At 40.2% G+C, this 258,712-nt stretch overlaps 3 protein-coding genes and 2 long non-coding RNA genes across 7 annotated transcripts; 4 read left to right on the forward strand and 1 right to left on the reverse strand.

Moving 5' to 3' along the window:
• Nucleotides 1-14,684: 14,684 nt before the first annotated feature.
• Nucleotides 14,685-48,558, reverse strand: SELENOF (selenoprotein F). The gene is made up of 5 exons (XM_075156210.1): nt 48,155-48,558; nt 45,087-45,254; nt 32,136-32,199; nt 18,150-18,199; nt 14,685-15,689 (listed from the first exon to the last, which is right to left on the reverse strand). The coding sequence occupies exons 1-5, from the start codon at nt 48,221-48,223 to the stop codon at nt 15,558-15,560; spliced, it is 483 nt and encodes a 160-aa protein (XP_075012311.1). The 5' UTR covers nt 48,224-48,558; the 3' UTR covers nt 14,685-15,557.
• Nucleotides 48,559-49,002: 444 nt separating this feature from the next.
• HS2ST1 (heparan sulfate 2-O-sulfotransferase 1) lies at nt 49,003-134,594 on the forward strand. 3 transcript variants are annotated; one of them, XM_075156211.1, is made up of 8 exons: nt 49,003-49,315; nt 111,044-111,282; nt 113,580-113,666; nt 119,235-119,320; nt 123,472-123,610; nt 127,179-127,276; nt 128,489-128,646; nt 129,726-134,594. In XM_075156211.1, exons 1-8 carry the CDS (start codon nt 49,192-49,194, stop codon nt 129,950-129,952), a joined length of 1,158 nt encoding a protein of 385 aa, XP_075012312.1. In that variant the 5' UTR covers nt 49,003-49,191; the 3' UTR covers nt 129,953-134,594. The 3 variants fall into 3 exon arrangements, with proteins under 3 accessions (XP_075012312.1, XP_075012313.1, XP_075012314.1); XM_075156213.1 differs by lacking the exon at nt 113,580-113,666 and adding an exon at nt 107,465-107,615 and having other exon boundaries at nt 49,245-49,315; XM_075156212.1 differs by lacking the exon at nt 113,580-113,666.
• A 9,088-nt stretch (nt 134,595-143,682) lies between these two features.
• On the forward strand, nt 143,683-165,037 carry LOC142084933 (uncharacterized). The gene is made up of 6 exons (XR_012674491.1): nt 143,683-143,737; nt 150,375-150,470; nt 150,552-150,814; nt 150,957-151,142; nt 159,507-159,548; nt 164,073-165,037. It is a non-coding gene; the product is annotated as an uncharacterized LOC142084933 (long non-coding RNA).
• A 36,245-nt stretch (nt 165,038-201,282) lies between these two features.
• On the forward strand, nt 201,283-203,703 carry LOC142085265 (uncharacterized). The gene is made up of 3 exons (XR_012674595.1): nt 201,283-201,362; nt 202,155-202,215; nt 202,920-203,703. It is a non-coding gene; the product is annotated as an uncharacterized LOC142085265 (long non-coding RNA).
• A 30,384-nt stretch (nt 203,704-234,087) lies between these two features.
• On the forward strand, nt 234,088-249,749 carry LMO4 (LIM domain only 4). Its single transcript, XM_075156215.1, has 5 exons — nt 234,088-234,762; nt 237,058-237,296; nt 244,218-244,314; nt 244,669-244,824; nt 248,981-249,749. The coding sequence occupies exons 2-5, from the start codon at nt 237,061-237,063 to the stop codon at nt 248,987-248,989; spliced, it is 498 nt and encodes a 165-aa protein (XP_075012316.1). The 5' UTR covers nt 234,088-234,762; nt 237,058-237,060; the 3' UTR covers nt 248,990-249,749.
• The last annotated feature ends 8,963 nt before the right edge of the window (nt 249,750-258,712 follow it).

Raw genomic sequence — 258,712 nt, forward strand, 5'->3', positions numbered from 1 at the left:
ACATGCACCAATTGGCAAGATACGCAAATGATAAATTCTTCACAGTGTATAGTACAAAAAGTTCCTCTGGTGCAGGATAGTCTATATCCATACAGATCTGTAGGTCAAACCTAGAGGAAAACTATATTTAGGACTTACTTTCCTGTACATTAAAGGATTCCTGTCGGCTTTGGTGAGGGCTGAACCGGTCTGGTAGCTTACTGATAGTCTGACTGTGGTAGGCCTGGTCTTTACTCATGCATGTAGTATCATAGCCAGGGATTTATATATGATGACTTAGGAAAGCAAATTGGGCAGGACTGGCGTCATCTGTATTTTGTACAGTGAAGATGTAGGTACTCCAGATTTTACAAGGAGCTGGCATGGGCTTCCTGAATGTTAGAACATACCAAGAATGTATTGCAATTTGGAAAACAAGAAAAAATATAAAATTTGTTAGGACTTATGCTGGCTATGTCTGTATTGTCCAAACACCTTGTCTGGGATTTCAGAATCAAAACTATTATTCACTGTAAAGAATTTTGGTACTGGTGTCCACATAATATCATCAGAATCAATTGGAATAGCTGAACTGTGCTGCATCCTACCTTGAAAGCTGGGAGGGCTTAAAAACTGACATTGTGAAATAGATCATTGGTCTGGGGTTTAAGCCAGGTACTGCCGTACTGTGGAATTGTGTGGGAACAGCAACAGACTGCTTCTTCCTTTGTTTTATTTTAAAAGCCCCAAGAATTTGCCGTTTCAGTGTTGTACACAGAAAGGCACTCATGACAGCCCACAAATACGAAAGGCTTATGAAACAAAGGTTCTCCATTCAAAAGACATCTGACGTCTGACTCAAATTTCTAGCAGGAGTCCCATTAGTAATTTTTGTGCTTCCACCTGGAAGGAACAGGCAAAAATATTCCCATCTGTATTCAGCACAAAACATTTGAGCATAAAGGGAAACAGAGTTTCAGTTACCCAAAAATGGAGATTGAAATTGTCGGTGGAAGGTAGTTAAGCCCTGTGAAATTCTGCAGTGCAACCTGGTACCTTTTAACCTATCTTTCAGAATTTGTGGAAGGTCTCCACCCGGCCATGCAACTCCACATAAAACTTAGAGTAAAAGGATTTAACGTTTAAATGTCTAATCAGTAGTTGATGATAATATGTTTGTGGCTTCCCTTATCCCAATTCAAAGCTAGTCTTTTAGAGGGTCAGGTAGTCATCTGGTCTGAAATAAATACTTCTGGGAAGGGGAATAGGGTTATCAAAGCCCCATCAGTCATAAATAAAGTAAGGTCCAGTCCTGGAATCTTGTTTAAGAAAAACTCTTGTGAGAGTTAGTAGATGATGTTTGTCCCTATATAAGGTGATGGGAAGTTGGTCATTGCCTTTCTGGCACTATGGTTACAAGCACGTCTAAACAAGGACTGCAGAATTAGGCCGTCTTATTTTCCACGGACTGCCAAATGTTTATATTTATTTAGGCTCAAGGTCTACTGAGTCCTGTGAGACCAGACTTGAATCCCCATATCTCAGACCTACTTGAAACCGTTTTAGTTTTTTGCTCCATTTCATTCACCTTAAGAACTTATGAATTGCTGAAAATTCTTGCTAAACTTGGCCTGCAACCCAATCCTGATCCATTTTCTTTTTCTTTAAGTAGAATTCCTAATCGGGTATGTTCTCATATAATGGGCTGTAACCAATTAATCACACAGCTATTAATGGAAGTACAAGGCAGTACATTGCAAGCTTGTTAGTTTCACTTAGCCGTGTGGATTTGTGTTTGGTGAAAATGCAAAGACATCAGTCAGGCTGACAGGCACAACCTCAGTTGTCTTCTATGCTACTGCCCTTACCACTGTTCGGTGACATGGAGCATTCAGCATGGCATCTGGCAGTGAGAAACCCCTTTGAACAAATTGGGTAGCTTGGTGAATTCTGTACCTTAGCTGAGGGAATGGCAAGAAAATGTACCATGAATGCAAACACTAAATTACTGTATGAATGTTATGCCTTTTATAAATAGTTTCCTGCCAGAAGTGAACGATAGGAAACACATTAGCATGGGGAGCTTGCATGCAGTTAATAATCTGAATGCTAAGAAATTTTTTCCTCCTGACAGCACAGAATTGTTTTATAAATTTTTTAAAAATGTGAAATAGGTGTTTGACATGAGCGATTAAGGGAAGCTATTTAGAATTGCAAAATGAATTAAAGCTTTAAAATGTCTTTACACAGTTATAGGCAGAAGCAAAAGTACTGGAATTGGAATAATGAGCTAGGAAATTGCTTCTTCGAAGGGAGAAACATTTGAAACCAGAAATAATCTTCCAATTTTACTTCTCTGAGTTAAATTGCTTTTAATTCTAGATACTCAACAGTGATGTTGATATACCTCAGGAGTCTCACAAATAGGGGGGTTTTGTATGTTAGAAGTTTTTGAAATGTTGAAATCCCCTTTTTGGAGATTTTAGGGAGTTATGTTTTATGCATCTTTGGAAAAGGGAACGGCTAATGCCACTGAGGCTTCATTTCACATTTCCCACATCAACCTTACCTGCCATCTAGTGGAAATAGCATTGGTGTTTCTCCATTGAGAATGTTAAGCATCTAGGAGAGTTTCTAGGTTTATAATTCCGCTCCCCCTGCAGAGAAACTCTTCATTATTTTCAGTGTAATGCCTCCATATTGCTGATCATAAACTTCCTTTACAAAGGTGAGTGTCATTGTCTCTATTTACCTGGGAGAAGCTGCAGCACAGAGGTGGGGGGTGATTCATCCATGTTGTCTTAGTGATGTGGTGATTGAGCCTACTGTTTCCTGATGGCTTGTGCTTTAGTCATATCCTCCCGTAAAGGCTGGCTCAGAGGTGACCTCTTAAGGGCTGTGCTCACATTTTGTATTAATAGCAAGAGCAAAAAAATACTTCAGGTTGAATTCATTCTCACTGGTTGCCCTGAAAGGAGACCCTGACTCTATTTTATCATTTTCCCAAACTTTCATTTTGCTCTGTTGCTTTGGTTCTTGGACAGCCTGTAAAAAAAAAAAAAAAAAAAAAAAATTGTTCAGCACCAGTTGTGAGAAGGTCTGGCAGCCACTCGCAGAACACAGAAGCAGACAGGGTTCAACCTGGATCAGAACAAACATATTTGCCCTGTGCTAATGGAATAACTGCTAGTGTCAACTTAATAGGGATTTTTTTTCCCTGTCAATTCAAAGCTTTCTAGCTTTTTTAGATCTGTAGATTTTAATATTAAGATACTTCTAGAGACAAGAGTATTTCTCTCAAAAGCAGCATACAGTGACTCTAGTGCATCAGGTGAAGTTCTGCAAGTTACCATGGCTACCCTAAGGCTTTTCCAAGTCGCACTTGACTGAGCTCACACAGCTGGTAGCACTTGAGTTTGTGGCTGTGAATGACAGGAACCAAAAGGCGGGCTGGGTTCTGCCTCCACCAGACCTGCTCTGTTGCTGTACCACCGGAGTCTGAAGTTTCTCTGCACCGTTTGTGCCGCAGGAGATGGCTTCTTGGAAGTGCAGGTTCTTCCTCCCTCCAGCTTCCCAGACAGGCTCAAACCCTGCCATTATTGGTGAGCAAGAAGGTAAGAGGTTATAGGGCTATGGATGGTGAGAAATGAATGATTAGAAAACCAAAATCCAAACTCCACCTGTCAGTGTCCAGTGGAAACCCTGTGGTCCCAGTTGCAATCCCAGTTGGGGTCATTAGGTAGCACGTGTTTGCTAATATGCTGAGAGGCTTGGAGAAATCTGTGGTAATGAGGAAGATAGAGCTTTTCGATAATTGTGTTAATCCTGTAAAAAAGTCTGTAGATCACACACTTTTTTTTTTTTTTTTTTTAGTTTGAGACATGCTTAAGGATAAATAGCATTCAGCTGAATTTGGCATGGAATGGCTGACGGAATAAATAAGGAAACTGGTTAAGATTAGAAATGAGGGAAGTCTGGTTGAATGTGAGTTCATGGATAGGGTGCGATGGGCTAGACTGGTAGCTTTATGTCTTTAAAGCATTGTAGGATTTGACTGGAGAGGTATTTAAGTTTTGGTGCCAGATTAATATTGAGGAGGTATGCAGGTAGTTTCATTTAATTCTCCTGGAGACTTCAATCGCTATGTATGTGAGGCTTGTATAGATGGTAGCTCTTCCTAGACTGGACATTTCCAGACACTTTCTGTCCCAACAACCCCTGTAGGCTACTGCTTCTCTGACCATAGAGGACCAGAGCCAGTGGCATTAGTTTCTGTGCTCCACTGAACTGCTCTCAGCTTATGCAAAATCCTGCATATTTTGAATCTAACCTTTACTTGCTCTAATTCAAAAAAATGCCGATGTCTGTTCTTTGCACTTGCGAGGTATAGCATGCTTATGAGTCTGAATCCAGCAAACCTTTTAAACGTGCCTATATGAGTAGGATAGTTTGTACATTCAGATTATGTATATTTGTAAGGTCTTTGCTGGATGGAATCAAATGCTAGCTGCTTTGCAGCGGTAACCATTTGGAAAAAAAAGTGGAGAACAGTGTGTTATTTTAGCCCACTCTATGGCACTGCTGCCAAATGCCGAATCTGTCTCAGTGGTGATTACTGTAGTTGTTTGTAATCCTATCAATTCTGCAGCAAAAATCAATGTAACAAATATGCTAAATACAATTTTTAAAACCACACAGTAGGATCATGAACAATGGTGACAAGGGTGTCCATCCTTAAATGTATATCTGCAGGGATCAGGCGCTGTTCTTTGTCAAATGGCTGTGCTCATAGGAAGGGAGACTTGGACTGTGGAGTTGGGGAGGGACACAGTTTGATTGTCTGCATTAGTGGTTTTTTTTCACAATGGGAGTCTGCTTTTGATGTGGACCTCCCAGTTGTCCTTGCTTAGTGTGCTTTGGTTCACGTCATCGTGATCTTAGAGTATGTGGTCTGGATTCCTTTAATGTGAAATGAAAGCAGGAGACGTTTCCTAGGAGCACACCTGGAACGTGCTGTCATGTAGACGTTGGATTGCCAGCACCAGCTCTTTTGCTCTGTAATCCTCTCCCTGTGTGCCATGCTAATGTACCCAGGGGTGGTGAGTGGCACCAATGAGAAAACTCTCTTCAGAAAGCCTCACAGCTCTCTGAGCTTGGATGAAGGTTTTTATCTGAGTTTTTAAATCATTCTTGAAATGATACCGCTTTAAGCAAGATCACAACTTTTGCTTGTTTCACAAGCACTGGCATTCAACACAGGAAAACAGCCTCCCTTCTCCTCAGAGACAGACAATTGCTGTAACTAACACACAAAACACTTAAAATGTTGCATCTTCATACTGTGCTCCTATGCCAACAGAAGACCTGTTAGAGGTATACTCACAGGCTCTGCCCCTTGGAAGACTCTTCCTCCTTAGGCGTGAGGCTTATGGGTGTTGCTCGGTGCCTGAACAAGAGGAGGTTGGTAATAGGCAACTTGGCGCTCGGACACTTCACTGCAGGGCCATTCACATATGCACCTTTCTACGTATAGAATTTATCTGCTAATGACAGCAATTCTAACCTGGGTGGTGAACTTTAGATCACATGAAAACCATTGACTCTGCCACAGAAATTAATCCAGAGTTTTTCAGTGGCTGTTTCAGTAGCCTGTTTCAATACAGAGTTTATACACTAATACTGTCGTTATGACAAGTAACCCATGAAAGATGGCTGTAATCGTGCAGCTTCAATGCAGACACATCTGTCATGCACGTGTGATCTTCATGGTCCAAATGTCCCTTTTCTCCGTCCCTAGTTGATGCTGTTAATGCTCACAACTTGGGGTGAATCGATGATGAAGTGATGCTGTCCCTCTGATTTTGCAACCAAAGATGCAAAATTAAACTGGGGTAAAATTTCTCACTGAATACCGATTCATAGTGTGTAAAGCAATGTTCCTTGTGAGTACATTTTAAAGGAATAATTATCTGCTAAAAAGGAAGAGGGATATGATTATGTGTATCTTAACTGAAACCCAAAGAAACTCAGGCTCACGAAACCTGTAAGGGGGAGAGCACTAGCAGAGCCACGGCACTGCCTGTGGGTACTAAGCAGCAGGTGGCAGCCCGCGTCTTGCAGAGAGCAGGGTCGGTCCTTGTCCCCACGCTCCCATCCCGAGCAGGACCCGGCTGGGGCCCAGTCCCAGAAAAGGTGAGAAATGGGAGTATTATTAAATTTTGTGGCTTTCCAGTGCTTGTACGTGCACGAATGGTGAACAGCAGCAATGCTCATTGGCTAAGGGGCGAGTTTCACTTTCACGAAAGTAATTTATGGCAATCCCCAGCTGTTACAGTGATAAATGACAATAAATGAAGTAGTTTCATGGTGAAGAGTCTGTCAGTAAACTAGGAAAAGGGTGAGTGGGGCAGCTAGCTAGAGCTGAAGCTGTGCACAGCTCTGAAGCTTAGGACAAGCAAACAATGTCCCTTTAGACTTACTTTATTTCTTTTAAATAAAAAAAGGTAAGAAAAGCCTATTCTTACACCTGCTTCCTCACATGATTCTGGCTCCCAGATCACCTTAGGCAAATGTGTCAATGTCAGCCTGACGGGAACCACTATCCTCGGTTGCCGTGGAGACCAGTCCCCTTTGTGGTGGTCAGCGCTGCTGGCAGGAGTGAGGGGCAGCCAAGATGGCGCCAGGCAGCCTGCAGCCAGGCCGCAAAAGAGTGCAGATCAAAGTCGCTCTCTCCCTTTATATGTACACACACCTCTTCGAGTGGGTGTCAAATGTCCTCTAATATTTGTTTCATGGCAATACGTGCTTTACCTGATGGCAGGATCCGCCTTTCGTTCCGGTGATGCAGAAATGATCCCTAAGGCTTATTTCTTGGCCTGGCAAATCTGTTTGAGGGCCAGTGACAGCTGCCATGCTTTTCTTCAGGAAATCCCAAATCTTTGCAGCCAGGATTAAGTAAAAGCTCTGCTTTGATTTAGTTTCTCCAGATTTGCTGTTCTCATGGGCTGTGGCCCCTCGTGTGACAGGAACAGGGTGCCAGCACAGGGTCCGGAGGGAGCTGCTGCGGATGGCAAAGGTCCAGGCCGAGTCGGGAGGTCACGGGGAGGCTGTCCCACGGCCAGTGACACACCTCTGCCTATTCCACACAACGGGGAAGATCAGATTATGGACCTTCTTTGTCACAGTCCCTTCAGCAACCTTTTGGTAAGCCGAAGGTGGCACTTGGCTGTTCCCCCCAGGGACTCGCTGCGTGCGGTGACCCTCCGCAGCGAGGCTGCGCGCCCCGCGTGGGGAAAGCCTGGCCGGGCTCCAAGGGACGCGTGTGGCGTGGGCCGCGGCTGAGTTCAGGAGTGAAAAGTCATAAAACTAGATACTCTGTGACTGATGCAGATAATCTAATAAAAGCATTAGCAAGACTCCCCTCTGGAGACATGGCTGCTTAGTTTGGGGCATGCATGGCTGACTAACGCTGAATGGTTGAATGCGGGTGTTTCCTCACTGCTGGGAGTGGAGGGAAGCTGCGGTTTGTCACCTTATTACAGCTCTACTCTGTCAGACCCAGGAGGGGAAAAAACGAGCTAGCTGCATTACAAGTCATGCAGTCTGACTGGAAACTCGGCAGGTTGGAGCCTGGCTGCACTGAGTAAGTACAGAGGCTCTGAGGTGTTTCGCCATGAGCCACCTAAACCTGATAGTTAAAGATGCGTCTGTCCTCAAGACCTCTCCTTATCAAAGATCAGTACTTTCCAGAAACTGGTTCAGGTAGGCTAAAATGTAGGGCAACATTGGAGAAACCAAGTCATTGATTGCAGGGGGAAAAGGTGGGGTAAAAAATTATATTAACTATCCTGTTCTCTACTTATCCTCCTGTACCAAAAACCTGTGTTTGCCAATGGAATTTACAGCCTAGTCAGGAACCGTAGACTAGAGAGAGGTTTGACAGACAGCCTGCCTTAAAATTACATACATCTTACAACAGAGAAAAGTGGAAATTTTTCTCTGCCATATTTAAGACTAAGGAATGCCTTAGTCTGTGGTTTGAGCCATTGTTCCACTGAAATAAATACATGAAGCTAATACTGGGTTAAAAAGAATTAACCTATACCAAAAAATGAATTGCCCTCCTAACCATAGCTTGGCCCCAAGCCTGCAGAAGCAAATACTAAATGATGTGCTTTCCTACCAGTCTCGCTTTAAACTTAGCGGGGGAGTCAGAAAGGCTCCTAGCTAACCAAATTAAATCCAACCTCAAAAGATCATCATCAAGAGAACATCTTCCAGTGTCTTTTCAGGATAGAAAACTTAGAAATAATGATATTAAAATTACTGAGAGATGCACCTAGAAGTACTTTTAAGGAAAAATTTGGAGCTGACCTTCAAGCTTATATCCCAGAAAACAAAAGCCAGAGGTCCCCTTACAGGTCTTCCACTTTTAGGTACCACTGCAATTCTCTTCTGATAAGGTTTCACCCATCCATAGTCCTGATTTTGTGTTTCCTGAACACACCTGAAATTACCTGGGAGAGACTGTTATGCTCCTCTAAGCCACAAAGCTGTGCAGTCCCAATGTCATCCTGCTTCCTTCTTGTTTAGTGGGATTCCCAAATAGTGGTTGCACCCTGCTATGCAGGTTCTGCTGCTGTCACCCGTCCTATGGAACCCTATTTCTACAGTTACTGAGACATACCATGTAGATTACCTTCCCGCGTATCGCTTTCTAAAAGAAATGATGAACTATTCTTTTACGCCCTTCCTAACCAGGCATCTGCTTGGGCCCCACCTACCTGATAGGTAGAAGAGCGCTGTGGAATGTCTCCCTGTTCTCACCCATGAACGCAGCCTTTGCTGGCGACTTCAGAAATGGTTTCTTTTGTACTTGATGCACCCAGCCCCAAGGGGATGTATTCCCAGCTCCATGGAATGTATTGTACTGCGGTGCCGGATGCTGGCTGAGAAGGTCAAAGTATGGAACTGCTCCAGTGAATCATTTTGGAAATGTTACGACTTCTGTACTGTAAATCCGTTATCCAGTTATTGCTATATATCAAATGCCAACACAGCCATCTCTGAGGATTTCCATTATTCAGAAACTAGGAAATATATTCTTAGATGAATTTGTGGTTTTACAGTAAGACTGATTTACTCCTTCCCATTCCATCCAGCATGACTTATAGTGGGACTTCACCACAGTAAAATCTTGGGAAGAATACCGAGAACTAAAAAACTCCCATACTGTGCTGTTACGATGTTGAATCACTAGAGTGATTGCTTTCCTGCTGATGATGAGTAAATCAGGCACTTACTTAAAATTAAGACAAAGCAGAAGTATCCCAGTCTCTGGAGTTCGATTCTGCTAGTTTGATTGTTAACCTTTATTTTTTGTGACATTTTATATGGCACATGAACATACCACTGCTTTTCTTTAAACAGTAACTTGTTGAAAGCCTGTGTAATTAATATAGCAGTAAATTAAGCATGGCTTTTAAACCAAGAAATTAAGGTGCTCTATTTTGTGTACAGATCTTTGCTGTTTCATTGAGATCGAAACCCTGAGTATTTAGGAGAAGCTACTACGTTGTTTCATAGCTTTATAGTATCCATTGATTTTTACTAAACAACTTAATTCTTACTCAAATTACTGCTCAGTTGTTACTGCCCTGCTGCCTTCGGTTCATGCCCTTGTTCCTACTAAATATACAACACTGGTAAGCGTTCCTATGACAATATGAAATTATTTTCCCCTCCACTCCATTTCTAATATGTTCTTTTATTTGTTGTCACTTTTTGAAGATGTTCAGAGCAAAGAGTATCTTTGTATTCCAGAAATGGATAAAGACATAACTTTATGTCTAGTCAAGTGACCTGATCTTAGTCTCAGTCTGAAAGCAGAGAACAGGTAACCCTCAGGGAGACAAAGCAGCAGCACTGAAGGCACAACTGCAGCACACTAGCAGAGATGTGGTTTAAACTTGCATTATGTGTGCTTGGCAACTCTGGTATATACTCTAAGATCCCCTCACAGTATTTAAAGCTTGTAATGACACTCATACGGCTGTGTCTTTTTTTTTTTTTGAAGGTAGTCAGACTATAACTTCCCAAGGCACAACAACATGTGCTCTTACCTATCTTTGATGTGGTACAGATCCACCCAAACTTACCACAACCACCAAAGTGCTCATCCTGGCAGGTATCTGCAACTCTAACTGAACTCCTATGCGCTAGGATCAATTCCTTTTCCACAAAATGTTTAAACTATATTAGGCATCATATATGGCCTCTGAAGGCTGTTGGGATAAAATACTAATATGGCTAGAAACTTCCAGAAGATGCACAATTAATACGTCATTAGCTTTGTTCTGGGCCCCTGTAGAATATATATGTGTGGTGTGTATTTTCAAGGAAAACAATTCCTGGTAGGAATACCCATATGAGGGTACGTATGTCACCACTGTCTACTTGAAGCTTATGCATTAGGCTGTCTAGGTCATCTGGGACCACTGCATTGCTGCAAGAGCTTTGAAACAAATATGCTTGAAAACACAGCCTGAGAGCAGACAAAATGAAATATGATTCAAAAGAAGTGCTTGCTTGATGCAAGGGTAAATCATGGTCAACTCTTTTGATCTTGGTTGCCTTAGTAGTGGGAAGTGTTGAGAGGCGTATTCCATTTCTCAGTGTTTGTTTAGGAGCTTTGTTTAACTTGTACGTCAGTGGACACAAGCGCTGCTGTGTGTAAGGCTTTCAGTGTACAAAGGTGCAACTGAAGCACGTAGTTGGATACCTTGCTTATCAGACAGCAACGAAGCTGATAGGCCTCGTGCAGCATCAGGAATCCATTTCAAAATGTGACAGATAATCAGGTACTCTTTGAGACAGTCTGCATTCACCTGGTGCCGTGGTTCCTATTTAAATCAATAAATGCAAGAATACTCTGACTGCTTCTGTAGTTTGTCTCCTGTCTGAGCTCACTTGGTTAGTAATTTCATAATGTGTTCCTTCTGTCCATGCTTTATGGCAAGTGATAAGGAAAAAAATATTACTGAAAATATTCTCCAGCTACCCTCTACTTAGACTTTTTACGAGTGCATTTGGGAGGGAAGCTGGTGTTCTGAACCACAGGTGTTCAATAACAGAACGTATCAGCAGGTTGTCTGTTCTTTGTCTCCTTGGCTATCTTGTCCCTTGGGCTCTTCCTCTTAGACATGACAGCAAATTTGTTTCAAAGTAATTGGGTTAACAGCAACAACTCAAGGAAAACCACACAAATTCAGAAGATGGTGCTTTCTTTAGCTGCTTTTGATATAAATATTCTGCATTTTAGCATTTGATGAACCCTTCTCAGGCACACTTGACAAATTTCAAAGTCCATTTACTTTAAGTGGTCAAAGCATCCCTAGCAAAGAAAACTTTGTGCTTTGTCTAATCTTCCTTACACACTGCAAGAATCAGCAAATGATGTTGTTCCTTGCAATGCACTCTTGAAACTATCTCAAGTTAGATTTGAGCCTGTTTGCCTTATGGGTAGAATGTAGAGTTGTCCTAATGCCGCCCTAAAAATCCAGCTTCCATGCTAATGACATAGAATGACAATAAAGCATTTTTTGGCTTTTTATTTGGTTTTGGGTTTTTTTTTTGGGGGAAGGGGGTCTAATCTCCCTGGCTGAAGAGGAACATCAGAAGATTTACTTTGCTTCTGAAAGCTCAGGTTCAAAAAAAAGTTACATTCTCAATAGGAGCCCAATAGGAGTTTCTGAACACACATACTTTTTTGTGTGTGCACTCTTCATTAAGTTGGCAATCTGTTCTTGTTCTATGTGATGAAACAATAAAACAAGGACTGAGTTGAATACTTACTTTCTTTCCTTGATTTTAATGTCTGCTGGAAGGTTTCCTTTAGCTCTGAAACAGATTTTTGCCTGCTACAATCATTTTGTTCTAGTTCACATTGCAGGAATCTATGCCTAAGCAGGTACCCAGGAAACCCTTCCAAGTAGCTTGTACACTATGCTTCAAATTCATCTACACATTCCATTCTAGAAAATGGAATGCACAATACTTTTTTTCTTTTTTTTTAAAAGCACTTATACTCTCTCCTGCAAGAGTTGCCTTTTTTTCCCCCTTCTAAAAAGATAGGAGGGGTAGATGGACACTTCATGTTTCAACTCAGTCATGCATGCTTGCTGCTTTTATTCTTCCTTTCATTAACTCTCTCAAGATTTGGCACAACAAGAGCATTATATAAGACTAAATAATTCTTACATAAATCTGAGTGAATGCCTTTCATGAAGTTCTGGTGTTTATCACAGCTATAAGTAAAAATGAATCACTTCCTTTTTAAACGGGAGCTTTAAACCTTGTGTTTTGTGTAGTTAATTGCCACAAGCCAAAATAACCTTTTGAGCTCTATGAATTTTCACAGCTGCAGACTAGAGGAAAAAACCCCACACTGTTAAATAGAAACTTAAGAATTTCCAAAATAAATGATTGCCCACTCCAACTGCCTCTTTTAGCACAAAGCCCAGCTCATTTTTGCCAGAATGTTAAGTGTTCCTAGCACATGTCTGTACAGTCAAGAACCTGAGTATCATCTAAAGGATAGAATGAGAAAGAATAAAGCAAGGACAGTATGAATTTGCCACTTTAAGAAAAGCATGGAGAACAATCAACAAGTCAAGAAGCATAAGTAATTAAGCTTTTGCTAGAGGCTAACAGATGGAGTAGGTTCAGGGCTCAGCAGCTCAGTAACAGAATCATGGAAGACTCTCGACATGTTCCTATATATAGGGCAACACAGGCATGTACCATACTGTCCTGGTTTTGGCTGGGATGGAGTTGATTTTCTTCCTATTAACTGGTATAGTGCTGTGTTTTGGATGTAGTGTGAGAATAATGTTGATGACACGCTGATGTTTTGGTTGTTGCTAGGTATTGTTTACGCTAGTCAAGGACTTTTCATCTTCCCATGCCCTGCCAGATGTGCAGGGGGCTGGGAGGGAGTGTGGCCAGGGCGGCTGGCCCAGCTGGCCAATAGGCTATTCCATACCATATGACGTCATGCTCAGCATATAAGGCTGGGTGAAGAAGAAGGAGGGGGGGGCGTTTGGAGTGATGGCGTGTGTCTTCCCAAGTAACCGTTACGCGTGATGGAGCCCTGCTTTCCTGGCGATGGCTGAACACCTGCCTGCCGATGGGAAGTGGTGAATGAATTCCTTGTTTTGCTTTGCTTGCGTGCGCGGCTTTTGCTTTCCCTATTAAACTGTCTTTATCTCAACCCACGAGTTTTTCTCACTCTTACCCTTCCGATTCTCTCCCCGTCCCGCTGGGGGTGGGGGGAGTGAGTGAGCGGCTGCGTGGTATTTGGCTGCTGCCAGGTTAAACCACGACACTTGTGCATGCTTTTAAGCTAAGAGAATAAATCATCTTGCCTTGTAATATAGATAGTATGTGGAATAGGAATCAGCAAATCAGGAACCTAGGAGGAAAACTAGGAGAAAAGATAATTTCCAGTTTCCTTGATGAAAATAAGTGAGAACCAGTACTGGGAAAGGTCAGAGGCTGCAGAAACAGTATTGTGACTGCAGTCATAAAACCCAGTTATGCTGGAGGAGAAATTCTTTGGCCTGTCATCCTCCTCCACTATGGGATGGTTATCTCCTGGTACAAGAGTGAGTTCCTTGCTTCAGTGAAAGACAAGCAAGAGCAGGAGTGAAGGGCCTGGCCTTCGAAGAGGAAGTTTGTGCAGGGAAGTAGTGGGCTGGCAGTAGGAAGACATGGAAAGAAAAGGGAGGCTGAAGGTCAGAAACCCACTGGCTATCATGTTAAGGAGGAAGAGGAAGGAAATACTGAGAGAGAAGCAGAGAGAAATATTTGGTAAATACCAAATGAAGCAAACAATCTCTCCATTGAGTGGTAAAAAGAACCTAAGGCTGGGGAGAAGGATGAGGTTAAAATATTCTGCTAAAACAGCACAATAAATCATCAACAAAGAAACTGAAATCCTTTGTTGGCAAACATAGGAATGGGAACTATGTGATATAGTCAGTATATTAGAAGACCAGTGGATGGCAGCATATTTTTACTACCAAAATACTGGGTTCTCATGCCACATGTTTTGGTTGTAGCTCATCTGCTGGCTAATACATCACATGTCCCAAGAACAAATCCATGTTTGATAAATTAGCACAAGCTGCTAAGATTTGTGCTTTTTGTGTAGAGTTCATATTTCTCTAAGACAGTGGTGACCACTATTGTAGCTGTCCCACACTGAGTCACCCGGGAGATGAGCAGCATGTTTTACAAGGATAGGCGTGAAAGACATAGAGTAAGAGTGAGAGAGAGAACAACGAGGATCACATCATGTGACCTACCTGTATGCACCTTCTAAGAGTTTATAAGAATATTTCAGGAGTAAAAACTCAGAAGGCTACATCTGAAGAATCACCTTAATGAATTACTTCTGATAATTTAGTGTGGTCTCAGTCCCAAGTTTATTGTTCTGCTAGGAAGCTGATGATTTTCTCCTCAAGTTGGGAATAAAATCTGTAAGTTGTAGAGAAATTTCTTGAGATATAAAATCATGTATTAAGGGAAAAACTGAGTACCGTTTTAGGCCATAGCATAACACCCATCCAATCAAAAACTGGTGTACATGAAGTACTTAAGGGAAGACTTATTTGCTAATTAGACTTCAGAAAAAAAACCACACATTGTTCTTGCTTACCATATTTATTCACTCTAAGTGGAAAAAACCTGACAAGTCATAATGGATTTGACTCATTACCATACATACTGTCTATATTCCCTGTTTACATAAATTTCAACTGAGAAAGAAAAATATACATTTTAAAAGAACAGTTTATAAATTCATTTGATAAACAGACTTCCAATAAATTTGTGAAAGTTAGAAGGAAAGGTTTTTCCAGACTTATATTCTCATGTTTTCTGAAGTAAAACACTTAACGTAAAGCACACGTGACATCTGACTTCCATACACCTCAGAGGTTTTCTATGTAGTCTTCACTAAAGTGTACTCACTAAATGTTTCACAGTACCAGAGCATGAGTTCCTCCATCAGCTTCAAAACCTGTGAACTAGATACTTACTGTAAACAATGCTTCTATAAAAAGGACAGTTCAAATACAAAAAAGAAGAGGGCATTAGCAGTCAAGTTTCTTTGGGAGATAGTACATTGCATTTGGTTTTGACTTTCTTACAAACAGCAGCAGATAAAAAGCATGGTAATCATTTCAATTATTTGAAGCTCTTCAGTTTTAAGAGCATTTGTAAAAATAGGTCCAATTATAACAAACTAATATTTGCATAATTAACTTTGAAACAAAGCATTTTGTTAGTGGTAAATGCATTAGGAGCTGAAATATATTAAGACAAGCTAGTCGGTTTGTCAACTTGTCAGATATGTGTGCTCAAGCTTCTCCTTTAATTACAAGATGTTTAGTACAGCACAACAGATATTTTAAAATTAATATAGAAGCTGGAATATTTTTTCAATTGTAGCACACTACATCTGAGAAGATTACCATGACAAAACATGAAAAGGAAAGAGGACTGAAAGCAATGATTTATAGACGTTCTAATTTTTCACTTAGAAATTCTTCCACACTATCTGTATTCCACTTGAGGATGCTCAGTTCTTCTGCAATGTTCCCACTGTCGTCCAGCAGCTTTAGTACAGGGTCAGAACCACGCACATACTGCAGAAATAAAAAAAGTCAGTTACCTTGGGCTGGGAAATGCATTCTCTGTAGTAACACTCCTCCCACCCCCTAACTGATACAAATCAGTTAAAAAGATGTCAAAGCAAGAATAGTAAAAAGTCCAAAGAGTTACACCATGAAGTATGAATACTTAAGAACAGAGCACTAAATTAAATCAGACTATTCTGGGCAAACTTTGGCAATACAATTTGTGCTAAGAAATCAACCTAAGCTTTGGCTTTTTAAAGCTTAGAATTCTTAAAAAACAAACAGACAAGCTTGGTTGTTTCTGACAACGCTCAATGCTATAAATATTCCAGTGCCACATTTTTTGTTCTGATTTTATCAATTGCATTACTAGAGTGTTTAACAACAATGTATTCTACTTTTCTTGAAAAAAACAGAACTATAAAAATCAAATTAAGCTTATGAGATCGGTCTTTCAGCTTGTTCTCTCCTACACTGCTACCTTCTCCAGTATTTTTTCACCTACTGTCCAGATTCAAAGGAGAAGTAGATGTTCAAAGCTAGAGTTTGTGTGCATGTGTGTATGCAAAGGAAGAACTGGTAAGAGGGGAGACACCACACTGAAGCTTTAAAGACAGAGAGATGCTGTAGGTTGCACACTTCACCAGCAGCAGTTGGCCAGTGTTTGCAGCTCTGGATTAGATGCTTTCTTGCCTAGTCCTAAGGAATGAGAGTGGGAGAAAAGAAGGAAGCATAATGGACAAAGAGGCCTCATTTCACAGGAAATTACAACATACTAATTTAAGAGCAGTAAATGTTTATCTTAAGATCCAGAACGGAGTTACTTGCCTTAAGTAAAACAGGTAGGAAACAGCTTCAGTTCAGGCTTTGACTTGCATTTAATATCAAAGAGAGGAAAGTGGAGGAACAAGTCAACTGGTGAGATATGTATGTGTGTGTGAGAAACATCTACTACTTCTTCTCCTTGGCCCACTACACAAGCTAATGCATATGCAGGGGAGCAGTGCCATAAGCCTAGCTTTGAAAGATGGTATTCTACTTCAATTGTTTTAAATTACCGAAGTTTTTTGAATCAACCAGCTGAATGATATTTCACATATAATCAATAGCCTTTTTTACCATTTTAGAAATTTCCAGTCGCTTTAACAGCTCGAAGTTCTACTATCAATTGCTAATGTAATCACATTCATTCCTGCTGTGTTGTATCTGTGCCTGCTAGGCTTTGCTGGCAACATAATACTTTAACGCTTCTCAAGACTCACTAAGTCACAAAATATGTAATGCAAATAAAAGCTTTTAACAGTATTAAAAGACTCTAACCATTTAAGTTTATGGCAAAATTTCCCCAGGAGTATTTTACTTTACCCTACTGAGCTAACCTAGTTGGTTTTACTTAATGAAGCTAGTGGCATCTCTAATCCATTTTCCAAAAGTCTTGTAAAATAAATACTAGATCCATTTGTACTAAATTTTTTCTGGTAGTGCTCTGTACCAATTGTAGTCTAGACTGCTTTGATGTTCAATACAGCCACAAAGTTTAAAATAAAAATGAAACAGTCAGACATGCAGAAGGAGAGAAAGGTTGTGAAAGAAATTGGAGGACACAAGTCACATGAATGCATGAGACAGAAAGAGGAAATCTGTTTTAGATGAAATCTGCTGCTGAGAAGACAAATCACTTATTGCAGCCATGCATAGCTACGAAGTGATTCCAGATGGTGCCATTTGGCGAATAGAGATGGGAGCACAAGATGTGAGAATCAAGATGTGTATCTGTGAAGTACGCTGGAAGTTCACACAGGATTTTAAGAGGAAGGTGAAGTCTTACACTAGATCTTGAAACCAAAGAATTGTTTGAGCTTAAGGCAGTGCAGCTTATGCAGCTTTGCATATATGCAAGTCATAAGAAACACCATTCAGTATATGCATTTCTATAAAGCTGGATGTTTGAAGACTATAAAGAAAAACAGAATCATAGAACACAGCAAGGAAATTCTGAGAGGGAGGAGAAAAATCTAAGAATCACTAAATGTTTGGAAATGGCAGCTCCATCAGAAAATGAGGGGAGAACAGAACAGGAGAAAAGGAAACTATGGCAGAATAAGCTTGAGTAAATCCAAGATATCCACAGAGTAAGGACAGAATGCAAGCATTCCTCATATTCTTTTGCCATCTGCTATTATGGGTTCCAGTATATTTTTTCTTGGATTAAAAACAACCAACCAACCACCCCAAAAACCCAAAACCCCAACAACAAAGAATTCATACCAAACAGTTACTGAGCAATAACCCAATTAATATTAGCAGCAGGAACTTGTAAAGATTTATACTGGCAATGCAAATATAGGTCCTCTGGTAAACGATTACTTGATCAGCAAATAACAATTTGGAACAATCCACAGAAGGACTGTCTCTACTAAGCTTAATTCTTCCTAACATCCCAGATAAAAAAGTTAGGTTACTACTCACCTTGATTTGCAGTCCCCTGAAGAGTTTTGGCTTATCGCTCCTGACAAAAGCTATGGTTTGGAGAAAAGAAAGATAATCAAACTCTTCCCCACTTGCATAAAGTAAATTTACATTCAAGCTAGTATTCCCTGAATTATTTCTTTTGGAATGATGCTTTAGAAGGTATTTTAATGTTAAAATTCTTAATATCCTCACAAAATTAATAAAACTAAACCTATTATGCCTGAATACTAATATTTGCTAGTATTCCAAACAAGCTTCATATCTGCTTGGATTTTCCTCAAACACTATGCAACTGTCTAAATCAGTTTATCTGCATGTACAACTGACAGTCTTCAGCAGACTGGCCCATATGCTGCTGCGATACGCAAACGTGAGGTAAAGCATTAGAGCGATCAAAATCTGGCTGAAGATAAGCTTTGTGAGGGAGGCTAAATACGACACACATTCCATCAACACACTCCACACAAGCTGCAGTGGTGCGGGTGAAAGGGCAGAGAGGAAACTGTGGGTAGAGATGTTATTCTTGCAAACAAGATGGACAATTTTGTCTTGCAGAGGTATCTGAGGTTACATGTCAAAAACCAGCAAGAAAACAAGAACAGAAAACAAGAGAAGCTGGTATCTCCTCTTCTCTTGACACTCCTAAAGGCAATCAGCTTTAAGATGGACTCTATAGCCTGTCATGTCACATGGAGAGAAGTTCAGGTCTGAGGTAGGCAGTACAGATCGACTCTTACAAAGGTACTAGCTGCATGTTAAAGCTGCTTTTTCAAGGTTAGATAACAATGAATCTCTCACAAATTGCAGTGCATCCTGCTGGTGCATGGAGATGACTGCAACCTCAGGACTAATGTTTCATACTGCCTCACAAAGTGTAGTGCTTTCCTCAGTAATTGTAAAGATGTCCCCTGGCATCTTTATACCTATCTTTATATTACTATAAGACAGTTACCTTAACACTTTCTCAATATGTATATACAGAGTGGCATTTATGTTCTTCCCTCTTCCACTGTGCTCCCAGTACAGATCAAAATCATACACTCTGCCTGCTGCACCTACCACTACACAGTATAAACAAGTTGAAAAAATACCAATGGCCCAATATGCTGCCAGATATACTAGACCCCTGAAGAAGAAAATAAGGCTTGTTTTCGTTCTTTCTGTAGAACTATACACTAATGTCATATTTAAGCTGTACTTGTATAACAATTTCAAATAGCACTAAATAACCAGTACTTGCTCACATACTGCCGTTCCATTCTGATTTAAACTCACAAAGACATAATTTTCAACTTCAGTGTTTCCCATGTCCTTGTGACCTGATAGTTGTCTTGGCTGTCATCAACAGTAACATGCAAAAAAGTGGCAAAGATATTTCTTATTCTTTGTTAAGTCCACAACAAGTTGAACTATTTCATGGGGAATTTTTCCACATTTTTTTCAATTTAAATCTAAAGCTGAAATCAGTCTAAGGCTTTATATGAAAAGGAAGTTGTAAGAAGCAATCAGTACAGAGGGTAACTAATTGCAAAACGTAAAGACAGACTGTAAGAGCACAGTAAAATGGATAAAGTGTCAGAAGCAAATCTGAACTGTGGAACTCCATTGTATTAAAGAATGGCCTTTGGGGGTTAACTCAGGTTACAGCACCTTAAGCTTTAACAGGTGTGAGGATTTGTTACTTGAGCAATAGATGAAAGCTCATTTAGACTTGAGTGGCTGTTCTCTGGCTGCACTATTGGACTGAACAAGCTCGCATAAAATGGGAACAGAATTAGGGGGAAGAAGAAAGTATTCTATAGGCAGTATTACATTATATCACTTTAAAAGTAGCTGTTACACACTTGTATCAATGTCAAATGTCTAAATCTTCTGAAAACTGAAGCACTATGGAACATTTTTCCTGAAATTTCAGACAGCTGGAACAAAATTGGTTTCTGTTAATGGCATATTTATTTCTAATGCTGATCATAGTGACTTTCTGCATTAGTCACTTGAATTTGCAATGCAACAAAGAAAAACACTCACTGTACAAATAATTTGTACGTTCTCAATTTTGGAAGCTGAATTGAGAAACTAATATACTGACATGCATTAAAAATACAGATTATCCCATCAAACACTTTTTTTTTTCCTTTCCACAAAATCATGCCCTAAATTGAATAAACAGCCTTTGAATGGAATTGATAGCGTTAGGATTGTTGCTTGATTGTTGCTTCCTATGATCCTATGTTTGAAGGCTACTTGCACATCTTTACACCACTATTTAATAGTTTGATGTTGAGTACTAAAATCTTAGCTATCTCCCCATTTTCCTCTCCCTGTAGCAGCTTTAGAAATTACACACTGCAGGGAAACAAGCATTTACATAATCCAACCATGGGCAAGCGAGGAAGGCATTTTCCACTTTGACTTTCACAAGATGAACTCTGAGCTTGGTGCCATGACACTATGTTCCAGTGAATTAAACACCAGACTAGAAGTCAGAGCTGTTCCACTGCCAGCTTTGCAACTGTCCTTTCACATAATGTTAGGAAAATCACTTCACCTTACGCTCTTATAAAACATTTGCAATACCAAAGCATATGCCTTCTGTTTGAAGGCAACCCTGAGGTGAGCCTACAGAGCAGACTTGATTGCCATGCAATCAACCACAAGTAAAAGGTCAGAGAAAAGGATCAGGTGTGTATGGGCATTTTAAAGCCTACCCAGCATCAAACTGTTTTGCAAAGAAAGGCAATACTAAACAGTGCTTTTAAAGACCTAATAGCAGCCTCTGCCTATGAATACAGGAGAATGGAGAAACTCACTGCTATCGTTATACTGTCACTTTGTTTTGATGTAACACACCTCTTTGTTTTGATAAAGTCTGTGAAAACTAGTCTGTTGGAATTAAAGCCTAGAGTCCTAAGTGAAGATTACTAAGGAATCTAAGAATCACTCATGCCCAAATGGCAAGTTGTCCTGGTTTCGGCTGGGATAGGGTTAAATTTCTTCCTAGTGCTGTGTTTTGGATTTAGTACGAGGAGAATGTTGATAACACACTGATGTTTTCAGTTGTTGCTAAGTGCCCTCCTAGTCCAAGGACAGCTCCCGTGCCTACTGACTGAGCTAGGTACACAAGATGGGAGGGAACATAATCAGGACAGCCAGCCCAGCTGGCTAATGGGGTATTCCATACCATGTGACGTCATGCTCAGTATATGAAGGGTAGGCGTGATCCAGGAAGTACCGATCGCTACTTGGTTATCGGTCAGCGCGGGTGGTGAGCAATTGCATTGTGCATCACTAATTTTGTATATTTTATCATTATCATTATTATTTTCCTTTTTTTCCCCTGTTCTATTAAACTGTCTTTATCTCAACCCACGAGTTTTTTCTCACTCTTACCCTTCCGATTCTCTCCCCGTCCCGCTGGGGGTGGGGGGAGTGAGTGAGCGGCTGCGTGGTATTTGGCTGCCTGCCAGGTTAAACCTCGACAGTCCTTTTTTGGCGCCCAACGTGGGGCTCGAAGGGTTGAGATAACGACACATCTGACCCGAACGGGTTAAAACAAATTTGTTGTAAGCATTCATTATATCAATTTAGTACTCGATGTTCACAATGTTGATTTATTTGCTCTCAGAGTTTTTGGATCTGTTCTTGCAGTTGTGGTATGTAGCACCTTACTGGCTGTCTATACTGCTGATTATCAGTTTGTATGTGGGGTTGGTCATCTCTGGGAAATGGATTAAGGTCATTGCTTTGCTATACTGTGTGACCTGGCTTTATGTTATGATAAAATTATTGGTCACGAGCCTGTACTCAGCACTGCCATCATTCCTGTTCTTCAGGAGCTATCTTTTGGAAACTATTAATAATTACACTTTTTACGTCTTCACCTCAGAGGATGAATTTAGGGGGGAGACAGGATGGGACACTTTCTCCCACTTGTTCACCTTCCCCTCCATATCTTCAGAAACTCCTTTTTCTTCTATCCTCTTCATGAAGACGTCTACAATATTCCCTGAGAATTTTGAATATCCTTGGGATGTTCAAACGAGCATGTTCATATTGCTATGTCTCCTGAATGTGGTTCAGGCCTTGTTTAGAGTTAAACAACTATTCAGGAAAAACCTGTCTCACGACGGTCCAGTTTCCAGTGAACAGTTCCCCAGACAGAGTAGAAGGGCTGATCTTACTTTGGACTGTAATTGCAATGAAGGAATTCTTGACTCACGTTTGCAAGAAGTGAGAGATGGATACTATGACCAGAACTAGAGGGGCCCTGCCTCCAGCCAGGTGGAGGAAAGGGACAACCGGGTTTACTGGACTGTGTGGATTCGATGGCCTGGCACATCAGACCCACAGGAGTATAAGGCTCTCGTAGACACTGGTGCACAGTGTACCCTGATGCCATCAAGCTATAAAGGGGCAGAACCCATTTGTATTTCTGGAGTGACAGGGGGATCCCAAGAGTTAACTGTATTGGAGGCCGAAGTGAGCCTGACCGGGAATGAGTGGCAGAAGCACCCCATTGTGACTGGCCCAGAGGCTCCGTGCATCCTTGGCATAGACTACCTCAGGAGAGGGTATTTTAAGGACCCAAAAAGGTACCGGTGGGCTTTTGGTATAGCTGCCCTGGAGACGGAGGAAATTAAACAGCTGTCCACCTTGCCCGGTCTCTCACAGGATCCTTCTGTTGTGGGGTTGCTGAGGGTTGAAGAACAACAGGTACCAATCGCTACCACAACAGTGCACCGGCGGCAATACCGCACCAACCGAGACTCTCTGATCCCCATCCATGAGCTGATTCGTCGACTGGAGAGCCAAGGAGTGATCAGCAAGACTCGCTCACCCTTCAACAGTCCCATATGGCCAGTGCGAAAGTCTAATGGAGAGTGGAGACTAACAGTAGACTACCGTGGCCTGAACGAAGTCACGCCGCCACTGAGTGCTGCCGTGCCGGACATGCTAGAACTTCAATACGAACTGGAGTCAAAGGCAGCCAAGTGGTACGCCACAATTGACATTGCTAATGCCTTCTTCTCCATCCCTTTGGCGGCAGAGTGCAGGCCACAGTTTGCTTTCACTTGGAGGGGCGTCCAGTACACCTGGAACCGACTGCCCCAGGGGTGGAAACACAGCCCTACCATTTGCCATGGACTGATCCACACCGCACTGGAACAGGGTGAGGCTCCAGAACACCTGCAGTACATTGACGACATCATCGTATGGGGCAACACAGCAGAAGAAGTTTTTGAGAAAGGGAAGAAAATAATTCAAATCCTTCTGAAATCTGGTTTTGCCATAAAACAAAGTAAGGTCAAGGGACCTGCACAGGAGATCCAGTTTTTAGGAATAAAATGGCAAGATGGACGTCGTCAGATCCCAACAGATGTGATCAATAAAATAACAGCCATGTCTCCACCAACTAACAAAAAGGAAACGCAAGCTTTCTTAGGCGTTGTGGGTTTTTGGAGAATGCATATTCCAAATTACAGTCAGATCGTAAGCCCTCTCTATCAAGTGACCAGGAAGAAGAACGACTTCAAATGGGGCCCTGAGCAACGACAAGCCTTTGAACAAATTAAACAGGAGATAGTTCATGCAGTAGCCCTTGGGCCAGTCCGGGCAGGACAAGATGTAAAGAATGTGCTCTACACCGCAGCCGGGGAGAATGGTCCTACCTGGAGCCTCTGGCAGAAAGCACCAGGGGAGACTCGAGGTCGACCCTTAGGGTTCTGGAGTCGGGGATACAGAGGATCCGAGGCCCGCTACACTCCAACTGAGAAGGAGATATTGGCAGCATATGAAGGGGTTCAAGCTGCTTCGGAAGTGGTTGGCACTGAAGCACAGCTCCTCCTGGCACCCCGACTGCCGGTGCTGGGCTGGATGTTCAAAGGGAGCGTCCCCTCTACACATCATGCAACCGATGCTACGTGGAGTAAGTGGGTCGCACTGATCACACAACGGGCCCGAATAGGAAACCCCAGTCGCCCAGGAATCTTGGAGGTGATCACGAACTGGCCAGAAGGCAAAGATTTTGACATATCCCCAGAGGAGGAGGTGACACGTGCTGAAGAAGCCCCACTGTATAATAAACTACCAGAAAACGAGAAGCAATATGCCCTGTTCACTGATGGGTCCTGTCGCCTTGTGGGAAAACATCGGAGATGGAAAGCTGCTGTATGGAGTCCCATACGCCAAGTTGCAGAAACTGCTGAAGGAGAAGGTGAATCGAGCCAGTTTGCAGAGGTGAAAGCCATCCAGCTGGCCTTGGACATTGCTGAACGAGAAAAATGGCCAGTACTCTATCTCTATACTGACTCATGGATGGTGGCAAATGCCCTGTGGGGGTGGTTGCAGCAATGGAAGCAGAACAACTGGCAGCGCAGAGGTAAACCCATCTGGGCTGCCGCGTTGTGGCAAGATATTGCTGCCCGGGTAGAGAACCTGACTGTAAAAGTACGTCACGTAGATGCTCACGTACCCAAGAGTCGGGCTACTGAGGAACATCAAAATAACGAGCAGGTGGACCAGGCTGCAAAGATTGAAGTGGCTCAGGTGGATTTGGACTGGCAACATAAGGGTGAACTATTTATAGCTCGGTGGGCCCATGACGCATCAGGCCATCAAGGAAGAGATGCAACATATAGATGGGCTCGTGATCGAGGGGTGGACTTGACCATGGACGCTATTGCACAGGTTATCCACGAATGTGAAACGTGCGCTGCAATCAAACAAGCCAAGCGAGTAAAGCCTCTTTGGTATGGGGGACGATGGTTGAAATATAAATATGGGGAGGCCTGGCAGATTGATTATATCACGCTCCCACAAACCCGACACGGTAAGCGCTATGTGCTCACCATGGTGGAAGCAACCACCGGATGGCTGGAAACATATCCTGTGCCCCATGCCACTGCCCGGAACACCATCCTGGGCCTTGAAAAGCAAGTCCTGTGGCGACATGGCACCCCAGAAAGAATTGAGTCAGACAACGGGACTCACTTCCGAAACGCCCTCATAGACACCTGGGCCAAAGAGCATGGCATTGAGTGGGTCTATCACATCCCCTACCATGCACCAGCCTCCGGGAAAATCGAACGATACAATGGACTGCTAAAAACTACGCTGAGAGCAATGGGTGGTGGGACATTCAAACATTGGGACACACATTTAGCAAAGGCCACCTGGTTAGTCAATACCAGGGGATCTGCCAATCGAGCTGGCCCTGCCCAATCAAGACTCTTACGTACTGTAGATGGAGATAAAGTCCCCGTCGTGCATATGAGAAATATGCTGGGGAAGACAGTCTGGGTTACTCCTGCCTCTGGCAAGGGAAAACCCATCCGTGGGATTGCTTTTGCTCAAGGACCTGGGTACACTTGGTGGGTGATGCGAAAGGATGGGGAGGTCCGGTGTGTACCTCAAGGGGATTTGATTTTGGGTGAAAATAGCCAGTGAACTGAATTTTGATGTCAACTGTTACATGATATTGTATGTCATTATTTCTATGATATAGCAGTGGTATAGCAGTGAAAATCACCCAGATTAGTGAAGAATGAACTAACTCCGATGAAACTGAGCGAAGTGCAACGATGATAGAACTGGACGAGCGCAGCAGTACCGAAATGAGAACTGGCTTCAGGATGCAACGGCCCAACACCGCACACCATCTCTTCGGCCCTGAAAGACTGTTATAACAGATGGAGCCCAAAGTCATGGACTAAATGAACTCAGTGGACATTTTAGAGGGATAGTCCATAGACCGAGGGAATGATATCTGTGCGTGCATATATATATATGTGTGTATATATAAAGAAAGATAGTGGTGGTTAATTGAAATGTATTAAAAAAGATGTGAGACCTAAGCACGACGTAAATGGTATGGAATAAGGGGTGGATACTGTCCTGGTTTCGGCTGGGATAGGGTTAAATTTCTTCCTAGTGCTGTGTTTTGGATTTAGTACGAGGAGAATGTTGATAACACACTGATGTTTTCAGTTGTTGCTAAGTGCCCTCCTAGTCCAAGGACAGCTCCCGTGCCTACTGACTGAGCTAGGTACACAAGATGGGAGGGAACATAATCAGGACAGCCAGCCCAGCTGGCTAATGGGGTATTCCATACCATGTGACGTCATGCTCAGTATATGAAGGGTAGGCGTGATCCAGGAAGTACCGATCGCTACTTGGTTATCGGTCAGCGCGGGTGGTGAGCAATTGCATTGTGCATCACTAATTTTGTATATTTTATCATTATCATTATTATTTTCCTTTTTTTCCCCTGTTCTATTAAACTGTCTTTATCTCAACCCACGAGTTTTTTCTCACTCTTACCCTTCCGATTCTCTCCCCGTCCCGCTGGGGGTGGGGGGAGTGAGTGAGCGGCTGCGTGGTATTTGGCTGCCTGCCAGGTTAAACCTCGACACAAGTCTATGTATATGCATGCACACACCTGCACTATTCTCTCTGATGTACAGTAGGATACACCATAAGAAAACTTCCTGACCCAAAATGGACATGACGTCATATCGCTCCATGCAGAGTTGCAGATCTATATGCTAGGCATAACTTCTTTGTAAACAGAGTTGACTACCTACTGTTATATATCGAGAGCATGATCGAGACTACCAAGGATATCTACATTCAGGAATATTCACATTATTTAGATTCCTGCTTTAGGAGCAAAGATCTCCTGCTTGATCTGTAACTGAAAAAATACAAAATGATGTTGAGAAAAAATTAAACTTATCTCTTAGTACTTGAATAAAAGCCAATACACAATGGCAGTAAAATCACACACTAGTTTTCAAACAACTATGCACACAGACAAGCATTTTTAACCTTGTCTGTCTCTATACGCATCAGAAGGATTATAATGGCCTCAAATCAGAAAGGCCTGGAGGAGATTAAAAAAACCTCACTGTCTCTGTTATATTAGTTTCAGATTTTAATGGCAGAAAAGCACAAGTCAGAACTAGTCAAATCTTCAGCACAAGATCAGCAATATATTTTTACTGCACAATTTTTCTTCCTGGTAAGCCACAGCAAGTCTTCTAGCAAGAATCTAATGTGATTAAGTATCTGCCAGTAACGGAAAAGTCCACTTGTTCACACTTCTAATCCTTTTGTTATTTAAAAAACTGTGCTTTTAGTTTAGGTTTCTTCCATTGCTTACTGTTGTAACACTTATGAAGACTACATATGCCCATGGGACATATCCTTTTTAAAGTGGACATATCCTTCTCAGTCTATGCTATTTTTCTAGTAAACAGAACCCTTTAGCTTCTTCTAAACTCTTGATGCTGTGTACAGATACACAGCTTTATATTACAGATCAGTCTCATCAAAAATGCTGATTGTGCACTGAAAAGCAGCAGCATACTTTTTTGGTGAAGGTGACTATCCCTCCTGTCCCTCAGTATTACAACAAAAGAGCCCATTATGTGATCAGGACAAAGAATTGTTAGTGCTGGAGAGCAACATCAGAAAGAAACACTTCCATCATGATTCATGAGTAAGGAGGAATGTTTCAAAATTAGTATAAAGGATGATCTATTTTTCGATAAATATTTAAAGTCTTTTTGTGATGCATTTAAACATTTCACACATTTAATTAGCAATAGGAAGCACATGAGATTACTATTTTTCAAAAAGCTTACATTTTATCAAACAGGCGCACGGTACTTCGTGCAACTCAATGCAGCATATACAACTGATTTTTAAAAATCTAAGAAAGACTAAATGTATACAAAATGTGTTACAGGAAATAACCGAAGTGATCTAATACTAATACACAAGAGGATGATTAAAGTACATCTAAGATTATCTATAAATAGATGTTCTGAGTTAATTTCAATATACAGAAAGCAAATGTAATATTACTTAGAATAAACCAATGAAATAAAGGGTAGTTTTGTTAACTTGGCCCTGAATTATTAGACACAAGCAGTTTAAAAGTAAAAAAAAAATTTACGAAAAAAAAAAGTTTGTGCAGAATGTCAGATTTGTACATAAAAAAGGCAAAAAGGACTTCACCCTACCATGGACTTGACCATTTTGTATCTGAAGTAAACTCGAATAAAACAATGGTTTTATTGAGGCATTGCTAATTACCAAGTGTTAAACCTATGGAAAAGAAAAGGAACCACAACAAAAGGAAGAGTAGGAGAATGATATTTTATGGAGACAGGAAAACCCAACATTTAATTACATCACAAATATCTAAGGATTGCTAAGATAACTGGCAATATTTGCTAAAAATGTGAATGTGTAAATCACTGGGAATACAGGCAAACCAAAAGCATTCATTTTTTTTCTCAGAGTCTTTAATAATTTGTTCTGGGGACAAATACATACTCTGCAGTTTTGAAGATCGCATGAGCCTGCTTCAAAAGATATCATGAGGGCCTAACAAAAAGATAGAACTACAGCAGACATCAAGCACTCATTTACATTTTAATGGCTATAGCTCTTTACTTTTTGGGGATCTCAGTTTGAGATAAGAATTTAAATTTAAGAATTCATATGGCACATCAATAACTACTATTTGTAGTCTATTAATCAAGTTACAATGCAGCTGTTCATGATTTTATACAAAGCACCACATGCTTTCAAAAGCAAATCCAAGACAGAGCTCCAATCAAGCTTGAAGAAGAAACTTCACAAAAAAACAAAGACAGGATACTTTGTAGAAGCAGTAGGGCAAGAGACATTTCTAAATCTGAAAAGAAGTATTGTTTTAATTTGTGTATCATCTGCTTACAAAATATTATGAAAAAATGATGCATGTCTCCCACTACAATACTCTACATTTCTTAGCAAGAGTTTTACTAACATTTCTACCAATGCAAGATTTAAGGTTAATGTAACTTTCTAACTTTCTTTCACCAGTATTTAAGAATTAGAGTAAAATAACCAGGAAATAAGTGATCTTACCTAAAAATACAATCCCATAACAAATTACATTTTAGTAGCTAAAAGAATCCCCCTCACACTTACAGAACTTGGGCAATGTAATAGAGTGCTTTCTGACTCGAAGTTGGAGGATCTAATGTAGTTGCATACTGCATAAGTTCAAGGATTAAGGACCTTGTTTCTGTAACAGATTTGCTGGGAGCACGTCCATTTCTTAACTAAGAGTCACACAGGGAGAGGTGAGAGTTATTCTATAGATGAACAAAAAGAATGCAGAGAAATATGAAAGAAACGTTTAATGAAAAAACCCAGCCTAATTCAGTTTTTGTTAAACAAACTGGAAAGAACGTAGGAGTCTAGACACTGATCTCCTATCGCATCATGAACAGAACACGGCTGCCACTGAAGAGTCAACTTAAAACAAATATGCTAGATTAATCATTGACCCAGCTAATTTATTATTCTATTTCAGAGCCTTAGTTTTATGGATGTCAGCCAAAACCTGTCACATTTTCTGTGTTACCTGGTATAATAAGATATTGCTTCATCTATGAATCTTGTCACTTATGTTTTCAATGTTCTACTTTGATGGAGTGCTTTTAAATGATAAATATTTAAGAACAGTTTTATACAGAACAATTTCAAAATATAGGTAATATAGGAATTAATTTTACAGTACAGCATTTATAATGGAGCAATTTATTTTTAAGGGAAACATAGCAGGAAAAATATTCCAGTACTGAACTTATTAAAGAGACTTGCAGAAATGTGGTCTGTTACCTGACTTATCACAAGAAGTTGTATTTGGAAAATATAACAGACATCCTTGGCCATATTCACAAAAGCATTTAGTAGTTTGTTATGGTATTACAAAGAATAACATCCAGTTTAAGATTGAGATAATCTTGCTAGGGACTAGATTTTTTTCATCACTCGTCACTTCTTTGCTTTCCCAGTATCTATAAATATATTCCATATGTAATGATTCTCACATTTCAGGCACACAGGTGTATTCAGCAACTATTTGTAGCTAAGAATTATAACACCAGTAATTTTGATAGAAATTTTGATACAGAAGGACAATAGAATATCGCATTTAGTAACCACGAGCAACACACAGGTTTTTCCAACTGTGTAACTTCCTTATGTGTAACTTTTACAAACCTTTAATAATTCAACAGATTTTAATCCTTAACTATTTTAAGATGTGAATCTCATTATAAAAAAATACTGTTCATCCTTTGGTCAAATGAAATATAATCCAGAAGTAGTCCATGACAAATCAAGTCTGTGGGAGCAAGCCAAGTGACAAAACAATTTACACCGGTACTTAAAGGTGAAGACTTCATGGTCAGATACAGAAGTAACATATACTAATCCAAGTAATTCTAATAAATACACAGTCCTGCAATTAGTGGCGCCATTTTGTGCATATTCTGCAAAAAAGAAAACCCCAACAAAATCCTAGCAGAAGCTATGGGAAAGGAATCAGAGTTATTTCCAATGAGACACTGTCAATGATAGGCTACACAGATCAGTGAAGCCTACAAAGACAATGCTTCAAAAGCAGCAGCATGACCTTCAGGCAACCTAACTTCAGTAGCAAACATCCAAGTGAAAAGTTGAAATAAAAACACTTCTTGAATGTTAATGTCTTAAGATGCAGACATTAAATACTGAATTGAAAATCAAGGGTAGAATCTAAGTAAAAATATTCTGAGATTCATACTAATGTGAGGACAAATACCAGCTAGAAGAATATATTCTACTGCTTTTTAAAATTTCTAAATATGCTCTTAAAATTGATCCCATCTTTCAACCTGTTCTAATACCCTAGCATTAAATTTGGTCAAGATAAATTTACATTGGGTAAATGCAGAAATTGGTGATGAAAAGGCAAAAGAGATCTTTAAGTGCACTAGTCAGTCCTTTTTTTTCCTCTTACTACACCAAAGAAGAACTGGTAGTCAAAACGGAGAACCTACTGAAAAACCACTGAAATTTATGCAGTCATTTTAAAAAGCAAACTATATGATTAATGGAATGTAAATCTTTGAGCAGGTTTAGATAATCAAGGATTGAAAGGAAAAAAAAAAATCTTGAAAATTTTTAAGTTTCCTTTCGAACTGTAAGCTTTTGGAACACGTTTTATGGTGTGCACACAGCAGAAATTGAGGACCATTCCCTTTTAGAACCTACACATGAAGATAACTGAGGACATAATGCAGGCTGGAGTCAGGCTAACAGATGGACCTTTTCCTTCAAACCTATAACTCAAAAGAACACTTAACTTACAAATTCACAACCATAAAGCAGCTAAGTGAACGGGCAACAACAGTTGGGAATGTTTTTATGTTTGCTAAATTTGAATGGTCATGGAGATAATATGGACTCCTGTGCTAACAAAGTTAATCTCCTCATGCCCCTGTAGTAGGACAAGTCATTTAAACAATTCTTGTTTTGGCATTTTAAACAGTGGGAAAATCTTTTTTCTTTTTTTTTTTTTTTTTAAAACTTGTTTGTAAGTCAGCCTTCAAACAGGGAGGTATTAATACTGGCCATGGTAGATGGAGATGTGCTGTTTGTGCAATTTGATGTCTAAAGCTAGATTAGTCTTTCTTCTTTATGTCCAACTATGTCCAAAGTACAGTATTAGGATCTTCATTACAGGGGCAGGGGGAAATCAAAGTACTGCTATCATCTAAGGTCTTCCCCCCATTTATAAGAAAATTCCAGTTTGAAATTTCTCACAGATGTTTTTCCTGCAACTTCTTCCCACCATACACTGATGGTGCTGATTTTCCTTTTACACTACTGTATTCCATTCACTTTAGTTGACTGTCATTATCCACTGACAAAACAATTACACTGCAGGATCTGTGAAAAGAAAGTAGTTCCATAAGCACACAGTATAATTTCATGTATCAATTATTGGTGACCAGTTCCATGAGTTTCAGGTCAATGCAACTTTCCTGATATAATATATGAAATTTATGACTACTTGTAGTAGTACTTAAAAGCACATTTTGTCATTCAGCTGTGACAGTATTTCATATTTGAAAGAATAGTAGTGGCTTTACTTACCCTGGACTTGAGGGAACCTTCCCAATTTTCATCCACATACCTCTAGGACAGCTCCTGCATAAAGCTGTAATAATAAACAGAAGCTGTTAATGATATAAAAAAATCTAAATTACTAGTTTACTTATGGTTTATTATCTGTTGAACTATTTTTCCTTGAGGAGACAATACACTATTGTGTTGATAGTAACTGCAGACAAATAAGATCCTAAACAGAATCACAATCCCAGACCTGACTCCGATTTATGCAACAACTAACTGTTCACTCAAGATACATGATAATTTCCATTCATTATATTAAAAATGTAAAAACAGGAAAAAGAAGATCATTTGAGATATACTGTTGCTGGAAGCAAAGCTTCATTTAAAAAAAAAATAAAAGCAATTGGACATGTTACAATGGGAATTATGGATTAATAACAGGAAAACTTTATTTCTTCCTCCCCAAAGATGCTAAGAAAGTCCCATTAAGTGAAATTTTAGTTTCCATTTTAAACCTAACTTGGACAGTGAAATACTCTTTATAATAAAGATAAGGCAGTGACTTTAGACTTCTCATTTGGGCTAACTATTGGTAGTTTCTCGCAGATAATTGTGATTGCAGAAAGAGGATAGATCACATTCATTGACCTTAGCTGAAGTAATATATACAGGCTGGGCTAACTTTGATGCTTGCACTTAGATGTCAATCACTTCTGTCAGCTATGCAAGATACTCAGATACACTGTTCTTAAAGCAACGTATAAGTTCATTTCAATTCTATGTGGTACCTAAATAAAAACCTCTATTGATCTTGTGTACTGTCACATGTTTTTAAACTTTTTTGGGTTTTTTAAGCAACATGCAATTGATTCTATAGTTTGCTGAAGCTTAAATATAAATTAACAACAGATTTTTCTGGCTACTAAAATAGAACTTCATACTGTAAAGTTAGGCATTTTAATCTTTAAGATATAGTTGTCAATACTGTATACAAAATCACATCCTTCCAACCCTGAAACCCCACTGTTTATAGAGAAGCTGACAGAATAAGTTTCAGTTAAAAATTTTTAATTCAACTCATTACCTTCTATAAACAATTAAAGAGCTCTGCTTTCATTTTCTTTTACACAGTGTTTTCATAACAAATGTGCAAGTCAGGACATGCTAAAATATAACCTTACTGAAATGAAGTAAATTCACTTTTCACTTAAAATATGAACTGGGAATACATGTAATTAAAAATAAGCTTTCACTGTAAAATTCAGTGAGTACTAACCCCTCTCAAAAAGGAGTGACAAGTCATAAAAGCAAACCACACATGGTGCAAGAGAAATCTCAAAGACAATTTTATTAACACTTTGTCACCTATCTACGTAGGCATTATGGACAGCCAGGAATACATTTTCATTTCAGAATATGCATTTTCTGAATTCAGGTCCAACTCAGTATTTGCCTAAATACTATGAATTAGAACATAAGAAAGACTCTAATCATTTGCAGGGAAATTGCAACTTCTTTCCTGACGTGAACTAATCAGTAACATTACTTCCACAGGAAACAGAACTAAAAATGTTACATTGCATTATCTGTTCAGACCAGCATTTCAGAAATTTGTTTAACTACATTTACATTTTCAACTAGACATTACATTTCAGATAAAAACTAAGATTTGACTGTTAAAACGCAGAACTGCTATGAAACAATACTCTAGAGATCAAAAATACCAGATTTTTTTAAGGCTTCTTTTCATCGCCCAAATAAAGATTTTAATTAAAAAAGGCACTGATAAACAGCTCAGATACTAGCTTGCGTAATTAAAGTTCCTCCAGACTTAAAACATGAAATAATTACAAAGATTGAGAAAACATGGAATAGTGAGATTATAAACTTCACTTACCTTGTCTCTACTCATTATTCTTCAAAAAACATTCAACAACAATTATATCAGCAATCCTAGATTTAGATATTAGTTTACACACTCACTAATACACTGAACATTTATACTGGTCCTCTGATACTGACAGTTATCTGCATTTTTCTGTCAAGAAGTTAGCATAAAGAAGTAGACAAAGGAATAAATAGCCTTTTTCTATCTAGTTAACTAATTATTTTATATATGTGTATAAAGAACTAAGTATACCCAAATTTAGGACAACAGTAAAATGAGCATTTCTCAATTCTCATTACTGCAAATAATTCTTACAGTTTATTTCTTCTTTTCAAACAAGGATTTCTATGGAACAAGATCACTGTAGGAATCTAAAATACATAAGACATCTTGTTTGCAACTCTTAGCCAATATCTGATAGAAGTAAAGTTTAACAAAGAAAACAGCTCAATCGTTGATGTCTGTATTTTGAGCTCATAACTCTGCTGTAATTGAAGCCCAACTGTGCTGGTACAAAAAAGTTCAGATTCATGCTGGGACAAACAGCTGCTCTCTAGATGGCTAAACAAGAGAAAAAAGAAAAATCAACTGGCTTCATTTATAACTCTAAACAAAGGTGTCTTTTGCAAGAAACACAGGTTTATTTGCATCGCTTAGCCCACAACAAAAGCATACTTGTTAATATCTACCGCTGATACCATCCCATCATGTCCAGAGCAGATAGTAATACTTGAACACAGTAAATGCTAAGAATGACATGTATCAGTCAGGGTGGAGGCATACAAACATGACGACTCAGTTCATTACACAATGCTTAACTCATAAATTAGTTCATTTTAAAATAATGCTTCACTTGTTCTAGTGCTCATGAAAGTGAGTTCAGTACTACAAGCAATGAAATAAAGACTCTCTAAACTATTACTAGTGTCCATTTTAACATCCAAAACAAGTGCTGTTATGGTTTCCAGGCTGACTCATGTCTGCATCTATAAAAATAACTTAACTTTCTAAAAAACATTCTAATAGTATGCTTTCTAAGGCTGTTGTGACAAAATCTGAACTTTTCCCTCATCTTTTACAAAGCATCAACTTGAGTTAAACTTCATTCAAAAGCTTTTTATAAGCACCTGAATGTCTTGTAATAGTTCACACTTATGTAATGAAGATGGTTCTTCACAGCTGAGAGGAGGAAAACTATCAGTCATGTCTGCTTTACTGGTAAGGGAAAGTGGTAATTATAACAGAATAAATCACCATTTACATAAGAATAGTGTTAGATAAAAATATGTATTGTAAAAATAATTGTTCCAACAATTAAAAACAAGGAACCTTAATGTAGGTGAAAGAAAACATTTCACCTGCTATTCAGAAGGGAATTGAAGTAATTTCTGCAAAACAAAATTCCAGCGGTGCTTCATTTATAAATATATACAGTATTGTTATCACAATTACTCATGGTAAAAACTCTAGAAGAAAAATTACAGTCCTGCCATGAAGCTGCTATGTAACTGTTAGTGTTTACAACCAAACAGGAATTCAGATCAAACCAAACTGAAAAAATGGTACTTAACAGAGATTGCTCCTTGATCATAATAAAATGGTGTTAGACCAAAGGTGACAAAAAAAGTTTTGTAAAATACAATAAATTAGCCCTAATTTTACTTCTATAGCACCTATACTTTGCACACTGGCTTCTTCTAACTATTGACTAAGCCTGACCCTGCACAGGTTACAAAGTGTCACTCAAACTGGAGTTGTACAGCTGTTTGCAATCAGCTGAAAAAAATTATAGTACCATCATGTCTTATACAATGAAACAGGCTGTTAAGATAAAGTCACACAATGGTAAATAGCTATCCTATGATATCTGGATTATCTCCAATATCTACACATTTTCCTCTCCTAATATCAAACAGTTTAAAAAATAAAGTTAAGCTCTGAGAACAAGCAGTAAAACACAACTTATGACTACTGCTAAAACTCTGGAATTTTCACTTGCCTCAGGTACAAGACAATCTTCCACTAAATATTTACCAACAACTAATCTCTTTCCAATGCAAACAATTTTTGTTTTTATGAAATTCACTGTAATTTTGATTTCATATTACTATATAAGCAGATCTGCCAAAGAAACCTCCTCATCTCCTATCAACTCATACTGTTGTTTTACTTCAAGGAAAAGTCAGGAAAAATACAGGTATTATTATTCTTATTGGCCAAAGTTGCTTGGTATGTGCAAACTCGTATTGTTTTAAAATAGGGTGCATGAGCTCTTTTTTGAAAGGCATGCAAATTCATTTTTAGTGTGTCCCACCCAGGAAGGAAACCAACAAGTTAATAATCGATATTTGTTCTTCTGAGAAATGAAGTCACAAAGAAGAGATTTTCATGCACGTTTCTTCTGCTCTTTCCTAAACTCTTATAGCTACCAATTCATTTGTTACTTTTACTAGAAAACTAGATTAGTTAAAATAAAGGAATACACACTGAGATATAAACTATAAAATATTTTCTCTTCCATGGGGGAGAGAATGCAGGGTATCTGTATGGACAGTTACAAGTTTTCAGAATCACTCTAGTCTTCCCCTTCCCTGGAGACAGAAAATGAGCAAGAATCTGTGGGTTAGCAGAGATCAGTCAGAAAGCCTCCCTGCCAGGAACATTATGAATTACTGTTCTGTAATGCAGAAGCCAATAAAGTCATTGCTACTCACACACATCATTCAGAACTGACGTCATCAGTAAATTTAGCAATAAAGAAACCGCTCCCATTCAAAACTCATTATCCTGTAAAGGGAGATAACTGACTCTAAATAAGAGTTTGGAAACAAAGAGTCAAACAGTCAAAAAACAGTTATCTGAATTAGTGCTATTCTTGTGATTAGTGCCATGTATTACAGGCAAATTCCTCTGAACAAAGCTGAAGCAGAATCTAAGCTCTCATTTATTTGCAGGGAAGGAAATTCCAACTGAATATAAGGGGAGGAAAAAAAAGTCACAATGAGGGTGTTTAAGCACTGAAATAATTTACTAAGAAAGGTTGGATCCTTGGAGATCTTCAGAACTTTAAGTACTGCTTTGAGTAGGAGATTCAACTTTTTTATTCTGTATGTACATAACATAGTTGTGCATTACTATTACAATCTTCAGCATACAGAAAATGTGTGATCCATTTAAGTGGGGGTTTTTTTTTGGTGTTAAACAATCTCCTCCTTGCAGTATTATGTAAACATTTTTGCCCTTTAAATCCACAACCACCAAAAAGCTCCCCTCCTGGGAGACAATTTTTTGTTAACTTTGCTCTCTGAAATGGTTTGGTGTAAGGTCGGGTGAGCAAGAGACCTGGCACAAGGGCAAGACAGAAAATGTGGAAGCTGAGCAACCATCAACTTTAGATCTCTGGAACTATAGTATGGATTACATGGTGTGAATGCCCAATTTACCTGAGTGGCAGTGGGGGGGCAGAGTGGAATAGAGGAGAAAAGTGACAGAAAAAGGGCTGCTATGTACAGGCTCTCACTTGGACCTAGTGAACAGAATTATGTAAGCTAAAAAGTAGAGACAGAAAATTAACAGTTTAAGTTCCAATTTTGGAATACACTGTCCGATTAACTTTGCTATCTAATTACTTACTTACCTCTAGAAATAGAATCCCTGAACACCTCTTTTATTCTCCAGAATCTGTGCTTTTATTAAAAAAAACAAGCATCTTGGAAGAGTTGCAAAGAAAACATTGAGAACGGAACTCATGAACTATTTATTTGACTTTGTGCATTTAAGTAATTTGGAGACTTTGCACTTTTTGAAGTTGTTTCAACAAATGTAGAGTCAAATGCCAGTATTTTATCCAGATGGATAACCAGGTGAAGGAGGTCAGACTTAATTAGCTAAACCTATTCCATTTGCCAGCACAGATGCACATCAACAACTTTAACTCACATTTAGCAAATTCACATTTATAATTTCCCTAACCTTTTCCTTTTCACTGATAAGACTAGAAAGAGGTCTTCCATAGGTAAGGCTTGCCCTACTACAGACAGATAATGTATTTTATCTTAGTTTATCTGACAGAGATGTACCTTTGGTGAATCTGATCCAAACAAAAGATGGGAAATTTCTGTCTTAGGCACTGACTAGCTAGCTGCACCTTCCTTATCTAGGACTACTGTTTGTCAACATTAATTTTCATTGCTGATAACATCATGTTCAGAAGGTAGGGAAAGAGTGTACATGGTAAAGTTCCTGAGAAGGACATCCACTTAGCACATTTTTAGTACAAGGAATGGCTGTGCATAATATTCTGAAGCAACAGTACTCTGATAAGAGACTTTTTCAATTAGAGAGAGAAAACAATCCTCCCAATTCCCCAACTTCCCTATCAATATTCCCCATAGAAGTGAACTGTAGGGGACACTTTTTGTTAAAAGCAAACTTTGAAATGAAATCATTTGACATATTAGCCTTAATTACAGACTTCTGATTATTTACTTGAGTGTTAAATAAAATACGCTGTCATTGAATTATGCTATTTTTAAAAGTCACACTTGGTAAAAACAATGAACGTGAACCATTTTTATGTAGCGTGTTGGAAATAAGAAGTACAGCTATATAAAAGCACAATTTGACTTTTACAAATAGACAAAGGATTTTATAGAACACATCAAAAGACAGAAAAAACTGGGGTTTTTGAGAAACAGCTACAAGTAAACTAAAATTCTAATTCATTTATGCAAGTATTGATATGACTTACACTTATGTTACACCACTGAGATGTCAATGAAGTCTAAGTAGTTCTCTAGTTTTACCCATCGAGTTAAAAACGAAGAGATGAGACTCCTTCATTGGAACTATTCACATTAAGAGCCTCTGGCAGGACAAGAAGGCAGCCAACAGTAACTTTTGAGTGTAGCACTTCAATTAGTGAAATGAAAAGAAAAGAACAACAAAACCCTGAAAAATGAAACTAAATTGGGTCACACAAGAGTAGCCTAAAGCATTAAAAGCATTTCAAGTTTACTCTAGTCTCAGTAATTATTGTGAGTTTTGTAAACTATTTTTAGTTTTAAAAAGTAAGTCTGAACAAGAATGTCACCTTATTCCTCCGTGTAATTCACAACAGCACATTTGAAAGGTCTGCACATGTAAAGAGGTGGAGTTCTAAGAGAGCTTTCAATTTGATTTTTTTATTAAAAGTAGCACACAGTCAGAATTACAGTAGACATGTTTATTACTACTATTACACTAAATATTTATTTCATTTCCAGGAGGGATCTAACACTAACCTCACCCAAAGAATTGGTTTTAAGTTATGGTCAAACTACATCATACAGAGAATAAGTATTATGCATTAGGATTAAAGAACCCATTCTGAGGAACAGTTTCTGTATACATGCTTATCTCCTACCCTATAATGTTTAAAGACCTGAGTCACAATTTTGTCGTGAGTGACAGATAAGGTAGACTACAGAAAACTGAATTTGTATAGGCATATTTTTTACCTTTCAGTGAAATTTAGAGTCATCTTTTCTTCAGAATAGACCAAGCTGAACGTTAGCAGCTATTTATTACATGGGCTAAATAGGTATAATTCACTGTTTTTTTGTGTATCATCCCTCACCTCTGTATTTTTCACCCACAAAAACCTCTCATAAATTGTGTGATACTATGCAGAAACGGGTGGCTGATGTGGAAGAAGGGGTCAGAGCCCAGGCTTCACTTTCAACAGACTAGAACTTCTGTGGTTTTGCAGTGTTCAAACAGGCTGAATCATTCATCTCTTAAAATGACTTCCCACAATTTCAAGTACCAAGGACTTGCAAGGAAAAGAATCTCAGCTCGTTGTGGTAGAAACATGGTAGGACCTTCCCGCAGAAATGTCAAAGTACCTGGTTAAGTACAGCACCCATTACAATGTAACAACTAGGGAACACGTCTGCAACATGTCTAGCTGCCACGTTTTGATTAATTTAACTGCAACGAAAACATGCTGACTTGACTGGCCAGTGTAAATCCATAATAAAACTCTAGGAAAGGTTCCTCTGCTGTGCTTTGACTTTTCTCCCCATTTTCCAGAGTGTTTTAGTATGCATTCTTAAGATTTTCCCCCCGGGGGTTCTCTTTTTTCCCAGCATTTTTCAAAATGTTGAGAAAACACAATACTGAAAGGTCACTAAATACCACTATTTTCTAAATCTCATCCATTCTGTTTGTCCACAGCTAATGGGGTTATGTCCATAGACTTGCGTTAACTTTCAAACAGCAGTCAAATACTGAAAATCATTTTAGGTTCAGATAGGACGTAGAATGGGGATCTGAATGTAAAGCAAGATGGGCTTTAAGTTTTTTTTTTTTAAAAAAAAGTTATAGCCAATGTTTAAGCTGCCCACATTTATTTCAGGTTAATATTTCACAATACTTTCATGTCAAAACAAAAGGAAACTTTTATATTTGCTGGTGTGGGAAGAAGGTCAGGTTGGAAACTTCCCCTCTTATAGCACAATAATCCATTTCAAGTTTCTGAAATATTTTAGTTATTTATATTGTTACATCTAGTACAAGTTTGGTGAAAAATAATCCTAAGTTTCTCATTATCTTAGCAATGCAGAGGCCAGATATTCCAATAACTATTAAACCATGCTTTGACAACTTATCATATTTTGACAATCCTGAATACGTGCACAATAAATTGCTAAAAATCTCAGGATTTTAGATGTTTTTGCTTAAATTTGTACAGTGGAGCAGTTATTACCCATCTCTATGTAACTTTAAAAGTATGCATATAGACTTCTGTATAATTATGTTTGACTTGTTTTACAGTAGAATCATAAACTATTTAGAAATAGTGTATGATAGCCTCATGTGATGTTACCCATGACAACTTGCCATCTAAACCATCCATTTTCATGTCTCAAATTTCCTGGCCAACTTTTGCTTACACCTGATGTCACATTACCTAATTCACATTATCCAATTCACCAAACACCATAATGTTACAACATGACAAATACTTGACAACAGAAATTTAAAATGCTGAAGTTCAACACTTCTTAGTGAGCAAAATATATTTCAAAGCTCCATTTAGAAATATTGATGACTTTTAAGGGTTGTAGCAATCCTGCACAGTGCAACTGTGAAATTTAATGTATTGCAAATTTCACCACAGAGTGGATTCTTAAAATCAATTTGGATTTTGACACGCATATATTGTTGAGATAAATCTAAGATTGTAATATACAATTAATGGAATATGCTTATAGCTATGTCTGAAATGATCACACAGCATAAGTGAAGCTGCAGATGGAGTGCGGCTATTTTCAGCTACTGCAAAATATGGACAATCTCTCCTGCTACTACAATTTCACGCACAGTTAGCTTCACCTCCATTTCATCCTTCTACGTTTTACACACCAGCAGTACTCTGCATCTGACAGACTGAGGCTTAAGACTTGCAGCTGTCTAAAGCAATACTGTTGAAGCTAGCTTCTGAATTAGTCTGAAAGTGAATACAAAAACTCTAGAAGAGGAGAAAATAACCAAAATAATTTTTTCATTTTACTCACAGTACAATTATGAAGTAATCAAAATATTTCACCAGACAGGTGTCAGCAGAAGTTAAGAGCAAGACAAATACTGGGTAACAAGAGTACCTCACAGCTATTTTCCGCAATGTCAATTCACAGAATACTGGACCAATAACAAGACCAGGATTAATAAACATCTTTCAAGGAAATGAAACAGTTGAAATCTATAAACATCTCATTTAAGGTTGCACTGATGCTATGTAGCACAAAGTATTTTTAGGATTGGGCATATTTCACAGATCATTTTGAAAAGTAGCAATGATACATAAAAATTCTCAGATACATATGCTATCCCCTTACCTTTAATTTTAAATTCTCATTTAAAACTCAGGCGCAAGTCATGCAATAAACTAACTCTTGCTTTCTCTATTTCTAATACTTGCCACATACTTACAAGGAGAATTAACTTAAAATCCTGAAGTTTGCAAGTCTGTCTGTAGCACAGACTACCAACATGCTGTATCACATGACGGGAACAAATACCTGCTGACATAATGAACAAGCTAGGTCATATGCTGGAATCATCGTTCAGAAAAAAAAGATTCATGTACTTTGAGGATGTTCAAGCATGTAGTCACAGCATTAGCAAAACCCAGAGCACCACTTGCTCTGGAACTCAGCAACATATAAGGTTGCTAATCAGCAAGTCAGACATCTTGCATCTAGATGCAGGTTTTTAGAGTAAGATTAAAAAATTCTTCAAGCAAGAGGGTAGGAAAAAAAAGAAAACAAACAACCAACTTTTAAGACTGTCAACATCCATTCACTCTTGACTATCAAATTTTCATTAGCAAGAAGATTTCTATGGTAACCTAAAAAAAACCTAGGGAAAGGGAAAAAATATAGCAAAAGGCAGCATTCAGATTTTCTATTCTGCATGCACATCATGAAAACACTACTTTAGCAACAAGCTACTATCAATTAGATTGTTAATTTTTATGTAAGAGTAAAATCTTAAGCTCAATTACAGACACCTATTACAACCAGCACTATATTAAAACACAAGTCAGTCCAAAATGTGATGATTCTGAATACAATCTGTTAAGATAATATCTGTGGTCATTTTTCCCAACACCAATTTTCCACTGGCTAGTCTTCAAGGGAAGTTACTCAGCACAAGGTTAAAAAAATAATTAAAAAAAAACAATCAGCAAATTCGAAATACACATTTCCAAGCAGTGGTAACAGTACAAGAAATTTCCACCTTCTGAAACAGCATTCAAAAGAATATTAGAAAAAATGCTGTAATTTAGCACTCAACCATATAACCATAATGTTAGAACAATACAGTATTTCCATTCATACACACAGTACGGAAAGCCTGCATTCAAACCCAGATATGAAAATGCAGGAAAACAGAGTCATAATCACTCCCATAATTCAAGCTGATACTTAACATTCTAGCTCCAAATCTCAAGTATCATTTGTATTAATTTCTTCAAAAATGTCACAGAAGTAAGAAAAGATAAAGTAATAATCAATATGTACATTGAATTGTACTATAGCAGCAAATTGTTCATATTTACTAGAAAGCGCAAGCAGAAAATGAAACTGGGTAAACCAATACAAATAGATTAAAAAAACAACAACTTATTATACAATCTCTTGGTTCCTATGAATATACAACAAATTCTGGTTCATTGTGAAGGGATTTGTCGAACAAATGAGACCCCTTGAGACCCCATCCAGCCCTATGCTATTTGTTCTACTACAATCAGCATGACTAAAACAGAAAAAGTTTTGAGACTAAAAATATTTACAATGTAAAGCCCTGACCACAAAATGGCATTTGATTAGCCTTACGCAAAAAGTGTGATTATCCACACAATGAAATCTAGGTCTGATTCAGGATAATCAGAAAAATATCTATTGATTTAAATTCTGTTGTTTGAGCCAACTTTTATTAATGCAATGTTTACAGTACAAAGTAAGTTACATCCTTGAGTAAATTACTGATAATTTTGATACAGATTTTTTTTTCCCCTCAGAAGTCACATTGACAGAAATGCAGCGTAACTCCTCTAGTTTATTTTCCCAACAAATGACAACAGAAATCATCCTGCTTCACAAGTTCTTGTGCTATATCTTATGCACACTGACGAAAAACTGAAAGAATATTACCTGAACAAATAAAAGCATCTGCTCCTTATGTGAGGATAGGAAGCCTTGCTGCTGCCACCACAACTGTTACTGGTTGTGGTACACAACCACAGCACAGCTGGAGACCCTTTCCTATTTTTCTATTCCCTTTTAGTGCATTTCATTAGATTTTATGCTGAAACTTTTCAGCTTTTGTGTGTGTGTATGTATATGTATAGATATGTAATACATATATAAGAACTGGAGCATTTTCCAGAGACAAACTTTCCTTTATAAGATTCATATATCTAGCAAAGAAAAAGTCTCAGATATCAAGTCACATAAGGATTCTACTGAAATATTACTGCAAGCATTCCCTTGTCAATATATGAAACAGCACAATTTACAGTCTTACCTTAATAGTCTCTCAATATTAAGGAACTACCAATTTTTAATTCTCTGCAAATCTCAAACACTTGTTTCTTGATGTTTAATATATTGTACCTAACACTGTAATCAATGATTTTGTTAAAAATTATAGGCAGACTTTTTTTTTAATATTATGCTGAATTTAATTGACAGGAGAAACTGCTAGATTTCCTCATTAATTTCATGTTGTCAGTTATTTAGCTATCTCCCAGACATTAAAAATAATTTCAGCATCTCTTCTTCTCCTTGAAATCTCTACTTTCCTGATAATTGATTGGTTTTCAATGTATTCTAGAGTACTCTTAAATTACAACATATTTGAAAGCATGTATTCTTTTCAAGAGCTCTGCAAAAATTCTTCCTTGCTGATGTACCTTAAGCAAGATAGATACTCATTTACTACAGATAAAGGAAAGGTCTTGCCTTAGACTAACTGATTGAAGCACAGCATGGGCTCTGAGCAAGATCATTCCCAATATTTCTAGCTGTTAGAACCTAGCTGTTCTCACTGCTGCAGAATGGAGTTGAGCAGCCCTGCTTGTCAGGTTTGTGCCACTTCAGGAGTTGACCCAATGGCTGCGCCAGCCTTTTGTTCCTAGGGACTGAACTGAACTATCCTGGACATTACACTATGGGTCAATGACCAAGCAATAGCTGCGATCAAGAACACCAGTCGTCTTATCCTCTTTTTTTGCCCTCTTCAAATGCCATACATCTTTCAATTTAAAGAAGCTGGACATAGCTCCCCTTAGTCACTTCACACTAGAGAAGGGCCATCACAGAACCAAAGGTTCCTCTGCTCCTACAGGGACGTTATTTTAGAGCAGAATGGCAAGCCTGCAAATCTAGACCCTACATATATTGGACTAGCAAGAAACATTGCACTTTCCTCTTGAGATTATAATCCAGATTCTCATATATTTTTAAAATGAAAAGTTTCATAAACATAACATAATATGTTAAGTTATTCCACAAAGGATTCGGACCAAAACCCACCTTTCTAGTTTCCAACTGAGCTTCTTCTTGGCAGCACTGCCTGCAGAACGGATCCAACTGATTCAGATTGAACTGTCCAAGAAGGTTGCAAGAACTGCATAGCAAGTTACTGGAGAAGCCCAGCTCTCTGCAAGCTTCTGATGACAACTGTGCTCCATATACACTTATCTGAAAACCAATACAATGTTATACTTTAGTATTAAGTTAGTTGTTTGAAAAAGGCTTGTGACCGTTTTACAGTAACACCTAATGGTTTGCCCATAAGTGCAAAACACCACCTTATTTTGAAGAACAGTCTTAAACCAATAGTGAATTTTAGACACCATCGTATGTATATTTCAAGGTATCAGACCTGCCAAAATTCATTTATATACACTTCTGACAGCTCTACTGTTTTCCTATTGCTAGCTCCAAATTAAGAAAAAAACAAACATAATGAACCAGCTCAAATGCATATTGCTACAGCTCTCTAAAGCCTGCTCTTTCAAAACAATTTCAGTAAATCTCATATCACCGAAAATACACTTGGAAAATAAGTATAACAGCTAAGCTTGGGAAAAGCACAACCAGCGAATGATGAAACAGACCAAACTGCTCAACAAGGCATACAAGTAGGATTGTAATTTCATGTTTTCATTAATGTTACAGGAAAATCACATACTAAAAGTGGAAGTGTAGATAAAAACCTGCAATCCTGATTTACTAGTAATATATTAAAATAGGCCACTCAATTACATGGCTTCTATGTAAAATAGCAGTTCTGTTTTTAACGAGCAGCAAAAACAATTTTACCAACTATCGCAGCACTTAAATGATATTTGGGTTTTGTTTTCACATTCCCACTTCCCTACAGAGGGATTTCTCACACCCTAGCTTAAAACCTTTCCTTCCAGCTGTATTCTGGGGGTGGGGAAAGTGAGAGAGGAAATGAAGAAAGGAGAGAAATGAGACAGTTTTCCCAGATGCTTCTCAGTCTGGGTGAAAGACCGTGGGCAAAACCCACAACATCTAAAACACCAACAAAACAATCAGCAACTATCTCTGTGTTCAGAGAAAAGTGAGATGATACCAGCAAACTGGACTGGATGATAACAGACCAAGAGTCAGAAGAATTATTCTGGGCCAAACAGAAAAATACAGAAGAAAAAAGAAGTTTGTCCTTCAGCAAATCAGACTTCTTTTCACATTTACTCATCATTTAATATATACAGCATACCCAAGTAAGGTAGAGACAAAACCCATTTCCTGCCCTGAAGTGGCCAACATACAGCCAAAGACATGTCACTGATGTGACAGATAGGAAATATGATGGATTAGGAATTGGTAGAAAATATATTAGGTGCCTTATTATTCTGTTTCTCTGTATCTGCTAGAAGAGTTAAAGCATGAACAGAAAAGTATAATATACAGACAATTATTTTGAAATTACTATTCTGTCAGGCAGAAAGCTATTTTTCTTCTTCCTACAGGACACTGCTAAAGTAATTTCTATATATGACAGCAGGCAAGCAAAAATGGGACCCTGTTCTACTGGAATAATCTATTATTTATCCTTTCTGAGGGATACGGGCGATAAGAAATATAACACCACCACATTAGTATAGAAAATCTAAGGAGGATGCCAAACACTGCCAAAGCTACATTTTAATTATTGTTCACTTATTAAATTAATGATGATGACAGTAGTTAAAACAGTTTTCTTGCACCGTGTTGCTTACCATCCACCCCTTTTATGCTTTACTGTAATCTTTTCCTCACTTTTGAATCTGTTCACCTAGGAGCAAAAATGGTATTACTGGCATTGTCATTTTGCTTCTGCCAGCAACACTCCTCACACCTTTCCCCAGCAGAGCTCTAGAGCACCTGTGTATATAAGGCCAATACTCTCCTTTTTTCAGGGGGGACCAACCAAAACACAAACAGTGTATGAAAGTAAGTAAAGTCTCCATTATAAGAGAATTCCTCAGTGAAGAAGTTCTGGTTACATACCAAGCTCAAAACAGCTTGAGAATAAAACCATAGGGAGGGGGAGGAGAAAGGGAAAGAAAAAGAAAAAAAAAAAGAAAAGGAGGAAGAAATGGGCTCTGCCTAGTATTTTTCTCAATTTTTAGTACTGTAACTATTGTACTATCCTGAAATAATAAGTATGCTAATTATAATAAATGTCTCTGTTTAGGATTAGAAAAGAACCCTCACATTTCAGAAGCTAATTTCCCATCAGAACAAGATAATTTCAGCTACTTAGCCAGTGATGCACCTCATTTCAGTAGCATGCTCTCCTTTAAAGCTTTGACTACAAATACACATTACATGACTGCTTTGCTTTCACATTAGATAATTTAATATATTAAAGCAAATGCAGCATCGATACAAATTGCTTTAGGAAGTACTTAGCAGTTATTAAAGTGAAACATTTGAACAGGTCTTTTGTATAACCTCATGTCCCTGGACTTCAGGTGGGTCAGAACTTTAAGGGCATCAGGTGCACTAAAATAGAGAAAGCTGACCTGTCTGGAAAACCTCGAGGGACAGCCTTTCACAGGACAACCTTCAGTCAGAAATCAAAAGCCACGTAGCTTTTTCCCAAACCCATTCTTAACTTTGTTACTAAGGATAACCCACGTCATGAGGCTTATAACAACACGCAAATCCCATTGAAAATGGGCGAGCAAGCCTGTAAGTTTATTTCACTGCAACACCCACACCGATCGCCACGCTTTCCGAGCTAACAGGGCAAACCGGGGCAGAGGCGAGGGCCGAGGCGAGGGGTGTTCAGGCTTAAAAACGCGGCTCTCGCAGTCTGGAGGAGTAGAGGCAGCGACAGCAGGAGGAAAGAGGGCAGAAGCGGAGAGCAGCCTCCGACAAAGAGAGCAAAGAGGCGGCCACGGAGGAGGAGACGGACGAGGCACGGGACGACGCCCCAGGGATGGGATGAGCAGGCCTGCTGCCTCCGCCTCCCGCTACGGGACACGTCTCACTCCCGCCCCACCCCCCTCCCGCCCTCTCTCTCTCAGGAAATCGCAGCCGCACTCAGCCCCGAGCGCGAATAAAACGGAACGGCCTCTCACCGCCTGCAGCCCCACTAACAACCAGAACCAGCAACGCCCCAGGGCCGTTAGCTCGGCGGCCGCCGCCATCTTGGTGCCCGAACGCTCCTGCCAGCGTCGCCGGGAGGCCGCTGAAGGACCTCACCCATCGCGGATGCCCGACACAGTGCCTGATGCGGGAGAGGGTAGACTTGCTCCCAACCCCGGCACCACAAGCAAGAAACAGCTAACTCAGAACCTCTGCGGGAAGTCTAGAGCAAAGCTATTTCAGTCTCTTCAGAGCAGTGCTTCACAGCGAGGCTAGAGGAGATGCCGTTCCCCAGCTTTAGTCAGGCATTGCTGCCACAACCCTGAGTGAGGTCCTTTCTCTTTTCGGAGAGTTGCTGCCAACCGGCAAACATGTCCCTAGAACGGGCGATTGACAGCCTGTCTGAGCAATACTGTTGTGTCTTTACCAAGTGCCGCGGTGCCCATGCCCAATGAGAGTGGGTAGATGGGCGGGACTTCAAGAAGGGCCTCCCAATCACGAAGGGTCGCATGTAGGCGGGACATCACCTCCGTCCGGCAGCTCAGAGCTGAGGGGGGAGGAGGAGGAGTCAACGCCCTGCGGGCGGGGCGTCTCCTGAGCGGGGCCAATCCAGTTGCGGGAGAGGCGGGGTGGCGGTAGCACCGCCCAATGGCGGAGGACGCGGGGGCGGGTCCCGCCGCCGGGAATCGGCGGCGGCGGCGGCGGCGGCGGCGGCGGCGGGGGGCGGGCGGGCGGGCGCGCGGTTGGGCGTTCGGTTGCTGAGCAGCGCAGACAGGCGGGGGAGGGGCGCGCGGGTGGCCGCCGCGCGGCGGTTGGTGACGGGCGCGGGGGCGGTGGGGGCCGGGCGGTCTGCGGGGCGATGTGAGAGCGGCGGCGGGCCCTGTCGCGCGCCCCCAGCCGCGCTCCCTTCGCCTCCTCTCGCTCGCGCCGTCCCTGCGGCGGCGGTGGCGGCGGCGGCTCCCGCCGGCCTCCGCGGCCGGGCCCCGCGTTATGTCGTGATCCCGGGCGGGCGGCGCTGCTGCTGCTGCTCATGGGGCTGCTCAGGATTATGCTGCCGCCCAAGTTGCAGCTGCTGGCGGTGCTGGTCTTCGGGGTGGCCGTGCTCTTCCTGGAGAACCAGATCCAGAAGCTGGAGGAGTCTCGCGGCAAGCTGGGTGAGCGGCGGCGGGGCGCGGCCGGGGGCCTGGGGCGGAACGGGCCGGGCCGGGGGCCGGTGGGCGGCGGGCCGGGGCAGGGCGCGGGGAGGCAGGGGAGATGGCAGCGCGGGCAGCCGGAGCGGCGGCGGCGGGAGCGCGAAGGGTTGGCAGCCGGGCTTACCCCGCCTCGGTGTGCCGCCCGGCCGGGGGGGGGACACGCACCGTTGGCTACTTTTCCCGTATGGCTCCGTGTGTTTACATGCCCGAAATGGTAAAGGACCCGATCAATACGGTCTGGGGACTCTGCGGAAGGGGCTGTCAACAGCAGAGGCGGCAGCCTTGGCCTTTGAGTTCATTTGTACGTGTGTTTTGCCAGATCATGAGACCTAGGAGAGATCGGTGTTGGAAAGATAAATATTTCTGTAGTGTGTCTAAATGGGTTTTCTTAAAAGAGCGGCGGTGTTCAAAGCTATTAGGAGCGGTGGCTGGCCTGCGTGCGCCTTCTGACAGGCACCTGGGCAGGGAGAAGAGAAGCAGCAGTGGTGCCGAAAGTGAGTCTAGTTCTGCTGCCTGTGCTGCAACGAATTATCATCTTCTTCACACTTAATTTCTACTTCAAACGCTTTACTAACGCTTGGCATTGTAAAGGAAAGGCAGTGTAAAAAAAAAAAAAGCTAAAGACATTGTTTTTAATGACGAATGGGTAATTAGTTTTATTCTCATTGAATGTAAGATGTTATTTTCTGCAGTTTACTGAGTGTAGTTAGTGATCTCCTAGACTGTCACTGAGCTGTAGTTAAACAGAATAATGATGAATTTGAAAACTCTTGTGTAAGATTTCTTTTGCTTTTCCTGCCTTAAAAAGACCTTTTTAGAGTAATATCTGCCTGGTCGGTAACATCTTACTACTTTGTCTGTTGTATGTAAGGCTGCAGAACTTGTATAGATTTTACATTTCTTAATTAAGGGTCTCAGGGATGTGAAAAAATACCATTCTGAACCTAGTTTGTGGTGCCTAGGAGTTTTAAAAACAGAGCACTGAGACTTCTGGTGTATACAAGTGCAGGGGCTGGTTTACAAACATGGTTTATTTGTTTTCTCATATTATTCAACTGTACTAAGATATTTAGACTATGAACACTTCAAGTTTGTAGGAAGAAAAGTGCACGTCATGTTCCTACTGGTTAAAACTAGAAGTGGACTTTGAGTGACATGGGATGTTTAACAGTGAGCTTCTAACAGAGCCAGAGTCAGTATAACTTAATGTTGAGCTGTATGAATGCCATTGGGATTTTACTTCTCAGCATTTCTTTTCCAGTTTACTCGCTCTGAACTGGATATTAGAGATTGGGACCCTGGAAATGGCAGTGGTTGACTGCTGGAGTTACCAGATGCTCTTACTCTGCATATTTTTCAACTGAAAGTTTGTACCAGTTATAATCGAGGCATAATTTTTGCAGAGTCTCAATGACTGTAAACAAAAATTTGAAGAAGAAAATGAATGAAATTGGAAGATAATTCAAGCAGGTGTTAACATAGTGCTCAAGGTTCAGTGGAATTTTGTATCCGTCTGTTTTAAACTGGTTGGTACCCGTGGCTTCAGTGCCTCTGTTGCTGACAGTGTATGTTACTTTAGGGAGATCTACCTCCTGGCATGAAAAGATTAATATAATGCATGTGAGAATAAAGAACTTTGCTGGTAAAACTTCCTCTTCCTCCTTAATATATATGCAATGGGCATGACTAAGTTACATATTTAGGGGATTAAAATACACAGCTCATACTGCTTTGGGACAAGAATCTAATTACTATGTTCTGCTGATTTTATTTCTTAAGGAGAAGGGAAAGCTATTATAAAGTTTATTAAAAGTATGATGGAAGGATTTGCTTTGTGAGCAACTTACTAATGATTCTCTAAAACCTGTGAAAGGAGGGGAAAAAGGGCTTTCTGCAACAGCTTTGAACTCTGGTTCTGTTTTTTTAATGCTTTGTTAAAAGGCTTCTAGCTGTCTGAATGTCTCCCTTTTTACGTGTTTGGTATGTATTTTATGATTAGCAAATGTTAAGGTTTCATTACAGAAAATTTTTTACCATCATGGTTGGTGATATTTTTACTGAGATGTAATATGGAGAACGCGTTTCTCTGAATCAAAGTAATCAGTTGGCCCTAATGCACTTGAATTCCAAGCTTTCTCCCCCAAAAGAATGAGGAGTGTGTTTGTGTGTGACGAGGCAGTGATACTACATTTTGATGATAGCGACAAAGTAGTTCTTTTGGTCTTTCAGTTATGTTTCAGTGGGCACTTTATGTTAGAAAATATTGTTTGGGTACTGAGTTTTGAACTATGCTATGTGTTTGCATTGATATATCATATGATAAACTGTCATCTTGGAAAGTAATTGGAAGAATTAGGTGCTGACTAGGAAAACCGAATTACTTCAGATTTGATAGCAAATAAAATACTTCTGCAGTCTTATCAGCAGTTCTAGTAATATTCAGCCATACTTTCTGATAGAAAGGGTTTTATGCAATTACTTTACATATGAGCACCTCCTGATTCTGTACTGAACAATTGGGTGGGGGGATTAATTTCAGTTCAACATCTTAAGGTATCTTGCCTATAACATGAAACTGGAGCATGTTTCTGGGCGAAAAAAGAATGGGAACCTCTTTCTTCCTGTAAGACTTTATATAGGTAAAACTCAGTCACCTTGGCAAACTTTAAGTTGAGAAGTACAGGAGATAGAAGCAAACGACCATGACAAATGCTGCTGCTGCTTTTTTTTCTCTGTGATGAGATTATTATGATCCTAATATCATTTAAAAAGGTATTTGTAAACTTGAGGGTTTCTTCATCATATGAAAGATAACTCCCTAATTAAAAAAATAAAGAAAATGAAAATACTCATTGTAACTTCTCTGCAGCTGTTGGACGTCTTAAGCTCTTTACAAATAGTTTGTAGTGGTGAGATCACAAGCAGAGCCCAGGCAGAATGCAGTTTCAAGTACTTTTTTGGTGAGATTTGTACATACAGCTATTAATCTTTCATATGATTTTCAAGTTTACATGTGAGGGCAGCTAAATTGGCATTCGCTCCAGACTAAACTTTCCCTAGTTGCCAGTGAGAATTTTAATGTTTTTATTTAAGCTTGGTGTAGGTACTTGCCCATTAGCTCTAGGAATGCACAGCCCTAATAGAGAATATTGCATGTGAAGGGCAAATGTTGAGGTTTGCACTATCGTTCCTGGAAATAGAAATGATGTCTGACCATCCCCTTTGGGTTTTGGAAGCCTGGTGGTTTCAGCTCTGCCTCTGGTTTAAACTGACCTAGCACTAAACACATACCATGCCATCTCCTGCATTGCCACTAGTGTTCGTGGTGAGTTGGGTCAAAAAACTGATCCAGCTGGAAGTAATCCATCCATCTCTTCTTTTCCCTCCCCAAAATTTTGTAATGCATTGGTGGAGAGAAGGAAGAGAAGAGAGAAGTCTATATGTGTTCTAGTTCTTCTGTTAAATTAATTTTATTCTACAATAGCAAGTACTAGAAGCACCTCAAGGTTGGGCAGAGGGGTAGGGGAAGACAGTGCCTCATTCAAGGAAGAGTCTGTAGGATTGATCAGAGAAGGTGACGATAGTAGATGGGGAAGGATTACTCTTTGGTGGGGTAGAAGTAACGTAAATACTGCTACTTCCTAGCTGTTCAGTGATACTTACTTACTGGATTTTGAAAATAGTCCATGTCTGAGTAACATAATATACCATAACAGGGAGAGCAAGGATTGAACAACTTTGTTACTGTATTCAGAAGATGTTGAAACACTGGTTCTCTGTACTGTCGGAGTATTTCTTCTGCTAAGTGATAAACAAACTTACGGCTCAGATCTGTTAATTCAGCACCTTGAATTCAGCATATAGAAGTCTGTCATTTGAAAGAAATTCTTAGTATTTTACTTTTTAATTTTTTTTTGTTTGAAAATACATGAATAATTTGAAAGTCTAAGGCTCTCTTCCTAAGCCTGGGGAAGAAAATTTAATTAATGATTAATTGATTGCCAGATTTTTTTCTTTTAGGTAGTTTCCTATCGCCTGTGGCCCTTGCTGGGGTAGTATCCTTCTAAGCACTGTGCAAGTACCTAACAAACCACTGTGCCTTTGAAGTTAAATGATTTAACTTCCCAATGATTAAATCTTATGCTTTCTAGAAATATAAGGATTTCTACTTTTTTGGGATGTTGAAATAATAGGCATCTTATGTTTCCTTCATTTAGAAAAAAAAACTCTCCTGTCAGTAGGCCTGCCAGTTGCATGTGTTTGGAAAATCCCTCAGAAAACTTATTAAATTGTCCCTCATAATATAGCATGCATGGTTCCTTAGTATATTATTTATACTTGAACTTCATTTATAAAGAGTAGTTTGTGATTGTTGGCAGTTCTGGCTGCAGACAGCTATGCAAATAATTTACTAGCATTTCTTTTAAATATAGCTCTGTTGCCCAATAGTTATTATTTTCCGCTGAGTAGCCCGAGGCATTCCTTCAGAAGCTGTTTTCTTGTGTACCGGGTTTCCTGAAATAAGAGTTTTAATGCTGCTTCCTCAGTATATCTCCAGCCAGTGAAACATTCTTCCACTTTGCCTTGCTGGTTCTATCATACTTTTTCATTTAGTTCCCCCTTACCGTTCCCCTTCACCATGCCCCAAGTCGTTCCAGACACTTTCAGAATAAATTTTAAACTACTCCTTTATATGCTTGTACTTCCCATGGAAAAGCATGACGTAAAGCAATTATATGAAGTTTATTTATTTATTTATCTATTATGTTATTGTTTGTGATTTTATATTTATTTATAACTTTTTTGGGAATAAGTGTTGCAGCTGCTACTATTGCATTTTCTATGAAATTGGTAATGTCTGAATTTTGACTGACACAGAACCGTGCACGTTCCCAAGCACATACCAAGACAGTTCAGACTTGCTAATGGACTCTGAGTTTGATCTCACCCCTTTTTGCTGGCACTCCAACATCTGTTTCTAATAGTGGAAATAAGAGGCACAACTTTTTAAAATTTCCTTCTTCTTCTGGAAGGCTGCACATGCGAAACTTCTGTATTGCTGTACCTAGTTTGCAGGCCTCATGCTTTTAGTGAAATAAGTTTGAGAATTAGTCATGTGGTGAGAACTGTGCTTCGCTTCTAATAGCAGATGCTGTTCTGAAGAGTTATCTGGCAAGGAGATATTTTTGTTAGAGATATTTTGAGGGCAGTTCTGAGAGGTGAAATGGACTTGAGAAATCAGATAAAGTGTGCGCCTTCAGTCCTTCCAGCCACGGACTGCAGTGGGTGGGGTAGTCACCAGGTAAGGCACTGCATCTTTCTAGATTCTCCCTTAGAAAAGGTCAGGTTTGGCCCAGTACATATCTATGTATGTTACTTTCTAATGCAAAAATTTAAGTTGAAGAGCACAAAGACTTACAATACCATCCTCCAGGGAAATCCTGGAAAAGAGGCACAATTACAATCGGCTATTTAGGTTAGAAAAGGCTTGTTGAACAGCCAAAGAAATGCAAGTGCCATGCTCCTCCTCTTTGTGAATTAATGCAATATTACAGATTTGGTAATGGTAGCTATGAGGTAGGGAATTAGTTCAAGGCTGAGAACCTCAAGAGAAAGTGTTTAAAGGAGTTCTAGGTCCTCTTCTTCCATATAATTATCTTTCTATACAGGAAGGGAGATTGGGTTATTTCAATAATGAAATACCTGGCAGGTTTCCGTAATGTGGTTGGCACTTAAGAGGAAAAGTGGTAGCACTACTGGAAATCAGAAAAAGCTACTTTTAATGCCTTTATTTACTCTGTGATAAAGCAACTAAAACAATAACATTATGGCATAATGCCATGCCAATGCTCCCTTTGTTTTTCTTGTCTGTTTTCTGCTTCTGAGCATGGCAAAAGTAACTAAAATTTGCATGTCTGCAATGTGCCTTTGAAATTGAATGGTTGGAAGTTACTATGTCTTTTTTTTAGTTCTCACTGGAGAAAATTATCAAAGGAACTGGTTTAAAACACAGCAAAACCCTAAAAAAAACAGAGACCTCCAAATATTCCACTAAATTAAAATTGACTGGTCATGCATTTTTTATATGTATATGTGTGTCTGTATGTTTATAAACACATATAAAATGTATATATATTTTTAAAAAAAAAAAAGCCCAAAACAGCTCCTGCTAAACTACTTAAACTTTGGAGTTAGCATAACAGGTTAAACCATTGCTTTCCAGTTTGTCATGTACATCTGAAGTGAAATAAATCGTAGGTTTTTTTTTTCTTCCTTATTTCAGAAAACTGACATGTTTGCAGCTGGATTCTTTTTTTGCACAGCTTTGTATTGCCCCTGGCTGTTGAAGTTAGGGACATTTGAACAGTTCATGAACAAGTCATTTCCATATCTACTGACTGGCAACCATGAGTCACTCACTGTTAGACTTATTCTGGTCAGCCGTGTCTTGTCTTCTAATAATGAATGCCTTCCCTCAAATTCTTGCTCCTCTTCAGGAAATAGATGGCTTTTGCATATGGAATCCTCCACGTATTATCACTTAATTGGGTCAAAAGACAGCCTTTTTGTGTAATTGTGTGCAATCTGTAGTTTTTATCACTTATCTGAAGTGTCTTTAAAACTTGTCAAAGCAGTATTAAAATAGTGGTAAGTGCTTTGCTTGAAATGTGATGCTATTTATCTGTTTATATATCTGAAATACTAGCCTAGCAAGCATAATGAAAGTGCCATGCTGTAGAAAGATAGCTGAACTGTTACATGTATTTGCATTATTTTTTCAACCAGAAATAAAAGATAAAAGACTGAGAGAAAGGAGTCCAGTGTTGAGAGAGGCATCTGAAATTTGGTCAACTGGCTGCAGCCTTTTATAAATATGTACAGACTCATAACCGCAATCTGTCCTACTCGCTTTCTAGGTGGGGGACGGGCAGTATCTCATTCAAATCCTTAGCTTCATGTGATGCTCAAGCCCATCAATTCTGTTGGATTTGCCCACTCCCCTAAAAACGTTGGCCCTGTGAAGTTGTTGTGTTCAAAGCCGCATATCTTGAGAAAGGCGGCATTCAGAGAAGTCTTCAGTCGCTTAGGAGAGAAAAGCCAACCTCTTTCCTTCCTGGAATTGGGTCAGTTGGTTCTTTATTCACCTCTCAACTTCTCTGCACTTGACCTTTTAAGTTTTGGAGAACTGAAGTCCCTCCATTTGGCGTTCCTATCAGTAATTGCCTGTGTTAAAATTACTGCTAGTGCTGGTTATAGTTAGTATGCCCAGGCGCTTCACTAAAGGCATAAATTCTCAATATTTGTGGAAGCATTCATGTTGCACATATATGTATGGTTTTGTGACAGGAATATGCTGACTATCAGGACATCAGTGTTATTGCAGGATGTGCCCTTGAGTGTCAGGGTCTGACTTCATATTGAGTGTCTGTATGTTCCCAAGTAATTAATTCATTGCTGTAGTTTAGCTTTTTATGGCTATAAATTATTATGGCATATTTTTACCATAGAAGTATTGTTTGCAAATGTGTCTGCAGGAAGCCTAACTACATCCGCATGTCTTTTTATTGTCTCTAGTATTCAGTGTATTATTGTTGTCCTTACTTTGCAATATCCTTGTGTCATCATGGTTCCAATAACATTACTGCTATAATAATTATTATTCAAGCTTTCTGGTAGTGATAAAATTCATCATGAGCAGCTAGGAGTCTAGGGCAGTGAGAGAATTAATAAGATAATTAAATTACAAAAAGTATTTGGAAAGAAGCTATCTATCACTTTGGCCCAGGCTTTGTCTGCCTTCTTTTACGTCCATTCTCTCTCTCTATCCGGTTGGAGTTTAAAATGACAGCTGACATCCTTCTTTTTTTTATCAACTTGCTGTTTAATTCTGAATACTAATTTGTGTTGAAACATATGTAAAACTTAAGTGCTGTTTTGATAAAACAGCTTTTGATGATTTTGAAGTGTTTATGCAAACCTTGTGCATAATTGCTGTAAAACTGTAAAGAGTGTGGGGATGGGATCTTAGGTTCCTTAAATTAAAATGCGTATCTTCCCCATTTACTTCTGGAGTGTCTTTTCTCTCAGAAGATCTTATTTTATTTTTCTATTTTTTTAATATATATTAAAAATACTTAGATGGGGGAGAGTAAGGAATATATAAATTTATAATGTATATGTTCATACATAATATTTCCTTACCCTCATTGTCTGTATTTTCCAATGTTGTAGTATAGGACTGATCTTTCTTGGACAACAGGTTTAAAGGCAGTAGCATCTCATTTCTCTTTGAAAAAGGTGCAAAAAGGCTGTTGAGAACATGAAGGAACTTGGAGATATATGAGAGCAATTGAACAGAGATTATGCTTGTTCCTCTCATTTTCTGCAAAGTGGAGAGGGAAATCCAGCTAATTTAATTTTTTTTTTTTCTTCTCCTGAATCTTTTCCCTGCGTATTTTTCAATTTTCAATATTTCTATTATCTTCTTTTCTGGATATATTGTTGTTGAACATATTCAGAAAGATTGCATAAATAGCATATCTGTGTTTTCTTTGAAATATTTGAATTTCTTTACATTGATTCTGTGGGGGATGTTGGAGGAAGTTTTGCAGTAGTAGAAGTCTCTTTTTGCAAAACGTGGCATTTGCAATGGGTTTTAATATACAAAACATTAGTCAGCAATTGATTGTATTATATTGGAGTTGATTTTGCTCACTCATTCCGAGCAAAGGATTTCTGTAATTCTGAAAAGGATTTACAAATTTAGAGTAAAAGGGAATGAAGTCAAAAAGTAGGATGTGAAAATGATAGAATCTTACTCTGACACATTAAATAGACCAAAAAGTGTCTCCAGAACAAAACAAAGCAGTCTAAGATTTTGACTTCTTTAGCATTTGAATGACAGATGTAAATTGAGGAGAAGAATAACTTTTTGGAAGATCTAATTTCAAATTTTTGATTCCTTCAAAAATGGGGATTAATTTTTACAAAAGCTGAGTCCAGCCATTGTCTGTGGTAAGAGTAGTATCTCACAGGGTTTTATTCCCATGCTGAAGGACAAAAATACTACACCTTGTCTATTGACCAAAACACTCTTGAGTGTGCGATCACTTTCTGAAGATGTGGTTTTGTACCCGCTACACAAAATATCTTGTATGAGGATCCGTGTTTTTGGAAACAAAGTCATAATGTCAGATTTTTTGTATCGTGGTGTTGAATGAAGTGTTTCATAGGTAGAATCCTATTTCAGCTGCACTCCCACTGACAACTTTGGAACCAAGATTTTTCAGCATCTCATTTGTCAGTAAACCTTCAGCAGTGTGTGCTCTTAAAAGGGAGAAAAGATATTTTCCTGGCAAAATATTTATAATTGCATACTATTCTTGATACATTATCCTATGAACTGTGCTGAGATGACCATAGCACTAAAATGCTTTCCCTTAATCAAGTTAGTGCCTTTGGGAATATTGAATGTCTTATAGTTTGCCCCTCTTATTTTTTTTTCTTTAAAAAGCCAAACAAAAAAGCTTACAAAGCCCTCCTGCTTATCTGAGAATAATGTCTGTTTTAATAGGTTTTTAGGCAAATTAACTATTTTGTATTAACTTTGGTGATGCTGCCAACAAGGCAAACTTTTGAAGATAAGTACCTAATAAATCGTTTGCTGTCTTATGATGAAGTGATTAGATCTTGCTGTCCAATTTGATGACTTTGAAGTGTGTAAAGTAGGATTGGACTGAGTATGTTTTTGAACTCCATTTCACTTAAAAAGATAGCATTTCAAGAGTAGATGTATATTTGTTTTTTGGAGAATGTTCTTGTCTACAAAATGATCTTTTGGAATATGATCATTTAGTAGGAATTGGAATGTTTTATATTTTTACTGTCTTCCTACTTTTATTAAAACAAATTTTATTTTTTAACTACTTCTGGGCCTCCCTCCCTTTGCTCTCTAAATTGTTAATCCTAACGTGCTACGTGTGCAGCTGCTGTTGGTTTGAGTGAAGACAAAACTTCCAGTAGCTCCGGTGTTTTAGCAGGACCTGTTTAAGGTTTGAAGTTATCTTCAACAGGAGCTACCTCATGTTTTTGTTTGATCAAGCTGTAAAAAAAACCCTGGAAAATTTCTGGCATACTGCTTGATCTATACTTCTAAATTAGTGCTTATAGTCTGTGTGTTTAATGTGTATGCCTACACAATAAAGTAGTCTAGGTGTTTTCTGCTATGAGAAGTACCAGAACACCTTACTTTCTAGTAGGCTAGTAGTATTTATTCTAGTCCTTGAACTGCCTCACAAACATGCTTTCTGAGCCAAAAGCAAAGGCTGAATGACCAGAAATACCTGTCTAAGCTTACGTTTAAACATAGCAGTGTTTGTAACCTGTCATGTCTGGTACAAACTTGAATTTTATCTTTGAAACTATTCAGTGGTCAAAGCTATTACGGTTACGTAAAAACTTTTCCACGGAATTCAGTTGGAGCAACTTTTATTCCAAAGTTTTGAATTTTGAGGAGAGATTTTGGAGTGGTTAATGAAGTAAAATTGCTGTCAGTCATGGAGGTGCATAAGACGGCTTAAGAAGTCACAAGACCCGACAGATGAGCTGTCAAAGTTAGCAGTGGGCGCATAAAATGTTGTTCCCCCAGCAGCGTGCCCAGCACTCTCGTGGGAGTGTATCACTCCATTGCTAGCCAGGGTGGTAACCAGAGGTGTGCCCAGCTCCTCTGCCAGCAGAGATCAGAGCATGGAGCATGAAGTTAAAGCACTCTTGATTTCAGTTTAGTTTAATGCTTTGGGCTTTGAGCTGCAGAGATGGCATATGTTTGCTTCTGGACAGGAAAGGACAGCCACCCCTTCATCTAACCCAGAAAAAATTGCTAGAGGATATTTGTCAGGCTTCTTAGTTATTCATGAGGCATGTCAAATACATTTGGCCTAAAGGCAAATTTATCTTGTAAGCGTGTGGTCAAGCTTTGAGGAGAATATTGAAGACGAACTTTTGAAGAGGGGAAATGAGGAGTAGAAAGGATGTGTATGTGAGGATCAGTGCAACTTTTGCATGTGTGGGCTATCCACAGTCTGTCTGATCCCAACAAAAAGGCAGAGAGTATTGGGGAATACGCTTATTTTCAAGGCTGGCTTCGCTCGAGCTTAACAGTCTGAAAATGTACTTGCTTCTGATTCCTATTGCTTTGTCATTTACCCGCTGCAATACTATTAAACCCTCCTCTCCTTTCTGATGTAAAAAACCAACATAAAACTGAGGTGGTGGTTTAGCAGAAAGAAACAATAAATCAAGTAGTAAAACATTTATATATATCCTCTTCGGGTTTTCCTGTTTGTGCTTTCCAAACCATACTCTGAAAAACATGGTCTTGCTAACATGTTTGTGGGAGCATTTCTCTAAACATTTGTGGTCACTGGAGCAACCCAAAGCATTGTTTCTAGTGATTTTTATGTGCCTACTTATGTGTGATTGCTTAGTGCAGATGGCAAGGCAGTCTTAATATGAGAACTAGGAAAGAGAAATAGAAGATAAATTGTTCACATATCAAGTTTTAAAGAAAAAAACACGTGTGAAGGAGGAATGAAGATACTGAAGGAGGTTTTTTCTTTTTTTTTTTTTTTTCTTGTTCTAAGCCATAGAAAAAAGCCCTTAGAAACTGAATGACCATTTTCATATTTTCCAGGAGCATTAGTGGTGATTATGTGTAAGTTTTAAATATGTGCACTCTTTGGTGGAAGCTTGTGTCAAGGTTGCGGTTAAAAGCACGTATTGTTTTGTGATAAGTAATGGGATGTAATAAAATTAAATTTCTTAAACTGGTGCTATAAAATCTACATACAAAGTATTTGTTTTGCTGGAGATGGTGAGAAAAGGTTTTAAATGGTAACTGAGATTGAAATACTAGTTTTCAGGAATGAATGTTGGAAAACAGGGTAAACTTTTTTTAGACTTGCTTCCTCTCATTGTTATGCCATCTTAAAAGAATATGGAAATAAAAATAGCACTTACATCATGTGCTTTTTAAGTATGAAAAAAACTACTAAATGTCTGACAACATGACACTTAAGCAACAAAATCTGTCAAGTATTCATATGGCAGCAGGAATGTCAAATACAGCAATTGTTCCTACATCTCTTTTACTTTACTTAACATATATTAAGTATGTGCATGTAAATGGAAACATGAGAAGGCACTCTAGAGATGACTAGTATGCAAGAGAAACCTATATGAAAATCCTCTCAGATATCCAGGAATTGATTTGGGTGTGTTTTCTGCCCTTGATGGAATCGCGTATCTACAAATTCTCCGCAAATTCTGTTACTCCTTCAACCTTTGCTGTATCAGGTTCCACAATTAAATAGTGACTTAAATTGGCACGAATATTTGGCTTCTCTATAGAAAAATGTCTAGACCTCACAAATACATATCAGGCAGAACTACCAGGTAGTTTAAAGCTTTACCAACTGATAAGAGTTAACCAAGTACAGAGATAAAACTGTAAAAAGGGATTATTCTTTTTCATTTGTTCAAAACCTTTGTTACAAGGAATTTGAGGAGCTAAAAACCTGTGATATTTAAGGATCGAAATGCATTGATTTTGAACTTGACTAAACTTGTTGTCTTGTGTAATTTCAGTAGCACCCTTCATAATTTTCCTGCGGTATTTAATATATGGCATTTTGTGGTGACAAGATTTTAAGCAACTGCATGCTCTACAAGATGGAATGTGGGAATGTAGTGTATGCTAATGGGTTGTGTATGTGTCCTCGTCTTGTCCCAGGGAGATCCTCATACAGGTTTTGGTTGTTTGATCTGTTTTCAGAGCAAAGAATCTTGTTTTAGGCAGTTTGTAGACAGAAAGAACTTAATGGTTTGAGGATAATTATTTTCTTAAGCTTATTGCTACTGTTTGATCTAAACGCAAGGTCAAAATTAGCTGAAAAAATCCCAACATTTCTTGAAAAGTATGGCACTTAAATTATTACCAAATGCAAAGTTTTTAGGAGGTGTATCATTCAAGAACTGTTAGCATATGTCAAAGACCATATGAATTAGTTGCCAAAAGTATTCTTGGGTAATGGTGGCTGTTTTTCTCTAACAATTTCTTTAGAAAACAAGTAACAGTTGTCACTCTTCCAAACTATGACTGAGCTTACTGCAATAATTACACATATTAGTGCTATTGTTTTATTGTACTCTGCTGCCTTGACAGCAGTACTGATTTTATATATGTAAAAATTAGTTATGCTTTGATTCCTTTTTTTTTTTTAGTAAAAGATAGTCCGATCTAAAGCAAACTTCCTAAATTACACTTTAGTACTTATTAATCATTCTGTGACTATAACCTCCAGTAGGCATCACAGAATGCTTGTTAAATGAAGTAGTTGTGTTTCCAAACTAGAACCAGACACAATTTTGTGTAGGGTAGTAGTTAAAGCATTAACTAGATGCTTAGCATTCTAAATTTGATTTTGGGGTTTTTTTGTTTGTTTGTTTTAACTGCAGGCTTATTTCAGGTGAATTTAGAGTGCTTTGGATTATTTTTTTTTAATAAAGGGATTGCTTTGACCAGAAAATTTCAGTGTAACTTGTTCTTAAGAATTTTATGTGGTAGACTCGCATATTAACAATTCTGGTGGCAGTCTTGTGACTAGTATTTTTTATTTTATAATAGTTGGAATAAAACTATGCAGTGACACTATCTTTCATGATTGGTTGCTATAGAGCTAAACTTTGTTTTGGCATAGAAGTGACTATTGGGTTTGGTGGGGATTTTTGGGGGGGATGTTTGTGTGGTGGTTTTTTTTTTTTTTTTTTAAGTGAACATCCAAGAAGAACATTTACTAATGCCAACTGCTGGAGTGGCATTTTCTAATGAAAATTTAAGATCTCTTGCCTTGAGTGGTCTAGCAGCCACTGGATCAACAAAGTGCATGTGGCTTTCCTTGTTTGCGTGTTTTGTGGAAATTTTTCCTTTTATGTTCTGTGAGCCTTGGCTACGATGTTGGGATGAAGAACATTTTTTATTGAGCTTTTTGCCATTTTACAAGTTAATTTGTGAACCACTGAGTGAACAGAACAACTTTTACAGACTATAAAGTGCAGCCTTGTAACATGGAGTGACAATCAAATAAAACAGTCTGTTGGGGGAAGTAATTTTCCCACGTCTTTTAAAGAGTCCGTACTTGAAGCAGGGGGAAGGTTAGGGCTGTAGGGTCTTGTGATAATTCATAGCAATACCAGAGATGATGGGATGGGAGAAGGTTAGTACTAATGGTGTGGGCCACTGATGGCCATCAAAGCATGGAAATGTTCAGTAGCACTTTGGCCTCTGCTCCCCCTGCCTGTGGAGTCCCAAGGATATAGCTTATTGGTTTATATGAGGGGGGGAAATAAATGAAAAAGCCTTCATGTTTCAAATGGAAAGCAATTTAAAAAATATCCATCGGGACCACCTTAACACAAAAATGATACAGTCTGTCTGTTTGATCCATATCCTTCACAGGTATATTACAGGTATGTGACATTATAAACTTGTATATGTACAAAAAGCCACTGTTTGTATTTATACTCCAGTTTAAACTCGGTATCTCTTCATACAAATTTGAGAAATATTGCTATGGATAGAAAACTGTATTGGTATCCTTGTGTCGCCTGACAGAGAACTGCTTAGTCTCCCTTACCCTGTTTAAAGCTACATGAGTTAGGTTTGAATGAGCCAGTACGCTTCCTCAGGCTACTGCAGCCTCTCTTGAAGATATGAACTTGGCTTCTCTAAGCATGTTTCTGCCCAGGTATTTGTTCCACAGCTCACTTGCATGTTTCTGAAGTGCTGCATTTATGATGCAGGTTTAAGCATCTGTATGTTCATTATGTGTGTTGCTTTGAAGTTACTACAAAATAGAGGTTTACGGGTCTTCTCTTCTTTTTATGCCGTTTGTTCCATTGTGCATCACACAGAATATAGAGCAATTTCTTCCCTTGGAGTCCTGCACCCATCTTAGGGCTGAGAGCATCTTTATAGTTGGCGTTAAAGGATTTCCTGAAATAATTTTAGTTATTTCTCCATGTGGATTGTTAATTATTTAAATAACTATGTTCAGTAGGCATTGAAATAAAACCTTTATAGAGTTAATTACTTTTTAGATTAATTGGAATTAAACTCATTAAACTAACGTTTCAGAGGAGAGATCGTATGTTTACAAGACTTATAACTGTTTCAGGGACAGTATATAATTTCTATACAGTACCTCATAATAAAATCATGCTATTAAAGGCTTTCCTAGTTTAATGAGTATATGGACAACTGTGTTATGCTTATTATTCTATTCCTTAAATAAGCAGTAGTCTGTTGGCCTTGGGAGCTCACTGGCTGTTTCAAGAATTTAACCTGCTTTGACACTTCCATGGTTTCTTCCTGTGAGCAGCTTGAATACCACTTACTCAGCAGTGAGTTAAATAAAATCAGCTAAGGAGAGCAGCATACTGTAAACGATGCTGGTAACAGAAAAGACATGTAAAATTGCTTGTAAGATGATAACATTTCATAACGTTCTGGAAAACAACCTCTCATGTATTGATTTTTTTTCCTTATTTTTTTATCCCCCCCCCCCCATCTGCAAAGATGAAATGTAGTCTTTCAAGGAGTCTTATTCCTTCCTTGAAGACTTGCTATATTGATCTGAAACCACAGAGCTGAAATTGGTCATATTTTAACAGTGTTCCTTCTCTAATGACAATATATGACCCTACTGTTTAAGTGGAAAACTTGCTGCAGGATTTCTGTTACTGGAATTTGTGGAACAGTCAGTGAGGGACTTCTCTAAAAATCCTGTATGAGATACTGCAAATGGAATACTTCACTGACATCTGTGTGAATGGAATCACGTCTGCAGACGTGATTCCTTAGTTGGGCTTCATGGAAGCATACCACCAACTTGCTCCAGAATAAAGTAATGGGAGGGAAGAGATGTTGAGTAACCCCTGTATGAATACAGATTTTTGTGTTTTCTTTTTGGCCTGGTGCTCCACTTATCACAGGCCAACTAATCAACACACTACTTCTTAGAGCAATTTTAGGTTTCTCAATTAGTGATAAATACAAGAAAAATTATAATCTCCCTCAGAACAAGGATCAAGACAATTTCTCCTCTCCTACCCCCTTTGCCAGATGATGAATTTAAAAGCTGCTGCATATTAATTATTTCCCACGATACCTACATTAGCTGTTGTTGCAAGGCCTTGCTGTACTCTAAATATGTGGTAAGTTTAAAAAAGTATAGGACTTAACATTAATGAGAGCGCTTTTCCCTCTCTCTGAAAAAAAAGTGGGGAAAAAGATTCGTAAGAAAACATACACAAAGGCTTGTGGTGATTTTTCTGAAGCCTGGTTCTGGAAACAAAGGAAGTACAGAAGGTCAGAATAACAGTGTAGAATTTTTCATGCTTTCCAGCCTCACATGTTATTTTACCTCCACTGTTGTAAGCCTGTTGCTTCAGAACATGGCAATGTGTTTGTAATCTCTCAGTGGAACTAAAGATGAGTTACATAAGTTTGAGAGTAACAAATATCGTCTTAAGCTAATTTAGCCTGGCCATTCAAACTTATGCACTGTATATGCAGTAACAGAATTACTGTATTTTTAGACATGACAATCTGCAGGGTGAGGATAGACAACTGAAGGATGTCAAGAGTCTGTGCAAGCTTGGCTTTAGGGAAGAATAGGAACCCATTAGGTCTAAGTAACTTAAACGGAGCCTGTTAAATTTACAGTCTCTGAACACATTTTTCTATTTTGGAAACCACACAATATAAATTTAACATTAAATCAACAAATAATTTAAATGTAGACATGTCTGCATGAACCATGTTTTAAAATTGTACTGTAGTGAAATTTATGCCAGAAAAATGGGCCTCAAATGAAACAAACAAACAAACAAACAAACAACCCATTATAAAACATGCAGTTTGAAGCTTTGAAAACTTTAAATGTCCAAAATGTTTGTTCTTATCCAATGCACAGGAAAACCAGTTGGTTAATAATGTCACAAATGGTTGGGAACAAAATGAGTTCAGAATGATGCACTCTGGTGTAATATAAACTCTTGCAGAAAGTGGTGTTATCAAGAGAACATAAAACGCTAAGCAGATGTATTGTTGCACAGAAATTATAAAGCCACAGATTTACTGAAATGAGATAGGAGCTAGACAGAGAATTTGATATTCCTCCCCTTTCCTATTGCCATGATGCTGTTCTCATGTTCATCACATGAGAAATTGTTATTGTATGGTTTCACAGCACTTTCACTTAGGGAGGACAGTGTTACCTCGATGCTAACTGAAACTGTATGGTCTCAACATTGTAACATTACTTTGCATATTAAATAGTAAAAGTTTTTGAAGCTAAAGTTTCAACAGTAAAAAAACCCGATTGTCCTGCCAGTCTTTAATAAAGCCACATGGTAGGGTTGGTTTAAATCTGGGGGTTTGGTGTCTTGTGAGGAGTAGACAGTTGTTAATAGTAAAATTGATTATCTGGACTGTCCTTCTGCAGTTAGATTTCTTAAGTTTCTAATATAGTCACACTGGATACAGTAGTACCCAGGGAATGCTTTTGCATTTTATTTAAGTGTATATGCATATGTATCTTTAAACTTAAATTCTGAAGAAGTCTGTTTAAAAAAACAAAAATAAAAAAAAAAAGCTCTGTTGCTCGGAAACCGCTTTAATGTGGAGTTTAAGTCATTGAGTGTTGGGGCATGTGTGGGCTTTTAAAAAATAACCACATGGTGTGACCTCTGCAGGTATCTCCTCCTTTACATCTGATTCCTGCTCCTTCTAATGCTTTAGAGAGAGGGCTGAATGAGATTTGTAATGTTTTTTAAAAGCCTTTTTGTCCTGTTAATTAGCTGAAAAAAAATCTGAATCTTTTGAGGACTGTGATTAGAATTGTTACTTTTATTTTTTACTGAGCATTGTTAATTCATGGTTTGAACTTGTGATATGCACTTTTCTGTTTGTTTTGGGGATTATTGTGCATTGTGGGATGACAGTTTGATGATAACGAGCTATTCAGGGGAAGAATCTCTCAATACCAGGTGACTGGGTAATGGCAGGTGAAACTCAATTTTGTTATATCTAAATGTATTTGGAGAAAAACAATCCCAAATTTACATATGTTAGATTCTGAATTGGCTCTCCTCACTGAGAAAGGCAATCTTGGAGTTACAGAAGTTAGCTCTATGAAAACATCAGATCAATTCTCAACAGTGGTCAAAAATGCATGCAGCGTGCTGGAAGCCATTAAAAAAAAATGAAAAACCACATGAGAAATTTTTTTTTCCCATTGGATACAGCAATTCTGTTGTGTTGTCCTTTTTTGCCCTTCATCTTGGAAAAGGTTATAGCAGAGTTGGAAAAGATATATGACTCGTGAGGATAATCAAAGGAACAAAGCATCTCCCATATAGGGAATGATTAAGTTGACAAAGGCTCATCAGACTTGGGCAAACATGTTAGGAAATGAAAGGTAGGAGCCTGTAAAATCACAAGTAGAGTGGAAAAAGTGAGCAAGGAATACTTATTATACAAGTGTAGGAAATGATAAAAAATAAACTGTTGGTTGATAGCTTCAAAAATACTGAGACAAACTGGTGAACTGTAGAACACAATGCCACAGCATATAATGATTATTGAAATGCTTAGACAAACTAGGGGTGGAAAAATCATTGATCTAAAAATTCATTAATCTACTAAGTTGCAAGTACAGTGGTAAATACATCAGGAAGATAGACCATGTGCTTGACCTGTTTTTATGTCTTCTCCAGACATCTGTTGGCCTTTGTCAGAAACAGGACATTGGAGCTTTGGTCTGAACCAGTAAAGCCCGTTAGGTAATGTATGCATGAGGCCACTTCCCTTAAATACCATGTGTTCCTTAATGCTTCCTATTCATCCTTTTCATGCAGGGACTTGCCTGACAGTTCTTCAGCATTGCGTAGATTCATACCTTTTGCCTCTTCAGAAGGCAATTAAAGACTTAGACTGATGTTTTGTTTGTAATTAGTCACTTAAATTTCAAGTGATACCTAGCAAAAGTTTTGCTAATCCATTTCTTCCAGGAGGGGATCCAATCTTGTTTTGAAAATATCATCAAGAAATGGAGCATTTCCTTTGCTTATTTATGAATGACCTTTGGAGCCTTTCACTATTTCAAAATAAGGCCTCAATTTCTTGAAATCCAGACGTGGTTGATCTTGTGTTACAGCTACTGGATCTTGTTCTTATGTTCTCTGTACTCCCCTCCCCACCACCCTGTGGTATTTTTCCCCGTGAAAGTACTTATATCCTGTAATCATCTCACTTTTCAATCTCTCTGAAAAACTAAACACGTTGAATTCCCTAAGCCTCTCATTGTAAGGTAGCTTTCTGATCCTTGAATCATTTTTATGGCACTTCTGCACCCTCTCTAGCTTTCCACTATCCACTTTGAAGTGTGGGTAAAAGTACTATGCAGTGTTTCAGTAGCAGCCTCCTCCCTGCCACGCACTCCGTGTTTTTCCTCTGTCCTGCCCTCCCGACCCATCTGTGGATGCCGTTTGTGTGTGTGGTTGATTGGCAGCATTACGCAGCTGCAGATATGGCTGAAGTGGCTGGTTGTGTTAATCAGATGTCATGCTCCAACATTTCTCAATTTTTACTGAAACCAAATAGTAGATAGAACTCTGATAACAGCAGCATTATATGAAATTGAAAGCAGAGAATTTATCATATTATCTCCAAACTAAAAATGCAAACAAATACTCAGTTTCAATTTAGTCCCTAGATACTAGCGACTTAGTTTGTAAATCAAAATACAGAGCTTTTATAGTATAGAGATGAAAGTATAGCTGAAACTTCCCCAAACTCCTCTGAAGAGTTGATACTTGCAGTATATACTGATTTATTTTACTGATAGGAAAAATCTGTCATCTACCATCTATCAAATACTGTGAATATATGTAATGTGGAGTTTCTAGTTCCAGTCCAAAACCACTATAGTTGATCTTGCATGGAGCCATATTTGTGCTGCTTTTATTTTTGAGCTGGTTTCAGGTTTGTCCACATGATACTCAGGGATTCAGTTGAATTTCTTTATAGAAAGCAAATCAGGAAAAAAAACCCAGATCTTAATTTTAAAGGCCTAAGTAGCATTTGGAGAGTATTTAAATGTGTGTGGATTTAGTATTTATTTGAAACACTGCATAGATTTTCAGTGTTATAACAGTATGAAACATGATAGGACACGTTTACGGATGAGTGATGGATTACATTCTGAGTGTGTTGGTGGAATAAATAACAGATCTTAAGATAACATGTTTCTTCTTTATTACTTGTAGTAGCACAGTGAAAGAGAAAGCAGCTCACTTACACTTTTATCTCTCAGTTTGGTTTTTTTTTTGTTTGTATTTCCTGAAGGGAAACTGTTTCCCCCGTTTTTCCTTGAGAAAGTAGTTAGGCTTTTTGGATTTCATAATTGACAAGTGGTACTTCTGCTGTTTGACTGCCTTACATATTTGAAATTTAATTTCTTCAGCTTGAGAGGAGAGCAACAGTTACTTTCCTGCCTAAGTGTTCTGATTTCTGTTTGTGATGTGGTTAAGCTGTGGATAAAGTTCTGTAGCTGATATTGTCACACATTAGAGGTTGGAAACCCCTGTAGTAGCTCTACATTGAGAACATGTCATTCATTGTAGCAGCTGCTTTACACTGCATTTATATTTAAATAGGAGAAAGTGATCTATTTTGAATTTTAAGAGTTGTTCCCATGGCAAAGTAACTTGCTGTCTTGTCTCTTTCTTCACCATTGATTGATCCATTTGCTTACTTATTCCCAGGAGTGGGGAGGAAGAAATGTGGAGTGAAAAAGCCTTCATTTAGGAGTATGCTGAATGCTTCCTAATAGCATTTGAGTTCAAAAGACCAGGGTCCTCTGAGTCTGGTTTATTTATATAGTTTTAATTAGAATTGAGCCTCATTAATGAAAATGTGCAAAATAAAACAAGGACATCTCTTTAAAGTTCAAACATATACATTGTGAGAGTGGGATTTCTGTTTAATCTAGGAAGCTGTAAGTTAGCTGCAGTACAGTGTTCAAGTCAACTGTTGGAAAGGATCTTACCCGTACTGACTATTAGTATCACCTGGTTCTCAATTATCCTAAATTAATTATTGTTTCTTCACATGTGAACTTTTAGAATCATTGGTCAGGTATCTATGTTCCCAGCTTCTGAAGTGAAGAGTTTGAATGTAGCTGAGAAAATGATTGCCAACTTGTTGTAAAGTGATCTCTGTTCTATGAAGAAATATTGTTAGAGTGCTCTTTGCTCAGACTGAGGTTGGGACTCGGTATTGAGCACCCTGAGCGATAGAAGAGTGGGCACTCTTTGTCTCTCTGGTTGCCCATGCAGATTTTTTGGATGATGAAGGAATAGAGCAGCTATAATAGTTCTGTTCTTTTTTTTTTTAAGCTGAAAATACGGAAACACAGGCAATCACGGTTGTAATGCCAAGTGTGTGAGCAGTTGCACTATTTTATTTGTTTGTTTTTTAAAAGCTAAGCAGTACTTTGCTATCTTTGGTTTTTGTTGTTTTTTTTTTTTTCTGGAATCAAGATCATAGCTCAATCTTGTATGTCACTGTCTACTGCGGGTATTTGTTAGAAGAGCATGTGTATATGATGCTTACTGTAGCATCAGCATGCTGTCAGGCCAAGACTGTATTTACTGTGCCTCCCAAGGTGCTGTGAAGTACCATGCTGGTCCCAGTTTGGAAAGAGACAGACAAACCGATTGGGATATCGGAGAGCTTGTTTTCTGCCCAGCGGTACCCCTTGTGTGATCGGTATTGGAACCTCTCAGACACCGTTAATGCAGGAGTAATGCACAACAAGCAGTTTGCTGTGTTAAGAAGCAAGCCTAAGCCCATCTCATGGCTTTATCAGAAAAACAGAGACTGAATTTTCCAAGTGCAGTCTTGTCACAAGTGAAACTTTGGGAGAGAGGAAAAAACACAGAACTGATGATCAAGTATGCTTGTAGTACCTTAAATTTGTGATTATTCTGGATTGCAAGCATGTTTCTCCATATAGAGAAGTACATTGTGTGCATTTACTTGAATCTTGAAATCATTTGGATTCCCTTACTTCCCTCGGTTTTAAAGAGGAGGAATATGTAGAGAACTTAAATGCGTGCAACATATGGCTGAAATATCACATATACCAAAGAGCTAAAAATCAAAGTTGCTGTTTCCATGACAACTGTAGCTGAGCCAAAGACTTCTTTTCATAAAGACAGCAGCCGTGCACAGCTGAAGTTCAGAGTCTGGGAACCTGATTCCTAGGATGCTTTAGGGTCCACATATAGATCTCCAAGGAGGTGCTATTTATGTTTGTATCCACTTGTAACTTAGAGTGTCACTTGTTCCCAGCTACTGCCTACAAGCCACTCTGATGGGAGTAGTGTTTTTATGGTATCTAATTGATATGTCTGACATGTTGCAGATGGGAATAGCAAACTAAGAAGTAATACCACCTTGGCAAAGAGGAGTTTTAAATGGAAAATAGGAGCATTTCTATCTTTAATTTTGGGGGCGGGGGATGATGAGGGCTTTGATCTGCAGCTTTGCTAATCTGAATTGTTTATATGAATACCCATAAACAGATTCTTTTTGTGCAAAGACTCTCTAATCTTTATTACAGGTAAAATTAGGCTATTCAACTTTTCTGCTGTAGTGCCACTATATTTCAGTCATGTCAGGTAGAAATTTAATTTTTCTTCCCTCTGATGCTAATTGTTCATGTCTTAACAAAATAGGAAGAGTGAGTCTCGGCTACAGTCAGTCAAGATAGTGAAGCGAATGAACCAATATCCTAAGTATGGCCAGTTCTGTGTAACCGTAGGGTTGCATTGGTGTATTTATTGTGCTTAACTCCAGTTTAATTCGGATTTTAGATTGATACTGGAACCGCAATTTTATGAGATTAGTTACTATTTACCCTTTTTTGAATATCCAGACATAGAGATAAATCAAGGGTGGATTAACCAAATCTGTCTGCAAGTCATTTTCCTTCATCCAGGCTACCCAGCAGAGCAGCTTTATTTTACTCAAATGAAGGAAATATTTCAAGTAATTTTTCTGGCTAGTCACCGATTTCATCTAAACATCTTCAGTTTAAAATTATAAAATGGGTAATCTGGACATTTTAATTTTGGTGAACAAAAGCCCTATTACTTAAAAAGGGTGGAAATAATAATAAACTGTAATTTTTTCCCAATTAAGAAGTAATGCTTTTAATTCATGAAAACTCTTAAAAATGTAATTGAACTTTCAGTAACCCCATTACTGTAACTGTTGACATTACTTTGATTTGGAGAGTTCAAACCTTTCCTACTGGGACAACCTGTATAATAATAGAATTGTTCCTTTTTTTCTGCTCTGGCTTTTCTATATTAACATATCTCAGTGGCAGTAATCGAGTTTGATCATCGTATTTCTGGAATATTAATTCAAGAAAATTTAATCCCCTGGTGATACAAGTTAGCCTTTCCAAATGTGCTGTTATAAATCCATGTGAGAACTGAGCTGGTGGTGGTTGGCAATCAATGTTAGCACAGTAAATGGAAGCTAAGTGTTTAGAAACCTGGTGCCCCGCCTTCATAAAAGAGCTCTGATTCATATTCCCAGATGGATTTTGCTATCTTGGTTTAAGTGATTCTCTGCCCCATGGGCCAAACCTTCCCATCTGCCAAAGGTAGTGCTCCTTGGCAGAGATGATAGAAAGGGCTTTGCACAAGCTCATGGACCCTGTTGCACTGATATCCCTCAAGGTTTGACATGAACTCTAGGCTAGACCAGAAGCAGACTCTCTTGGCTGAAGGAACAGCATAGCATGTGCGCATTGGGTTTTGGATTGGATGCTCAGATACATTCAGGCAATTTTATCACTAACTACTTATTTGTGGGGATTGAGGGGGGAGTAGAGAAAGGCTTCACAGTCAGGGCATGGGCATGTGAAGTGTCTGATTAGATTCACTGGTCAGAAATTTCCAAATACAATATCAATTCATGAATAAAGGTCTATTAATAAATAACAGGAAAAGCATTAAAAATATTAGCAAAAGCCTAGCAACAGATTCTCTTCTGCTTTCCACAATTTGGAAAAGGTTTGTAGACAATGCCACTTACCCCCATTCTCCTTAAGTCAGTGTTTTTTGTTACCAGTGAGGGCACCTTCTTGATTTAATACGTTATAGATGAAGATTGCAATAGAAGCTTTAAGTTGGCTTTTTAAGTGACATTGATTTTTGGGGACATATTTAGAAATGGAGCTGTATTTCCTGACAAATGGTTTTAGGGTTAAATCTTTTGTTATTAATTGAATAACTGAATATGCTTTAACTTCTGTCATTGAAGTCTTGGCTCATGCATCAGATTTTGAAATCAAATTTGCAGATGGCATTCTTGGAAAAAGTGCCACCCAAATTAAACATTTTTCTTCTGGTTCTTTAAGTGCTACAGATATATCAGAGACTGAACATGGATGTCACTGAACCAAAATTCTTAAGTACTATTTTCAGAACCAGTACCCTGGAAAATATGGCCTTTCACTTCAATTTTTCTTTACCTCCAAGCCCAGGTGGTATTCCTCCATTTCTGTAAAGTACATGAGACCACATCACAGCAAAATTGCAGATTTTCTGAGCAACGTAGGGTTTTAGATTGTGCAAGCTCTGTCATCTGTCACGATTCTGCAGATACTTGTATAGAAGAGCATCGGTTTTTCTCTTCTTCATTTTCATTTAATGGCAAAAAATCATTACATTTTGCTAGATTTCAAAATGGACTTTTCATGACTGGTTTCCCAGGCTCCATTTTGTAGATCAAAAGTCTTTTGAGAACAGCTTATGATCTTTTGTTTTAGGAAAGTATATATAGTTGATAAACTTCCTTTGAAAGTAATCTTTAAACATAGAATTGAAGTGTGTCTGTTAAAATGGTTAAACATTGATTAGCAAGAGACAAATCCTGTCTTACCCAGCCTAATTCACCAGCAAGGAGGGTTGATGAGAGAGAAGTATTAGCATTATATTTGAGTACTGGAAGCATAGATGTGCTTGAGTTACTGTATTGGGTTGAACCTTCTGTTCCCAAAATTCTGTACATGTAGCATTTTCCCTTTTCTGAGGTCTTTCTTAACAAACCGCTACTCTGGCATATCAGATTTTCTACCCTGAGAAAATTTTTCTTTATGTATCCCATGCCCCTTTGTACCTTTAAGACTTCCATATCCTCCTATTATTTTTGGTTTGTTCTTTAATTATGGAAATACAACTGTTTAACAACTCCAGTGTTCTATTACAGTTGCTTTCAGGCATTTCCTAAAGAGTGATTTTTGCCCGGGGGAGAATGTAAATGAGAATGGCTCTTAAACCTTGCACATCCTCATTTGGGGTGTTACTAAACACATGAGGAATCATTTTACAATTCAGAATCCATATCTTTCTAATTAGCATTAGTGAAGTCTGGCCAAAATATTTAAAATCAAGCTCTATTTCTGCATGTTAGATGTTTAAAAGTGCATAACGTCTGGATTCCAAACTTGTCTTCTACATTATAAACTGAAACATAAGTAGAATACAAAAGCTTTCTCTTCCATAGTTTTAAATTGTAATACAAGCATATTTGTTGGTTAGCTAAGTAGTTGCGTCTTAAAATTTTATTTACAACTGGTATTTACACAGCAAGTTGCTGGTATTGACATAGTTCTGCCGACCAGCACTTTGTACAATGGGATCACGGTGCTTGGTATTTACTACTTTTTTATGATGTAGGACTTTATATTTACCAGAGTTCTTTTCAATAAAGTCCATCAAGCTTCAGTCCTTGATGATCACCTCAGCAGAAATCTGGTGATAATGTGATTCATTACTTTTAAAGCAAGTCAAGGTTAGGTGAATCATTTAAAAATAAATTACTAAAACACAGACTTAAATAGTGAATGCTACATGTTGATGCAAGTTGGTGGAAAAAATAAATGGATGTAATCTTTGACTTTTTGCTAAGTAGAATTCTTTCTACAGATGTAGGTTAACTGCTTCATTTTTGTCTGGTATAATTGGTATAAGCTTGCCAGTTTTACTTTGGAATTTGGAAGTCTGCATGGGACAGCTACGTCCAAATATCTTGGAATACTTATATGATCTAATGCTGGTTTTAAATAGCAATTTGATCTTGGCAAGATTAGCCTGGGGCTTCCTCTGGCTGAGGTTGAATAATAAAATATTTAATGCAGTGACAAGTTGTGAGGTTTCTAATAATGGTCTGGGTCGATCAAGATCAACTTTATGCTTTGTGAGTTGTTTTTTAATGGTGATCACTGTCTAAATAATGCACTAACTTGGCTGTATCCTTAGCCCATCTGAGATTATATCGTGGGGAAGGACATGGAATGAAGCTTCCTACTTTCTGGGCAAAGACTCAAACTACTAGTTAAACCATTATAACTAATTGTTCTATGTGTTATGTTAGGCTCATGTATGAATACATTGTGCTGTGACTTAGGATTTCCTTTATAAAAAACTTAATGCTTCATAGCTCTGGTAATATGTTGTATCAGTTTAAATAAGGATTGTCCGAGGAAGAAACAGGAGAAAGGGATGAAGTGAAGATGATCACAATTCATCTGAGAGGTGTTTAAGCATCCCCTGACTAGTCTAGAAAGTGGTTTTAATTAGTGCAGGAAAGAAGGACTTGTGAGCAAAGAACAAATATTTATTAATGCTATCTGGAAAGGAGGATAGTGCAAAATAGTTATCCTGAAAACTCTCTGCCAGATTATTTCCCCCTTTCTTTTAAAAGCAGAAATTGAAAATGTGAAGTGTGCTTTTCAGATCTTTGAAAATTACTTTACTGTATTTCATACTGCTTTATGGTGTCTGATTTTGTGTTATATATCTCTCTTATTTCTGTTTTCGGACTTTACAAATCTGTGCTTCTAGAAGCAAAGAGAAGAGGGAAATAGGCATTTGAGTCTGCCTGCAGACAGACAGACTTACTAACAGAAACAATTTTGCCTATTTCTTAGTAGTAACAAAAAAAAAACTCCCAACAAAAAACAGCTCATCCACTCACCTCCACTTTTGTGGTCTTCCTTTGTTGTTACATTTCTGACTTTGGAGTTTATGGCAGACCTGTGAATTTCAGCTTTTTAAAATATGTACCATACACATAAATTAAAACAAGCATGAATTTACTAAGAGGCAATAGTAATGATCTAGCTAGTTTATCCCTTCTCACAGTCATGTATATTTGAAATAATCTGCTATAGTAAGGCATTAAATGTGTACTCATGAGTCCTGTTTCTTTGGTGATACTTTGACTAACGATATAAAAAAAAGTGTAACTTGCATTACCTGTGGAATATTGCTTAATATTTGCATAAACATACATTTACCAAATCGTACCAAGAGGGAAAACGCAACATAATCATATCATAATTGCATAATCAATTCACTGTGATTATATTTTCTCCCTCGATGCAAATTAGTAAATGGGAGTTCGGGTGAATATGAAACAGAGTTTCTTGCTTACTGCCATTTGTTCAGTTAGTTTTGGGTGGCTTTTTTACTTTAGAAATAGTAAGAAATATCTTTTTAACTTAATTCAGTTCAGAATGTATTTCCCTAATGACCTTTTCAGATTGCGCAGGTGTTTTCATGGAGGTTAGATTTGTTTCTCATGGTTTAAGTGTCTAAATTCTGTATAGTCTGGATTTAAACCAGAATAATATGGGTAACAATTCCGTAATGTAAAACTTGTTTTCCATTAGTATTAGTTTGATTAATTCAACATTTGTAACATTCCTTTACAGTAGCTAGGGATATAGCAAGTCTTTGTGAGCAAAAAAGGTGACAAAAGAAAAGGAGTTTGAGATCTAGTGTGTGGCGGAGAAACTTTCCTAGTTAATACAGAATAAATACAAGAAAATAGCTTAAATACTGGGAGTGTTAGTGTAACATAAAGGCACTTATCAGGTAGATTTTGTAAGTCTATTTTAAAGCTTAGTGTAATTTTCTTAATTGTGCATGACATGACTCAATGGTAAGCAACATGTGGAATATCACTGACTGTTATGTTGATTCCTACACATTGTACTGTATTTAAGGCTTTGTGGTGTGTTTGTGTAGGATAGAGCATATACCCTAGCAGTTACTGAAACAGGGATAGATGTTCATATGTGGGCAACTAGTCAAAAGAGCTAGAACTCTGTCATGAAAGTGGTTTTCCTATTTCAATGAGGTGTAATGATGTAGAGGTGGAGGAGAGGAAGCAATAGGAGGTATATAGGTATGCGGTCCTCACAAGTGCCTTATGCATATAAATTAACCAGATACTATTTACTTTAAACTGTATTGCTATTTTAAATTTTCAGTGCTTTCACACAGGGTAAGAGTCCAGGGCTTTGTGTATGTCAGTAGATGTCATTGAGAAGCTCTACCATTAAAAGTAGACTACAAAGTCTGCTAGAATATGGAGTAAATCACAAGGCAGTCATAGCTTTATAGCTCCAATTTAGGAAAAAGGGAATGTAAGCTCTGCCCTGAGGAAGGTAGTAGCTAAATACACATGATCAATAGCGATGCTCAGAAGGAATGGATGAGTACTGAAAAGATGCACTCTTCAAGCAAGGACACACATTGCTTTTCTTCCTGCACTTTGACAACCTTTCAAACTTTTTTATCAGTACTGAGACTCCCAGCCAGGACTTTTTGCACTGTAAAACTAAACCGTCTTGGGTGCTTATGTAGCTAATGGAGAAGATGCCAAAGGCCTGGGACAGAGGTCCTTCTCTGGAGCCAGCTGTGCTTATAGAAGATGTTGCTGCTGCCCAACTGGAGGTTGCTGCTTTCACTGTTTTGCTAAAAAAAAAATGCTTCCTCATCTGCTTTAGGCAGGTAGTTTAAACAGATGATAAACGCTGATATGAGCTAACTCACCTGACCTTGCCTGAGGTTGTTTTAGGAAAGCTCACATAATCCTTAAAGATTATTTTTCCAGAGGAAAGGAAGTGAGAAACGTCTGATAGAGGTCAGCAGTCAAGGATTGTAAGGTACAGTAAGGTTTTTTAGGTCAACATCAGCCTATGAGCTGAGGAAAACAACCCTAAGAAATCTCTATAGAGGTAAGTGCTTGCATACTAGGATTGTGCAAATATAACTTGATGATTTCCTTAATTAGGTAGGAGTTAAGTTACATGATTTCTCAAGTTTAGAATTGTTTTAACTTCAGTGAGTCAGTAGGTGCTGGCCTACATGTATAATAGACAAAGGCATAGCACTTCTGAGTTTTATGTTTGTGAATTTTGGCCTTGCTCTTTACATAAGCAATATTTATGACAGCACATTGATGGTTTTGTTTGTTTTGAACAAACACATCAAACATCAGTCTCTGCTTTCGTAGTGATGGACAAAATGATACTGATTTTACAAGCAAAGTGTTTAACTATTATACGTTGTATTCATAGAGATGCTTAAAACATTTTTGGTGTAATTATGAACACTTCTTTGATGCACAGGATATGTGAATATCTCCATCATACAAAAATTAAAAAAAAAAAATAGTGCCCCCTAAACATATGAAAAAGAAAGCCCCAGAAAGCTAAGATTTCTGATAACAAATATTTTTGAATGTGACTAGTCCTGTAAAAGTGAGTGGAAATACTCACGTGCTTAATTATCTTATTGAACTGGGAACTGAACTATTAGTAGTATCTTGAATCAGTACAGGATTAGATGTTTATCCCACTTACATGCAGAGGTCCAAGATTTAAACTCTTGAGGCATATCGTTGGTGAATGTGCTATCTAACTGGGCTCTTCTCCCTTTCTGGAACACTGAGCAGAGCTTTTTTTCTATTAGGATAAGTAAGTGTGGCTTGCAAAATTGCTTTAGATATATGTTACTGGTTTAGAATTTTTAATTTTGGGAAGTAATGCTACAAACATCTTGAAATACACAAATTTGCTTACTTTTCTGTTAAAATGTTTGTCACTTATGGCATGAAATAGTTGTTAGTTTTTGGTAAAGCTTTTTCCTGAAAGCTGAGTCATATTACACTGAAATGTAAAAGATCTTGTTGGAAAATCGTGTGGGTTTTCTTGTTGTTTTTTTTTGTTGTTGTTGTTTGTTTGTTTTTAATTAGCTTTTCTAAGACATCTTAACTATTGTTATATTCTGTTTTCAGGTATCCCATAAGTTATATTTAATATTACACTGAAGGCAAAGAGGCTTTGAGAAAAATGTTGCTTTTCTGAAAAGCAGCCTAGAATCCAGACATACTATTTATTCATTCCTCAATGTTCTAGATGTCTCAGGGATGTACTTTGACATGCATTATTTCTGGCAGCAATGCTGACTTAGGCATACCCCATGCCTCCTTCCCTTGCTGCTTGTTCCAAATACTGTGTAATCTTTGTGGGATACACACAGGTAAACTGAATCAGAAACTTGGTTTACCATGTAGCAAAAGTGGTACTGGGAGGCATAAGGACAGAAAGAACAGTGGAGAATGTGGATATTGCTTAAATATCTGTACACTAGTGGGTTTTTTTTCCGTTTCTCTCCTTTATTTCTCTGAAAATAGATACTTTGACACAGAGAAAAGCTATCTTCTGAGGTAATGCTGCCGTATATTGGAACAGGAAATTAGGAAGTTGACCTCACAGTTGGGGTAGCAGGGAGAAGATGGAAAAAATACACCCCAAAAGTAACTTAGTTTACTGTATGCTCTGTAAGAGCATATGCTCTGTAAGATTAGATTCCCCCTCACCATTGTGTACAATTAAACTATTAATGAAAGCATGGTTGAGATGTGTTTTATCCCATTGTATAGGAGCTCTTCAGTAAAGAATGGTAGGTAAAGGGGACAGAAAAGTAACAAGGATTGATGTTTCTTTCTAGTTTTCCTTTGTCTTAAGTTGGCATGTTGGGAGTCACTGGAATCAAGACTTCATAAAAGATGGAAGATTGAGGGCGCTCACAAGCCATGTGTGGGACAACCAGGGGATCAGGCCCAGCCAGCACGGGTTCATGGAAGGCAGGTCCTGCTTGACCAACCTGCTCTCCTTCTATGACCAGGTGACCTACCTAGTGGATGAGGGAAAGGCTGTGGATGTGGTCTACCTGGACTTCAGGAAAGCCTTTGACACTGTCTCCCACAGCATTCTCCTAGAGAAACTGGCGGCTCACGGCTTAGACAGGTGCACTCTTTGATGGGTAAAAAACTGGCCTGCTGGCAGAGCCCAAAGAGTTGTGGTGAATGGAGTTAAATCCAGCTGGCGGCCGGTCACAAGCGGTGTTCCCCAGGGCTCAGTTTTGGGGCCGGTCCTGTTCAATATCTTTATCGATGATCTGGATGAGGGGATTGAGTGCTCCCTCAGTAAGTTTGCAGACGACACCAAGTTGGGCAGGAGTGTTGATCTGCTCGAGGGTAGGAAGGCTCTGCAGAGGGACCTGGACAGGCTGGATCGATGGGCTGAGGCCAACTGTATGAGGTTCAACAAGGCCAAGTGCCGGGTCCTGCACTTCGGCCACAACAACGCCATGCAACGCTACAGGCTTGGGGAAGAGTGGCTGGAAAGCTGCCCAGAGGAAAAGGACCTGGGGATGCTGGTTGACAGCCAGCTGAACATGAGCCAGCAGTGTGCCCAGGTGGCCAAGAGGGCCAACGGCATCTTGGCTTGTGTCAGAAATAGTGTGGCCAGAAAGAGTAGGGAAGTGATTGTCCCCTTGTACTCGGCACTGGTGAGGCCGCACCTCGAATCCTGTGTTCAGTTTTGGGCCCCTCACTACAAGAAGGACATTGAGGTGCTGGAGCGTGTCCAGAGAAGGGGAACGAAGCTGGTGAAGGGCCTGGAGCACAAGTCTTATGAGGAGCGGCCGAGGGAACTAGGGTTGTTTAGTCTGGAGAAGAGGAGGCTGAGGGGAGACCTCATCGTGCTCTACAACTACCTGACAGGAGGTTGTAGCGACGTGGGTGTTGGTCTCTTCTCCTAAGTAACTAGCGATAGGACGAGAGGAAATGGCCTCAAGTTGCACCAAGGGAGGTTTAGATTGGATATTAGGAAAAATTTCTTTACTGAAAGAACGGTCAGGCCTTGGAACAGGCTGCCCAGGGAAGTGGTTGAGTCACCATCCCTGGAGGTATTTAAAAGACGTGTAGATGAAGCGCTTAGGGACATGGTTTAGTGGGCATGGTGGTGTTGGGTTGACGGTTGGACTCGATGATCTTAGAGGTCTTTTCCAATCTTAATGATTCTATGATTCTATGATTCTATTGCAGTTTAGGACTCAGGAAAGTGTCTTAATTGTTCTACTGCGTTTTCACTTCAGCATTAGATGTAGGTTACTCCATAGTCCCAGTTTCATTATTTATGGAATGGTTTCATACATTTCTCTGCATTATCAGAGACATTTGCATCTTCCATGGTAACTGTTCCTTGGGAAGTTGGTAGAGATGCTCTACTAATACTTCTCTATCTATTCGTTGAACATTCTTTGTCTTTCCAGTATCTAAAGAAGATAGGGAGCCAGAAAACTAGCTGACATGCACTTTAGTTTTGCTAAAAACAATGATGGTTTTGGACAGAAGGTGCAGCGGTTTTAGAAATTAGCTGGATTGGTAAATGCAGTTTGATTTGAAGGCATAAAGCCTTCAGTTGTGAAGGCGAACTGCAGTCTGAGTTGCGAGAGATTTACTGCTTGTTCTTTGGATAGCCTGGGTAGCCAGGAAAATATATTTGTCTCCAGCTGGCCAAGGGATTGCAGCTTTTCTTTGAGGATTTGAACACCACTGCAGGTATCCATCTTTGTCATCTTTAGACTTGATTACTATAGCACACATTTTCTTTACGTACTTTACGCCTGACATTTTGCTCTAATCAGCATTTCCAAGTGAAAGTGCTTGTAATTGGGCTTGCTAGCCTAACTTGCTTTATATTTTGCATTATTTACAAGTTCACTCTTGGAATTGCTTAGTATTTGATTATCTGACATTTCATATACCCAAAGACTGACTTTATGGGGCATATATTGATATATATGTGACACACCAGCAGCCTGCTAAATTAAAACCATTCTGGTTTTCATGAGAGCCTGAATCTTACCGTTTCCAAGTCATGATACACTGATCTGAGCTGCTTATGTGGATTAGTAATTTTTTTAGCCTCCTTGCTTACTGAGATCCCTCCTATCTTACATTTTTCTAGCTTGAACAGATTTTCCTTAGTTCTTGTTTTTTGCATCGTGCAACTGGTAGTGTCTCTTGCAGTTACTTATGATTAGAATTGTACTATTTTTAAGCCTCTCAAAATATTTGAAGTTCTGCATTTATTAATAAATAAAGCTTCAGTTATGACAGCAGTAAAAATAGAAGAGTATAGGGATTGTATCTGGAATTTGCAGCTGCTGAAAATGGTATTCATGGATTCTTTATGCACACTTGATATCACCCCCCCCAAGACCCTCAAACCAAGCATCAGTCTTTTTTCAGGCTTTAAAACTTCATAAGGTCTATGAATACTGTGACTGCTATTAAAAGAAGAAAACAGCCCATTTAACTGTTGATACTTTGAATAGTACTTCCTTACATACGTAACCTGAAATACCTTTACAGATATAGCACTTTAAAAGGAAATGCAACAGTATAAAAAGTGTCTGAGGAAATAAATAAATAGCTTGCCAAATAGTCTGCTTTATTTATGGCCTGACAGCGTAATTGGACATATAGACTTAGACAAGCGTATTTGAGAAGGTACTTTAGAAATATTTCTCAGCACTAGCTCTACAGAAAACCCATTGACCTGTAAAAGTATGCTACTGAGTGCTGTATGTTCATCTGGGTAGTAAATGTATTCTGTTATTCATTACTGGTGCTAGTGATCCTGAAGATGTTCTAATGCATACTTGACTTAACTCAGGTTTTCCTTTGTACTTGCAATCAAATGTTACTCCGTTTTCATCTGATTTAGTGTAACAATAGCAAAGAATGGCCCTCAACATTTGTTTACAAGAATAAAGATACAAAAATTCTGGAAATAGCCTGATGCAAATAGTGTCTGCATTTGTAGGACAATGCTTTTGTTTTCATCTTCACCTTTAATATATTAGTAATGGGAATGTCCCTGACCTCGGGACATTTTACCTCCTTTGGAGGAAGCTTGCTAAATTTTTTAAATTATTTCTCTGCATTTCCTTTAGATATCGCATTACTGACTATTGTTTTTAATATCATATGAACTGATTCCCTCAAGTCTCCAGGGAAAGTATTTTGAAAAAAGTCCCCCATCCCATCTTGTAACACAGGAACATTTCTGATGCATCTATTGGTAAAAAACAATATGACACAAGGGAAACAAAACAACTCTTGAAAGAAATCATTGAAGTTATCTCTGAGAAAAAAAAACATAATGGAAAATAAGGAAGAGAGAAACAACTCCAATTTATGGCTATAAATACCATTTTATTGCAATGGTGAACAGGAAATCCCTGGTAGGGAACTGCTTGGTCAGTGACTAAGTGCTTGGATTTGAACGTATTTATGAAACAGATACTCTGGATGTTTGCTGCAAATAGATGAGTAGCCTATTAGCCTGACTCCTATTGCAACTTTATCTCATTTTTTTCTGTGACTTATATAAAATCTAGAATCTCTTTCAATTTAAGAGGTAGAATGTCAGCTTTTCCTGCTGATACATTCACAATTGATTTGCCCAGGAAAAGTGCAAAAAATTAAAGTTCTTTTAAAAATGTGTTATAGAATATAAATGGAAATATTTACCCTTGTTTCCATTCACATGAGGGAAGAAGAGATGAATAAGAACATTCAGATCATATTTGGTACGTAGTAACACTTAAATTCTTAATAGAGTTTTGGATTATAAAGTTAAATTAGCTGGCTGTCTTCCTTGCACAAAATGAGATGAGAAGAGAGACCTTTTGTTTTACTGTAAATTTTAATGAAATTCCAGAATACATTGATAGGCTCTTCAGTGCATCAGTAGGGCTGCACTAAAATGCTTGCTGTTGTCCTTGGGGTATCTTCCGTTACTTTAAAATGTACAGCAAACTAGTCATAACAATATTTTCTCGTGAGAATAGTGGTGAATTAAGGCCTGGTTTTTACATTGACATTACCAGCTCAGCTTCTTTTTGTTGCCAGAAAAATTCAGTACAGTTTATAGTGGTATTTCCAACTATATTAGTTGTGCTAGTTTGTTGGTATAGTGCATTATAGATACCATTAAATCCTTAATTAAAAAAATTAATGTAAATAATGTGTTTATAATAGGTAGAAGTCAACTGGGGCTGATTTGCATAGACAGAGGTGGCGTGCTGATTGATGACATCCATTACAGTAAGGCTGTATTTGTTTTAAACAACAAATGGGTAATTATGTGCAGACTGCCAGGTATAGAAGATAATTCGCAGGTATATAAATTATAGTTCTTGATCTCATTGATTGGGTCTGCTGTGGGACTATTGATTCCTATTTGTAAATGTTTCTTATCAGTATTGTAGAAAAACCTGAAAATAGGGAAACCTGTCATAAACTTCTACGTTCCTCTAAATATTAGGATGTTAGGAGAAAAATCCACTTTTCAGGCATGTAGTTTCAAAACAGTAATTTAGATTATCAAGTTCTTAGAGCAGTAATTGTTTGAGGGAACTATAAGAGTTATACAACTCTTCAGACATTGAAGTGGACATGGAAGCTGGGAACAGGTGGAGTGGGTTATCTTCCTGTCACTAGTCTTTGGAGTAGCTTGAATGATAAAATATATAGTTTGAGAGAGAGCATGTATTTCCAGAACCTTCAACTTCTATGATTTCGTTTTCTAAAACTCTGATTATTTAATATTGTATAATTCATTGGACAGATTAGATTATGAATTGATGGTTTCTTATGTAGCCAGCAGGTGAAACCTACTGATTGATGATAAATTGTGGTCAGTATTAGATATGTTTTAAAATTTTTATTAAAGCTCTTTATTCAGTTTTTAATTCTGTGAAGGGTGAACGTACAATGGTATGTAAGCTTTTTTAAATGAATCTAATGCTTAATGCTTAGAATATGAGTTTACCCAATGCCTCCAAGAAAAAAAGTCACCATGTGTATGAGGTAGAAAGGACAGATAATCACATCGGTTGTGGAAACTGCAAGATGCAAAGAATTGTTTTCATCTCCAGAAGCACAAAGAAGCGATTGAAGTATTTTTAAGATCAATTTTAACATTGAGTATCAAAGTGGAAAAACAAAGCAGTAATGAGCTCAGTCTAACAAGTGGGATGCTTATAAAGGCCAGCAAACCTACCTCCGCAAAACTAGCTGCCATCCACAAAACAAACTGAGGAATATAGCCAGGTTCTTACGTAGCAGTGCATCTATTTTTGAGGCTAACGCTGCTGACATTTTCCTTTGCAATTTTGGCATGACTTTCACATAACAAGGACTTCTTTTAGGAAAATAAAGCTCCCTTTTTTAACAAACTAAATAAATACTGTGTACAAATCTGCTATCAGAGAGAAAAGATGCCCTTTTCCCAAATATTCATCTCTGATAGTCACATACTCCCTAATTAATAATCTCTTCAAAAAATCATTACACAATTACTACTTGTATTGGGGGGGAGGAGGAACACGTATCTTGAATGAATCTGTCAGAACTTCTTTCACCTAGCTTTCAAACAGCTCGACCACTCTACTAAATCATTACTGATAGAGGGCAACAAACATCCCATGGTACCAGACCTTGCTAGAGCAGTAACTCTGCAGCTTGCAAGTCTCAAGGGACACTCAGAAAAATACATCAAAGTACATGAATTTTGTGTGTGTACAATTGCAACTGTGTGTTTTATTTAGTTTGATACTCTGTCCACATGAAAACCATGTTGGTGGAACTGAAATACGAGGATGAATTCTCAAAAAATTGATGGATAAACATCTAACTGCAATGTAGTACCATATCACTGATATCTTGGGTCTTATTCTCAGGGAAAACTACAAGATATCTAGGTAAGATGTCTGATAACTAAAATTTAAAATTGGGTTGAATAAACCTTGTACTTGATAGAGACATTGATCTTTATCGCTTTTTTTTTTCTTCTGCTAACCTTTCACTAACAGGTATGCAGCAATCTTTCTGTCCCTTTATACAGTTACTAGGAACTTGGTCCCATGCTAATAAACTCTTTGAAAGCTAGCTATCCTTTTTGTCTCAAGGGCCCTAATTAGTATAGTTAAGTTTAACTAAGCACAATTCTTTAAAACTGTAATTAGTTTGGACAGTGTCACTTCTTGTCAGACCTGACACTTCAGGGACTGAACACTTGCCCACCTTTTTTTTTTTCCCCTCAAGTATATAATTTTGTGTAATTTGAAGTGCACTGGAGAAATGAGTAGGGAAAGGTAAACTTTTGATGACAGAATTTTTTTTCTGATTGTTGTGTGATGTCTATTGTCATCCTCAAAGGACTCCAGTAACTTAACTGATTTTGGTAAGATATTGCACTTTATGCAATAATGTAATTGAATTATCTGCACTGAGTGTCAGCTTCATTGCTATCTTGACTCTCTGCAGCATGCAAGATTCAAACCTAGCACAATACGTTCTTTTAATCCAGCTACTTCAGTGTCAAGTGCCCAAACAGGTAATTTTATGCATATTAGAGAACTGCATTAGTAGCAAAATAGGGCATAAGGTGATACTGCAGCAAAATAAATCCTATCTAGCTATTTGACAAAACATTCTGGTGAAGAGGCAGAAAAGAAAATGTGCATTCTGGTGTGCAGCTGAAGTTTTTCTTCTGAGAAACAAACTTGAATAAGATTTCAAGACGCCCTTCTTGAAATATCAACTGCTCTTTTGGATCAGTCAGGGCTACAGAGAACTATGACAAATCAAACTGATACTACAATTAAGGTCTGAGCCTAGGATTTATGCAGTCTAGCTTTAAATCCTGTTGTGGGTGTGTGTGCATGTGCAAATGGCTTCTTTGTGCTTCGCTTCCTTGTTTATAAAATGGAAAGATACATCTTCCAATCTCAAAGGAGTTTTGGGAGATTAAATCCGTAAATTCTGGAGGCATGCAGATTTCATGGCAGATGTGGCCATTGTGGTCCTTCCAGAAACTCCTAAGATACAAGAAAGCACCATCCTGCACTAAAACGCTGTAGACGCAATGGTTAAGTTAAGCACCATTTTATACTAGTTAGGTTCTTTTTAGAAATATTTCCTTTTTTTCCCTACTTTAAAAAATCTTCTATACAGAAGATCCTTCATAGGAGTATACCAGCTTGGAATTAATAGCTATAGATAAATGCAATGAAATTTTCTTGGCATCAGCTGTTTTTTTCTTTCTCACTCCTATGAAACAGTCCCTGTTCAACACTAAAAACACTCTTCTTGCTAGGAATTTAAGCTTTGAGGCCAATATTAATTTAGTAAATAGTTGCACTCATTTGTAAATTTGGTAATTACACTGTGGTGCGTTGTTTCCCTCTCACCAGAAGTGAAAGAGACAAAACTAGAGCAGATTCCAGTGAGGAAAGAGCAGCTCCGTTGCAACATTCCAGCCCTTTGTGGTACTCCAAAGGGGAAAAAAAATCACTGTAGATTTGAAGAGATGTTTTTAGGAACAGAGTTGGGCAATCAAGCACTGTGAGCTACCAGAAACTCAAATGGGAATTAGTTTTCCAAGGAGTAAAGTTCTTGCCAGATACATTCCCAGTTGTGGAATCTGGGAGGGTAGCTGGAGGAAGGAGCAGGGACAGAATCAGTTCTGTACATTGAGTCGATACGAGGCTTGGCCAAACATGAAAACTTAGAGCTATCCTTGTGGACCTGCTTTTAAAAGCATATGTGTAGATTCCTTTGACATGGTAAATGGCTTCTCTGATCACGCCTACGAAGATTTTTACAAGAAAAAACTTCAAACCAGAAACTGTATTAATTTTTCTGTTACTTTGAAATACCTGTTCTGTGACTGGCATTTATTGTCTTCTTTTAATGTTCATTTAAATCTATGAAAAAGCACATTGTCTGTTTAACCTTTATAAGCTTATTCACTGATTTTGATTTCCATTTTCCAGTGCAGTGTAAACATCAGACTAAAACTCTAACTGTAGCAGTAGTAGTGTTATTGTTTATTGTAAAAAAATCGTAAATATGCAGCAGTTTTTATCAAAATATGTTTTACAAACTTTTGACTAAATTAATAGCACTCCTGGGGAAGAGCCAAAAAATTCTACCTATCTAATATGCTGTTTCACAAAATGTAAATCAGACCATCACCAGTTGTGAAACTTTATGTAGCAGTATATTAACGTTGGTCTCAAAATGCAAGTGTTCCCATCATTTCACCCCGCATTAAGCTTCAGGTCTATGTGTATTTATTGTCGTGGAAATTTAATTGTGTTAACGTAGTGCCTGACTCCTAATGAGTAATTTGCAAAAGAAGTGGACTGACACTTTGTCAGCATATTGTGTTTGCATCTTAATGAACATTTTCTGCTTGGTCATGATCGAAATAGGAATACATTTACATAATGTTAATCAAGCACTTGTTCTTAGCATTTGGAAAAGGGCAGGACTTAAATTTAATTTTTAGCGTGTGCATGTGTCTAACACAAATTTAAAAACTAGTTTAAACTACAAGTTGCTGTCACAGTGAAAACTGATATTAACTATCCCTTCTACAAGCTCTATATTAAATGTTCTTTTAAGATGTTTTGTAGATTGATATTTTATAACTTATTCCTATTCCTTGCTTTCTAGACATAAATCTTATCTGAACTTTCCCTAATCTTTCTCAACCTTTTTAATTTAGATGATCACTTTCCATTTTTAGCTATTCATGGAGTGATAATTCTTCTCTGCTAGTTTGGTGCCACTTCATCTTTGGAACCAGAGAATAACAAGTGCTTAAAAACATCTTTGAAGATATTTGTCTGGGACCCTAAAGGAAGCAGTGTTTTTTAAATTTTTTTCTTTTTTTTTTTTTTTTTTTATTTCTCCAATTTTAAAGTGGAAATCTAATCAGCTTAAAATTAAGAGAAACAGAGAAATAGATACAGAGTTAGAAATAGTTATTTTTAGACAAGGTATTGTCCATTCTCATTTGTTTGCTGCTTCTCATTTGTTTGCTTACTATACAAAAATAGTATTTTGTATAAAAGATGATGAAAGGAAGCATAAGAAAATAATCTGTGACACTTTAGTTGACAAAGAAAATGGCAGTCATAGGCAACCTGTTTTGACTATGTAATTTTTTTTTTCCCCTCCTTTTGGTTTTTGTTTGTTTGTTTTTTGGGTTGTTTTTTTTTTGTTGGGTGTTTTTTTTTTTTGCTTCCTATTCCAAGAGCATCATGTGTTTCATTGTTTTATTAATTGACTACCCAAAAGTTAGTGTTCACTTTTCCAGAATTGGGGGGAAAAGAAGCTTCTGCCAGGGGCAGATTTTGAGGTAAAAGAAAGGTTTGTTGGCTCCCATTGTGAGAATGGAATCTTTTGGCCGAAAGATGATGTTCCAGTGCACAGAGAAGCAGAATGGAAAGGTGAAAAACATGAAGGATGAGAATATAGGAAAACAAAGTAAGGCCAAAAAAAAAAAAACCAACCACTTTGCTGCTTTGCTTTCTTTGGTACTGCTGTTTGTTTAAAAAAGAGCAAAGCATACCATGGATTTTCTCCCTCTCTTCCTCAGCCTCCCTCCCCATCTTTCAGAAACATCTAAATTGTGCTTTTCTCATTTTTCAGTGGCAAATGAAGAAAGACTACAGGGACTTGTCATATGCTTTCAGGCATATTGTAAGAATTGGATTATGAGGGAAATGATCAGCAGTACAAACACACTGTGTAGTCTCTTGCATTTTATGCTAGGGATTCCTGAATGGTGTTTAGCAAGTCATTTGAAGCACAGGCTTGTGTTGTTAGTGCTTCTGTGACAGCATGTTTCATCCATTAGCACTAATTGTGCCTGTAATGGTTCTTTTGGGCTTGCTTTGAAATTTCAGTGCAGTTCCAATATGACTAGAATCAGGTGTTATTTAATGTAGTAGTCCAACTGTCTCCCAGTTTTTAATTGTCATAAAAATCATATGCAGACTGTATAAAGCAACTCTGTCCCTGATCTTGGTTCTCACAGGTAGAAACCACTGTTTTCTATCAGCTTCTCGCCGAGATAAATCATCCATTATCAGTGTTGATAATAGTCATCTATATTTGGTGACTTGTGAATTGTTTGATTAGAGCCTATGGATTTACTGAGAAAACTTCAAATTTTGCCTTGTTTGCTTTTATGCAAAACAAATAGTGATCCGGTTTTTGTCATCCCAGACTTTTTCTTTTTTTAGTCCAAATGGCTGTGACATTTCCTTAGCGCCAGGCAGTTTTGACAAAATGCCTTTCTCTCAGAAATTCCTCTTCACCCCTAGCGTTGCTTCCCAGATAAAGCAAAAATCATAAGAGGATGAAATTGAAAATCATTCCTTGGTCCTGGTAGATGAATTTTGCTGTATTTCGATGCAGCTGTTGAAAAAGTGCATCTGTCCTCAGTTTCCCTCAGCGCTCTGCTTGTCTTCATTGAAAGTTATGTCACTCGTTTATGGTTTACCATACTGGCTTGAGCCACCGATGGAGATAGGTTTGTGGCAAGGGGCTAAGATGGGAGGTAAAGCTGAGGAGGAGCAGCCACATGCCCCATTCCTCATCCCTGCTATGGGATGGTACTTCCCAACCTTTACTGTGTCTATCTGAGCTCTTCTGTACAATAATTGAGAGTTCAAAGGAGCTGGCAAATACTGCACTGACATCTGGATTTTTAGGAAAGCCGAACAAAAGCACATGACATCTGCCATCACCTTTACTACAAATACTTTGATAGAAGCAGACACTCTGGTAGTAAAGCACAAGTTTAATGACCAGCCTTGTAAAGACAATTACTGGTTTTGATTTTACAGAGCATTTGACTGTTTTATGAAGTGTACCTAGTAGCTGAAGTTGTAGAATGAGAATATGATGGTGTATAATGTGGAGATTTTGTTTCAGGGAGGAACTGCAATGTTTTGATATTCCAAGTTCCTTCTGAAAGGAAATGAATTAGCTATTCACTGTTCTAAACCTTTGAAGGGTCTGAGTAATCTTTAAACTCGTTCAGTGCTGGGAAGAGCATTGCAAGCTGATGCGTAATAGCTGCTTCCAAAATAGATATTGACAATGGACTCTCCTTGTGAGAGAAGGAAGAGTGATTGAGTATTTTCACTTCGAAATCAGAATTCTAGAGTCTTTAACTCATTCTTTCAAATATACATGAGCACTATTTATTTTTTTTACTGGCAAAATTTTTTTCCACTCAGAGGAAGTTCTGATTTTGGTGTCATTAGATATTCCACTGGGGCTCTGCACTTCAAGGATGGAGAAATTGATCCCTTAGCATAAGCTGCATTTACATATATCTGTCTGCATAATTCTAGACCACCAGTACAAGCAGCAGAATATTACATGTCTGGAACTTGAAAAATTCTTTTAATTTGACATTTTTGTATTTTTCGTCAGTCAAGGGTTGGTTTCATTTTACAGAATTGTTGAATAGAGAAACTATGATTGAAATACCAGTTTCAAACATCTGGTCTATATGTTAGTCATCAGCATGCTTACTATATCAATGTTTTATTCTGTATAATGTAAGAATTTGCATTCTATTCCATGTTTTTTAGCAAAATATAGGCATAAAAATGCATATGGCTAACTTGTATTGGGAGATAAATCTCTAAAAATATAGCATGGAACAGAAAACAAAAACAAAACTGAAAAAAACCCAAATAGTTCCATTTGTCCCAAGGTAGTGATTATCCAGATCTTGACATATGTAAGAGAGCTTAAGAATAAGCATTTCCAAGTGATTTTTGTTTGTGTAGTGTTCACAGCTTCTTCAGAGTGAAGGTGAAATCTTTCCAGGAAATCTTTTCGTGTATTACCAAAAATAAATATCTAATGAAACATTTAAAAATTACAGTTGAGGTAGCAAATGTTCACTACGGGATAGCCGACAATGTCAAATGTGAAGTAGAACAAAACTCTTCTTTTAACTGCAAATAAGCATAATTTTGTTTATTTCATGTAGGTGTGTTTGTCCTGGGGGAGCTATCTTAAAACTGACATTATCTCAATCTGAAGACGGCTTCTGCATTGATAGATGAAATGTGGATTTTCTTCGATAAGAAGAATAACGTTTCTATCCATAAGCATTTAGCTTCTTTATTCCTGTTGCTTTGGTTTTAAGTGTAAGTGGAAACTAAGTAACAGCAACTTGGATGCGGGCTCCTTAACATTTGGGAGTATTTACGACAGAGGAGTAGGGCTTCAGTGTGCTGAATAAGAAGTAGGAGAGTTTAGGGAATACTGGGGAGATTTGACACTGGAAGCTGAAGAGCTCGAGGCTTGGTGCTTAAAATGAAGCCAGTGAAAGGTGGCAAAGTGTGTTTGAGAATACACTAATAGCTGTGAACGGAATACAAACAGGGTCATCGTAGCTGAAAACTCACAATTGTGGACTTTATTACAAAGTACTTGGCATAACTGTGTACTGGTAAGCAGTTTTTGATGTTGGTGGCAGGGAATTAATTTTGGGTGGGGTTTTCTTGCTTGGTGTGTTGTTTGGTTTTTTTTGGTTTTTTTTAGGAGGTACTATAATTGAGTACTAGATCTTTTTTCCCCCACAAAGAAGTAAATGCTCTGTCTTCCCACTGGCAGAGCTTTGAGAAGAAAGGAGTTGGATGATATATTCCTCCCCTTTAATTTGGGGGTCTGCAATCAAAAAACTTGTTTACTTTGGTCTGCCAGCACAAATACCAAGTGTATTGAAAGATCCTCTGGTTCCTCACTTTGATATATTGCTGAATACTAGTATACTCTCTCTGAACAGATCAGTGGCTCTGTATACTTGGTTCTTTTTTCAGTCTCTAATAAATGGGCAAAGAAAAGTCTTGATTATTTTTATAGAAATAGATACATTCTGTAGAGCAGAAGTTTGTGCTCGGAGGGAGTTTAAGGTGAGCTAAAGTGATGTCCCCAGTGTTTTCAGCCTGCTTCAAGAGCCTTTTGTATGTCATGTTATATTACCTCTGAGTTGGAAGACACTAAAACAAAATCCATTAAGACAAGACTTAATGTTATCTCAACTGCCTTACATATAAAAAGATAGATGCAGACTATCATTCTTCTGTATAGAGGAAGCCAAATGTCCATTCCCCCTTAAATTCCCGAGGCTTTATAAACAAGCATTTGTGCTCATTCTTTGATAAAGCAACCACAGAAAAAAGGCTGAGGCAGTTGATTGCATAAGCCTGATGGTTGGAAAATGGGATCCTCAGGCCTCTCACTGCTTCCTGGCCTCAGACTGTTCTCATTCAAGTCTATTGAAAGCTACCTAAAAAACTTTAAAATCTTCTGAAGTTGCTGCTTTTTTGTGTGTGTGGAACTAGCACTATTTCTTTACCTCCAGTGCACCTGGTTAGACCTCAGGAGTGTCTGGTGTTCTGTCATTGTACTATACTGGGGTATATTTTTCTGCTCTCTGAGATGATTTCCCACCTTTTTTAGTGGTTTTCTGGCTGTTTTTTTCTTTAACTTTACTTGCTAGAACTACAGTTGTGTTTTAATGGTGGTCTCCAGTAAAGCCTAAGACTCCTTCTCTCCAGTTTGGGTTAACAGGAGAGTTGTTATTCAGCTGCATAATGTAAAATAAAAGGAGAACATTGTTAATTATAAATTACTAGCCTTATTAACTGTGTCCAGACATATATTGCAGAATTCTGATGCCCTTTCCAAAGGTAAGCTTGAGATAGCTGTGAGCTGCCCAGTTGACTTTCTGTATAGACCTATTCCCAGCTCTCACCAAAATAACCTAGACTTTTTGAACTTTTATGCAGCTGTATGTGTCTGTATGTACAAATAAGAAATTCTGGATACAAAGTTTGCTCTTTAGTGGAATGTGGAATAATACAGCATATTCTAATTGTTAGCCAACTTGTATATAATTTTTTCTTTCCAATTCCTTTCCTTCTTCCCTGTGTTTAATGTACTTGAACCTCTTGAATTCACCACATTGATTGGGGAATTAACAATATTGTCTTGGATGTGCTTGAAGCCCTAACTGTTGTTAGCTTGGAGTAATTAATAGTAAGGCCCTCTGTTATTTAAATCCTTTTGGGAGGTCTTCAGTGATCTTGAAGGTTGGTCTGTCTTGAAGACCGTTGAAACAAAAGAGAGTCTATATGTTCCTTTGCTTGTATTGCATTTGTGCAGAAAGAGAAGTGAAATGAAAGAAGGTGAATGTATGGAAAAATAACGTTAAAAGCTTTCATTGGTGACTCTAGGAAGAAAACAGAAAATTCAGTCTAAATACAGACTAAAAATTTATGCTACTATTGACTTACATGCTAAAGGAAACATTCGTGTAATACTTAATGTGTTCTCAAGTCTTGATGAAATAATATTTTGGAGATTTACTAGTTTTCAGGTAGCTTTATTTATCAATTTATTAGTTGTCCAATACAAATCAGTCATCGGAGTTGTATTTCACAATAAACTGAACACAATCTATTTAATAAGGTATGCTAAGTATTTCAAGGAGTGCCTCACCCTTCACATATGTATCTTACCTCCCTTACTCCCACATTCCTCTTGGATGGCATGTTCAGCAATTGTTATTCTGACATTGGATTTTTACTGTAACCTTTCTATAATGATCTCTGTATTGTGCTTTAATAGCATTAATATTTACTTTTTTTAAAGTCCTTGGTGAAGTGAAAGGTTCTGATTAATAATCCAAGACAAGACTATTTCAAAACAGTTGTATTGACTGCAACAGCTCATAATACTTTGCCCTTAAACTGAGGGAGCAGTTTATTTTCATACTTAGTTGATGTTACACACCTTGATCTTTGCAACTTAAATAACTTTCATATCTGAATGACATAAACATTGGGTTTGCTATTCTAGCCAAGACAATTCATTACAGCTTATAATGGGAAAGTTCGATATGTTTTTGTGCCATGATCCTATAATCAGCTCTTCTGACAAGTCTGTGAAGCTCTGTAGAGCTTCACTGACTTCCATTGATGTTCAGCCAAAGGTAAGAGTTCAAACCTGAGAAATCTTAATTTTTAACTGTAACTGAAATACATATATACATACATATAACTGTATTCTTTGGTGGATAGTTTATTCGTTTTGATGCTATATTGTGTTCTTAAAGGTGAATACATAGTCTTATTTATGCCTATCTTATATGCGAGGGACTTGAAAAAATATGGATTAAAAATAGGTTCCTGTGTCATAGGCATTACATGGATTCATCTGATTTTTTTTCAGTGATTTGATGTTGGCTAATGGATAATGTTGAGCATATTTCCCCCTCCCTTCTTTTTATATAAGTTTCTGACAGGAAATCTGTAGCTAAATGTCATTTTATGATATCCATCTGTTCGTGTATAATGCAGTGTTTTATAATGCAGTCCAGATTGCTGCCCAATAGAAATGTCCTATAGCAGGAGATAGGCTTTCAAGTGATTGTTGTACATACTAATTATTTTTTTAATGAGTGCTTCATTTAATTTTGAAGAAAAGTAACTCATTTTAAAGACTTATTTAATGCAAAAATTTCCACTAATTGACTAAAATAGTGCCTCATTTTTCTAGTGCCAGTATTTTTTAAAAGAAAGGTTTGAATAGTTATACAATCTTGGTAAAGTAAGAAAACAAAATGCATCCTTAGATGCAGAGGGAAAGAAAAAAACTGTTGCTGAAATGTTTCTTAGTAGGTAGTTTTTGTGATCTCTGCGGTGTGTTTCCCAGCTAGTGAGGACTAGATTAAAGAGCATTTACGGTAACAGAGATAATTTTAATTTTGACAACTCAGGTGATTTCTTCAAGTATTAAGGATAATTGATAAAACTGTTAAAACACTGGCTCTTGAAAGATATATGTCAGCATATGTTTTAAAATGAAAGTTTCCATCCTTTACAGCTGGGAAGAAAGGCTTTGTAATGGGAACCAGGTGTATCTGTACGGTGGGAAAACAAGAAGGCAAATAAAAAAAACTTACCTGTGTTATTCATGCTCTTCATCACATGTCAGTCTTGATTTTTGTACAACTGACTGTAAATCATTGCAAGGGGGTTGGACTAGATGACCTTTAAAGGCCCCTTCCAACCCAAACTATTTTATGATTCTATGATAAATGGTAAATTATTGTTGCTTTTCTTTATAAGCTTTGCAATCAAGTTGCCTTTAAATATCTTTACTGCCTGGGAGTTTCCGTCTTTCACATTTATATGATAATCTGAATAATAAAATTAACATGAAAATCGTTTTAATATTTATCAGTTTAGGACTAACGTAGGGACAACTGCATTGTGTGTTAAATGAGCCAGGATGCTGCCTGTGACCTCCAAATTGGGCTGAAAGTGCCTGTGAGAGGGAGAGCTGTGCTGCCGCTAGCTTTGTAATAGCCTGAATAATGATTGTGAAGAGCTCTCACTTTCTAAAAAGAAATGTATTTTGTACCCATGTTGGATTTCTTTCACCAAGGCAGTTTGTTGCAGACATTTTAATGTCATGAACATGAATTTTTGTGGGGTTTGCAGCTCAGTTGTTATCAATTCAAAAATGTTCTCTGTAGATAAGCTAATTTCCTATGGTTTGTTTCCTGTGGCTGTATGCTTTGCAGAGGAGGAGGTAGTAATCCATCTGAAGTTCAGAAGTTGGAACTATTCATGTATGTACTCATGAGGGAGTATGGATCTATCGTTTTGTAAAATGAAAGCCGTTGGATTCAACTGCTTTTTTTGATGAATGTACTGAATGAGTTAGTATCTGGGCTGAAAGCAGGGATTGTTCTCCAATGCTTGTACCCACAACAGATGTGCAGAGACAGCTAGTCTGACTCCCACAGCTCTGTTGGGCTAGACAGCGCCATTAAACTTCTGTCAATTACCCCATTGCCAGTCACATCACAGCAGCTTGCGACATCTTTCCTCTGATGTCAGGAGAGATGTCTGTTGTGTTCTGATGTAGAGGCATGTTTTCCTCCTCAGAGAGAAGCAGCATGAAACTCCTTTGCTTCAAAGATGTTGAGAGCCATGATTTAAAAACAAAAACGAAACTCCACAACACTTAAAACAACTTTTTCCCCCCTCTGAGCAGTTGGAAAAGCAGAGTAGAGCTGTGACAGTTCAGCTTTTTTGTTCCACAGGAACCTGCTGTTTGGAAACATGTTGTATTTTGAAATAAACCTTACTATGTACATTTTTAAATATAGTTTTTAGAAATTAATATATTGCAAAAATCATACCTCAGTTGAAGAACAGGTTAAAAACAGTTTATGAGGCATGCAAAAATTACTGAAGTTCCAGATATTTTTTTAAGTGGCACATGTAAAGGCACGTGAACTTTCTGCTACCTGTTGAATTTGCAGGCTTGTAACATTGACTACAGAGGGGAACCTTTTCTATAGTCTCTGGAAGAAAAGGCTGCTGTTTTAACAAAAGTATCATTGGGATAATTTTTCCATATTTGGGAACATAGAGAGGAGGCCACTTGGACAGAATAACCTCTTTTAAATTTAACATAATTTTGCTGAAACAACTAGATATACGTAAGTACCAAAGTACAGTTCTGCATCTTGCTTGAGAGTTCTCTTCTCTTCTCAGTTGGCCATAGGCTAGCAGTGCACAGAGGTGTGAGTCCTGATCTATAACAATTTTGGATTACAATTTTCTTTTGATGAAAAGTGACCCATTTTCTCATTGATATGGTGATGTTTGAAACATCATGAGAATTTTTAGCCTGAGTAAATTTTAATCCTGCAAATTGATGTCAGCCCATGATATGCTCTCCTTCCTGAGAAGAAGATAGCATAGATTGAACTAGGTGTCAAAAGAGGTGTGAAAGCATTTTGAGGAGGCTTATCAGAAACTAAGAGAAGTTACTTTTGTCTGGGAATGTAAAAGTAATAAGTTATTTTAGTATGAGCAAGGGACATACTTGTTTACAACTTACATGCAGCCAAAGTCTTTCCTCCTTTTGAAGGATAAATTGTGTATTGAAAAAAAACCAAACCAGTACAAAAAATCCCCCAAAACTAACAACCAAAAAAACCCGTATTTGAATCAAAAGGCCAAGTGACTTTGCACTTTAAAAATGTGCAGTAGCAATGTGGCTTTTGTGTATGTCTTTAAAAAGCATTTGTAGATATCAGAATTTGGGAGAAGTGCATTAACACCAGCCTTCCAAGGAGGCAGTAGAAATGTGATTCTTGCTGTATCCTAACAGGTCATTATAAGTCTAAATGATTCATGGGAAACCGTGAGCAGAGACGTATGATTATTACCAGGGTGCGAGGAGTGTGTGAGGAGAGGCTGTAACTATCTGAAAGGTTCAGAGGAAGAAGATGTGGCAAAAAAATGAAAGGTTTAAGAAGACACGAGATAATGCAGTTGAAGGAGACTGGTATGCAGATACTATTCTGTAATGGGCATACTGTACTGCTAAATTATTTGTTACCAAACAGTATAAGTTTGTCTATTATTTATTTCTAAGTACCGATTTACTGAACTTCTTGTATGGGAGCTGTCATTCTCTTTCACCTACACAGCTGCTTGGTTCCTTTGTATTGCCATTTTAGAAGGGACGATGTTGTTGCTTCCTTTAATAAAAGTCCAGTGAAGAGAAAAGGGCATGAAGAGATGAGGATAACCTTAAAACTTGACAAGAATTGGAGATGGGGTGGATCTAGAGCAGTGACTTTGAGATGAAGGGTGGCGGTATGCACATTCTCTCTACTACTTATCCTGCAGCTTCCCTTGAACCATGTGGTACTGTAAAGGACTACTGCCTCTTGGCTTTTCCCCCTCTTTTCTGCCCAAACTTGTGTCTGAATTGTTCCTACCGTGATATGATGTCCTTCGAGCTCTGTTGATACATGGGTAGTTCCCTCTCTAACCACTGCAACCACATTTGCTGAGGATTGTGAATTAAAGTTCCTTATATTTCATTTTATTTTACTTTATTTTACGTTATTTTATTCCTTATGTAACAGTGTTGCCAGAGAGTCTGTGTCATGGCAAGGAAGTCCTTTTCATGTTTTGCTCTGCTCACTCAATCTGAAGAATAACTCCAGCGTGTGACATATTTCTGGAAGGTAATATGTCATCTCCCTGGAAACAGAATTCACCAGTGGTATTTTTTGCTTTGAAGTATCCCAGATAAATAAGCTATTTCTTACAAAAAAATGTATCAATCGGTATGTCCTCCCACAGAAGTTTATAATAGTCCTACCCCCCACAGAGCAATGGCTTGGATTAAAATATCTTTCTGACTTAACACTCCAAAGAAATAACTTCCACTTCATATAGCAAAAAGGAAAGCTTGTGTGTTTTTCCACACATGCTTTATTTGAATTACCATATATTAGTACATATATGTCCTTACATGGTTACAGCTTGTTAACATAAAAATGAACTTTTCAACCTTACTATTCATATACACAAAAATAGTAATTGAGACTAATGGAATTTGAGGATGATGACTTAATGCAACAGCAAGGCAAATTTAATTTATACATATGGAAACCATCTGTGGTCACTGGAGACTTAAACCAAATGCAACTCAGGAAGTTTGGGGTTCATGTATAGAGATGTGAAGATCAGAGGGTAAAAGCTTGTTTTAGATGACTCTTCAGTAGCTTTAACACTGGCCTAGAAAGGAAGTGTTATGGCTGTACTCCTTTTCTGGGGAAAGCTGAGCTGAGACCAATACCTGCATCTCTGGCAAGAGCGCATAGTTCTCAACATCAGACACCTTTCTTTGGGAACATGGGCCATGAAGCTTCAACAAATCTCTGCTTCAAAACATAGTTTTAGCACCGATTCTCTTTTCTTGGCTGACCATGTAATATATTCTTTAAAACCAAGTTAAAATATCTTAAGTGGCTCAGTATTGACAGTTCAAAACACTTTCTCTCGGAATGACAGCAAAAGGATTATTCCCTTACAGAGCTCTACAGGTTTCAGCCATATCAGAAATGGGTTAATGCTAGATTTTAGGCTATTGACTATTGTTGGAAGCAGATTACTTTGCTTGTATAAAATAAAATCTGACAATTTAAAGTCTTAATGTCTGCAAAAGATAATCTGACCAAATATATAGGTGTTCCTGGTGGTTGGTTTGGCCTTTTTTTGTTCCAAGACCAGTCAGCTCTTCATGTACTGTGCAATTCTACATCAAATGCCAACAAAATGATATGTAAAAAACTTTCTCCTTGTTCCAGCCGCCTTCATAAAATGAATATTTTAATGAATTCTGGTCAAATTTTCATAAAATAGTCATCCTTGTTCAAAAAAAGACTGATTTGGGCGGAGAGCAAAATATTTCTCGTGCATGTGGGAAAAGAATTCTTTTTAATTAAAAAGCTTAATCCAATCTAAATCAGGATTAACACCCAGAGGCTTTCAGTGAGCAGCAGGCTCTGCTACCAGTGGGAAGGTTTTTGTACAAAACCACCTTATTGCACACCTCACCAGTTCTGGACTCTCTGTTTTTACCAAGGACAGGGAGCTCTCTATCGCACTGACATGAAACTAGATAAAGCTCTTGTTTGTGCAATTTTGATTTTGCTAATCAATGACTGCTGCAATGAATTTTTATAGTAGTGTTGTTGGTGTGCAAGTGTATTTGAACTGAATATGACTGCCACTCTTAGCATGGAGAGAATGAACGTGGAAGGTTTGCATTAGCTGGTTAGTTGTGTCACAAGTGTTCTCTAATGCATGATTTCGAGCTAATCCCAGGGATTTCATCTGGGCTTCTGTCATGAGGGCCTAACAGAACTTCCAGGGTAGGACTAGGGAGGGTACATGTCACAAGGACTTGCAAGCTTTCCTCTGTAATATTCCCTCTACTGACTCCTTGAGTCCACTGGGCCACTGCTCTTAATCCTCTGAAAGTCAAAGGGGAAGGGTGACCTTTAAAGCAGGTGATTATTTTATTCCGAAAGGAACCAGGTCGATGCTGCATGTATTTGTTTTCCTAGTTCTCCCAAGTGTGAAGAGCTGTAGGATATAGCAAGAAGAGTTTTCCAGAGGTAGTTTAAAAACTATTTAATTTAGTGTTCATTGTAGTTCTAGCATTTGATTAAAAAAGAGTTTTTCTTGTACTTTCATTTACTTAAAATGTCTTTGAAGTTCCTGAAATGTAATTTTTGAGTGGTCTATGTGTTGTTAGAGCTTGTCTTTATTCATGCTTATCTTTTTCATCTCCATCTCAGATGAGGTTTTTAGGCTGCAAGCCTAAGATTGGAGTAAAAGATAAGGCAGTATTTTTTTATATATGTTGTTATTTAAGCTACATGAGCTAGCAAACCTCTCGATCAACAATTTGCAGTTTTTTGGGAAAAATAAGATATACTTTTGATTTATATGTAAAGCAACCAGGGTATAGAATTAAATAGAAGTTCTTAAAATGAAGCTAACAGCAAGATAAATGGTTTTCACAAAGAAAACAAAAAATATAATCAAAAGCTTATCTAGTCAGTATTTAAAAAATGTAATTAAAATTAATTCTGTTATGACTTAACAACAGTGGGGCTCATTCAGCATGCAGGCTCATTTCTGTTTTTTCAAAGGACTTTACACGAACTCCTATAACTAAGGTTAGAAATCAAGTTTATCACTGTAAATGCTTAGTCTGTACACAGACAATGTTAATTAAGCAGATATCATGCTGTATCTGTTGGTACTACGTAGAGTTATCACAAGCTTATTCTTGGTACTCTAACTTCCTAAAATTCCTAATAAAAGGTTTAGAACGTCTACCTTAACCATGACAGTTGCCATTCTGCTCAGAAGGGAATGCTGTTTGCTGTTTTCCTCATTTTTGGCTGCCAGACCCGCTGGCCATAGTTTGTTTTCCAGATTAGTTAGTTTAGCCAAGAAGTGTGAAGACAAGCTGGGGTGTAAGTGTAATATATTGGAAATAACAGTATTTCTTACCAATTAGTTTTATTACATGTGATGGTGACTTATTGTAATACAGCATTGTGCGTATATATAGGTCTTTCAATGATTTTAACAGTTTCGTGATCCTTTTTGCTTTTATGCTAGCCAGTACCCTTTTAGAAAAAGTAAATGCTTGTATGTCTGGAGAAAGCTTATATAAAATATCAAAACAGTCTCCAGGCTGCCTTACTAAATGGAGTTGGATGATCTAAATTGATCTTGCTTTCTTTCATTATTTGAATTGGATTTTGCTTGAAGGAGTGACATGCACATTTGCATAGCGGAACGCTTGTGACAACTGTATCCGTGTATAAAACAGTTCCATTAATTTTTCTTGTTAACGCTGAAGACCTGCATTACAATATTGAGGCACTATAAATAAAAGCAAGTCCTGCTATTACGTGCTTAGCTGTGGTTTATTATTTGGAGAACAAATCCCTGATTTGCAAGTATTTTTCATTGCTGTTATCGTAGTCACAGTGCTTCATAACAGTTTACTGAAAGTTTTGGGGTTCTGAAAAGCCAGGAACCTTTTCCTTGTGTAATTACATCCTTTTCTTTACAGCTATCTGTTATTCAAGTTCCCTTGTCCTAAAGAAACCTGAAATTGCAAGTGACTGGGAGGAAAAAAAGATGAATGGTGTCTATTGTGTTTGCTCTTATGCTAATTCATGAACTTGAATTCAACACTTGTGTCAAGCAGAACAGTTCAGTCTGAACCTGGAGAGTTTGTAGAGCTCTTTGACATATGCTTATTTTTAAATCTTACTACTACACCGTGTTGCCTAAACTGTTTCTATAAATTTTTATGTAACTTTGTAATTAGTATTATTTACAATGTTCAGAAGTCATAGTGGTGATGCTATAGTTAAAGCTGAAGATGTGCTTTTAGAATGCACCTTTTCTTTTCAAGCATTTACAAATTTTTCAAAATTTCATATTTGGTGAAATGAAACTTCCTTTTTTCGGTTTTATTGGATGTTATTACACAAAAATGTCTGCTATAACCCTTTTTTTTTTTTTGGAGTAGTTATGGTTATTGGGGTACCTAAGCTTTGATCTATCGATGCAATTCATCTGGTCTGTGACTTTTCATGGGTTTTTGTTTAGTTTTGCCCTTCCTGGGGCAACTTGTAGGCCCTTACCCATGTCTTATGTATCATGTAACTAAAACATAGACTGCCTTTATAGTACATGCATGGTGTGTCTGGTCTTGTATCAAAAAAGGGCCACAACATAGTCTTTCATTAAAATATTCTGCCCAACGGAATGCTGGAAGAAAAATGTGTAAGGCTGTATGTTAGCTGTAGTTTAAAAAAAAAAAAAAAGATAAAAAAGGAAATACTTGGTCAGAGCTTAATCTTTAAATATTCTTTTCCTTACAAATGCAGTTGATAGACTAAAAAAATTTGCAGAAAAATGAGAAATGCAGGCTGAGATGTTAAAACCAGCTTGGATGTATATGTGGGATAGTGATTTTACTGTTGGGTAAACATTTTTATTTTTTATTTTTTAGTTTAATATCAAACCCTTAACAATATCACGCACTAATCAATATGGTTCTACTTATGTGTTCAAAATAAAACCTGGCAAAAATGCTATCTTGAAATTAAATTATAAGTACCAAATGCTAATGCAACTGTAGCAGGTTTTTCAGCATTGTCTCTTCTAATTTTCAGACAGCTGCTGCATTAGGTTTTAGTTAACGATCTCAGTGCCTAGCTGGAGGTCCCTCTTTCTGGTCAGTGTTGGGGTTTTTTGGGGGGTTATTTTTGCTTTTAATCAGTTCCAATGTGCATTTGTTGAAATTTGAAAACAATTCTCTTCTGTCTGGACTGTTCTTTTTCCTTCTGTCTGAAAATTAATTAACCACTGTTAAAGAAAATGTTTTGACAATGTTAGTGAGTTTTAATTGTTCACTAACTACTGGGTTTTATTACAGAAGATTTTTTATACCTGTTTCTTTTCATTCCTTACTGGAAAAAACCAAGGTGGAATGAAATTTCTGAAATTATTAATTAGAATCTCTTGACACTAAGACAACTGAATTTTTAGAAGGGGAAGGAAAAGATTGGGTTTTTTTGTCCTGACTGAAAAAACTGAAAATAACTTTCTGGTATTGTTTTTTGTGCTCTGTTTCTGTCCCTGTATGTCCTTTGCACATGATCTTCACTTGCTGTAGTTCAGAACTGGGCTTAGAGCACATATGTGCTGAGACTGTCCTGGAATTTGAGGACATTTTAAAGACAAATGTTAAATTAAAGGTTTACTAGATATTTCATAGGCTGATTAAAGACAGCTAGGTTTGCAAAGGGGTCCTACAGTCTCTTTTGTCTAAAATGCAAATAGCTAAAATATCTTTACGGGTTAAGATGTTTTTAATTAGGTAAGTTGTTCTGAGCTGCAGAGATAAATATCTAAGAAAAGAAAAAAGCAAAATTGCTCAAGTTATTATTTTTTAACTAGAATAAATTATGGCTATTGCATATGGCATTAGCAGTGATTTCTACAAATGTGGTTCCCAGAATGGTATCTTCATTAACCAAAATTTATGAAGATGTGAAGTGATTGGCGGGGAGGGGGGCGGCAGGAACGCAATAGGACCATCTAGCATGTGTCTAAGGGCAGTAGTCTGCTGCTTGAGTACCAGTGTTCTCGCTAGTGTCAGGTTTCACTTAAAAAACTTAACTAAAATTGCAGATCTGTTTCTTAGCAATCCTTTTATTATTTTTCTTAATAAAAATTTGTTAAGATGCGGGTAAGTGTGCCTGTGTTGTGTTGTTTCACACTTAAGTTGTATTTGGTTTACCGGTGGAAAGGCACTCAGCTCTGATAAGCAGAGGCACTTTGCAAGACTAGCAGTTTGTCCTTTTATCAAATAGCAAGCGTTTTGCTTTCCTTGTTTCTTAATGTTGATTGTAATATCTATATTTACCTCTGCTAATAGGGATCAGAATAGTTAATTATGGTTTTAAGGATGGTCACTTAGAGATGGTTGTAAGGAGTCACACTTGAGAGAATCTGAAGTCCCCTGGGCTGGTTTTTAGAGCGCTGTAGTTACCGGAGCTGGAAGAGTTTGCTGCACTTTACTGACACCCCCCCAGCAATGACTCACCCAGAATTGCCTTTGAAAGTAATAAACATTCATTAATCAGCAATAAAGAGACAGCAGGCTTCATGGAATACTTTTACAGAGGAAAAGAAAGTAGGAGAAACCAGAGGCTTGCCCAAAATGTTGGTCTTTAAGTTATAAAGTTGCTAAAGAACCAATGTAGTAGTTCTGCTGTTAGTAAGACTTAAAACTGGAGCAGGATAGAGTTGTTATTCTTAAAGGTCTTTGAGAGTTTGTATGTTATTACTGATACCTTGAACTAATTCAATCTATATTTTTCCGGCAGTTTTAATTGAGTATAGTGACACAAATCCTCCATGGCCATAAATTGTCACAGCGCCATTCATTCTTTCTCTCCTCCTCTCCATCCACGAAGTATTGATATCCACATACAGCAGCACTGCTCTGGTTTATAAGTAGTATGCTGCTAAACAGCTCCCAGAGGAGGCTGCGTTTCAGTGAAGGATGAAGGCTACGTGTGTATGGTGGGTGTGTATAATTTGAAAATTAATCAGGACATCAACTTTGCTACATAGTTACGGTTCATTTTTAAGCTGCTGTTCAGTTTTCATTCTTCGTCAGAGGAGAATGGAGTCAATAGTGGGTTGGTTTTTGGTCCTCCTCCGGTTCAGTATTTAGGCCAATCGTGTTTAATGCAGATTTTGGGCAGGGAAACAGCTTGAGAGCTGCTCAGTGCCTCGGGCTACCAGCTGCTTGCCTAATTGGCCTGGGAGCACAGTGGAAAGAAAGCTGAGACACCACATCAACTGGTTTCAATATTGTTCCCAACTGGAAGAAACCTGCTTATTGGTTTGAAGTGGCATCCAGTGGCGTAGATATACAGCAACTGTTTGCTCAGGGATGGTGCTATCAACACTTGCTGTCCAGTTCCTTCGCATCAAGTCAGTGTGAGTGAAGTTTGAATCCACATCTCTCTCTTCTGTTGGGCAACACTGGAAGGCTGCTGAGTTAAAATTTATGTTAAGACTGGGTCTTTCCTCATGTGAGTGGGAGGGTTCACAAGGAAGCATGGCAGGCGCATAAGACATATTGAAGAGAGAGCCTAAGTAATATCCATCCATACATACAGACAGAAAATAGACGTGGAGGACAAAGAGCATAGTTTGGGGAAGTAGGGTGGTATGCTCTGAATTATTCTTCCAGATGCTCAGTTAACTTGACTTTGACAGTCAGCGAGGCTCAAAATGTATCCTTCATCATGAGTGGTAAGTGCTAAGCTATAGGGGAAAGAATAGTTTCTGGTTTTGGTAGATTTTCTTGTTAAGAAAACCCAGGAGGTTCTTGTGCTTTTATGAAAAATGTAAGGAATTTGAAGTATTTGGTTTTGTTAACCTTGAAGTTGTTAAAATCCATGCTACTCTATTTTGTTTGGGAAGATAATATTTTGTATGCAGTTAACACTTGGATTTGAAGTAAATGCTAATAAACTTATTTTATTTAAGACATTAATCTGTTTGAATGTGCAAGGAATGTAGACAAATAACTGCTTCTAATCACAGTGATTTGTTTCTATAATTATGTAAATATTGTTCAGTTGGGTTTTCAAACATTTTTATACGTATGCATGTGTCTAGTGTGTTTTCACAGGTGATTTTATTAGGTGAGGCCCTAACAAAACAGGGTTAAGCAATCAAACTTTGTCTGTCCATTTCTCTCCAAGTTGATAAACTGCTTTGAGTTGAAAGGGCCGCAATCTTGAAGATAAATAATTTCAAATTTTCCCATAATCTGTGGTGGCATACAGATCGAATGCTGTTATTAGTGCTTCTGCTGAAGGAGAAGATATAACTTGCCCATTATATGTTATTTTCTGGTAGCATCTGACTGGCAAACCAATTTGTTGCTAGCCACGGTGTTTCCTGTTTTTTTGCTACAAAAGAATGGCTCAAGAAACATAAGTCATCAGAAGATGCTGGCAGTTACAGAAATGGGATAAAGGAGGATTTCAAAGAACATGTAGACAAATGGGTAAGAAAATAAGCTTGTTCTGTTGTTTACAAAACCACTACTTCTGCCTGCTGAAGACTTTCTGCAGATAATTCATCTGCTGGTAAATAACCAGGGTAGCAACCTTTATTATGCTGATCATATATGGTACTGACTGTGTGCAAACTGTCCTTGATGAAAGTTTGCACGTAGGACAACTGCAGATGACAGAACAGCATTTTTCCCAACTGTATAGTAATTATATTATTCACTACAGTGAACCTAAACAAGCAGTAATAAAAAAGTGCAAGACAGAATATTTTATGCCTTAAAATTATCATGTATTATATTACTACGAAAAACTGTCTTGGATTCAAAGTACCATGTGCTTAAATGCTGCTTAGCTTTTTAAATTGGTATAGTTAATTAGTGTAAAACTTAGCGTGGACAGTCTTAACCCAGATATTTGGCTCTTAATAATTTTGCCTAGATGTTTTTATTACAAAATCAAGTTTAAATAGAATGCAATGAAAGCAATGGGACTGTAGGACATAATTTTGTCCACAGTATCTCTGATAGGAAAGAAATGACCTAACCTGATTTTTTTTTTTTTTTAATTTATTTCAGTGAAACCAATCTGACCTTACATAGACAAGGTCTCATAATTAAAGTCAAATTTGCAGGGCTGTCATCTCAGGAGATTTTTGCTAAACAAAATATATTTAATAAATGCCTAGCATCTTCTTCCTCCCCATATTCCACATGTAAAAAGTCATTAAAACGTACGTTGTGTTTTCTACTGTACTTCTAAAAACATGTAAGCAATGTTCATTTTTCAACCATTACAGGACTTACTCTCTAACTCCTGTTTAACATAGTTATCCCAAAGAGTAGTCAGAGTTGCATGTTACCATTCCTGGCCCTCTTCCCCCTCCCTGAATAAATAAATAAGTAAAATTCCTATGGATCAAATCATGTGCCATTTAACAGTTAAACTGAATTTTCAGAAAGAAGCAAAAAAGCTTCCTGACTTCACAGGAAAAACTACAAACTGTTCATGACTGGGGAAAAATGTGTGTTTTTACAAAACTTGCAATTTTCCTTGTTGTCCTATTAATAGTCTACAATGAAATAGGCCATTAGGATGGCTGACCACGTTAGACACTTTCAGGTGCTTCATCTGCTTCTCACTAGCTTTAGCTTCCCTTGCACTTCAGCAGTTTATATCCTGCACTTCATCACAGCTTTTGGGTTTTAACTATTGCAGTTATTTCAGAAAAATTATTTCAGTTCTTCATCATAAAGATTAGTTTTCTTTTTAATTTGAAGTTTAAAGCCTCCTTATTCCTTGATACTACAACTGTCTGTGTACTTCATACGTGTGGAGGTTCTCCTCCTTGCATGGTTCTTGCTTTCCCCTCTCACTGTACAAAGTTGAAGGTGATTGTATGCAATAGCCTTTCTGCTAAATGCATCTAATCATACATCTTTTATATCTTATGCGTAGCCTTTAAAGTGCACTTGTCACATTAATTCTTGAATCATCATGGTTTCAAATACCTCATTAGAGGAACACTTCTCATCGCTCTTCTTGCAAATCATGTCTGTTTCTCACAAATGTTTACTCCTTACATGTAAAAGGGGAAGCTTCCCTCTGCACCAGCCAGCTCATCAGCCCTGGAGTTCTGTGCAGTTATGATTCAAATCTAGCTGAGATCTACTACTCTGGTGTAGAAAATACAAATTAAATTTGTTTCATTTCAGCCTCTCTAGGTGGTATTCAGTATCCGTGTAGCCTTGGGCAGCCGTGTGGTTAACTATGTCCCCTACCAAATGCTTCCTCTAATTTGTTACTGGCAGGAAGGGGAGAGTTGCCAGTGCCTTTTTGTTGTAGCCGTCTTCAGATAGATGAAACCTGAGTCTGTTGCCTCATCTGTTTCCAAAATAGGACGTTTGCCAGCAGTGATGGGAGAGGTAGCAAATGAGAAAGGAAGGAGCAAAAACTGTGACTGATGTAGTGGGGAGCAACAGATGTCATGTGGAAAATTGAGATATACTCAATAAGCATTTTCTACAAACATTTTCATACTGATGTAACTTAGTTATGGGGTGTGAGATACGAGCATATGAGAGAGTGAGTGAGTTTAAGCTTTGAAGCATTTCAGACAGATGGAAGTTTGTGGTTGAAGGCAATTTATGTGGAATTACAGGCTAGTGGTGTTCACAGCTTAATGATTCTGCTTTAAAAGTGTTTTTATGTTATAATTAAAGAGATGTGGTAAAAAAGAATAGAAGGAGCTGGGTTACAGGAAGTAAAGGAAGTAAAGGCCAAGAGCTGCTGCTGTTAAAAGCATGTCATGCAGAAAGAGCTATACCCTGTGTAAGAACATAATACAGAGAATTACAGGGTACTCTTGTGGTACCGACTTCAGCGTGCACTGTTGGCCAGTGCAGATTTCTTTGAATACATTATTAAAGGCAATATCACAATAAATGGATTGGAAAAGATGCTTTGACATCTGTATTACAACTCGTATTAAAGTGTATACTTATCTAGAACAGAACAAAGCAGTGTCTGAATCAGCACAAAGTATTTGATATTCAGCAGCAGAAAAAAAAATGCTGTAATACTGTGGGGTTTATTTTCCAAATAGGCTTTTAGTACTTGAAGCAGAGTTCAATTACTCAGAGTATTGCCCTTTGTACACAAGGAAAAAATAGTTTATTTGCAATATACTCACCTTGCCAAAATGTCTTGTTCATAGCTTGCTTTTCCATGTTTCTTTCTTTTTGATGTATTTGATGTATTTCAGTACTCAGAGATCACTCTTCACCTTAATGTTAACTGTTTTGTAAGCACCTCTTGCTTCTGTTCTTGTCAAACTTGAAATTAATAAATCTAATTGAATTTTTGCAAACCCATTTATGGTAGTGCTTTATGCTTGGGCTTGTGTCAATTGAAATAACAAAACAATGGTTTCATCTGAATTCCAGTGCCTCTACACAGTTAATTGACTAAGTCTCTAGTGTTAGTATTTCTACTGTTTTCAGAAAATTCATACTCTCCAAATTGCTTGAGTTATTCCTTTTATTATAATTTTTAAATAGTTGTTTTATAGAAATATTTGGGATGTTTTGGGATGTCACCATTTTGATAGCGCTTTGTAGACATTTTTCTTTAGAGACGATGGCTTTCAGTAACATTAGCATGAGTCATAGAATACAGTATGTGTTCCCTAAGTATATTGTTTTCTAGTCTTCATGTTCTGTGTCAGACTAACTCACCTTTTATCATTCATACATTTTATAGGTTAAGTTTTGCTTCATATGTGTCAGAAATATATATGACAGCAAGTGCTTCCTTTATTGCTGAGGACTACTGCTTTTCACCAGGTTATTTGCATTCTATGGTTTGAACTTCAAAATTGGTGATATTTACATTGAAATTTTGTATTTGTCATCCTTAACAGAAAGGGCTATTGCAAGACACGAGGTCAGAGAAATAGAACAACGTCATACAGTGGATGGCCCCCGACAAGATGTGACACTGGATGAAGAAGATGATGTGGTGATTATTTACAACAGAGTACCTAAGACTGCCAGCACATCCTTCACAAATATTGCCTATGATCTTTGTGCGAAGAACAAATACCATGTTCTACATATCAATACAACCAAAAATAATCCTGTTATGTCTCTGCAAGATCAGGTAAGCTGCTGCATTTGGAATGTCTTTATTAAACAATGGGAAAGTATAGAAAACTTTTTTGCTATTGCAAACTTATATAGTCTGATGGAATTGTCTTTTATGTCACATTTTCCAATATAGATGAATTCTAATATGTTTATATTTTCTTTGTAGAGAATTAATATTATTTATTAAATAATAGGCTTAGGTTTTTGCTGGGCTACTGGAGGTGGTAAGTATCTGTTAATCAGACAAGAACAAAGCTGAAAAGGGGTACAGCTAGGGGAGAAATGACCTTTGTTGTTACAACTGTAAAAGTTTATTGTATTGTCAACTGTCTCCCTTTTGGCTGTGGAATAACATTTGCCTGTCATCTCCATCTGCAGGGAATGCAGTCTTAGGTGCTTTCCTCTCCGAGTAGTGCAGGCACTGTGCCATGCTGTCAGGGCTATACTTCTGTCTTTGGTACTAGGTCTGGTCAGGTCTCACAGGTGATAAAAAACAGGTAGAAATAAATGATTGTAAATAGTTTGCACTCCAAAATATAGGTCACTTCGCACCCACTTAAAGCTCTCACTAAAATCAGTGTAGTCCCAGGCTAGAAATGGGCTAGAAATCAGTGTAGTCCCAGGCCATGGCTACCACTGCATCAGATGACGAGTATAAAAAACCAAGATGGAGTATCAATGCTCTGTTTTTCTTGGGGTGTGGTGAGGGAGTAGTTTTTTTGGTTTATTTTTTAAAATAATATTTATTTTGCTCATCGTAAGTGCACATGCAAGGAACTGAGGTCAGAAGTCTGAAACACCACTATGTCGTCATCCCTGCCTGTAAAACAAATGTTTCCAAACTCTCGGGTATGTACTCCTGGTTGTATGCTGATCATCTTAAGTTGATATGCAGTAGAGGCAGGACCTGTTCTGTATTGCAGCACGTCAGCACTGAGGCTTCCAGCTCCTTTAAGTGCATGCCTACAGGCAGCAGCAGCTCAGCACAGCTGCTGGAGTGGGGCGAGGGGAAGCAGATGGTAATGGGTGCTCCACTTTCAGTTCTGTTTGTGGGAGAAGGATTGAGGTAGGGATCTCGGTGCAGGAGACGAAGAGGTGGGACTGGGAACCTGTTTTGTGATAGTGGGATTTTGTTACTGTTGGGTTTTTGCTGTTGTGAAATCTTTTCCTAAATATGAAGGTGATATTGTCATAAATGATTATTGAGATTACTAAGAGTAAGTCTGGTAGCCATCCCTATAGTCCTGTCCGCTGCGTAGAACAAGTACTAAAGACCTATGCACCAACAGCAGACTGATTTTTCAAAAGATTTAACAAGCCTATATCTGTTAATTAAAAATCCTGCTCAAGTCAGTCATACTTAGTGCTGCACTTCCAAACACAGATTCTGTTTCTATCAAGGTGTTTCTTTGAATTGTAGTGGTCTGTCCTGAAGGGTAGGAGAGCTAGTCATTGATGGCATAAATTAAATATAGGTGATCTTGCCTTAAATTTCTACTTCTGCTTGAATTTCATTCAAATCAAATTTGTTCTTTACTGGCTTAGTTTCGTCTAAGAGAACCTCTCCTCCTCACCTTCCCTCTAATAATTAGCTACTGAAGAATGAAAATCCGTCAATGCTGGGCATGTATACAATACTAGCAGTCCTACATTGACATGATCCTATGCTGCTGTCCACGGTGGTAAATATGTTGTTTAATTAGACAATTGATACTCCTGTTCTTTAGTGGCTATTAACTGGGAGATGCTGACAATGAAAAACTTTATATATTGCATAGTTGTTCAAAGAAGAAGAAATAATTATCTATCTTCAGTGTATCAAGACAGCAACTTGCCATTGTAAGTCATATAACACAATTCTGGATATGGTGAGGGTGCTGAGTAGTAGCTGATGTAGGTTTCCTCTTTGTGGACTTGCATGTGCATGAAATATTCACATGCCACCTTCATCAGTATAGCTGACTTGAGTGCATTAGGTGTATATGCATAGTAGTAGTAAAAATACATAAATACATTATAGAGGCAAAATTGTTTTATCAGTGATACTGTTTGCTAAAACAAATCTCCCTAAGCAAGGTGAAGATTGTCTTGGGCCTGACATAATTTGTAAGCCCTCTGTTATGCATTATTTCTGCTGTGCTTTTTCCAAACTATTCTAATTCTGTAACAGATTTTAAGTTCTCTGCCCATATGTGAAACCTTTACTTCTTGAATGCAATCTGAAAAAAAAACTATTTAAAGTCCACTCCAAATATAATCTGTACCTGATTTGAGATAATCCCATAAAAGTCCCTAACACATCCATTTTAGTTTCAGATGGAATTTGTCCCAGCAGCCCTCCTTTCTTTTGCAGCTTCTCTGACAGCAGGATCCTGGGAACTGCCCCTCTTTCCACAGGTTGGGCCTTTTCTTTGCAGCAAACTGAGTGCCATGTTGCCCATGTTGCATTTCTGACCTGTGTGGTCTGTAACAAAAACACTTGCTTTCATTAAATCAGAGTAGCTGTTTGGTTGGATTTTATTTGTTGCTTGCATGTTTCAGTACTGATACTTTTTGTCCATACAAGTATGCCTGTGTTATGGCTAGTTGGATGGCATACCAGCCACGCAAACTTTAGCTTTTTTGTTACATGGTGAAATTGCCATCTAAAACATTTAAAACGAAATTACTGTTCTATCTTGCAGCATGTATGCTTGATATATTATTAGAAAGGAGGTCTGAGAACACATTCTCTGTACTATTGTTAACATAGAAAAGCCATGGTACAATTATCCAACATTTCACTACCTCAGCTTGCTGTTTTCTGTTCCTTGTTCCTTTTTCTCCCGCAGTTTCTCTCTCCATTTTTCTCAAAAGAGCAACCTGAAAATATATAATCGTACTTCCAAATGTATTCTAAAACAGTGGCCTCTCAGAAGATAGCAGACTTGTACTGACTTTAGTAGTACTTATTTCCTCTGCTGGTGAAGGTTTCAATGGCTGTCAGAAGTGGAACAAGTAAAAGGTAGCAGTGACTCTGTTAGAAGTGGAAGTACTGTCATGTGCTCCTGAACATTTAAGGATTTTTTTCTTGGAGTTAGGTGGCCTACTGAGTACTAGTGCCCACTGTATACATGTGCCAATTGTATTTTTCCTTCTGAGAAAGAACTGTTCGTGTGAGGCAGGTATCCTGGCTGTACCGTGGCTGAACTTGTGAACTCTGTCTTTTCACTGTCTCACAAAATTCCTTCTCAGCTGCCCTTGCCTTGAGCTTGCTTGTGGTTTCTCATGGCATGCAGCCAAAGGTGTGCTGCTAGCCTGTTTCCAGTGTTCCTGACCCTCTGGTTTAGAGCTAACTAGAAGTTATTAGTTTGGATGACAATTTGGATAGCTAAGCTACCAGTGCCTTCCTGCAGAGGGATTCTGATTCAGTCATCCCATCATGCTTGGTCTTTAAATCTGAACCTGAGATTTCCTTCAATGGGGAAACTGTGTTCGTCTTCAGTCTTACTTGAGAGACCTTTTTTTGTAGTTCAAATGGAAAATCCTCATGTGTTCTTACCAGGCTGGGCTTGTGATATTCATCCCCCCCAATTATTTGTAATTTTAAGTCAGTTATTCAGCAATTGACAAACAAAACTAGAATATAATGACGTGAAAAGCTGGGGCTTTTTTGATATCCAAAAGTCCATGTAATACCAAGCCACAGGGTAATGACCATACCACCTTTTGGGGGCAGAGGGTGTGTATGTGTGTGTTCAGACCGTAGAGAAGAGGGATTGATGGAGGCAGTTACTGGACAGAGATGACAGCTTACAACATCACTTTGGTTTGCATGCACAGATTTCCCAGGGCTTTTTGCTCAGACTAAGTATGCCATGTTTGGGTTTTTTGGTTCCCCCTGCCCCTTTTGGCTCACTGGGACTTATTTTAAATTCTTATCGTCCTAGAAACTGAATGTATTTAACTTACCTTTCAGGACATCTTACGTCCCCAGAGTATGTTTGATCTGGCTTTTTAAATCAGTGAAACTCAGCTGATTTCTCACTTACTAAAGTCTGTGAAGCAACTTTGTAGCTGATTATATAAAAGCACCATGAAACAACTTCACAGGAATTCCATTCACGTCTATCTGAACTTTAAAGTAACCGCAAATGTTATTCAGTTGGGTTCAGATGGAGAAGCTTGCTCTGTCTCTTGAAAGCTCCAGTATCTGCTAAGCCCTGAAAAGAAAGGTAAAATTGATCATATTTAACAGTATGAAGCAGCAAGCAATATTCAGCTGCCCTAAAATGTGTGAATCCAGACTCATTAGGCTGTATGTGACCTGGAACAATTCTAATTTTTGGAATGCTGCAAACTGTGTGTGTGTGGGGGAAATCTCTTGCCTGCAGGCTGGTTGTGGGTGTTAAAAACTTAAATTCTCAGGGGCACAGTGTGTTGCTGGTCCATCTTAAGGCAGATGTAAATGTCACAGCTGTCTTATAAAATCTTCCTAGCCTTCTCTTAGCTTGCCTGGTGTTAAAGTTAATAAAAGGCTAGAACATCCATCCTATGTTCATAAAAATTACTTCCTTAGCAGACAACAACATTGTAAGACAAAGACAATAAAGGATTTTTTTAACTATTACTGGAACATCTAAGGTTTGATGCCAGATGGTGGCATGGGGATCTAAGACAGAACTGATCCTTGGGGTTTTGCACTTAACTAGTCTTAGTCTATTAGAACTGAAATCTAGCTGGTGCATCAGAAAGCTTGTTCATGGAAACATAATTGAAATGTATGCTTTAATATGCATGCTGCACTACACACAATAGATAGCATAACTGGTTTACTTGTGGAGTCGTATCAACCAACAGTGATATTTTGGGCTTTGGGGATGAGGGAAGGGAGGATAATATATACTTTGCATTTAGGAAGTTTCTTTCCAGGTATAGAAATATTCATAGCTCAGGCTCTCCACTGAAAATATCTTGTCATTAATCTTTGAAAGGTACAGTCAATGAAAGTGTGGTTTGTTTCATAGAATCATAGAATCGTTTAGGTTGGAAAAGACCTTTAAGATCATCAAGTCCAACCGTTAACCTAGCACTGCCAAGTCCACCACTAAACCATGTCCCTAAGCACCACATCTACACGTCTTTTAAATACTTCCAGGGATGGTGACTCAACCACTTCCCTGGGCAGCCTGTTCCCATACTTGACAACCCTTTTGGTGAAGCAAGTTTTCCTAATATCCAATCTAAACCTCCCCTGGTGCAACTTGAGGCCATTTCCTCTTGTCCTATCGCTTATTACTTGGGAGAAGAGACCAACACCCACCTCACTACAACCTCCTGTCAGGTAGTTGTAGAGAGTGATGAGGTCCCCCCTGAGCTTCCTTTTCTCCAGGCTAAACAACCCCAGTTCCTGCAGCAGCTTCTTATAAGGCTTGTGCTCCAGACCCTTCACCAGCTTCGTTGCCCTTCTCTGGACACGCTCCAGCACCTCAATGTCTTTCTTGTAGTGAGGGACCCAAAACTGAACACAGTATTTGAGGTGCGGCCTCACCAGTGCCAAGTACAAGGGGACAATCACTTCCCTACTCCTGCTGGCCATATTACTTCTGAAACAAGCCAGGATGCCGTTGGCCTTCTTGGCCACCTGGGCACACTGCCGGCTCATGTTCAGCTGGCTGTCAACCAGCACCTCCAGGTCCTTTTCCTCTGGGCAGCTTTCCAGCCACTCTTCCCCAAGCCTGTAGCGTTGCCTGGGGTTGTTGTGACCCAAGTGCAGGACCCGGCACTTGGCCTTGTTGAACCTCATACAGTTGGCCTCAGCCCATCGATCCAGCCTGTCCAGGTCCCTCTGCAGAGCCTTCCTACCCTCCAGCAGATCAACACTCCCGCCCAGCTTGGTGTCATTTGCAAACTTACTGAGGGAGCACTCGATCCCCTCGTCCAGATCATTGATAAAGATATTGAACAGGACCGGCCCCAGTACTGAGCCCTGGGGAACACCGCTCGTGACTGGCCGCCAGCTGGATTTAACTCCATTCACCACAACTCTTTGGGCCCATCCACCCATCCAGTTTTTTACCCAGCGAAGAGTATGCCTGTCCAAGCCACGAGCAGCCAGTTTCTTCAGGAGAATGCTGTGGGAAATGGTGTCAAAGGCTTTACTAAAGTCTGGGTAGACCACATCCACAGCCTTTCCCTCATCCACTAAGCCAGTCACCTGGTCATAGAAGATCAGGTTGGTCAAGCAGGACCTGGCTTTCATAAACCCATGCTGACTGGGCCTGATCACCTGGTTGTCCTGTACGTGTCCTGTACGTGATGGCACTCAAGATGATCTGCTCCATAACCTTCTCCAACACCGAGGTCAGACTGACAGGCCTGTAGTTCCCCAGATCCTCCTTCTCGCCTTTCTTGTAGATGGGCGTCACATTTGCTAACCTCGTAGCAGTAGCAGTAAAGGTAGTTCAACTGGATTCAAAGTATCATAGATATGTTATCAGTTTGTGGTGTGGACAAAACCAGACAGAAAGCCAATGCAGTTTATGAAACACCATTGTATAACATTGTGCAGTGCTTTTCAGCTAGATTTGCCACAATTTTCATGTGCAATATATGGTTTAAATTGTGAAATGCTGCGGACTGTGAAACTTGTACACTGAAAAATTTAATGGTGCCTGTTACTAAAAAGTAATATCCATTTCTTTTACCTGAGAGTCCAAGAGCCAGTGTTTGAAGAAATAAGTAAAGGTTATCAATCTCTTAAATCCTAGACTGTGAGTTTTGCACATTTGAAGAAACAGCAGCAGGCCAATCTTGCCTCTTAAAATTCTCAGTTGGTTGGTTATAATAAATAATAAATGACATGTTTCAGGACACTCTTAATCCATTAGACCTTACAGAATGTTCGTGTGTTGTCTTGAGCTCTCAAACTTTCCTTTTTTGACTCTCTTGTCTCACCTCAGTATCTTCGTGGTTATCTGTGTCACTGTATAACAGAAAAGATATTGTAGATGTGCAGGGAATACTATCTTCTAATTCTCAGCTTCAGAAATGGCATATCATTGTCAGACAGCTCAGGCAGTACAAATTTATCATCTTTTCTTTATTATCCAATCCACTAGTTTTCAAAATAACTTTCAGAGTTAAATGCTTTGATGTTAAAATATTCTGTTCATCTAATAAAGTCAAGCTATATCAGGATTTGCATGTCCCACTCTAATGTGATCATACTTTCTGGTTTGGGGCATGTATCTTATTTTGTTTTTACCTTTGAAATGTTAAGCTATTCCTATTTTTGTGAAGTTTGCCAATAACTGCTTTATCAGCCCTTGTTTAAGGGCTACTTCATGCTTTAACATGAAGTTTCACTGAAATGTTAGGCTTAAGGTAACTATAAAATGGTAAACTATAGATCTAATATACACTGTATACTTTTATAAAATTCCTGGATTATTCATGAATTGCATTTTGGGATGGGGGAGCAAATGAACCATCAGATTGGTTTCTTATGTCCCAGTAAAATAGGTCTAAGAATATACTTTTAAATCTTACAAGTGTAAGATTTACACTTGTATTTGAGGGACTAAATACAGATCAGACAATTCCATCAAAGCTGTACTTGCATTTCTACTTATTGCTGAGGGAATTCTGCATTCCTTTCAAGTTATGAATAAAATGGACTGACAAAAATTTAAATGTTTGTCTTGCTAATGTGTTTGTGGTAGCTTTCCTTGAATTGCCCTTCTGATTGCTGTATTCTGCTTTTGTTTAGTTTCTGATCATTAATTTGTGATGATCTAAAATGAGTCATCTGTATGCTTGCAGAAAAGTCTATTTTAGCTGGCACAAATTCTTTGGTAATAATCAAAATAGACTTTTTTCCTAATGCATTATAAGATTTTACTTACAAACCAGAAAACACCATGTATCAGGAAGCTTAATGTGTTCCAGCTGTACAGAAACACTTTCTGCTGTCTACTTTTGCAGGTCCGATTTGTGAAGAATGTGACTTCCTGGAAGGAAATGAAACCAGGATTTTACCACGGACATATATCTTATTTGGACTTTGCAAAGTATGTTACCCTCGGATTTATCTGTCGAGTAGCATAGTAGTTTAAGTTGCTTGGATCCAGCTGGGATATTAGTGCCCTCTAGTGATGAAAGTCTGACAACTGCAGTTTTGAAAAATTCACACTGAAATTCCTATGATGAGCAGTATTTGGTTTTGATATTCACAGTTTTCTCTTCTCTTTTTGCATGATAAAATGTAGCCGAGTCTCACTGCAAAACTATTTATATGCTAGGTTTAATATTCCTTGTCTGAATTACAAGCTTGTTATACTGAAAATCCTGGCTTTTCTCTGGAACACTGGCAGTTCTGCCTTAGGATTGGCTTCCCATTCTGGGAAGTTTAAGATACCTGTTGTCATGGTTTAACCCCAGCTGGCAACTAAGCCCCATAGAGCTGCTCAGTCACTACTGCCCGGTGGGAAGGGGGAGAGAATTGGAAGGGTTAAAGTGAGAAAACTCATGGGCTGAGATAAAGACAGTTTAATAGATAAAGCAAAAGCCACGCGCGCAAGCAAAGCAAAACGAGGAATTCATTCACTCCTTCCCATCGGTAGGCAGGTGTTCAGCCATCTCCAGGAAAGCAGGGCTCCATCATGCCTAACGGTTACTTGGGAAAACAAACACCATCACTCTGAATGTCCCCCCTTCCTTCTTCTTCCCCCAGCTTTATATGTTGAGCATGACGTCATATGGTATGGAACATCCCTTTGGTCAGTTGGGGTCAGCTGTCCCGGCTGTGTCCCCTCCCAACTGCTTGCTGGTGGGGTGGGGTGAGAGGCAGCAAAGGCCTTGACGCTGTGTGAGCACTGCTCAGCAGTAACGAAAACATCCCTGTGTTATCAACACTGTTTTCAGCACAAAACATAGCCCCATGCTAGCTACTATGAAGAAATTAACTCTATCCCAGCCAAAACCAGCACACCTGTTCTCAGATATGTTTCATATAACAAGTAATACCACCTGCCTCTTAAGTTATGTAGTTCTTCTCTATCAGAGTATCCCTTTCCAGTTTATCAAAATATTAAAAGTTGTATTTTAAAGCAGATTTCTGGCCTATAGTGATTTGACTTGCTGTAAAAAGCATTGAAATAATTCTTGTGGAGTTAAATCCTGCTACTTCTAAAATTAATTTAAAAGAAAATGAGGTAAAAATCCTCCCAGTGACTTCAAAGGTTCAGGATCATATCTGTATTCCTGCTTTCATGTGTTTCTTTTCTTATTTTTGCTTCTGGATCTAAAGCAGTGATCCTCAGTACTTCAGTCTTGTGAAACCTCCCCTTGAACTGGCAAGTCAGTTTTGCTTAAGATGCTTACTAGGCAGTGCTTCATCTTGCACTTGCAGCATGTGGAAAATGGTTTAAAATTGTAAGTGGATTTTTCAGATCTCCACATATTCGACTGCACAAACAATAGTAACCACTACTTTTACCTCTTGCTGCTGGTCAATCATCAGTAATGTTCCGTTTCTGTGTATTAAAACATTTATTTAATTAAATGAGGTTTTTGTATGTAAGAATTTCTTTTGTTTAGTCATTGCTTTTAATTATTCATTCTGTTATGTACACTGATTTTTATTTCTAGCTTTTTATTACAAAGAATGAGAAGGGGAGGTGAGAGCTTCGTAGATTCCCAGTACAGTATATTATATAATAGAAAATGCTAAAAGCTACAGTAGTAGCTGAAAATTGCCAATGGCACCAAGTAAAAGCTTGAAGTTTACAAAAAGTAACAGGCAAGACATCTTAATTGCAAATCAATCAATAAAAATAAAATGTATCAAATTTCATTAGCTTTCTTTCTGCCTTTTTAAAGTTAAAAGGCTGCACCATTAATAAATCCTTGAACTGGATAACAGCTTTCTGGAACAGCAAAGGAGAATGTTATTTTATACATTACTCACTTCATAAAGCTGAAAACATTTTCGGATACTGGAACTTTTTAAACTAAAATAATTATTTTACATCTAGAAAGCATCTAAGCAATTTCACAGATTTCTTTCATCTGCATCTTCTCTCTAGGACTATGTTAACCTTGTGTTTGTTGTTTGTTATCCTTTCACCTAAACGATTTATTTTTTCCCCACAACAGCTTCCTATCTCATACTTTGGGTTTTCATTATTAAAATAATATCTTGAATACTCTGGTTGTGCTTGGCAAGGCCCACGCTTTTAAGGCTGCGAGGTATGTTCTTGTAGTGAACATTCTTGTAGTTGAAAAGTGTAAAGTATTTCAGAAAAGTCTATGCCTGCTTATACACAGACATCAGACTTAGGTCCACTGTCAAACATCAGAAGTACCTCTTAAGTTATGCTGAAGCTTAAAGTACTGGATTCAATTGATGACTTACAGTATTGAGGACAAGTTATCATAACCCATCCATGTAGAAATTACAGTAATAAAAGTTGAAATTTTTTTTCCCTCTTTTTTTAATTTCTGATGCACCCTTATTCCCTATTTTCTCTGGTAAACAGTTTGAAAAAAACTTCTTTGACAATGCAATTGCCAAATCATTGTCATTATTAATAAAGTTACAATAGTAAGTGCCTTATGTTATCGTATCTGAAGCTAGTTTTGTGAGGTCATGTGCAAATCCATATGAATGTTCAATCCAGCACAAACATTTCCAAGGGCTTTGACACCTTCATTTAACCCACAGATACATATTGTTGGTTGTGGCTGCTACTATATCAAAATGGTTTGTTACCGCCTTCTACAGCACTTGCAGTAGAGTCTGTAGAAGGGGACACACACGCGTGTCTCAGGCACTTCAGTGGACCTGAAAGAGGGTGCAGTTCAAAGTCTGGACTTCGCATCAAAATGGTTGAAACTTTCACACACTCCTATTTTGCGGACTTTGGGGAGTAAGAGCTGGCATACAGACAAATGTCAGCCATGCCCCCTTTAACTGCCACAGTCTGATTCATTGGTACTCTGCTGGCAACATCTGAGGAATCGATTGCTCTTTCTGTAGCCTTTAACAATTTCTGTATCTGTAGTGGTGATCTTTTGCCAAAGTAATGCCTTTTAATTGTTTTTTTTCTAACTTCCTCTTTTGTGCTGCTTATTCTATGTTTCTGTTCTTCAGCTTTTCAACTTAGATTCCTCATATGAGCAGTATCTGGTATTATAATTTACAGAGTACCACTTTAACAATAATGGTACTGCCTCTTAAAACTGCGAGCACTCTCTGTTTTAGCTGGGCTAGGAGGCTTGAATGGCCCTCTGTCAATGCAGAACACTTTCCCAGTTTGCATGGGAACAGAAAAGAATCTTTTTTTCCAGCTCCTAGCTTTACTTCAGGGCACTTGACACGCTTGCAATTTCCATTGTGATATAACCTCTTTAATATTTGGATACCATACTTATTTGCCACAGTAATGTCTCAAATGGAAAAGAAAATAAAACTGAGAAATGCATTGTAAAAGCTGTGTTGAATGTAGATCATTGAAAGGTAGCATTTGCACAAAACAGTTTTGATGGTTTAAATCTTTCTCGTGTGTCCCATGAGCTTACCACCTCATTCAAGCTTCCTGTTTGTACCACAGTAAATCAAAATTTGCTTAGGGTAAATGTCTAAGGAAAAAATGTATATCTTTCGATAGAGAAGTTCCTATGGTTACAGATACTATCTTAGGCTTATATTTAGTAAGCATAGCCATATGGATTCAAGCCAGGTAATGGATGGGCTCTGAGCTCTGTCTTCCTTCTGTTAGAGTTCAGGTCTCTGACAACTGGAGGCCTGCCAGGAAAACCACTTGCAGCATTGCATAGCGCGGTTCAGGAGGGCGGGAACTCAATATCAAACTTCCTTGTACTTATTATAAACACGTACGTGGCTGCTAGACTAATCAAGGCATTTCTAGAGACAGGATGGTTGTATAAACATTTTTAGTATCTATTGTGTGAGGATATTTCAGTTTTATTTGTTTCTCTAATAAAAAAAACTAAAATCACAATCCTAGGAAAACTGCAATTGAACTGACTTTCACATCCACGTAACACACTGGGTATGAGGATGAGAGGAAGTGGTCATTAAACTTCCTCTCACCATCATCTTCTCTGTATATAGATTTCAACTATATCAACAGAGACAGTATTAAATGGGAAGCTTTGATTTGGCCTTTAAAAGACATTTTTTCCTCTTTTACTTTAGATTTGGTGTTAAAAAGAAACCAATTTACATAAATGTCATAAGAGATCCTATAGAACGACTAGTTTCTTATTATTACTTTCTGCGCTTTGGAGATGATTACAGACCAGGGCTACGGAGGCGAAAACAGGGGGATAAAAAGGTAAAGTACACTTTATTATATATGTTGTTCTTACTAAAGTTAATGTGAAAACAATTTAAAAAAATGTCCTGATAAAAGCTGAATAGTTCTTGTATCAGCCTTGGTAATGATGCTGGCTTTGTAAATTTGTAAATTATATTCTCCCCTTCGTGTCCGTGGACCAGAGTGTAACATTAAGTATGTTCTTTGTAACCTTATAAATTCACTTGATGTTGCAATTTGCTAAATAAAATAAAATAAAATAAAAAACTGTTTTCAGGTATCCAGAGTTGTAAGTATCAAGTTAAGCTTATCCTCCTATGTAAAAAATCTACATCTCTTCTTGTTGAAGACAAGAGAGATACATTTTTTTACCAAAAGCTGTAGAACTGCTGATGCTTTGGCTTTGATTTTTTTTTTTTTAATAGTTAACAACCCAATTTTTTTTTTTTTATGTAAATATTGCAATGGAATTATATAAAGAGTCTGCTTGAAAACTATGGAGTATGAATCATACATTTCTATACTTCCTCCATCTGTCTTAGGTGGCTATAGGAGTAGTTCAGGTTAGCATATTCAAACCTTGATTACTAATACAGTTTCAGAATGGCAACATCATTTAGGCTTCATAATCTATTTATTCCAGAAAGAATTTATACATCCACTGTCATGGTTTGCAGTGAGACATTTGTTGGAGCATGTTGCTTTGGACTTTTCTTAAATCAAGAAGAAAAGTAGGGTATTAAGTGTATGAATATAGTTTATGAAACTATAGTTAGAACAGTGTGGAAGCTTTTATAAAATGTCAGGGGGTTTTGTACTTTACAGAGCCAAACACTTTAAAATTTCAGTGGCAATATTTTCTTAAACTGATGAAATTTTTTTGTAATGTTGACAATTTAGTGTAGCACTGTGTAAATATCAAGAGATATTGAAAAAATAACTGGCAAAAATCACACTGATTAAGGCTTAGTCTATAAACACCGTAACAACTAATAAATGTTACTAATCCTTTTGTGTGGTCCCCTCCATCCAAATAGTGTTTTTTAAATATTGGGAACAGACCATTCCTCTTTTCTTTCCAGTTGATAACTAACTGCTCCTCTGTTATTTAGGTTTTGGCGCCATCTTCTGCTACTGCATTTCAGTTTATCCAGACATCCTACAGCATACATAGAGGAAAGCTTCGAGCAGAACAAATTGAAATTAAGCTTAAAAACTGTATCTTCATAGAACTGGCTACAGAGATGATTTGGTGATGTGGTATCATAAAGGCATTTTTAAAAAGAGAGATAGGATCTCATATTTTGTAACCTACTCTGTTCCTTTTCATGAGGAGCATGATTTGGCCAGTGGAATTCCTTCCTGGTAGAGATCAATGAGTTGGAAAGCTGAGCGTGCTACCAAGTCCAAGCTGTTTATAGGACTTAATACTTATTAAAAAGAGTGAAATTTAAGAGTGTTGTTTTAGTTTTGAATTATAATCCGAACAACCTTGTTAGGTAGTCACTGGGAAACATTAAGCCAAAATCCCTAATGCTACTGCTTGGTAGACTGCACTGTAAGCTCTGATTTGCTGGAAAAAGTTGAAATGCATTCCTATTTATAATGTTTGTAATGCATTGCATAAATAATTTTATGTTTTTCTGTTAAAGATGCTTTTTTTCATTTTGTCACTATCATACCACTTTATTTAGGTCTGAGACTTAGTTGTTGCCATACCGGTATAACTTCTCATGTAAGCATCTCTAGTTCATTTGAAGTGAAATTGATTTGCTATGCCAAGTTTTAGAGTTTCTTTCATTTAAATCAGGTAATACTATTTTTCCATGGTGTTTCCAAGAAAACTGTACATATATAGATGGTGTCAGTTTTACATACATTAGATATAAAATTCAGTAAGCTCAACAATGGATTGACCCAATCGCAGTGTCTATAACACTGATATCTATTCTAATCTGTGTTATAGTAGATTCACTAAGAACTCTTCAAATGAAAAGTAGGGAAGGTCAAAAATGCAGTCTTTCTAATGGAAGTCAATTGTTCCTGTATTAAGTGGAAAGGAATCTCAGCGTACTTTACACCCTCGCCCCCTCCCAGTCCATACCACAGCATTTATATGGAAGAGTTCTCCATTCATTTTCTTTCTATATCCCTGTGCTTCCAAAGTTATAGATAGCTTGGCTCCAAGAACAGAGTCTGTAAAGACAAGTGTTTCTTATAATAAAATATCTGGATGGAGTAGTCAGGGTAAGTATATAAGACGAAGTAGGGAAGGAGGCCTGTCCTATTTCATCTTACTTAGAAAATTACTTGCTTGCTTTTGCGTATTAACTATAAAATAACCTGCAGGTATAAGCAAAGTCATCTTTCTTTTGACAGATGCTAGTTCATATTTAGTATATACATTCATAAGTTAGGAGGTGCATTTAAACAATTTAGTTCTTAGGTAATGCTGATGTAAAGGTAAAGTACTCATGATAGATCAGTGCAGAATTTCTCTAGAGAACTATGCTAGAGAAAGCATACCAATGTCTTGTTTTCCTAGTTAAGCTGCATTTTTATCTGTGATATGTGACATGTACAAGCTATTCTAAACTCAAAGTGCAATGTGGACCAAGACGCCACAGGTTAATCCCTGCTTTGGTCTGATATCAGTAAGTTTTTCAGATTATCTCAGGAACTTCACCTCAAAACAGAAGCAAAGGACATTGTCCTTGTTCTAACACTGAATAATTAAGCAAATGTATTTTTACATGGTTGTTTTGAACAGCAATTTGTAATTATACAGAAGAAACAGTCTCAAAAGTTGTCTATGTGATCACATATTTGTAATTAAATAATTTTTAAAAAATCTATCCTAGATACATGACTTATATCTTGGTTAGAAATATCATAAATACTTACTTTATGGTGACTGGGTAAAATATTTACAAATTCTTTCCAATGCCAATGGAGTTCTTATTGTAACTGTATTACTACAGTTGAAACTCTGTGTTGCTACAGCTGTCTGTCTATGTAGAGCGATGTTGTATGGAATATTCTGTTATGCAGTGAACAACTTGCTTTCATTTCTTCTGATTGCCAAAACCAAATGGCCTCTGAAATGGTAGTTATTTGTCATAATACTTAAAATGTAATAGAACATTGTTTAATCTAAAACACAAAATGCAGTGTTCTATGGTATAAAGATCCAGCTGTTCCAGTATCACACAAATCCTGATGGCATTTGACGCCGTATCTTTAATGATTTCTTTTGTAAGCAAAAAATAATGATACCAACACTTACTGACTGTTTTTGCTTGTTTTGACATATAGCCTTTATCAAGGTTATATCAAAGGTATCAGGTAAGATCTAATCGTTCATTAGTTCTAATCCTAAAAGACTGTCCAAATAATATTTTAATTGAGACAAATAGGTCTTCCTAATAACACCGTGAAAGCAAGACTTGAATAAATTACTTTTTTTTTTCTTTCACATCATATCTTGTGTTTTTCTGTCCCCACTACATTTAGCAACTAACTAGGTTGAGAAGTTTGATATGTACACTAGATTTTAAAGCTCAGCTCAATTTTGTCTTTGTTCCAGACCTTTGATGAATGTGTGGCAGCTGGAGGTTCAGATTGTGCTCCAGAGAAGCTTTGGCTTCAAATTCCGTTCTTCTGTGGCCACAGCTCCGAATGCTGGTAGGGAGATAAATGTACCTTAAGTTGTTAGTCAAGTATATGAGCACTGAAATCTAAACTTAACAAATTTGAATATGTAGCACAGTTAGGGAAAGTGTGAGGGACTGGACAGAATGAAGCAGCAGGTACTTTAGTAATATATTTTCTTTTGAAGATGCATTTTAGTGAAAGAGTCTTGCAGTTCTTCAAACAAGTAATATGTTAGGATACTGTATCAGCAGTGCTATGAGGGAAAACAGATTGTTTTCAATTTTAAAAATAATTTTTGTAGATTTGGAGTCTTGACATTTTTCTCTTATGTCAGGCTACAGTATCTGTCTTTCTGAATGGAGATATTTTGTTCAAGCTCCTAGAGTTTCTGGGGAGAATAAAATAATTGAGATCAGGATAAATTTATCTTCTTGAACTTCACCAGACATCCAGTAGTCAATGCTACTTAGTAGAAACCGAAACAAAAGCAAATAGTGTCCATCAGTCAATGTAGCATGTTTTATAACAATGGCACAGACTTTAAACAACTTTAGCAAACTAAAAAAAAAAAAAGAAAAAGGGCGTAGATGATTTGAAGGATTCTGAGTGAAATCAAGGGCAATTACTCGTTGAAGGTACTGTTCACCCAAACATAAGCAAAGTAAATGGCCACTTGGGACCTCCTCTTTCAGTGGCTGTTGGTCAGACCTATCTACACCTGGGCCAGGTGGAGAAGCAGAGAAAGATAGATCTCTGAACCTATCTTTTCACCCTGTCTAGAGCTATAAAGAGGAAAAAATGCCGGTTTAATTTCTGTCTGTCATTCAGTAGGGAAGTCCTCCCATTAAGTGCAATGACTTTCTAGTACAGAACTATACTTGTAGGATGCAGAAGGGAAGGTGTGTTCTTACCAGAACCATTTCATGTGAAAGTGGAGACTGAGTATTGACATTGAGAAAATATAAATCCTCCAAAAATTGCATTAATAGAAACAGTAACCATGTACACACATGGGTTTTTTTGTGGATGAGTTATTAGTCAAAATAACTAGAGGAGTCAAATTTTTAGATAAGAACACAGATGAGAGAAACTGGAAAGGGAAATGAAGTTAAGAATGGTTGTAACTTGAAATGAGTCTTGCCTTTCCTATACAAATGTCCTGTTATGAAGTAATCTCCATCTAGGGACCAAGGATTGTTGGCTGACATCAGAACTTGCTGTAATCATTCTCTGTCATTTTAGGAATGTGGGAAGCAGATGGGCTTTGGAACAAGCCAGATACAATCTGATTAATGAATACTTCCTAGTGGGAGTTACTGAAGAGCTTGAAGACTTTATCATGTTATTGGAGGCAGCTTTGCCCCGGTTCTTCAGGGGTGCTACAGAACTGTACCGGACAGGTATTTAAATGGTTGATTTCCATGGATTCCATGGATTTTTCATTTTCTTATCACTTTTTTAAATGTGAATCTTTTAGACCTAGATGAATAGTTTTGGCCAGGTTGAGAGGCCAGGTTTGCCTCTCAGTTGGCTGATGTTCCTACAGAAGAGACAAACTCTTTAAAAGTTTCTCAGTACAAATTTTTGACAGCAGCCCAAGTATCTTCCTGCCTTACACAAATTATAAATATTTAAGGTTGGGGTAAAGGCAGTTGTGTAGGTATACCACACTTAAACAATTGTGACGTATTTATCAGAACAGTTTTGAAAGGTCTTGCAGGGGCTTCAGTTTTGTAAAATGGCTGGTAGTGGCAGATTTCCATTTCCTCAGAAGCCCTGCTGAAATTACCTGTGCTTGATCAACCTGGTTGGCTGTGCAAAAAGGCCCAAGGAATACAAAGGCCCAAGCACATGTTTCTCTTCCTGGGGTCATAATAAGACGTTTGTTATATAGCTAGTAGCTCAGTTTTTAGGAGCTGGCCACACAACTTATGATGAAGAAAAGGTCCATCTTAGCAAGGCTTCTATCAGCAAATAGAGGGAGAAAAGGGTCTGATGTATAAAGCCTAGATGTATGGTATTAACAAGCTTATTATAAGGCAACAGATAGCACTCCTTAGGGAAAATGCTGTCATCATCTTTGTCTCATGAAAGAAGTCCATTTCTCTGCAGTTTGTAAAATTCTTAACATTTGATACCAGATTAACATCTAAATAATTAATTTTGAAAGACCAATCTTGCTCCAAGTACATTATGAATAGTAATCGTGTTCCTTAAATGAAGAGTTCATTCCCTGGGTTTATTAGAGTAAGGAGAAAGAATTGGAAGAACTGATGCAAAATTCATTAACATTTACTGAGAGAGACTGCAATTTTCCAACCCTGCATGTTATGTTAATAAATTCTGGATTAAATTCTGTCACTTCTAATGCAGTTTATCAACATGCTGAGAGTATAAAACTCTGTAAATAAAAGGACTGTAAACATTTTTTAATCATGTGAACTTTAAAGTGAAGTTATTGCTTTCATTTTGCATTTAGGAAAGAAGTCTCATCTTAGGAAAACAACTGAGAAAAAACTTCCCACAAAAGAAACTATTGCCAAGCTACAACAGTCTGAAATCTGGAAAATGGAGAATGAGTTCTATGAATTTGCACTGGAGCAATTTCAGTTTGTCAGAGCACATGCAGTTCGGGAAAAAGATGGAGAATTGTATATTCTGGCTCAAAACTTTTTCTATGAAAAGATTTACCCTAAATCAAACTAATAACACTACACTGTTAGATTTATGGACCTAAATCTTTGGTCACATCATCATCTTAGTCCTCAGCCATGGGAACTAGATTGCTTGTAGACCTCCAAGACGTTTTCTTATAGATCTGAGAGAAGTGGGCTGTGGATCACCTCCAGGGCGTTGGATACTGGCTAATTATGTTGGTAATCCAGAAGCAAAGGCTTCATTTCTTTTATCTAACTAATAATTTCAATGGGAGTTAATATCCTTTACCTGAAGAAATCTACACTTTAATTCGGAGCAATTAATACACAGCAGTTCTAGTTGAAAATATAAACAAACAAAAAATGCTTCTGTTGATGCTCTTTTTAATTTTCAGAGCAATTTATTTTCATTTATACTTCTGTGAAGAGGAAATAATTTTTCCCAGCTTTCAACATGGAAATTTTGGTTGTATACAATATGAGTAGTGTTAATAACTGGTTGACATCTGTGCTTTGTTTTTGTGAATCATGTCACATGATATTAATTGGGATGGTTAATCATGTTCTGCTGAGAAATGCTGCTGCTGCTGAAATTGCCCATATTTATATATGTGGTTTTATTAAAAAATTACAATTACTCATTAGTATTAAAACATAATTTCCACATTAATATTGTAAAAAGTTAAAGAATCAGAGCAGTGGGGTTTTTGTTTTGTTTTTTATCCCCACCACCACTGACTGAGGTTAGGAAAACTACAAAGAAAGTTGGTATTGTCTGCAGTTCTAGTTGATCCTTACACAGTGGTATAAAAATCATAAATTCAGTATTAAGTTTCTCCATGGATTCTTTGTAATAATTGTAAACTGAGGTATTGGTGAATCCATATTATGACTCCATTAGTGAGCTGTGGTATGGTTAGGGTTTTCCTACTACTTCGATACTTTTACCTGTAGAATATTTTTACTAAGGTGCTTTATAACGTGTTTTAAAGCATTGCATTTACAAAAGGAGTAAAATGCTGTAAATACTGCTTATTTTATGTATTTGGACCAAAAGGTTTAAAGTAACTAGTTTAAAGTGGGTTTTTTGCACCAGTTCTGTTGTGTGAAGTGAAAAACATCACATCTGCTTCCTGGTTAACTGTTGGACATTGCTGAAATGCACTTCAGTGACCTCTCCTCCTTCAATACCAGAATGTTGTCCAGGGATTCTCTTTACAGAAATGTAGTCTTCATCCTTTTATTATGGTAAGAGGAAAAGAAGAAAGATGTCATGTGTAGTCTGGTTGAGAAAGATGCAGTGAACTTGATTGACATAATTGTATTTATGTAACTGCCTTATGTGACTATTGTAAATTTGTGAGTTGCCATTATTAACAATGTGAAACACCTGGTAGATGAAGTAAATTGAAATTTAAGAACAGATGTTTGGGGCCACTGCATTATAGCAAATGCCAGTGGAGAACTACAAGAATTTCTTTCCTATTGAATTTTCTTAAAGATCTGAGTATTTACAAGTCTTACACCTGTCTTTTCTTAAAGTGCTTTTCACAGGGTTTAATGGGGGAAGGCACTGAGGAGACAGAGTAAGGAATGGTGGTAAAGGTTTAAATTCCTAAGGGATGATGCTGAAAGCTTAGTTTAAAATTACCAAGTGGAGTTTCTTTAACCAGCTTGTTCTTGTAATGAAAACAAAGGAAATGGAAAATGGTCTGTGAACTGGATGTCTGCAGCCAAAAGCAACAGCCCAATTACAGAGAGGATAATGAGAGACTATCAAGTACATCTTGCATTTTCTTTGTTTTCTTGGATTTTTCCCTTTGAATTTTAAAAATAGATCTCTCTTTGTTCTTCCGAAATAATCAGAGAAATTCCTTCTGATAGCTTACCATTTATATAGCATGAACCATGCATAAGATTTCCTGTTCTAGTTCTTGTCTATTGACGTCATTAATAATGTCAACATGTTTGGGAATAGGATGTGTTAGTTCACACATGAAGACATGTTTCCTAGCTAAAGAAAGGAATGGAGGAGTCATACACAAGAAGTAGCTAATGGAGATCTAAAAATTTCCATAACAAAGCAGTAACTTTTTTGAAATAAAATGAATATTTATAATCCCAGGAAAGATTATCCACTCAGTGATAGTTTTATGTTAGATATTATTTTGACTATGTTGTTTTCCTTCAGAATAATTCAGATCAGAGTCGTCTTCAGAATTTTCAGAAGAGAACCTCCAAGAAAGCAGAAGAGTTTACTAAGTGAAAACATAAAATATTCATCTAATTAATGAAATAGATGTGTAGACAAATGCTTCTGTATTGACAAGAAAAAAATAGGCAAAACTTCTACTGATTTCAGTAGGGTCTACAGAAACCTCTTCTATTCTGTAAGCAATTTTAAAAGTTGTGTTTCTTTTTTTCCTTCCAGGATGTAGAATTTCTTGAGTATGAGTCTTCAGTAACAAAAATAATAGAACAATGCAATTTTTTTTTTTTTTTTTACTTTTAGAAGAGCAATATATTTTTCATAGTTCATATAAGAAAACACATTTTATTGAATCAGATATCACTTCCTGTTCTTTGCTGTGAACTGACAGGATTGAGACAAACAAGAATTTTAGGAATATTTTTTAAAAATGCTAGCTACAATTGGAGAGGTATTCATTCCAGACATACTCTGAAAATGTTATTGTCTGTGGAACACAGAAGGGATCACGACTGTCTACTTTTATATCTAGTGCAACCATTAAGTCAACTGTGAACTTTTTAGAATCCTTTGAATTCAGAACTTGGATTTCCTAAAAGACAGTTTAGGAAAAGGAGCTTTACAGATTTTTAATAACCTGCTCTTTATGTCTTCTATTCAGAAATGAAAACAATCCAAATTGTTGGTATTAAAAGTATTTTACAGTATATAAACAGAATGTATCTTGTATATTTTCCCTTAATGACTTATAGTGAAAAGCAGCAATACATGGATTTTTGTTGCTGCAGGTTGTATGATCAGTAAACTTACTATGCAGCCTCCTGAACACGGATCTTTTAACTGAAGTCACTCTAGTCTCTGCACAGGAGCGAGATTGGCTTTTTGCAGGGCTAAATTTGTTTGAAAGGTGCTGAAATGCTCATAAATATATATAGTTGAGAGTAGGTTTTGTTACACTGTTCTGTACTTTTTGTACAAAATTAACGCCCAGATTTTGTGCAAAACTGTAGCCCTGTTGAAACTCTTCATGTCAGCATAATGGCGCTAGGTCCAGCTGCGCTGGTAGCTACATAGCCATAACCACAGCATGCCTGGAGCACTTGTGATACACTGGGCAGTGTTGACAGGAGAGCAACAGTGGTTTTAACTCCTTCCTGTAGTAATTCTGCAGCCATGCAACAAGAACATCACTCTTATTTTGTCAGTGCGTCTATAAGCAGACACAAGGCTAGGGCGCAGAATGTCCTACGTGCATATACCTGCTTGCTCTGCATTGATTTTCAGGCAGCCTCTCTATTAATGGTACGCTGATCATGGCTTCATTTTCAAACAGGCATGAAAATTTATAGCTATACAATACGGGAGAGGAAGAAGCAGCCCATCCTGGTCATTTGAAATGCCTTTTCTAGGTACTCAGTTTTTCTGAAGATACTTAGCTATTTTTACTTTCCAGAAATAAACACTTGCTTATTTATGGTCTCAGAGCAGTTCTATTTTATATCAGGGAAAATTCAGTTATTTTCTGTTATAATTCTGTTAAAATTTTCCATTAAGCTTACCTGGCGTTGCTAAACGTGTATATGACAAAAGGTATATGACGCTGTCTGAACTGTGCTGCTTAAGCAGTCAGTGGAAAAGCCTGATTCAAGTGCACTGCCAATACAGCTCTTCAAAATTAGAGCATATTTTGTGACTACTAGAGATTAAACCTAAGGAAACTGTAAGGCTGCTTAGTTGCATGGATGCTTCCTTTACTGTAAGCCTATGCAACTATGTAACCTTTGCAGCAGTATTTATAGAAAGAGCCCTCTTCCTGAGACTTTTCTGGAGCATAATTATAAATGTTCATACACTTGTACTGTCTGATATTTATATCAGCAGCTTTCTGTAGCTTCTGTAAAAAGAGACAGGTTTGTGAGCATTTCTAAAGCAGTACTGAATGTAATTTTGAAAAACATGGGTTGTGCTTCATGACTTTTTTTTTTTTTAAACACACACACAGCTAAATAGTGCCTTTTTTCCTCACAATCCATGTTGAAGATGCTCGCTCCCATTCACCCTCCGTAAATTGATTCGTTTGTGCAATACTATTCCAACTTGAAACCATTTTGTCACAGCTGTTTGAGAAATAATCTCCATTTTTCCTTACTATGCTGCCAGCTTTCTGTTGTTGAAGTGTTTCAGTTGATAACCTAATGCAAATGCTATAAAATAAAACACCCAGTGGGAAGGGGAAAGAAAAGAAGTCTGGTGTCCTGTCTTAATATTTGCATGTCACATTCACATTAAATGGTCTTTTTCTAGAAATGTTGCTACACAGTGTTGTGAACTTTGCAACTATTGTGATTTTGGAGGGGAGGGGCAAGCTGGGATGTAGCTCGTCTGTAATAAATTCATATAGCTATAACCAAATTTATAGACCTTTAGAATTTGCATTGGGCTTTCTGGACAGAAATGTAATAAATTTGCAGAGGGTATACACTATGCTGAAACTGTCAATGAAAAGTTCTTCATATTAAAACCGAGATCTGTAAGAATAGAAAATTGGCATTAAAACAATGCATTAATACATATGTGCTTCCCTGCCTGAGGGAACAAATGACCTGACTGATTACTGTGGTACTGGAAGATGCTCAGTTACTGCAGTGATGAGTATGGTATAAGAACTTGAGTAGAATAGAAATGTCATTTGCATTTGTAAGCAAGCACTTAAAACAAGAAAATATAGCGAGCATAGGTACGCTACTCTGTTTGGGATTTCTGATGCTGTACTGTAACCATTGCCCTGTAAACATTCCAGGCTGCACTATGGAGCTGAACAGTCATCTGACCCAGCCAAGTTTCTTAATGCCATAGTTCCTAAATATTTAGTTGTCAGTCTTGTTGATTAAGAACCATTGTGCAGTTACTCGGCAACTTCCACTTGAGGATTTTGATGGCTTTTAAATGCCCCTTTCGTTGCAGGTAGACTTCTCCTTCCTTCTATCAGTGGAAGTGATAGGTGTAATTGTGGACAGGAAACAGTGTCTCTCTGCTTATATCAGCCAGGGGGAAGTGGAGGAAAAAATTGCCTATATAAAGGTACGGGACTTCCTAAGTTCACTGCACCTCTTTCTGAAATGGTGTAGTAAACAAAATGACAGCCAAAAGAAGTTACAATACAAAAAATGCTTTCTTTAAAATGACAGTAGCATCTCCTGTGAAAGACAGAATGACTGTGGTGTTACAGATATGTGTTAAATACTGGTTGAACTTTTTTTTTTACTGATGCTGCCATTTGCACAGGTAGTTAGTCTCATCAGTTGGAATTCATGGGAGGGGAGTGAAAGAAGGAAAGGGCTTTTTTGTTCAAAGCTAGGTTTTTTTTCAGGTCCTGTATTTTCATTTTATTTATTGTTTGAATCTTGCATTTGATTTCAGTATAATTTCCTTACTTCTTAATAAAATACAAGAAGTTGCTAGTGAATGTCAAAGCAATGTCCAGATGTTTTCTTCAAGCACAAGTCCCCTGCTATGACCTCCCCCTGGCTTCATTACCACATAACGCAGATGTGGTAACTTTCAATAAGAGCTAATTTAAAGGACTAATAATACTCTTTATTAAAAAAAACCTCTACAAAGAACACCTGTGGCCTAAAAATGAAGGCTTTGAGACCTTTCACCTTGTCATAATAACCAACTGCATCCTCATAAAAATGGAAAATACTGTGATAAACATTCTCTGCCCGTTTTCTGCACGTTTCCAAGGCTGGTCCTGAATCCACTCTCGGATTTGCTGCACACAGACATTAACTTCTCATAATAAACATGACTGTCAAATAATTGCACAAAAAACAACTACCCATCTTCCTATTGAAAAAAAAATATCTTGGAACAAAATAGATTAAAATGGTGATTCATGGGAATTGTGGTTATAGTTCAAGTATAGAGGTATAGCATTCCTCTGACGCTTTAAGAAATGGTTCACTACCTTGCTGTATACATGCTTGTGTTGTTTCACCCTGCTATTGATATGAACTCATCTGTGTTTTTCAAGTAAAAAAGCATTGTATTTCAAACATAAATTCAGTATTAATAAGGAAAAACACTGTTCTATTTTGAGAGAGAAACAGACCTAATTTGGTATGATAATTTAAATGCTCTAACTCAACCAGAACCCTGGGTTTGATGCAGCAGTTACTGGAAAATATTATGAACTCTCTCGTTACCAAAAAAAGAAAAAAATGAGTCTAGAGAATAACGGTCTTCTGGCCCTAAAGACATTATTGTCTTGACAAATATTGATTGCCATTTTTAGCACAGAATAGAACTTGGCATCCTTAATCTCCTTTATTTAGAATTTAATAACTTCTAAAATGTTGCGTGACTTGGAGAATTGGCAAGGGGAAAAGGAGTGCTTAACTGCTAGAGATTTGTGCGGTTACAGGCTGGCTTTGTCAAGACTGCCTCAGCGCAGTGTGTAATGACGAGTGAATATAAGGACAAACGTTGCGTAAAGCAGTTGATAACGGTAATAAAGGGTATATATGCATCTGTGAAGACAGTATGTAAAGAACACAGAGGAAAGTGCAGGCAGAAATATAAACTACTATATGAGCTTGCAGTAATTCCTTAAGTTAACAGCTACGATGGCTATCTTTGGCCTAATTATCTGCTTTGCATCTTCAGTGCCTTCCCTTGACTGAATTAATGAATTCAAAGTTGCAGCCATTGAGGCCGCTGCTATTACAAGCGAGGCCTGTACACCGACAAATGTACACTCTTCATAACCCCAGACCAAATACCTAATTCCAGCACTTTGTTCCAGTACTACTTATAGCTAAGCTATAGATCTGGAAAAGCAGATTACATTGACCGGGAGGCTTGTCTGCTCTGCATTTGAGATCCTTGCTTCTTGAAGGTAAAATAGTAATTGCATGATAGAAGTCAAATCCATGAAGTCTGGGAGAAAGCATCTTATGCTCAGATTACGTGGAGCAAACATTACACACTTTTTTTGGTGTCCATTCAGAATGAGTTCACTGGCTCAGGCAGATTCCAACCAGACATCTGTTAATACTAAAGGCTACTTCGGAGAGATAGTTGGAAACCTGAGGTTTACTTTTAGCAAAAATTGCTGTAAACATTGTTTTTCCACAAAACTTTTCAACAAAGGTTTTGGTTTGTTTTGTGTTTTTTTTTTTTCCTTAAGACAAATGGGGTTTTTTTTCCCTTAAAAACAGAGCAAACCAGGAAAACATCAGTGCCTCCCCCCCACCCACAGCATCCATTCTTTGTCAGTGCCTTTTTTTTTTTTTCTCCCAAGTGGATGGAAAAATGTGTGAGAATGTGCGACATCTGCGTTCAGCCTCTCCCTTTTCTCAGCTGGCTCTGTGAGATAGCGTAAAAGGTTTCATTCCTTCACAAGCCTTCCAAAGGACAAGTCTTATCTTGCAGGTGTTGTTGTAGGACGTGAGATCACGCTCCAGTATGGAGTTTATCAAACGTGGTGTTTACTCAGGATCACCTTCGAGAGTCTGGTGGCAATAGAGGTCCCTGTCCTGTGCGTCGGAGGCAGTACTCGCGTATTGTGCTGAATTAGCTTGTGCACACTAGTGACTGTGCGTACCACAGTTTGGATACATTTACCCTATGTATCTGACAGTCACTTCACCTAGCAAGGATATTTAACTTGCTATTTTTTTTTTTAAATCTTTGTGCAGGACAAATGCATGACAAGAGAGAATCAGGCTGCAATCAACAGGTTTCATTAACTAAAGCTTTGCAGCCAGCTCACGTGTAACTTTGGTTCCATGCCCCCTCCTCCCCAACTCAGCCATCCGGGAACGTTCTCTTACATATATATGTGTGTGTGTGTGTCTATACATACATAGTCATAGTTCTCATCACTTGATCATACTGAGATAAGTGGAGAGTGAATTACAAAGCCAAAAGGATTCAAAGACCACTTTGGAAGCCAAGTTTGAAAGCCTTGTCAGTAGTCAGAGAGAGCAAGCACGCCCAGGCGGACACTCGAACGCGCCTTCAAAACCCACCTTCTTTGTGTGTCTGAAATGGCCTCTCAGCATCTTTGAGCAGTCCAGTTTGGGCTTTACTCGGTTCGAGTACCTAGGAAACAAATTGAAAAGAGTTTTCTGCAGTGAAAGATCCTGATGTTGGAGCTTTTTGCTCCTTTAACAACAGTGTTTTCCGAGACAACCATGTACCTTGTGACTGAGAGAGGAGGGAGAAACAAACCCCGCTCTCATGGTTTATCATAGACATTGAGATGCCTGTCAAATTTGTTTCAACATTTTATGTTCTGCTTATGTGTGTTGATTTAAACTCATGCTTTTTCTTGTGTTTTCTCAAATGCATGAAAAAGATGTGTTCAAAATCCAAAAGAATGTGCTTTTCTCTATAGCTGCATTGGTAGACCCTCCCCCATGTCAATCTCATTTTGTTTATCCAAATTCAAATAATGATTGGTAACTGGAAGTCTTACCGTCTAGTTCCAAAGATACTGCGGAAGACTAGGAAATGGGGAACTGGGTATCGCAGCCATACAGGATATTCTAAAATTTCTTGGAGTCTGTGATATTTCATAGCTAAAAGCGATGCAAACTAAGTGTTGTGGTAACAGTATTTGTCAGTTCTGCAAATGTGGAGCCTGAATTTAGGTATTTATGTTAATATGTAGTTGTCTAATGAATTGTTCGTGCATTGTTTTTTTCAGGTTGAGCAAGTATCAATAACTTTCTAGGAAAGCAGAATATCTAGTTTTGGTGCCAAGGTATTAACATCCATCAACAGTTTGGCATCTGAGTTTGTAATTGTTGACTTTATTCTTTTAAAACCACCCAGAAAATTGTTTTCTGTTGTTCCTTGTTATGAAAATACATTTCTAACAATTTTTTAAAAAATCGTTTCCTCTTCATATTCTCTTCTGTAATCACATCTGCAAGAAAAATGTGAGTTAGGAACATTAATCATTTGGGAGCCTTGTGTCTAAGTCTTTGAAGACAAAGTGCTGTTTCTGCTGACTGTAGACTTTTTGCCCAGGGTGGTTTCCTCTTTCCATATAAATCAAAAAAACCCCATACTGCGGTTCTTCCCAAATCAGGTGGGGGCGGGGGGAACCCTCACAGAATAAATAGCTGTTTTTCATGTGATGTTGCCGCCATAAAAAACAGGCCAGCAACAAAATCTTAAAAGATTTTTGAGAAACAATGTTTAAGCAACATAAATGAAAAACAAAGCCACGTTCTCCATCTGCCCAAAGCTGGGGCAAAACCCCACCCACATCACTTCAAAAACTGATAGGATTCCGCTCTCTGAACCTCCCTTCAGATTAGGAGTGTTTCTTAGGGTTCTGCAGATTGGTTTCTAGGCTTCAACTGCCAATACGTCAGCTGTCTATAAATGCATCAGATAATAAGATTTATTAGCAACATTTGTTCACGTCTCAAATTTCTGTGAAGAACGTGCAGGTGATGGGCAAAACTGGCTGCTGGGCGAAGACTTGCCTATTGAAAGGCAGGAGGAAGGTTAGTTGTGGAATATTGGTGTCTGGTTTTAGGAATGATGATTTTCCAATCTGTGACATAGAGTGTAACTGAGAAGTTTAAGTAACTTCCCCACAGCTATTCATCAGAGACAGATGTTTCACCCTGCATGTGTGAAGCAAGTAGACTAATGTATATGGAGGAGGTGAATTCCTGCGTCTTGCACTCCTCATCTTTCTACTCATCTCTGCGCATCTGTTGTCGTCATCATCTATCCAGTAGAGAAAAGTCTCTCCATCAGGTAAGAGCTTTCTTTTCCTACTTGGGAGCAGTATAGATGCTTGTTCTTTGTAGATAACTTGGTGTAAGAGCTGTGTTAGTATTATTGCACATAAATATTTTTATTGGCACATAAACCAATAGTGCTGCAGATCAAAAGGAAGCCTATGTTGGTAAGCAGTATTGGCATGTGGCTGCCATTATCTGATTATTACCAAACAGCATTGAATAGAGTCCTCTTACCCTTGCAACGTTTTTGTTAGAAAATCTGGGACTGTTGTCCTGTGTCAGAGGGAAGGCACTGAAACACGCGTGGGGTTTATCTGTCCTGAGAAACCGCATCTTCCGATCCTCCCTGCTGCCTGTGTGCAGGCTCACCCCTTGCCCAGCTACAGCGTGGGCCCGCTGGCGCTTTGGCAGGGATGCCCCGTGCAGGGGAGGGAATGGCCCAGCTGGATTCCCATTTCTGCCGGCAGCGAGAACGTTGCTACCAGCCGTCGGGTACAGCAAACAGGAACAATTTTGAGGAACGGGGCCTTGACCTGGTGGGTATGCCTGAGGTGTTTTGATATTGATAACAGCAAGATTGGGCTTTTCATTGCACTCCTAAGTGCAGAAGTGTGGTGCCTGCAAATATAGTAGGGATGTTGGTATAGGTGAATTGCCTACAGCTATGCACGAACGTTGTGGAGGAGCCAGGAATTCAGCTGAGACCTCCTGCGCCCTGCAAGGGCTCCTCCTATGTCTCTTCACTAATTTTCTTCCCGTATAACTTTCTACTTTGGCATGACTAATGCTCCCAATTAATGTATACTAACCTCTAGTATTTTAATATAATAAAATAATAATTTATGTCTTAATACGGAATTTAATTTTTGTACTTGCCTGTCATGTTTCAGGCACCGGGAAGGGTCAAGGAACAGGAGTGGGTGTCTGGGGAGCGCTGTATTTGCAGCGCTGGTCATGAGTTATGAATCCCTCGAATTTGCTGTTGTTGGCTGAAGCCGTATCAGGGTACAAGACGTTGTTCTTTGAGACTCCAAAATGAATCCTAGCCCCTGAAGTGGGAAATAAAGCAACATACAACAACTTTCTGAAAGTTGGAATTAACTCCTTTGACTCATTTGGAAAAGGGTCAGAAGAGGAACAGCTGTCTGTGCTGGCAGCGGTAGGGGATTAGAGTGCAGCAATTGCGCCTGCATTTCTCCCCCTAGGTCTGATTCTTGCTTCTGAAGTCTCGTGTGATTGGAGAAAAGAAATGTCATTATTACCTTCTTCATTTGTCTGCTATATTAACCACTTTAAAAACTAAGGAAAAAAAGATCAGAGAAGGTGATCTGATCCTTTTTGACATCTGTAGCCATTGAGAACAGTGGTGGTTCAGAGTCCTGTCTAGTGAATTCTTCAAATAGCCTTGTGGTGGAGTATGCAGCCGGTGGGAAGAATTGAGGAGATGTAGAAAACATCGTATTATATAGAACCCATCCATTTGTGTTCCCAGACCAACATCCCTCTTGCCCAAACTCTACTAATGTTTAACGCAGTAAAGGCAGGTTATTTTTGCTTCATTTTGAAGAAGAAAGCAAGCATCTTCCCCTGCCCTAGCAAGGACTAGTCATACAGAATGAAAACACGGGGATATTGGACTGAGATAATGCAAAAAACCCCTGTAATTTTTTGCTATACATTCAGGCCTATGTTTAACTAAAAACATGCCCAAGAGCACCTGTGCCCTTGCCATGCGGTAACGCTGTCAAAAAGATTATTACCTTCCCCTACACTCTAAAGAAATACTGTTGGGCCATAAATATGTGCCTGTGCAAGCTGAGGGCTGTAGCATCACATCTGCTTTAGAGAGCGATGCCCCCAGGGCTTTCCATGCCCACCGCACACTTTTTGGGGCTCTGGGCAAGCAACAGTTTTAAACTCTGCCCAACCATTGCTGCAAAGGCCTTTGTACTGTCCTCCCCATCCCTGATCATCCACTCCGCGGTTTGGTGTTTGAAGGGGAGACTTGCTCTCACGGCCTCTGAAAGCTCTCCCTGTCTCCAGAGGGGCTGGGGGTAGGTGCCTTTCGCAGGGCAATAACAGCTTTAAAATTAACACGAGTCTCTTTGCACTTGCTGCAATTATTTAGAAACCTGCATGTCAAATGACCCACGTTAAGCCAAAGAGCGTATTACTAGGGGTGTGCTAACAGCACCAGTGCACTAAACCACAACCGACAGCCTGACCCAGCACTGTGCTTCAAAAGGGCAGGGCTGCAGCATTGGGGTTGGAATTCTGCTTTAATTAGGCCATTACCTGACCTTCAAAGCTGTATTTTCTTCCTCCTCTGCATGCTATGCTGGAGGAAGGGCTGCTGGAGAAGACAGGAAGGGCCCTATCTGATCGTTATCGAGAGCGGACGAAAGCCATGCGTTGCCTTTGCCTTTTGACGTGTGCAATTAGTTTGGCTTGTGTGGAGGAAACATGTCAAGGTAAGCGGCCGTCTCTGTCTTTCCCCTTGCTGATCCCTGACAAGGTCCATCATTTGCTCCTCATGTGAAAATCTATTCAATCACCTGTTGGCAGTGGTCTCCCTCTCATAAAACTTGCAGCATATCCTGATTGTACACCACCATGAGATGCCTTTGCCCAGGCAGTGCGTCACGCGGTGGCCTGCCACTACCGTTAGGCGGTTTTACAGGCCAAGTGCACTCCAACTCTCCTCGTAAAACTTTGTTTGAACTCGGGTGTTTCTACATCTCTTTGCCCCCCCTGTTCAAAAGAAGCTTTTCCATTTTTATGGGGATACAAGGATCCTTCTGTCCAGGGCACGTGACATCGGTGGTGCTCACCAGGAGCATGCTGCCGTTGCCCCCGCTTCCGAGCAATCCCCTCCCCGCTGGCCCAGCAGCGTCCCACGGCTCTGCCGCCCCTGTGGCCTCCCTGTCGGAGATGTCATGTGTCTCCTGTGTTTGCTCTGACTTCTCGGTCTTCTCAGGCAGGGATCTGTGCTAATGCACTTACCTTCGGAAAACCAGTGAAATCAGTTCCTGCCTGGAACTGCTGCTGGCAGCCACCAGCGCTCAGCACGCACAGGGGACAGCCCCTCCGTGGCTGCGTGTTGCAGGTGACTCTCATGGAATGCAAAAGACCTGTTTTGTGTTTTTTTTTAATAAATAGATATAAGAATTTATTTTCATTTTAAAGTTCAGTTCACTAGATTTAAGTAATGCTCTACTTATGAGAAACAAAGTCAAAAGCAAAGAAATCCAATGCAAATGCTGAGAGGGAATTCACTTTTAATTCACCTTTTAGGCCAATTGCAACCGTGTTGCTGATAGGTTATGCTGAGGAAAGGCATTAAGCTTGCTCCGTATGCATCTCTCGAAAGCATATGCATGTGCCCTTCCACTGCTGCTGAAGGGGTGGCCCCTTGCCGCTCCCAGCGTGAGCCATGGTCACAAGTCTCCGGTCATACCCTCCATCTCGCTGCAGATTTCCTGTGTGGCCACGGGAAAGCCGTTTTAAACTCGTGCTATCTCCTTGGCTTTGACCAGAAGTGCTGCTAATCCTTTTCCTTCTTCTGAGTTGAATGTGCATGAATACCGATGGTGTGGTGGGCCGGCGGCTGCGAGAGCTCTGTCTGTCCCAGCACTGTGCAGATAATTTGTATTTGTCCCCATTTGGGTGCTTATCTCAGCAGATGGTGATGCCAGTGATGCTCTCTGGTGTCACTTAGGACACAGTGGAGAATGTTCGTGGGAAAGGTTTGCAAAAAGCTTCGTTTCTTTAATCACAGACATTTTTTTTTTCTCTAAGCAATATTTGAAGGATGATGGAGTAGCAGTTGAGCCCATCAGGGGACAGAAATCAGGTAACGTGTTAGAAAAGTAGGGATATTCAGAGATGAGGATAATGGAAACAGCACAGGATTTTTATGGTGCTATTATATGGTTAAAAAAAGTACTTAGCTCTGTTTTATAAAGGGGAAAATTGAAGCATGGCAAGATCCAGTGGCTTCCCCAAAGGCATACAGGAAATTTTTTTTGTTGGCACTAACACACAGAGTAATCTGGCCAACAAGTAACTGAAGTCCAGTGCTGCCGGAGAGCCCTGGGAGCGTGGTGTCTGAGCCAGACAAGGCCCTGTCCTCACCCGCTCTTTGCCAAGACCCTGTTCTGCAAGCAGGGACCTACATGCGGCTGCCCAAGTCCAGGGGCGGTGGCAGGACCTCCGTCTGTGCCAAGCTGCCGCGAGATCTTGGCGGGGCGTGGGGAGGGAGCGAAAGCAGTGGGCAGCCGGGGTGCTGCCTGCATCCAGGCTGCTCGCCTGCCCCCCTCCCCTTTTTAGGAGGTGGCAGTTGTACGGTTACAGTGACATGACTGGTAATCAGAAAGATGATTTGTGCTTTTTATCACTCTATTGCCAAAGGGCCTGCTCTTTAATCTGATGGCATTCAGAGCTGAACCTGCGGACAGATAAACCATTAGCTGCTAAGTTCAGTCTTTATCAGGCTCTGAACAACTCGCGGGAGGCAGCTACGGGGCTGCAAGCTCAGGAGAGCTCGGCAGGGACAAACTCCTTGCCGTTGCCCCACGCCCGTTGCCCCTGCCTTGCTACCCTTTACGCTTCGCTTCTGAGAGCAGGCCGAAGCGCTAAGGAAACGAACAACCTCATCTTAATCGTTCGTTTCCTTTAGAGGCTTCTGTACAGCAAAAACTGCCCAAAACCCCGGCGGGGGAGAGAATAAGGCCCTGGCTTAGCGACCGCGGGGCGGGGGGCAGCGGCGGGCGCGGGGCCGCTGCGGAGCCGCCGAGCCGCCACGAGATGGCGCACGAGGAGCGGCACCGCGGGGCCGCCCCGCCCCGCCCCGCCCCGCCCCGCCCCGCCGGGCTGCCCCGCCCCGCCGGGCCGCCTCGGGCGCGCGGGGGCGCCGGCCACCGCCCCCCGCCCGCCACCGCCACCGCCAGCGAGAGGCTGGCGGCAGCAGCGAGGGATGGGAGGGACCTCCCTCTGGGATGAATACGGGCGCTATTTTTCCTTTCCGGGCTTAGCCCTTATTTTAAGTAGGGTGGCTTTTCTGGTGGCTAATTTTAGTGCTAAATTGAGCCTAATTACTATAATATAATGAAGGGCTGCTTTAAGTTAAGTAATGACCCTTGCATTGTATTTGTATGAATGAAGAATTAACCTTAAAAGGTTGCCCTTCTCAGAAAATGGATTGCACACTCGGTTCTTTCTATTGATTAGTTTAGGTATTTAAAGTGCTGCATTTTGTCTCACCAGCTGCCCGGTAAATTTGTCATGATGATACTTAAAGGAGCAAATTGACGTTGTTTATTTTCTCGAACCTTTCTGGCATATTTCTTGGCTTCTTATTGCACCTTTGAGCAATATAGTATTGTATGAAGGAACAGTGATAACCCTTCTGCTTAAATAAGCATGACAGCATAACATCTCTGTTCAGCTGAAACACCAATGAAAGGGATGCTGCAGTGCGAAATGTATATTACATTGCAGCTGATGGAGTGAGGTTAGCAATCCTGAAGAGGTTTTCAAGAGGACTAGAGTCTTCCCACATTAAATGAATGATGGGAGGGTTTGTCAGAATTTCTGTTCACTCCAAAAATTGAAGTTCATTTCTCCTTGGAGCTGCCAGACAACGGGAGCCATCCTTGCAAAGTACTTCAAGACTGGGTAGTGTTAGAGATTTTGAATGTGACATGTGCAACTAAGCAAAAAGAGACAGGACACGTGCATGCGTTTCTGTATTATAGATTTCTGAGGAAGTAACAGGATGATGTATTTTTAAGTTAAATATGGGCATCTGTTTTCCTACTGAAGTTTTTAAAGCTTTTTAAATTTTCCCAAAAATGTATTGGGGAATGGGGAGAATTTTGTGCTCTGATGCTAGCAACAGCTGAAAACCAGCCCTGTGTGTGCTGCCGCAGGAAGCACCGCTAGCCGTGGTTGTGCCTCCAGAGGTGGGGTGTTTCCCCCGCTGGCGCCCAGGGAGTAGCCTCGGCACTGCTTGCCCCAGGCTCTCATTTCTGGGGGGTGGGTGAGGGTGCTGTGTCTCCGTGTCCCCTGCAGGCTGACCCCACCGGTGCCTCCCATGGAGGGCTGGGGAGCACGGCTGTGGGTGCGGGTGCCCCATGTCAGGGCGCGGGAGGTTTGCAGGCACCGGCCATGGCCAAGCCAGAGTCCCCACTCCCCATTCTGGGCCGGGGTCCCGCCACCCCCATCGGGCTGCACTGCCCAACATGGGTGAGGGGCAGCGAGCCTCCGCCAAGGCGGCTATTTCCACAGCTGACAGTCTCTAGCGTGCTCCTTCTGTTACCTCTCTGGTTTCTCAAGTTTACAGATCTGCTTTTGGCCCCTGCGTGAGCAATTGCCACCCCTTTCCTAACCCCATATCCCAGCCGGCGGTAGGAATACGCGCGCCACTTAAATTCCTCAAACAAAATGGAAATGGAAAGTCTTCGGTTTAGTTGAAAAGAACAGTGAATTCTGTTCGCAATCTGTAATGCAATTAGCGTTATTTGGCTTGGCAGCCTTCGGAGGGCCTGCGTGGGCTGCAGGCTGCGAGGGCCTGGAGTCAGCCTCCGTCTAGGAAGCAGGACTTGGGAGGAACTCTCGGTAATTTTTACATCTGAAGTGTCTCAGTGCTTTTTCTCCATCTCCTCTTCCCTCCACCCTCGGCGTTCAGATGCTGCAGCCGGTCCTTTTTCCCAGCTGGGAAGGGGCGAAATCAGCCGGTCCTCCAGCCCCTGCCCGCCTCCACGCCCCCGCCAGCCCCGCGGGTGTCTGCGTCCCCCTGCCCGGCCAAGGGAAAATAATTCTGGGTCAGAACTCACTGAGCCATCTGTGTTTCTGAGGCTAAATTATTTCTTGCAAAGGAAATAGCATTAGGTTGGTGTATCTGGCCTGCTAATTGCTTTAACTGGCTGAAAAGATTTCGGTCTGTTCTTGAACTGTTTGTGCAAACTTAACAGAATAGTGCTACCTTCAGATCCTGCCCCGTCCGCAGCCAGAACGTATAAACAAGTCTTTTGGTAAGAAAAGCAGCACAAAGTTTCAAGCTATGCTAGCAGAGGTTGTGAGAGACAGGAAGTTATGGGCAAATTGATTTCACCACTGGGAAACTAGGGATCTTTTTTTTCCCCCCAAGTAATGACTGTAAAGCATGCTAATGCTATTCAACATTAGTGCATTAAAGTGTGGCCTTATTAATTCAAGACATAAAGGCAACAAAATAAGCTGTTAAATTTAAAATATAATACATATATAATGAGAAAAAATGTGTGAAAGCTTTATTCAAATGAAAATGCAGAATTGTTTGAGCTAGTGAAGTATCTTTTGTGCTGAGTTATGAGCATATGTAATAGATTTAATTATTAATTTCTCCATTGTTCTATGCACACAGACAGGGTTCAAGGCACAGTCATTCTCTGGCTTTCATGGATCTAATTTGTATAATTATTGCCTGAATAAAGAATTGCTCCGATTCCTAGCTCACTTTTTTCCTCTCCTAAGTACTACCTCACTGCTGCTTTCCAAAAAGAGAGCACCTGCCAGTTCTTCAGGAATCAGCTGATCACTTCCAGTGATGAGGCACACTCCCGGTGACGTTCCTTTTCAAGCCTTTTTGTCTAAATGAATTATTGTGCATCCTTTTTAATTTTATTGAACAAATTACATTTGTCAAGGTCTAGCTTTGTAAATAAATAGCTAGAGACACATTGCTGCTGTTCAAGGTCTCTTGTTCTATTTATGGAAGCCAGATGAATGTGAAACAAAAGAGAAACTTTTCTCTAAAAGCAATTATCTTTCTGCATTCCCATCAGTATAATTATATTGCAGGGAATTTTAAGAAGTCATACAAGTAGAATTGAATACTTAAAATCATGGCTGAATCGTTATGCAAAAGCTGAGCAGAGCGTCTTGCCTCATGCTAACAAAACATGCCATAGCTGACAGTACTCTTACACCTTTACGCCTGAAATGTATGTGTGTATTCATCATCAAATAAGAACCTGAGATCCAAGAGTATGCTATACGTATGAAAAGTATTTGTGGGAATAACTACAGAATTCCTCTCAGTTTTGAAGTACTAATATTAATGGGTTGAAATATTTTATGACTCAGGCATTTAAAAAGTCATGGCCCTGCTCCGTGAGTATCTTTAATAACGAGTATTTTCTTTGACTTTGGAGACACATTGTGTTATTAAAACAGGGCATCTTCTTTGTTAATGGAAAGGTTTTCCTAGATGGTAAAAGGAATAAAGCCCAAGAACACACAGCAAGGTCCAGACTGTGTTGGTAGAGGAGTCTGGTAAAATTCATTATGTTGACGGTGCTTAGAGCAAAACCGTTATGACTTTTTAAGAAGCTGCCATACCGGCATGGTTTGTAAAAAGTCACATCATTTTGAGGGGGAGTGGAGAAAGTCTGTCAGGAGAGTAAATTCTTTTTGTCCATTGTCCCATCAAATTTTGTGAGCTTTTGTTGAAAAGATAGTAATCTTTTTTAACTTGTTGGGAAGATGCTGTCAGACCACCAAAATAAAAATTATGGGGATGTTCTATGGGTGCTTTTACACTCCTGTCAGAGCAGAAAGCTCAACAAAAGCAGCTGCAGGGGTACTTCTTGAGGAGAAGCAAGACCAGGCTCGGCTGAAAGCCTTCTTCAAAAGCAAAGGAAACGGAGGTCCTGTAGCAGGGATCTGCTACACCATGGCTAATCTCTCAGTTTATACCTTCCTTTGCAGGGCGGTGCTATGGAAAGGTGAGAATATGATAGTGCAATTAAAAACTATTAAACAATCCTTGTATGAGGAAATGAAATAAAAGTGGCACGGGATAAATATATGATGTTTCCAGATTTGAATTTGTAACCTATATGTTTAAGTGTATATTTGCATTTAATACTAGAAATAGACAGATGTATTCTTTCCAGCTAGATTTTTCCTCTCACCTCCTCCACTCCTGCTGTATCCAGGGTTGCTGTCTTTTTCCTTTGCTCTACTGCCCCTTTTGCCCTTTTCCAGCCTTTCTCATGTCAAACAGGACCATGTAAATCAAACATTTAACACCCGGCTATGAAGAAATGAGGTATTTAGCCCAACCTTGGCGAAGAGCTTTAGCAAGTCAGGAAATGTTCATAACTCCCCGTGCCATGGCAGACGGCTGCACAAAGCTGCGCACTGAGAGGTGCCCGTCCCACGCGGGACCGGCTCCGTGCTGCACACCTACAGCAGCTCCAGCCCAATGTTTTCTTTTCTGTGAAAGCCATTTTGACTGCCATGTGTTTGCATTTATTTCCTTTCCGGCTCCGTACATGACTCATCCGCAGCAGGACGGAGGAGCCAGGGCAGAGCTGGGCTGCCTGCGAGCTCCTTTCCCTGCTTCCCAGCCCTGTTTTGGGCAGCTTTCTGGAAGGCAGTCCTACGGTGAGGAGCTGTTCGCCAGGCTGCAGGAATTAACTCGCCATGCTCAGGGCAGCTGGGCTCAGTGTCACTTTGCAGGGCAGGCACGCGAGGGCTGTCCTCTTCCCGTGCCTTGATACGAGAGACTGAGATGCTTCTCCCTCTGTAAAGTGATAGAGGCAGCTTTTATTCACTCTGGCTTGAACCTTGCCGTTCCCTATAGGTTACCCACAAAGCATACTGCCACAGGTCTGCCGTTCCCAGATTTTAGTTCAATCCAAACCTAATCTTTTCTTCTTTTTCCAGAAGTCCCATTGGCGCCAGAGTTTTCTTGCGTTCAGCCATGGGCAGGGTTACAGTAAACGGTTTCCTCTCGCTTCCTTCTGGGATCTTGTGCCAGGACAGGAGATACGTTTCCATCTGAGGATCCTCCTTGGGAAAGACTCTTATTTCAGGGGGGGGTCATGCCTGAACCATAATGGTATTTTAACTGACTTTTGGTTTTTAGTAATTTCTCCTCCCCCCTCCAATAATCTGCAAATCTGTTACCAATCAGAATATGATACGTATCCTCAGCCAGTTTCAGTGGGGCTTATTTCTATTACATCTGGCAGTGTGTCCAGCAGGGGAGAAAAAAACCTTGACCAGAATTAGCTGCACTGAAATCAGCTGAATTTTGGATGTGTTCAACCTTTTTGGCCAGACTCATTCCGGTTCATGAGAAGTAATTATCTCTTGAGCATCACATTAATATTAAAGATCCATAGGCATTAGCGTTTAGGCAATATACCTTCTTCCCAGCTCCAAAAAAAAGATGTGGGATAATTGATCTGAACATGCTCCAAATGTGCATATGTCTTTATTTATGAATTCCAGCGTGGATTGTTTGGGAGGATAAGGCAGAATAAGGAAAAGCAGGCAAAAATGTGGAGACCTCTCATCTCCCTGGCCATTTCTGTTAGGAATAGTTATAATCCCCTGAAAATGAGTTGTGAAAGCTAACAGCATGTTAATAGCCTATGTTACAAACACTAAATCCCTTCAACTGGTATTTCTGATTTACGCCTTTCCCTATTTCTTAGATCAGGGAATTCATGGTAGCTGGAGCTTGCTGCTGCCTGTGGCCAGGCTGGTTGCTGGAGAGCCAGGTTTGGGCTCTGATGGTTCCTCTTCCTAAGGTCAGTGTGAAATTGCACCCCAGCTTCTGCCTGCTGAAGGAGAAATTGCCCTTGGAGCACCCAAAATGCTGTCTCCTGCAGGGTGTCCATCAGCTGGTGCGCATCGGCTGCGGGGATGCTGGGGTGACCCGTCCCGGACACGGAGGTGAGGATGGCTGCGCTGTGTCCCTGGCTGTACGCATAGCAAACTGTGGCCTCAGGTGTTCGGGTACTGCTCGCAGCCAAAGACCCCGCGAAGACGGCAGCGCTGCTGGCTTAGGGCTGGGCTCGAGCCACCGGGCAGCCCCACGCTGACGCACTCCCATACCTTCCATCATGACTGTGACACTTGCATCTGTGCTCAGGTATGCTTATGGATATGTAGATAGTATTGCATCGCTCATCCTTCCACTGGCAGAAAATTCGATTGCTGCACACTAGCCAGCAATGTCATTACATTAAATAGAAGGGGAACTTTTTCCTTACTGAATTTTTTATTGTGTTCAGCTTCACTCAGTAGGGGAAAACAAGTCTATAAAAGTGCCGCTAGCTTGTTTCAACTTCTGCACGTGCACCCACCTCATTTTCACGCCCTGGCGAGGGGTGTCAGACACAGCCTGGCCGCCCGAGCGGTTGTGGACTGGCCCAATTTCCTGCAGAGCGCAGCGAAGGCCGTAGATATCAACTTCAAAGGTAAACAATTACCTTTTATTATCACACATGGCTTTAGCTCTACCAGTTTCAAATAGCACATAATCACAAGTCTGTGATAACATTTACTCCTGATGAGAGAAAATTTACCAAGTACTAAATTGCTGCTGAGATGACGGGAACATGAGCCAGGCAGGAATTAACTCCGATGATGAGTCAGCAGACGTTAATGTCTTGCACCATGCTGGAGACATCTGCCGAGCCGTCCACTGTTGAATCATCTTAAATATTTCTGTGTTATTACCTCTCCAGGAAAAAACATTGGAGAACTTTTGTGTCTCTGTGTTATATATGCATAAGCTATTTTAAAATAAATATATGCAGGCACATAACAAGGGTATGCGTTTAGGTATGTAGGTAATTTTCAGCTACGGGAAGGATGAGCAACCAGCAACTATTTAAAGTAAAACATGCATGGAAATGCTAATAGCAATTGCCTACATTTTGTGCTTGGAAAGCGATAGCTTTGCTCAGTCGTGGCTCTGATGAGCCTGGGGGGGTGACCTCGCATCCACGCCGTACGCCCTGAACCTTCACGCAGACCAGCCTGGCCAAGCTCTTGGAGTAGGAGCTAAAAGTTCACTGAAGGCTCCCCATGTTTTGAAAGTTAATCCCTTCAGAACAGCTGCAGGGTGCTGTGTTCAAGTGTGTCATCATTTCAGCTTTTTCCAGTTTTTTCCCATACGCCCAGAATGTCAATATGTAGTTAGATAAATGTAGTATCTAGGTGCAATCAAGAGCTTCAGCTGAATTCAGTGGAGAGGGGCAAATGACTTCTTAAATGAGATCCTTTTCCACCAAAGGCCCTGCAACTGTGCCATCATACGCTGTCCTCCTTCTGCTGCGGATCTTCAGCAGATGCTAAGACAGTGGCGTATAACTGGGGGTGCTGAAGGACTTTGGACAGTGTGACCATTGCACAAAGGAAAAGGCTGAGCTTTCATTTAGTAAATTCTTTGTTGCATTCAGCTTAACTCACTGCAGCAAAACAACTCAGGTTGTTTCAAAGTACGTTGTCTGTTCTGGCCTTAATTAGTTTAAACTTTTGCATACATAATTACCCAATTGTATGCACATAAGAACTGTAGTAATTCACTGCAAAGCTGCATTTTTTGAAACTCCAACTCTCTGAGGTCTGGAGGTCAAAAGTTAATTCTAGTGAGATATGTGAGAGTTGTCCATGTTTGCCAAAAAAAATTGTTGTTTCAGGCATTCTGCAGTCTGAGTATCACTGTTCCAACTTGCGTTTTTAAGGTTTCCCCACCCCCTGAATTTTCAGATGCAACTTAAAAAAACCACCACCCAACCCACCCAATGTTTTGGAAAGCAGGTGAGAGCAGGCTTGGCTGTTGCCGAGGGGACGTGGGAAGCACAAGCTGACAGTGGAGCTGGTGCTCCGCAGGTGCAGCCACGGGGCGGTGGGACCAGACAGCCTCATGGTGCCCATCCGCCCTCTCCTTCTGTTCTCCTCGCTGCCGTGGATCCTGGGCTTAGCCTCCGCTCAAGGCAAGCCCATGGCTGCCTGCCATCTGATGGAGGTGCTCTGAGCCCGTGTCCCCCTCTTCCTGGGGCCTGGGGTGGGCGCGGGTGCCCACTGGTCCCCACTCAGTGGCCTGAGGACCTCAGGGCTTCTGAACGGGTTTGATGGTAGATGCTTAAAATAGCTCAAAGGAAATGACGTGAACATCCCCTGCGGGCTGAGTTTGTGCAAAAAAACCCACTGCTTTTTCCAAAAATTAGCTCTAGCAACTCATCTTGAGGTGCCCTAAAATAACAACTTAGTATTTAATGAACATGAAGGGGGAATTAAGTAAATCTAAACAGTAGCTTGGTTTCAGACTTCTCAGTAGTGGCTGCACAAAAGTAAGGCAGTGTTTTTAGACCAAATAAGAAATCCATCCTTTGAGGATTGGTTTACAGTCCTCCAGAATTTTCCACGAGGTTAATAACCAAGTGAAACGTCCTAGCGGGAACGATCACGTTCCTGCTACTGCCCAGTCATTAGAGTGGTGCGTCAGGAGGTTTCGAGTAAGTCACAGTATTTTTCTTCTTCAGTGGAAGACGATGCATCTCCATATTTATTTGAAAAGCTTTCTCCCATTTTCTTTTGCATGCTGAACTTCTTGGGCACAGTGCATTAACTCTTCTTGAAGTACAAAATGGAGAATACAAGTGCCAGAACATTTTTGTCAATGGTTTCCAAAAACTATGGAATTTCCTGCCCAGCTACATCAGATCAGCCAACAACTTTGTAATTGCTAAAAACAGCCTGTTGATTTTCCTCCCAAGTGTTTCAGCTGGCCTGGCTGAGCTTTCTCTTTTCCACTGTCTTGAGATGTTTCTCTCATTGTGCACTGTGCTGTATTTTTATGGTCAACATATCCTATAGCAAACAATTTCAGGCTGATGGCGGAAGGGAGATTGGGTTCAGGTTAGAGATTTAAGCCTGGGACGGGGAGCCAGGAATGCCTCAGTTCCTGGACCAGATCTGCCACTAAATCAGGAATCCACATAAAGCAAAGCCACATGATGAGCAATTGTACGACGATTTGATTTTCTGTGCAGAGGAGGAAGTGAGTGTTTGAATGCGGTTCTCTCCTTGGCGTGCCCGCTGCAAACAAAGCTGCGGCTACAGGTGGGCCGTGAGCGAGGGGCAGGGAGCAGGTTCCCTCCAAGGGAAGGCTGAGGTTCGGGAGGCTGCTGTCTAATTGGGGACCAGGAGTTTTCACCAGAGCGGTACTTGGACTGACATCTCAGTGGTAAATGCAAATAAATTAGTTAAGTACGCCTATATGAAATTTTCCTGCTGAAAAATTCATTCTATAAAAACATTTATACTGTATTCTTTATTGTCAGCTAATCCTGCCCAAACTCATTAAATGGCAGTGTGTGGGTTACTCGCTGTCAGTGAAATTATCAAAGGCATTTTTCAGCTGGTGCACCGGGAAAGCATGTGCTTCAATGCCAACTAAAACAATAACGAGGAAATGTTATGATCAGACTTGACCAAATGACCTTTCCCATTTTAGATTAGTTCTTAATTTCAGCGCAAGGGTCATCCTGTGAGAATACTTACAATAAGTCACTGCTCACCTCTCACATGAAAAAGAAGTGACTTATTAGAAATCTCACTGTACTCATTGCAGTTAATGAGATGTGGAAAGCTTTGTAATTTGATTTGCTGGACCATATGCTGTAAAGGGATACTGCTGATTTCATTCCTCCACATTTAATTTAAGCAGTATGCAATGGCTTCTTCGTATGGCTACTTATATAATAAAAATTAACTTGAAGTATAAAAAAAATACACCATTGTGGGGTTTATTACTCTATGTGGTTGAGTTTCAAGTGTTTTTCATTGAAACATCTGTAAGTAATGTGTAGGTCTAATTTTAAATCCTGGCAAATATTTTCCATTTAACATTTGGTTTTACTGACAGGCTTGGAGCGGTGGTTTTCAGAGCTTGTCAGTAACAGATATGTATTTTCAAAGATAAACATTTTTTTAATTGAAGATAACTGTAATTCAATACCTGCTTTTCCTATCCCTCTTGCATTTTAGCAGTTGCAAGCAGCAACGCAGATACTTGTCCCGTCTTCCTGCAGACCCTGGCCACGGCAGCAGCACCGCAGCGGTTCGGGCTGTTCCTCACGGGCGGTCCCAGAGCGTGGGGCAGCTGTGTGGGGCCGCGTGGGGCACCCGCGTGGGGCACCCGCGTGGGGCAGCCGCGTGGGGCAGCCGCGTGGGGCAGCCGCGTGGGGCTGCGTGGGGCTGCGTGGCCTTTGGCAGAGCGAGCGCAGCCACGAGCGTGGGCTCGCCCCTTGAGGGAAGAAGGTGACAGCGTCAGGAGATGGTGAACTCCCCGAGGATGTCTCCTTCAGAGATGTCCCTTCGGACATTTTGCAGGGGACAGTCACCTCCGGAGGGTGGATTTGGGCCTCAGCCCTGGGCGGAGCTTGGCCGCGTGCCGCGACTCAGCAGCACGCGCTGCGCTCTCAGGGCCAAGTGCGCTCGCTTGTGCCGCAGTGGCTCACCGTCAAGGCTTTATTTCAGGTTATTTGATTTTCGGCTGCAGACAAAATGAAACAGCTCGAACAGGCAGGCTGGCCTGCATAGCCCATAAAAGCGAAAACCAAGCTGACTTGTCAGCGCGCGTCGTGCTGCCCGGCGAGAGCTTGCACGCTCTTCTGGTCGTGGTGCTTCGTGTGAGAGCCTGAGCCGCAGCCGGGCTACAGGCGGGGCTAGAAATACCCAGCGTGAGGCAATGAAAGGTCAGTTTGGAAGTCTAATATTAAGATTGTTTTCAAAAAGAAGTCCTGGAAGGCTAGAAATGCGCGACACTCACTGGTTTCACCTGAAAGAAATGCCAGAGCGTTATTTGCAATTAATGCCACGGTGTCCACGAGCTCTAAACAGGACTGTGTGTGTTTTAATCTAACCCATTGGTTAAATTTGAGATCAGGCCAAGAATCTTCTGAAGTGAAGTTGCTGCCCGTGGGGGAGCGTGGCGAGGGAGGCCACGGTCCCGCACCGCAGCAGGGCTGCAGCAGCTACAGAAACACGGCCATTTTGTGAGGTGCATGGCAAAGGGACAGCGCCCATTCGTGTTCCCCTCACTCTGTCTCTCCCTTCCTCTACACTTTACTGTTTCCTCACCACGATTTTAAAAACAAGTTTAATTCTGCTTTTCAGTGAGAAATAATAATAGTAAATTATTTCCCTTAGACCCAGACTGTCATCTTGTTGAACCCTGAACTGCAGCAGCAGAAAATGGGGTTTTGGCACGGGGGGATTAGCTGCAGCAAGCAGCTGTGGCCGGAGGATGCCGGAGGGAGGCCAGCGCTGGGCGCTGCGGCAGCCGGCGGGAGCACAGGGACCTCCGCTCTCCCACAGCACCGTGCTGAGCTCCCAGGAAAGCGCATCAGCGTTATCCGAATTTAACGGCTTTACATTTAGAGGCAAACACGTCTTTGGTACTAAAGACGACCCGTTTCTTTTTAATTTGGAAAGTGCCTTTAATGCTTCGTGGCGGGTTGTGGTGTGGGTTCAGCGGCTGAACCAAAGGCACGGGCTGAAAGCCCTCTGCGCTTCTTGGGTCTGAGTCCTCCTTGGTGGGAACCCCGCCAGGAATCAAAACACGGGCCCTTCAAGCGTGGCCCTCTGGATTAAAAAAATAATAACAAAATCAGGTTTCAATTTTAATATGTCCCTGTTTTCTTTCATCAGAAGTTTTGAAATGCTTCTGAGGAGGTTGGTGATAGTCATAATCTCAGCTACAGTGATTTCTCATAAACATTGAGAGAAACTGCAGCTTTACTGAATATAACGTCTGTTTTAAATGGCTGGTGGTTCACTTGTTTTTAATATGAGTACAAGCACAGAGGCAAGTAAAATCTAATGAAAGCACTTAGAAGATTTTGTTTTGATACCCCACAGCAGCCCTGCTTTATACGGAAGAGGGAAAAGATTTCTTTATAGCCAGGCCTGCAGAAGCCAGAAATTTAATCTTGCTCCACAACTTATTTTATTGCATTTTTAATTTTCTCTTGCATTACCCTGACCCTTTTCTATAGCTTTTGACGCCTGGTGCTTAATTACTTATCATTAGCAATGTACATGGGGGCCTTCCTGCATATTTATAAATGTGATCATTAGTACATGGGAAGACAAAGACTTCTTTAAGACCATCATTAGTTATTCTGTTTTCATAGAAATGTTCATTAGAGAAACTACCCACCTGGTTAAATAATTATAATTAAGAATTGGTAATCTCCTTTGCATTTTTAACTTGATCTTCAGGACGTGTGTGCATAGCTAAAGGAGCCTTGTTTGGCCATCTTGCTATCTTTTCTTTTTGATTTGAATTGTCAGGCAGATTTAAATGCTGTGTTTTGGAACTGTGTACCCTAAGAATGATTTATGGAAAGATAGGTTATTAAAAAAAAAAAAGAAAGAAAGAAATCAACCCAGCAATTATCTCTGAATTCATTAACTGCGCACTGGCAGCGAGAGGTTATATAAGCCATTTACTGTAATGCACGGTATGGAGTTAAAACAAAATGTCACCAGAGCCTGATTTCTCTGCCCTATCTGTGGTACTCACTGCAGACACCCAGACTGCGGGAGAACACTTGCAGAAAGGTATCGTTTCCATGTCACGGTATGGTATTGCTTGGAAATGCCGATAATAAACGCGATAGTGTCAGTACTCCTGCTCCCAGCCATCATGGGGAGCTGGTGGGAAACCCGTCCAAAATGTGTGCGTGTGCCCGTCTGCTGCGAGGCTGCGGGGAAGGGAGAGCATCGCTCCTCCGTGCCCGCGGCGGCTGGCACAGGGAGGGCTCACCTCTGATAAACCACAGCGATGGGAAGAGCTTGTCAGTGGCATAAATATAATCTGTAAACAATTAAGCAGCTACTGCTCATTCAGGGCAGTTTTGAGAAGCAAAGGAAGTCTGCAATCAGTTATATCTCCAATTACCATAAAAATATATTAGCCATTCATTCATTTATTAATGATTCATCAGTTAACCACACATAATGAGCAAATAATTAGCAATGCTGTACGGTTGCCAAAATTGAAGAAGTGTTGGCATTTTAAAGATGAAAGGTTGCATTTATGTAAAAAGTCGGGTGGTGATAAAGTTAATACAGAAGATAATTATAAAAGTGGCTGTCCTATTTTAGAGGCTGAGGTCCCACAAAACTTGCCTAATTGAACTGAAATTAATATTCTTCAAAAGCACGCATGTTACTGCATACTAGCTGCTGCATTTACTCGGAGATCTCCCTTCAGTAAGGTACATCGCACAATACAAGTTAATAAAATGCCAGACAGCAAGACTGCGTTCTTTGTTTGCTCGGTTCAGGGCCTTGTGGAAAACAATAAATTGCATTCATGTCAGCCGAGGCCCATCCCTTTGCTAATTACCGTTTGGTGCTGAAATGACTTCTGTGAAATTGGGAGCATGAAGAAACACACAGCCATACAAGGGAGGCTTTTCAGACTACGGCAGTAAATGTGAGATAGGCCTTAGGCGCACAGATGTTAAAACAGTGAATTCCCCTACAGATTACACTAATGGAAACCCTGTCAGGGTAAGTCAAATCCGGGGTCTGTGGTCAAAATCTAATTAATGTTCCTGTACTTAAAAAGAATATGAACGCCTGGAGGTGATGAAGAACGTATAAGAAACTCGCTTGTTTGTAAAATTGCTCGTGCGGATGGCAAGCGCCGCTGAGCCCTTCCTTACGAGGCAACACCTGCTGGAGGAGCTGCTTCCGCCCCTCGGTGCAACGCTGTGGGCGCTGGGCTCGACCCCTCTTGGAAGTCCTGCACAGAAAAGGCTGTTTGCGCCTGGGCCGCCTCCCCAGCGGACAGTCTTCGCCGTCATTAAACGCCCCCTCTTCGTTCGGCACGACCAAGCAGTGTCGGCATTGCTGCTTAGGAAGTACTTGTAGCTGAGGACATGAGAACGGGCCAGCTCCTCTTTGTGCGAAAACAAAGGCTCGCCCGACTAGGTTGAGCTTGAGGACACTGCTGGGGCTCTTACGGCGCTTTCACAGCTGCACTGTGCATGGCCTGTGCAATAACAGAGGAAATGAATTTATAATGCAACAATCTCTTCGTTTTCACAAGCACAAAAATTCCCCTAAATACTTAAAATAACACTCAGAGTGGGACAGACCTTAAATTTTGAATAAATGAAACCCTAATCCAGCGTGTTGCTGAAACAAGCTTGTTATTAAAGAAATAAATTTGAAACAGCAAGTGGTTTGAGAATTTTGGATTTAATTATTTAAATCTACTTAAGATAACTCTCTAGCACTGTGTTTGGGTTTCCTGTTGAGAGCATGTTTTCCAGGAAAGGTATCCCACCCAGTGCCTTGGAAGTATTAACTTTCTCATGCAACAGTGGTTTAAGCAGTAGAGACAAATTATTATTATTATAATAAGGCGAGAAATTGTATGGCAACTTGGTGATATTTCCTGGATGCATCCTGCCATGAAAATTGCACAGAGCCATTCGGGGGTTTGGAGAGACCACCACTCTCCTTGGCTAAATGGCACATGTAATGCAGCTCCAAATGCTCTTCAGATAAGAAAGGGAGTAGTTCCCTTAGCAGTGTTACACGACCAACAGTACCTGAACCAGCAAGTTTGCAATTATAAGCTCATTTGAGGTATTATATGTTATTTAATAGACAAATATTGGGAATCGGACTTTGTTCATTGATGATAGCTATACTTAAGCTGAAATTTACTATTTCATCTTTAGGATGTAAGATTGTCTCCTAATGCCGCATAGATCAAGAAGGCAATAAATCTGTCTTTTCTTTTGTAGGGCCGTAACAGGAGCTTCCTGGATCCTGGGTCTGCGTTTAGGGTAAGAATCAGACAAATGTATTCAAGATGTCCCTGATCTGCACAAAACCCAGGAGAGAGACAAGAACTGGGGAGGTGTTCCTTGTCCCCAGCCATGACCCAGGCATGGGGAAGTTGACTTCCCCCGCAGCCAGGAGTGAGCAGGGGAGAAAACTCCGGCTCTGAGTCACGTTTCCTTCCCCTGGGCTCGTGCTGTGACAGAGGGACGCGGCCACACTGCGTGCCGGCTCGGCTTCACTGCTTGGCTTGGCTCCTGCAGGGCAATCAGGCTGTACGTATGCTGTGAAGAACAGGGATGATGTTTTTGTGTTTGAATATCCTCACAAGTAATCATTTATGTCTTCAAGGCAGAATGCTCATCTTAACCATTTTCTTTCAATGTGTTCTCTCTGCATTGTCCACATTTGCAATACAGCTCTTGCAGGGGGGTTACATGCTAGTTTGGGGGCCAGACTCTGTTGCTGAGTATTGCCAGCACTCACTCTGTCAGTCATGTTGACCACTGTGGCTCAAGTGCCACCCTCCATCACAGGGATGAAGTCTTTCAGCTTTCCTGATGCTACTGAGGTTGCATTGACGTAACTGAATTTGTCCCTTCTGTCATGCGTAAGGGTCGGATTTTAGGGAGCATTCAGCTTTCTAGCCAAAGTTTGTGAGGACAAAAAAAGGCAAATCCAGACTTTCAATTAATCTAGTTAAATGGTTCAAGTACTACTCACAAGTCTAATGATCAACACAGCTGTGTCATCCTCTAAATCCAACCACAACCGACTCAAGAGCTGGTGCTCAGTTCAGCACTGGGTTCTCTAAAATTCACGATGTGTAAGGATGGTGTTCAACCAAAACCCAAAAAATTTGCCCGATTGTTCTCATTCAAGCATGCTCACTGACTTACCTTGTGATTATTAGCAATATTTCCTTTTATAAATTTTTTTTTTTATTTTCAAGAAAAGGTAGTCCTACACATATATTTTTCTTAAGAAATAATGTCTATGTTTATGTGTTACATGAGGCAGATGTTGGTTTAAAGTTTAGTTCTTGCTTAAAAGATATCTTTCAGTCCACTGAAAGGGGTTGATTAGTGTCCCCTAGCTGAACCATTTTTTCCCCTCTGTTGCTTTGACCCATTGATTTAATTAAAGTCTAATAAAGAGAGGGCTGAAAGATTGTTAAAAATCCTTTTTTTTTTTTCATGGATCTGACCTATGCTGGTCTGTCAGTGCATTTTTGACTCGCACACACCCTCTTTAATATGTAAGCACACTGATACAGAGGTTGTCTTCCTTAGAGCCAGTCGTTTTTTTCCCTCAATGGTAGATCAGATTTAATTTTGGTTTTAACCAAAACAAATGCTTTTCTGGAGACCTTTTATTTTAGTGAAAATAAGTAATGAAAAAATAACCAAAGCAAGTCACAGTATCAAAAGGAAAGACCTTAGAAAGCTTAGTGGTGACCCTTTCTTTCTCTGTTTCCTTTCCCATCTTGCCAGCGGAGAAAGGGAACAGAAATTAAAACTCTTGTTTTGCTTTCCAATTAAGTAACAAGAATGAATGGAAGTTTATGAAACATGGAGGGTTTTTCATTGAAAATGCTTGCTACTTTTCAACTTTGTGTCTTGCCTAGGTCAGTGTTAATGCTCCAAAAACTACTTTATATTACTTGTCATATTGCCAACCTCCGCTTTTCCTTTCCCGTCTCCTCCCACCAGCTCTACAGTTTGCTGCTCTCAGGTGAGAAGAGCTTTTCTCAGCATGCTAATTTTGCCGCTGAGCAGGCTCATCCGTACCTTGTAAAAGGGGGATTACCACAAATGTGCCTCCTCTGCTTCGCGGTAGGAGAGGACTTCTGGTGCTGGGGCTCCTGGTGCTATCCCAGCTGTGCCAGGACTGTGATGACGGTCTTCAGAAGAATAAAAAAGGGAAAAAAGCCCCAGCTGCAACTTCAAGGAATGGCTCTAATGTGCTATTCGTGGCGTGAAAGAACAGCATTGCTATCCACAGTGGCAGTTTGTGACTGTGAACCTTCTTAGATGGCTCTCATGCTCAGATTTCCATGCTGCAGCTCGTTAGCAGGAGAGCTGCCTGCAGGGCTGCGGCAGGTTTGCAATACGGCAGGATGTGCACTAAAATAAAAATCTGGTTAGTGGTGGTGTGATCCCAGTGCTGGCTGGGCACTGGCAATTAAACCTGGATGATTATAAGCCACCTGGACTTTGGGACTCCTGGGATGTGACATACCACTTGCTGGGGGCCATCCCTGCCCAGGAAAGCACTAAAGCAGGTGTATAAATCCTACTGCGTTCAATGGGATTTAGGCACGTGCTTAAAGTTAAGCGCTTGTTTAGAGAATTTCCTGAATGAAAACCTGAAAATTGTGCCCAAGAGTAACTTTGAAATCAGATTTAATTTGCTCATCATAACCAGCTGTCATGAGTCTGTGTAAAAAGGGTTTGGTTTTGGATAGATGAAAGACTTCCCAGGCCCTTGGCTTTCGTGTAAGCGCCCTTCCTGGATGCCCAGCACCCTGCTGAGCTGAAGCAGCCCCGCTCAGCCCTGCTTTTATTCCAGGTTGCTCTGTGGTCCCGCTGGGGCTGCAGTGCCAGCCCAGCACTCTGCAGAGCAAACTGCCCTGCTAGCAACTGAAATCGCCCAACTGCGCCTCACCAGCCATACTCCATCCGAGGCAATCTCTGCAGGCTACAACAGAGGAAGAGAAAGTCCATGCTATATTCAGTAGATGAGTGCAAAGGAAAGTTAGGGGAGCAAGAGGAGGGGAGAGGAGATTTGTTTCCAAGTGGAAGAGTCAGCTGGACCTCCCACTTGGAAACATAGCAGGCACCAAGTCCTTTTGTGTCACGGGAGTCAGAAAGCTTCAAGAGCTTTTTCTTTTAGGATTTTTTTTTTTCCTTTATAACCCTTTTTTTCTTACAACAGAGTTTGAGGGTAAACTTGAAGATAAATCTAACATTATACTTACAGCAACCAGTCTCCAAGGAAAAACAAAATCCAACAAACTCAAATTACTACTTAATTCTGTATGTGCACCTTTACATGCATCATCTACTTAAGGCAAGCAGGACTGTGTCCGTGTAGCTGAGAGTTATTTTATTTTTTTCTCAAATACATGGTTAATTAGTCAATGGATGATACCACTGTTGTGTAGCTCTTGGAAAGACTAAATTTGCAATTAAAACATTTTAAAGGCATTCTTTTGTAGAGTCCTGAGGTAATTAAGCTGAAGTGCATGTACACTTCCATATATAAATGTACTGGAGCAGTGGTAGCGGATGTAGTAGTTAAGGTCAGGTAGAAACCAGCCTTGCATTTAGAGTCTTTTTTCCAGTACCTCACTCAAAACCTCCCTAAATCTAAATTAATCTTCCAGAAATGCATGGGAAATTTGGTTTATGAGGGGAAAAAAAGGTCTTGCATTATTACCATAGTCTATCAGTTTTCCCTCAGCGTGATTACATTCATTTTGCGATGCGTGGCTGTTCAGCATTGCCACAACTGAACTTCAGAAGACTTTTTCTAGTATAAAGCATATCACAGGAACAGTCACATTGGGGTGCCCTCACCAAGGCAGGAGCAGGGGCTCAGCCCTGCGTGGCTGCAGCCCGGGGGGCTGGGGGCAGATGTAGGTGAAGCCTTTGCCTGGCCCACAAGAAGGGACTTGGGGACAGCACGGTGCTGCATCAAACCTGGGAGCAAACCTGGCTCTGCTGCTGCGTCCTGCTGCAGCGCTGCTGTGGCCTGCTCCCCTCCCCGAAAACCCCTGCTCTGGGCTGCAGCTTCCCTCTCCGCCTCCCGAAGCCATTCCCTCCCTTGCAGTCTTGGTTCCTCTCCTCCTTGCCAAGTACACTGACTCCAGCCTGATCTGAAAGTTAATTTTAACAAATAACATCTTGGGCCGAGCCAAGTTAGGATCTGGAGATAGGACACGCTGTGGGAAGGGAGCGAGGTGGGGGGGTGTAAGAGAGCATGAACGCTCAGCCTTGTAATATGTGTGAGAGCTGATGCTCTCTGAGCAATCGAGTGCTTATTATTATTTCTCTTGGATAGGTCACCTGGGAGTGGAGGAATTTTTCATTTTAAATTAAAAAGAAATCTTTTATAATGCTCATTTCTGAAAGGAAAAAAAACCCACCTCATCATGGAAGCAATTAGATGGAGGACACATTGAAAGGAGTGATTAGTTGTTAATTTTTGAGCTGTTGGCCATGACAGAGGGTTTTTTTGTCAAGGATTTTTTTTTAAAGGTGTCTTTCATATGCCTATAGTCCAAGGTTACTTCTCATTCAATAGCAATTACCATATGTCCATTACATGCTAGAGACTGCTTGAGGTGGATGCAGTGGTCCCCATCAGAGTGAGTGCCAAGTCAAAATGCCAGCAGCTGTGTGAGCCACGGGATAATTGTTCCTATCTGCTTCTTCTCTTTTCCAAGTCCCAGTAAATGTTCTAGGGAGTAACTCCTCCCTTCCTTGATGCGACCTGAAAGTACAGCCCTCTGGTTTGCATTTCAGGTTCCTAGTCAGCCGTGTCAAGATTTGAACAAGAATCAAGGAGGATAATGGGTCAGATGTAATTAAGAGGTAAAACTACTGGTGAAATAGCTGCACATTTCGTTTTTCTTTCTTTCTGCCCATCAGATTACAAACCTCAGTCCTACCACCACTTAGAAAACCTAATCTGTAACTGCAAAGCCTGTATAACTGCTCTATTGTATCAGATGGAAACCAACTAACCAGACACAATACAAAAAAATAAGCACATTGTACCTCAGAAAAATATGGGGCTGAAAACACAGAAAAAATGCAGTCTTGTTAAAATATGGACATGGTCCAGTAATGGAATGAGTAGGGAAACTTGAATGGATCAGAGTCAAAAAACACTCTGCTTAATTCTTGGGGTTTTTTATTTGCCATTCAGCTTACATCAGTGTTAACATCTACTGAGAAATGCAGCCATTTACAATTTGCAGTTCAATGTGTAACTTTAATTAGTATGAAAATTAAAGGGCAACTATAGGCCAATGTGAATGATTATGGAAATACATGTGCATCACATGCAATGCTCTCATTTAATTAATCGTCTTGTAAACTATATCGAGCACTTTAAGTCAGTTGCTGAGTATAACAACTCTATTTTAAATAACCACTTAATACTTAACAGGATGTGGAGAAAACACTATAGCACACGACTGCTTCTCAAGTTTCAGTGTCTGAGATTTTTTAAAGCTGACCCAAGTCAACCCAAAGAATGTTTAACACCCCGTGTCTGAACACAAGAAACTCTGTGATGTATAGACATTCAATTACATTTTTTTAAAAGTGAGAAACATTTTGTAAAATAGTGACTTTAGAAAACTAATTGGCAGCAGCAAACTTGAGAGTGAAGGCCAAAGCTAGAGGGGACCTTTTACTACAGTAACTCTAGTCAAGGAAAAGGAAAATGAAAATAAAGGCATCTTTGTTTCTCAGTCAAATTAGCTGATTAAGAAATAAAACATTTTAACATGCTTTAAATGCAGCATTAATTATTTATATGAAAAAAATTAAAGCCAGGTTCCATGAATGACACTTTGTGTGTGTGAATTGAACGTTACGGGAATAGTAATCCTTTTACATTCATGCCTTACTTCATTAGGCAAAACTAAATATTAAGGGGCTCTATTCATTCAAAAAATTCTTATGCATTCAGGTCACACCTTTTCTATTGCCTTTTTTTTTTAGGACTACAGTTTACAGCACTGATTTTTAAATATGATTCAGGAAAAGCAATCTACTTCTACAGGACAGGCTCTAGTAAACAGATGTGTTTAGAAAAGGACAAAGATACAGTGGTGGGTCTTGCTTGTCATCAGTAAAAAGGCCCAGAGTCATATTGTATGGTCTTAAAGCTGGTGTAATAACATAGAAAATCAGATGCATTACTGGTAGGGAAGCTTTGAACTCTGTGAAACCTTTTTTTCTATAGATTGATTAGTAAATTATTCCCCCCCCCTCATTGATTGTTTCCAATGACTGGGAAGTGCTTTATTCAGGTGAATGAAGAACAGAGGTTATTTACTCGGGCAGGTGTGCTCAGGGATGTACTTTTCTATTCTCCATTTATGCCCATTTTAGCAACGTGTGTCCCATGCTTCGCTCCCCAAGAGAAGAGTCCATCCGCTGAAGCTGCACTGATCTGTGGGATGTGGTTAAACATCTGCTGGGACTGAGGCTGGGATCATCAAAGTCATTTGTCTGCTCTTCTTTGAACGCAGACCCATGAGTTAAGGAGCTGGTGAATTAATTAATTGTTTTGCTAACACATATGTGAAAAGAAATAAGAGTTGAAGTCTGGTTTGTTTCAGCTTCTTTCCTTGGGTGTTTTGTTGTTGTTGTTGTTGTTTTTTACTGACTGAGGAGAGGAACAGCTAGAACTATGCAGTCATGATCATCTTTAACTTCCAAAATAATTAAAAGATTCACTTAACATTAAAATAATAACTTTAAAAGAGAGAGAGAGAGAAGAAAAAAAAACCAAAACCAAGCAAGAAATTACAAAAAAGGGGTTACCCAGAAGCTTGCAAATTGTCAGCTGGCTGAATTTAAATAAACTTTTGAGAAACAAAATATTGGGAAATGGGACAAGGCGTCAGATGGTTGGGTAAGATTGATGTATTTAATAGTTTAGTTAATATGGATCAACATCTGCCTTTAGTTACATCTGCACAACCCCCTGACTTCAGCAGAGTTGTACTTTTGGAACCAAGTTTGGACCAATGTTTTTAAATAGGCCCCGGTGCAGAATATCTGCAGAGAGCCTGCGCTGCTCAGTGCCGGTGTAACCAGGCACCTCTGGAGAGAATGGGTAATACAATATGTTATTGTTTCTCATGTAATTCTTAAAATACATTGAGGAGTAATATATTTTTTTATAATAGGGTGCTCCCTGTCTCTTTAAGTAACTGTCAGATGTAGGATGTCCTCGTGCCAAAATGCTACGGTCTGCTCCCTCTGTGCAATTGTTAATTAAATCCATCCCTTATTGTAGAGCCTGCCTAGTCTCTTACCCATTCTGCTTATCTGCAATACCAGATGATGCTCAGTAATTCATGACCAACCTGCTCCCACCTTCAATAGGGCCTCCTGTGCACTGACCTTAACCAGCTTCACCTTTTCGTTATTCCCAAGGAGAACAGAGCCCCAGAGGCAACAGTTTTATCAACTTTTCCTGTTGACCAGATGATGGTTCAGTGATAAATAACTGGAGTGTGCTTGAGCTGGAGGCCTTCCACACGCCGTCACCCCCTGCCCTTCTCTGGCTCCTGCTGTCTGCCAGGACTCAGAGCTGTGCAGGGAAAGGGGACTGTCCTCAAAGGGCACCGCAGGCTGCACCGCTGCTGGCAGGCAAGAACCGCTTTTGCCTATCCAGGTAATGTTACTCTGCCAGTCATCGTGTCAGCTGAAAACTTTCTCTGCTTGGTACTGAGCTATGCCACCTGCAAATCTCTTTACCGCACTGGTAAAGCTGATATACAGGAGCCGGTAGGAATATTTTCATAGCTGACAAGCTGTTTCCCATGAACAGTGTCAAAGATTTAAAAGCCACTTCTGCAAATGGGACTTTCTGGCAAATATAGACTAAGCAAATCTTTTATTATTACCATATGGCTAGAAATACTCCTAGAGTTCTCCTGGAAATGGGTACTGTACCAGCAGAAAGCAATATTCTGTTGGCCTGTGCATTGCCTCAAGGGTATTTACTATGGTAATAAGATCAGTAATTCATCTCCTAAAATCACTGGGAGTACAAATGCTTATTTAAGTAGATGGTATCTTGATTGCAACTGAGTCAGGAGAGCTCTTAAAGCTGCCTCTTTAGGCTACAGATCTTCTGTTAAAGGCAAAGGGCTGGTGGTTCTTGGTAAACACAAGAACATCGTGTTTGACAGCTACCTTACATTTTCGGCAATTCACAGTAGATGCACAGCACATCCCTTGGCAAAACAGGCGTGTACAAATATGTCAGGCAATTATGCCTATTGGATTTCTTTTTTTCTTTCCATAGCAATGTAATGGAAAGAGATATAAATCTCTCTCCATCTCCAAATGGTTGGTTAGAACAAAAGAGACAGACAGAAAGCCATACTCCAGCAGCACATGGAGCCATACGAACCCCGTTGTGCTGGGAGATGCAGCACCAACATAAATTAAGAGACAGCCTTGGCCCAGAAAAATGAAAAGGGAAATATCTGGGTGTAAAATGATTTGCTTCATCAAAGAGTAGGCCAGTGTCAGAGAAGTATCCTATCTTCTTGAGAGTCTTGCAGACTCCCATCTGCTAGCTCGCAAACTCAGTGGGCCTCTTCTCTGGAAGTCCTGGAGGCAGAAGCCTCCAGTCTTGCTCAACTGCTTTTGTTTGTTTGGTTTTTTGTTTACAAAGCTGATCAAGAGAAACCATGGTTTTATGGCAAAGGCATAGAAATAGGAGTCTAAGGACCTAGTTTCTAATCCCAAACTCCGCCACAGGAAGTCTTCACAGAAAGGATGATACAATCTAGAAATATAGAGATTCATCAAATTGTTTTATTTGAGGAAAACCATAGTTTGACCTCTGAGAATCCAAAATCGGTGCCCATAGCCCTGTGCCAGGAAAGTCTCAGGTGGTCCATAGTGTTTCACATTGGTGATGTGGCATCGAAGGTGAATCACAGAAAAACTGAGCTAGAAGTGCCTAAAACAGATGTTCTCTAGTTTGCCAAGAAGCCTGAGCCCTTAATGAGGACATGTGGCTGAAACGGAAAGCTTTAGCAGTTTTCCTGCAGAATGTTGTTCTGTACTTTAACTTCATCAATACTGTTCCTTCTTTGCACAGTTATTAAGCTAAATATCACTGAGGCGTGTGCAAATTTGATGAGAGAAATATTTGTTTGTACTCTCTATATATTTCAGAAATTAAAGATTTTTCAGCAGGCACAATTCTGCCTTGTGAGCCAGAATTTTCACTCTAATTTTTTCTGCAGTCATGGAGCATAACAAACATCTGAAATAACTTTCACCAGCTTGATCACTGTTGTCAGACAGAGTATATATGCAAATGAAACTAATAAATTTTGCTGAAGTTCTCTGGATTCCACCAGAATGTACGGAATTGTCTTTCGTTAGTTAACAACGCTTAACACTTATGTAGCAATTTCCATCCTTGGTGACAAGCTTATTAATCAATGCAACACCTCTGAAAGGAGCATTGCTATGTATTCCTATTGGAGTGTGAAATTCAAAATGTATGGATGTGCTCTGAAGTGTTGGTCAAATAGCTGAAGAAACCTGAGTTTCGAATTTGCGAGTTTGTGGTTTCTGTCCCATGATTAGGCCAGGCTCCTTTGACACACAGACCCCTTTATGTGTTTAATAGATCAAGCTCTGCTGGGTTTAGAGCCACACATCAGCATGGCCATACTCTGACTTTGAAATGTGGCGATAACACAGCCGTTTTTTATAATTGCTGCCTAGAGGACCTGAGATGGGGATACAGCACACTGCTGCGATTTGCTCTTTGCAGCTTTGTTAAGACTTGCAGGAGCTGGAAGGTGTGCTTCCAGTGCACAGTAAATAGGGTTATGCTAAATGACCCCTGCCTTTTTTGATGCTAATAGGTGTGACGGTGTTGGGTTAACAAAGAATTCAATCCTGACATAGTGATGATAATTTTGTCTAGAGTGAAATCCATTGAGTTCCCTCACCTCTTTTCTGTGCCTGCTATTGTAGGGCACTAATGGTACCGCTGATCTGCTCTCCTTGCAGCCAAGAAAGTGTCAGGTGAGAGTGTTTTCTGCCTGCTACATCCCGGGAAAAAAAATGTATATTCTATCCAATAAGCTTGGTTTGGGAAATTAGTTTTGTTCACTGTTACCAGGTCTGCAGAAGCCACGAGGTGAGTGCAGTGAAAAAGGCCTCCTATAAAGGGTATAATGAAAGACAAACCATTTCAGTTGGTGACTAGAGGCATATCACTAAAGATCACCTCCTGCATATATCAAGTGATTGATAGCAAGTTTGAAAGTTTTTTCAGTTCCCTGGTAGTGCCATCCAACTGCAATAAAACACATGGATTTCTCTGCTACCCTTCCAGATAAAACCCCCTCATGCTGCATGTAAGAAGAGCTTCAAGAATAATAAAAAAAAAAGGTACAAGGAGTTATTACTTTTAAGTAGTTCAGTCCATTGCTTTTAAGGGTGACAATATCTAAACTATAGCAGGAGGGGAACTGTTAAACATCTTGTTGCTTTGCTCTGCTGGTAAGCAGCCTCTGAGACTTTGTCAGCAGCCTGATGTAAATCAGCCTGCTCAGGGGTAACAGCCCAGGACGTGCCCTGTGAGCCAGGAGAGGAGCTTTTGGGATGCCTGGAGGGGAGATTTCAGATGAGAACATCTACCTAAAAATTCACACACCTCTGGCAAGCTCAGCAAGCGTAGTCCCTGGGCTGGGTACTTCAACAGGACAGAGCAGGGCCATGGGCCAAACGGCGATGGCTCCCATATACCTGCCTGCAAGGCATAGGCTGCAGTCCCATTCTCACTCCCTGTCTCCTTGATAGCTAAGTTGCTGGTACTGCCCATGGTTTGGGGTGGGGGCTTGTAACTGCTCTTCTCCCTTGTGGATGCTGAGTCTGGACCCTCAGTGCATCTGGCGCTTGGTCTCGTGCTGTTAATAGGAACCAATTGCTCCTGTTGAAAAGGATTCTGTGTTTTGAGGATTTGTGCATCCAGACATTGTGAAACATTCACACCTAAAAGCTATGGAAGCATTATATGAGTTTTTATGACCAAATCTGTATCTGTTTCATTGCCTCATGTTCATGGAAGTCTTGTGTCAGCAGCTGGGAGCCCACAAACCTTGGAGAAGTCAAGGGGCTTCTGGGAAACTCTCACTGAGATGAATTTTATAGTAAGATGCTGTTCCTTCTCACCAGAGAAGGAAATCCAGGTTCATGAGACTCCAAGACCTGGGAAAGCACCTTGAAAATACCAAGGTTGATCTGCTTCATCCACACACAGCCTGTTTAAAAATTGGTTCCAGCTACAAGGCTTGGGTTTGGATCTGGGTCCAAATATCCCTTAATTTAAAGGTGAGATCTTTATCCTGCTGATGTCAATGTGATCTCTATCACTGGCTTAACTGGATGAGGGTCTACGCCGTGTTTTAAACCACAGAGTTTTAGTTTGACCTGTATGTAATATAAAGATTGGTATTAACTGGGAAGTCTAAATTTCTGGAAGTCTCTATCTCAGTAGTTCTTGTTAAATTCACTATTCCAGCATGATGTAGCTTTCTGTTCTAATCATAGCATTGCTGTACTTGGGCATGGCACATCAAAGGGGTTACCTTGCTCTCGTAGCAGAATCCTCCTTAAGTTCGTTCACTCTGGGGACCCACACCAGATTTCCCCAGTTCTGCGCACAGGCCAGATTTTCAGCTCCCTTTTAATCTTTGGCAATTTTAATTTATATGGAAAACTTACAGGTGACAGTCTGGCTACACTGAGACAAGTAGGATAGAAACCATGTCAGAACAGTCCCTGAAAGTCCTACGATGTGCTTAAAGCATTTCAAGAGAACCCTTGATCCAAAGTATCAAAGGGTTACAGTAAGATCAAGAAGAATTAAAACTGATGGTGTGCCAGAAATCACGTGCAGCACAAGGTCATTACTCACCCTCGTTAAAGCGGTCTCAGTACTGTGGCCTGATCTGAAGCTTAATTGAAAAGTTTCAAATGATGCATTATAACGAAGACATGACAGCCACTGCCCATTCCACGACCTCTGCTAAAAAAGGCAGATTGGTAATAGGGCAAAAATCTAAGCAATTGCTTGAGGATAATCAAGGCCTAATGAGGTATCCACTTCGGTCTTTCAAAGGCAGAGGAACCTCTCCCTGATGCTGGAGAGAAGGCAAGGGCTGATGTGAGCATGTTCCTGCATCCAGGGAACAGGCCACCTGGCCAGGGTAGTCACGGTCCTCGGCAGCGGCGGGAGTACAAAGGGCCACACCGTATCTGTGGTGCGGGTTTTCAGCTGTACAAAACGTTAGTGCCATGGCCTAGGACAACCTCCTCTCAGTTGCCTTCTTTTGCAATCATTTTCTGTTACCCCAGACCTTGAGCCAAAATGATCATAAGAAGCCCATCAGGTCTGAAGTATTAGTTGTGTTAGGAACAAAGACAGTGGCAATAGGAGATAGCTGACTGCTGATGTTATCAATTTTCCCTAAAAATTCACAAAAAAACCAAAACCTGTTGATGTTCCACTTGAGCATGATAACAAACTGCAAGTCACAATTACCCAAAGAAATCAAGTACCTCCTTGGCATCTTCCTCTTTTTTTGTTCTATTATCTGTTCTAGCAGAGAGGTCAGTGCCCATATCCACACAATTATCTCCACATCCAGCTGCCAAATTGTGAAAGCTACTCTTCCTGGGCTGCTGCTTGGGCAGCCGTATTAAAGGGTTTGCGCGTGCCCCTGCCCAATGAGCAGTTACAGTGTGGAATCACCTTTCAGTCTGCAGAAGCCAAATGGTTTTTCATCTTTTTGAAATAGTCAGCTCAGCCATTTTAACCCATATCTGTAGGCTCTGCTTTTGTGAGGAGAGGGTGTCTCTCCAGATTCGTATCTGTTTGCTGAGCAGGTTTGCTTGCTGTTCCTAATCTCTCCTGTTTTGATAAGATCTCCCTCCTGTCTTGAGAAACACTAGCCATGGGAAGCTAGACCAGACAAAAACATTGTATAGGGTTTCAGGTTCAGTGACAGAGTACAGCCTTGATGGACTTGCTTAAAGGCATCGTGCACAACGACAAGTTACAAAAATTGTTTAGCACCATGGGCCATTTTCTCCGGCCTTCAAGTTCCGCCCTCATTTTAAGTACAGTTAAAATCAAAGTACCTGCTGTCTTTGCTATGAATCCTACTTTAATTATCTTCTGCTTTTTCATGTAACTTCCTTCAATGTTAAACACAGAGACTGAAAAAGACGGCTAATATAAAGAAAAAGTTATAGTACAATAACTAAAACCCCATTTATGCAGCTTTTCAGGTAGCTGTCTTGAAGACCATGAGAGGTGCAACTGGCTTCGCTGGGACACCCTTGGGCTTAGCATTAAACCATGTGTTTTGCTGAAGTAAGACCTTTAATATATGACATATGGCATCAGCGCTACAAAATATTACTGGTTGGCTGACAGCCCTGCTTCTGTCCGTTGCTTGCAAATTAATACTGTAAGTCTGTGTGGGTATATAGGTTGTCATCACCAGTGCCCGTGGTCACTGCAGGCTGCACCCACAAGCCTAAGGACTTTGCGTCCATACTTTCCTCGAGAGGGATTTGTGTGTCAGGCTGCTGGTGCTGTACCCATGAAAGCAGTGGCTGAGCAGTCCTGCCTGGGGAGGAACCACTGCCACTGTGTTTTCAGGTCTCCGAGGAGCTCTGGGACAGCACGGGAGGATGGGGCACTGCAGGAGAGCTGCCACGGCGGCCAGCTGGGCTCTGCATGAGCTGGAGCCAGCCACAGCATCAGCGGGGCAAGCAGTGAGAAACGGGCTGCCTGTACCAGCCTGAAGGTACGGTGTCAAGAGGCATTTCTTGATATACTGTTTCTTGTTAAGAATGATTGATTGATTTAGCCAGTTACAGGATTTTTTTACTCATTTTACTTGTATATGAACAAGGACAAAATGCAGATGGAGGGATGCCTAGTGTGTCTTGGGAATGGGTACCGGTCTGCTTTTCTCAGGTGTCTGCAAATCTCAGCTAGGGCTGATCTTTTTGACTTCGGGGTTGCATTTTTCACATCTGTTGCAGGGAGTACAATTGCCCACATTTTCCCTGGGTTATTGCAGCATTCAGACAACTCACTGGGTCTCCCTGCTCACCTTACAATATCTTGGGCTGGGGAAAGTTAAGGCCGGCCTTAATTTGTCTATTCTACAGGAGTTGTATGCATGTGTGCATGTGGTGTCTGTGTGATGGGTCATGGGTCGTGGACCGGCCACTGCTGGTTTGGCTATGAAGGACAAAAAAAACTTCCAAAGAACTGAAATGTGCTCTCGGGGGTGGGGGAGGGAGTGAGAGCGACCGGTAGAAGATGTTCTACCTATATGCAACCCACTGGCTTTGCTGAGGTTTAAGTAATGAGAGGGGAAAAAACCTCTGACATTTTTTAAAAAAATGTAGATCCTGGAATCCATGTGGCAAAAAATAGGGCAGTTGAGTTATCAGTAGCTGATAAGAATATGAGAATAATAATTATTGTGTAGCCCTATTAATGAAATTGTACTGCAGCTCAAAAGAAAAAAGAAAGAAAAGTCACCAAAGAGAGTCTGGTGAGTTACTTCAGGGAAAAAATAGCTTCTATTATATGAATAGAAATATCCGCTTGTTAGCTTAGCAGAGAGCTCTGGACACTTATGGAAATTCAAAACTTTTCTATATATCCCAGTCCAGGATGGAATTAAAGTGTTGTAAAGCTTCCCTGCAAGCCAACATTTATCTAATATGTAAGCATATTTAGATTTCATTTTGAAATGGTTGTTAAAGGCTATCCTTTGGCTGCACCCTATCCTTCATTCTAACTTTTTTTTGGAATTATTGAACTCTGAGATTTTTATGCTAAGAAAAATGTACTTTCAGAACCAGAAATGCCTGAATGACCAGTTACAGCATGTACTAACCCTGAAAGATATCCATTGAATCTGCTCTCCTCCTCCAATTTACTTGCTGTTTTTCCAATCATGCCTTGCATTAATGTTCTACACTTAGCTAAACTGTGTGAGTTATATTTTAGATCTGTTTTTGTTTTGTCTAAAAAATTTCCAAATTGACATTAAGTATTCAAGATGTAATCTCTGTAGCAGGAAACTAGTTATCAGATTCATATAAAATAACAGGGCAATAGAAATAACTCTGAGCAGAATGCATTTTTTTTTTCTTAGAATTAATTTAGAGGGAATTTAATGCCTGTGAAAGGTGCTGGATTGCAACATCAGAGAACCGAAGCTACTATTTAACCACAGAACGGTTACAGGATGGGAGATGGCTTTACAAGATTCCCCGTGAGGGTTGACAAAATATTTGTCTCAGGTTTGGTCCTTTCATCCAGTTGGAACAACCAAGCTTTCATGTGTCAGTAACAGTCGCTCTCAGGTTGTTAGCTTTCACCTGGGCGATGGAGAGAGCCCTTCTGTAAAAAGGCGGGGATTTTGCTTTTGTGATTACTGGCTAACATTTATAACATGGTTAAACGTAAAAAACTAGATTTACTACGGCTGAATTGGCACATCTCTGTAAGGGACAGTCCTGGGTCAGAAATTCAAAGCACAAGGTGTGTCCGTGCTGCCCCTGCCCCGTGCCACAGAGGCAGGTAGAGCTGAAAGGGAAGGAAGGGGTGGCTGCTGTGCCCTGCACCCCACCGCACGCTCTGCCACCACCCTTGCGATGCCCCCGGGCATGGCATTGCTGTGCTCGGACCCCTTCAAAGGGGCTCTCAGGCCCAAGGTTTGCATCTTTTGCTCTCTGTTGCCACCTGTTTATCAGAGGAAAGATGAGAATGGCAGGCTGTAAGATGCCGTTGTTGGAGCTAGGCCAGGTTCAGGGTCCAGTTCTCATCTTTTCCCTTTTTTTCCCAATGTTTCCAGAATAGTTATCTCTGAAGGCCATGTATGGCCTGCATGGTTTGAGTCTCAGGTCTCAGTAGTCAGGTTCCTATTAGACAGGTACGGACATTATCGTGTGTGCTAACTGGTAGTCTTGCCAGCCGCAGGAGACACTGAAAAGCATTTTTCATGATACATGTTAAGCTTCAATTTATATTTGCTGCTTAGTTAAATTAATACGTTTGGTGTTGATGGTTTTTACTGACTTCACGAGGAGGGGGAGAGGTGAGTAGCCTCAGAGCAGTTTTTATAATTTCCCTCAAAGGGAGAGACTTTCACAGTACTGCCTGCCTCCCCGCAAGCTCATCAAGAAAAGAAAATCACCCTTTCCGTGTTTCGCGTGTGCCTGGTCTCGCAGGTGAATGGCGGCCTGCCCACACGGGACGCCCAGCCGGCAGTCCGCCGCGGCTCTGCTGCTCTCATGGCAAGGCCAGCAGAAATACACCCATGATTGAATAGAACAATAGGCTTGTTACTGTAATGCAAAGTCGACTTACGGACAAGCCCACTAGGAACCAGTTAAAAGTTTTTTCCTCTGAAGCCACATTCTTCTGCTGGTTGCGGTATGTTGGACAGGGGCTGTGTTCCCTCGCACTGGAATTTCCTGTATTAGCACTGCACAGGAATGGATTTATTTTGTAGTCCTTGAGATTTCTGAGCTTCATGGATTTCACAGCCTTTATGCGCCATGAAACAAAGATCTGGTTTCTACTGAGGCGTTCCAGAAAGGATGAGCACCTGCTGACTTGTTGGTCTTCCAAAGATTGACGCCCTCTAAGACCAGAGGTGACCCAGTCTGGGATTATCTCACTGAAGACTGAGGTATTAGTGACATGGCTCTCATATAACTCACATATGCTTTTTGCACTGATTTTTGGAGCTAAAAGAAACGTTTCCTTGTTTGTTGTCAATTTGCACCTTAATGTACTGCTGAGGGAACTCATGTTGCTTCTGTTGTAGCAGGAATATGGTGGTTACAATCTGTAAAAGACTAAACTAGGCCAGGGTATGGGCATTCTGCTTCAACATCTCCCACCCTAAACAAGTCTGTCGTCCTCTGGGCTTGTGGTCTCAATACCATAAAGGCAATGTTATAGGTTCATTTTGTGTTGAGGGCTTTTTAGAGAGGCTTGTGGACTCTTTCTCTTTTCTCAGACTCACCTGACTCCAGCCCAGCTGTGGTTTTCCCAGTTCTTAACTTAATCAAAATTGCATTTCAGATATCCAACTCCCAAATTTACAGCTTCATTGAAATGGGGATAGGTTATGTAAGACTTTCTGCATAGAAATGTGTAATATATTATACTGTATTGAGTTTTGTGGAAGAGCGGAAAATATCTGTTTGGTTTTGGAAATACATTATAGAGTTATTTAGATGCCAAGTTTTTCATTGTTCTACTAATGTCTTCCTGATCTGCAAGTTTTTAAAAGTAAATCATTAAACTGTTGCAAATTTTAAAATGATATATCTAAGAAATTTTGCGCTGTGGTGTTGAGTCAGGTCTCAGACCTTCGCAGGAAACGAAGTGGCAGCTGTGATTCTGTGGAACAGGTTTCCCAAAATTGCTCTGGCCCATCTCTTCACCCCCTCTCCTTTATGCACTTTCCCACCTTAAAGTGCTGTTATTGAGCCCCACTTTGCCAGGGGCTCTGAGTGACTGGTGAAGTGGACTAAAATGCTCAATTTTCCCAATACTTGTACTTTATGACTAAGGGTATTTGTACTTTATGACATTATTGGTTTAGGATTTTTTTAATCTAAGTAAGGATACTTTCCACCTTAATTGCATGCTAATTAACATTTTGCTTTGTGGAGGGTTAATATTATATAAACTGTAGCCCTACCCCAGCCACCTCCCTCCTATACTGCAGCCCAGAAAACTGTTTTCTTTTTTCCCAAGGTGACCGTTGTGCTTCCCAGCAAGCCAACACAAATTTTCAGACTCGTCGCTTCACAAATAACCAGTCAAACCTCCTCCACCCAAACCTTCCTGACAGTCTTTCTTTTATATCCTTACATTCTTTTTTATTAAATTTGCCTCAGTAATCAATATGTCCCAAACCTGTAGAGTGTCTTAGGTGGGAAATTTCATCAGCCTCCCCTTAGAGAAACACTGCCATCATGTCCCTGCTGCAGCTCCCGCTTGCCTGTGCAAGAGGCTGTCAGAGCACTGGCTGATCTCATCTCTCCCAAGCACTAATTTCATTTGCAAAATGTTGTGGTTTTTTCTAAAGTGTGTGAACTTTCCTTACTCTGTGTTCTTGAAACATCAATTAATGCTCTGTTTTCATCTGTATGGCCTCAGTATGTATCCTGCCTTTGCACATAAGCCTTCAAAGCTGTGTGGCAAGGATGGTATGAAAACAAATCACCGTTAAAGCAATGAACTTAAATTTTCTGTGAGTCCCACTGATAAGTTTGCAGCGGTCCTTGCCCGTGACACCCTTATTGTTGCTCAGCTAATGGCCAAGCCACCACACTAGGGTGGATATGTCTCGAAGCACTAACACGATCACTGAAAACTAACTGAAGGTAAAGGAGAGCAGTACAAAACAGCTGAACCATGGTGCACCCTTCGCTACAGATACAGAGTCAGGCCATGTACTGTGTGCTCGGGCGGCGTGCTGGTGAGGTCCCACTATGTAAATACAAACAGAACGATGGTAAAGTTTATAATTTTCATTGAATTCTTAGCTTTTCCTCTCCAAACTTCATTCTTATCATTTATATTTGAAACCATCTGGCCTTTAAATCAAGAGTTAGTATTGCTCTGTGCAGTATCCAGGCCGAGCTCCGGTTTGAACTACCTATTTTAAATTCCCCTTGTTTTATAATTTCAGCTGAATAGTTTTAATCACTTCTTGTTGTGAGCCATGGTGCTGTACAGTGGGCTGCACATCGCTGAGAAGCTTCAGTCTAGAGGTAGCTGCACTTCAGTGCCAAGGGAAATAATAGCTGGATGGATGGAAAGCGTCTGGGATTGATGTGGTTTAAAGGTGCTGTTCGTGCAAGCTATTATCAAGGAAAGACTTAGGGAAGAGATTCACTCTTAAAATCCAGGTGCTCTCATGCTTTCTCTGACAGATGTGTTCCAACAGTGTTTTGAATTCTGTTTAAAATTTGAAAGAGCTAAACCTTCAGGCTCTTCTCTTCCTTTCTTAAATTCATTTATCTGTTTAGATGAAAAAGAAACATTTTGCAACTTACTTTAAACTTTCTTCAAAAGAACTGCTGGAAAAAGAACATTCATGTGAAGCACATAAGCTGTAAACGAATGTTAAGCACAGCAGACGGAGCGATTTTAAATGTGCTAATGGACAGACATTAGACTGTAGGGATTTACCTAAGAGAAAACCTCAGATGTGGAGGGACTGCCAGGTGGGGATAAAACCCCAATGAACGAGCCAAATGATAGAAAAGTGTTACCAGAGTAAAGAGCTGTACATGCGAAATAAATACCGAAATGGGGAAATAGCGCCAGCAAAGATAATGAAAGATAGAGAACATTTTGGTTAAGTAACTGATGCAGGAGCATGTACACACAGCCTGTACCGAAAATGCAAGCTCTTAGGGTGGATCTCTCTCTCTCTTTTTCTCTCTCCCCCCCTCATTTTGACATTTTTTCCCTGGCTAATGATGGTAGCTTAACAGAGTTAATAGCATTAATCCTTCCATCTAAATGCACAACAGACTTTTTCGCAGTGCTCTGTCAGATGTTTTCAGGTGTGTACTTGCCTCAAAATTTCCGACAAACTGTTTCCCTCAGATAATTTTTGACTAATTTTGTTAGGCCTTCTGCTGGTGGTTACTTTCTCTGGCTGTGTGGAAGTAGCAAAGCAAGTGGGTTCAGGTTTGCATGATTTCTGAATATGAAGGGGAAAAAAGAGCAGCCTAAAAAAAAAAAAATACCCCACAGGAAAGAAATAATGGGCAATATGTTTCCTTTTGAACTTTTTCAAATCAACCTCTGGAAAAGGTGTCATAAAGCCCCCAGAAATGAGTAACAGCACAGGGACAAAGAAAACTCTGTTACAGATGTCCCTGCAAGCCTATGAGCAAATTGTTTTTTTCTAAATAACCCCAGAACATTACATGGCCTTAACAAGTTTCCCAGGACAGGAACTCCTAGTTTATTACTTGCTCACATTGTCATCAGAAATTAATTTTGTCCGTGAAAGACAAATTGGCTGGTAGCTTATGAAGTTAAATGGAAAGAACAAGTGAGCATCTGTTTCTTCTGCATTTTGTCTCCTTGGTGTCTTACATATAAATGAATCAGAGTGTTCAAACTTAAATTAAGATCTTTGGCTAGATAAACAGTTAAAACTGGTTCCCATAGCTACCTCTCACACATAGCTGTGATTGCATTATAATCCCCTAGTAATCAGGTCTAAATGAAAGAAAGATGATAAGGGTGCTATTTTCAGTTTTCAGTACTGATTTTTATTAGCTCTCAATCAGATCAGGACTGCTTTGCCTTTCATCACATTGTGGCAGTGTTTGTAGAATCATTAGAGTAATAAAGTGTAAATCTTACCGAGGTGCATTTTTCTTGAGGTGTTTTATATAACGAAAACTCTGAAGATTACATTGGCGGGTACAGGAAAGATTTGTTTCTGCAACTAAAGTGAGGATGTAATGTATGCTATATTCATTTATTCTTTACCCAAGCGAATACCTAATGAATTACCTTGCCGAGGTAAAACAAAAAATAAAAATATCCAAAGAATCAGCCTGTCTGAACATGGTCCTAATATACTGTATATTGCAAGTACTGAGTTCAGTCATTTTTTTAATTTGCCTTATTATCTTGTATCATATCTCTCCCTGTGCATTACCATGCACAAATGAATTACAGGCAAAACCACAAGCACTGCTATTACCAGCCTGCTGTTTTTAGTAAACTAGTGCAGCCCAATAAAACATCATGTTGCAGTAATATATAAGTATTTATTGTAGAGTAAATTTCAGCTAAACAAAAGCACACAGGGAGGCCTGATCCTGCTCGTAGGAGGGGCAGTGGCAAAGCTCAAGTTTGGCTCATACATCATTTGTGTCTTACCTGCACCCTTGATTTGCAGTATCCTTTGAGGTAAATTTTACTTAATAGCTTTACTTCTAAAAGGTTCCTGACTGCCAAATTTAGAGGAGACTTCACCCAACCCTCAGAGGTGTTCCTGGGTGTTTCTGCAGGCAGAGCTATCCTTTAGCACAGAAATTGCCCTGTCTAGTGTTGCAGGATTGTTCGCAGAGTTTGCAGGTGTGCCCCACATTTGCAATTAACTCCCAGTTTAATACTGGAGTGATTTTACTTTCTCAAAGACTTTTTTTTTAAATACCTGGTGACTGTTACAATGTATCATACTATAGCATAACTATTAAAATGCTTCCCCATTTTAAATATTTGAATTTTATGTATTCTATATTTAAATGAGGAGTAAACTGTCCCAGTAATTCAGTGTTAGGTATTTACAGTCATCCACACAACTGCAGGAGTATTAGCTAGCAACACACATTAGTCAAAAAGTTGAAAAAGAAAAAGCAAACAAACAACTTTCTGGTTTTCTGTTTGATTTCAATGTACTTGATGTAGGAACTATGCCTGATATTAACATTAACAAGTTATACTCACTTTCTGCTCTATAAAAGATGAATCTGTTCAGCCATCAAACAGTGGTGTTTGCATAGTTAGTAAAGTCTAAGATACTGTCTGATGTTAGGACATGGAATACTTTAGGACAGGGACCATTTAATGTATACAGATTTATACCTGAGATAATTAGATATTGGTACTCACATCAGGCAAAAAAAGAATCTGCTCATATGATGTTATAGATAAGGAAACAAAATTTGTGTTTCAAATTTTAATCTATTAAGACTTCTAAGATGCAGAGAGGTTCTCAGTCTAAAATGATTAATTTGCTACTAATATTTTAAACTACAAAAAGCTCAAATTCAAACGCTGTTTCAAGGCAAATAGGCAAAGAGAGTATTTTGGTCAGAAAGGTTTTGTGTATATTTCTATGTTGACACGTAAATGTAATACGTCTGGAAGATGTTGCTATGTCTAATGACACAAAAGAGAGTAAATTGTAGAGCCTGATTATCAACAGATAACAAGACATACTGTATATAAATAAATGCTCAGCATCAAAACCCATTATTGGATTAGCTATATAATCATGTTTCAGGCTGTAAGTCTGTGCTGACAAATGAACACTTTTCATTTGGCTCAAGGTCCTCATCAGCAACGGAACTAATTTTACATTCTCACCCATTAAGTGAATAAGATGTGGAAAAAGCTGTCTGCTTTTTGAAGTGTAAATTTGCTGCTACAGGCTGTGCAGACCAAAGCTCTTTTGAAGCAGTGAAATGAGATCATCTCCAGGGACATGTGAACCTGACAAAGTTTAGGTCATTTCTGTGGAAGGTATGGCGGGGGGGAGCCATTTGGATATGGTTTCAGTAGTGACTTATATGGGGCAATTTGGAAGATGCTGAACTTTACGAGCTTTTTGTTCAAATTTGTGAGAGAACTTGAACTGGAAGCACAGATGCAAGCTTTCAGCCCTCGGAAAGAAACCTCCATAAACATCTGAACTGGGTACTTGGCCAGCATAGTTTGGGAGTGCTAAGCAGGCTATGTGCTGAGCCTCTCCTGCCCAGCAGAACTTAACCAGGTCATTTTTAGGGGCTGGATACATCCCCTGCTTTCCCCTCCGTACACATACACACACACAAATGGAGATCCAGGAAGTAACTTGGACCTCTTTCTGGAAAAGGCGCTGGAGGTGGAGGAACTAGACCACCACATCTCACTTTCCACCCCTGGGAAGTCCCCCAGGAGAGAGGAAAATCGCAGCTCTGTTCCTCATCTAGCTGCCAGCCCTGTAAATTGCAGCATGGCACCAGCTTTTGCTCGCCCTCTGGAAGGCCCTGGCTGCAGGGGAGCACGTCCTGCCTGTGCCTGTGGGAGAGAGGCATGGTGGGCATGGAGGGCGGCATGGACAGAAGGGGAAGTGGAGGGGACTCCTCAGAGGGCTCAGTAAGGATTCCATTGCTCCGGTAGTGTAAGGCGCGGGATTACAATAAGCCCTAGACCTTCCGTGCTACGGAGCAGTGTTATGATGCACCACAGTTCAAGCAAGGGTGATAAAGATGTCGCTGACACCAGCTTAGAAGAAAAGACTCTCGTGAAAGTAATTTAACTTTTTAGATTTCCAGACATGCAAAGCAGTGTTTAACCACTGTTTAGGATCAGGAAAAAAATATCCCCAGGCTGTGTTGCATGTCTAACCACAATGCTTTTCATTTGCAAACCAACTAAAAATGAAGATAGACTTTAATTGTTCCTTTGTTAATTTGATTTCACCCCCTTCTCTTTGTTTGCTCACTGGAACATGATTGTACGGCTTAGGCTTTCGGTCTTCCTTGGAAAACGTGCTGTTGTTTCATCCATCACTTCCTGATGTTTTGTAGCCCACCAGTGGTCCATGGACCACAAGCTAAGAAACACTGTGAGAATCCTGTATAGTGCTGCGTGGGTATAACAAAACTAAAAAAAATTGCAGGAAGCCCAGGCTGGCATATTTGCATGAGAATATACATCCTTGATATGCCCCTGTGTAAACGGGGCTAGTTAAATCTTAGTTCAAGCACCTTGAGCATATGGTTTTGAAATTGTTTTTCTAAGAGTAATGGCTATCAAAGAGTAAAGATGTTTGTCAGGCACTTGTATAAAGCAACAACATGTTTTTTAAAATATCCTCTAGGCAAACAATTGCACTGCTTTCTCCCACAGCATTTTTAACCAAATGTATTCATATCGTGTAGAAACATCTGACCGGCAGAACTGAACAGAAACCTAGGTGGGTAACCTCTACGGAGTCTTCACCTAAAAAATAAACTGAAATAAAAGCAGCTGAAAGAGAGATTTTGCACTCTCTTCCCTGAGCTCAGCTTTCTGACTTTGCTGCTGCTGCTGTTGTGCCCACTAGCAGGCTTAGTTGTCTACTTGCCTGAGCACACAGACAGGGTTTTTGGCCCTTGGAGCAGCCCCTCTGCAGTCAGCGTCGATTGTTCAGGGCCTCCCCTTCACTTTCCTCATCAAAATAAAGCTGTTAGTAATACTTCTCTACCTCCTTGGCATGTTATGAAAGTTAATGAGTTGATGTCTGCAAAAGACTTTGAAAGTATAAAACGGTGTGGAAGTTCTAAGCGCTGTGTTGTGAAGGTCTCCCTTTCCCCGGCTTAAGGCAGAATGAGTTAAAGTTAGCCAAAGGGGATAAGAGAAACAAGAGAGACTTTATGAGTGTATCAGGGGAAAAGGAAATACCGGAGAGAAAATAGACCCATTAGCAAATGAGGAAGGAGATGAAGTTAATTATGATTTTAAAATGGATGAGCAATAGAACTGCTTTTTTTTAAAGAAAAAAAACAGTCTTTAACAAAAATAATAAGGACTGACAGGAAGAAGTGAAGGCCTTGTGAAAACAGGTGTTTGATTAAAAAGCGAGGGGGAGAAAACTTGTAAAACCTGAATATATGTAAATGAGCAAGTCTAGATAAAACTCGTCTTAAGAGCAATGTGAACCTAACGCATTTTTCCAAATATTTACAAGTAGTTTGGAAAAACCATTGCAGACAGGGGAAAAGTGTATCAGAAAAGAACAAGGAACAACAGCCACAAAAAAGCTAATGATGTTCGGAAAAACGATGCTAGTGGTTACTGGCCAGTAAGTATTCATTTGTACTAAAGGTGAGAAGCACAACTGGAGTGAGCAGGCAAGTGTCAGGTCTGGTGGGTTATGAAGCCATGCTACGCAAATGAGGTTTTGTTACAGAGTTACAAAATACAGCAATGAGAAACCCAATACATGTTGGGTCAGATCCAGAGCTGCTGCTCTGCCTCTTTACACCAGCAGGTCTATTTGTAACATCTGAACTTGAGTAAATCATTTGACAAAAATACCCTGCAAACTTGTGTCTGAGAAAAGAAATCCAAATTGGCTTTGATAGGAAGGGTGTCATTTGGGCTGGAAATGGCAGTATGAGGCCACATAGAAAGTGATCTGAAGACAAAAATTAAAATAGAGTCTGGTTGTAAATATGTTATGATTATTTCAGCATAAAGAATGATTAAGACATAATTATGAAAAGAAAAACAAGTTACTGTGTGAGCAGCAGAACTAGGGCACTCTGTTTCCCGGTGTATTTAGATGCTGTGATTGGATTCTCTGGTGTCTAATAGGTTTCCTCTCTGACAGCCCCTCCGAGGTGTGGGTGGGCTGGTGCCTCGATGGGGGCATTGGTAGGGGTGCGCTTTGTGATACCTGTGACAGCCCTATGTGTCTGAGACCTACATGACCTCCAAATGCAACTGGGGTCAAAATGGCCAACCTTTCCAAAAGTTACGAGGAGGGGACTTGGAGATCACATTTCCCACATCCATTTATTGGGAACTCAGATTTAAAAATCTTGCGAAAAGGTAAATTCTGAGTGAAAATTGGAATGTCATAAATGAACAGAATGCTCTGAATTTTGAGACTCTGTCCGTCTCTTTTCTCCTGTTTCCAAAACACTGTGTCTACACGGATGGGCTGCATACAGATAACAGCTGTAATGACCTTATTTTCATACCTACTTCTTATCTACTATTTTAGAAGCTCCCCCCCTTGTCAAAAGGGCAAACTATTTTTCCAAGGAGCTATTTGTTCCCTTTTAGTGTAAAGGATTAAGGAAATGGGGAGTTTCTATAGTGATTATTTTGAGATATATTATTTTTTAAAACCACTATTCTGAGTCTCTGACTATTGAACATGTACACCCAGCTATGATCAATAAAATTGCTTCTTGCAGAGAGTGATGCATACAGAACTTCAGACAGGTTAAATTTGCCTATTGTAGGGAGGGGATCAAAGCTAACTTGTAGTTCATGATATTCAGCCTTCAGTATGAAGCTATATCTGCAGAACCTGCTGAATATCAGGGCTGTCTCCATTGCTGTACTGGGAGCTAAAGTGAGGACAAGGGCACTATTTCCTGTCTGTAATCAAGAAGTATCACTGAGTTACATAGGGCATCCAGTAGCTTCTTATATGAGGACAGAAGGATGCAACTCTTTTTAAGGACATGGGAATAATGTTATGGTGCTTCCTTTTCATGTCTAATTACTATTCTTCTCTGCTCATTAATACCAGAATTTTTAAAAGCTTCTAACCCTATTAGACTTCACATTTTAAAAAAAAGTGTCCTACATGGTTTCACACTAGTAGAGAGGTCACAGCACACATGGACTGAAAAGCAGAAATCCCCTTGAACAGCAGGAACTGTGTAAGTAACACCTCGAATATGGTTTTGAGAAAAGTGACTTAGCAGTTTTCATAGCTGTAAAGCTGGCCCACAGATGCATGGAAATCACGTAGAAATATACTGCCCTGTTTACCATCAGGATTACAAAGCCCAGAACGGAAAATGTGGAAGAAATGGTATGAAAATGCAGCCAACATATGTTTTGTAAGAGCAGCAAGGCTCAGAGAGCCCAGCTCCCACTTGTCACCACTCCTTTTCCCATGGCTCCAGCACAAAGTTACATTTGGAGTGGCAGTAGTGGGTGGTAGGTGGTGGGTAGGATTAGTGTACCTACAGAGCCCTCCTCCTCCTCTCCTCCCTTCGGGTCACATACCTGGGGAGCACCCATGCACCTTCACCTGCTGCCGGGGTAGTGTTGAGCGTGAGGATGTGATTTGCACACCCTGATTCCTTCTGTGTTCCTTAGGGTCCTGGTTCCCCTCTTCCCCTGGTTTCCCTTTCAGATTTGCTTATTTCTTAATAGTGCAACGTAGTATATTGTGCATTCGCTGGGAGCCTAAAAAAGCAAGACAGATTTTATCATTTCGACTGTAGATATGTAATGCCCATTATGGGCTGACTAAATTTAGTAGAGTGGCAATTCACCAGACTACTAAATTTAGTTAGGCCATCCGGTCATATCGTTTTACTTAGCTTAATATTGGATATCATAAGATAGGGCCTATCAAACAGTATGGCTCCAGCTTCCCTAGCTGCAGATTATATTATCATTATAGCTTTTCAAAACATTCATGCTGACTTTTTTAAAACCTTGACATTTTTTAGTTTGTATATTTTGTTACAAGTTTGTAAAGATGGTCAAAATTCATTTGGTTTTCACTGAAAAGATCACTGTTAAAAAAAAAGAAAGACGCTGCTGTTTTCATTTTAAGCAAAACCTTTGACTTTCCCTGTTAAACTTTAACTTCAATTAGAATAAGATGAATTTTATCATCAAAGCGAGGTAGACAAGGTGGAGTCCAATTTGGAGAGAAATTTTGCACAATGTTTTCCATTGTCTTCATGCATTTCTAGTTGCCATTGAACCTAAGTTCTGTTCCAGACAGAAAAAAAGCTTTATGAGAATCCAGACAACCTGGACTGTGACAGCCAGAAGAAGTTCTCAGTGCTGTAAACTCAAACTTATCTTGTGCAGAGTAAATGGGAAAGAGATCTTGGTAAGGATCCCATGCACAACAGCTGGAGTTATGGTGATGGGATCAAATATGACTAACAAAATGGCATGTACAAACTCATCAGCCCTGCTATAATTCTTCCTTAGTACATGGAAAGAAAATTGCAGTAGCAATATTCTGGGAGTCTGTAGACTTAATCTTTTTTGGTAGTCTTGAAAGGGAGCCAGTGTCTCTCCATGCCGAGTCAATCACTCCCTATCCAAGTAAACTGAACTGAGATCATCTAGATGCTGGTCTTCGTTTCTAATGAGCTTTCACAGTAAAACAGGAAATAATAATCTTGAAAGGGGGAAAAAATGGTCAAAAATCAGCCAGAGAACATTTAAAGGTTTGTTCTGAACAAGCAGGGCTAAGAAAAAGGCCTGAGAAAAGTGTGTCCTGGGATCACTCACAGTTAAAGCACTGATTAATTAAGCAGAGGGTCATTCTTCAGAAAGACTCAAGGGCAGTTTTGGCCTTGGGGCTGTAATTTGGACACTTCTGGAGTTCTAGATACACTGAGCTATTCTGTGCCGGGCCTGTGAATATGTGCATTCTTCTGGCTGAACAATGGCATCTTTATTCAAATGGGAGCGACTAAGTAAGTGGCTGTCTCCTAATATGGGTGGTATTTCTTCCTGCTCTGCCTCAATCTCTGCTGCTTTCCCGTTGCCTTATCAGCGCTTTGTAGCACAACTTACAAAATGAAATCTATTCATAATGCTAAAAACCTCCCCCTTTTATAGACAGAGGAAAAAAAGCCCCAAACGCTTACATATCCTCCAATTCTATGGCAGGGTGTTTACTTTTTTAAATGCAATTCTGCTTATCTGACGCTGGTTTGGAAATTAATAAAATGGTGCCTGGCTTTTATTGTTTTGACTATGGGAAGGAAATTAATCCACAACTATTACAAGTGTTTGATCCAAACAAGCAGAGATAAAACTACGGTTTCAAGAAATGTCGTTCCCTGTTTGTCAGGTGTCCTAGTGCACCTGACATGTCTGATTTATTCCTCCCATGTTTAGCAGCAACACTGTCCGGGTAGATGATGTTCATTCATCTTGCTTTGTGTAGGTATTTCTTCAGGGTGGCTTTATTTATTGTGCCTTAACTACTCTTTCTTCTTACTCACTAGGTTTAGCTCTGCCAGAGGTTAGAAAAGGGGTTGTTTGTCTGAAGAGACAAGGGTGTGGTGCAAATACTCCGTGCCAGCCAACTGAACCAAAACACTATCTGAATTACAAAGCAGGCCGGAAAATAAAATTAACTGACAGAAGATCTGGACCCCACCTGTGCTGAGAGACAGAAAGAAAAGGAGTCCTGGGAACTGGCCATGTACAGGTCCCTGGAGGTAGGTCCAGATAGGGGGGCTGTGCCCTCCAAAATCCTCTCAGCAGCTCACAGGGGCAGAACAGGATTTACTGCGTGGGGAAAACTAATGTCAATGTTTATGCAATATTGCTTGGAATTGTTAATAGTTAATTCAGTGAGAGCAGGCTCGCTGTGAAACTGTACTGCAGAAATCTGCAGCTTCGCTTATCATGGGGACTGGGCTGTGGCAGCACACACACACGAGACCTGTCCCAAAGCCTACTGCAACTAACTGACAGCTGCCAGAGTTGCAGGGATTGGTGTGGTGGGGCAGGCACGTTACTTGTTTCCACCAAAGACAGAGCCCAGCCACCTTCCAGCTGCATGTGCCTCCAAATAACGCTTCCTGAAATATTTCTGACTGTCCTAGATCTGTATTGCCACCAAAAGACACTGTACAGAGCACTGATTTGGTATTTCATACAATTGCAATGTAATATAAAATAGACCATCCTTATGGTGGAGACCGGCTTCCTCTTCCTCTGTGAGAGCCCAGCCATGAACGTAGGCAGCCACTGTCCCTTTTCCCAGAGGCTTTTGCTCCCCTCCACCACCCCGCGAGCACCAGGCAGACCAGCAGCCGCGCTGGAGGTGCCCCCGTCCCAGCACCCGGCGCAGCCTGGCAGCTGTGGCCCTTGGTGGAGGCATGAGTTTTCACAAACCATGTGGCTATCATCTAAACCTCTGCTGAAACACCTGGCAGTCTTCGGGATGGGGACAAAGTGGGAGGAAAAATGATTGCCGTTATTCTTAGCTGCTGGCTGTTAGGTCCCTTTGACCTGCTAAGCAGTGCGTACCGCAGGAGAGGGCACCAAGTGGATCTGCCTCCCCATGCCTGCGTGGGGAAGGAAGCCACAAGCACAGCCCTGAAGGAGTCCAGAGAACAGAAGTTTTGCATTACCGATGAGCCAGAGTCAGTTACTCGTATTTAAACAATACCGGGCTCTGGAGAAATTCAGATGCAGACCTAAAATACATGGCTTGGCAAAAGACTGTTGTTACTGTCACATGTCTGACCTCTTGAAAAGAACATTAATTCAAAAGGTAAACGTGTTCAGCTGACAGTGATGGAGTATTTGTGTTAAGGAAGAGATTTTTCAAAGGAGCAAAATCAACTTAGTGGTGTGTTACAATTGCCTCATTGACGTTCTACAGAAGGCCTGAGGGCAGCAGGTTTTGGGGGGCTTTCAGCTGCAGTGAGGCGCTCATTGCACTGAGGGGGGTGGTTGTGAGCCCCTGCTAAAAGGGCTGCATTTCCAAAGGGGCTTCTGAAGATTCATGATCTTTCTGGACCCTTTAAATACAATTACTTAGGAAATTATTTCTCCTGGTTTAGTTTCCAAGTAGGCAGTTAGACCTGGCAACCACAGATATAGATCTTGTAACTGGCTTTGATGCGAGAAAGCAGCATTGCCATAATTCTGGAGATATCCCTTTCTTTTCTGAACTACATTGGCAGCTCATGATACCAGCATGTCAAAATGACATTCATTCTATATTACACAGAGCGTATAAAAGCTAGTGTTTACATTTTGTCTCCTTTGCCCTTTTCAATTTTGCTTTATTTTTTTATAGTTATGTAATTTAAGCAGTACATACTTGGGGATGTTTTTTTCCATGCCTTGTCTAGCTTTATGGCTTGTTCTGGCTGAGGCATCCTTACATGATTTGATTTTACAAGAAATATAGGCTAGCACATATGTATGTAATTGTTCCACAGTGAACCAATCTACGGGAGCACTGGGGAAAGATATACATTAATACTTTCTTTCATGCTATTTACAAGCTAAATTGCTAGATCTACAAATGATGCAAAATATTAGGAACTGCAACAATAAGGCTTGCGCTAGTTAGCAGGAAGCATAAAAGTATGGTGGAGCCTGAGAAACACTCATCAGAGTAATATTTTCATCAGAAACAGAATGTATTGTAACCAGGGGAGATAAGCATGAGTAGGCAAAACTGACTATGCTTAGAGCCAACATGCAGCAGCAGCTACAAATCACACGCTGCTGAGTGAAATCTGAAAAATCGAAGCCTGATTCTTCTACCTTCTGAATAGGTGTGGAGCAGGGCGCAGGTAGCGGGGACTGCCAAAGTGTGCCAAAATGCATCAGCACCGAAAGCACAGAGTGGCCTGTGACACTAGCTAGGAGGAGAGGCTGAGCTGTGCCCAACTACTGGAGATCTGCCACTTGGTCCTCACGCTGGTGGTAAGTGGCCCTCTGATACCGGAGTGTTTAAGGAAGAGGCACAAAGCCAAGTGGATTGAGAGCAGGGACCCATCGGTGGAGGAGCTGGTTAGCCTTTGCCACATAAAGAAATCTTGGAGGACTTTGGCGTTTCAACTGGGAGAGCAGTGGAGAAAACAGCCAAGAATTGATGCTGAGGTAGAGTAGCAAATCTTGTTTAATAGAGGGTGCATTGCAGTGGTATTAGCAATATGGAGTCAGTGCTGCAAGTGCCGCATACTAGGACTTATTTAAAGAGGCTATTGTAAAAGTCTTCAAGCCAGTTAATTACCAGTTTTTGTTATGTCAGGAACTCCTTGAGTTAAAGCAGAAAGAAACTATTCATGAATATGTTCCAGTTCTGTAGTTTAATGGGACAAATTTAAAAAAAAAAAGAAAGAAAGAAAGAGAGAGAAACTGATAAAATGATTTAGTTCATGGAAGGATTGAAAACCCTCACAAAAAAAGCTGAAATTACATATTGTGCCCCATCTACTCTTGCATAAGCCATTGAAATTGCTGGAGACTTAATTGGACTAATCGTCCATTGCAGTTATGCATGAGCCTTAGGGAGCGCACAGGGTGCATACGGGCCAAAGCACCAGCCTGTGAAAGAAAGAGAAATTATCCAATAGCATTTTAAAAAAAGTAGATGTCCAGGTATGAAAAGCCAAGAGGCTTGGCTTGCATTTAAAAAGTATTAAGGGCAAGTGAGGAATTTCATTTAATTTATTCACCAAGTGGACTTGAAGAGGTGTGAAAAAAGGACAGAAGTGACTTTAGGCAAGAGAAAACTTTCAATGGAAAACAAAAATCTACAGAGGACATTAATGTAGACTCATTCCCTTCCTGCTTACATCAGTTTTTTCCTCCACACTTCCCCGTTTGCTGTGAAGTTACTGATGGACCATGGTTGTTGCAAGCAGATTCAGGCCTAGAAATTCTATCTGATCAGAATAAAAATCATATTGCATGCTGCATATTGAATTGAACCGCAGATATTGAAGTAAATGGCAGTATGAGCCTGTCTCATACTATCAGTATTCTTCAGACATCTACTTTGCTGCCTTTCACTGTTCAGAACACCCTGAAAATCACCAACACATTTACTGAATTGAGGTTTAAAAGCAACTCAGAAACAGAAACAAATCATAGTTCTTAGCTCTGCTGAAGGTTAGAAGAATAATGTTGCCAAGGGGGTGTTTCCTATGTGTGTCTGAGTACCTCCAAAATGACCTGTCATGTGTACACGTGTCCTAGTTTCTTTTTTACAAAGAGAGTTTGTTAGGAATTAAACCTAACTCTTGGGAGGAAAAATGAGTCCAGCATACCAGAACACCCATCTTTCTAATTCTTACCATGCCACAGACTGAAATTCCAGACCTGCTCATATATTATGAAGCATCCTGGAGAAAGCTTTTATGGTTTTGTGCCTATAAACGCAAGAATCTCTCAGGATATAGAGACAGTGCAGAGGATATCGAACACAGTCTGTTAGATCTTTTCCTTTTGTATTACTTGCATCTTCTCATCCCTGGTAAACTTCTCTGTGCTTGGCTTTTCAGAAGTCCCCCGAAGTCCTACGCCAAACACCTTAGGTGATGATACTGCTGTGATGTAGGGCTGACCACACTGTAGAGGTTGTCAGCCTTTCAATGGTGCCCCTCTTCCCAGGGCTGGTTTCCCCTTTGGCGTGCTGCTTCCCACTCCTCCCTGCTCCTGCTCCCCTCCCCTGCCCAAAGGCTTTGCTCTGGGTGCGAGAGCCCTTCTGCTGCGTGCTGAACTCCCAGAGTTCAAGACGTGAGCTTTTTGCTGTGTTGTTCTTTAAAGTGCTAGCTTGGCCTTACTAATGTATTTGCAATGGTTGGGATTCGCAGAGCTTGTAAGAACATATCAAACCTGTCAGGTTTACAAGTCCACTCGCCACCTCCACCCTCTTACATATATTTTTAAATAGCTAATTAGGAGATAATGCCAGTGGAACCAAATACTGTCACAAGATAATGATCTCGCACTGCTATAGAAATGGTAAGTGGAAATGTTTATTTTCAAAGGGGAGAAACACTGATCATGTACCTAATCCTATAATTCTTAAACAAGTAAAATTCCTGTAGATTTCAGTAGAGCCTGAGGTGACAACATCCTATTACTGTGGTAGTATTTCTGGATACTAAATGGCCGTAAGTGATGCAGTCATTTTCTCCAAATGATACTGGTGCAGTATTGGAACAGATGTTTCCCTTACCTTTATTAGCCTGCTGTAACTTCTAACTTGGAGGACAAATTTTGCATGTGCTTCACTGCACCAGCTTAGATGATTTTTTTTTTTAGGTGTGCTTTAGGAAGCAGTGAGCTGTGGTTTGGATGAATGCTTATTTTTATGCTTATTTTTAACTTACTGACAGTTCATAATGGTGATACACAAGTCTGTGTTGCTACTGCAGCCTCCCTTTGGTACACTAAGGATCACCTCCGTTTAAATCAAAGATGGCCTTTCCTCTGTCCTTCAGGAATTTTGGAAACAAGGGTTGCCTTAAATTCACCTTTCAGGAATAAACCACCTTATGTTTCCAGCGGGGTGAAGGAGTACACACGGGCAACAGCTACAAGTTCATTAGCTGCTCTGGCATAACTGCCCCTGTGCTGCTCTTCCCCAGTAATAGATGTGAGACAATTTGGGGCAGCTTTACCTCTCGCGCAGGCTCATCCTTGTGTTTGTATTCCCACCAGCGGTGCTGGTGGGGGCTGCGCCCTGCAAATCCTCCCCCAGATCACCTGCCGGGGAGCCTTTCACTCTGCTATGAAGCAGCGTTAATGGGATGGGTACATTCACCTTTACTGCCTCCCTCCAGGGAAGCCTTCTTTCTACTGCGGCTCTGGACTCACTTTAGATGCAGAGTTGTCTTACAGACAGGTGAATACTGCAGTGGAAATTGGAGGCAGATGCAGAGCTGCTTTCAGAGAAAAGCCTGTCAATGAAAGTGTGAAGGTTTATCCTAGTCAGAATTAACGTGCACAAGTTGTTAGTGCTTCACCATGGAAGGTGGCCAGTGGTTTTTAGAAATTACTGCTGCTTTCATGATCATTCCATTAGATCATCCCAACCTGCTGTAATTGTTCTGATTTTTATTTTTCACCTTGTTCGCCAGTTCATGTCTAAATACAAGAAGATGTTTATATTGCATACATTCAGCTTTAATTGGCCCTTAAAAGAAGGTGTTGATTAGAATCTTCTCAACATCAACAGCTCGCTCGCACAACATTCTCTAATTACTGTTTATTAATTTAGTTCAAGTGGCATAGTTGAAAGCCCTGCTCAGATGGGAGAAGTAAATTGTCACTGGTATTGAATATGTAAATTATGTGCCATGTAAGTTTCCATGAAGAATGTTTTAAAGTTAAATGCTATGCACATAAAGCCTTCCAGTTTCATCTAACCCAGCCATAGGACAGCTTTGCAAAAAGTGTAATGAAAATTTACCAGCCCTGGCAAAAAAATACTTGCCTATCCTTTACTTTTTTCTATTAACATAATCATGACAATAATAATAATTTATTTGCCAGTCAAAAAACCCCAATCATTCTTGCTGGCTGGCTGGAGATTTGCAAAGCTGCCAATTGAATCTGAACTACGTGTTGCTGTAGTATAGACATTCAGCAGGCTGGATTTGTTGCCCCAGTGCAGTAACCCTTCTTTCTCTTTAATAAGCTTATAAAGTCAGAACTTCTTAAACAAAGTACTCATTAAACATTGCCTTGTTACATTACTTTAAAATGCAATTAAAAGTTTTAAGAGTGCCGCAGAGTTTGTGTACCGTTGTCAGTGTCCATGTCACTCTCTATCAATTTCCACCCACTCACATAGATCAGAGGCCTCCTGTTAAATATAGATGGCACTTCATAGTTTTTGTATATAGACTAGGCATAAAACAATATACCGATGAGGACGACCTGACTGCATCTTATACTTCAAGGAATAAGAGCAACGGAGGGGAGGATATTCTAGAGGAAGGAGGACCCAGGAGTCTCCGTTGTCCTTCCACCTCTGCAGTTGTCTCTGTGACCTTTTGCGTGGGAGTAGCTGCACATTGCTGGTGCGTGTGCTGCTTCAAAGTCTTCCCAGACAAAGCTGCATGGGAATACCACGCAGTTATTGTGTTATGCATCTGAAACAATGAGACCAGACATCACGTTAAAAGGGAAAGAAAAATATCCAACGCCTGAATGCTGCCTGGGCTTTCACCCAGTCCTCACACTCTCGCTGGCTGCTGTTATCATGAATGGCACTAATCAATTCCAGGAAATCTCTACACCAAGCATTATGTCACATGCGGTTACATCATTCCCTCTAACCTCAGGGCTTCCTGTTGACATCTTTGGAGCTCTTCTACTACCAACTGGTATTAGAAGAAATGCCAAACGGTATTTTTAGCCATTTCTGTCTGCCAAAAGGAATCCAAATGTTTCCATGTTGCAACTTTCACCTGCTGGATCTCATCTTTGCTCCTTAAAACAAACAAACCTTTGTGGGTCTGCTCGGGGTCTCCCCAGGTGTTTGCATAAAGGATGGTGGGAGCCTGTGAGGGGTTTATTGAGACAGAAGGGGCTAACGCCTCTGCAGAATTTATTTATTCTTAATGTCTACCAGATTGCTAATCCAGCCTGTCAGTTGTGTAACTTCTGCTATAACTTCCACCCTAGGAGCTGTTTCTCTTTTTCTTACTGAATTCTTTCCCAGGAGATGCTGCTTCACCTTGTGGTTGATTTCCAAGCATTGTCCTGTGGGGCATTCCCCCTCCCCTTGCAGGGCCAGCCCCCCGGGATGGTACGTAGGAGCCATTTCTCTCTTGGAATGGACAGTGACACCCCATCAGCTTCTTCTTGCAACCCCCACTTTTCCAGCTGCTCAGCCGAAAGAAGCAGGGCTCCAAGTCTTTCCAGGTCTAACTTGCAAGATTATTCCTTCTTGAAACCACTAAGTTTCTTGGTTTGAGTCTTTTTTTATTATTATTATTTGTCTGGTTTATACCTTCTTTTCATTCCAATGGTTTGATTTTTGTGGTTGTTTCTGTGTTTGTTCGCTGCTGCAGTAGATATCAACAACATGATTAAATTCCAGCTCTGACTGTTGCAACATAAGCGCTCTGCCTTCATTATCCATGGTGCCTAAAACTATTTGATCTCTAATAAGTTCGCCTGCAAGTGTGCCTCATTTGCATGATGAGGCTAACTGGTGCAGCCTGGTTGCATATTGGTCTGTGATTTCAGTTTCTCTTCGATCAGATGCATCAAACAGAAGGAACTATTAGAATTGCCAGCAACTGTATTTTTTTCTGTTAATCATGCCAGAATATTCAGAGTCCCAGGCAGCCTTATTAGGCTGGAGAAATCCACCGATAAAAGGCATGGGAGAGCTTCTCATGTCAGGTCACATACAAACCAGCACTGTGCTGGGGATAGTTGGTCTGGTTTGGCGGCACAAGCTGTTAAGATCACACCCAGCTCCTGAGCTGACTGTTCGGTAGCCTCCTTTGGTGAGCTGCGCTTCCCGTTGCCACCAGCCCCAGGGCTGTGAGGGAGCTGTGCCAGCAAGGACCTCTCCCCTGGACCATCAGGCTCAAAGCTGGAGGTGTCCTTCAGCCTCTCTGAGGGTCTCTGCCTGACTCTGCCTCCAGCTCACATCCATCCTCTCTGGTCCTGCACTTAGACTCAGTTGACATTCATTTGGCAGTAGTGCCTCCTTGGGCTTTACTACCCAAAGTTTGCAGGGAGAGAAAGTATGTTTTCTTACACCAAGTTTTTAGGAACCTGAACCTTTCTTCTTGTCTGAAATGGAAGCAGCAAACTTCAAAGCTAAATGTAAGTAGAGAACAGCAACTCAATAATTGTGAGATTCATAGCAGTAGTGCAGAAAATTTGTCCAGTTGCCTTTTTCCTTTCTGGATTATGCTCAGGATACACCTGTGGGTTTTTCTGTGTTCAGTATGGTTTTAAGAAATATGATTTGCCCCATTGCAGCATTCCTTACTTCCCTGATTTCAGAATTCAGCTGCTTACATCGTAATGTGTACCAACTACCTGCCTTTTCATTTGAGACAATTTTTAGTTGAGCTGAATGACCTCTGAGAACACGGAAATGTCTCTCATTGATCCGAATGGGTCCTAGACTGAGTTCTCATTTCATACACAAACCCCACTGTTTTCTTCTGTTCTTGGGCTCGCACAGAAACTAAAAAACTAGACCAAGCAGAACCAAACAAAAGAACTCTGAGGATCTCATCAGCAGTATTTGCTTTGCACATGAACAGTAATTTTTCCCTAGCACATACTTCCAAGAATTTTTTAAAATGTCATTCATACATCATCTGCCCCAGCAGACAATAGCTGTTCCAGAGAAGCTGTTGCTCTCTATTAGGTCAATGATCAGTGAACTAAACATTTTCTACTTAGGCCTTCATGTGATAAAAGCCTAAGAGCTTTGAAGGAGCCATTACAGACTATTGCCTAGAAGAAATATCCATTTGAAAATTCAGCAATTATGTACTTCTATAATAGCGTGTAAAAGGAGCTCTGGACCCATTATGGGTTATTGAGTAAATAATGTATTTTTAAAAGTGTCTAAGTAATTTATATTGTATTGGCAGCAAAGAGTGATTGTAGACTAAACATTCTGTCTTTCTTTCTTTTTAAAAATCTCATTTAAATCCCTAAATAGCAATTAAAAAAAGAAATCCCTGATGCAGTTTCAGTATTTCTATAGTAGTCAATAGCTAATGGCTCTGACTTTACTCCACTGAGGCTGCCATTTTGTGCTGAGCCAGTTTCCTCTGGTCTGACTTACTTTTTTTGTCTTGATTGGATAAGACAGGAGGCTTCATTATCAAATATAATACAGAAGTGTCCAGAGGCCTCCTGGAGGTCAGACTCGCAGTCATCAGACCTACCCATAATCAGGAACAGCCACTAGCCAAAAAAGCCACAAGTCCAGAGAGAGAAGACAGGAAGCTGTCAGTCCCTATTTCAGGGAAAAATTGAGGCTTGGAGAGAGGAAATATGTTGTCTGAGATCATGCAGGCGACAAAGAACCTCTGCCTCCCAAGACCAAGCTTAGTTTCCCTGCTTTATGTTTGGATGGACCTTCTATGGAAAGACACAGTCTGAGATCTCGTTGCTGTGGATCCTCAGTGCTAATGCAAACAGCTCCTTTATCAGATGCCCACAATAGTCTTGCTTCAGACCACTCCACTCAGCCCTTTCAAGCACAGACCCTGGTCAAAGCAGATAGGAAAATACTGCAGTTCAAAAAAGGTATATTGCAGCAACAATGCGCCGTGAAACAGATGTGCTGGAAAGCAAACTTGTTTTCTATTCTTAAGTGTGGAGTAAGCTTTCCTTAGTTCTCTCCTTTATTTATCATACTGCTTCCTCCCATGGCAGGGGTAGTCACCTCTTTGATAATTTTCCGTCAAAAATTGAAAGAATAAGTTGAAACATTGTTTTTTAAGAAACACTGGTGTTTGAGCTGCATTGAATTTTGGAGATTATCCTGACATCCCCGAATACCTGTTAGGCCAAGCAGCCTGGAATGCCACAGGGACGCTACCATGCTTATGTATTACATGTACATTAAAATAATGCAATGGGCCTGACTTGAGGGGACAAAAGTAAAACAATATCTGCCCATGATGATGCCCCACCTTAACTCTTTTTGATGGTACTTTCCCTGGCATAAATTACAAAGTCACTTAATCTGGTGTTCTTGAACCTGCAGGTCCAGACTTGTGTTGTAAATAATTTTGAACATGAAATACCCTAACAGTCAGCAGGAGGCAGACATCTGTTAACATGACTGTCAGGAGTTTTGTCTTCCTTTTTTAGAGGCTATGTAATGCCTACCCCTGCATGTGCATGGTCAGAGCAGATCGTGTGCTTCCCATAGCTAGCTATGCTCTTCAGTCACAGCTCAAGAACATCACCTTTAGACCTGAATTTGAATACATCTGTATAATTTCTCATTGTTTAAGAAAAGTGGTTTTGATGCAATGAATGAAAATGTGGCATTTTGGCTCCCCTCTGGGGAGATGACAAGAGATGGGTCTCTGTAGCGAGGCCACTGGCACATGAAACTCTGTTTTTCATTTTTTTGGAAAGACGCAAAGAAGAGAAGAAATACAAGAGTGTCAAAGAGCACATAGCTCAAAAGACAAAAAAGAAAGGGAGTGACTTAACAAAAAAAATAGTAAGGTAGTAGGGAGAAAGATGAAGTAAAAAAAAAATGGTGAAGGAGAGGTAACGGAGACAGAAATAAATGGAGAAGAAACAAGGTGAAAGGCATAAATACCTTTAAGTTGTATTTGGGCAAAACATATGACGTCTAAGAAAGCAATCACTCTCTCTCACTGTTAGACTGTTTTTGTCACTTAGGAAAGGACAGTTATCTGTTGGGATAATTGACTGGAACGGTGATGAAGTCTCCACCACTGGAGGATTTAAATGACAGAGTAGTCAAAAATCTGGGAAATACTGTCAGATATTGGACTTTTTACGATCCCTTCCAGCTCTATTTTTGACGACCTCAGCATCGCAAAGTGTACGAGTGGGAGCAGTACCTCAGTTGTGTGATTATGGGAGATCTGTTTCCAGCCTGGTCACCTCCTGGCTGAAATTCTGTAAGATCTCATAGACTAAACAAGGCACGTACTTGGAGATGAAGTCTATGAGGAAGATGAACATACAGTGGAAAAAAAGAAATGGAACTGGTTGATCTGAAGACAATATTTTCTTCTAATCTATGGACCCAAGGCCACAACCCTTACATCTTACTTCTCAAACTGAAGAGCCCCATTCTGCAACGAATACATAGGCTGGCTTAGATGCAAAACCAAAGCCCTCACAACTTGAGATAAAAGATCTTGGGGCCTTTCTTCCAAGAACAGAGTTATTAATTGCTCTACTGTGTTTCAACCCTAAATAATTCTGTTCTGCCTTTCAAAGAAAATTACCCCTAATTTCAGCCAAAATCATTCTTCACTTCCTTTCCTGGCTTCTCTTGAATGGTGGGTGATGAGAAGACACAGGTATGGAGTGGTCTGGGATTCTTCCAGACTGATGATTATTTCCATGCAAACCACCAGTTACCATTGCAGTACAAAACAGTGTAAAAACAGGCTTCTAAAAGAAAAGTCTGCAGAGGCATCACATTGAGATGAAAGAAAGCTTCATTCTCCCATCTTGTTGAGTTTTTCAAGTCTTCCTAGGGGATCTAGCAAAGCCCAGTGTGATAATGTCAGTGGTCCTCCCCTGAAAGTAGGCGGCTTGGGTTGCTCTATTATTGCCATAGGAAGGCACAAGCCTTTAAAATGAGCACTCCTTCCCCATGTAAATCTGCCATTTATTCTCCATTTTTCCATTCTGGACCACTAAATACGATGGTAACTGGAGGAAACTGCTTTTTTTCCCTGCCATCACTTTAGAGACATTAGATTCGTTATTTGAGGGTGTGTATGAGATTCTGGGAGTAAAATTTACGTCTGCTATGCTGTGAGATCTTTGGTATGATATTGACTCATTCATTGGCACCTGAGAGAGGTTTGGGGAATTCAGCAAGCTTTCAACAATCCAGTTTGAGAGATTAAACAGAATTATGGCTTACTCAGGTTTGTCCTAATTTTATTAGATTTTCACCATTTCTAATTGCATAAACATATGCAGCCAAGTATACAGATGGGGACTGGGAAGATGTACAAGGACACTCAGGCTCCATAGTCAGTTAATTGGTGGACTAAGTAATAGGGCACTTGGAAAGACTGATAATTTTTTTCAGAACATTTCAGGGTAAAATCCTTTCCCCATTAAAACTGAAGCAATCAAAAGAAGAAAGATTTTAGTCGTAGATTTTTTTGGAACTGGAGAAAGAGATGAGAGAAACTATATGATGCAGAAAATATCCAGGATGAAGGATGTTGTTTAGGGCAAGATTCACTACTTATTTGTCTTAGCCATAGGAAAAAGATAGAATGTCTCAAAACCATAGAACAACTGGCCTGATCCATATGGTGACATCAGAAGGCTTTTGATCAGGGCTAAACACAAGATAAACAATGGTTAACAATTTCAGATATTGCAAGGGCAAATGAGAAGTCATTTTGTGTGAAAATTGTTATTGGTAGCAAATGCCAAGCTGTAATGTTTTCAGAAATATTTTTTATTTTCTTTTGGAAAATAAATCTGGTTTTGCTATGGTTAGGAGAGCTCTTGGGCCACAAGCCAAAGTATGCTATGGCTACTTCTGGTCGAACGATACCAGCTGAGGTACTGGCATGGCTCTTTATGTGAGTACTTTCACATGAAATAATATTGCTGTCCATATTTGTTAAGGGAATGCTGCTGTTGACTTATTTCTACAACCAAGGCAGAAGGGGGCAGGAAGGAAAAGTCTACACTCAGGTTTTTGCTATTGGATATCCTTTATCCCTGAAATGGCATCTGCACTATGAAATTCACCCTGAATGAATGGACATTCAGGTGTCTTCACTTCCAGGAGACAGGACACAAGTCTCAGGCTCGTTTAGCCCCAGTTCGATAGTTTTTTTTAAATCTCCATGGGTAACAGACTGGGAAGACTTTTCCCTCACACTGGCCTGGGCTGAACACTTGGTGGGTGAGTAAAGTTTGTTTTGTTTTTTTTTCTTATGAAAAGTAGAATAAACCAAACAAGTTGGTCACATATTTGGACCTGGACTTCTCAGCAAAGTTTTGCGAAGTCCTCTGAAAAGTCAGAATATTTAGTAAATAGATCATGAAATATTTTTCAACAAAAAAATACAAGAGGGATTTAATAATGTTGGGATGTAGTTTTCTCCTAATGACTTTATTTTCTTCTTCCTTCTGTTCAGGCAGTAACATGCAAACTCTGACCACATCACCAGTGTGAAATTGCCGATTAACCTTTTGACTCTGACAATTGGGACTTCTCTCAACACCAACTGGTAATACAAAAGACCATTAGTAGTTAATATTGGGACATCCCAGCTCCAGATGTCAAAAGGTTAATGAAAAATCAAGTATCTTGCTTTTACTGGGCAACTTGGAAACCTTCCCCCAAAACATTTCATTTTTTGTGATAAATAAACCAGACTGCTTGAGCTGAGAAAGACGAGTATTTTGCTAATGTGTACAGCTGTTAATTGAAAAAGATTTTTTTATGCTTGTTCTTCTGGACATAGATAAAAGAGAGATTTGTTGGCGAACTTTAGTTGGTCTTGAACACCCCTTTGTCCAAATACACTACTCAATAATAATGCTTTGTTCTTTTTATAACAGCCATGGAAGGATTTTGAGTGGAATACTCATTTTCTTTAAGTCATATCTGCCAGTAATCATTCCTGGCTTAAGACCAGCTGCCATTTATGTGTTTTATGAAAATATAACACCACTTTTACGCTCAAAACTATTCTCTTTTAGGTAAAAGCTTCAGCACAAGCTGGTTCCCCATATCTACCATAAATGCTATTTATCACAGATTTTAGTCTTTAAAACAGAAAGATAATGTTAAAACATTTTGATTACCCTTTCCTTACCGCTATCATTCACAAACCATCTTTTCTAATTATGGTATTAGGACATTTACATAACCGGGAAAAGGGTCCTTTAACTACATTTCTATTATGTTTGGCACTTGTGTGAAAGGATATTATATTCATGTGCATTAGAGATTGCTTATAAAAGATCAAGACAATAATAGCAGATCAGACGATAAAGGTTCCCTTTTCTCCTCCCAGACAGGCTGTCTCTGACAGAAGAATACAGTTCATCAAAAGTGTCTGCAGGTTGTCAAACTCGGTGAGATTTGGGGACACTCGGAGGCTGTCATGGCCAACAAGAAGATTTTCTGTAGGGTTCTGCCATCATTCACCCTCAGGAAATAATCACTCACTACATTCTGCATGCTCTCATGATAGAGCTCTATTTGAGAGAAAAGAGCCATTTTATCAAAGGACAATATATCCCTTCTCTTGGTCCATGCAGCTTCCATTATCAGACCATAATAAATCATATTTATGTTCTCAGTTAATAAGACTGATTACAATGCAGGTTACAGGCATGGGAAAAGCAAAGCAGGTGAAAAGATGTTTTAATGAAAATATGATAAGCAAACAGCTTCTTGTGAACATTTCAGGCTGTTATTTGTAATGATCACAGGCAATTTTTGATACATCTTCTTTAGCAATGGTTTAAGCTGCATAAATTGGCTTGCCACTTTATACGTTGAAATAGCAAGAATCCCAGTGTCCTTCTTATGTTGTCTAGAATCATTATATACATTATAAGCATAAAATGAGTTTAATGTATGTGCTTTGAAAAGAAGGGGAAAACAGAAAATCAGGGAAGACTGATTTTAATGCTGCTCAAAATGATTTTGAAATTTTCTACTCATCTTTGTTACTAACAGTGCATTTTCCATGAAATTTAGGAAAGACATGTACTGCTTTCATCTCCTTAAAATTAATATACTGCTCTCTCTGTTTTTCTCAATTTCTTCAAAGTTCTTTTCAGAGCACTGTGCAAAGAGACAGAGAGAAATTCTCCACTCGATGTGTGAGCGTATCTGCTATTAATGCTGAGGGGAGTTAAGTGTGTGCTTCTACAGGAGAATATACCCCAGTGTTCAATACTGAAAGGTGCCCTATTAAAAAGGTGCAAGCATGTCTAGCTCCAGCACATGATGCATTCAAGGGCCAACTTTCTTAGAATTTTTTTAAGTGATTAAGATCTTTTTTGGTAAGGTAAGAGTTTTCTGATATGATTTCAGCATTTAACTGTATGGAGGGAAGTGGCTGATGGACTGTCTTGCTCTCGTCTTGTGAAAAGTCTTCTTTTGTTATTCTTATGTTCAGCACCATACTTTCAAGATGAAGTTAGAAATTTAAGGAATAATTTCCTCCTGCTGATATATAATTTTGACCAAGAGTCTGAAATTCTACAGCACTTGCAGAATGCTGGTGACAAAGACTCCTTGGTGTTGTGTGTCTGCAGGACCTATTCTGGTCACTGATACTTCCCAAAAATCACTCTTAAACAAATTTTAAAGCTTTGAAATTGCCCTGGCCCTGGCGAATGACCACGAAATTCCCTTAACCCTTTTAGGGCACTTCAACTAGAGAAGTGCCCACACAAGAAACAGCAAAATGCTCTTCAAAGGCAATATCCTGATATGACAACAGACATAGATAATGTACTTCATGATGGAACTGCTTGATGCAGAGAAAAACATGTTGTAACTGCCTTCACCGTGAAAGGGGTTTAAAAATGCTGCCTGCCAACTCCACAAAAACCAGAGCTGCTATTTCAGTTAAAGCCCAGTGGATTGTATTTTTCACGTCAGTTTTCACTAACCTCAAACATCACTGTTATGACAAACTGTCATCCAACCAAACCAGCGCTCTGGTGCCATTCAAGTAGGCAGGAAGAAAGCAAACACGAAGGAAACTTAAAAGTCCAATTAGTAAGTGGGGGGTGCATGTGAGTGAACTACTTTTGTGTAATGATACTGATTACTGAAAATGAAACACTTGCTTAAAAGAAAATAAACAAAAAGCAGTGCTTTCTGAGCCAGTGGTGTTTTCTTGGCTGGCAATTTCTCTTTGTTCTGTTTCATGACACCAGCCTCAATGGTTGAAGGGGTGTTCTGGGCCAGATGTCAATCATAATGTCTGACATAAACAAAAATAGCTAAAAAGGCATGCCGGCATCTTCCTTTTGTTTTCCCATTAGCTCCATTTTTCTTTTCATAGGCTGACAAAAAATTACTGCCTCCAAGTGAATTCAGTAATGTCACTATATATCTAATATCTAGGAGACCTTTTGTTTTAGCTTTACTGGGCTTAACAACAAAAGACACTTGACATTGACAAAGAATCTGTCAAACATACAATGATCAGTGCAATGAAATCTCTCATGACAGAAGGGCACTATTCTGCCTCCCCCCTGCCTCCAGCAGCAGCCTGGCTGAGCAAAATATGCTGGAGCACATGTAGCAGCTGAACCATTACAGAGCAGCCCAGAAGCTGAGATGTGTCTTGTTTAAATCGTCGTAGCATATTAATATAATTAAAACTGCCAAAAGAGTAGAAAAGATAGATGGAAATGTTACATTACTTGTTTCTAGAGATTAACCTGGAGCCAGAACTGAAATAGAGAGACACATTCTGGATTTCTTAGAGCTCTGATATGGAAGAAAACAAGCCCAAGAGTATGTCTCTTGAAGTGTGAGACATGAAGTCATAGCTCCTGTATTTACACAATAAAGCAGAAATAGTGTTTCAGTCAGACACTCTGTTTTTTCTGTGATTACAGCTCCCGTTGTGGTCGTACTCTGCAAAGCGGTTGTATCATCTCTCAGCTACCTCCTTCTCACTCTCCTTTGCCTTCATGCCTGCAAGGTCTTGACAACCCTTGGGCCTGCTGATGAGCTGGTGTCACCGTTCTCCGCTCCCTCTCCACCTGTGAACTTGGCTGGTGCTCCAGGTGCCCAGCCCCAAAGCAGTGCAGTGTCCTGGCTGGTGGCTGCAGAGGCCGCAGCTCAGGCTCTGGGGCTCAGCGATGCCCAGCAGCTACAGTCAGGAAGTCTTCCTGCACAGGCTTCATCCCCTGGGCGTGCCCGTGCTTGGGGAAGAGAAACAAACACCTACTGGAGGCAGGCACAGGTAGACCAGCCCTGAGACTGCTTTTGAATTGCACAGGGGAGCCAGGCAGGGAGCTGGGAGTCAGGCTGATTGTCTTCGCCTGGGCTGTTTCTGCTTCTCATTGCAAAAGAAGATGCTCGAACAATGGCTTCAGTTTAAAATCTGACCTTTCAAATGCCAAGCTCCATGCTCGCTTCTGTGTTGAATGTACAAATAAAAACATATGGCTTTCTAAAACTGACCCTGAAAATTATATTATCTTCATCGGATGAGATATTTTTCTTCCCATGCATCATTACTTCTCATAACTATACAGGACTAACTAGTCATGATCCCAGTTCCTAATTACGCCCTGAGTTATATCTGGTGGTGAAAAACCCATGGACAATCTTCTGTGGATCTGTTCAGTTGTAGAGGTTGGAACCTGATTTATCCAAGGGCTGGGGAGGGCCTGAACTGGATCCAGCCGTTTTGAAAGACAACAAAAGCAGCATGGCTTTCCTCTAACAAAAGTGGTACATTCAAGGAGAAGATGCAGGAATCATGTTCATTTCTTCTAGTATAAATGAACTTCACAGCCTTGCCCCATTTGCTGATTTGCTTGAAGTAGAGAGATGTTAAACGTGGGCCTTGAATTTTAGGTTTTCCCATATTTCCTGTATTTCCCAAATTTAAATTTCAGTTAATGAATTCTCCATATAGTGCTTCTCTTAAATTTCTGTACAGTTATGCCTGTAAATGTGCATAACTAGTCAAAAATATGTTATCTGCATTTAGTGTTGGCTTTTGGAACCCTCACCGCCAAGTCACCTCACTGCCGCGTCTCACCTCACATGTGTTTCTATGTAGTGCCAGGAAAAGAATGGAAAATAGCTATGAAGTAAAAGCAGATTCTGCTCCCATTAAAGGTAATGAAAACTATGCTGTTATGTCTACTTACTCATAATAGTGGGGGAAATCGAAGTGGAAACAAGCACAACAAAACGCCTCTGCCAGCTATCTATAAGCTAACCAAGGCTTCCACTAATGAGGTGCTCTGGAATTTTGAGAAAGGCAGGTTCTTCCAGAAACAGAAAAAATATGCCGAGTTTTTCCTTCAGCTCTGAAAGGCTAGTGAGAGAATAACAAATTATTTTTCAAAACAGGGATAGCAGTCAAACTTTTAATGCTGTCTGTGCTATTAAATACCTACAGATGCCAGTATACTGTCTTGTCAGTTAAATGCTTTTACATGTATGTTTAGCAGATTATTAAATACTGATTCTTACATGCTTCACCTAATTATCTGCTGTATTTACAGGTTCATCTAAGTGACCATAAAATTCTTGAGAAAGTTATTAATTTCAAATCATAATAACAGAGTAATTTCCAGGTCAGATTTTCTAGAAGACAATCCAATACCACGGACAATCGCATAGTCTATTAAACAGAACAGTATGGTTTGTGGAAAAGATAATAGTCCAGATCACGAGATAGCACCAGATTTTACATTATGATCTCCAGATGTCTTTGGGAACTTAATGCATCCAGCATTGGTTCAAGTCTAATCTGCATGGCAGAAATGCGAGTTGTTCCAGTTTTCTCCTCTCTGGGACTGTGTGGAGAAACTGTCTCCCCAAGGGCTGCAGAGGACAGGCTGGGGTAGTTTGGCCATGCTTTGGTAAGAATATTCACCACATTGCCAACTGCTCCTGGAGCACCCAGTGGTATCACGTGCAGAAAAGAAAAGATTTCATCTTTGCTTAGTGGGACAGCACTGTGCCCAGGTCTTTCTGATACAGCTGGCTCTACACATTGGCCAAACAGACAGTTATTTAGGGCAGCAAAGTGATTGCAGCCTCATTGCCTGTTTGATATGTGCTTCCAGAGTGCTGGAGAAGTAGGTGGGCATCATGCTGCTGCTTTGGAAAGAGGAGTTTGCCTGAAGGCCAGGGGAAAGTCCCACCTAGCAGCGGCCTTTGTCCACACTCCTGTCTGGCTGCAGAAAGCTAGCAAGTCTACCCCCAGCTGCCAGCTTCCCATCTCAGCTGCCCTTTCCCTGCATGCTTGCCTCCACACGGACAGAACAGACCTCCTCGTCCCGTCCCCAGCCCTAACCACTGGAGCAGCAGTGATCCCTTTCGCCTACAATGCCAAAAAGCCCTGAATTACAGCAGTCTGTCACAACTGCCAGGCTTGGCAGTGACGACGTTGTATTATTTTAAGCAGTGTGTGTTGGTTCACTGGAGAGAGGGTGTACTTGCCAAATTGAGGCATCATTTACTTCTTCAGAAGCTCCTGGAGTGAGTGTCTCTGCAATGGGAAGGCAGCTCCGCCGCTGTTTCCAGAGTGCAATTTTGGAGTTCAATACGTTCCCCTGAGTGTCCACTGTAAAAAAATATATTGCATCAGTTCCCTGAACCAGGGACTTGGTGAAGTCCACAGTATAGTGGTGTTGAGTGAGGGATAAAATCCTCCCTCCTGGCAGCCCGGGGGATTTACAGCACTTTGCAGGGCAGCCCAGTATCCTGCTGTGCCCCGAGGGACCATAGATGTCCAGGAGTTTCTGGTGGCTCACGTTTCTATAAACATGATACAGTATTTACTCCGTTGCATTCCTGGTGGAGAGCAGTTTGTACCGGTACAGGTAGGTGTGGTGGACAACAATGCAAGGATCTGCCAGTGTTTTTGCTTTTCAATTTCAGCAAGATTGGGCTGGGAAGTAAAAAAGAGCTCCCCAAACAGAGCAAGTGTCTGACATGACACTGCAACACAAAAAAAGCTTATGGCTAGTCTCCCTCCATGGAAATCTGTACAAAAATTGTCAGTTTGGGACTTTGTGAGTTTCCCTCTGGAGTCAAAAATTCAGTGTGAGTGCACAAAAGAATGTGAGGAGAGAGCATTTCGGCTCCTTCAACCCTGTGCACAAAACCTCTCAGGGTTTCAGATAGGATTTTAGCATTTCTCTCAGTCTTCAAATGTTGCACTGTGCAAGGATGTGCTTATACATAATTTTGTAATTGAAATGGCATGTTTACTGTTCTATTTCATGCTTGATTGTGTTTTTTAAACACCTTTACTCACGCTGTTAGAAGTGGGATTATAATTAAAATGTCCTGTTGAACACCTTGTTCAGTTCAATGAAGGCATAATAGAAGTATAAATACTTGTTCTCGTTGACTCTATGATGTCAGCACAACAAACACAGTAAATGTCATAAAACAAATTTCTCTTTTGCCAAAGCATCCGTCAGAAAGGAAGGGGAAACAGAATATGCGGCTGGGAAAAGAGGGGGCCTCTTTTCTCGGTAAAAGGAAATATTTTGAGATATTATAATACCTGTGATATGGATGTGTTAGCTAAGGCATGGAATGATTGACTGATTCAGCCAGTTATGAGCAAAAATCAGAGTGGAATTTGTTTCTCTACTCATAGTACCTTGGCCTAAAGACTAGGCAGTACTTTCTCCTTCTACAGTTGCCATTAGGAAATGCGGAGTCTGGTTGTAACGTATGAAAGAGTAACTTATATTTCTTATTATTCCTGTTTCCTTAAAATGTGTACAGGTATGCAGACTTCATGTCTTTATGGTGGGACTGAACTACAACACAAAGTCCAAATGTTTCTAACTCAACATCCAGGGGTTACAGCACTTCTGCATGGCATTAATGGTTTAATTTTCTCTGTATTTTCTCTTGTACTTTAAGTTACCACCGATTATGAGATTCCTACCCATCCTGGCAGGCAATTGTTCAGTCTTAAGGAGCTTTAAATTACTTCACAGCTTGAAATTCCAGGTAAGTAGGGACGTTCCAAAATTTAGCCTAATGTTTGATGCTTACTTGGGCAATTTACTTGGATGCCTTGGCTCAGTTTCTTCCTCTGAAAAACAGGGAGAACAATGTCTGTACTCCTTGTGCTCTTTGACTGGTGTAATAGTATTTTTAGTATACTAAGTACTAGGCTCTACACTGCACATAAACCATGAGGTTATAGGTTTGTGTCATTTCACTGGCTGAAAGAGGGTTCTCAAAACCAATCCCAGGATGTATGATATTTCTGTGCCAAAGCAGGACTCGCCAGTCAGTAGCTGCCTTATGGGGAAAGCCTATATGATCTTTATGAAGCAGGCAAATAAGCAGACCCAAAGGGTGTGCAAATTGCCTTCTGTGCCCAGTTTCTGTTCCAGCAACTTTAAGCTCAGCAGAAGTTTTGCAGGCAGATGGTTTTGGTCTTTAGAATGAAAGCAGTGAGGAAATGACAAAGTAGGGGGGTTTCTTTCTGGGATGAGGGAGGGAGGTGGGTACACAGGGCAGCCCAGCCCAGCCCAGAGAAAGATTCAGCAGCAGGGGGTAAGGCTGCTGAACATGCAGGACAAAATGTACAAGAACGTTGTCAAGTGGGATTGCAACAAAACTTAGTGGATTTCTTTCAATATTTCATTATATGTACAGGTGCAGCTCTACACACCCACACACGCTGTGTTTATTTCAGTGTGCGATCATATAAATACCTGCAGGTGCGACACTGAAGAGATACCCGTGCTGAGGCATGAATATGGAGTTCCACATCTGTATTTACTGCCTGGTTCACACAATGAACTAGTGCAGTCAGTGGGTTCTCTTCCCACCTCCCACGTGCACTTTAAAACTAACACCGAAGGAAATTCCATCCTGGTAACTACATTTAACAGGATGTCAAGGCATAGAACCAAAATACATGAAGGGGAAGGAGTATGGAACAGCCATCATTACTTCACTGTGTTGCACATGTATGTACAAAATTAGCAAGAAACTACTTTGAGATAAAGATGGCCACATCAGTTTAGTGTATGGTAATAAACCCATGAAGTTGGAATTTAATGTGCCTTCTGGGGCACCTAAAACTTCAGTTGGCCTCCAATACAGTGCCTGGTTTCTCTCTTCCGGCACACACAGGGATGCCTCCTTGTCTATAATACGGTCAGAGAGTCTATAATATATGGGGTGCAAACTATGGCTGCTGCATAAACCATAGTTTTGAATTCATTGATGTACATACATGTAAAAATCTCAGTCACAGCATTGCACTCATGCAGCTGATTGTATTAAATATTAATCTGATGCTAACTACCTGGCTATAAATGCTCTCCTCCCAGCGTCAAAAATGTAAAACAGCTAAAGGATATAAACTGGGGACAACATTTTGCATGTAATTGCTGCCTGTAGAGACTCAAGGTTGTGAAAGTTTCTTAGGTTTTATAAGGCCTTTAGTGATAACTTTTGTTTTCCAAAGAGAAAAATAAACCTACCAAAGTTCCTTTGAACATTTCAGCGCCTTTCATAGCGTTAGCTGTGAAAGTAATGGTGTCACATTCCTAATAAGGATGTATGGGAACTGTGTTTTAGGAGTCCCTGCTGCTTTCTTTGTGGAAACTATCTCAGATGCTTTGGGATTATTTGGCAGTAACTTCTTTTTGCACCATGATTTCACAGGGATCTTCTCTGTTATCTTCTGTTCAGTATATTTCTTTGAAGATCTAGGGAGAAAATGTGGAACTCAAGAGCATTCAGTGAAACCCTGTTAGCATCTCCATCTAGCTAAAGACAGGGAATGAATTTCCTGCGACAGAAAATGTGGAGGAACCATAGTGCCCAAAATTCAGCAAAAATTTTAGGTAATACTGTCCAGGCAAAGGAATAATGAGAATATGATCAGTGGAGATTTCATAGGAAGCAAAGGAGGAAAGAAAGCACAAATTTTTGTTTCTGATCTGAATGTCGCTGCTTTGTCCAGAGGGACCACGGCTGCCATCCATGGCTCACAATAGCGAATGTGCTCTGTGCAGTGCCACAGAGAAAAGGACCAGAAGCGGCTGGAGCAGTGGAAGAAATAACACTGTGCTAACTAAGAGTTTCGCCCAGGCAAATTTACCTCCCTAGGAATTAGCCTGGGTATCTCTCCATGACACATTTATTTTAGAATCACAGCATGTTGCCGTTATTAGGCTCTGGCAGGCTCTTAGGTAGGAACTGTGTCCAAAAGCCTTTATTTCATCTGCTCCAGTTGAGAAGAGTGTGGCAGTTTCTTTTGGTTGAGACTTCGCTGTAACGATCCGAGCTTTAGTCACTGTGAGGCTAGCCCACTGCAAAGCATTCAGTTGGTGTTACAACCAGAGACAACTGAGCTCCAAAAGTGAGTGCAAAACGTGTCTACTTATTAAGTAAAGGGGCATGTGGAGAGCCCGTTACTCAGTAATTGGTGCTAGCTGCCAGTTAGCATTCAGAAGGACTTGCAGCATTTGTATAGACCTTACAGTCCAGAATGGCCTGGGATTGTTCTTGCCTTATTTGCTGCCACTATAATCAGACGGTGGCTCTCTGCTTTGCAGAGCTACCAAAAGCAGCTTTATCGGACTGAAAGGCACCTGGAAGTACAGGATGTCCCCGAAGAATTCAGCCGGAGGGACGCGCAGGTCCGAGAGACATTGTGGCTGAGGTTATGTTCCAGTGACTGCTACTTTTGTGGGCTTGCAGGATTCTTCCCCTGCCATGGGAGAGGAAAATGATGACTGGAATTTGTGGTAGATGATACAAATGACTGCCTGATTGTGTAAAACCTTAAATAGGTCTTTAAAGATGAGGCCCTCAAGTGTTGTGTGACGTTACGGATCACACAAACAGCGCTGAGGTACGGGGAATCTGGAGAAACAGTGTGGGAAGTCTTTACAGAAAAGACTGCATAGACATTTAGACAAAAATACAGCTATGTGAGGTACATGCCACTTGCAGCTTTGAGCTGGGGAAACCATTTGTTCGCCTGGTACCAACTGCTGCTGTTACTCACAAGGATACAAAATCGCAAGCAGGCAGCTCGGTGGGGTTTTAGAGAGGTGCGTGCAGACCCCGGGGGCTGGCAGGCCCAAGCAGCGGTGGCAGCCTGCTCTGCTGCCCGGGGAGCGGGTTGGACTCAGCATACGCAGGACGGCAGAGAAGAGCTCTTTTCACATGATTACTCCCTGCAATATTATATTTTTTAAAAAAATGTACAGCATAGAGCAGCAGTAGCCCCAGAAGGTTGACAAGGCGGCTAAATGTGTGCAGACGAGCTGCTCTCTCCAAGCAAGCGGGCTTAATTAGCACCAGTGAAGTTAAAAACCTGTCTTTGCACTGTACTTGAGAAAGCAAATAACACAGTGTAAGGCGGCAGGAGTAACACCACAGCCCCGCGGCCCACCCTTTAGTGGGACTGCGACAGCCACGTCCGCTGCCCCCAGCGACGGCGGCCCAAGGCCCCTCGGGCTCGGGCAGGGTGCCCCCCGCCCCCGGGCTCGAGCAGAGCCCGCTGCCTCGGCAGGGTCCCCACGGCCGCGGCCGGCCGGCCCTGCGCCAGGCGGCGGGCGCGGTTCGCCGCGGCGCCCGGCAGGTGGCGCCCTTGATCGCCGAGTGGCGGGCGGGCGGGCGGGCCCGAGAAACGCATCGTGTCCCCCCCGCCCTTTGCTTTAGGAAGTTAACTGAAGTGTTTTCAAGTTATTATTATGCATGAGTAAAAATTCCATTAATGTGTAGCATTTTCGCCTGTATTTCCCTCTTTTATAACATCATTTAAATTCCTCATTAATAATTTAGAAATGTTCTGGATTTTAATCACTTTTCTCCTCACGCCGGTATCTGCCCGGGGGAGAGCTCTCCTCCCCGGCCCGAGGGCGGCAGGAGCAAGGGCCTGCCAGGCCAGCGGCAGGGGGAGGGCGGGCGCCGCCCTGCCCCGGCGTTCTGCCCGGCTGCGGGGGGTTTCGTTCTTTAATTAAATATCCCAAGTTTACCAAACCTGAGGTTTGAGTAGGTCACCGTTAATAAAAATTTTAAAATATCTTTTTTTTTTTTTTTGCATCTGAGTTTAATTATGGTGGTATTTGTTTGATAGCTTGTTACTGTAAATAAAAGAGATAAAAGCAGCCCTTCACTCGAGTAGCTCTAGAGCTGTGAAATATGTACCTAATTAAAACTATTGGTGTAAGAGGCTAATAAAGTACATGTGCCTACTAGATGTCTTATTCTAATGAATCTCGGCTAATTTGCTTTGAGTGATGAATTTCGGTGTTGGTAGTAAGGGCTGAATAATTATGAAATTTATCACGAGGTGCGGGGACTCATGAAGGACCACGGGGGTTTGGGGAGGGAGAAGGGCCCCGAGGCCGTGGCCGGGTGCGGGCGCTGCCCCAGCGGGTGCGGGAGGAGCGGAGGCCAGGCTCCGGCCCAAGGACCTGGGACCCAGCCTGCGACCCCCGGGGCAGCCAGGGAGCCGCCGGGCCAGGCCGGGCCGGCAGACAGGTGGGCCTGGGGGGGCCTGGGGCGGCCTGGAGGGCTCCCTGCTCGGCGTTTGTGTGCGGGCCTGGGTGAGGGCGCTCCTCCTGAGAGCGTGGGGCCAGGGAGCGCTCCTCCCCACCTCGCCCCCTTCTCTCCCCCTTGTTTTTGCCTGGCACCAGTGAGGAGTGGGCCACAGCACGCGCTCTTCAGACTCCCAAACCGAGCGCAGATGGGTTGTCTAAAGCGTTTCAGATGGAGTTTTGGTCTTGTGCCAGCAGCTAATCAAAGTCTTAATTCTGGAGAATAAAAAGGACGGGCTTTCCAAGCTTCCTCCGGCTGGTTTCTGCCGGGGACGTGGGCAGCCGGCACTCCCGAAAACCTTTTTGCCCTGCTTGCTTCCAGCGCAACGGGCTGGGCCGCAGGGCTGCCTGCGGGGGTGGCGCAGCTCGCGCCCACGCAGCCGGCTGCGCACAAGGGTTACCTGACCCAGCCGAAGGCGTCAGCTTTGTAGAGGCCTGCGGATGGACACTCTCAGATCCATCCCGATTGACCTGTAGTGGAAAGAAGTCAGGCAAGTGAAAAAGTGTGCGTCAACAACCCCTGCCTGAGACCTGAGCTTTGCCCTTTGGAGCAGTACAGGCTTGTTGGGAGAAAGGGTATATTCTGGGAGAAGCTAGGTAATAATAAAGGGGCTGGTTAACCAGAGAAAGAGCCCTCAGAGTAGCACATATTTTTATTGCTTTTTTGCAATAGAGTAAAGAAAACATCCCAAGGCAAAATGTCTATTGTAGGCTTTCCTGTAGTCCCCAACAACAAGTATTTAAACACTTGCACGTGCGTACATCCTGTCAGCGTCCTCCATTTACCGGCACTGCAGGAGGGCCAGCAGGGCCGCGGCACTGGCCTGCCCAATCTTAACCTGCGCAAATCTGCGGGGCCCCAACCTTGCATTGCCTCACCCCCCATGAGGCACGAGGGCTGTACGTACAACCAAGCCACCTGGGCTTTGCTGTTGTCCTGGTTTTGTCTGGGATAGAGTTAATTTTCTTCCTAGTAGCTGGTATAGTGCTGTGGTTTGGATTTAGGATGAGGATAATGTTGATAACGCACTGATGTTCTAGTTGTTGCTGAGCAGTGCTTACGCTAAGTCCAGGACTTTTCAGCTTCTCATACTGCCCTGCCAGCGAGGGGGCTGGAGGTGCATAAGAAGTGGGGAGGGGACACAGCCAGGACAGCTGACCCAAACTGGCCAAAGGGATATTCCATACCATATGACGTCATGCTGAACAAAAACTGGGGCGGGGCTGGCCAGGGGGGCGCGGATGCTGCTTGGGAACCGGCTGGGCATCGGACAGCGGGTGGTGGTGAGCAATTGCATTGTGCATCACTTGTTTTATCATTATTATTATTTTCCCTTCCTTTTCTGTCCTATTAAATTGTCTTTATCTCACCCCACGAGTTTTACCTTTTTTCCGATTCTCTCCCCCATCCCACTGCAGGGGGAGTGAGTGAACGGCTGTGTGGTGTTTAGCTGCCTGCCAGGTTAAACCACGACAGCTGTCTATCCCAGAGTCAGATCTGATGAGTTCAAATGACTCTCTGAAAGTGTGTGGTAGTTGCAGCTGTTTAAAGCGCTCTGGCAGTTTCTGATCTGCACATGAATTTGGAGGTTTTTTACAAGTGCTGCATCGGCAGTTTTTCTGCAGAATGAAATTTTCACTATTGCTAATATCAGCTGGAGAGATAGGTGGAACTTGTTATTTTCCTCGCAAAACCTACCTTTTCACAGGGGAGAGATGACCTTTCATGGCTGTACAATCTGTTAATGGGGTAGATTGAGAATAAGATTGGGGAGAACTAGACTGTTTCTGTCTTTGCCCCTGACTTACTGTTTGACCTTAGGAAAGTCTCCTCGTCATTCCAGAAACCTGGTTTCTCTATCCCTAAAAAAAGTAATAATAGCTATATCAAAAGAGACAGTCATCAGTATCCAGAAATGATTTTAAAATTCCAGGTGGAAGTGTTAAGTATTGTCACAAAAATGGCGTCTGTTGTGCTTTCTCAGATGTGCGAAAATCTGTTTTTTCCTGCTGAGAGAATTCTTTCCATGTTGCTCAATCAATGATCATTTTAATATATTTTTCTGCCTCTCAGTTACATCCCAAATATTTGTGCCTGTGCAATTTTCATGGTCTCATATCTTGTTTCTTTCTGTATAAAATGTATGTTGTCAGCTTGAGGGAATGCTTTTCCTTTGAGCTTCTTTGTAATTACGAGGAATAGTTTAACCTGTTAAAACATTTCTGAGTTGTTGACATGGCATGGTATGGTATTAAAACCTCGTTACTCCACAGCAAACCTTCCTGTGTTGTGTTGTGTTTACCTTGTGATAACATTTCTAATAAGAAGCCAAACACCAGCAGAATGAAGGGGATACTTGCACTGTTGGGTCCGGTGCGACTTTGCATAATGAAAATATGCAAAAATAAATGACACTCCCATATAGCTAAGACAGAGGGAAAGAAATATAATCAAATTGTTTCTGCTGGCTTTTCTTCAAGGAAGAAAACCTGTGTGTGTGTTTTCTGGACAAGCTTTATTTATGCTATGATCTGGGACCTGACAGCAGGGATTTCTGCGCCTGTGCGAAGTTCTTTTGATTTCAGCATGTCTCCACCAAGAGACCGCAGCATAGAGGACTACCCCCCTTTAGAGGACAGTATGCTAGGGCCCTCGGCAAGGCCTAGATTTGAGGTGCTCTGAACTAGAGTTACAGATAGAACAAGAGCTTAAGAGCTAAACTCAGTTGCTATAACAAAGCCTGAGGCTGCAAGGAAACTTTCCACCCAAAGTATGTTTCCTAAATATTGATAGCAGATGGCCCTCCCATCCCACAGGCTGGGGATGTGCTGATTTTTCACTCCCAGTGTCACTTGTTCTCACATCACAGGACTTCTGATTTTTTATTTTTTAATAAGCTTGATCTGATAAGCTAAGCTAAACACACTTTTAAAATAAATTTCAAGTGTAAAGGTTGTTACTAATTCTGTTGTTCATATTCACAGAGATGGTTAATATAATTTCCTTTTTTCTCTAGCACCTAAGCAAAATCTGGTCTAGATTGAATTCTTCTGGTAGTAGATAGGGAGGGGTCTGACCAGAGATGACCGGTAGTAGTGCTATCTGAATGTGTCTTGCAATCTCTGCTTTTGTAGTGAATGATGAATTGATGTTCCAGCAGCATTTTTTTCTATATCCTACCCCTATTCATTAGCTTTATTCTGCTTTTTCCCAGCTTTAGCTCAACCTCCTCTGTGAAGCCAAAGACACCTGGCATTGGTAGTCACATTTTTGAGATTATGTGCTCAAGAACATCTGCCCAAAGAAGTCCGTTTTCACTATTTTGCACAATTGAAACAACAACTTTGGATTTGATCTGCTGTTGTCCGGACAAGTGTATGAAGAGAATTGGTTTAGGCTAGTTCAGCGGAAGGGAGCTGTTTATGAATGGACTCAGACGCATGGAGGTCTGAGAATGATAAGCGCAAGGCTTCATCCCTCTGGGTCAATGGTCTTTGGGACAAGGCAAAGAGGAGACAGAAGTTGAGGAGACACTGCTGTTTTGGAGTCTGTATTTGAGGTCACCGTCTTGTCAGGTCAACAAGTGTCATGCAGTGTGTATGGTGCCAAAGCACACTTGATGGTTGTGCATGAGTATTTATCCTCTGTCTTTTTATCATCAACTTCTTTTTGCATTCTGACAGACTTGTCATTACACACCTTCTTTGAAGACCTACTGGACAAAAGCCCCAAATGTGCTTTGTTTTGTATACCAGGCAATGAGCAAAAACGTAGGTCTTGAGGAAGCTTTTGTGTCACCCTCTTCTTGGAGCTTTCATCCAGGAGATCATCTGTGTTGTACTGGATTCCCTCCTAACTGAGGGAAGGGGTGGAAAAGCCCTTCCAGCTGAGCAGTGGTGACCCCAGACATTGTCCTGGGACATGTTTTGGGGCTGCTGTCAGGGCCTGCAGCAGCACATGCATTTCTTCGACTGATCATCAGTTGGAGGGTACGGATGGCGCTTGACACTGACCTGTGGCTCACACCCTTGTTCTAGACCCTGGTGCTAACTGGTGGGCGAAACTGCCTTTCCCTCCTCCCTTTAGCTTGTAGGCATGAATCCAAGCTGAATGCAGTATGGAGGGAAAGGTCTTTGCGTTCCGAGAGTGTATATACATGTGGTCAAATCCCCAGCTCATTAAATTAGTATGTGCAGTGGAGACCAGCTACTGATTTATGTTTTCATCTATGCAAGGTAAATTGGATTGAAAATTCACACTGTTCAAAAAGGAGAGCTTGCTTACATTTGAGTTCTAAATTAGCAGACACATGACTAAGCTTCATGGACCTGAAAAAGCTGGGTCTGAGTTAATATGATGCCTATGCCATTGATCTCACTGGGGCCTTTTGTATCAGAAACCACATGTACACAGCCTCACATTTTGAAGCAAGATTAATTTAGCTGTTGGCAAATTATGTGCTGTATAAGAATGTTCTGTGAATGACTTGGATTGCAAATTCTGCTTCTTAATATTTACAATGCAAAGTACCAGTAACATGAACAGGGCACTACTCGTTTCAGCTGAACTTTGCAGAAATGTGAATGACAGGCACCCAAATAAGGAGATAAATGGTGGAGAACTAAATAACATAAGGCCCACTGAGTCAGATATTAAAAGCCTCAATCTAAATGATAACATAGAAGATAGATATAAAAGTAATTGCAAAGGTTTAGAGCTGCAGTCCCTCTAAAAACACGGAAGGGGTGGCCTCTCTCTTACCAAAAGTTGATTTGTGATATGATAGCTATAATTACAGGGGGCACCACAAAGGGGGCTACCAAGAATATTTCCATGTTTCAGTTTAAGACATTGTTTTAATGTTTCTAAAATGTGTGCACTTTTAGAACCAAAATTCTTGTTCCCTCTCTTTGAATTGTTATAGCAATAGCTGAAGCAAAACAAACTTCCCATGATCTACCTACTTCAGAGAACAGAACCACTCTGGATAATAGAAGAAAATTAATAGTATGCAAGCTCAGTTTTTGATGTGCTTCCTAACAGTACCAATTCACTTGATGCAAGTCCCTAAAGGAGCATAGGTATTGAGCTATTACCCTGAAGTGAAAGCCACTGTATATTGTCCTAGTGATCCCTTATGTGCAGTTGCTCTTCAACTTTGCTCACTTTTATGTTGGTAAAAATTTTGATTACTTGGCATTTGCAAATGCTGAGTATATGAAGCTTAAGTAGATAGATTACAGTTTTCTATTGGACCAGAGACAGTAAAATCATGAATCTCTCCTGTTATGGTTCCTGTTAGTTACTAACCAACCAGTAACTGTTACATCTCCTAAGCACATAGATACACCTCTACAGAGATTATCCTTGCACCAGTAGCAAAGATACTGTGTTCCTTAGTTGTATCAGTGAGATGCAGAGAGATGAACTTTTCTTGCACTCTGTATTGCTGATGATAACTTTTTCCTTGAGTCTTACTCAACCTTAAGAAATTTGCATCCTTCCACATGTCTGGATTGGTTCCAGTCTTCCTCCCCAGTGCCTAGCCACCATTTACTGAAAACTACACCACATTTTGCTGCTTGCCCCTGGTCCCTCCCCATAGTTCTACCATCAGGAGAGACCAAGCAAGCATTCCCTAATGCACTACAAGTAAAGCCAGCCTGGTTAGCTCATATCCATGTTCATCACCAGCTGAAATGAATCTAGCTGACTTAGCTTAAACAGATTAGGAGGTAATTTGTGATCCCTTTTGCTAATGGAGCAGTATGTTGGGCACTTCGAAGGCAGCAACAAGCACTAAAGACAGTGCTGCTATCTCTCAGAAGAGTTTCTCTGCAGTCTCAGGTTTTCCCAGCACTCCCATCCTTGAACCCAATCTTGCACCCCTCAACTTTAAAGCTTTTTCTACATACTTTGTCTTTATTTTTACCTTAGTGCCCACAACTAAAGATATATTAACGTTTTAAATAAGTCTTCTCTGTTCAGCTTGCGCTGCCTGTCTTTATTAATTAAACCTGTGTCTTCGTATTAGGTTCCTTCAGCTCATTGCTTTCAGTTTCAGCTCTTACTTTCCATTTGCCTTCATTATACTTTGCCATCCTTGAACTGCACTGAACTCTTACTCATTTCACATCTTCCCGTACAATATTCAGATCTGCTATTTCTCTGCCTGATTTTACCACGGCTGATGTGAAAATCTTCTTTGCTATAGAACCAGCAGTGAGGAGACAGACCTTTCTTCTCTTTGCCACATTCCTTCTCACTCTTACATAAAATCTCAGCTGAAAAAGAAGGGCATTCTCTTCTGTGATTATAACTTCACGTTCCTCTTTTTCCTGCTACTCTACCCTTTGGGATACATTTTAATACACCATCATCCATGGAAACTGCACTGTTTAGGTTTGCAATTTTTCAATGTGCTTGGAGTTGGGGTTTTCCACATGATCGGTATATTGAGATTTAATCTGAACCTAGTCAGATAATACTGACCTGCAATGAAAAAGCTGTATGAATGAGATAGTAGCAGACAGCTTAGAGTGCTGAGTGCCAAGTGCTGACTGAAAAAGGATACCCCAGAAGTTTGGTGGTGGAGAGCAGATGGGACATTTATGAATGGAAGAGCTTTCTGATTATTTAAATATTGTGATATATTTTTAAAAATTTTCTCAATTTTTTCAACGTTTGCCAGAATTTGCCTGCTCCTGTAGGGTGGTACAGCATGGACCTTCCAGGAGCTACCACATCTGTAAGCTACCACATCTTGTAAGCTACCACATCTTGATACCAACTTTAAGGCCTCTCTGTTTTGCCACGGTAGACTTCCCCAAAATTAAAACAAGTAAGAACTGAATCCCAGACTTTGGATTCCTGATGCTCCTCTCTATGCCCATTTCAGCTATAGTTCCCACTCTTCAGTGTTAGCAGTCACCAGGAAACATGTATTTTGTTTCCAAAATCAGGGTCTCCTGAAACAAATCCCTAGGTATTACAGCATTGCCACAGCTTGCAAGCCACATTGTGTTAGGGCCACAAACAATGAGTTGGCTCTGGCCCAAAGCAGCTTTTAATCCAGGTCATGTATATGGAAGATAGGCAAGGGAAGCTGTTTCCGCATATATCTGAGTTGTCTGGGTTAAATGTGGTGAATTATTTCAGCAATATATTCCAAACCTTCCCCCTCAGTTTTTCACAGTTTCCAAATTTGGATGCTGCTCTAAATGAAAAGGAACAATTCAAATGCCTTTCTGAATGCATTTGAAATGAAATAAGTTACTGTAATTTCCCTGGGCAAGCAAGCTCTTTGGAGGGGGCAAAAGTTGCAAATGGAAAAACAAACAAATAAATGAGTGAGTAACTGTGGGAGGTGCTGCTAGAGAATCAGAAACAAGCCTGGATAGAAGGGGGAGGGAAAGGCTGTTGTCTGCTCTGGGACAATTTGTAGAAAACAAAATGTGGGAGAGAGTTGAAATGCATAGTGGAAAAAAAAATCCACTATCTCTTTTTTTGTTTGTTTTTTTTAAATCCAGATAATCAGGTTACCAGGACTCATGATGCTGCTATTAAAAAGGACTGACTTCAAGGTCTTTGAGAAAGAAAATAGAAATTTCCACCTTCGTTGTTCAGGTTCTTCCTTTACAGGGGTTCCTACAGCTACACAACTAGGAGGTGAGTCCCTTGGTCTCAACTGCAAAGGGGAAGAATGAATGAGGTTGCTAGATGTATCGAGTTAACAGTCAGTGAGCCGAGAAAAGCATGACTACCAGCTACGTTTCTGCTTTCCAAATCCTGGACCAGTGAGAAATCAAAACATAGTTTAGGTCAGACAACAGGTATAGAGTATGCTTCACTTCCCATGAACTGGGGATGGGAAGCCAAGGAAAGAGTGCTGCAGAGCTGGTGATTGCCTGCTCTCCAAAGACTTCCTGTTAAGGGGAATCCTCAGTTGTCCATTTAGGGTAGTATTATAGCTGCATGGAGCTGCTGAGGCATGCAAAGAAGCTGCAGATGGGGCTGAGAGTACAGCTCGATACTTCTCTGTTGAGCCATGCAGTTAACAGCATTATCAAATGCCTGCTAGAGGTGGGTACTAAGACTGCTAGTAATGGCTAAAGGCAAAGCAGGGGGTCTGGTTTTAATAAAAATGTAGTTTACGAACAGCATTTTTCTTATTATAATGATAAAATGGATATGAAACAGTTACACTCCAAACCCTAATTTTTCAGTGCTATTTTTTTTTTTCAGAACATTGAAAACAAAACAAGCAAATGGAGGAGGGGGGGTAAAGGGAGGAAAAAGAAAACTCCCTTCAGACAACAATCACCTTTTGAGTTAAATTCTCATGCTTGGTCTTAGCCCAGAGGGATTTGTCTTGAGTGAAGTTCGAAGAAAATCCTTTCAGCAGTTTCTGAGTTATTTAAATGTAACCATGGAGGTTTGGATTCAGATGCTTTTTTGCACTTGTATAACTCAAAAATAGCTTTGCTTTAAAACTTCTAAATTAACCCTCCTTAACTTTTCAACTTGTCACCTATCCTACTGTATGGCTTATAAAATTTTAAAGCTAATAGTATAACAAACTCAAATAATGATACTGCAGATGTTCAAATGAATCTTGGGAGGAATAAATTATAGGAGTCACAGTAGGTTGTTACTGAAGAAAGAGCAGCTGCATGCCTTAAACCATGTGTTCTTACTGGTCTGAAATAGGCCCAATCTTTTCTACTATTAAGAAGCGTAAGTGTGCTTGGGTGTGGATTTTAATACTCAGTTACACGTATGAAATTAAGCACGTAAGTCCTGTTCCTTTTTTTCCTTGTGATAGCAGTGCTTTAGACTTGTCAGAACATTCTCTTCAATTTTCCTGCTTTCTTTTTAACACAATCCTGATCAACAGGACACTTAAATGCCTCCTAAATATTTATGGACTTCAAAGTCACTGAAATGCTCTGTGATTGTCTTACTGTTATTATTTTATTGCCAGAAGATTGAGGCAATGAGAGGTGAAGTGTCTTGGTCAGTCATGGTTTTTCCTTCTTCTCTGTCCAATCCTCCTGTTGCTTTCTTATGTTTCTTCCTCTTTGTATTCCTTCCAACATTTCTGCCTCACTTACTAGTTCTGTCCTCATTGTCTCCTACCTGTCTTTCAACCATCTTTCTCCATTTATTCTTCTCTAACAATTGCACTGAAGAGGACCTGTGATAGAGAGAAATGATTTTTACTTTGGCAGCAGCTTTTTACTTTTATCTTTGCCCTGAATGTCTGGGATGGGTCCAGGCAGCTCTCCCCACTTTCATCATCTCTCTTCACATCCCTCGTGACCCTGAACTCTAGTCAGCAATCTGATGTCTGCCATGAGAGCACCTCCCATGATCCAGAGCCACGATCAGACTAAAGTGTTGTAACACTCTGCGTTGCTTTACCTACTTACCACGCTTGCTCTGCCGCTTTCTAGGAACTGGACACCCGCGCCAGGTTTTTCTCACAGAATAATGACAGATAGCGCTGCCACCTCCTGCACGTCTCTCCTCCTTGCTCCTGTGCCCTTCCTCTCCCAGGCTTTTGTGGTTCAGTCTCCTGGCTGGTGCAATTTAGCCAAGATACAGGAGTCTTGTATTCAGCCTCTGCCTGAGGCAATTTGAACTTGAATCTCTTGCCCCCTGAATTAGCACCCTACCCAAGAGATTAGCACTCTTCTGTAAGGAGTGTGACCTGACTCCTTTCTTCGAGTGGGAAAGCTTGTGCTTGACTACCAGCCTTGTAGTGGAGACACTCACCTGGGTGGGGAAACCGTGTCTGCCGGGGCCTGCCCCACCAATACTTGATACAAAGCATGGAAGTATTCGCTGGAAGGCGGTAACAGAACCCAGGTTTCTTGCTCTCAGTAATGCTCTGAGAGCAAGCACACATGGCAATCCAGTTAACATTTAATTATTCCATACAAACTGGAACAGCTCCAACGGGATGGATTGGAGAGAGCCCCTGTTCCACAAGATCCTTTTAGACCGTGCTGTTCTCACTTGGCTGCTGTGGGTCAGCTCCCCTCATACCCCAGAGCAGCAATGGCAGCTGCCTCAGCACCACGGACACATTATGGGAATAGGTAGTGAGGACATATGCGGAGGCTGGGGGGAAGGAAAAGGTGCTCCTGAACATACTCTGTTATCCATGGCAACAGGTCTGTATCCTTAGCTGAAACAAGCACCTGCCACTGCTGCCTCAGTTACCATTCTGGACAGGAGAGACAATGAATATGCGGTGGAGGAAAAAGAAGTCTGTTAAAAGACAGGGCAGCAGGCTGGGGCACTATAAGGGAAATTGCTTTTAAAGGTGGAAATACAACAAAAATAGACTAAAGAATCTTAAAAGACAAAATCAATGCCAAAGCAGAGGAAGCCAGAATGACTTCCAGAGCTCAGCTATAGGCAGTTGTCCCCCAACATAAGCCAGACACTGTCAGTATGTGGGAGACATCCAGGAATTTTCTCTCCTACAAAAATATTAAGGACATTATATGTTTTAACTGTAATGGAAAAACTGGAGCTGTAGTGCTCAGTTCCAAAGGAGAACACTAACCATTGGAAGCGATGTGGTACCGGGGACTCTGTGTGTGTGTGTGTGTGTGTGTGTGTGGCTGCTCCCTTTTCTCCGAGGGATTCTATAGCTTCCTTCATTCTTCGCTTCTCTCATATTACAGAAAGACGGTAATTTTTCCTGGCCATTTACTAAAGCTCATTAAAGACCGAAGAGAACAAACAATGCTAGTCCTTAGAGACTACCATTCAAAGTCATTCTACAATTCTCTGTTCTAATACTTGAGACAAATTAATTATTCCTTAGTGAAAAGTGTATAATTCCTATTCTTCATTTTTAGGGTGGGGAGTGGGGAATAATAATAGGAAGTTTATATCTGAGTCGAAAGCTGTCTGTGCTGAAGGGAAATGAGAAAAAATGTGTGTTCCGAGAAGAGTAAAAGCAATTATTCTAATAATAATTCTAGGGATATTAATGTCTCTTTAAAGTAGATTGCTTTCAAATAAACACCAAAGTTGAAGGGATAGGAAGGGCTGGTTTATTTATTAATCATTCCAAAAGTGCATTTTTCTAAATGAACAAGTGCATGAGCAACTTCGCTGGCACATATTAAATTTAGTTAAACGGCAACTTGTAAATGTCTAAAAACTTCTGTAACCAGAGACTAATTTGTTTAACGTGTTGAAAATGTTATGTGGATGTGAGGAACTACATATTAAACTTCAAAGCAAAATGCTCCAGAGATTACACCATCTTAAAGACTGCATATTGGAAAGGCCTTTATACATTAAACATAAAGGATTTTTAATTCTCTTCTATTTTGAATACTTGTCAATCTGTGTGACTCATGCTTAGGATTGTAAACTGTCATTTAAGGTGTGATGTCCAAGTTGAGGCCTGGACCACGATTTGCAAGGGGCTGGCTTTTCTCTTTCATCTCTATTAATTAATCCTGTCTCAGTTTGCCCAGCGTACACTTCTGTTGACATCACCTTTTCCATATACTTTAAAGAGTCCCCAGAGAGATCTACTGCAGAACAAAAACTGGACAGAGAATACATTTGGAAACCATTTTATTTCTCAATTACCAACCAAAACGTATGGAAAAGATTTACACTCTATCTGATTTACACAATAATTATACTTTGAAAGCTTAGAAATAAATGGCTTGATCCTTGAAATCATTAGTTACTATACCAAATGTAATTGGTGTAAACTAATGAGTTTACTGGATGGCTGACCCTTAATTACTGATTATGGTTAAACTCTAGCCAATCAAAAATGAGTTTACTTCTAAAAGTACAGTATAGTATTAACAAGCATTACATTTCCAAGTAAGCAGCTTTATGATTAGTTGTAGCACACAACTCAAGCCTATTCAGGGCTATCAAAAGCAGCTTTTTAATAATAGCACACTAAGCAACCATCACTCTCTTACCTCAGCGTCTATCAGACAAACAGAAAGAAACCACATAATTAATCATCTCATGCAATAGAAATAAAGCATCTGGGCCAGATCCAGGTGGGATATACATAGGCGCCTTAGTCAAAAGAGCTGCAAGAGGCTGGGGATTCACTTCAAGATAGGATAACTGACATGGGGAATTCTGGCCCTCTGTGGGAGCAATATGCAGTATGGAAGTTAAATATTGATTGGTTGTGTGCAGTCCTGTGCGACACGGAGAAGCCTATCAACAAAATAGGTTTAATAATTCCTTGAATTGAGGAGGATTCCTTGAGCAGATTCAATGTGGTGATAGGACATTTGGTTACTGTACTGGCAATCCCAAAATTTCAGAAATCATGACTCCTCACTATTTATTAGATCAAATGAAGGATTAATTTTTAAATAAAATGCCAAATGGGAAGAAATTATTTTTATTTATTTATGGTTGATATTTAAGAGTTAATGTTTTTACCTAACCAGGAAGACTCAAAATTCCTATTAAAAAAGTTGAAAGCAGATTTGTGTAAAGACCATGATTCCAGAGTTGGGACTTCAAATAGATATACCAAATATTTTGATAAAATCATAGGACTTTACAATACTTACAGTCACATCCTTAAAGGTACTTAGGTAAGTGACTTTTAAAGATGTGGAAATTCTCCATCTCCTAGAACTTTCCTGTGAATCCTAAACTTCAGATAGGAGACTGATGCTGGAAGGCACAAGCATTAGAAGATCTTGTCTGATATACTGCCGCTACAGAGATCTAGTTGGAAGAGTATGTATTTGCTGGAGCTCTAGCCTCTGTGTGCTCTTTAGATGACCTGATGGACCTCACAGCTGCCAGGATTCATTCTGTCAGGATTACAGGTCTCTCCCATTTCTGCTTTTCTCGATGATGTTCTTTCTGGTGCTTGCCTTTCATACAGAGCTAAGCTCAGCAGAGGACCATCCTTACCTGATGGCTCTTTGGCACAAGGGCTTTAACACTTGCCCGTTTATTAGTATAAAAATTTCCTTAAAACTCAGAAAATGAAGAGTGAATTAGTTCTTAGAATGTCTGCACATGGGTTAAAGTGAAATTAATGCAGTTACTGAACTCCTATTTGTGAGATGTGTCTGGGGTCAAGAAAAGGTTAAAGTTGTTTACTGCCTTCAAGCTCTAGCCTTAGAAGTTAATTCAGAGCTGTGCTGCTACAGAGAGTAAGTCCTTGGAACAGTGAATTGCTGGTTTGATGTCAAGGTCCTTGGGCCTTAATAATAAAATTAGTTTGTTTCTTAAGGAAATCCTAGCCGGGACTTTATGGTCATATAAAGTCATTATGCTGTTTTACAACATAACTTTAAAGATGCTTTGGAATGATCAGAGTTTGTGGGAAGGGATTGTATTCTTTATTATTTGTGGGATCTCCTTAAGCTGTCATAGCCACAATACTGCCACTTGGAGTAACTGCTCTACAGTTCAAAAGAAAAGACAAAATATTTGTTGAGGCCTAAGTCAGGCAACTAGGGCATACCTGTCTGGAGAAAGCTTGTTGAATTGAATGGATCCCATGCACTTCCTGACAATCAGCTCCAATTTTGTAGGAGCTGATACTTGGGGTAATCAAGGTGTTTTATTGCAATTCCACAAGAGCAGATAGAGAGCCTAGGAAGCTTTACAAGCTCTGCTTTTCACAGCTCCCTGTTGGAGGGTTCAGGGGTGAGGAATTTTAAAAGTAATGGAAAAAAAGGAAGAAGGCATATTTTCCAAAACTTCAGGATCCTGTGAACTCAAAGACAGAGGAAACACTAAACTACTCAAAAACTTTCCTCTCCACCCCCTGCACAGCAGTGCTGGTAAGAAGAATGCTGCCATTTCTGCTCTGCTACTGCTGAGGCAACACCCTCTGCTGCAGAAGAAGGGAGACAAGGAACCATTGACTGGGGAGGAGGGGAACACGCTGTGGACAAGTTCACCCTCCCCAGCCTGCCGTCCCTGTGGCACAGAGGAAAGGGGGGCTTGTGGATGGACCGGCAGAACAAGCACTGTAGGGCCTCGCTTTCCTCCTTTTCTGTGAACTATGCATAACTGCTTCTGTGAAAGAAAGCATCAAGCCCCATCTTGTTCATAGAAATACAACATATTTTAAAGCTGTAGTTAATGGATAAACTGTTTTCTGATTGGATGAGCCGCACAATAAATCTCTTCCTGAGCCAAGTGCGATGCAGCTTACTCAGTAACAGTGAAATGAGCCACTGTCACTCTGCTGCACTTGCATACATCAGGCAAAATGTTTTCTCTTCATCAGTCTTGTAGTGAAATAGAAATAAAACAATTATAACAGAATGGTGTCACTGGATCTGTGGCACCTGCTTTAAAAATAAATCTCCTAGCTTTGTCTTCACTATTACTTTCAATAAATGTCCTAGCATTGCCACAGCGTTTATCTAGCAGCAGGAAACCATTATCCTGTGACAACAATCTATTCCATTAACATTAGCTCTTAATTGTAAGATTGTTTATAAGACAGCAAAAGCTACTGAATCATAGAAGAATGATAAAAAGGGTTATAGTCATGGAGTATAGTAGTCACTCCAGTTCTGAAAAACAACTTAAGAAAAGTAGGGGGCTATATTTTTATATGAAAAATAATGTAATATTCTTATGCAAGAAAATGTTTTAAAATAATGGATTACATCAGCAAAGTAACTATTAAAGAGTTAATGTTAAAAACTGTCACTAAGAAACTCTTGCTTTCATAAATGGTATGACTAAAAAACTGAATAGAAAGCTTAGAAACTCTTCCTGAAAGCAAGGCTGTGCCGATTCAAACAGAGAAATCATAATAACAGAAGCACATTTGTCTGGCGGAGTGAACAGAAGGAATGTTGCAGAATTGAGATATGAAGAACCTCACTGCAGAATAGAAGGAGAACTGTCATTCTGATTGTTTGTCATTATTGTTTCATGTCCAGTTAAGTGAACTTAGAGTGACAGTTGTGTCATAACTACCGGCATCTATGTAAATTTCAAATCAAATATGATAGAGGCATTTCTACCAGACACAAGTCACCAGGCTGCTCTTCCTCTTTATCTTTGTAACCCTCCATTTTCTCATACTGTGCTGCCAGCCCTTAAATTAGAAAGACAACTTCAACAGGAGATCCCTGTAATGTGCGTGTTTCAGTTCTCAGTCCGTACCTCACTTTCTCTCAGCTCTTTGAAACAATGGCTAATGTCAAATTTCCATCAGAGATAGTCACCACAAACGTCTAGATGTATTAGCTAAAATTTGCCTTCCCATCGATGATGTATCATACAACAAAATCCTCTGAAATTCTAGGATCTGAAGATCTACAGAGAAAATGGCTTGAGCAAATGTTCCTCCATTGGTTTACTGTAGCCCAAGCCAGGTATCACAAGGGTCTTCTCTGTGGAGAAGTGCAAAATAGGTGGAAAAGATCAGTCACGGACCTTTCTGTAAATTACAGCATCGTTCAGAGATTATGGGAACTTCACAAGGATATCAGACGTACTCCTCCACGGCAATGAGTTACAGTAAATAACTCATTTCCTGGATACACTCGTAACAGGCAGATATTCTAATGACATGGGATTTGCTACTGGACACACATCTTTGAAAATAATTTCAATGCAATTATAAAGGTATTATGTGTGGACAACACCATCAAAAAATATTAAACATGCTGTTTATTCACTTGGGCATAATACTAATTTCTTCTACATATTTAAACTTACTTGGCTAATTAATTAAATAACACAGGCTAGAATTAAGTTTTCATTTTTCATTGTAACACATTATTCCAGAACATTGTTTTTACTAAATTCTGCACAGGACTTTTTTCAGAAATCATACAAAAGTGCAGCTGTGTTCTTCAAAAAATATTCCTTTGACAAAGGAAATTTTAAAAATGGCTACAAGAAAAAAATAGTCAGCTCTGAGTAGAAAACATTTAATGTTTCAATGATTTCTTATCTCAGAGGGAAAAGAAAACAAGTTTACTTTCTCTGCTGAAATTTTTTGAAGTGGATTCTGACTGAAAAGAAGTGGCAGTGATTTAACAAAAAGATACTGTTATAAAATATGATGTATGTTCAGAAGCATAAATGATGGTGTTACAAACATGCACCTCTGCATTAGGTAAGAGCATTTTGGTCAGTTGAATTAGTCAGATTTATTTTTTTTTTAATTTCTTTCCAGTTGATCTTTTTTGTTCTGTAAACTTAAAGTAACTCAGTGGCTACTTTTATCTGTAATTTGGGCCTTCAAACAGCACCAAATTGTTCTGTCCCATCCTCTAATCTGACCATTTGTTATCGTGACTAATGAATAAAGGCAACATGTTAATGCAAGTTCTATAAAAGTATCTGCAAAGAAAACATTTTTTTACTTTAAAGGGTAAGTTCCATATGAGTTTATATTTTTAAGTATTTCTTAGAGGGTTTTTTTTCTTGTTAAAGATGGTGACATCTGAATCATAAAAATACTCTATTCATGTTTATATTTGTTACAAAATACCACTCTACAGATATGTCATCAAAAAATCAATTGTCAGTCTAAGAATATCAAAATAATTTTAACTGATTTGCTTAAAAAGTGCCTTGTTTTATTAGACTGTGGCATATAAAGCCCTCTTTCAAAATTCATATAGCACTTCCAATTATAAGATTGTTTTATGTAGTGAACTTATTATTACATACGCATATTCTAGGGGCCTTTAGAGACTTTTAATTTAAAACATAAATAACATATAATTTCAAACTCTGATGTCTTTGACTTTAGTCGCAGAACTGACTTCCAGGACTTTCTGCTACCGATGGCTTGTGCTAATATATCAATTCTCCCAACAGGAATGTGCACAGGACAAATTAGTGGACGTAATTTTAGCCATATGAGGTCATTACAAACGTAGCCTTAGCGCTTCCTAAAGTGGACTTCATTGTTAATATAAATATATATCTATAATTACTGACATTTATATTATTTGGCTCCTGTCCTAAGTTATGAATACAGTGATGATAAAAGGGTCTTGCAAACCCTTACGTAAGCGAATCATGCTTACTAATTACCTTCCATGGTTCTGGGTTCCTGTAAATAAAGTTACTCATGTATTTATAAGCAAGTCAAAATCTATACACATATTTCTAAAAGTGAATTATCTTGCTCTTTGGGGCAAACAGTACAGTCTACTGCTTGGAAAAGATTGCTGAGAGTAAAGCCATCCCAGGATTCTTCCCAGCTTCTGCCAGGACATGTACTCTCCCGAATCATTGGACATCTGACTTAAATACTTAATCCAGTCACATTTTTAAATTGTTCGAGGCCCTAAACCAGAAGATCCTTTGCGAGTAAAAGGATGCATTACTTTAAAGTAACAAATGGCTGTTGATTTTTCATCACTGTTTCCAAAGACACTGGGGTCTTGTTTTAAAAGTCTAATTTGTTCAAAGGTGTAGCTCGCAAGACACAAGGACTAGCAAAGTGCAGCATGGAAGATCTCAAGACAAAGCAGCAGCCTCAACGTTTCTCTCTAATGAGAAAAGGAAGACAGTTGAGGTCCCATAGGAATGCAGTATTAGGAAGAGAACCAAGACTCCTTTCATGAATGGAGAGATAACCCTGGTGAATTCTGGACTACCTGCTATCTTAGGGGCACGTCTAGGTTTAAGAATGATTTGGATCACAGGCTGTAACATTTTCCAGACATTTAGATTGCAACTACTAAGCCAGCAATTTTATGCTTTTCTTTCCCTGACTCCAACAGTACCGCGATATAAGCAGCCAGATTTTCTTCTGCATTGTGTTTTTTATCCATTCAGCCAAAATTAACAGTCTTCGAGGATAACGTATGCCAAGTGAATTTAAATCTTGCGGACTCAAATCGACCTAAAGTTGATGGATACATTCATGCCTACTGCTGAAATCTACCAATTACACAGAACTATGTTAACTTACCATAGAAACATCTCATCTAATAGCACAGATGATGTTGAACTAACTAATTACATTATGGCACATAGACAATGAAAAACATAACGAAGATGACAGCACAGCAACAGCAGATGCTGCACAAAAGAAAAATTAGAAAAATATTGCTCTGCAAAATGCTCTCAGTTAAGGTTTCCTCTGTTAAAATTAATCACAAAAATTAGTGAAGATCAGATTTCAGAAAAAGATATGAACATTGTAATGGTTTTTGGAAGACATCATTAAGCCATTTAAAACTGCTCCTTGAGAAGGTAATTCCCATTTTTTGTATCACTATCAGTTTTAAGACTAGTAAACATTTTAGTGCCTGTGGCAGAGTTTCTTGGTAGAATATCTTTTCCAATAAGGAGAGGTCCTGATGGCACTTCCAGAGTCTGAATTTGGTAGCTTCCAGCCATTACAGGCTTAGATAATTAGACAACTTAGATTTTATTTTAGCTTGGCATTTGCTCTATTCTTGTACTCTTAGCTGTCAGAGAGCTAGAATAACAGTGACTGTTGATTATCTGTAGCATGCCTTGTTACTTTATATATTTTAAATTGTACCAGATCCTAAATAACAAATCTAAAACTGCTGAGTATGTTTAAATGTAATATGTACATGCAGATTACATCCAGATGAAGTATTTCATAGACCTATGCTAAAAAAATACATTATTTTGAACCACAACACTGGTCCTCTCCCCCCTTTCCCTGCAGAAGCTTTCCACGAGCTCCCAGTCCGCTTTATGCACAGACTCTGAACATATCCCAGTCTACGGAGAAAGGAAGAAATAGACTTTTCTCCTGCATTTAAATCATACCTGTGGTGCCATTCAAATTTCAGTATTTTATTTACTATATAATTAGAAACTAAGCATATCTACGATCTCCTATGTTTTCCCAAGTACATTTTTCCCAGCTATTTATTTCCTAGACATTTATTCCTTAAATTTTAACTGGTTACTGGGCACCCTGGCTAAGGCCAGGGATGCAGACATGAAGGAGGCCCACAGGTGGCGATGTGGTTAAAGTACACCTGAGCTGGGATTCCCGAGACCAGATTTACCAGTCGGCCTGTCAGAGGGAAGTCGGTCTGCATATTTGTACCAATGCACTTATTTGTAAATAAATACTCCCAGCTAAAGTTTCGTATACCTGTGCGAGTACATCCCTTCTACATTAACCGCCAGCAGGAACAGGTTTAAATACTTTGTGGCCTTGGACAACAGGGAGTCGGTGAACGCACGCAAACTCGTACTGCAGTCACACTGCCATCACTAAATATTTATTTGACAACAGCAATTAACTGCACCCCCCGAGCGGTGCCAGGACCTGTCCTGCCCTCTCCTGTGGCGCAGGTCAGTGTCAGCCTGTGCGCACGCAGGGCGGCTGCCCGCGCCTTGCTGCAGTTGCAGCGGCGCCTGGCCAGCCAGTCCCACTGTCCTCACTGCATTGGCTGCTGCTTACGTCAGCAGTCTGGAATCGAGAAACTCGTATTGTGAAGTTTTTCTGTTCTTCCACAGATCCTGGAAATGTATAATTTATCTGACTCTTTAGCTGCGGTTCGCTCGGTGAAGCACGTTTGCGTATGCTGTGTGGCAGAGGCGTGCCGATGCCCTGTGCGAGACAATACCAGGCAAGAGCCTATTCCAGCAGTTGGGCAAATCCCCGCCGCTTGCAGGAGCAACGGGGTTAACACCCACTAATTATGGCACGTTTAGATACTTTTATTATTTCGAGGGTCTTTTTTAGCTCTATGGTGCTGTACTTTTCCTTATCCTGTGTGTTGCGCTTAGGCCGCAAAAATGTGCAATTAGTACGTGGGGTCGTTTTCCAATTTTAAGTGTCCCTACCGAATATTACTTCTTCTGATTTGCTGTCATCCTTGGGCTTCGTCCTCAGAAATGCAGTTGTCTTCTTAAATGGCAAGCCGTGCTGCTAACTGCCAGCCAATTGCGGCAGTTTAACCCTTTTAAACCTTTGCAGGGTGCTAATAATAGCGGGCCGTATGCGGACGCGCATTCCTAGGCACAGCCCGCTGACGGTTTCACCGGGGGAATTTTTAAAAGTCGGCGGCTTGACACGGCCCCCTCCACCCACGGGGCGAGCCGGGCACGTCCCTCACGGCCGCCTCCTCGCCCCAGCACGGGACCCGGGTGCCACCCCACCCTGAGGACGGGGGTGCGCGGCCCCGGGGGCAGGCACCGGGCGGCGCCCGGAGGGCGGCGAGGACCGGCTCCCGCTGCCGCGCCTCCGCCCCGGCCCGGCGGAGCCGCGGCGGCGGGGAAAGCGCCCAGCACCCGCGAAGGGCGCTGACGGCCGCCGCCGCCCGGGCGGAGCGGGCCTGTCCCCGGCGGCGGCCAGCTCGGGGGCAGCCGGGACGGCCCCTCGCCGCCAAGTTTCTCAACTGGTGGCCGGGAGCGGAGCGGGGCGGGCGGCGCCCTAACGGCTGCCAGCGGCGCCCTAACGGCCGCGCGCGCGCCTCCCCTCAGCGCCCGGGCGGGCGGGCGGCGCGGCCACCGCTGCCCACCTGACTCCCTCCTTCCTCTCCATTCCCCTCCTCCTCCTCCTCGCCCCCTCCCTTTCTCTCCTTTTTTTTTTCCCTCCCCTTTCACTCATTCCTTTGTCTTCTCGGGGATTGGCAGGTTTTATTATTCCGCCTGAACAAGCCGGGGGCGGATTGGCTGCGGCGGGCTGACGGCGGAGCCGAGCCGGAGTGTAGTTGGGATTCTGCTCTGTCAGTAACACATGTGTGAGGGGCAGCGGGGAGCACACGGACACACACACACACACACACACGCGCGCGCGCGCGCGCAGGGACACACACACGCACGCACTCACACACAGGCTCACGCAGGCAGAGGGGCCTCCTCCCGCGTCCTGCCAGCGCCGCCGCCGCAGGATCCCCGGCAGCAGCTCCGCGCCCGGCCCCCCTCAAACTCGCCGGCTCTCTCCCTCTCCTCTGAGGCGCCTCGGCGGCCCGCGGCCGGCCGGCCCCGCGCCGCGGGAGGCTCGGGAGCCGCCACAGCCCAGAGAAGGGGGCGGAGGTGGGGCGGCGGGGGGGAAGCGGTACAAAGTGAAGCCACATTGCCAAACTTACCCGGCGATTGCAGCAGCGAGCGGCGGCGGCGCCCTGCGTGTGCAGCTCAGCGGCAGGGACTGAGCTCTGCAGCTCCCCTCCAGGGAAGCGGGAGCTGGAGGAAGGACCCAGGCAGACGCCTCTCATAGAAATATCTATATTTTTCCAGCCTGGGCTGCCCCTCACCGGGCGGGGGGGCTCCCTCCAGCGCTCCCGAAAGCCAGAGAGAGGGCGAGCGCTGTGGTTGTTTCTTTGCAAGGAGACCTCCTCAGGCACCCCGAGCGGCGTTGCTCCCCGGCCTTTTGCAATATAGAGGGGAAGCAGGTAAGAAGTGCCGGCGATTACCCCTTATTTTCCAGCGTACGTGTGTGCGGTTGCATGCCCGCGCCCCCTGCCCCGGCGCCGTCCCGCGCTGCTCGCCGCGGCGGAGGGCGCGGAGCGGGGCGCCCCGGGCGCGGGGGGAGCCGCGGGCCCCGGGCATTGTCACGGCCCCCGCGTACAAAGCCTGGCGGCGGCCGCCGCTCGGGGCGGCTTTCCTTTCCCCCCTTTCCAGCTGCCGCCGGGAAAGGGCTCTGCCTGCCTCGACTGTGAATGGAGGGGACGGGGGGGGGGGGGCTGGGGCACCCGCTTCCCCGGTAGTAAACACTGTTCTGAAACAGTGGCAGGAAAGATCAAAGTGAGCTCTCTATTTCTCTCCTCTCCAATTCCCTTCCTGCCCCCCACACGGTCTTTTGTTTCAATCCAGGAGAAATCCGGTGAATCACCTAATTAAAACCAAGACATGAATTAAGCATCCATTTTTGTACTACAAATTGCCAGCTCTCCGCTTGTCCCTCCCTTGGTCTCCATTAAAAAAACACCAGAGACGCTGTTGAAAGGGGGGGTTATTTTGCCTCTAGCTTCCAGCTCTGCTTTCTATTTCACTGACTCCTATCCCAGGACCTAAATTGCTTGGCTGTGTAATTACTAGAGTAAGCCTATTTAAGTTAAAAGCTTTTTTCCCCCCAACTCTAAATGAAACTTGATGAGGGCCCGTCCTTAGTTATCAAGGGAGTCACTTTCTGGTCAGTCCTCTTGATTCATCTTTTTAGATTTAATCAGCATTAAGGTATTGCTTGTCCTTAAGAGCTTTAGCTTAATGGGGTTACTGGATGGTTTTCTCAGTGTAACGTTTCCCATTTTATATTTATATCTATTTGCCTTCGACAAAGACGGGCTAAGGTGGTGGCATGGGGTCTTTTTCTTTCTTTTAAGAAATCCTAAGTGATTTAAAGACTAGGGGAACGGTTTAAAGACTCGGAGCAGGAAATGCAGATTCATTTAGGCTGTAGCTGGAAACTGTAACAAAAGGCAATTCCTTGAACAAATGCATCAGAAATCAATTTACATAAAGGTATATGATGCGTTCGGATAAATGCAATGCTAATGGCTTTTAGAGTGGTTTTCTTTCCAAAGTCTCGGCGTTTTTGTTACAGCTTAATTGGTGCAGTTCTTCTGGTTTATTGTGCGGTCACTGGACATACCTCCAGCTACTCTTTCTGAGGAAATGTGTGCTCAAAATCGGCCTCAGTTCTCCTCCTCCTGCAGCCGAGTTGGGCCAGTGGCAGGAAAAGTTCGTCCTCGCTGCTCTGGAGGTATCAGTCTGAAGGTCCTTAGCAGATAGCCAGATGCCTCGGCATGAGCACATACGGCTTACAAAGGACAAAGACAAAACATGCTGCTTAATTGGCAGTAAATAACTTGATCTTTTTATAGTATAAGTGACTAGAGGAACACCGGGAGTTTATTGGACTCTGGATTGAAGGCAACAAATTAATCGGTTTAGAGTAAGCTTTATGAATTGATTCCTATATTATCTCTCGGTTGTCCTGCTTGCATAAAGCATTTATTAGAAAGTGAAAAATGCCCTTAGTAGCAGTTTTGGAGGCGGCCAGAATGACTCCAGCTGGAGCGGTGCGCTTCATTATTCTGCTGCTTTCCTATGGTCGGTAAACTTACTTTTTTTTTTTTGAGTAACAAAGCTTTAGCATTTAAACTGCTGATCAAGGGCAGATTAGCGAGACAAAAGTTGAGTATGTTTGTGTAGGAAGTTAACAGGCGTCCTAAAGTTCAATGATCTATTATTCGGGCCAGTGTCCTCAGTCTGGAGTGTTTTCTTTGGGAGTTTTTACGTCTCCAAAATAAAACAACCAAAAAATCAAATCCCGAGGTCTGGACGGCCGGTCCCGAGCCCCTCGTTACCGCCCCGAGCCTGCAGAATCTCTCCTAGACTGAAAAACCAGTTTCACAACTTTTTTTTTTCCTTCTTTCACTCTTCACACACTTTTTTTTTTTTTTTTTCATAAGCAAAACAAACCCCGGACTGTTCCTGACTTGCGAGCTGCAGCTGCACCAGCCCGGAGCGGGGGGGCGGCGGGGCGCGCTCGCTCTGCCCCCCACGCCCGCCGCTCCCGGGCCGGCTGCACGGCCCCGGGCCTGCCCCGTGTACCCCCGGCCCGGGGTGCCCCCGCCCGGGCCCGGCAGTGGCGCTGGCCCCGCCGCGGGCGAAACGGGAGGCGGGCGGGGTGCGCCGCGCTGCCGGCCCGTCCCTGACCCGCCTCCGCCCCTCTCTCCGCGCAGGCCATGGTGAACCCCGGCGGCAGCTCGCAGCCGCCCCCGGTGACGGCGGGCTCCCTCTCGTGGAAGAGGTGCGCCGGCTGCGGGGGGAAGATCGCCGACCGCTTCCTGCTCTACGCCATGGACAGCTACTGGCACAGCCGCTGCCTCAAGTGCTCCTGCTGCCAGGCCCAGCTGGGGGACATCGGCACCTCCTGCTACACCAAGAGCGGCATGATCCTCTGCAGAAACGACTACATCAGGTCAGGCGCCGGCGGCACGCAGCGGCCGGCCTCGCGGCGGCGACGGCCGGGCTGGCGGGGACCGCTTTCCCCCTTCCTCCCTGCCTTTTTTGCCTTTTTTCCCTTTTTCGCCCTTTGTTTGTGGCGCGCAGACGGGTGGGTGCCCGTGGCGCGGGGCGCAGGGGCGGGCTGGCTCCGGATCGCTCCTTCATGAGGAGCGGAGAGACGTGCGGGTGCGGAGACGGATGTTAGCGCCTAGCCCAGGGCGCAGTTGCGGCTGCCAAGTGGAGGGAAGAGTTGGGGGGGGCGGAACGACGGCTGTAACTTTAAAGTGGTTTGTCAGCACAAAACAAGTCCTAACTAAAAATAAACAGCAATCAGAGAGGCTAAATTAATCTGCTTTGTTGTAGTGTTGAAGGAGAAGTGTGCATATCTGAACGGTAAATGTTAAAATCGTAGGGCTTAAATAAGGCTGTGGCAGAGGTGCTAAATAATGAAATGCCTGCCTTTAGTATCTGATTAATTATGATATTTACATAAGCACCTTTAAACTCCTTTGAGTGGAAACAGAATGACTCATTCTCTGTTCTCCTTGTGAAAGAGCTGATTAACCGTCAGTTGGAGGGCCACCGATTCTACTTATAGCCAAAAACAGTGTTATAATGTTGGTCTTCGCATTGTTAGGCAGAAGCTTTGAGGCGGCATTTTTCTTAACTTCCAGTATAGAAAATGCAGGGGTCAGGAGAGGAGGGATATGCTCTTGCCCTTTATTTCTTCTCTCTTTCTTTTTTGAAGCTGTCCACTCTAAATGCCATAGATTTGGGTAGGGGGAACTAAGCCTTCTTAGTCTCGCATCTGTTGGGGTACAGTAAGATTACACAGAGTATCCCTTCCAACGAGTTTCCAATATAATTAATAGAAAGAATTCAGGAGGTCAGGTGCCCGTACGATCTTTTCAGGTGAACTCGAGCTACTTAAACTCATTAATTTAAAAGGAGGCATTTTGAAGGATTACACATTTAATTTGAGTAAATGGTTTGATAGACTGATGCACATGAATGCTTCAAGGAGGTGTTCTATTTCAACATTCAGTGATTAAAAAAAACAACAAAAAAGCCCCATACCTTCCCGCATAACAGAAATACTTAGTTAAAACAAATTGTGTTTTGTTTAAATGCTTCTGGCTTCTCATTTACAGTAAATGTCAAGAGTTAACCCAGGTTTTTCTTCTCCCTGATGTCCAAAAAGTTCCAGGTTTTTTCTTCCTTTCTGCAAAAAAAAAAAAAAAACAACCAGCCACAAAATGTTACAAGTTTGCTTATGTTGTAAAACTTGACTTCTATTTGAGAAGAACAGGACTGTACTGAATGTGTGCATATGCATGGAGAGACCTCCTGAGTCTAAAAGGACGGAGTTAAGACTTGGTTACTCTGGTAGTGCAGCCTCTGTCCTGAGAACATGGCTGCATCTTCGGTCAGTTAAGTAGACGAAACGCAGCCCTTGGTATCTTTGAGGAATCGGAGCCTTAGCTTCGCTAGTTTTGGGGGTATTTTTAGAGAGAAATGCTAGAAAATCAGCACATGGGGGGTTTTAATGGTGCTTGTCGGTCATCATCCTAAGCAACAAGCCTAAGCCTGGCAGAATTGTAATTAAATAGAGCAGAACGGTGTTAGGGAAAGAGTCTCGTTTGAAGTGGAAAAATTGACACTACTGTTAAGATGCACTGAATAGTACAGATTCATCACTCGACCAACACCATCAAACAAACCCTCATGTCTGATTACTACTAATTAAAAAGAGAAGATGCGTCCACTGTGTCCCAGAAGCAAGTTCAGGCAAGCTTATCGCAGTCCTCTGGTTTTGTGTTGCCAAAAATTAATACTCGTTTATTTTAATGTAGGCGATTATGAATAGGATGCTTTATCAGATGAGGGGTTTGAATTGATCTCCTTGTTCTATCGCCTGACTTCTCTTTAGATCTGTGTAATTTGACTTGCAAAAATAATTCTGACAGATGCTTGCTGAAACTTGAACTGGACACGGTACACGCAAGGTGGGGTAGGACGGCCTGGCCCTGCCAGGGCTGACTGAACTTGGAGCTTTCCCGCTGGAAATGGACTTCGCAGGCTTCCACGTGGGTCGCGCTGGCACGAGCGAGGCCCTTGCCCTTTTCTTGCTTGAAATGGCCTCATTTGGTTGTGGAGGCGATGCCATGCGTTTGGCAGCGAGCGTCTCCGGTTCCCCTCTGCCATCCCCTCTCTTAATTTTCTGTAGGGCTTTTGCGGCGGCACGTTCCCTTCCCCAGGCAAGAGCCACGGGCACAGTTCTTAATCGGAGATGTGGGGGCACGCTAGACACGACTAACGAAATGGGAAAGAGGATTGATCAGCCCGGCAGGCGCCAGGTGAAAGGGACTTGACTCTCCGGGCCAAGACCACGCAGCCATTTATTAATGAGCTTTTTTTAACCGTCTGAGGTTGTATGTGTGTTTTTGTTGATGTTTAAACAACACAACACTCCCCTTTCCCTCCCTCCCCTCAAAACCCGACAACAAATTAGCCGTAGAGTTACAGCAGCAGCTTTCATTGAAAGCCAGCGTTCCTGGGAAAAGAGAGGGAGGCGAAAATCCCAGTCCCTTCCCCTCCCTCCCCACCGCGAGCAGCGCGCTCGCAGGGAGGGGAGCGGAGCGGCGCGCAGCCCTCCCAACCTTGAGATGCCAGATAAAGCAGCAGCGTGGCAGCGAATCCGCACAATTAAAAGCTTTAATTAGTGTCTCCTCCATTTTCTCTTAGTTCTGATAGGTTTTATCTAATGAGATCTGGTCCCTGGCTTAGATCTGCTCGGAATGACGTGTCCGAAATGAATGAGAGCCGCGTCGCAAACAAAACATTTAATTAACAAAATTGGCCTCTAAGAGAGAGCAGGGAGTGGTGGGGAAGGGGGAGAGGGGGGAGGCTGCCCAGGCGCGTCTTAAAGGGGCAGCGCCCGCGGCCCCTCCCCTCCCCGGGCGCCCGCTCCTCGCAGCGCGGCGTGGGCGCAGCCCGCCCGGCCCCTTCCGCGGGGGGTGCGTGGGGCCGCACCGGACCCCGGCCGCGGGGCGCCTCGCCCGCCCGCAGCCGCAGCATGCGGTGTGCCGCGCCGGGGAGGGGGCCGCCAGGCAGCGAGTTCATTTCCCTGGTAATCAGCGGCAAGCTGCTATATTCAGGGAATGCTGTCCCTTTAATTGAACAGGCTAGGTAATTAAATGGCACTTTTCCAATAGGACGTGCTAGGTAAATCTAATAGTTGGTTATTTAATATCACTTTGAAGTCTGCCCACTCAAGCACAATGACAGCACAGGAGCATGTGAACTATTAGCTAGAAAAAAAAAAAAACCCAGGATCTCAAAAATTAATTAAATCGCATGCAATTTAGGGGGAACGTTTATCTTGATTTGTCATAACAGAATTAATTCAAGGCCTCCAATTCACTTGGGGGCAGATCTGTTACTCTGAATTAACCAAGCGTAATTTGGCTGGTGTTTTTTTTTTTTTTTCCTTCCCCTTCTCTAATGCAGCACTTGCCATTATGCACAGCCCCCCTTTTAAGTATCAATAGCTTCTGGTGCTTTTAAGGTGCTTGGTCTCTAGTTATTCTGAAGTACCTTTAATGGACTTGGCTCCAGGCGTAATTTCTGTGTTGCCTTTCTTTGTTACATTTAATACAGCTGGTGCAGAATTTAGATTAAATATAAGGAATGTACAGAAACACCGATCGCTTCTGGATCAGTAGGTCTGGATGTGCATTTCTCTTTGCTAGGGTTTGGATATATATTTGTGGGCACAAATGTGCCCCGTGTTGTGCAAGAATCAGAGGACTTAAATCTGTCTCCACAATTTTGGAAACAACTGGAACCTTATTTTGTTAGTATAAGTTGCTAGAGATGTGTTTCTACTGATAGTGAATTTTGAGCAGCAAAACGGGAAACTGGGCTGAAAAGATCTCTTACTGCCTCCATTCCCACTCTTGTGAAAGTTCAGAAAAAAAAAAACCAAACCCAAACCCAGGAGCGTTTGTGTGTTCGGGGGTGTGGGGAATGCTGTGCTGGAACCACACAGTGGTTAATTTAAGGTGGTTCAGTAAAATGCTGCTACGTGTAGAAGAGCTGCCTTATCCGTATAGGGAACCTCTTGATGTTTGTGATTGATTGCATTGCCCAAATGTTGAAATATTAATGACCTTCTTGGACTGAGGACCCAAAGAGGAAACTGAAACCAATTCTGTCATCACAATTAAAGAGTCCCCTGGCTTTAATTAGCCTGACCTGGGGTATCTCTACCCATTGCTGCAGTTAAAGAGAAAAGAGCCCATTAAAGTCCAGTCTGAGACCGATAGCTACTTAATTGAGCACCTAAAGCCTCAAGCCTTTTAAATCAAATACTGTCCTGGACAGTCCCCCTGGTTAGATAATTAGCTCTCCAGCCTCTCAGAAACCATGTGAAACAACTTTTTCAGTAAAGAATAGTTACTATGGAAGACTTCCTTTACTGGTAAGGAGGAATAACATTTTTTAAAAAGATAAAACCTTTTTCCTGTTAATGGTATTACAGAACAAAACCATTCATAACAGTAGAGAAGGAAAAATAAGCTTAATTTTCCTGGTAAATAATACAAAGCAGCGGAAAGGTTCTGACTTTGCAAGTAATTTTTAGGAAATTTAGCAGAAGATTCAGCTGAAGTGACTTCCCAAAACAGAGCTGTTTTGGGAATACGCTTAGGGAAAACCTAAGATGTGTGGAAAGCCTCTGGATTAGTCTGACTCCATTTATTAGAATTCACAGACATTCAAGGTGTACGACCACTTCTAGTCAGAGAGAATTGTATAACAAATTAATGCTTAATGAAGACAAGTAGTGCAATGAGATCAGTATTCCGAAAGCTATGTTTTCAGCTGGGTGGTGCAATTGTATGGGGGGTTGCGAGAGACCGCATACCAGCTTCAGATTCTCCCAGACAAGTAACATTGCCTGCTCATCTTTGCCTTTCTTCCTCCACCCTACCCAGCAGTGCCCTTGTCACCACCCCCTTACCCTAGATTGTTGGATCTTTGCTCCAGAAATGTAACAGTGCCTTGCTGCCGCCTCTTGCAGTGCTTCCCATGCACCTTTTCTACGTGCCAACTTCATTATTAGTAGCAATGGAGGAAGAAAAATGCGTATCGTAAAGCTTTGGAAGTAACCTCAATATATCATGTAACTACTCGGAACTGGTCCTGATTTAGAAGATGCCCTAATAATGGACCCTTAGTTTCCAGACAGTTTAGTCCCTTTGGCTGGAGGTCCGGACAATGTATTAGTTCAGCTTTCCCTTTGTAACCACTGTGATTCTGCAAGACCGTGTCAATGTGTCGTGGATCTCAGACTAATTAGTTTTGAAATGGAGTTTTGATTGAACTCTTCAAATCGATGCTGCTGCAAAATTTGTTTCTCAGCTTCCTATTAAAAGCCATCTTAAGGGGCAGTTTTACTACTCTCTCTGTCGTTCAGTCGATACATTTAATAACAACTTACAGGCTATTTTCAATAAAGTGGCGACAGCAAATTAGTAGTTTGAACATGACAAGCCTCCTCTGCAAGCTCAGATTCTGAAAATTCAAAGCAATTATTTTTATACAGAGGCACACTGCAATCATTCAGATTACGGGTATTCTGTTGTAATGCGTCTCCTAGGTTGACACAAACAGAATTTTATGACTTTATTTGGACAGGAAGGAGACGCAAATATTAATATTTATTATGACACCAATACGCTAATTTGTAAATCCTATTACTGTGTTTTACATCGTGCAGAAAAGTGGGTCTGTGACCCTGCCAGCTAGTTCAGTTTCCTTTTTCCCTGCGAAATGATTGTGGTAGTCTTTATAAATATTTGTGTGTATTAGAGACGCACGCAAAAGCAAATAAAGGTTTTCTAATTCTAGCTAACGCAGCCTGTAAAAGTAGAACTCAATGATCATTATTGTATTATATTTTGAATCGATGCGTTGTGCCTTTAAATGGATTTGAAGAATTATGTATATATTTTTCTTCACCACTCTTCTGCCTATTTCCCCCCTCCCCCCACTGCGGGTGCCCCCCCCAATGGCAGATGTTGTGGTCTCATTTGATTGCATAGGAAAACTGCAGTGATACAGCAAACACCCAGAGAGATATGATGACAAATGGGTCCAGATCCCGGTAAATTACTTTCTGCTCAAATCGAAATTTCATTCAGTTTGTTGCTAGCAGAGATGAAGTAATCTAAATTGTGGACTCAGGAGCAGATAGAGGGAAGTTGGAGCAAGCATTTCATTATCAAGAGAGAGAGAAGGTTAGGATGAAAGAGATGAGCAGAGGCAAATCTAAAGTGTTGACACCATGATTGAAAAGGTTAACCCATACACATTATATATCAACCTGGATAGCAGAGAGTTTCTAATGGAAACTCTGCACTGATGGAGGTTTACTGGAGTTTCAATACACTGAGCATGATGTCTTCTTAGATATACAATCAAATCCTCTTAACCCTTTTGATGACTCATATCTCAAGATATGATTAAAGTACAAAAGAGTTCTTCATATAATTTCAAGGACACAATGCATTTAAACTCCAGTCATGAATTGTATCTTTTTTTTATGATGAACCCAGTAATCTGATAAAATGTGTGTAGTACAGAATTGTTTGTGTTTCTGGAGGTGTAAGTCAATATTTCTGATTAAATCCTGTGTAACCACATCCAAGGTAGGGTGAAGCTACCAGTTGCTACACAAAAACATACTTTTTCATATTACGACACGTAAGCAAGTTGGAAGATGGGGGTCAGAAGTCTAAAATAGTTGTGTAATAAACCATTGCAGTGATGCGCAAAAATGCTTAGAGCCTCCTGTGTATTAAATTATTCATGATCATCACCTCTGTTTCAGGTTATTTGGAAATAGTGGTGCTTGCAGTGCCTGTGGACAGTCCATTCCTGCCAGCGAGCTGGTCATGAGGGCACAGGGCAACGTCTATCATCTTAAGGTGAGGGGTTTTTTCTACGTATTTTTTTTAGTAGCTGATTAGTACTGCTCTGCTGCTTTAGTATAAAATCTGCATCTGCTTATGAATGAAATGCAAAGCAATAACTAGAAATGTGAGTATATATTATAAAGCTTCCCTTAGTGTGTAGCTTTGTTCCCTCGTAATCGGTAAAACTATACTTGAGTTACGTACTGCATAGTCCCAACAGGTAAGACTAATGCCATATTTGGAGATGCTAGAAACCAAGCAGCTCCATATCTCAACTGTACTTGCAGTCTCTGAAGTGTAATTTTCAAACCTGCAACGTACTTAATTTGTGCTGTAGTTTCACTTGCTGTCTCTTTCCTTTTTCAGTGTTTTACATGCTCTACCTGCCGGAATCGCCTGGTCCCCGGAGATCGGTTTCACTACATCAATGGCAGTTTATTTTGTGAACATGATAGACCTACAGCTCTCATCAATGGCCATTTGAATTCACTTCAGAGTAATCCACTACTGCCAGACCAGAAGGTGAATACTCAACAATTACTAATAAGCTTTATTAGAGCTAAATGAAGATCAATTTCTTTTCGTTCTAATAGCGGACATTCCCCACCCTTGCAAAGAGACCTTTAAGTAACTGAACTTACCTTAAATAACTTAGGCATGGGGTATGGGGAGAAAATACTAACCTTTTAAATATGGTATATAGGGCGAGTCAGTTTATTTTGGTTTGGGCATGTGCATCTGTACAGGTGTTGAACTCTTTATGTACAAAGCAAAATGGAGAGCATACATTAATATAAACTCTTAACAAAGAGAAGTATTTTATTTTATAATCTTGAAATTAAGAGCTACAAGAGAGCAGGTTTCTGTGGGAGGAAAATTAGATCCTTTAAAATGGAAATAAATGTCTTGCGAAGAGCAGGTTCCTGAATTAAACCAATGTATTTCACTTTAATATTAAGGTTTTAGTTGAGGAAGCATGCGGGGGTACTCTTTCAGAAGTACTTTCTTGTCTGTGTAGTATGTCATAACTCAGATTTAAAAACCAAAGTGCTATTTTCTTATCACTCCATAACACTAATAGCTCAGCTAGAGATTGTATATCTCCGTGGTTGATAGCTCTTGGTTTCTAGCTAAATGAGTAAATAATGACTGTACAAATCATATAGAGAAGAAAGAAGAAAAAATTTCTGATCAACAGTTGTGCTGTAACTCTGAAACTAGATAGTTTTAGATCTATTTTAATCTCCTTAATAAGTCCTAAAGCTATGCAAGTGAGTGCATTTTGATAACTGCTGTGCCTAATTTGTAACAATTACTGTCAACCTTGAGTTAAGAGACTGTTCATTCCACCCTGGTCCAGAAAAGAGTGAATGTATGACTCTTGCACATAATTTTATTCACATCATATTTCATACTGATTATGTATTGATGACATTGATTCATTTACTCTTTACAGCGCCACTTGCATGGATATTAAATCTTATTGACCACAGATGAATTTTAATTTCAGATTGGTGATAGATTTTTCCATCAGCTCTGATAGTATATTTGACTTTTTCATCATTAACCCAGGCAATCACACAGCACTGAGTTATTGCAATGAAACAAAAAGTGCACACTTCAGTTGGTAATTCTTTATAGATTTACAATAGGAACTTCATTAATGTCTGTAAGGATCACAAAAAATAACATTTATCTGCAAATAGGAATTTGGAAGATTAAAAAAATCTGGGACAAATGCTAGGCTGATCTATTCCGTAACGTAGAGAGTATTTTTTTAGTGCTTTTACTTAGTGGAGAAATACGTCCAAGAAAACACAAACTGGTTTTTAATTTCCATGATTTTTTTTGTTATGTTGCTACATTTCAATATCTGTGTTTGCTTTTTTTTCTATGCATAAATTTACCGATTAATTTTAAGTATTCTTTCAAGTCTTATACAGCAAATGTAATTACATCAAAATAAAACATGGACCTTTTTTATTTACTTAATTTGTCAATCGAGGTGATGAGAGAGTTGAGTACAAAAGTCCTATATAGTTAGGCAGAACAAAGATAATTAAAATTGGAGGAGAATGTGCAGCCTCTTCTCAAGGAAGTACAAATACAGTTAAAGATTCATAGATTTATACTGTTGTGAATTTTAATGAAACAAATCTGTAATATAGACTAGCTAGCAGTGAATCTGTTAAATGAATATTTGTAGGTATCCCATTTCAAAATATAGGTAAAACCATTCATCTTTATACACTGCAGTAAAAGGTTTACCATTCTGAGAGAGTGGTTTATCCACTTGTCTTCTACGAATGTAAAGTTTAATGTAACTTCAAATAGGTGTCTAAATTGTCATTTAGTTTTATCAGTTTCTTACTATGCCTTAGCAAAACATAAAAATGATTTAGTTGCAATAAAAGCAGTAGACATGATGAGGAACATAGAACATGGAAAAGAGAAGTAAAATTGGACTGGGCTTGCAGAGCTCATGACTGCAGACATTTAGTAGAAGCTAAATGCATAGAAAATAACGAGAACAGGTTTTTATTAGTTCCTGCCACCGACTATTAACTGCATTGCTGCAGTCAATGATGAGGCAGATGAAGAGGTATTAGGGAGAAGATTGGGGGGAGAGATTATAGTTTGGGGTATTTTTTTCCTTATAATACAGTCTCTCTAGAAGATGGTGTAAGTTCTCCTACCAGTTTTCAAAGGGGAATTGCAGAGCACCTGAACCCCAGAAAACTGAAATATAGTTGAGGAGACAAGTTGATAATTCATAGATTTGTCAGGTTTCTGGAGTTTTGGAAGCTACAGGGGCCAGTGCCAAAAGAGTTGTGTTTTGTATGTTGGCTTTTTAACAGTCTAAAGATGTTTGCATCCAAAATGTTTTCCAGAAAGCTGTGTGTTTTAGGGCCACTAATTAAAAATGTTCTTTCACTATCACAGAGTTGGCTGTAACCAGATACTTTTTATTAAACATTAAAGATCAATCAGTCTCCAGGTTAGTCTACCCCTAGAGATTATAGACATAGCAGAATATTCACAGGGTTTTTTATTAAACAGAAGGCATTGAGACATACCCCCAGCATTAAAAGACATTTTGTTGCGTATGTGAAGGTGACAGTTACGGGCTCACTATTGTCTTAATATAGCTTACAGGTTAATACCTATTGGTGATCGGTGCAGGCAGCAACGGTTGTGTGACCTAACTTTGTTTAAAAACTTGCTTTTCTTTTTAAGGAGGCAAATGCAGTGATGTTGGCTATCCCTGCCTTTTGCCTCCCTGAGGCAATTCACACATGTAAATTATAACTTCCCATCACTTGCTATGTAGTTTGAAAAAAAACTGTTTTCTCTAAACTCGGTACTGCTTGCCTGCAGAAAGCAAACTTCTACTTGTGATGTCCTGTGTGCCATTTCATTTGAAGGGGCTCTATTGTCAAGAATTCTCTATGCTTTTTTGATAGTGGTCATATTCCTGTAGTATTTCTTTTTTGCAACAGTATTACCACCTACTATAAAAGTGTAAATTTTGCACCGGCTGGCAATATTCATGGCAAATGCTTGTCTTCAGCTTCTATACTTTTAAATAAAGTGTGAGTTAGGTTACATCTCTCAGAGAAGATCTTAAAAATCTTCTAGTTTACATATCACTCAACAATTCCCTTGTAGTTACATAATTGGTGTTGTCTGTGTCCATAGTAGAAGATATTTGATGCTCATTTATTAAATATGCTTGCTGGCTGCTCCCTAATCTTTGTTCTGGACAGACAAATTACCTTTCTCACACTGAGCTTCAGCTCTGGGGAATTAAACCTCCAAGCCTCTACTACTTTAATTAGCTTGAAAGTGGGGGGTTGCAGTTACTAATAGACCTCAGGCTTTTAGTAACTTAGAGAAAGGGTGAAAAAAGAACTTCCTGGGAAGTGCAAAATGTCATTTAAAACCCATAAAAATCTAATATATATTATTTCATTTTGGTAATTGCAAACAGATTGTATTTGAAGACTATGGATGATCATTTCTATTTTATCCATGAAAGTTTAGATTTTTATTGAGTTAGACACTTTTAATTATCACAATTCATTAACACCAGTGTGAAAGCACATGTTTGACTACATATATTAAAATATTTATGTAACATTAACTAACACACCAGATGAGGAATTTTAAATGGGGGGGAAAAATCCTGAAATATCTATATTTAGCTCTTGTGCAATGCAGCATATTAACCAAAGTTGCCTTGGGAGGATATTGGCTGTACTTCTTATTTGCTTTACACACTATTTCTTCCAATTATAAGATCATATTACTAGCTTCTTCAAAGGCATGGCATAATGTTTCTTCCCTTTTAAAAGGGGCCCAGAAAAACCACCTTATTCACTGTACGATTTGTTACCAGAAAGTACACTTATTTATTGTCGTTGTCTCTTCCCGCCCCCCCCACCCCGTCTGCTCTTTTTAGTAGTGAAACTGCGGAAAATGTTTGCTTTTTGCTATTTGAAGTTGAAACGTTAGCAGTATGAATGGATAGTGTAGAAAGCCTTAATCAAGTCACAGTTGGAAAGTAATCTAATAAAAAAGAGATTAGTGAATACGGAAAAGACAAAAGCAGTCATGTTGTAGTTTCCTATCTCAAATTTAGTATTCTAGCTAAGATACCCATTTTTATTTCTTACAGGTCTGCTAAAAGGTCAGAGTAATGCAGAATGCGTGCCTTCATCTCAAATTTTGTTCATCACAGATGGATCCCATGTCTCCAAGTAGACAAGTCACCTTTGTAGCTAGCATCAATGCCAGCTCCATACCATTGCACCTTCTTTATTCTTGATTGCCCTTCCCACATTTATTGGTGTATTAAAATGACTGAATATGAACATTAAGGACTCCATGAACCTGGGCTAATGGGAGACTGTAGAGAAAATGAAAAAAGATCCACCGGAGGACATCTTGGGGGGGGGGGGGGGCCGCGGGTGGGGAAGATGACTAATGAAGCTAATTAAAAGAAGCATTGAAATCTGCTTTCTACCCTCATTAACAATTAGCAGGGCACTGGCCAGTTTGTACCCTGTGTTTTACCTTAACAACATTCTATTTGCTCTTTGTATATTTAAGTGTTGTAAGGAAATGTGTTTCAATCAAACTGAACATGAGATAACGATGTGGCTTTTGTGATATTCTATCACAAACACTTTTATTGTATCTCTGTAAAATACAATGTATGTATGCATGTAAGTGTTTTTGTCCTAATGTTGCTACTTCCCATGGCAAAAAAAGAAAAAAAAAAGAAAAAAAAAAGTCAGGCTCATAGCAGCTACTGTGTAGAAATTTTCACCTACTTCTAATTTGCTGAATGAAGAAAAATCTTTTATTTGTGATATTTTCAGAGACATTTGCTCTAGTATGGTGTATTTAAATAATAAAAAAGTAAAACAAAAACACTGAATTGAGTATGGGTTTTAGAAGCTTTGCTTTTTTTTTTTTTTTAAAAAGCTACATTCAAAACACTATTATGAAAGTATAGCTTACGTAGTCATTACCTTAATTGTCAATTACCTTTAAAAGTAGCTTTTTGGTTTGGACAGCTTTTTTGTCATATGCCAGTAAAGAATCTGTTAAACTACTTAACCGTGTTACTTTTGGCAAGGATACAGAGCACTACTTCAAAATGATCTTTATTTTTCATTGGGATTCTTAATTCTGGTAACAGCAAGTATATTATAATTCATATTGCAGTGAATTATGGTACACATATAGGTATTGTGGTCTCTTTCTATCCACTTCCTTTCGCAGAATTATCTGTGTTAAGGGTGTGCATGTGTCTGTGAGTGTGCAAGTATGAGAGTATGTATATACCATAAGAGGTCAAAGAATAATAAAATAAAAAACAACAAAAGGTCTATACCTTATGCTGAGCACTAGAATTGAGTATTCATAAAAAGAAATACAATAGCCTTTCGATCTGAACAACATAAAGTTGTGTTTGCTGTGGTAAGAGACTAACTTTTCAACACTGATAATCTTAAGGAAAGAAAAACACGTTTCCCAGGCTATTTCTGAGAACTAACTGATCTCAAATATAATCTGTTCTCTGAAAGCAAACAAACAAAAAGCACTGTCCCCCCCACCCAGAGCAACAAAGCCTCCTCTAAGCTTAGAAAGGGAGCAACTTTGGTAGAGCTGTGCAGAATAATGTTGAGAAAAAATTCTGACTTTTTGTGTTTGTAGCAAGAATACTAACATGAATCTATGGCTGTGCATTGTGTGGCTTCAGTCAGGAAACTGCAAGCACCTAGGATGTGCCGCAATTAATAACAAATCAATATTAACAACTACTCTACTTTTCTAGGAGACTAATATATTTGAAATACATCATGATTATGTTTTATTTTTTAATTCTGTTTTTGAGAAGGTGTTCACTGTTGAGCGTGCTTGGTTACGGAGTGAGCTTGACTCATTTTTGTTGTGACGCTGATACACAAAAAGCTGATTTATAGATTTGTCTGTCTAAACAACCAACAGCAGATTTTTTTTTTCAGATTCTACTTCTTGACCTCTAGTATATTGGAGGTCTGCTGAATTTCTTCTGTTAACACTTCAGTGCTTGAGGAAAAATAGGATTGTCGCAGAGAAAAGAAAATGTCATAATGTACCATATCAGACAGTAAAGACAAAAGAATACTTGCATAACATATAAAGCAATAAAATGACTGAAGCTATGTATGACTTTTTAATTAAATGCACTTACATATTTTTAAAATAAGTTTCTAAGCTTTTTGATCTGGCATTAAAGTCTTTAGATAGAGTCCTGCAAATTGTGCTGCTTCAGTATCTTTGAAAAGACACTTGAAGTCATATGAATATAGAATTCAAGTATTAGTGAGACTGTAGACATCTTTTTATATTCTTTCAGTATAAGCACTCAAGGTACAGTGTTTAACATGTACAGATTTTTGGTTGTCCAATATAACCTAGAAGTGCTAAGAAGATAGCTAATAACTTCTAGTAAGTAATGTAGTATAGCATTTAGTGATGTAGAGGTTGAAGTTCATTAACGGCTTTAAATAAACTATTATATGACTCGTTTGTAAAGCACAGCTACCTATTTAATAGCTTACTTTAAAAGCATTTCTTAAGTTGCAGACCTATAAGATTACAAATGTCACTCATGTTAGCATAATCCACATGCAAGTGATGAAGCCTTTGCTTTGATGTGCTAAATTGGAGGGGGACTAATGGAGCTATGAATATACAATAGAACATATTTAAGTAGTATTCTTGCTTTAGGTAAAACACTTTCTTGAAACCAGAGGCATTTCAGACAATAAAACAGGCTCTAATGGGGACGGTGGGTGTGGATAGAAGGCTACTGGAAACACTTAGATTTGTCCGTATGTGAAAAATCACTTTTTTTAGGAGATCTGTAAGGAAAAACATGTTCACCTTTTATCGCATGCATTTGGTACACTGAGGCTGAAATACACCCTCTGCATTTAGTGCTGCTGAAAAGTCATACAAATAATCATTCAGTAAGAGCTTCCCTCACTTTCAAAAATGAATGCTGTTAAAAAAAATCAAAGGAAATATTACTAATCTGAAATCATCCTCGGAACCTGGATAAAATGCTCCATCTATACTGCATCTAAACGTCTCAATCATATAAATTGTCACTCTTATTAATGAAACAATTTTGTAAAAAGATTGCCCTCTAAATGGGTTTAATGTTTTTACCTATCCAGCTGTCTAGTTACGAGATTTACGCATCCTGGCAGGCAGTGGGACATTAAGCTTTTCCAAACCAAATTCTGTTTGCAACAAGATACTGTCTTTTCAGTCCTACATGATTTATCTTTAAATATTTTAACAGGTTATGCAGTATCTTATGAAATATAAAATGAGAATGATTACCAAAATGAAGCCTATGAAATTAAGTCACATCTTTAGAATATTAACCACACTGAGTTTGTCTCCCTTTTTCCTTGTTAGGTAACCCTGATAAAATTTCCATCATCTAATTTTAGGGTAAATACTGGAAAAAAAAAAAATCACATATTGGCATAGTATGACTTGCCATCAAGTACCATCAGGCATTTCAAAAGATCATTTTAATTTAAATTTTTTATCAAATTCTTTGGCTGGTAGTTATATGTCAAGTGTGAGGCTTTTTGCAAGGATCTACATTCCGAACAGCTCTATTAAAATAACAAATAAAATTGCGATCAAACCTTTAAGTGTATATATTTTTTTAAGTATTCTGTTTCTTCAGTGTGCCATTATGTGTACCAGGTCTGATTTCACTGCCTGAGCCTCCTGTACGTGAAGTACCAGATAACCATTGTTGCTGCTTGTTACTTTTAGTACCAGGTGTACGCCTATTGTCAGTCCAGCTAAGCCACCGACGAGCTTATTGCAATTAAATAGCAATTTGTTTCTATGAAACTGCAATTAAAGTATTACTGATCAGCCATTTTAGATTGGCAGTGCTTTGACTGCATGTTAAACAGTGAGGAGCTCTCGATTTATTTCTGCAGAGTCTGAGCTGCAAGTAACAGTGAAGTGTAACATGCTCACCTATGTCCCTTGTCAAGCTGAAAGTATGAGTCCTCCGTGAAGCACTCTGATCTCATCACGAACATGCTGAGAGCAATGACAAGTCAGGGCTGATCTCTGTAAGTTGAACTTGCAACTTACAGGACCTGAAGTTATTACTGTTTTCTGTTGCTGTATAAGCAGGGAAGTGTACGCTTCCTACAGGGGATGTTTTCAACTTCAGATTTGATTCTGTTGAGAATGGACTGCAAGTTGTGGGCCGCAAGCCAATAACGTACTGCAGGTCCTGACTTGTTAGAGCTGTGTAAACAGGGCTACTATATCTCCTTAATCACAACTAATAAAAAACTAGAAGAAAACAATCAATTACCTTATAAGTTGTTTTTTTTTTAATAAAAAGCTGAAGTTTATCTGACATGGCTATTATTTTCACACTTGTACAACAGAGGAGACAGTTTAAAGCAATCTGATCAGCTTACCTGTGTGCACCCGGGGTTTGTTGGCGACCGTTCGCCTGTGACATTCCCGGGAAGCCTGGCAGAACCTGCCAGCCACCGCCTTGAGTCCCCTGCCAAGCTTGTAGCCACTCGTGGTTGACTTGAAATCTGAAATGTAAATTTTTGGTGCAAATTAAAAACTTGTTTGTCAGAACTCAAAGAGGAATTAACTTTGTAGTGGTAATTCTATTTCTTAATTATCACTATATTTTAACAAAGTCTGAGACATGTTAACTTTAGTTCCTGCATTTTTGCACAGTGGAGGCTGTAGACATCCTTGTTCCTTCGCCAGAGGGGATGACATCACACCTGTGGCATGCATGAGATAAGCGTTGCTTCATTTAGAAACAGGTTCGTGTCTCTCAGAGATGTTCCTTGGGGGGTGAGATGGCTTGGGTCCTAGTCCTGAAGTGTGACCCATCAGGGTAGATGAGTGCCGCTGAGCAAACTGCCGCCGCGTGAGGTGGTAAACAGGTAACACAAGTGCCCGCGTGCCGGCTGAGCGGCGGTATGCGCCCAGCGTGCGCAGGCTCTTAGCCCTTGGCAAATGGCAAGTAAAAAGCCTGTGCATTCACCTCAGTGAAAATGGCCCAGCTGACAGTAATTCATTCACCTGCAATAGATTGGTCATATGTCTGAGCCCAAGGCCTGAAAAAAAGTCCTGTTTACTGGAGACAGGCGCGACTGTGTTGAGAATTTTCTTTTTTTTCCCTCCTCCTCTGTAGGTATTTTTTAACAAGTCGGGTTCTGTCATGTCTCTTTTAACAGTAGTTCTAGCATTAAGTTCACAGAAAGGTTTTTGGCATGCAGGAGGCTACACAGTTCAAGGGGGAGGCAATAGGATCTAAGACAGTAGCCAGGGATTAAGCCTTAGTCCTGCCTGGTGGCTCATGTTGCTTTTTTTGCCCCGCTCGCCTCTAGCTTGTCTGTTGAAGAGCAAGCAAAGGCCTGGCACCAAAAGGGCTGAGTTTTTTGGTTTTTTTAATGAGGCCTCGCAGTGCTACTGTATTAAAAGTAATAAAGCGTGGAATTTTAGTGACTGGAAAGGTATGCACAGGCCATACCTCAATGTGTTTAGCCAGGTCAGAAAAGATGTAAAGTCCAATGACTTAAACAAGAGCTCTCCCTGTAGTAGGGTGATGTTTGAGGAACGCTGTGTGGAGCCTCAAGCCTCTGAAGGACCAGTCCTGAAAAGAACCTGGGCTTTCAAACAGCAAGGCACACACATCCGGGAAGGCTGGAAATTTTAATAGGTGCTGAGTAACTTTTGAAAAATTTGAGCTTAAACTTCTCTCATATTCACCATTCCAATGCAGGCCTCGTAGACCATTGTGCCATTTTGTTCCCATGTGTAATATCACTCTTACGCTTTTGTAATCATTTTATCTGTTTAAATCTGTTCCCTGCTACATTAGATGTTCACCTCAGCTTACAAATGCTGAGCTTGAAAATCGATTTTTTTTTTGAATGATTAAAAATGTTTAAAAAAAAATTTTGCTTTAGGATTTTTTTTATTCACTGCTACGTATTTAAATTTTAAAAAAACAAACCAAAACAAAAAACCTCAACAATTTTGTTGAAACAGTCCTGCAAACCATAGCATTAAGCCCAAAACTAAGCTCGAGACATTCTGGCCTCAAAGGAATTTTTTTTTTTGAAAGAGAGAGGTATAGTGAAGAGAAAATTGACATTTTGAAAAGAGTTACTCCTTCTGGTTGGGTCCCAGACCCAGTGAACATGACGTGGAGGGAGCCGTGCTGCCGAGCACAGTGAGGTTGGCAGCACGAAAGGAGCCCCCGCAGACAGAGACTGCCCCGGTGCCTTTCTCGGCAGTGGGGAGCGGCAAGTGGTCCTCCTCTGGTGCTCATCGTGTCCTTTGCTCTTAAGGGAGTGGTGGCTGTTGGGCAAGCCAAAGCTCTCCGTGTACAGCCAGGTTTCTCTGCAGCTAAACCAGCCGACGTTTCTTTCTCGCATTGTTGGAATACATTGTTAATTACATTTTGAAATATCCATATACTTTTCCTCTTAGGGGATCTTACAAGCAAGCTTTTCACTAACAACTTCTGTGGTTCACCGTAACCTCTCAGAATAATCATCGGTTCCATTGAACTTATGCCAGTTGTTTTGTTAAACTAAATTGAGAGAACAGGGCCTATATTCATTCTCGAAAGGCAAGAGATTGCCCTGTGATTTGGGGAAATCTTGATTGCTTATAGAAGAATAAATGAACAAGGCAGATATTAACTTTACACCTGACTTCAATTTCTTTGAGCAGTGGAGAAATGTCCAGTAGGAGGAAAAAAAATCCAGCTAAAACTCATAAGCCAGCCATTAATAGGCTAATTTTACTGTGCTGTAAAATCATCAGCTGCTTCTAGAAAACAAAGGGGCAATGAATGCGGTATTTGTCTTTTATGCTTAGGAAAAAACCTTAAGATCAAACAGCCCCTAAAAGACTGAGCTGATATGCATCCCACTTACATATTTTTGGGTATCCTCTGATATTCATTCCACTGATGTATTTGATAGGTAATTATATCAGCCATATCAAGATGCTGACACGAAATAGTGGAAGACTTCAGTGTTTTGCCATAAAGCTTATACCCCTTGTTATTGAACTCTCATCAGACTTGGGATCTGCAGCAATCATTCAAAAGCTGTAGTTGGTATTTTTGTGCTTATGCCACATTTTAAAATTATTATTCTTGCTTCATCAGTTAGTCTTTTCAGCTGGCTTGAAAAAAAAACATATTGCAAATGAGCTACTATTCTTATTTGTTGTTTTAAGAAGGGTAAGCACTGAAGTATTCAAATGGAACAGATTATACCTTTAATTACATCCAAACAGGATGCTGAGCTGATTTTTCTATTTTCCGTTTAATTGCTATAGTTCAAAAAGATATTGCAAATTTGTAGATGAATTATTTAAGCATAGCCTTCTGGCCTCTGTGTTTACGAGAGAGACCAAAAGGGGGGAAAAAAAAGAAAAAAGAATTTAAAGGGGAAAATTGCCACTTCCTTCTTTAAGAAAGAAGTTTGAATAAAACAACCTGGGGGAGACATTTTAGCTGGATAGATGTTTTATGCTTTATGGGAGCATCTTGGGACTTCATGGGATTTGTTTGTATCCCACCAACCACACTGGGTCCCTCACTGCTGAGGGACCCCCCCCCCCATGCCATGGATAGCAAAGTGCTATTTCTTCTCTAACCTGCTCGTCGGTGAGCGTGTTGCTTCACGGATGCAATCCCAAGCAGCCGCCCTTTTCGTGGATGTGCTTGATCTCCGTTCTCCTACATATATATGAAAGAGAATAATGAAAGCAAACGCAATTCATCACTTCTTAAACTATTTATATTTCCATTTTGTTTGCATGTGTATGTGTATATATCATTCACCGTATATATTTAGAATATGTACTATGACATTACAGCCAGTGATAAATCCTACTCGCTTACTATATGTGTTATTTGCTGCAACATTAAGCTCAGTAAGAATTTTATATGTAACTTGTACCAAAACTAAATATATTGTGGAATTGATACACAGTTATAAACAAGAGCATCACTTCCTGCTTCAACACAGTCAAAGGTGGCAGCTTGTGTGGCAATTCTTTTGTAAACACTTGCAGACTTTCCAAAGAATAAGCCAGTTAATTACATTTTTAATGATGTTTTTAGAAAATAGGATTCTTGGGGGGGGAAAAACCCTATAACAGCAACAAAAAAAAGTAAATCTAAAGCTTGTACTGTCTAAAGAAATGCCATGCGTGAAAAACTGGATTGTGCTGGGCCCAGGTCTTTTGCTCCCCCCCACCTTCTTTTTTTCCTTCTACTGAACTTGCCTGTGTAGGGTATTTTTTTATAGCTCTACTGTGAATTCAAAGAAAGATGACACTGGCACAATCTATTTGATTTTTTTTGTGGATTATCTTATTTCATTATTTTCAATAGTGCTAAGTATGTGCTACCCACTTAGAGAGCTGATGCAGTGCATAGCAAAGCTCAAGATGTCCTCTTAAATACGCAAAGCTTATGCAAGGCCGTGACACAAGTAGGTTTTAAACGCTAGCAGCACTGGCAGCTTTGAAGGGCTGATATGATACAGCCTTGCCAACACGTCACAGGTAACATGGAGAGATTCAGGGAGAAACTGAACTAGCTGGAGTAAGAGTAGTACACAACTTTTATTGATGAAGTTCAGGGGAAAGAGGCACCGGGGGCAGCTGTATTAATCCCGTAATAACTTGAAATATAATCAGTACATTGCTGCAGAGATGGCTAGGAAGGGAGGGAGGTGGAGGTGTCAGGGTTTAAGTTCACAGGCTTTCCCAGTTCATTAAAAAGTGAATCAATCAGAGAAACAGGCTGGCTTTTCAAAGGGCTGGCAGTTGTGAACGGGCTTCGGACGTTGGGAGGCACGCAGATGGTGCGCCCTTCCTCGCGCGGAGGTTGCTGGAGCTCAGCAGCCATCCATTTGAGAAGAGGGCTGTGTTTTACCCTGCTCAAGCTAGTAAAATGTGTTATAATGTGCTGGGGGAGATTCTGGCTGGATTTTGAGAACTTAAAAGCTAGGCAGTGTTGGTGCTGTGGGCCATATAAAGGTGACGCTGATAGATGTTTATAAAAGGAAAAAAGTTTTGTTTTATGATTTCTAGAGTGGTGGTTTAACCAGCAGGCAAATGGGCAGAAGGAGTCTGCCTACAGGACCCCTCTTTGTAGGCAGCTGGTATAGTAATCAGCTCATTACTATTAATTTTTGCCATCCCTGGACTGATCAGTGACGCATTTTAAAGAAAAAAACAAGTGGAATTCATATATCTCTATCTGGCATTTTCTACATCCATTTGATGAAGCTGGTGCATGTACACAGACCAGGGAACATCCTTGGAGAGTGAGCTTACTCACACCCACAGGCACTCGGAGGTTTAGGACAGAATGCCCTATATTTAAATAGGACTCATGACTTTTTAATTACTGCACAGTACAACAGGGCTCAGTGAGAACACATCGTTGTCCAAACTGGTGTAATGTGATTGCTCACCAGCGGTATGGGAGCACGTTTAATCAGTGGTCTGTAGTTCACATAAGAATGAGTACCCACCATGGCACAGGTAGGAACACTGACAGACAGACAAACCTCAGCCCTGTGTTGAGAAGATGGTATGAAAAGAGCCATCATATGGATGACTGATACAGGCTGAAAAACATCCGTGTTAGAAGGCAGCGGTGTCAGTGTGACCTGATAGCTCCTCTGGGGGAAGCGTGTCCCTTCGTGGACATCTTTTCTGGAATGCAAGTCCAAACCTTCATCAGCCTCTGACCAGCTCATCCCCTGCCCCTTTCATGGATCCTGCCGTGCTCGCA

Source organism: Calonectris borealis, chromosome 8 (assembly GCF_964195595.1).
Source record: "Calonectris borealis chromosome 8, bCalBor7.hap1.2, whole genome shotgun sequence".
In the NCBI taxonomy this organism is placed as follows: Eukaryota; Metazoa; Chordata; class Aves; order Procellariiformes; family Procellariidae; genus Calonectris; species Calonectris borealis.

What these genes read in the sequence shown, in the direction of transcription:
- LMO4 (XM_075156215.1), top strand. Translation starts at nt 237,061, where the DNA reads ATGGTGAACCCCGGCGGCAGCTCGCAGCCGCCCCCGGTGACGGCGGGC. An exon ending in TGCAGAAACGACTACATCAG is followed by an intron (nt 237,297 to 244,217) that starts GTCAGGCGCCGG and finishes CCTCTGTTTCAG; the next exon opens with GTTATTTGGAAATAGTGGTG. An exon ending in GCAACGTCTATCATCTTAAG is followed by an intron (nt 244,315 to 244,668) that starts GTGAGGGGTTTT and finishes TTCCTTTTTCAG; the next exon opens with TGTTTTACATGCTCTACCTG.
- HS2ST1 (XM_075156211.1), top strand. Translation starts at nt 49,192, where the DNA reads ATGGGGCTGCTCAGGATTATGCTGCCGCCCAAGTTGCAGCTGCTGGCG. An exon ending in TCTTATTTGGACTTTGCAAA is followed by an intron (nt 119,321 to 123,471) that starts GTATGTTACCCT and finishes CTTTTACTTTAG; the next exon opens with ATTTGGTGTTAAAAAGAAAC. An exon ending in TACAGAACTGTACCGGACAG is followed by an intron (nt 128,647 to 129,725) that starts GTATTTAAATGG and finishes TTTTGCATTTAG; the next exon opens with GAAAGAAGTCTCATCTTAGG.